Source organism: Ictidomys tridecemlineatus, chromosome X (genome assembly GCF_052094955.1).
Source record: "Ictidomys tridecemlineatus isolate mIctTri1 chromosome X, mIctTri1.hap1, whole genome shotgun sequence".
In the NCBI taxonomy this organism is placed as follows: Eukaryota; Metazoa; Chordata; class Mammalia; order Rodentia; family Sciuridae; genus Ictidomys; species Ictidomys tridecemlineatus.
Genome location: NC_135493.1, coordinates 26,461,161 through 26,727,902, shown reverse-complemented (window position 1 = coordinate 26,727,902; position 266,742 = coordinate 26,461,161). Strand labels below are relative to the sequence as shown.

The 266,742-nt window shown below is 35.9% G+C and overlaps 2 protein-coding genes, 1 long non-coding RNA gene, 1 other non-coding gene and 1 pseudogene across 9 annotated transcripts; 2 read left to right on the top strand and 3 right to left on the bottom strand.

The window, feature by feature from the left end:
- Positions 1-31,827: 31,827 nt before the first annotated feature.
- Positions 31,828-79,009, top strand: Xiap (X-linked inhibitor of apoptosis). Of its 6 annotated transcripts, none has more exons than XM_078034307.1 (8): positions 34,561-34,699; positions 43,861-43,935; positions 56,616-57,524; positions 59,248-59,347; positions 60,682-60,760; positions 61,811-61,853; positions 66,245-66,445; positions 74,469-79,009. In XM_078034307.1, exons 3-8 carry the CDS (start codon positions 56,648-56,650, stop codon positions 74,660-74,662), a joined length of 1,494 nt encoding a protein of 497 aa, XP_077890433.1. In that variant the 5' UTR covers positions 34,561-34,699; positions 43,861-43,935; positions 56,616-56,647; the 3' UTR covers positions 74,663-79,009. The 6 variants fall into 6 exon arrangements, with proteins under 6 accessions (XP_077890430.1, XP_005319397.1, XP_077890433.1 ...); XM_078034306.1 differs by lacking the exon at positions 34,561-34,699 and adding an exon at positions 34,730-35,077; XM_078034304.1 differs by lacking the exons at positions 34,561-34,699; positions 43,861-43,935 and adding an exon at positions 31,828-31,905.
- LOC101972265 (partitioning defective 6 homolog beta pseudogene) lies at positions 49,719-51,398 on the bottom strand (annotated as a pseudogene).
- Positions 79,010-113,330: 34,321 nt separating the features above from the next.
- LOC120889685 (uncharacterized) lies at positions 113,331-122,145 on the bottom strand. Its single transcript, XR_005733717.2, has 2 exons — positions 121,673-122,145; positions 113,331-113,536 (listed from the first exon to the last, which is right to left on the bottom strand). It is a non-coding gene; the product is annotated as an uncharacterized LOC120889685 (long non-coding RNA).
- On the top strand, positions 121,055-247,615 carry Stag2 (STAG2 cohesin complex component). The gene is given in 37 exon segments (XM_078034303.1): positions 121,055-121,356; positions 173,612-173,756; positions 177,569-177,647; positions 183,421-183,585; positions 191,295-191,391; positions 195,539-195,615; positions 197,666-197,870; positions 199,695-199,846; positions 201,300-201,373; positions 202,617-202,740; positions 203,191-203,289; positions 203,384-203,463; positions 206,015-206,122; positions 208,929-209,040; positions 212,027-212,144; positions 212,549-212,652; positions 214,005-214,097; positions 214,223-214,312; positions 214,976-215,179; positions 216,930-217,000; positions 217,303-217,390; positions 217,488-217,568; positions 219,608-219,700; positions 221,640-221,814; positions 224,642-224,781; positions 224,981-225,082; positions 227,993-228,141; positions 229,610-229,738; positions 232,533-232,641; positions 232,643-232,669; positions 232,671-232,730; positions 234,400-234,403; positions 235,526-235,715; positions 235,806-235,916; positions 239,197-239,323; positions 240,726-240,803; positions 245,688-247,615. Coding segments are annotated over 36 exon segments (3,783 nt in total). The 5' UTR covers positions 121,055-121,356; positions 173,612-173,712; the 3' UTR covers positions 245,712-247,615.
- Positions 247,616-252,258: 4,643 nt separating this feature from the next.
- On the bottom strand, positions 252,259-252,331 carry Trnaa-agc (transfer RNA alanine (anticodon AGC)). Its single transcript has one exon. It is a non-coding gene; the product is annotated as a tRNA-Ala (tRNA).
- Positions 252,332-266,742: the final 14,411 nt, after the last annotated feature.

Here is a 266,742-nt window from a genome sequence, read left to right as displayed (position 1 = left end):
ACTGGGTTAGAATAAGCCATGAGTCCCATAAGACTGGAGTCCTCTTGTGTGTATGTGTGTGTGTGTGTGTGTGTGTGTGTGTGTGTGTGTGGTACCAAGGATTGAAGCCAGGGGCACTTAACCACTGAACCACATCTCGAGCTCTTTTTATTTTATTTTATTTATTTATTGTTATTATTATTATTATTATTTGGGGGGGTACTGAGGGTTGCACTCAGGGGCACTCAACCACTGAGCCACATCCCCAGACTTATTTTGTATTTTTTTTTAGAGACAGGGTCTCACTGAGTTGCTTAACATCTCATTTTTTTGCTGAATCTGGCTTGGAACTCATGATCCTCCTATCTCAGCCTCCCAAATTCACTGGGATTATGGGTGCACTACAGCACCTGGCTCCATTTTATGCTGCTCTGCCACTGCAACTTATTTTTTTTTAAAGAGAGAGTGAGAGACAGACAGAGAGAGAGAGAGAGAGAGAGAGAGAGAGAGAAAGAAAGAATTTTTTAAAAAATATTAATTTGTTGGTATGTGGTGCTGAGGATCGAACCCAGGCCGCACGCATGCCAGGCGAGTGCGCTACCGCTTGAGCCACATCCCCAGCCCCACTGCAACTTATTTTTTAAATGGACACATTTCTCTTCCTTTCTCCCTGCTCCTTCCTAATCTCAGGGGAAACAGGATTACCTTTCTTCCCTATTTTAGGCAGATATATCTGACCTTGAGTACACACCCACCATAGAAATGAGGTAATCCAGATTTGGGGGATGGCACCAGAAGATTTCAGGAATGATTATCTCCCAAATTAACAACTAAATTACAACTCCAACAGAAAACATGTGGAATATAGCCTTTGAATTACCTCTTTAAAAGCTCCCTGTTCCTGCTGATGGGGCAGAATCACAGCCTTTGGTACAGGAGTTCCCTATATTTCTCCTTTACTAGCAAAGCAATAGAACTTTTTCCTTTTTCTCAAAACCATGTTAGCAATGATGGTGGAATGTGATGAACATCACTATCCAAAGTAATGTATGAAGACATGAATTGGTGTGAACATACTTTATATACAATCAGAGATATGAAAAATTGTACTCTATATATGTATTAAGAATCGTAATGCATTCTGCCGCCATGTATTTAAAAAATAAAATCAATTTTTTTAAAAAAGTGTCCTTGTTATTGTATTGCCATAGAGGACAAAGACAGACTTTGGTAACAACCCCACACAAATTTTCCAGATATTAAGCCTTGCCCAACCTTTTTTGATTGCCTTGACTATACAGCTATGCTCAGCCAGGACTTTGACTTCTCCACAGGGTGGTGTAGTGGTGCACTTGCCTGTAATCCCAGAGACTCCAGAGGCTGAGGCAGGAGGATCACAAATTCAAAGCCAGCCTCAGCAACTTAACAAGGCCCTGTCTCAAAATTTTAAAAAGATAGGGCTGATTGGTGTCAACCTACTTTATATACAAACAGAGATATGAAAATTGTGGTATATATGTGTAATAAGAATTATAATGCAAAAAAATTACATGTATAAAGACATGAATTGGTGTGAACATACTTTATATACAAAGATATAAAAATTGTGCTCTATATGTGTAATAAGAATTGTAATGCATTCTGCTGTCATGTATTTAAAAAATAAAATCAATTTTAAAAAGTCATACATTCTAAAATAAATAAATAAAAATAAAATGATGGGGCTGGGGATGTGGCTCAGCAATACAGTGTTCACCTAGCATGCATGAGGCACTGGGTTCGATCCTCAGCACCACATAAAAATAAATAAATAAAATAAGAATATTGTGCCCAACTATAACTAAAAAATATTTTTTAAAAAAATTTAAAAAGATAATAAAAAATGTTGGTGATGTGGCTTAGTGGTTAAGCACCCCTGGTTCAATCCCTGGTACCAAACAAACAAACAACAACAACAAAAAAAAAAAAACCTGTTTTATCAACTACCCTGAGCTGCCCCCGTTTTTCCCTTTATCTACTGCAAAATCTCTGGACTTTCAACTGCTTCATTTCCTTTACTCTAACTATGAAAACATGTCAAATGTGCAGAGGCAGAAATCACGTTGTAACATGAAAACATGTTAAAGGGGCATCTGAGAGAGAGTCATGATCCATCCATGGTCTCCATGAGCACAGATCTTTATGAAGTCCTTGAGGACTGAAAGAGATGTCTAAGAGGTTGGGGGTGTAGCTCAACAACAGAGCACTTGCCTACCATGTACAAGGCCCTGGGCTCCAGGGCTGGGGATGTGGCTCAAGCGGTAGCGCGCTCGCCTGGCATGTGTGCGGCCCGGGTTCGATCCTCAGCACCACATACCAACAAAGATGTTTTGTCCGCCGAGCCGAGAAGTAAAAAATAAATATTAAAAATTCTCTCTCTCTCTCCCCTCTCTCTTTAAAAAAAAAAAAAAAAAGAAAGGCCCTGGGCTCCATCCCCAGGATCACAAACAAACCAACAAATAAAAAAGAGATATCTAAGGGGCTGGGGATGTGGCTCAAGCGGTAGCCCGCTGGCCTGGCCTCAGCACCACATACAAACAAAGATGTTGTGTCCACCGAGAACGAAAAAAAATAAACATTAAAAAATTCTCTCTCTCTCTTTCTCTTTTAAAAAAAAAAAAAAAACAAGAGATATCTAAAAGAAAGTACCAAGAGCTTTTAGGAAAGTCCAGAAAGTTGTCATCCAAAGAGATGCTGACATCAGAAGGTAAGGGGCCTGATAAGGTTTGAGGGTTAAAAATATTATGTTGCTTTTGTTTGTTTGTTTTTGTTTTTAGAGGAAAGCTTACTGGTTTCTAAAAAAAACCCTTCTTTCTCATGAGGGGTCAACCAATGTGCAAAAGCTTTCACTCTCCAGGCTTTTAAAAGTACTCCTTACCTCCTGATCCCTGTCTACTAACTGCTGAGGTTAATCACTCAGATGGCTTTGATTTTATCTCCATAACCCGCATTGCTACCCAGAGGATTCCAGTCCCCTCCCAGATGAGTCAAAAAGATTACTCCAAAAGTCCCTTCCTCCATCATAGCCAAAGGCCTTATCTTGCCTCAGCTCTGAGGAAACCTAAAACCACTCTTATTACACATCTTGTTTGGCCACTGTCTAAGAAGATTCCCTCTGGCGATTTTCTGTCTTTCTTCTTTATCTGCATACTGCTAGGTGCTAACTCCTCCACCCTCCCAGACCTTTAGGGAATTCCCTTTAGGGGATTCTCATTCAAAGAGAAAAACTCCCTTCCAAGAAAACTCTTCCATTTTCTCCCTTAAATGAAAACATTCTCTTCCCTCAAGATACCTCTTACCCTGTGTCTCCCTTCCATGGAAGATGCTCTTTATCTATTTTCTACATATCATAGGACCGTATCCGAAGTGGGGTTGACACTCTCCTACCTTGTCACTACTTCCAAGCTATAACTCTTTTAACATTGCTTCTTTGAGGTTTATGCCAAGAAGTTTTTCTTTGTTGAAGCCATCTAACAACCTACTGGCCAGCCTGTCATTGAATATATTGTTACTTTTCTCTGTACTAAATTATCCATCAGCCTAGATGACTTCAATGCTTTTCTCAATAAGAATACATCTTGGGGCCTGAGGTTATGGTTCAGTGGTAGAGCACTTGTCTCACGTGCGTGGGGCACTGGGTTCTGTTGGGAAAATCCTCAGCACCACATAAATAAAAATAAAATGTGCCCATCTGCAACTAAAAAGGGAAGGGGGTTGAGATGTGACTCAGGGGTTAAGCACCCCTGGGTTCAATCCCTGGTAGCACACACAAAAAATACCTCTTGGGAATCTGATAACCAGGTAGAACTGTCATCAGAGGTCTAAGGAGTTCCCGAAAAGGGGACCTCAATTCCGAACAAGTGGGTTCCTTGGCACACGTGCCAGAAAAGAATTTCAGCACAAGCCAGTAACCCCTCAGTGTGGGGTGTTAATATTTATAGTGAGACAGTTGCTCAGGACTGCACTAGAGATGAAACCAGGGTGGAGTTACACAATTTGGCACTAGTTTTTTTTCCAGTGCTTGTGCATAGTCCTCAAAGTTACTTTTTGCAAGCAAGGGCATGGGTCAGGGCATAGGTCCTGGATGTGGGCTGGGTTGCTCAGGAATGCTTGTTTTGCATTTCAAAGGTTTGTGGGCATTTCCTGCATTCCAACAGTTCAAGGGCATTTCTCTTTTGAGACTCAGTCTATCTTTTGTTTTCTTATCTCCAAATCCCTATCTCAGAGCAGTCTAAAATGGCAACATTTGTTTTTTGTTTTGGTTGGGTTTTTGCAGTGCTGGGAATAAAACCAGAGCCTTCTGTGTGTTGGCAAGCACTTGACTACTGAACTATATCCCTGGCCCAAGATGGCAGCATTTGCATAGCCTTAGCTGACTTACCCTTTGGTGATCTGGTATTTTTTTTTCCAATATAAAATGGCTGCAGTTAACAGAGACTCAATCTTACTTTGTCCAGGATAGAAAGTCTAGGAAGATCACAGTTGAGGAGAGTGTCAACACATTTGAATTTTTCTCAACAGCTGACTTGATCTCCAAGTATTTTGTGAGGTATCTGGGAAAGGTTATTTAAGCAAGATTTGCAACTGAGTGAGTATAGGTTTATCTGGCCAATGGCAATGTATTCAAATTAACTCTTCTACAAAGGGATGGCAGATGACTACGGTTTTAATGAAAGTTCCATGCTGTTATAAGTAAAATATTATTTCAAAAAATATTTCCTGAGAGCCTAGTATGTGCCAGGTTCTGTCCTGACAGCTGAGAACAAAAAAGAAAAAATCCTTACCTTATTGCTTAAATTAGTTCATATTATTTAACATACATTATCCATATGTCAAGTTGAAATAATGATACCTACTCACAGGGTATCATTATTTCATTTTAAGTGAGATAATTCATGTAAAGCAAATAGCTCAATAAATGGTCAGTAAATGGTAAAGGCATAGGGCCATTATGAACCCTTAAAAGTTATTTCTAAGACAACATAACTATTCTAAGAACTAACAGCCTCCCAAATCTAACCACCAGGTGTCAGACTTCTCCTGCTAAACCCTACAGGCCCAGAACGGCCCTGTTGTCTATCCTCTCCAACACCAGAGAAAGAGGCAAAGGACCTTGAAGCTACTATTTGCCCTTCACCCACTCCTGGTTTGAGATATTTGGGTATAGAAATTTTGTAGGACCAATTTGGGATGAGAACTTGGCTGCCTATAGAGTAAGCCCAATTCAAAGCATTCGGCAATCTCCCTAGGCACCACAATTTGGAAATGACCAATGTAAGGTCAAGATGCAGAAAAAGGATATTCAAGAAAAGGAGGAATAAGGCAAGCTGATTCAAGAAAAGGTCAGGGAGAGAATGAAATAGGAGGAAAGTAGAGAATGAGAGAGATAAAACTTTTTTTACTCATTCACCTCTCACATCCAAAGATTTGGCAAAGCCCTTTCATTTAAGCCACCAGCAACCTGAAACCCCCACCTCCCAGGCTCCTGCCACATGTCAAATCCCTTTTTAATCCTTGTAATCCCACTGATTCTCTAGCTGGCTTTCTCTCAGATATATTTCAGAGAGGAGCTTTAGAGTCCTTGGCAAAGAACCCATCATTCTTTTTTAGCCCATGTAATTTTTCCTTTGTATATGAGCTGCCATATTTTCCATACTTTCCTATTCTCCCCATTAGAAACTCTATTTCCATTTTTGAAAGACTGTTTTCCTCCTTACAATAGCCTCTTTGACTTTGACATTAATCACACTGCATATTTTATTTCCCAAGTGCCTAGTTTTTTGGTTGTTTTTTTTTATCATTGGCATACATTTTTTAGGCTTCCAATAAGGTATTTTTAAAAATAATACACAGGCTTCCTTTAGGTTATTGAAGTTTTGAATGATAGTCTTAAATTTTCCTAGGGTCCTGTAACATGTGGCATACCCGAACAGGAATATGCCTTGTTCAAACACCATCCTGAAGTAGAACTGTTGATTTAGTCTGCTCTTTCTGGCAGAAACCTGGCTATAACGGTTAGTTAGGCCCAACCACCAGTTAAGAGGTCTTTCCTTCACACAGGAAAAAAAATCTTTACTCAAGATTGTGTGTGTGTGTGTGTGTGTGTGTGTGTGTGTGTGTGTTGAGGATGGAACCCAGGTCTTTACACATACTCTACCACTGAGTGACACCACCAGCCCAAGAATTTCTAAAGAAAATCTGAAAGATTGAGAAAACTGAACCTACACTGTAGAAAGAACAATATAATAAAAATTAAAGTATATTCATTTAAAGGGCAAACTTATAAACTACCACTAATTCTTCTTTTCTCTTGGCAAGGTTTGGCTACAGGAAGTAAAGTTATTTCTAAGACAACATAACTATTCTAAGAACTAACAGCCAGTTACCTGAAAAATCAGAACTTTTATTTCCTACAAATTGTACTCAATCTAGGTCATTGCCAAATCAGTCAAGAGAGACCTGAGTTCTTCCACCTACCCAAGGCTGCTGTTATTACTGTTACTATCCATTATCAATCAAGAAATACAGGGAATGGCTCCACCATGGCACCCTGGCCACCCCGCTGAAAACCACATAGAGAAAAGCTGGAACCACAGCCCAAAGTTTTGGCAGAATGCTTGGGAGCCTCCTGGAACACAAGAGGACAGAAGGCTGTAAGAAGCTACTACAAGGCCATTTCCCTCTCACTAGTCTGTCTCCCTTGGGAGACTGTCATAAACTAGCTTCTCATTAGTTTCTCATCAACTCACAGTTTCCGCTGAGGAATGGAGCTTTCTGTCCTGCCCCTACAGAACGCAAAACTGTTTTTTTTTTTTTTGAAGTTTCACTCATTTATTGTTGATTTAACCAGAGAATCTGCTTGTAGGGAGAAAACAGAAGTACACAGTAAAGGAAAGAGTTATAAATGACATCTAGGTGACAGTTCAGAGTTACTGGCTCTGTGAGTATGCATCTGAGCAGGACAACTCAAGCCCCTGCCTCATGACCTATAGTTTAGTGGTCCTGGCTCCAATGTGGCCCAGCATTACAACACGTAACCTGTTTTTACCTGTTAGTGTTAGCCATGGTTCACTGCATGCACACAGCTCAATCAGAGATGGATCACTGACTTAAATACTAACACTAAAACTATAACCTTTGAAGAAGTAAAGACAAGAGAATCTATTCATGATCTTGGAGAAGGCAAACCCTTTTTTAACAAGGAAGCAAAAAGCATTATTCTGAAAAGAAAAAAATAGTCAACATGGATTTCACCAAAACTAAAAAGTTATTGCTCATCAAGAAATATCACCAAAAAAATGAAAAGGCAAGTTATAGACTGGGGCAAAACTGTTTTTATATATAATATTTACATATAAATTTATAAAAGGTAACTTTTATGTAAATATAAGATAAAATATAACTTATATATATTCTACAGAATGTAAACCTATAAAACATAAGGCCCCCTAGAGGCAGTCTAGAATGGGCTCCTCTCAAAGAAAGTATATCACAACTCACAGTGCAGTCATTAGCCCCTTTTGCTTCAGTGTAGTCCTTTTTATTACATGGGACAAAGATCACAGAGAGCTGGCACTTTAGGTTTATTCCTCTTTTTGCTGTCTGAGTAATAAAATGTCTAAATCTTTAAGTGATTCATTGTATCTTTATCAACCAATAAAATATAAATGTTGGCCCTGCCTTGTCTTATGTGTGAGCTTTATAATTCTTAACCCAGTCCACACAATCAAGCTGTGACTGAATTCAAAGCACAATTGGTGCTGGGCACGGTAGCACAGGCCTGTAATCCCAGCAATTCAGGAGGCTAAGGTAGGAGGATCACAAGTTCAAGGCCAGCTTCAGCAACTTTATGAGGCCCTAAGGACTTAAAGAGACCTTGTCTCAAAATAAAACTTTTTAAAAATTAAAATGGCTAGGGATGTATCTCAGTGGTTAAGTGCCTCTGGGGTCAATCCCTGATACAAAAATTTTTTAAAAATCATGATTGACAAAGTCTGAATCCTCCTACCTGCTGGAGGCCATTGCTATTTCTAACACTAAATGTGGTTCACAGTTTGTGTTGAGTATTCTGTAAGTTTGGAAAAATGTATTATGATATGTATCCATCACTTTGATATCATACAAAATAGTTTCATCAAAATTACATATAAGAGGTTGTAAGGGGAATGGGAAAAAACAAGGAGAGAAATGAATTACAGTAGATGGGGTAGAGAGAGAAGATGGGAGGGGAGGGGAGGGGGATAGTAGGGGATAGGAAAGGTAGCAGAATACAACAGTTGCTAATATGGTATTATGTAAAAATGTGGATGTGTAACCGATGTGATTCTGCAATCTGTATTTGGGGTAAAAATGGGAGTTCATAACCCACTTGAATCTAATGTATTGAAATATGATATGCCAAGAGCTTTGTAATGTTTTGAACAGCCAATAAAAAAAAAGAAAAAAAAATAGTTTTATTACCCTAAAAAATCCTCTGAGCTCCACCTATTCTTTCCTTTTTCCTAGACCTTGGCAACCACTATTCTTTTTACTGCTTCCATAGTTTTATCTTTTCTTTTATTTTTTAAAATTTCTTTTAGTTGTAGTTGGACACAATATCTTTATTTTATTTTTGTGTGTGATGAGGACCAAACCCAGGGCCTTACACATGCTAGGAGAGTGCTCTACTGCTGAGCCACAACCACAGCCCCCATAGTTTTATCTTTTCTCAAATGTCATGTATTTGGAATCATACACTAGCCTTTTCAGATTGGCTGCTTTTTATTTGTAACACGTATTCAAAATTCATCAATGGCTTTCCATAGTTTGATGGTTTATTCCACTTTAGTGCTGAATAATATTCTATTGTCTGGATGTACTACAGCGTTTTAAACATATTAAATCACTTACTGAAGGACATTTTGGTTGCTTCCAAGTTTGGACAATTATAAATAAAGCTGCTATAAACATAAATGTGTAGGTTTTTGTATGACCATAAATTTTCAACTCATTTCTATAAATACCAAGAAGAGTGAATGATGGATTGTATGGTAAAAACATACTTAGTTTTTTGTTTTTTTTTTTTTTTTGGAGGCGGGTATCGGGGATTGAACTCAGAGATACTCAATCACTGAGCCACATTCCCAGCCCTATTTTGTGTTTTATTTAGAGATAGGTTCTCACTGAGTTACTTAGCTCCTCACTTTTTCCTGAGGCTGGCTTTGAATGTGTAATTCTCCTGTCTCGGCCTCCTGAGCTGCTGAGATTATAGGTGTGCACAACCATACACAACCTATGCTTAGTTTTTTTTAAAGAATCTGTCAGTCTTCCAAAGTATCTCTATCATTTTGTATTCCTACAAGCAATGAATGAGAGTTCCTGTTGCTCCATATCCTTATCAGTATTTGGTGTTTTAGTGTTCTGGATTTTGATCATTTTAACAGATAGATGTGTACTTGCATTTCATTATTGTTTTATTTTGCATTTCCATATATGACATGATGTGGATTATCTTTTCATATGCTTATTAGTCATATGTATATCTTCTTTGGTGAGGTGTCTTTTCAGGTTTTGGGCCCATTTTGAATTGGACTGTTAATTTTCTTATTCTTAATTTTAAACAGTTATTTGTATGTTTTGGATAATAGTACTTTACCAGATATGTCTTTTATAAATATTTTCTCCTAGTCTGTGACTTGTCTTCTCATCTTCTTGACACTGTCTGTTGCAGAACAGAAGTTTTTAATTTAAGGAAGTTCAGTTTATCGATTATTTATTTCATGGATCATGGCTTTGTGCCTAAGTCATCATCATACCCAAAGTCATCTAAATTTTCTCTCATGCCATTTTGTTTGGTTTGGTTTGGTTTTGTGGTATTGGGGATGAAATCCAGGAGCTACATCCCCAGCCATGTTGTTTAAATTTTTATTTGTTCTTTTTAGTTATACATGATAGTAGACTCTATTTTGATATATTTACACAAACATGGAATATATCTTATTCTAATTAGGATACTTTTTATTTATTTATTTTTTAAATTTTGAGACAGAGTCTCATTAAGTTGCTGATGGTAGATTCCCATTTGTGATCCTCCTGCCTCAATCTCCCAAATGCTGCAATTACAGGCATATGCCACAGCACCTGACTCTCATATTATGTTCTAGAACTGTTAAAGTTTTATGTTTTACTTTTAGGTCCTTGATCCATTTTGAGTTTTGTGTGTGTGTGTGTGTGTGTGAAGATTTGTGTCTAGACTTTTTTTTTTTTTTGCACATAGTTGTCTAGTTGAAAAGACCATCTTTACTCCGTTGCATTGCTTTTGCTCCTTTTCAAAGATTAGTTGACATTGGGTGCAGTGGCATACCCTGTAATCCCAATGACGTAGGAGACTGAGGTAGGAGGATTGCAAGTATGAGGCAAATCTCAGCAACTTCACAAGGGCTTAAGCAACATAGTGAGACCATGCATCAAAATAAAAAATACAAAGGACTGGGAATGTAGCTGAGTTGTAAAGCATCCCTGGGTTCAATCCCCAGCACTTAACAACAACAAAAAAAGATAAGTTGGCTATAATGGGTATATTTCTGGAACAAAATCTTCCAACTTTGTTCTCTTCCAATGTTATGTAGCTGTTGTGGTTCTTTTGCTGGTCCACATAAATCTTAGAATCCATTTGTTGATCAACAAAATAACTTGCTGGGATTTTGACTGAGATTACATTGAAACTATATATTAAATTGGGAAGAACTGACATCTTAATAATGTTGAGTTTTCCTACCCATGAACTTGCAATACTTCTCCACCCATTTAGTTTTTTTATTTCTTTCTTGAGTTTTGTAGTTCTCCTCATATAGATCTTTTGTACACATTTCATTAGATTTATACCTAACTTGGAATGGCGAAGCATGAGGATCACCAAGTTCAAAGCCAGCCTAGGCAACTTAGCAAGACTGTCCCAAAATAAAAAAAAATAAAAGTGGGGGAGAGCTGAGGGATGTGACTCATTGGTAAAGTGTTTGCTTAGGCTACATGAATCCCTGAGTTTGATCCCCAGAACCACACTCACTCAATCAATCAATCAATCAATAGGGCTGGGTATATAGCTCAGTGGTACAGTACCCCTGGGTTTAAACCCCAGTATTTGAAAAAATTTATTCCTAAATATTTCTCTTTTTGTTTTCTTCCATTCAATTTTAACAAATCTCAACATTTACAATATTTGTTTCAAAATGTTTTTGGAATAAAACATTATGGATTAAAAAATTATAGATAGACATGAGTTGCTTTGTTTACCTATCTGCTATCCTATTTCCTCTGTCCTTCCCCAAAAATCACTACTATAAATAATTTGGTATTGTATTAGTCAGCTTTCCATCACTGTGACAAAATACCTGACATAAACAACTTATTTTTTTTTGAGAGAGGGGGAGAGAGAGAGAGAATTTTAATATTTATTTTTTAGTTCTCGGCAGACACAACATCTTTGTTTGTATGTGGTGCTGAGGATCGAACCTGGGCCGCACGCATGCCAGGCGAGCACGCTATCACTTGAGCCACATCCCCAGCCCCCATAAACAACTTATAAGAAAGAAAGATTCTTTGGTTCATAGCTTTAGAGGTTTCAGTTTATGGCCACTGACTCACTGCTTTTGGGCCTGTTACAAAGCATCATATCACAATATGGAGCACATGGTGGAGCAAAGATTCTCACCTAAGCACCGCTGGGGAGGAGAGAAAGAGATGAAATGAGGGGCCAGGGTCCCAATATTCCCTTCAAGTGCATGTTCCCAGTGACCTTCCTCCAACTAGGCGCTCCCTCCTAAAAGTTCTGTCACCTCCCAATAGCACCACAGGCTTGGGACCAAGCTTTCAAGACATGGGCCTTGGGGGCATTTAAAATCCAAACTATAGCAGGTTATGTATCATTTTTATACATATTTATAAAATATGTATAAAAATATACATTTTATACATATTTATAAGTTTATATATTATAAAGTAGTGTATGTTTTAAAGTTTTATATAAATAATATACTTACATATCACACAACATCCCTGAGTACAATTCTCATTACCAAAAGAAAAAAAAAGACAAAATGAACTCTATGCAAGCACTGTACTCTGGTTAGTAAATTTGTTTTCTGGAATATGAGATATAACAATTCTGAAACTGTAAATAAACAATAAGTGAAGTGGATATTGCCCAAATTATATTGTTATATTGTATGCATGCATTCATATGTAATAACAAATCCCACCATTATGTACAACTATAATGCACTAATAAAAATATGGAAAGAAAAAAAAATAAGTGTAAGGTGGGAGTCATTTCTTGCATTATTAGAATTCGAGAATACAGATAATGAAGAGACTAGAATGATTTATGTGATAATGGATTAGAGTTGGAGACATCAGTATTATTATGGCAAGATTGTAATAAATCACCAAGCCAATCTTAGTGCAGGAGATGGAACCAAGTCTGCACTCCTCGATCCCCTCCAGGGGTTAGAGCAATTCTTTTATAGTTTAGAACCACAAGTAAAGCTGTCAGTACATTAATCATAAGTGGCTGTTGCTATGATTCAAAACTATAAACAAAAGCATGAGATCTAAAACCATAAACAGAAGGAGAAGTGGGTCAAAATGGCTCAAGTTGAATAAAATTTAAAGAATGATTACTAATGTCTAGACAAACATTCTCTGACATTCTATGCAGTTAGGGTACATTGCACAACTGCAATGTATAAGAATTGCCATTTTGTGTTGCCAAATATGCTATGCTAAGCAACTGTTGGTGGGTACAGAGGTGGGGTTTTCCCACCAGAGAAGCATTTCTTACACAACATGGAGCCTCAGGATAAAATAGTATCTTTTTGATCATTGCCCATATAACCTGTCCCATGACAGTATGAACTCATCTTCAACTTAATATAGATACTGATGTTTACATACAAAATATTTATAAATATGTGTATACAATGGTTTAGTATATATATATATATATATATATATATATATATATATATATCCTTGCTCTGTCAACTGAAAGAGTTTAGACGCAATGACAACCCAGTAGCAACAAGTACATCTAGCACTCACACGTTGGTTTCTAATACCATTCTCCAATAAAAGCAAACACAGCTTTGAGGAGAAAATGGCTAATTCTAGAAATAGAGAAGAAAATATAAAAGAAGGGTTTGGATCATTGTGAATGGCCCCAAAGCAAGGAATTACTAAATTTTAAAAAGAGGGGGGAAAAAAAAAGAAAACCCACAATGATGAAAGTGTATAAAGGGGCACAAGAGTTAGATGAAATAACTCCTTTGAGCCAAAGCTGGATAATTTGAGCAACAAACTAGTATTTATCATCATTCTATATTGGTAGTAACAAATGATATAAATAAATAAATAAATAAATAAATAAATAAATAAATAAATAAATAAATAAATAAATAAAGGAGGCCAGGTGCAATGACACACATCTATAAACCCAGTGACTGGGGAGGCTGAGACTGAAGAATCACAAGTCCAAGGCCAGCCTCAGCAACTTAACAAGACCCTCAGCAAACACAGTGAGGCCCAGACTCAAAATAAGAAATAATAAGGTCTGGGGGTATAGCTCAGGAATAAGGCACCCTGGGTTCAATCCCAAGTACCAAAAAAAAAAAATGGCTGTGAAACATTAGATTTGAGATTAAATGAAATGAGAACTAAATGCAATGTGTGACTCTTGAGTGGATTCTGAGTGGAGTATTTTTGTTCTGTTTTGTTTTCTGCAGTGCTGGGGATGGAACCCAGGGTTTCATGCATGTTAGGCAAGCACTCTACCACTGAGCTTCATAGCCCCCAGTGGAATGGCTATCAGATGTTGTTTGTCAGGACTGAGGGTGTAGCAAGATAATGCTAGATTACTCTCCAAGAGTGGTTTTGCCAGTTGGTACTTCCACTACATTTCACTATATTTTCAACACTTGATACTGTTGGTTCTCTTTTCTACCAGTCAGATGATGATTGTTTTCCCCCATACTTTATTATTAAAAAATTTAAACATATACAAAAGTTCAGCTCCAGGTGATGGCTCAATATTCATAATTCAATCTATAATATTTTGTTATACATTTCAAAGCAAGTTATAAACACTGGTATACTTCACCCATAAGTATAAGCATGTACATCATTTAGAGTTTGACATTTGCTTACAAATTCTTAAGGCAAAATTTATTTATAATCAAATACCCAAACAATAATTATATATTCTCTGAGTTCTAACAAATTTATAAACACCTGTATGAACCAAACCTTCATCAAAATATACAACACTATCATTGCTCCCAGAAGATTACCTAGTTGCCCTTCCAGCCAATTTCTGAGCCCAATCCCATCAAACAATACTGTTTGGATTTTATATATATATTTTTTCAGAATATACTATTTTTGTCTGTTCTGAATACTATCTATATATAATTAGTTGTAGAAGGACACAATAAATTTTATTTTATTTATTTATTTTTATGTGGTGCTGAGGATCAAACCCAGTCCCTCACACATGCTGGGCAAGCACTTTACCACTGAGCTACAACCCAGCCCACAAAATGTACTCTTTTGCAGATAATTTCTTTCACTCGGTATAATGTTTTGAGATTCATCCAGGTTCTTACATTAATCAGTAGTTTCTTTTGGGGGGGTACTGTGGATTGAACCCAGGAGCACTCTGTCATTAAGCTGCAACTCCAGCCCTTTTTTGTTTATGGTTTGTTGTTTTATTTTGTTTAGTGCCAGGGATTGAACTCAGGGACACTCAACCACTGAGGCCACTCCCCAGCCCTATTTTGTACTTTATTTAGAAACAGGGTCTCACTGAGTTGCTTAGCACCTTGCTTTTGCTGAGGCTGGCTTTGAACTTGTGATCCTTCTGCCTCAGCCTCCCAAACTGCTGGGATTACAGGTGTTTGCCACTGAGCCTGGCTTTTTTTTTTTTTTTTTTTAAGACAGACTCTAGCTAAATTGCCAAGGGCCTTGCTAAATTGCTGAGGCTGGCCTCAAAGTTGGGATCTTTCTGCCTCAGTATCCAAAATTGTGGCGATTGCCAAAATGTGCCACCATCAGTAGTTTGTTCCCCTTTACTGTTGATTAGAATTCCATCGTATGAATATTGTTTACGCATTTTTCCAGCAATGAACACTTGGTCTCTTTTCAGTTTTTGGCTTTTATGAATGAAGCTGCTATTAATATTTGTGTAAAGTCTTTTTGTGGATATATCCTTTCATCTCTCTTTGGTTTATTGCTTAATTTTCATTTCACTGCTTACTAGTTAAATTGAACATATCTTTATAGAACACATATTTCATTTTGTACATTTTTTATTCATATCCTTTGTTCATTTTTCAACTGAGTTGTTTGTCCTTAATTCTTTTTTTCTTAATGCTCTTATTTCTGATAGTAATAGTGTGTCTCTTACATGTTGTAAATATCTTGTCTTTTCACTTTGTTTATAGTGTTTATTCTTATGCAGAAGTTTTAAATTTTAATGTAGTTGAATTCATTATTTTTTTTCTTTTACAGTTTGTACTTTATTCATCTTATTTAAGACAGTGGTATTCAATCTGAGGTACACAATCCCAAGGGTTACTAAGAAGACTGTCTATGAAGTTCAAGTGTATGAATGGCTTTGATGGACTTGATTCCTATATCCTCAACTTCTATTATCGCCTCTTTTCTTTTCTTTCTTTTTTCTATTTTTAGTACTGGGGATTGAACCCAGAAGCACTTTACCACTGAGCCAGATCTCCAGTCTTTTTTTCTTTCTTTTTTTTTTTTCAAGACAGGGTCTCACTAAGCTGCTTAGAACCTCACTAAGTTGCTGAGGCTGGCCTCAAACTTGTGATCCTCCAGTCTCACCCTCTCAAGTCACTGGGATTACCGGCATGCTCCACCATACCCAGCTCCATATCTCCTCTTCTATGCTGAAGTATCCCAGAATGCCTATGTGGTGGCCTCATTCTGGGGTTCCTTTCCCATACCTTTCCTTGCACAACTACTTGTATCACTTTTTCCCAACTTTAATCGGTATTGTTCATTGCTCCAAGTGTGAAAGCTCTGGTGAGCCAAACAAAGAGGCAAATTAAAATACTAATGTTCTAAAGTGTACATACTGTATTTTTATGAAATTGTCAGATGAATATAACTTATTTCCAGTGGAAAAATCAGAAGAGTAATTGCTTCTGGGTGGGACTGATACTCAACTACCTCCAAAACATAGTGGTGGGAAGGGAGAGCAAAGTAAATAATTTGCATGCTGATGTATTTAGAAGTAAACAATATTAATATCTGAAACATACTTTTCAATGCATAAAAACAAAATAGTTTAGTGGATGGATAAAGAGATGAGTAGAAGGAAAGACAGATAAGAAAGAAAATCACAAAATTCTAATTGTAGAATCTAGGTGGAAATAATGGATAATTGTGTATAATTCTGTCAACTTATCTATTTGTTTAAATTTTTTATAATAATATGGAAGTGGGAAAGGACATAAATTACTGGTGCTGAGAAAGCCTCTTCTAATAAAACTCTTATGTCTTTCTCTGTTCCTGAGAGATAGGCCCATGAGTAAAAAACAAGAGCATTTTGGTAAGACATTCTGAAGGTGACAGAGCCTTATTTCATCCAGGCAACAAATTAATGGCAAGACTCTGTGCTTCATCTATCTCAGAATTCAAAATGCAATAGTTGTTACAAAGAATGCATCAACATATTTTTATTGGAATTGCAAAACAAACTCAGACTTTTAAAAACAATATGTCTTACTTCACAGTTTTTTTTTTAAGAGTAGGACCGACTCTGCCAATTAGATTACATGGTAGACATTTTCCATAAATTGAATGAACTGAAATCAGCAGATCCAAAGTTTTAATGAAAATGTATTTACTTTTTTTTTTTAAAGAGAGAGAGAGAGAGAGAGAGAGGAGAGAGAGAATTTCAATATTTATTTTTAGTTTTCGGCGGACACAACATCTTTGTTTGTATGTGGTGCTGAGGATCGAACCCGGGCCGCACGCATGCCAGGCGAGCACGCTACCGCTTGAGCCACATCCCCAACCCCTGAAAATATATTTAAAGCACAAAAAATGTACTTAAAGTTAGGATAGAAGCACTTTGTTTTAAAATACTATAATGGGCTGGGGATGTGGCTCAAGCGGTAGCGCGCTCGCCTGGCATGTGTGTGGCCCAGATTCAATCCTCAGCACCACATACAAACAAAGATGTTGTGTCCGCCGAAAACTAAAAATAAATATTAAAAAAATTCTCTCTTTCTCTCTCTCTCTCTCTCTCTCTCTCTCTCTCTCTCTCTCTCTCTCTCTCCTCTCTTACTCTCACTCTCTCTTTAAAAAAAATATGGTGAGAGTTTAAAAAAAATACTATAATGGGAGCTGGGCACAGTGGCACACATCTGTTATCCCAGAGACACTGAAGGCTTAGGCAGGAGGATTAGAAGTTCAATGCCAGCCTGAGCAATTTAGGAAGAGACTATCTCAAAATAAAAAGGACTATGAGCTGGGCATGGTGGCACATGCCTGTAACCAGCAGCTCTGGAGGCTGAGGAAGGAGGCTTGTAAGTTCAAAGCCAGCCTCAGCAAAAGTGAGGCAATAACAAAATCAGTGAGACCCTGTCCCTAAATAAAATACAAAATAGGGCTGGGGATGTGTCTCAGTGGTTGAGTGCCCCTGAGTTCAATCCCTAGTACCAAAAAAATAAATAAATAAAAAGATAAAATTGAATAGGGAGGTGGAATAGAAAAATGAATTAAAGGAAAAAATTATATATATATAAACTTCCTAGCTGTTAACAGAATTTAGTCCCATAATTTACGTATTTTATTTACTTATTTTGGTACTGGGGATTGAACCAGGGGCACTTAACCACTGAGCCACATGCCCAGCTTTTTTTTTTTTTTTAAACAGGATCTTGCTGAGTTGCTTAGGGCTTTGCTAAGTTGTAGTCCTTAATTTTTACATGGATGATAGTGGTAACCAAATCACTATAGTGTTTAGGTTTCATTTTTGGAGGGGTACCAGGGATTGAACTTTATAGTTCAAATCTTTATATCTTTATAGTGAAAACTTTCAAAATCTTATTTCTAGCTTTTCGAAATACATAGTACGGGTACCTGTAGTCATCCCATTGTGCAATAGCACACTGTTGACTTAGTTAGCTAGAGATGACTGGGAATAGAAGAAGGCAGAGATGAGAGAGAAGAACAGCTATGGGCCTCTGGCTGGGGATTGACCCAGAAGTATCAGTCTTCCGCCACATTCCAGAAAGAGACCCAGCACCATCTCCCATAGATTTATGGGCTACAGCACACAAAAGTCCCCAAAGTCACACATGTACCCACAATCTTTGACAAGAGTCATTGACTGTTATATGACCTTCCACTAGTGGTGCTAGTCCAGAGAGGGCAAATTGACTCAAGTACTCAGGCCACACCATTTTAACACAGCACAGATATATGACTTCCCCAAACGGGCAACAGCTACACAAAGTACCAGCCCCAAAGAGGTGTGGCTACCTGCCACCCCAAGGTTTCACACCACTGCAAAGTTTCTATGCCCTGTCCTAATGGAAGCAAAAACCCTAGGCATTTTGGCCCATTTCTATCCCTACCCATCTCTGCAGGGTGTATTTCACTTTCTCTTGCCTTTCCCTCATCTTATAGTAAAGCTGATCTAAAAACTATTTCTGTCTTGCTGTACTTCTGTTTCTACACCAGGGTAATTGCCCTGATTTCAGGCATTTCACCCAAGGATCAAGGATCAGTCCACAGTAAAATATCAACCTCCTGTAACAGAATTTCTTGCTCCTATCTAACTGTAACACAGTACACATCCATCAGCCTTTCCTTGTCCATCCCCTTCCCAATCTACCCAGCATCTGGTAACCAATGTTCTATTGTCAACTTCTGTAAGATCAATCTTTTAAATTCCATATGTAAGTGAGGTCATGTAATATTTGTCTTTCTGTGCCTAGTTTATGTCACTTATAAGTGATCTCCAGTTCTATCCATGTTGGTGCAAATGACAAGATTTCTTTCTTTTTATGGCTGAATAGTATTCCTTTGTGTATACAGACCACATTTTCTTTATCGATTCATCAGTTGATGGACATTTGAATTGTTTCCATTTTTTGGCTATTGTGAAGAATGCTGCAATGAACATGGGAGTGCAGATGTGTCTTTGACACAGTGATTTCAATTTCTTTGGATATACATCTATAAGTGGGATTGCTGGGTCATATGGTAATACTATTTTTAATTTTTTGAGGAGCCTCATACTTTTCTCCACAATGGCCATACTAATTTACATTCCCACAAACAACATGCAAGAATTTCCTTTTTTTACTGGGCACAGTGGTTAATACCTATAATCCCAGTGACTTGAAAGCTGATGGAGGAGGATCACAAGTTCAAATCCAGCCTCAGCAACTTAGCAAGGCCCTAAGTAAGTAAGTGAGACCATAAACAACTTAGTGAGACCCTAAGCACTTAGCAAGACCCTATCTCAAAATTTAATTTTTTTTTTTTTTACAAAAGACTGGGAATGCTGGGGCTGGGGATGTGGCTCAAGTGGTAGCGCGCTCGCCTGGCATGCGTGCGGCCCGGGTTCGATCCTCAGCACCACATACCAACAAAGATGTTGTGTCCGCCGAGAACTAAAAAATAAATATTAAAAAATTCTCTCTCTCTCTCCTCTTAAAAAAAAAAAAAAGACTGGGAATGTAGCTCAGTAGTGAAGTACCCCTGGGTTTAATCCCTGGTGCCTCCCACTCAAAAAAAGAATTCCCTTTTCTCCACATCCTTACTAGCACTTGTTGTCTTTAGTCTTTTTTGATAATAGCCATTCTTACTAGACAGAGGTGATATCTCTTTATGGGTTTGTTTGTTTTTGTGGTATACTAAGGATGGAACCCAGGGGCGCTTTAACACTGAACTACATCCCCAGTCCTTCCTATATTTTTAAGATAGGGTCTCACTAAATTGCTGAGGCTTGCCTGAAACTTACGATCCTCCTGACTCAGCTTCCCAAGTCTCTGGGATTACAGGCACGCCCTGGTGCAACCAGCTTCACTCAAATGTCTTCTTTTGAGAAATGTCTATTTAGGCTTATTGCAATTTTTAAAATCAGTATATTTGTTTTATGCTATTGAGCTTTTTAAATTCCTTATATATCCTGGATATTAACCTTTTGTCAGATGTATAGTTTATAAATATTTTCTCCCAATCTGTAGGTTGTTTCTTTGTTGATTATTTGCTTTGCTGTACTAAAGAGTTTTAGCTCGGTGTAATCCCATTTATCTATTTTTGTTTTTGTTTACTGTGCTTTTGGGGTATTGTCAACAAAATTCTAGTCCATTTCAATGTCCTGAAGAATTTCCCCTTTATTTTCTTTTCTTAAAATATTTTTTATTTGTAGATGGACACATGCCTCTAGCCTATTCCATTTATTTTTATGTGTTCCAATCCATGAACACAGGATGTCCTTCCATCCTTTCTTGTGTACTTTTCAATTTATTTCATCAATATTTTACAATTTTCAATGTCTCTTTTAATATTTCTTTCTCCTGTTTGGTTAAATTTATTCTTAGATATTTTATTGCTTTATAGCTATTGCGAATGGAATTGCTTACTTGATTTCTACTTGAGATAATTCCATATTGGCATATAGCAATACTACTACTTTTTATGATAATTTTATATCCTGCAAATTTGGTGAATTCATTTATTAGTTTTAACAGTTATTTGATGGAATCTTTTTATTTGTTTGTTTGTTTTTTTGAGAGAGAATTTTTAATATTTACTTTTTTTATTAGTTCTCGGCGAACACATCTTTGTTGGTATGTGGTGCTGAGGATCGAACCCAGCCCGCACGCATGCCAGGCGAGCGCGCTACCGCTTGAGCCACATCCCCAGCCCATTTGATGGAATCTTTGAGTTTTTTGGGGGGAGAGTACCAGGGATTGAACTCAGGGTCACTCAGCCACTGAGCCTCATCCCCAGCCCTATTTTGCATTTTATTTAGAGACAGGGTCTCACTGAGTTGCTTAGCACCTCACCATTGCTGAGGTTGGCTTTGAACTCGCTGAAGATGGAACCCAGGGCCTCATATATGCTAGGCAAGTGCTCTACCACTGTGCCACAACTCCAGCCCTGGAAAAGATTCTTGATGTGATTTCAATTTTTAAAAATGTGTTGGGACTTGTTTTGTGGCCTATCATATGACCTCTCCTACAGAATGTTCCATGTGATCGTGAGATAGCAACATTTCTTGACTGGCTCACCCATTCTTTCATCACTAATTTGTTATGCACACTGGTCATATATCAAGTTTCCATACAAAAGTATGTGGGTCTGTTTCAGGCATTCCTTTCTGCTTCATTAGTTTGTTTGGTCTATTTGCCTGTGTTTGAGCTACACCGTGTTGTCTAAATCACTGTAGCTTTTATAATAATCTTGCTATCCAGCAAGTCTTCCCCATCTTGTTCCTCTTCTTCAAAATTATTTTGGCTATTCTTGTCTGTATGTTCTTCCATTTGAATTTTAGAATTATTTAGTCAAATTTCGTTAAAGTCTCTTTGAAATTTTTATTACTGTTATGCAGGATGTTTATTTGGATTCATTTGAGGAAAATATCTGTATAATATTAAGTTTGCCAATCCATAAATATTGTGGCAGACAGCTGGTTACCTATCCAAAATTCATAATTTCTTCCTTCTCAACAGAATATTGATTTATTCTGGCCAGGCATGGTGGCACACACACACCTACAATCCCAGTGGTTTGGGAAGCTGAGGCAGGAGGATCATGAATTCAAAGCCAGCCTCAGCAACTTAGCAAGGCACTAAAGTAACTCAGTGAGATCCTGTCCCTAAATAAGATATAAAAAGGGGGGCTGGAGATATAGCTCAGTTGGTAGAATATTTGCCTTGCTTGCACAAGGCCCTGGGTTCAATCCCCAGCACTCCCCCCAAAAAAAGATATTTAAAAAGGGCTACGGATGTGTCTCAGTGGTTAAGAGCCCCCCTGGATTCAATTCCCCATGCCTTACAAAAACCAAAGAGTATTGATTTATTTTTTTATTGGTTGTTCAAAACATTACAAAGCTCTTGACATATCATATTTCATACATTTGATTCAAGTGGGTTATGAACTCCCATTTTTACCCCATATACAGACTGCAGAATCACATCGGTTACACATCCACGTTTTTACATTTTGCCATACTAGTGTCTGATGTATTCTGCTACCTTCCCTATCCCCTACTATCCCCCTCTCACCTTTCCTCCCATCTTCCCTCTCTACTCCATCAGCTGTTGTTAAATTCTCTCCCTTGTTTTTTTCCCTTTCCCCTCACATCCTCTTATATGTAATTTTGTATAACAATGAGGGTCTCCTTCCATTTCCATGCAATTTCCCTTCTCTCTCCCCAAAGTATTGATTTATTCTAGTTGGTAATGTGGCCAGATAAAAGATACTTGGGTGTTTAGAGGTGTAGCTCAGCAGTAGAGCACCTGCCTAGCATGCATGAATCCTTGAATGATCCCCAGCACTGCAAATAAACAAAACAAAGAGAGTACACTTTCCATTCTATTCTTCTTTGTAACTAGGAGTAGCCAATGATAAGTGCAAATTCCATAAGGCTTTTGGGATGCATCTTTAAAGGGTCCTGGCTTAGATTGTAAATCTGCTCTTTCACTTATACCTTCCTCTACTTCCTCCCACAACTCTTAAAAACATGCCTTTACAGTTCATTCACACGGCCACTGTCTCTACTGGAATCTTCCTCATTTTTAGGGTCACTGCAATGGTCTCCTAAGTCATCTTACCACCTTGATCTTATAATTCCATACTTCAGAACTGAGACAAAATAAATTTCTGTTGTTTAAGCTACAGTATTTCTGGTCTATTGTTATGGTAGCCCAAACAACTAAGACAAAAGAATTTTACCCTTGTCTTGACTACCTCTCTAGAGCTTCAGTTCCCTATCAAAGTTTTTTCATCCCTGCATCAGTTACTAATACCACTACCAATTTCTTGTTTTGAGACCTTGGGCAACCTAGACTCTCTATCCCCAGTATTCTTATTGTAAAATGGGTATAACAAATTATTTCCCCTTATAAGTTTGCATGAGGACTAAGGGTAACTGTCTATTGTTAAAATTTTTTCATATTTGTTAAAAAATATACTTTATTCAGGACTATCACAATATGTATAGGAACAACTACAATGGGATTTTCAGTAGAGGGGAGAGATTACATTAAATTCCAAATACAGCAAGGAAATGTGGAAAGACAAGAAATGGGGTAGAGGGCTGTGGCTCAGTGGTAGGGCGCCAGCCTAGCATATGCAAGGCACTGGGTTCAATCCTCAGCACCACCTAAAAATAAATAAGGAAATGTTGTAGGGGTCAGTGGATAGAAAATTACTAAGAGGACATACTAATACTAGAGGAATTTTTCTAGGTAGATGCAACAGGATTCCTGCTGGAGGTAGACCAGAGTGATGAGTAGGGCATGGCTGTGACCCTCCCATCCCCTTCAGCTGTGGCTATAAATTAAGGAGATACCAGATGTGCAGGAGTGATGGGGATAAAGAAAAGACAGATACACATAGGGAGAAAAATCTAGGGCCAGGTGGGTAGCCAAGCCCTGGTGAGGCTTGACTGACTCAGAACTAGCTCAGCAAGTTTATTATATGGGTTTAATCATCAAAAAAAAAAAAAAAAACTTTGTGGGAAAGTTTCAGCAAAGCAGGCAATATGAAGGATGCAGGCCTGGAAAGACATAAGGGTCATCTTGTTTTACTCAGAATCCTCTATCCCTGAGAGAAGGTGAACTCAAGGCCTTGACTGATAGAGCCATGTGCCTTTGCATGTAGCCACCCCTGGCCAGTGTTGCCATAGTAACTGGAGCATCTTGAACTGCACCTTGGCACAGGCAGCTCCCAGCACAGACACAGCCACGAAAATCAGACAAACTATGATTCAAATCACTGCTCTCCACAGGGGATGAGGAATTTGATCAGGGTGATCTGCTGCTAAGGGTGTGGTATTTTTACTAAACAGACTCAGCAGAAAACTGGACTAAGTGGACCTAGGACACAGTCCCATTTCAAAGCCTAGTCAGAAAGAAAGAAGAGTCTGACTCAGGTTTGGTCAAGGAGAGAGTCTTTTTCACTATGTAACACATTTAATACACTGTGAACATAATAAACATAATAAACATTCAGTAAATGTTAGCAGCTACACTCCAGCCATAAAGTTTTTGTTGTTGTTGTTACTGAGATTTTTTTCCTTGTAATACTAGAGATTTAACCCAGGAGAGTTCTACTTCTAAGATACACCCATAGCCCTTTCAATTTTCTTAATTTCATTTTGAGATAGTGTCTTGAACTCAAACTTGGGATCCTCCTGCCTCAGCCTCCTGAGTACTGAGATTACAGGCATGTGCCAGCAAGCCCAGCTCCATAAGGTATTAACTGCCAATTCCCACTGCATGTTATTTTGCTCCACTTCTATGCATTGGCACATGCTGACTTATTTTAGAATGCTTTACTCCCACTACTTCGTCTAAATAACTCTTGATTGTCCTTCAAGTCTGAATTCTTGGGGTGTTACTCAGTGGTATAGTACTTGCCTAGCATGCTTGAAGCCCTAGATTCCATATCCACCACCACAAATAAAGAAAGAAAAATCAAAAAGAAAAAGATGGAATCTTTGGGGGAGACAGTTCTGATCTGGGCCCTGGGCCCTTGCTCTGGTTCCCACAGCCCTGTTCTTGCCTCCTTCCTGTGTTTGCACCCACCACTGCAGGGATTTAGATAGAGGAGCAACCTGACGTGGCTTAAGTACCAACTATATACAAGCACCCTTCTAGGTTCTGAATCAAAACAAGAATAAAAGCCAGATACTGTAGTTGAGGCACTCTGAGAGGCTGAGGCAGGAGAATCTCAAATTCAAGGCCAGCCTGGGCAACTTAATAAGACCTGAATTAAAAAGAAAAAATAAAAGGGTTAGGGCTGGGAATATAGCTCAGTGGTTGAGCTTTTGCCTATCATATACAAAGCCCTGGATTCAACCCCCAGTACAGCTAAACAAAAACAAAAAGGCTGGGCATGTACTCAGTGGTAGAATGAGTGTCCTGGCTTCAATCCTTAGTGCAAAAAAAAAGAACAAGAATAAGAAGAACACAGGTCATAGAGTTACTGAGAAGATTATAAGAGATAAGGTGTGCCAAGCACTTAAGACAGTGCCTGACATATGGTAAACACTCAGATACTTACTATCATTATCCATATTCAGGACACTCCCTTGAATCCTTTCGGGTCTTTGGCTTCTGGCTCATAGTCTACCTCTCTAAACACTCCTCCCACTACCATCCTAAGTGAGCATTCCTCCAACATGCCAACCTCTCCACTGGACCTAGCTTTCACCCCTGGCAACTCCACATACATGATGACAATTCTCTTACATTGACATTGTTGTTGGATTGTTGACTTTTTGCACACAGAATAGATTGGCTATAACCATAAGAATAGATTAGTATATAGAAAGCCCAGGAGGAAGGTGGATATGGTGTTGCACACTTGTAATCGGGAGGCTGAGGCAAGTTCCAGGCCAACCTAGGAAATTTACCAAGACCCTGTCTCAATTTTTTTTAAAATTAATGACTGGTGGTATAGCTCAGTGGTAGAGTGCCCTAGGTGGAATCCCTAGTGTTGCAAAAGGAAGGAAAGAAGGAAGGAAGGAAGAAGGAAGAGAAAAGGAAGAAAGGAGAGAAATTTTTTTTGTCATTTTCCATATGGAAGTTTCCATTAGCTTGATATGATGGTGTACTCTTCTGCCACCACTCAAACAATCAACAAGTCTCTTATGTATGACAGGGTCCCCAGAAGATAAAGGCAGAGAAAGGAAAGCGAGGACTGGCTGCAGATGCTAGTTTTACTAGCACAAGATAAGGGCAAACATTTTATGACTACACAAGGAGAGGAAATTACAGCTGCATTCTTTCTGGCAGCAAGGAAAGAGTGAGAGGTCAGTGATCCATACACTAGAGTAAAAGTCAGGAGACTGAGAGGCAGATGCTGCACATAGAAGCTATCTGACATGAAACATCTTTACAAAGGCTGTTCTCTGACTGATGAGTCAAGAACAATCCTCTGCACGAATGCAACCCTATGTGCCAAGAAGTGCATCAAACCAATGGCTCTGAGGGTAAGGCTTGCAAGTTAGAGCTCACACCACACCCCTTCACTTGAAGTAGCTGTGCTTATCTACTCTGTTTATTTGGACTTTAACTTACAATGATAAGTTAAACCCTTTTTTGTAAAAAGGGTTCTAGTGCTAAACCTCTGTTATTTCCCTGAGTAGATAACTACACCTTTTTCTTTCCATAGAATCCAATTGGCATGGAGGTGTGGTGATCACCCTCAAATTCCTCTCGACTTATTACATCTTGTGCCCTTCAATCTCTAAGGTTATGTTCTTTCTTCTGTTCATGGTTAATGCCTCTATTCAAGCTTCATTCCATCTCTTATTTCCTCTGAGCCTTTATGCCATCAATTTTCCTTTCTCCTGTTATGTGGAAGTATATTAAATTGCTGTTTGCAACATTGGTATTGGAACATTGGCAATTTTCGTATGTTTTAATCTAACACCTCTCAGTCTTTTTCTTTCTTTCTATTTTTTTCCTCTCCCCCCTCCCCGCTGATATTGGGGACTAAGTCCAGGGGTACTTTACCACTGAACTAATCCCAGCTCTCTTTTTTTTATAACTTTATATTTTATTTACTTATTTTTTTATGTGGTGCTGAGGATGGAACCCAGTGACTCACATGTGATAGGCAAGCACTCTACCACTGAGCCACACTCCCAGCCCCCAATCCTCAACTCTTTTTATTTTTTGAGACAAAGTCTTGCTAAATTGCCCAGGTTGACCTGAAATTTGCAATCCTCCTATCTCATCTTCCCAAGTAGCTGGAATTATAGACATGCATCCAGTCTTTTCTCCTCATTCAAAACCAATCACAGCAGTTTAGTAGAGAACACCTGTAATTCCAATGACTGGAAAGCCTGAGGCAAAAGGTTTGCAAGTGTGAGGCCAGCCTCAGCAATTTAGCAAGACCTTATCTCAAAACAAAAAATAGCCAGGTGCAGTGGTGAATACCTGTAATCTCAGGAATTTGGGAGGCAGAGGCAGGAGGATTGTAAATTTGAGGTCAGCCTCAGAAAATTAGGGAGGTGCTAAGTAATTTAGTGACACCCTGTCTCAAAATAAAAAAAATAAAGGGGCTGGGGTTGTGGCTCAGAGGTAGAGCACTTTCCTGGCATGTGTGAGGCATTGAGTTTGATCCTCAGCACCACATAAAATAAAACAAAGATATTGTGTCCACCTATAACTAAATTTAAAAAATTAAAAGGACTGGGGATATAGCTCAGTGTTAAGACAACTCTGGGTTCAATCCCTAGTACCAAAAATAAAGGACTGTGGATGTAGATTAGTTATAAAGTGTACAAGACGAAAACAATTACAACCAAATATCCTTGTGTATGTTTTTTTCCCCTAATCTCACACCTATACATCTCCCTGAAAATAAACCTAGACACCATTTCCCAGGTATGTTTATATATCTCTATTGACAATTCACCCAACAAGTATTAACCAAGAGTCTAGCATGTTCATGAAATGTTTATTCGCTCATTCAACATATACTTCTGAGCCCATATACTGTGTCAAACATTATTCTAAGCACTTGGAATATATGGGTGGGAACAAAGCAAAGACTCATGCACTCTTAGAGCTTGTATTCTAGTAGAAGTGGGAAGGAGAGATAAATGATAAAGAAATAAGTAAGAGAACCATATGGCATGTTAGAAAGTGGTAGATGCCATGAAAAAGGGAGAATATAGAACAGGAAAAAGGAGATTAGGATTGATGGGAGGAGGAGCTGTAATTTTATTCATTTGTTGGTTCATTGGTTTTGCACATTTGTTGGTTTGGCAGTGCTGAAGACTGAACCCAGGACTTTATACATGCTAGGCAAGTGCTCTATAACTGAGCTACATCCCCAGCCCTAGAGACTATAATTTTAAATATGATGGTCACTGTTGGCCTTTGGAGGTGACAATTAAGCAAAAACTTGAAGGAGGGGACATACCATGGATATATTGGGGGCAGTGTTTGTGGAAGAGTGAACAATGGGTGCAAAGGCACTAAGGCAGGAAAGCTAAAGGACCAAGGGGGAGGGGATAAGGATATAAAGGTAACAAAAATCAAGACTGTGTAGCATCCAGGTGCAGTGGTGCAGGCCTATAATCCCAGCACTTTGAGAGGATGAGGCAAGATGATTTCAAGTTTGAGGCCAGCTTGAGCAATTTAGCAAGGCCCTAAGCAACTTAGATGCTATCTCAAATTTAGGGAAAAAATTAGCCAGGCATGGTAGCACATGCCTGGAATCCCAGCAGCTCAAGAGGCTGAGGCAGGAGGATTGTGAGTAAAGCCAGCCTCAGCAAAAATGAGGTGCTGAGCAACTCAGTGAGACCCTGTCTCTAAATAAAATACAAAATAGGGCTGAGGGTGTGGCTCAGTGGTCAAGTGCCCCTGAGTTCAATCCCCAGTAGCAACTGCCCATCCTCCAATTTAAGTGGCTGGGATTCAGCTCAGTGGTAAAGTGCCCCTGGGCTCAATCTCTAATATTATTAATAATAATATGTCTTTATATTAATTATTCATTGTTATATAACAAACTGCCATAAAATTTAGCCATTGAAAACAATACACAGGGCTGGGGATGTGGCTCAAGCGGCAGCACACTCGCCTGGCATGCGTGTGGCCCGGGTTCGATCCTCAGCACCACATATAAACAAAGATGTGTCCGCCAATAACTAAAAAATAAATATTAAAATTCTCAAAAAAAAAAAGAAAACAATACACAGGTATTCAAGAGTGGCTTGGCTATTAGTTCTGGTTCTGGGTCTCCAGAGTTTGCAGTAATCTGAGGTCTGGGCCTGAAGATCCTCTTCTAAGGTGGATTACTCACAGGGCTGGCAAGCTGGTGGTATCTGTTAGGGGAGGGGGAGAAGAAGAGAGAGAAAAACCCAGTTTCTCCCTGTGTGAGCCTTTTCACATCTTATTTGGGTATCCTCATGACATGATGCCTGGTTTCTCCCAGAGTAACCAACCTAACAGACAGAAGGCAGAAAACCACAATGCTTTTTATGACCTAGCCTTGTAAGTCACACAACATCGCTTCCACCAGTATTTTTTCCTGTTTGAGGCTGTGTCTCACTATGGTGCCCAGACTAGTTTCATTTTTGTTGTTTTTGTTTTATGTGGTGCCAAAGATGGAACCCAGGGCCTTTCACCCACTGGGCAAGCACTCTTCCACTAAGTTGGATCCCCAGTCCATGATCCTGGCTTACTTAATGAACTCTGTGGACAAAAATATGCTTTACTTTTCCTTCTGTGATTTTAACAAAAATGGTGAGGGACAAGATACTGCTACTTCTTCTGAATACAGAAAAATTGCTATATAGCCAGGCATGGTAAAGCACGCCTGTAATCCCAGCAACTCAGAATACTGAGGCAGCAGGATCATAAATTCAAAGCTGACTTCAGCAATTTACCAAGACTCTATTGCAAAATAAAAAGAACTGAGGATGTAGCTCAGTGGTAAAGCACACCTAGCTTCAATACCTCCACCTCCCCACACCCCCCAAAAAACCTTATTGTCTAATAGCTGTAGTAACATCCTTTCTAAAAGCTATTTTTAAGCCAGATGTGGTGGCATGTACCTATAATTTCAGCAAATCAAGAGGCTGAGGTAATAGGATGACAAGTTTGAGGCCAGCCTCAGCAACTTAGGAAGGCTCTGTCTGAAAATAAAAAAATAAAAATAAAAAGGGATGGAGGTGTAGCTTGGTGATACAGTGCTCCTGGGATCCATCCCTAGTACTGCAAAATAAATAAATAAATAAATAAAACTTAAAACTAAAACTATTTTTATATTTTTATAGACTGTTGTCCAAGTTGGCCTTAAACTTCTGGACTCAGGGATAGCCTTAGCCTCCAGAGTACCTGGGATAACAAATGTGTACCACCACACCCAGCTCACTTGCACTCATTTGTACCATATTCTACAACTTAACACAGGTCAGCTCTAGTTCAATGCAGAAAAGAAATACACAAGAGCATGACTAGCAAGAGAGGAAGAACATTAGGGGTCATCCCAGTAGCCAGCATTGTACCTTTTTTAGGTAATTATAAATCTATAGCTTTTACTTAGAGTGAAATGGGAAGCTAATGAAGAAATCTGAGCAGAGAAATTATCTGATTTATGTTTTAGGAGTATAACTCTGTTAGCTGTGTGAATAGATAGGAGAGGGATAAGGAAATAAGCTGGAAGACCAATGGGGAGGCTATTACATCACAAGAGAGAGATGACTTGATGGAGTAAAGTAATAGTGGAATTGATGAGAATTAGTGATATTCAGGATATATATATATATATATATATACATACATACATATATATATATATTATTAGTTATTGATGGACCTTTATTTATTTACTTGTTTATACATGGTGCTGAGAATCGAACCCAGTGCCTCACACATGCTAGGCAAGTGCTCTACCACTGAGCCACAACCCCAGCCCCTCGGGATATATTTTGAATATAGCAATTATAGGATTTGCTGATGTACTGGATGTGTGATATGAGAGAAAAGAATTAGCGATGGCTCTAAAGGTTTTGGAAGAATTATAATAATGAATTTGATATAGACCTTGCTGTAAATGAGTTTGCACCACAGAAGAGAGAGGGCACATGAAAGAAAAGTAGTGCAGGACTAATCACACACACACCTGGGATAAGAAACAGGATTATTGTCAGGAGCCTGACAAGGCTGCTCTTCACAAAGAGAGGGACAGCAGCAGCAGCAAGGAGGGAGAGCAGCAGCAACCCCTCCTTGAATGCTACCATTTATAGGCTAGAATCATGGCGGTGCACTAGGGGCGGGTTTAGTCTTGACTGACATAATAAACCTCCCCTGATCTTGTAGAAGGCAAGTTTGTTTCTTGGGAACATAGACAGGCAGTTTTCCTATCTCTCAGAGGGGGAACAGAGAAACCACCATGTCCCTTTATCTTCTCAAGGAGAGAACAAGGAAACCAGTACGTCCCCATCTCAGGGGCCAGTAAGTTGTCTCCTATCTCTCAGTAAGAGGACAGGGAGAGACTGGCATGTCTCCAGGGCAGCAGGTTTTATCTCAGGCTAGTTTCTGTTCTTGGGAATAAGAACAGTATTCATAAAGTGGGGGTAGGGAAAAGGAAGATGGCTGCAATTATGCTAACAGCACATACACCAGTAACTATACCACGTGGCAGAAAGCAATGTATTCCATAATAAAGGACCAAACTTATATGCCGAGTAAGATGAAAAAGTTCTGAAGACATTTGGTGAAGATGGTTGCACAACAATGTAAATGTGCTTAATGTCAATGAAGTGTACACTTAAGAATATGTTGCAATGGTAAAATTTCATGTGCATGTTACTATAATAAAAATGATGCTGGGCTGAGGCTATAGTTCAGCATGTGTGAGGCACTGGGTTCAATCCTTAACACTGCATATAAATGAACAAATAAAATAAAGGATTCTGTCCATCTACAACTACAAAAAAAAAGATTCTATAAAAAAATTCAAGTGCCAAAATAGTTCAGAAGATGAAGAGATAATCTTTAGCCAGGGGAATTAGAGAAGACTTTGTGTAGGGACAGGCTGAATAGACTAGAATAGACATAGGCAAAGGGAGCAGTTTGAACAAAATAATGAAAAGCAGGAACCCTGGGAACAAGACAGGTGAGAGTAAACATAAAGCTAAAGAGGTGTTGTTTTTTTGTGTGTGTGTGTGGGGGGGGATACTGGGAAATGAACCCAGGGGTGCTTTACTACTGAACTGCATCCCAAGCCCTATCTATCTATCTATTTATTTATTTATTTGTTTGTTTGTTTGTTTATTTATTTATATTCTGTGTAACAGCCTAAGTTGCCGAGTCTGACCTCAAACTTGCAATTCTTCTGTGTCAGTCTCCCAAGTTGCTGGGAATATAGGTGTGTGTCACCACCTAGGCTTTAAGGAGTTTTAATATTTTTTTTCTTTTTCTTTCTTTCTTCTTTTTTGGGTGGGGGGTGGGGAGTATCAGGGGTTGAACTCAGCGGGGCTTAATCCCTGAGTCACATCCCCAACCCTTTCTAAAATTTTTTTTTTTTTAGTTGTAGATGAACACAATATGTTTTCTTTCTTTCTTTCTTCTTTCTTTCTTCCTTCCTTCCTTCCTTCCTTTCTTCCTTTCTTCCTTTCTTTCTTTCTGTGGTGCTGAGGATCGAACCCAGTGCCAGCAAGTACTCAATCACTGAGCTACAACCCCAGCTCTCCCCATCCCTTTTAAAAATATATATTATTGGTTCTTTTTAGTTATACATGACAGAATACTTTTTAAAATATATTTTTAGTTGTCAATGGTCCTTTATTTGATTTATTGGTATGTGGTGATAAGAATTTAACCCAGTGCCTCTCACATGGTAGGCAAGGGTTGTCCACTGAGCCACAGCCTCAGCCCCTTAATACATTTTGACATAATATGAAAGCATGGAATATATCTTGTTTTAATTCAGTTCCCAATACCTCTCCTTCACCTTCACTCCTCCTACCCCTACTTTCTTGCTTCTACTGACCTTTCTGTCATTTACCCTACTTATTTTTTTTAATTAGTTACTTGTGGATGTATTCAATGGTGAGATTTACTGTGGAATATTCATATACATACATAGGAAAAGTATGTCAGATTCATTCCATTGTCTTTCCTTTTCCCATCCCCCACCCCTCTCTTCATTCCCCTTTGTCTACTCCACTGAACTTCTATTCTTTTTTAAATCCCCCCTCCTTATTGTGGGTTAGCTTCCACATATCAGAGAAAACATTCAACCACAGCACTTGTTAATTTTTATTTTGAGACAGGATCTTCCAAAGTTGCTTTGGGCCTTGCTAAGTTGTCAAGGCTAGCCTCAAACTTGCAATCGTCCTGCCTCAGCCTCTCCAGTAAATAGCATTACAGGATAGTGCCACTGAGCCCAGCAAGAGTTTTAATATTGTCTGGGAGTATTTAACTCAGATAGCTTTGTGCAGGCTGGATTGAAAGAACCAGTCTATGGATAGAGAAGTCAATGAATAGGTGAATAATGGTCAGACAGATCTGTGATCAGACAGATCTGCAGCTGAATTACGATTTCAGCTTCCACAAGTCACCTAACCTCTCTAAGCTTCAGTTTTCTTGACTGTAAAGGGAGATAATGGATAGTCACAGGTATTCAGGAGACTAAGGCAGAATTGCTTGAGCCCAGATGTTTGAGGACAGCCTGGGCAATATGGTGAGACCCTATCTCAAAAAAAGAAAGGGGTATAATGAATTCATACTAAATAAGATTGTTGTGAGATTTAATAGTGTTGCTTATTTGCTTGCAATTACTGTTATTACAATAAATCAGACGTGAGATGCCCAGCACTGACAGTGAGAAAAGATCAGAGGGGATAATAACTTAGCAAAAACCCACTGAGGAGCCAGGTGCGGTTGCGCATGCCTGTAATCCCAGCAGCTGGGGAGGCTGAGGCAGGAGGATCGCGAGTTCAAAGCCAGCTTCAGCAATGGCAAGGCCGCTAGCTAAGCAACTGGGTGAGACCCTGTCTCCAAATAAAATATAAAAAAGTACTGGGAATGCGGCTCAGTGTTATCATCCCTGGGTTCAATCCTCAATAGCAAAACAAAACAAACAAACAAACAAACAAAAACCCATGGACCAAAAAGAAAATTCTTTCCTCTGTCCTCCAAGTTCCCTTTTCATGAAGGGCAGCATCATTTAACATGCTAGTGGTACTTACGACATTTCCCTTAAAATATTCACAACTCATACACTCGCCTATAAGAGTCCAAGTTCCTCAAACATAAACTTATAGGTCAATCTGACAGTCCTATATTTGAAATAAACTCGGGGTATGATCAGCATTTTATGTACAATGACTTCCTGTTTTCTTTCTTTTCTTAACTCCTATCTCTTCCTTTCTTGTCATTCCTTTCATTTTTGTCCCCATGGGATTCTAATCTCAATTTCCTTATTTATTGGCCAGGCGATAATGGGATAGTTATTCTCTCTGGGCCTCAGTTTCCTCTGTAAAGTGGGTTTAATAACAGGATTGTTAAAATTACAACAAAGAACATGCTATATACCTAGCATATAGTGCCTGGTCTACAGTAAGAACTGAACATGTTCGACCTCTTCTCCCTTCTCTTTTCAATCCTTTTTTCCCTTTATTCCTCAACCCTAGAGTCCAGCAGGTAATGAGGCATGTGAAAAAAAAATCCTCGAGGCTAAAAGAGGAAACGGGGGAGCTAGGGGCGGGGACTGCGAGGTGCTCACTGCGCATGTGCGCCCGCTTGGGCAGGTTCTGGTTTCCAGCTTGGGGGGGGGGGGAGTGGAGTGGGGGGTGAAGAGGACTTGGTTTTTTCTGGCTGCCCCCTTCCGGCTCCGGGAAGTGGAGGGACCTTGGCGGCGTCCTGAGCGGGCGCGGAGCTAATCGAGGGACGCCTGGGCCGGAGGGGTAAGTTCGAAAATGGCGGAGGGGGGAAGAAGGAGGAGCTTTGCAAGGCTGACCTCTCAGCCGGAAGGTGGGAAGGAGACGGTCAGGGCCCAGTGGCCAGAGCCTGGCCAAGGAGGACGGACTGCGCCCGAGGCCTCTTGGAGGCCCTGAAGTGAACACACTTCGGGTTCCCCGACTCGCGGTTTCTCCGAGGGACGGGCTAGCTGGTGAAGGCCAGTGAGAGACTCGAAGGAACTTCCGTTTCCTTCTAGGCAGGGGCCCGGCCGCAGAGCGGAGTTGGCATTTCCAGATTGGGGCTCGGGCCGCCCCTCCTCTGGGACCCTCCCCTCAGGACCGAGCTGATCGCCGCCGGCGGTTAGGGCCCGCTTTCTTGGCGCGGTGGGTACTGCTTGTGCGGGCTTTCCTTCCTCCTCCCCCCCCTTTGCCTTTTCTCCCCTCCCCTCCCTTTTCCCCACCCTTCCCCTCCCCTAGGGCCAGGCGCTGCTAGGGAGGGCGGGAAGGCCGCGCCCGCCAGCCCGCGGGGGATGCCAGACTGGGGCTCCTGGTCCGAGTTCCCAGGACCGCGGAAGGAAGGCGGTGGGTTGGTGGGTGGGTAACTTCATGCCTTGGGGTTGGCGTCCTTGAAACCTAGACATTTACGGTAGATGAAGTCTGGGAACTTTTTAAAAAATATGATCAAAGGGACCCCCCCCCTTCCCAGTCGATGTCTGGCACGTATGGAGCAGGGTGGAGCGTGTCTGGCGGGGGCTTGTGAAACAGAAAGAATAGAGGCCAAAGAGCTTCCGGAAGAGGAAATTAGCTAGTAATTCTTTCCAACCTTTGCTGTCCTCGCCACCTTCCTAGCATATTCTCTGAAACAAAATCTCAATTTGACTTTCATTTTCAGTATTTTAATTCCACAATTCACTTAAATTTTTTTTTGAGGGAGGGGAGTAGTTGTTGCCCAAACTAACCAATGGCCCTCTTCATCCCCCACCAAAAAGAAAAAAGAAAAACGTCAATCAAAGCTTTGTAAAAACCTATTCGATTTTAATAATCTACTACTTTGCCTTCAAATATAATTATGTCAGTAGTTCTGTTTCCACTATACCTTGATAGTTAATAACTCATAGAAATTATTTATTCTAGTAAAACAGGAGGTTGCAATTGTATTCCTTTATTTCTTCTTCCTTTTCTTCCCCTTAATATTTGTTAACAGCCAGTTCAAGAGAACACTGTTCCAGACGGCCATTTTAGAATTATAACATTTTAGAGTTGAAAAGGATTTTAGCTCAACCCTTTTGTTTTACAAAACAGAAAATAAGGCTCAGAATTTCATTACTTGCCTAAGGCTACTCTAGTTAAATTAGAACCCTGGTTGTCTGGTTCCTTGGCCACCACTCCTGTGCTATTGCTTCACATAGCCTCCAAGCACAAAAATTAAAATGTATTCAAGTCAACAGTTCTCAAAAGTATACTACTTTGTGCCAGTGACTGCTCTGCCTTGAGTGTATTTAACATGAGTGTGAAGCTGGTGCTCAGATTTTTTTTGAAGTGAAAAATTTAGGTTAAGATATACACATAGACACAGGCACATACACATATGTATACTTGTTCAGATAATGTCTTGAAAGATACACAGGAAAAATGTTAACAGTGGTTACTTATGGAAGACACACAGGATGGGAGACTTTGCACTTCACATGTGGCCTAATGTCCTTTTTTTTTTTTTTTTTAAGAAAGAGGTGAGAGAGAGAGAGAGAATTTTTGATATTTATTTTTTAGTTTTCAGCAGACACAACATCTTTGTTTGTATGTGATGCTGAGGATCAAACCCGGGCTGCACACATGCCAGGCGAGTGCGCTACCGCTTGAGCCACATCCCCAGCCCCCTAATGTACATTTAAAATTTCTTTAAAACAAGTTTTAAAATTCACACACATCTATATGCATATCAACATAAGTAAGTATATGCCATTGTTATATACATGTATGTATGCATATATTCATATGTATTAGTATATTAATGATTTGTACTCTAAAATGCAGTATGGTTTATGTCAGCTCAGCTAACAAAACAGGCTCAATTATGGGGTGCTCATGTTTCTTCTGTTTTGTCTTATTGTTCCTTGTTAATATAACATAGCAAAAATGATACGTATTTTTAATACATACATTAATCATATGTATCTTAACAAAATGTGCTCAATTTCAAATTTTTTTTAAATGAAATGAAGCAAACTAACATTCAGAATATCAAATTTGACACCATGAAAGAAGTCTGAATTATAGAATCTTTGTGGATAAGAATTAATTTTTAAAATGATTTAGGGCTTGTGATGTGGCTCAGTGGTAGAGCACTTGCCTAGTATATGCAAAGCCTGGGCCCCAGTACCACCAAAAGAAAAGAAAGTTAACACTGGAAAGATGCCCAATGATTAGGAGTTTAGTTTTCTTGCTTTTTCAAATATATTAATTAAGATTCAAAGACAAAAAAGTGAATTGCCCAAAGTTAATAATAAATAATTAATAATATCTGATTATTAGTGAAACTTAGACTAGGGTCTAGGTTCTAGTCTGGTGCCCCTGGTACTATACCTGTAATTTTATTGCTTTCTAGTGCATTCAGTGATTCCAGCTAGTCTAACAAAGTAATGGGGAGGGTTAGGCCAATTTCAATGAGCAAAAATTATTGTAATTAATGTACCAGTTCATTTGTATAGTGCTTGAAATATTTTTATGAATGTAAATGTTCCCTTGACATTACATTATAAAATTAAAATACTCTATATTAAATGCCTGGACACCCCAAATATAAAATAATGAGATTTTGCTGTTTTTGTTTAATATTTAAGTCTAGTAGCTAGTGCCTGGGGCAGGGGAAGCTATTATTTAAAGAATAAAATTTACTAAGCGTCTACTGGGGGGACATTGTGCTTTTTGGTAGAATTTCCCAAGATGAATATGGTAAAATAGATGTCCTTGTTATCTTGAGACTCAAGATAATCATTAGCTGTCTATTCTTAAATTTTATCTCTGTGGGGTAATCTGGTAATGGTATTATAAAATGTAATCTGTTAGCAATTTTTAAGGTCACTGTGTGAATAGACTTGAGACAGAAACAGAATTGGTAAAATAAAAATAAAGTTATATTGAATTGAACAAATATATGATATAGTGGAAAGTACCTTGGATAAAATGCAACAGGACCTATGTTTTTGTCTTGACTTTTGTTTTCAGTTAGCCATAGAATTGTGTTTCTTAGCACTTTCATGTTTCTTTTTCTTTCACAACTTGATATGTTTATTCTACTGAATTCAAAACATATAAAGGGTATTTGAATATTTTTAAGTTATAAAAGAGATGTGTTGTTATAGAAACTTTATGAACTTTGGAATAGGACAAGAATTAAGATCATACTGTGTATAGATTGTTTTGATTCTTTTTTTCCCAATCAGCATTCTGTAGTGAACATTTCCTGTCCAAAAAACCCTTTCAAAAATAGTTTTTATCCTACATATTATTCTCTGTACTACCTGTAAAATAACAGATTTAATGTACTTGATTTCAAAGATCCAAAATCTATTATTTTTTTCGTTTATTATCTCAGATTTTATTTTTCTAAAATGCCTTGTATGAACTGGGCATGATGGCACATGCCTATGTCAGTTCCAGCTACTACTCAGGAGATTAAAACAGGAGGATCACTTGAACCCAGGAGTTTGAGACCACCTGGGCAACAAAGCAGGACCCTGTCTCCCCCACAAAAAGTCTCTTAACAATATCAAATCTATTTGCAGTAAATATCTTTTTTATGTTTATTTTTTTAGTTTTAGGTGGACACAATATTTTATTTTTATGTGGAGCTGAGGATTGAACCCAGTGCCTCATGCATGCTAGACAAGTGCCCTACCTCTGAGCCACAACCCCAGCCCTATAGTAAATATCTTAAAGGGTCAAAAAAATTAAGAACAAGGTGGAGGCCTGGCATGGGGGCACATGTCTGTAATTGCAGCTATTTGGGAGGCTGAAGCTGGAGGATTGCAGGTTGGAGCCAGCCTTGGCAATATAATGAGACCCTGTCTCAAAATAAAAATATAAAGGTCTAGGGATATAGCTCAGTGGTGGGGCATCCTAGATTAAGTCCCCAGTATTATACACTCAAAAAAAGTAGAGGTACAAAACTTGATAATTTGAGGTTTATTTTCATGTACTAGGACTGGGGATGTGACTTAGTGGTAGAGTACTTGGTTAGCATAGATAAAGCCCTGAGTTCAGTACCCAGCACACCAAGAAAATAAAAATAAATAAATTTCACATGCTAGGTATTTAAGTTTTAATTTGTTAGAGGTATAAGTTATACATGTTTCTATACTGTGTTAAAAGCTGTTGAGCTAGATACCTATAATCCCAGCAACTCTGTAGGCTGAGATTGGAGAATTGGAAGTTTGGGGCTAGCCTGGGCAATTTGGTGACACCCTGTCTCAAAAATAAAATAAAAAGGGCTGGGGATGTATGTAGCTCAGTGGTACTTATCTAGCAGTGTGAGGCCCTGGTCCAATCCCCAATACTACAAAACAAAAGTAAAACATATTTCAGATTTTAGTTATTATCAAAGGGTAATATGGTGAAAAGAGGATGGGCTATATAATTATCCAAACCTATCTATCCATTGAATTTTGGAAATTTTTAGCATGCTTAGTAGATTAGAAAAAAATATTTACATGTAGCTAAATATTTAACTGTAACATGGGACCAAGGAAAATGAATATTCGTTTGTACATAGTGTTTGATACTCATGAACATTAAATATGTTCTATTTTAATTTGGTTTGTAGTCTCTTATTGTGGTACACTTTTACTTTGTTTATTTTAAAATTCTGCCTAGGTAGAAAACAAACCTAACTGTTCAAATATAGACACAGAATGGCATTCAGATAGAGCTAAATATTTTTAATATGGAAAAAGAAAAGATGTAGGCTCTTATCCAGAACTTGTTTTAATGAAAGTGAGACTGGTAGGATAGGGGAAGAGGGTCGGGGAAAGAGCGAAGTGGAGGTACCAGGAATAAAATTGATCAAATGATGATATGTACATGTACAGATATGCCACAATGAAACCCACTCTTTTTTATAATTATTATGCACCAATAAAAAAAAAAAGACTTGTTTCAGCTGGGCACAGTTTACCTATAATTTCAGCTACTTGGGAGACTGAGGCAGGAAGATCACAAGTTTGAAGCCAGCCTTGGCAACTGAGACCCTGTCTCAAAATAAAAAGTGATGAAGATGTAGCTCAGTCAAAGTGTGCTTGCCTAGCATGGGCAAAGCCCTTGGTTCAATTCCCAGTACTGAAAAGAAAAAAAAAGAATACTTTCATTCTGAGAATTATGTAGGATAGATATTACCCAATTACTGAGTCATCCTTTAAAAGAACCTCAGCATGGCATTTGTGGAACAATCTCCTTGTAAGTACTGTATCCTAATCAGTCAGAATAAGTTCCAGTTCTGTGCCAGTAATCAGCTCTATTGCTTTAGTCAGATCTTAAACTTCTGTATGCCTTAGTTTCTATAAATGTATAAAAAGAGTGGTTTCTGCTCTCCTGTTTAGCACAAACATAGTCCATTATTGTGAGAAATTTTTGCTTATGTCTATAAAATATAATGTTTTTATTTTTTCAGTTTACTTAATTCTGAGCAACCTGCCCCTTTTCCAAGAATTGTTTTAGGCCATAGGTGGGTAGACTCTTTTGTTCTTGCTAGGCTCCACATTCATTATTTTTACAAGGCATTGAATGAACAGGTCAGAACTCCTGAGATAGCCATCACTCAGAAATATTTTTCAACAAAATCCGGAACTTCACCTAATCCCCCCTTCTATTTTAAAACCTGATGTTCAACATTGTCAATGTCAATTTACAATTGCTCCTCTCTCATTTGAGTTGCTCAGAGGTAGTTATCTAAGTAGCAAGCTGGGAGAAATTCTCAATAGTAGACAAAAAGATAAGAACCAAAGAGCATATCTGTCCTCCTCCTTGCTGTAATATATGAAAATTATCTTCAGTCAATGAAAAGCGAAAACCTTGCAATACCAGGCCCTGATATTCAGTGTTTACTAAGCTAATGAATTCATAGATGAAGAAAGCATTGTGACAAGGCAAATAGCCAAATAATGCTCCCAGTCTGATAGGAAGGACTGTACAAGGGTCCCCTTACTAATGAAGAGTCCAGCTGCTGCTGCTTTTTTTTGAGGCTTGAACCCAGGAGTGCTTTACCACTGAACCATATCCCCAGCCCTTTATATTTTTTGAAACAGATTCTTGCAAACTTGCTGAGGCTGGCCTTAAACTTGTGATCTTCCTGCTTGAACCTCCTAAATCACTGAAATTGCAAACGTGCACCACTATACCCAGCTTTGCTTGTCCCCCCACCTTTCCCCCTCTCCTTGCCCCCCCCCTTTCTCTTTCTTTTCATACCAGGGATTGAACCCGGGGCACTTAACCACTGAGCCACATCCCCAGCCCTTTTTTATATTTTAATTTTATTTAGAGACAGGGTCTCACTGAGTTGCTTAGAGCCTTGCTAAATTGCTGAGGTTGGCTTTGAACTCTAAATCCTCCTGCCTCAGCCTCCCAAGATGCGGGGATTACAAGAGTATGCCACTGTGCCCAGCTGCTTATTTCCTTTGATTAGGATATGTATATGCTGGATAAAATTTAGAAAATTAGGGCTGGGATGTTGTAGAGCACTTGCCTAGTACAAGCAAGACCCTGGGTTCAATGCATAGCACTATTAAAAAAAGAATATAATGTCAGATTACTTCTAGAAAAACTGTATTCCTTTTTTTTTTTTTTTGTCAGTGATTGTTGGGTGTTGGGGATCAAACAGCCGGGGCCTCATGCATACTGGACTATCACTCTACCACTGAGTTACATCCCCACCCCGAGATGTACCAATTTTTAGTTCTATCAGGGGAAAGTGCCTTTGTGATTTGTTCTTTGTTGATAGTGAAAGGTCATCTTTGTTAAATAGAATAAAAATGGTATCTTTTAAAATGTTCATTTCTTTTTTTTCAACTGTAGTTGAACACAATATTTTATTTTATGTAGTGCTGAGGATCAAACCCAGGACCTTGCACGTGCTAGGCAAGCGCCCTATCACTGAACCACAACCCCAGCCCAAATGCTCATTTCTTTCATCACTTATGAAATTTAATATTTTTATGTATGGTTGCTGACCATTCATACTTTACATTCATAAATTTGTCTATTTCTATCAAGGTGTTCATCTTTTTTTTTTTTAAGATTTGTAAATGTATTCATGCTGAGACTTCTTTTGGTATCTGAGATTGAACCCAGGACACTTAACCCCTAAACCACAACCTCAGTTCTTTTATTTATTATTATGAGACAGGGTTTCACTAAGTTTAGGGCCTTGCTGTATGCTTCTGCTTTAGACTATTACTGGCATCAGATGGGTGCCGTGTGGTGCATGCCTATATAATCCCAGTGACTAGGGAAGCTGAGACAGAATTGCAAGTTTGAGGCCAGCTTCAGCAACTTAGTGAAAATCTGTCTCAAAAAAAAAAAAAATTAAAAAGGGCTATGGATATAGCCCAGTGGTAAAGTGCCCCTGGGTTCAATCCCTAGTACATAAATAAATAAATATTAAAAGCATGTGTAGGAACATACAAATAGGGTTTGTTTTGTTTTGTTTTGTACCAGGTATTGAACTCAGTGGCACTTAACTATTGAGCCTCATCCTCAGACCCTTTTATTTTTTATTTTGAGATAGAGTCTTGCTTAGTTGCTTAAGTCCTTGCTAAGTTGCTGAGCCCGGTGTTGAATTTGTGATCCTCCTGCCTCAGCCTCCCAAGCCAGAGAAGTTTCTTGAAGGATATTTTCTAAAGTGTTGAACGTCTATCTGGTTTGTAGGATTCTCCCTGCTTCTCTTAAAAAGTACAACAGTTGTTTGTATTAAAGATTGGGTTAATAACCTTCTTGAGATTTTTTTTCTACCTGCTCTGATTTTAACAATGGTTTTTAACTGAGTTTTGAATAAGCATAAATGGTGTTATGGTTCCACTGTTTTTACTGTAAATGGTTTGTTTTGGAATCAGTGACAACTGTTTAATGATTGTTGTAAATTGTCTAAAGTTCTGAACAGTTTTCAATTAAATGGAATAGGATATAATAGTAATTAGTAATGAATTCTTGAGCCAGAAACCTATGTATTATTCATGGAAAACATTCTTTTGGGGAATGTGTCCCAGAATCTGTTGAAGATAGGTGAATACCTTACTCTGTGTCTGTCCCAAGGAAACAGTATCTGTGGAGGTAATTATAAATAAAAAAAAGTTGGCAAGGGCTGGGGATGTGGCTCAGGTAGCGCATTGCCTGGCATGCGTGCGGCCAGGGTTCGATCCTTAGCACCACATACAAACAAAGATGTTGTGTCCTCTGAAAACTAAAAACTAAAAATAAATATTAGAAAATCCCCCCCCCTCTCAAAAATAAATAAATAAGTTGGCAAAGATCGAAGGGAATCTGAACAAATTTGAATAGTTATGATTTTCTAAATTAGGTATAGACCATGTAACTAATATTCCCTTTGTTGGTTCTCAGTGTGCCCTTTCAAATGCTTGCAGAAGTATGTTTAAAGATCAAGCATATATTGTACGCTGCACTATTGATTCCTTTATGTTACTGAGCTTGTGGGCTAAATGCTTATTAATGCCATTCATTTATATTAATGGATCTAGTGCTTATCTATTTGTGGTACTGGGGATTGAACCCAGGGGGGCCCTACCACTGAGCTATATCCCCAGTCCTTTATTTTTGTTGTTGTTGTTGAGACAGGGTCTCACAGAGTTGCCACAACTTGTCTCGAACTTGTGATCCTCCTGCCTCAGCCTACCGAGTGGCTGGGATTCCAGGCATGTGCCACCAAACCCAGCTTAGTGCTTAATTTTAAAGAAAGAATGTTTTTGTTTTATATACATGTATTTATTTACTTTTGTATATATGTATGTGATGCTGGGGATTTGAAGCTGGGGCACTGTATCACTGAGATACATCCCCAGCCCTTTTTATGCATGTATTTATTTTTACAATACTGGGGAGTAAACCCCTGGGGTGCTCTATCACTGAGCTACATCCCTACCCCTTTTTACTTTTTGAGACAGGATCACACTAAATTGCCAAGGCTGGCTTCAACCTTACAGTCTCACCCTACCAAGTAGCTGGAAATTGAACTCAAGGTAGGTAAGGGCTCAACCACTGAGCTATACCCCCAGCCAATTTTTAATTTATATATTTGTGTGTGTATGTTTAAAATATGCAACTTAATGTTTCTGTATATATAATAAAATGATTACTGCAGAGCAAATTAACATGTCCACCATCTCGGATTATTACCTTTTTTGTGGTAAGAGTGGGAAATAGCTTTTGATTTGACTAAATGTAATTAACCTTAAAAATATTTTGTTGACCAAAGTTAAAAGGAAATATCCTTTGTATTAATAATTTGCCTTAAAGTTTTTGTTCATGTAAATGTATCATGTAAAAATGCCCTCCCTTTATTTTAGTGTTCCTGAGGATTGAACCTAGGACCTCACATGTGCTATAAGCAAATGCTGTACCACTGAGCTAAACTCCAAGACCCAAAAGCTGAATTTTTAAAATGATATGTATGCCCTGTTTTTCAGGGCATATCATTTTTAAAAATCCAACTTTTATGTTATTGTTTATTTCCATAGATAGATTTTCCAGATAACTGCAACAAAGTACTTTTTTTGGTGGTGGTACTGGGGAACAGTGTGTACTGTGTAACTCAAAATGCTGTTTCCTAACAGGGAACTGTCCATGACTAATACTTTAAGATCATTAAAAAAGGGATTAACCTCCATTGGGTCAGGGAGAATGCTGCTTATTTGTCAAGTGTCTTTACCCTGGATCTTCTACAGGGAAGAAAGAAGCTGAGGGCAAAACTTGTATTATTTCTGCAAGTAATGAGCAAAAAAAAAATGTCAAGATAAATTTTAAGTTATATGAGGATTTTTGATTAAGTGAACAAATTTTTTATGTTACTATGAAAAAAATTTATGAATACTATATAAGTGGGTTTTTTGTTTGTTTTTTGAGATGAGGTCTTACTGTGTTTCTCAGGCTGGCCATGAACTCCTGGGCTCAAGTGATCCTCCTGCCAAAGTCTCCCAAGTAGCTAAGACTACAAGTGCACACTAACATACCCAATTAAATACTGTAATATTTTTGAAATGTGGCGCTATTATAGGTTTTTATCACTAAAAGAATTACAGTGTTTGTTTGGACTTCCCATATTTCTTTATTTTGATCACATTTCTTGATGGGTGTGATGGCATAGTGCAGGAGGATCACAAGTTCAAAGCCAGCCTTAACAATTTAGGCCCTAAGCAACTTAGTGAGACCCTGTCTCTATATAAAATACAAAAAGAGCTGGGGATGTGGCTTAGTGGTGGAGGGACTCTGGATTCAATCCCTGAACTGGAAAAAAAAAAAGGGCTAACTTGATCACATTTCCTAGGAACAGTAGCATACAACTTTTAGTATCCACAGCAGTCTCAAGAGTCCAGGGAAGATGGTTGGTTGGATGTGGGATAACAGTGGCCTTATACAGGTGATTCAATATTTGTTATTTTGTCTAACATTTATTAAGCACTATTGTATTTCATACATTGCTATAGGCATTAGGAATACAAACGTTATAAGATATAGTAGCCTTTGGCATAAGGGATCTTCAATGCAACAAAGACATATACACATACATATCTATGTACATACATGCAAACATGTGCACATGCAGAAATGATCAAATCTTGTTCTCACATAACTTGGATAATCAGAAAACTATGTAGAGGATATTTAAAGGTACAAAGAGTTGTCATTCACTGGAGTTTTTTGTTGTTGTTTTTAATTTTTTGTTGTTGTTTTGTAGATGGACACAATATATTCATTCATTTATTTATTTGTATGTGGTGTTGAGGATAGAACCCAGTGCCTCAAATGTGCGAGGCAAGCACTCTACCACTGAGCTACCACCTTAGCTCCTCATTCACTGGAGTTTTGAGAGGAAAAATCAGCAAAAATGTCATAGATGAGTTTTTTAAATACATGTTTTCTGAGTTTTAAACAGATGCCTTTAATTACATAATGTATTTCAGTCAGCATAATAGTAATGGAATGTAAACTAGTCGGATTATGTTTCTTACATAACTCCTGTCATTTTTTTTTTCCCTGGTACTGGAGATTGAACTCAGGGGCGCTGTTCCACTGAGCTATGTTCACAGACCTGTTTTGTTTTTTTTTTTTAATTTTATTTTGAGACAGGGTCTTACTAAGTTGCTGAAGCTAGCCTTGAATTTGGGATTACAGGAAAGAACCACCATACCTGACTAGGCCCTGGATTTTGATCCCTACCAATGGGGGGGAAAATTACTTTCTTCAGTATCTGGTACATATATAAAAACTACTTTTTAATTTTTTTTCTAAGATGCTACGATAACTGAAATTCATGATATTATAAAATAGACTTTTTTGTGTGGTACTGGGGATTGAATGCAGGGCTCCTGAATGCAAGGCAAGCATTCTACCTCTGAGCTATATACCCCTGCCCTAGATTGTTTTTTAAAGTTGCTTAAGCCAATAGTAATTGACTCACAAATATCTTTTACCTAATTTTTTTCCAGTGCTGGGTATCACACTCAGCCTTGCATATGCAAGTGCTCTATCACTGAGCTACACCCCCATCCCTCTTAAAACATTTTATTTTTTTTAATACTTATTTTCTAGTTGTAGTTGGACACAATATCTTTATTTTATTTATTTATTTTTATGTGGCGCTGAGGGTTGAACCCAGGGCCTCACACGTGGTAAGTGAACACTCTACCACTGAGCCACAATCCCAGACCAAATCATTTTATTTTTTGAGAAAGGATCTACTGTGTTGCCCAGACTAGTCTCAAACTTCTGGATTCAAGTGATTCTTCTGCCTCAGCTTTCAGAGTAACTGATACTATTAAGAGCACACCATCTTGCCCATCTTGTTATTTTCATCTTCATTTCAAATAATGCAGATTTTTTATGAGGAAGCTTAATACTTAAATACATTTCTGAGTAGTGTTCTAATATTAAGTTTTTCTGTGCATGGGAATTTGTTTCTATTGCTTAACATTAGAGGGGTTTTTAAAATTCATTTAATCAAAGCTGTTTTATTTTTTACACATAAGACTATTTCTTAATATATTTTTAACATATAGAGAAAATGTCCTTTAAAATGAGGGGTCTTGTTTTTGAACTGGGGATAGAACCCAGGTGTACATTACCACTGATCTATATCCCCAACCCTTTTTTTTCTTTTTTAATTTTGAGACAGGGTCTTGCTAAGTTGCTGAAGCTGACCTTAAATTTGAAATCTTCTTGCCTCAGCCTCCTGAGTTGCTGAGATTACAGGTATGGGCCACCACACCATGCTGCTTCATTATTGTTTTTGCTTTTTTTGAATGAGGATTTGATCCAGGGGCAATTTACTACTGAGCTACATCTCTATACTTTTTATTTGTTTTGAGACAGGAGGATCTTGCTAAATTGGCAAGGCTAGCCTTGAACTTGTGTCAAAATATTCACACTACTGGAATACTTACTATAGGTTAAAAGATTAATAGCACCCCAGCGTACATATAGACATATACAAAGGAATGTTTTCCAGTAAGACTGAGAATAAGGACAAAAATTAAAGGAGAGAGGCTTTTACATTACCAGAGGCAGTGAAATTAATGGCTTGTTTGTTTTGGTACTAGGAATTGAACCCAGCTATACTCTACCACTAAACTATATCTCCAACCCTTTTTATTTTATTTTGAGATAGGGTCTCACTGTGTTGCCCAGGATAACCTCAAGCTTGGGAGCCTCCTGCCTCGGCCTCTCAAGTAGCTGGATTACAGGCACACACTACCACACCTGGCCCTTATTTTTTTTTTTAAACAAATTTTACCTAATAGTTTATAAACATATAAGCTTTAGGGTAGACACCAATGTGAATAACTATCTAGGACTTCATAATTCAGGAACATAGCTTCAGGGCTTCATTAACATGGAAAGCTATTCCTTAAAAGCAGCCAATTGTTTTGATTTCTTAGAAGCTAGAAAAAAATGCACTTGGGCTGGGTATGTGGCTCAAGGGGGTAGCGCGCTCATCGGGCATGCGCGGGGCGCTGAGTTCGCTCCTCAGCCACAAAAAATAAAGATGTTGTGTCCACTGAAAACTAAAAAAATAAATAAATATAAAGAAAAAAATGCACTTAAGAGTGATTCCTTAAATGAACAAATGCCTATGCTAGGTCATTGGCTCAGAGGTTTAAAAGCTCTAGATAGGGCAAAGGGGAAAAGGGAATGGAGGGTGCATAGGGGTAGGAAAGTTGGTGGAATGCGATGGTTATCATTACTCTAAATACATGTAAGAAGACACAAAGGATGTGGCTCTACTTTGTGTACAACCAGAGATATGAAAAATTGTGCTCTATATGTGTAATATGAATTGGAATGCATTCTGTTGTCATATATAACAAATCAAAATTTTTTAAAAAAGCAAAGAAAAAGCATGATTTGTGCTATTAGCAACGGAAGAACTACATTTGTAAATAAAAATACTGGGAATATGAGAATCAAGGTTATCAGAGTACCAAAAGAGATACAATCAAATTTTTTTTACATTAGAATTTAAAGAATGTAGTTAGAGGAAAAATAAACTGGGCTCTGTGAAACAGGTTAAAAATGTAACTGCTTCAAACAGGTTGTGTAATCCTTGCTACTCTGAAGCAGAGGCAAGAAGATCACAAGTTCAAGGCGAGTCTGGGCAACATAATGAGATCCTGTCTCAGAATTTTTAAAAAAATGAAAAGGGCTGGGGATATATTTCCTTGGATTCAATCCTTGGTACCGGGGGTGGGGGGGAAAATGTGTAATGGCTTCAAACAGAAATAACCTAGTCCTCTCACATAATTATGAAAATGTTGTACTATCATATTTTCCAAATGGAAAGCACATAATTTAATTAGCAAAGGCCCTTTTGTTTTAGACTTGTTATACTAGCTGGATGTAATAGTACATACCTGTAATCCCAGCAACTTGGGAAGCTGAGGCAGGAGGATAGCAACTTTGAGGCCAACCTGGGCAACTTTGAGGCAACCTGTCTGAAAATAAAAAATAAAAAGGGCTGGTATGCAGCTCAGTTGTAGAGTGCCCCTGGGTTCTATCCCTAATACCCTTAAAAGAAGGGTTACTAAAAAATTTAAACTGCTGTTTTTAAAAAGCTTTATTTAGCTATATAACTCAAATACTATAAGATACATTATAGCATAAATGCAAAGCTGTGAATGTCTCATAGTGGTAGAACATGTGCTTAGCATGCTTGAAGCCCTGAGTTCAATCCTCAGCACCAACAATATAAATACATAAATAATAAAAATATTTAAAGCATACATACAGTTCAGTGCCTTTTTTAGCATATTCAGAGTTGTGCAACCATCACCACTATCTAACTTTAGGACATTTTTATTACTACAGAAATAAACCCTGTAACCATTGCAGTTGTTCCCCAGTCATTCCCTTCCCCAGCCCTAGGTAACTTCTAGTCCTCTTTCTATTTTATTTATTTTAATAATATTAAAGCCATGTGTGATGGTGCATTGCTGTAATACCAGAGGCTGAAGCAGGAGGATCACAAGTTCAAAGCAAGCTTCAGTAATTTATTGAGGCTCTAAGTAACTTAGTGAGACCTTGACTCAAAATAAAAATATTTTTTAAAAAGAGCTGGTAATGTGGCTCAGTGGTTAAGTGCCCCTGGGTCCAATCCCTGGTACAAAAATATATATTTTTAAGGTTGCAATATTGTTGTTCTCATGCCTATTCTAGGTCATTGGCTCAGAGATTTAAAAGCTCTTATACTAGCGTAATTTATAAGTCCTGTGGATTCTTACTTAGAAAACTTTGAAAAGATGGTTTCATGTTATGATTGTTCGTCTTCTGGGAGTTTGTGATTTGGAGCATGTGTTTCAAATTTTATGTTTGCACCACTTGCTAAGCTCACTTAATTAGAAGGAATAAAACCATTCTTTCCAGACTCAAAACAATTTGTTCTATTTGTGTTAAAGATTCCAGGCTTCTTTCAGTTGGAACAGCTTTAGCAGTGACATACCATTATCTTCAATAATAATGTCATCTTCATCACTGTCTTCATCCTTTGGCTCAAAGTTGGGCTCAATTTGCTATGGATGGCCAAAAGGGCTATTATCAGTAGTAGATTAGCAACAGCCGCCTGAAGGCTAACTGTTCCCAGCAATGTTATTCTGGTTTACTGGTCTCATTGTTAGGATGAGGTTGCTGTTGGTTGTAATCATCGTGGCTGTTCCTTGATTGAGATGCTTCCCTTAAGATTTTATACCATTAACTTCTAAAATGTCATCATTAACAGTTAATCGCTCTGTTCAATGAGCCAGACCTCTTGTAACAATCCAAGATAAAGATCCCTGAGACTTTCTTTAAGCCATGTGGAATCTCCTTTAGGCTGAAACCATCTCAGATGAGGAGTTCTAGGGAATATTTAGCATTGTGTTTGTAAAGATGAACCCTGCCATAAGTTTCTGGGAGAACAGCCACATCTTCAATGGTGAATGCCTGTATTTCTAGCAATTTGGAGGCTCTGAGATAGGAGGATTGCAAGTTTGAGGCCAGCCTCAAATAGGCTTTAAGCAACTCAGTGAGACTATGTCTCAAAATGATAAAAAAATAAAAAGGGCTGGGGATGTAACTCAGTGGTAAAGCACCCCTGGATTCAATCCCCAGTACCAAAAAAAGAATATCCACATTTCTAATAGAAGGTCTAAAGTCTTGGGGCATACCATTGATTATATATGGCCTTTTTCTGTGGTTAACAAATCAAAATGCAGTTAAAGCATTTATCTTCTCTATTAATATGCCAGTTTCAAAGGCACTGTTGCCTGCTTTTTTCCTTCTTTTTTAGAAAAATCTTTACAGTGGGTTGGCTATTGAAACAACTTTGTGATAGTTATCATAGGGTTTCTTACTCCTGCCCAATATTCCAGATTGAATTCATACCCTTGCCATTCTAGGCATGCATTCTACCATTGAGCCACAGTCATAGCCTTTCATTATTTATAGGTGTTTTTTTTTTAACACAATATCTATCTATCTATCTATATTTATTTATTTATTTTTATGTGGTGTTGAGGATTGAACCCAGGGCCTCACGTGCTAGGTGAACACTCTACTGCTGAGCCACAACCCCAGCTCTATAGGTTTTTTTTTTTTTTTTAAGTCTCACTGGATGTCTCCATAGTCTACTAAAATTTCAACATTAAGCTGGGCGCAATGGCGTACTCTCCTGTAATCCCAGCATCTTGTAAGGCTGAGGCAGGAGGATAGCAAGTTCAGCCTCAGCAACTTAGTGAGGCCCTAAGCAAAATAAAAAAGGGCTGTGATGTAGCTGAGTGGTAAAGTGCCCCTGGAATCAATCCCTGGTACCAAAAATAAAAAAGAAAACAAAAATTAAAATGTCAACATTATATAACTTATGAACATATTACAATAATTCATAAAACTCAAAACTTCCAAATTTTGCTTTTTCTAGTGAAAGCCAACAAAATTCAGCACCAAACCTGCGCTTCATCTCTAGGAAGCCAGGTGCCGCTGACCACAGTGGCTTCAGTTCATGCTAAGTGCTGGGCTGCCTCTTGGGGGTATGAGCCAGTGAGCTAGTTTGCATATGTGTTGTGGCCTAGGCACCTACAATCCATGAGATTGAGCACCAGCAGAGGCAACTTGGGTCTGGGCCTAGAGCTCTCCAATGCATGTCCTACTGTATGGCCTTGGCTAAGAGGCTAGGGGGGGTGGCACTCCCAACTACCTCTTTGCTCTCTGCCACCTCTCCTACAATTTGGTGGGCATCTGACCCAGGCAAGTGGGCCAGCTTGAGAGGTTTTAAATAACAGTGCTAATAAAGGCATTTTGGAGATAGAGATTACCTGTAATCTTGCCATCTTTTAATTTTATTTTATTTTTGTAAGAGGAGGGCTCTACCACTGAGCTATACCTCTAGCCCTTTTTATTTTTTCTTATGAGACAGTGTCTCACTAAGTTGCTGAGGCTGGCCTCAAAATTGCAGTCCTCCTGCCTCAGTCTCTTGAGTCTTGGATTACAGGCATGTACCACCATGCCAGATGTTGCCTGGCCATTTTGACATATTTTTCCTTTTTTTAAAATACCACTCTCTGGGTCTTGTCCATAAGTACATCTTTTTTTTTTAATTTTTATTTTTTAGTTGTAGATGGACACAATACCTTTATTTTATTTATTAATTTTTATGTAGTGCTGAGGATCAAACCCAATGCTTCACACATGCTAGGCAAGTGTTCTACCACTGAGCCACAACCCCAGCTCCATAAGTACATCTTTTAACACAGTGGCAGTCTGGTGTACATCCTACTTTATATCATTTTCCCCATTAAAATAACTTTTATGCTACATGTTTGTAAAATTTAATAATAAGAAGTTGGGAGAAACAGAAACTTTTTATTGTGTGCAGGTACCAGCTAGGTGAATTTTCTGGGTTTATCTCTGCCTGTCCTCCCTACAACCTTCCCACTTTCTTTCTAAATTAGCAATCAACCCTCTCTGTCACCTGCCCATAGCTTTCTTCACACAATTGACTAGGCTAAATGTGTGTATGTACATGTGTATTTTAAGTCCTCACAACATATCACCATCTTAAAATCTTCCAAACCCTTCATATAGCATGCACCATTGCTTGCTGGTCCTTTTTGTACCATTGCTGGCTTTCATAATGCAGTTTTCCCAACCACTGTTCCTCTCAAGATTCCTGTCTGCCTACCCACCCCATGGCAAAGCTTTCTTTGACATCTTTCTCCCTGACTTCCTACCCTTCAACTTACTTAGTGGATATATTCTAAATATGCTTTCACAGAGAAGCCTTAAGTTATGTCAGCATACTTTATTGCACTCAGACTTTTTCACTTCCAAAGTCTTTATAACCTTCCTCCAATAGTCATACCCCATTTTTCTTCCATTTTCACATTCTGTACCCTCTGTTATACTCATTGTCTGCAATATTATTTCTCTACCATCTTGTCTCTTGGATCCTTTTTTTTTTTATTCTTTCCCACCCCTTTCTTTTGGTGCCTTCCCAGCCCCAGTTTTCAATCTTTTGACAGTTATCTTTCTGCCTTTCACTTTTAATTTTATTCAGAAGCACTCAAATGAATAACATACACATTATCAGAGCATGAGCCTTTGGAGAGTTTAAGCATTCATTTGAGTGCTTCTAAATAAATACATGCTTTTCAAAACAGTGGAATTTAAACTAATATCATAGAAATAACCCCCGAGAAGATGACATCTCCTCTTGAAAGCTTTGAATAGAGATTCTCCTGCTCCTGTTCAATGATAGAATTTGATCTGCTTTATTTGAAATGGGGTGACTACTTGAACCTCACAAAATATTGACCATTATGAAATAAGATCTTAGATTTTATAATTCTATTTTGATTGACCTGAGAAATAAAACTTATCCCTTCGGGGAGGGTAATTTTCACATGTTTTGGATTATATTGAGCACTTATTCTTCAGGATAATTACAGACTTGAAAATGTTTAGTCTCCTAGTCTGAAGTCCCTGTCAGTAACAGGAGGAACTCATAATCTACAAGACAACCCAATCCATTTTGTACTACTATTGATTGTTTTAAGGTTCATCCTTGTATTGGGTTAAAATGTACTGGTTATAATTATTGACCTTAATTTTGCCCTCAAGCTACACAGAATTTGGATCCTCTTTCCATATGACAGCCTTTTAGATATCTTAAGGTAGTTATTCTATCCTCTATATTCTTTCCCTCAGAAATGTTTCCCCCTTTGGGATAAACATTCTCAGCTCTTCCAACTGTTCCTCATATGATATCATTTTCATCATACTGATTGCTCTCTGAGGACATTAAAATGTGTTTGGAACAGGAAATATTCCAGTGTAGCTGAATTGGACCTGGATGTTGCACATCTGGACACTAATGCAGCCTGAAGTTGTAAGTTTTTTAGCAGCCGTGTAATGTTGGCTTATAATGAATTTGTAATTAACTAAAATCCCAAGGTTTTTAATCTGGAAGTTTGCCTTCATATGACTTTGTTCCAAATCAAGTCTCCATCTTCCTTAGTTATGCTGCAGATTTTTATTAAAGCAGAATATTGTAATTGACAATGCAGTAAACTGATGTATGGTTCACTCTTAAAAAAATAAAAGTAAAAGCAAAATATAAGATTTTACTCTTATCCCTATTAAAATTTATCTCACTAGCCAGCCAGCCAGTCTTTGTTCCTTTGAATCTTGGTTTTTATCATCCAGTTTATTATTGCTGATTCAACAAAGGACTTTGAAGCTAATGTCAGAATGTTTTCAGATATCTGTAAAATGTTAATGAAAAGTCATTATCTACTTTATGCAGATTGAACTTAGCTCTTGAGGAATATATGGATTAATCCCAGTGTAAATTGACAAGGCTCAGAAAATCTGAAGTTCATTGAAGAGATATGGATAATTATTTCTAAGAAAACATTGTACATATGAAGTAGAGACAGTCATTGTAACCATTCCTTTTAAAATATTTTAAAATTTTTAATTGATGTATTTATTTATGGGGTATAGTATGGCATTTCACTACATGTATACAATGTGTAATGATCAGATCAGGAAAATTGCCTGTCATCTCAGACATTTATTTTTCTTTGCATAGGAAACATTCAAAATCCTGTCTTCTAGCTATTTTGAAACATTCAGCTAATTGTTATGTACCATGTTAACCCTATAAAACATTAGAAGTTATTTCTCCTTTCAAATTGTACCCTGTGAGAGGTGTGTGTGTGTGTGAGTGTGTTCATTCATTTTTGTTCATTCATCCAGCAATGGGCAACTATGTTGATTCCATATCGTGACTGTTGTGAAGAGTGCTGTATAAACCTGCAAGTCTCTTTAACATAGTGATTTCACCAGTAGTAAGATTGCTAGACCATATGGTAGATCTGTTTGTTTTTTTTTTTTTTGAGGAGTCTGCATATTGTTTTCGAAAATGATACTGGTTTACATTTCCACCACAGTGAGAGTTCTCCTTTCCATATATCCTCACCAGTATTTATTGTTTTTTGTCTTTTAGTTAATAGCCATCCTAACTTAAGGTGTGAGGTGATATTTCATGTGTGGTTTTTTTTTTATCTTTTTTTTTTTTTTTTGTCTTTTGGAACTGGGGGTCAAGCCCACAGCTGTATGAATGTGAGGCAGACACTTTGCCACTTATCTGCATCCCAGCCTTTCATGTGGTTTTGATTTGCATTTCTCTTGATGATTATAGTGATGTTAAACATGTTTTCATATGCTTGTTGGCTGTTTGTATATCCTCTTTTGATAAATATCTATTAAGGTCATTCACCCATATTTTAATTGGTTGTTGGGTTTTTTGTTTTGTTTTTATTTTGTGCTGTTGAGTTTTTTTGTGACCCTTTTCTTTTTCATCTGACAAGAATAAACTGAACACAGTATCAGGCAATGTGGAAGATTCTGGAGAACCAGGTTTACCTCATAGCTGGAGTGACTACTTACTCTGGTTTGCCTGGGGAAAACCTGATAAATGCTTTTTGTTTTTATATAATTATTAGTAGCATCATTTTTCACTTTCAAAGTGTCCAGGTTTGGAGGATAAATTATTTTGCTATCTTCTCATAACCTAAGTGGCTCCTTTTAGTATTTTATCTGGGTTAAATATTACACAGCTGTAATTTAGCAGCACTAATGAGGCTGCCAAATTCTCTCCTATTTGAACAGATTGTTCCTTGGCCATGGGAAGTTGGTAGCAAAACTGTCTGCAATTAAGGTCTGCAAATACTTAGGATTTTTCTTGAGCCACCCTCTAGAGGGCAGTATTTTATATGGCTATATCTATAGCTATCTGGAGTGATCTGATTCCAATAAAAATAGACTCTTGTTTATTTATGCAGAAAAATTAGGAGTATTTGATGCTTTTAAATAATGGAACCAATATTGTGAATACCTTATTTTTTGCTAAGCAAAAAAGTAAGGAAATATTAGAAATTAATTCATTAACATTCTAAACATTCGTTTCTCTTTCAGTTGTAAAAACTGAACTTTGATACCTTGAATATACAATGATCCATTATAACAGTTATGCATAGACTTTAAGAATCTGCATATTTTGTGCTTCTTTCGTGTTTTTCCTAATTAAAAATGATTTTAGATGTTTAATAATTATAATATATTCGGTATCACAGTTTTCATATTTATATAAAAATAAGAATTTAATAGTTTGTTCTTCTTGCTTAAATATTACTTTCCTCAAAAAGAGAAAACAGGCCAGGTACAGTGGTCCATGCCTGTAATCTCAGCTACTCAGGTGACTGAGGTAGGAGAATCCCAAATTTTAGGCCCACCTGGGCAATTTAGAAAGACTGTCTCAAAAATACTAAAGAACTAGGGATGTGGCTTAGTGGTAGAGTACTTGCCTAGCATGTCTAGAAAGAGCAGAGAGAATTAAAAAAAAGAATTGGGGATGTAGCTCTAGTGGTAAGGTGCTTATCTTGCATGTATGAAGCTCAATCTCCAGCATCACCAAAAAAGAAAGAGAAAAAAATAAATACCAGATTATATGATTTGAATGATGTGGTAATGTAGAATTCTAGTATTTAGAATTAGAAAGTGTTTTAGTGATTGTGTAGTTATTTTTAGTCAATAATTTGTTAGTTCCTAATATCAAAAGTGTATTGCTTATGTTTCACATTTTGGATTTCCTAATGTAATGTTCTCTTTTTAGAAAAGGTGGACAAATCCTATTTTCAAGAGAAGATGACTTTTAACAGTATTGAAGGAGCTAAAACTTGTGTACCTGCAGACATCAATAAAGATGAAGAATTTGTAGAAGAGTTTAATAGATTAAAAACTTTTGCTAATTTTCCAAGTAGTAGCCCTGTTTCAGCATCAACACTGGCACGAGCAGGTTTTCTTTATACTGGTGAAGGAGATACTGTGCGGTGCTTTAGTTGTCATGCGGCAGTAGATAGATGGCAATATGGAGACTCAGCAATTGGAAGACACAGGAAAGTATCCCCAAATTGCAGATTTATCAACGGCTTTTATTTTGAAAATAGTGCTGCACAACCTACAAATCCTGGTGTCCAAAATGGTCGGTACAGAGTTGAAAACTATCTTGGAAGCAGAAATCATTTTGGTTTAGACAGGCCATCTGAGACTCATGCAGACTATCTTTTGAGAACCGGACAGGTTGTAGATATATCAGACACCATATACCCAAGGAACCCTGCCATGTGTAGTGAAGAAGCTAGATTGAAGTCATTTCAGAACTGGCCAGACTATGCCCACTTAACCCCCAGAGAGTTAGCTAGTGCTGGACTCTACTACACAGGTATTGATGATCAAGTACAATGCTTTTGTTGTGGTGGAAAACTGAAAAATTGGGAACCTTGTGATCGTGCCTGGTCAGAACACAGGCGGCACTTTCCTAACTGCTTCTTTGTTTTGGGCCGGAACATTAATGTTCGAAGTGAATCTGATGTTGTAAGTTCTGATAGGAATTTCCCAAATCCAACAAATCCACCAAGAAATCCAGCCATGGCAGAGTATGAAGCACGGATCATTACTTTTGGGACGTGGATATACTCAGTTAACAAGGAGCAGCTTGCAAGAGCTGGATTTTATGCTTTAGGTAAACATAACCAATAAATAACTTTCCAACTATTCCAGGGCTCTTAAAAAATTAAGAGATGCCTTTAACCCCCTGAACTGGTAAATATTTTGGTATAAGCTGGTGTGCTTATTTATATCAGTATTATTCTCTGATCTCTTATGTTGAATCTGTAATGTCACTACTAAATTTATGTAAAAAAAGTCTACCATGAGGGCTGGGAATGTAGCTCAGTAGTAGCCTAGCACACACAAGGCTCTAGGTTTAATTATCAGTACTGCAAAAATAAGAAAGAGAGAGAGAGAGAGACTACCATGTTATGAATCATGTTTATGGTCATGTAAATGTTTTTTAAGAGTGTGAAAATAGGCAAATGATATATATCGCTGATATAAAATGGGTCTAATAGTAACACTAGCTATCATTTTTTGAGCATCTACTACATGTGCTCAGTACATATTACATGAATTTTCTCTAAGCTTCATGACAACCCTGTAGAAAGAATTAACATTTAAGAGTTTAGTTTTGGGGGCTGGGGTTGTGGCTCAGCGGTAGAGCACTTGCCTGGTATGTGCGAGACGCTGGGTTTGATTATCAGCACCACATAAAAAGATAAATAAAGGTATTGTGTCCACCTACAACTAAAAAAAAGAGTTTTGTTTAGCCTGTATATCAACTATATATTTGAAAGCTTCCCTGTATTGTATTTTTGCTTCAAATGAATGCTTTTCAGATAGATGTTGTGGATGTGTCAGGAGGGGTCATTAGTGCAATGGGTTCCAGAAATATTTTTTATGGTTATTATATGTCTGACCCATTAATTTTAGGATTGAATAATGCCAAAATGCAAAATACAAGTTATTTCAAAAACTTTCATTTATATAGTAATCATCATATGTCTTAAAAGTTTGCTTAGAGTCATGCAGCTATCACCTTAGAGCAACTTATCTTGTAATTTCATTGCTGAACTTTGTTGTTATTAATGCTTGGAACATAATTTATTTTAAAGTTTTATAATTTGATAAAATAAATGCAATATTAATAGCTCAAGTAACACACATTAAAAATAATATAACAATTAGTTTTAACATAAAAATTGGTCAGTATTAGTTGGGTGCTGTAACATATACCTGTAATCCCAGTGACTTGGTAGGCTGAGGCAAGAGGATCACAAGTTTGAGGCCAGCCTCGGAAATCTAGTGAAGCTCTAAGCAAATCAGTGAGACCCTGTCTCAAAATAAAAAATAAAAAGGGCTGGAGATGTGGTGTAGTGGTGACGCTCCCCTGGGTTCAATTCTGTTACCAAAAAAAAAAAAAAAAAAAAAAAGGTCACTTTTATTTTTTAGTTGTCTTTTGTTAAATATCTCAGATCAACTCATTGAGTTCCATGTGTATTTCCTCCTAAAATAAATAAAGATCAGCCTGACATGGTGGTGCATGCCTGTAATCCCAGGGGCTTAGAAGCCTGAGGCATGAGGATGGCAAGTTAAAGGCCAGCCTCAGCAACTGAATGGGACCCTGTCTCAAAATAAAAAGGACTAGGGATATAGTTCAGTGGTGAATCGCCTCTTGGTTCAATTCCTGGTACTGGGGGGGGGGGCTTATCTACTACTTAGATGCAAATATGAAAGTGCTGAGATTTTTATGTAATTTAGATATGTTTAAGTTGTAGGTGTTAGAACAGATATTTTTGTATAAGCTTCTAAATGCACAAATACATGTATTTGTACTGGTGTTTCCTTAGGTGAAGGTGATAAAGTAAAGTGCTTTCATTGTGGAGGAGGGCTAACGGATTGGAAGCCCAGTGAAGACCCTTGGGAACAGCATGCCAAGTGGTATCCAGGGTAAGATGTTTAATTATTTTTTTATGTGATGCCTGGGATGTAACCCAGGACCTCATGTATGCTAGTCAGGTGCTCTACCATTGAGCTACATCCCCAGCCCCAAGGAAGATGCTTAACTGTTCATTCAGTAACAGGCAAGTTGGACAATATACAATGGAAAGATTTGAATTACTTTTCACCTCAACTATTTTTGCCTTTGCTGTGTAAGGCTTGAAATCTGTACAATGTTTATTAAAGTGGGATCACCTGCATTATTAAAAAAATTACCTAAGCTGCCTCTTGTGGCCAAAACATTCAATGTATATATGTCTGAATATCTGTGACATTCAGATTGTCCCATTTCTAAACACCAAATTAGAAATTGTATACTTTTTTATTTATTGGAAGTAGGCTCTTTTATGAGAGGCTTAAGAGAACTTGTGTTGCCAAGGAGAGTTTTGAAGAAGCTATCATATGCCCTAGGAAATACTAATGGATTTCACTAATTCTTTTTTTGTGGAGAGGGGGGAACCAGGGATTGAACTCAGGGACACTCAACCACTGAGCCACATCCCCAGCCCTACTTTATATTTTATTTAGAGACAGGGTCTCAGTGAGTTGCTTAGCACCTCACTTTTGCTGAGGCTGTCTTTGAACTTGCAATCCTCCTGTTTCCTGAGCTGCTGGCATTTCAGGTGTGCGCCACTATTTAAAGACCTCTGAAATCAGGACACATCTGGTGGTGGGTCATAATTAATTAGCAGTTTTAGGTGGTATATTAAATAATCATGCTTCTTACTGTAAGTGGCATATTAGGATGATGATATACCCCTAAATGTCTCTTTTCCATCTTGCCTCTTTAAAATAATGTACTCAGGTATAATAAGTGATGTGAATTTCTGTCCCACAAAATGACAGCTTAAAACTTGAGGGTGGGTGATCATTTGAAAAGACACCTTACCCTTAAACGACCTTAAAAGGAAAGCTTGAAAATGAAGATTTTTAAATGTACATACAACTTGTTAATCCTCTAAATAAAGGCCTATTAAAAGGAGTGACAACTTTAAACTTTAAAAAATAAGTCAAGGTGCTAATTCAATAATTCATGCTTAAAAGTTGAAAGTTCTCAGGTTGGTATTTTTTGTTCTACCAAGTCTTATCTATTAGCATAAGTAACATAAGAAATGGAAAAATTTTTTAACCTTAAAATGACAGTTGGGTAGGGCATTGGGCAACCTTTTACTTTTTGTGGCTCCTTAGAAATAACAGAAAGCAATTAATGGAATTAACATGATGGAGATTCTATCTTTACTAATTTATCAGCTACTAAAGTTTAGTGTTATTATATTGTTTAGGTGTAAATATCTGTTGGAAGAAAAGGGACAAGAATACATAAACAATATCCATTTAACACATTCACTTGAAGAGACTCTGGTAAGTCCCTTGTTATATAATATGTATTTTTGAATAGTGTATAATTTGTTTTACAATTGTTTCCTCATGTAAAATTCTCCGTATAGTATCATAAGTTAATAATGTGTAGTGAAATTTAAAGGGGAGAACTCAAGGGGAGATTTATATTCTTGAACCAAATTTGTGAAAAGGGGATTGGGATGAAATGACTTTGAGTATCACTGTAGACAAAAATGGGATTGAAGAACCAAAATATTGAAGTCCCTGAAGTCCCTTACTCTCTTGAAATTATCTTTGTATAATATACTTTGCATTCATAAGTAGTTTTAACCTTTTTGCAGATAATATTTAAAATCTCAAAATGTATCTAGGCTGGGTATGGTGGTACATGCCTGTTGTCCCAGCTACTCAGAAGCTTGAGACAGAAGAACCATAAAGTCCATGACCAGTCTGGGCAACTTAGTGAGAATAGTCTCAAAACAAAACAAACAAAAAGTTGGGGTATAGCTCAGTGGTAGAACACATGTCTTTGCATGTGTGAGATCTTGGGTTCAATCCCCAGTACTACAAATCAAAAAGAAAAAGAAAAGGTATCTAAATTGATAGGATAAACTGGATGTTAGTAATACATGGAAAGACTCCTGATCTAGAATGAGAGACCAGAGTTGTTGGGATGACTCCAGCCTTAATTACATTATCTCCATGAAGTCATTTAATCTCCTTGGGCCTCAGTTTCTTGTTTGTGAAGTGAAAAGATTGGATTAGATATGTTTTAACTTTATCAAGTTTTGTCTCTTCTGAATATTCATATTTTTAATTGGAGTAACGTCAATTTATTTCAATTTTTTGAGAATTTTAATATTTATTTTTAGTTTTTCGGCGGACACAACATCTTTGTTTGTATGTGGTGCTGAGGATCGAACCCGGGCTGCACGCATGCCAGGCGAGCGCGCTGCTGCTTGAGCCACATCCCCAGTCCCTTTAAATTTTTGATGAATGTAACTTTTCAAATTGAGATAATTGCCTACTACCATAAAGAATTCTTATTTACAATTTATATTTCTATTTTAGGTAAGAACTGGAGAAAAAATGCCATCACTAACTAAAAGAATTGGTAAATATGCTTATTAAAATTAATATACTTTTAATTTCACTGCCAATTTATTATAGTTGTTATTTATGGGTTGAAAAACTAAACATAGTCTTTCATAATATCATAGTATATTTGTTAGAGATGAGATTGCTATAAATTTAAGAATTTAATGAAGTGCTTATAAATTTAATCAGGTCTTTCTATATTAATATTAGTATAATCTGGGCACTATGGCATGTGCCTATAGTCCTAGCTATTTGGGAGGCTGAAGTGAGAGGGTTGCTTGATTCTGGGTCAGCACAATTCTATATAAAAAAATTCATTTTCTAGGGGCTGGGGTTGTGGCTCAGTGGTAGAAGGCTTGCACTAGCATGTGTGAGGCTCTGGGTTTGATCCTCAGCACCACATAAAAATAAACAAATAAAGGTATTGTGTCCAACTACAACTAAAAAATAATATTAAAAAAATTAATTTTCTAAAAAAAGAATGTTGAGCCCAGCACAGTGGTGCATGCCTGTGATCCCAGCAGGAGGCTGATGCAGGGGGATCACAAGTTCAAAGCCAGGCTCAACAACTTAGCAAGGTCCTAAGCAACTCAGCGAGCCCTTTTCTCTAAATAAAATACAAAAAGGGCTGGGGATGTGGCTCAGTGGTTAAACACCCCTGGATTCATTCCCTGGTACCAATAAATAAATAAAGAGATATCAGAGATGTGACTTAGTGGTAGAGAGATTAATTAGCATGTATGAGACCCTGGGTTCAATTCCTAGTACTGCCAAAAAAAAAAAAAAATCTGTGTAGCATGTGAATGTATATGTGTGTATCGGGGGTACTGAAGATTGAACCCAGGACCTCAAACATTCTAGGCCAAGTGCTGTACTACTGAGCCATATCCACAGCCCAAGGGTATAGCATATATTTTTAAAGTTATTCAGAAAGAATCAATAATGTAAATGTTAATAATTTTGGGTATTTAATCATTGTTACAGTATTTATTATTTTATGATGAATGAAACTTTTGTTCTAGGTTAGAATTAATATCTTCAAATTGAGATATAATTTATATATCTTAAGTTTCACCATTAAAAGTGTGTAATTCACTGTTTTTTAGTAAATTCATAAGGTTGAACAACCATCACTATTTAATTGCACAACATTATCATCACAAAAGAAGTAAACCCCATACTGACCCATCAGCAGTCATTTTCAGTCTTCTACTACCAGGCACAGGCAATCACTAATCTATTTTGTGTTTCCATGATTTTTCCTATTTTGAAAATTTAATATAAATAGAATCATGCGATATATGGTCACAGGTGTCATCCATGTTGTAGCATATATGAGTACTTCATTCTTCATTATATTTTGTGGTGAAAAATATTTCATTGTATAGATAATACCTTAATTTTTTTTTATTCTGAGAAAGGTTCTTGTTAAGTTACTAAGGGTCTCACTGAACTGCTGAGGCTGACTTTGAACTTGAGATCCTTCTACCTCAGCCTCTCAAGTCGATTGGATTACAGACATGCACCACTGCACGCAGTACTATGTTTAACCTTATAATGGACTACCATAAAGTTTTCCAAAGTGGCTACATCCTTTAACATTTCTACCAGCAGTGTGTAAGAGTTCCAGTTCTCCACATCTTTGCTAACATTTGTTATTGTCTGTCCTCTTTTTTATAGCCATTCTATCAGGTTGATGTGGTACTCGGTTTTGTTTTGCTCTTCCTCCATAGCCATTGATGTTGAATATCTTTTCTTGTGTTTATTGATTCTTTGTAAAATCTTCTTTAGAGAAATGTCTGTTCATCTCCTTTGACCTTTTTTAGTTAGGTTGTCTTTTATTATTGAACTGTAAGAACTCATTATATATTATAATTCTTTATATGTGTGTGTGTATTTTCCAGATTTATGATTTTGAAATATTTTCTCTCATTCTGTAGGTTGTTTTTCATTTTCTTGTTGGTATCCTTAGAAGTACAATGTACAAAGTGTTTAATTTTGATGAAGTCCAATTTTTCCTTTTCTTGCTTATGCTTTTTTAGGGTGAGGAACAAGGGCACTTTACAACCAAGCTATATCCCCAGCACTTTTTTTTTTTTTTTTAATTTTGAGTTGCCAACACTGGCCTCAAACTTGCAGTCTTCTATCTCAGCTTCCCATGTCTGGGATTACAGGAATATACCTTTATTCCTAGCTTATTGCTTATACTTTTGATGTTGTATTTAACCATTGCATATTTTCTGCTCCGTAGAAATATGAAAGAGTCATTGAATGAATAAAAATACTAAATTTATTAGTATTTAATACTAATGGTACCAGCACTTGCCTAGCATGCACAAAAACCTGGGTTCAATCCCTATCACTGCAAACAATTAAATAAATATTTATTGAGGTATAATATACAGACAGTAAAATGCTTTAAAGTACACTAATCTTAAATTTTCAACTCGAATTTAACATGTATATATACTGTGTAACCATCATGTAGATCAAGATATAGAGCATTTCTTCTGTCCCAGAAAGATCCTTCAGGCTGCTTCCCATTCAGTATCCACCCACAAGTTATATTCTGGCTTCTATAACCATAAATTAATTTTCCCTATTACCATAGTTCAGTTTTGAACTTCTTAGTATATACTCTTATGTCTGGTTCATCATTTTGATGAATTTTGCTTTCTGTATCTATGAGATTCATCCATGTTGTTCGTGGCAGTAGTTTGTTCTTTTTTATTCTATGTTGTATTTTAATATACCAGAATTTATTCATTTACCTGATGATGGACATTTGAATTGTTTCTAGTTTGGGGTTATTATAAATAATGGTGTTATGAATATTCATGTGCATTTCTTTGGCAGAGATAAGTACTGGTTTCTAATAACCAGGAGTAGAATTGATGAATCAGTACAACTGTGTTCTCTCTCTCTCTCTCTCTCTCTCTCTCTCTCTCTCTCTCTCTCTCTCTTTTTTCAGTAGTGGGAATTGCAAACTCAGGGGCATTCTTCCACTGAGCTACATCCCCAGCCCTTTTTATTTTATTTTTTTATTTTGAGTCAGGATCTCACTAAGTTGCCAAAGCTAGCCTTGAACTTGAAATTTGTCTGCCTATAAATTGATTATAGGCATGTATCTCTGTGCCCAGCTGCAGTTCTCCTCCCTAAGGATTGCCCTATATATGCTATATTCTACTTTGAGTATTAGAACAGTGAATTTCCATTAACTTTCTTGTCTTATGTAATCTAACCCCCTTAGATAGAAACTAACTCTGACACCTAGCAAACAGACATTTGATGTCACAGACTGGGACTTCCCCAATTTTCCATGACTTTTTAAAAAAACATTGATAATGACTCAGCAATAATATCCACTTTTTAAGTACCTTTGGTTAATTTGTACAACTGATTTGAAAAATATTCAGCTTTGCAAAACACTTTTCTTACCTGTTTGCCTTCTTTTACACTGTTGTATTTTAATATTTTGTTTTTGTTTTGTCATGCTAGGGATGGAACCCAGGGCCTCACTGATGCTAGGCAAGCACTCTACCATTGAACTACATTCCTGGCCTTATCACTGTCCTCTTTTTTTGGAACCTGGGATTGAACCCAGGGGCACTTAACCACTGAGCCACATCCCCAGTCCTTTTTTTGTATTTTATTTTGAGCACTGCATTGCTTAGGGCCTCACTAAATTTCTGAGGCTGGCTTTGAACTTTCAATCCTCCTGCCTCAGCCTCCCGAGCCTCTGGGATGACAGGCATGTTCCACTGCTCCTGCCTTCTATCACTGTCTTTAAAACCCTCAACTTGAATAATCCATAGTGTTAAAAAATACATACTTACTGCGTTTACAGTTAATTTTTTAATAAGATTCTGAAAGTGATCCTTCAGTGCCTGAATATTTCAGAAAAATTTTCCTTCCAAAGCAGCTTTGGTTTAATGGTTTGGAGTTATTGGTTTGTTTTATTTTTTGCTTGCTGTTTAATTTTTTTAATTATTATTATTTTTGGTACCGGGGATTGAACTCAGAGTGCTCAGTCACTGAGCACATCCCCAGCCCTATATCTGTATTTTTTTTAGAGATAGCGTCTCACTGAGTTGCTTAGCACCTCACTGTTGCTGAGGCTGGCTTTGAACTCATGATCCTCCTACCTCAGCCTCCCAAACTACTGGGATTACAGGTGTGTGCCACTGTACCTGGTTGCTTGCTGTTCAGTTTTTTAAACTAATTTACTATTGGGTTGTTTTAATAATATTTATTTTGGGAGCTGGGGATATAGCTCAGTTGGTAGAGTGCCTCACATGCACAAGGCCCTAGGTTCAATCCCCAGCACCACAAAAAAACAATAATAATACAAAAAAATAATAATATTTATTTTAATTCTATTATTTTACCTCCCAATTTTCATTTCAGATGATACCATCTTCCAGAATTCTATGGTACAAGAAGCCATACGAATGGGATTCAGTTTCAGGGACATTAAGAAAATAATGGAGGAAAAAATTCAGACGTCTGGGAGCAACTATATATCACTTGAGGTTCTGATTGCAGATCTAGTGAGTGCTCAGAAAGAAAATACACAAGATGAATCAAGTCAAACGTCATTGCAGAAAGGTATGAATGGCTGTTTTAAAAAAGCAAGAAAAACCTAACCACTAAGTTTTGTTTAGTATCTCATATGATTCTAGCTCATTCACGCCCCCCCCCCCACAACCCCTTTAGCATAGGGGACCACTGTGGATTTAACTCAAGGGCAATTTACCACTGAGCTACATCCCTAGCTCTCTTTTATTTTGAGACAGGGTTTCACTAAGTTGCTTAAAACCTCGCTAAATTAATCTCTTATTATGAAAAATTTCAAATATACCAAAAGTGAAGATAACAGTGTAATGAACCTTCATGTATCCATCACCACTTTTCCAATTTTGTTGCATATTTTCCACAACTTTTTTTTTGCTACAGTACTTCAAAGTAAATGCCAGACAGCCTATATATCATGATCTATAAATACTTCAATATATATCCAACAGATAAGGATGGTTTTTAAATGTAACTTTTACTGTGTCTATTAGTTGGCTTAGTCTCCTGTAACAAAATATCACAGAGTGACTTAAATAACAGATATTTATTTCACACGTTTCTGGAAGCTAGGAAGTCCAAAATCAGGGAGACCACTTCCCCATGAGGGCCCTGAAGATGGCTGTCTTCCCTCTGTCCTCATATGGCATTAGGGGTTCGGAGTGGTACATAAATGCTCTAGTCTTTCTTCCTCTACTTAAAAGGACATTAATCCCATCAGGAGGCTCTTAACCTTCATGACCTCATCTAAACTTAATTATAGTAATGCATTGCTTAACAGTGAGAATATAATCTGAGAAATATATTTTTAGGCAGTCTCATTTTGCAAACATGAAGACATATACTTATATAAACCTACATGGTATAGGTCAGTCACTCAACATGGCCGACTAATGCAATCAAGAGACTTGGTAAATATGAAATGTTTGATATGAGGTTGCTTTGGGTTTGACATGCCAAACTGTTTTATGAAACATTTTTTAAAAATATTTTTTAGGGGGCTGGGGATGTGGCTCAAGCGGTAACATGCTCACCTGGCATCCGTGGGGCGCTGGGTTCGATCCTCAGCACCACATAAAAATAAAATAAAGATGTTGTGTCCACCAAAAACTGAAAAATAAATATTAAAAAAACTCTCTCTCTCTCTCTGCTCTCTCTCTCTCTCTCTCTCTCTCTCTCTCTCTCTCTCTCTCTCTCTCTCTCTTTTTAAAAAGTATTTTTTAGTTGTAGTTGGACACGATACTTTTATTTTATTTATTTATTTTTATGTGGTGCTAAGGACCGAACCCAGGGCCTCACCCATGCTAGACGAGCACTCTATTGCTGAGCCACAACCACAGCCCCTTATGAAACATTTTTATAAGTAAAAGGAATACATCCTAAAATAGTGAAAAAAGTTATCAAGTATTATATACTGTGACTAATTGTGTATGCTATACTTTCATATGACTAGCAACTAAGCAGGTTGGTTTATGTTACATCACCACAAACACATGAGTGTAATATATTGTACTTGCACGTTAGGATGGCTGAGATGTCTCTAGAAAATAGGAATTTTTCAACTCTGTTACAACCACTACTATATATGTGGTCCTTTGTCTGAAATGTATTTCTGTAGTATATGACTGTACTTTGCAAATACCATTATATTATAATATGCTTTAACAAATATATATAGGTACCAGGGATTGAATCCAGTGCTTAATTACTGACCAGCATCCCAGCCCTTTTTATTTTTTATTTTGAGATGGGGTCTCACAAAGTTGCTTAGGGGCTTGGTAAGTTGCTGAAGCTGGCTTTGAACTTGCAATTCTCCTGCTTCAGCCTCTCAAGCTGCTGGGAATTTAGTTGTGCACCACCATGCCTGGCTGTAACATACTGTTATCACACTTAAATGAAAGTAACAGTAATTTCATCACATCATCTGAAATCAGTTGGTTTTATCCCTCCACCACCTCTTTTTTCATGATGTTGGGGATTGAACCCAGGACCTTGGGCACTGTAGTAAAGTGCTCTACCAGTGAGCCACACCCCCAACCATTCCCATTTTAAGATATTTTCACAATTGACTTGTTCTAATCAGAATCTCCATAAGATTCATTTATTTATTAATTAAAATGAATTTATACTCTATTCGAGACAAAGAACAACAGAGTCTAACATCATTGTGTGTAGAATCTATAAGTTTTGTAGTTGAAATAGTTTGGTTTTAGATTGTTTTATAACTTTTGTATATGAAAATATGAAGGGGTCATTTTATTAAATAAACTTTGAATAAATGGCACCCTAATACTATAAATATAGGAAGTGTAGTAAATAATGTAGAATAAATGCATTTAACCTACTTTTTAAGAAAAGGATAAAAAAATATTAGTTTTCATTTAAGGTGATGGAGTACTATAGTACTTGCCAGCAACAGTGAAGATTAAAGAAAAGGTTTCAAACTGAATGGACTTTTAGGTACTTTATCTATAATCATGTATATAAAGCTCTTGACCATCTTCCTCCAAAAGATTAAAATTCTTTTAGTTCTAATAAACCTAAAAATTGACTTTGATATGTTAAAGACTTTTTGATCTTTGTTATTTTGAATGCTCTTGAAACATTATTCAGATAACTACATGAGTCATGAAGCAGTATGAACATTTATCATATATATACATATATATTTTATGTATATATATGTATATATCTTTGGAGGGCGGGGATTGCGGATTGAACCACCAGGGGTACTTTACCACTGAGCTACATCCCTAGTTCTTTAAGTTGCTGAGGCTCTTGCTAAATTGCTAAGGCTGGCCTTGAACTTGCAAGTGTGTACCACCACAGTGGACTAACTGACATAGTTTTAAATATCATTAATGGCCAATTGGGCACACTAAACCCAGTCATTTAGAAGGCTGAGGCAGGAGGATAGCAAGATCAAGGCTTTATCTCAAAATAAAATTTGAAGGAAAAAAAAGGCTAGTGATAAAGCTCAGTAGTAAAAGTACCCCTAGGTTCAGTTCCTAGCACTGCAAATACTGCTACTAATGATGATGATGTAAATAAAATTATATCAGTTGATATAAAAGATTTAACAGAAATCCCACTACTTTTTCCTTGAAGATGCATTTATTTAAACTTATACAAGCTTCACTTATTCCAGTGATAGTAAAATAAACTATTTACTTGGTCATCTTTTTACCGTAATAGAACTACAAATGATTGTCATTTCCCCCTACATTTTAAAAACTATTTTTAGTTGTAGATGGACACAATATTTTCATTTTATTTATTTTTATATGGTGTTGAGGATCCAACCCAGTGCCTCATACATGTGAGGCAACCGCTCTATCACTGAGCCACAACCCCAGCACCTCCCTATATCTTAAATACAACTCAAGCTTAAGTAAGTATAAGTCTTTATACTTACCTCTGTTGCAGACATTGTCTGCAACAGAAATATTTAGTGGGTTGCAATTGGAAGAGAAGGGTCAGAATGAATTGGGGAGTGTATTTTCTCTGTCCAGCAGGAGTCAGTGGGGTTCTTATTATCATTAAGACTACAAACTAGGATGGTGTGGGAAGGAGGGCTTAAGCAAATGACAGCTCTGGGGGGCAGGCAGGGTTGGAATTCCTCGGTCCGTTTCTCCTTAGTCCACTAAATTAAGAGGCAGATAATTATTTTATTTTTTTAAAAACAGATGGGTCTATTTGAAGTCAAGCAGGCAAGTTATTATAAAAAGTGTATACTGTCTCTTACTGAGACATCCTAGATTCAGTGCTAGCTTTTCCCACAATGACTGTGTGGCAGAGAATACCTCACTAAACTATCATGTAAAAATAGTACCAAGTCAGTGCCTTTTTTTTTTTTTAATCATGCCAGGTGTGGTGGCACAAGTGTGTAATTCCAGCAACTTGTAAGGCTGAGGCAGGAGGATCACAAGTTTGAGGCCCCCAGCCTCAGGAACTCAGTGAGATCCTGCTCAAAATAAATTAAAAAAAAAAAAATTTAAAAGGGCTGGGGATGTGACTCAATGGTAAAGAGCCTCTGAGTTCAATCCCCAGCATCAAAAAAAAAAAAAATAAATAAATAAATAAATAAATTGCACAGTGTGAGATAAAGCACTTAGTACGCTAACCCACTTGTCTTATCTATGTACGTATTACTATACATAATATCAGAGTCAAGTTGTATTCATTTCTTACCTATCTTTCCACATGGATCTGCTCTAATAATAAAATGAATAACATTAATATATTTTAGAAGAGGTATAAAATAAGGTAGTAAACATATTAGCAAATAACATCAAAAGTTGTCTAGATATTGACTTTATTGCTCTTATACCCGGAACCTCCTGATCTAGAAAAGGGCTGTTTAAGGCCAGTCTGGAAAACTTAGACCCTGTCTCAAAATAAAAAGGGCTGGGGATGTAGTTCAGTGGTAGAATACCCCTAGGTTCAAACCCCAATACAAAAAAAAAAAAAAAATAAGAAGAAGTCACATTTTTCATTACTTAAGTGAGAAACTTGAAGTGCCAGATGAGCTGTTGCTGAAGATGACACAGATAGTTGGGAGTAGAATGCAGATTGGTCTCATGTTTTTGAGGGTTGTTTTGTTTTGTTTTTTTAATTGTGGTAAATTATACATAAAATTTGCCATCATAGATCTATGAATATAATACAGTATAGAGCACTTGCATAGCATTCACAATCCTGAATTCCACTGCAACTTTGCCAAAAAATTGTCATCTTTTTTATTTCTAAACTTTTTAAAAATTTTTAAATGTATTTTTATTTTTTTATTTGTAAAATTACCATCTTAACCATTTTAAATGTATAGTTCAGTAGTGTTAAGTGCATTCACATTGTGCAGCCAATCTCCAGAAACTTTTTTTAAAAAAAATATTTTTAGCTGTAGATGGACACAGTACCTTTATTTATTTTTATGTAGTGCTGAGGATCAAACCCAGTGGCTCATATGTGCAAGGCAAGCACTCCACCACTGAGATACAACCTTAGCCCCAGAAACTTTTCTTTTTGGCTTTGTGCTGGGGATTGAATACAGGGCTTCCACATGCCAATACTCCTGAACTGTGTCATCCATTATGCCCAAAAGGTTGCTTTTTAAAAAATATTTATTGGGCTGGGGATTTGGCTCAAGCGGTAGCGTGCTCGCCTGGCATGCGTGCGGCCCGGGTTCGATCCTCAGCACCACATACCAACAAAGATGTTGTGTCCGCCGAGAACTAAAAAATAAATATTAAAAATTCTCTCTCTCTCTCTCTCTCTCTCTCTCTCTCTCTCTCTCTCTCTCTCTCTCTCTCTCTCTCTCTCCTCTTTAAAAAAAATTTAAAAAAAATATTTATTTTTTAGTTGTAGTTGTCAATACTTTTATTTATTTTTATGTGGTGCTGAGGATTAAACCCAGGGCCTCACATGTGCTAGGTGAGCGCTTTACCACTGAGCCACAACCCTAGCCCCCCAAAAGGTTGCTTTTTAAGAAGGATATTAAGCCAGGTATGGTGGCACATGCCTATCATCGCAGTGACTTTGGAGGCTGAAGGAGGAGGATCACAACTTCAAGGCCAGCCTTAGTACTTTAGCAAAGCCCTAAAATAACCTAGCAGTAAAAATTGAAAAGGGCTGGGTATGTTGCTGAGTGGTAAAGCAACCTTAGGTTCAATCCCCAGTACTCCCCACCAAAACAAACAAACAAACAAAAAAGGATATTAAATCCTTTCTCTCTGAAGCATAAATGTTTCTCCAGTTTAAAACCCTTCACCAGTTCCCAAGGCCCTCAGGATCAAGTCCAAATTCCTTTACATGGATTGCCAAAGCTTTCATGATCAAGCTATTTCTAACCTTCTGTAGCCTCATCTGATGCTATTTTCTCCTCTGGTTCCTTGCTTATGCTTTACCTGTGAGCGTATAGGCCATGTTCTATTCTGCCCTTGAGCTTGCTTCTGCCATTTCTCTTGCCCAGAACACCATTCTCCCACTGCCCCTGGCCTCCAAGACCTTCTCTTGCTAATCCTTTAGGACCTAGATTAAGTATAATTTCCTCCAGGAGGCTTTCCTTTATGCGTGCATGCATACACGCACATGCGCACACACCCTTCCTGTGCTCTTCATAACACATTGTAATTACCTTTGTTATCATGGCAAATTGTAATTTCCTGTTTACTGTGTTCCTGACTGATCTATTAACTTTGGGGGATCTGAAATCTGTATATTTGTTAATTGTATCTCTAGTGCCTAGAAGCTAATTAAGTGTTCAGTAAGTATTTGTTGAATAAAATTTAACTAATATGTTTTCAAACATGTTTTCAAAAGTGTTTCACAGGATGTTAGAAGGGATGTCATGAAAAAGAAGCTCCCTTAAATAAGGAATTGTGTTGTATATTTCCAAGATGGGTCATATACTATTCTGTACTATACTGCACTTGAAGACAGTGGTTCTCAAATGCCGTTTTGCCTAACCCCAAGAATTGTAGATCCAGTGATTGGAGCCCAGGAATCTGTTATTTAAAAATGCCCCAGGGGCTGGGCACAGTGGCACACACCTGTAATCCCTGCAGCTCAGGAGGTTGAGGCAAGAGGATTGTGGGTTCAAAGTCAGCCTCAGCAATTTAGTGAGGCCCTAAGCAACTTAGTAAGACCCTGTCATAATGAAAAAGAAAATGGATTAGGGGTATGGCTCAGTGGTTAGGTACCCCTGAGTTCAATCCTCAGTACAATCAATCAATCAATCAATCCATCAATAAATAAATTTCAAAAATGCCTCAGGGACTGGGTATGTGGCTCAATGGTAGAATACTTGTCTAGCATGCACAAGGCCCTGGGTTGATTTCCAGCACCACAAAAAAGAAAAAAGCCCCAAGTAATTCTCATTTGAGGTCAGATTTGGAAACCATTTGTATACAGTGATTAAAAGATAGTTAAAATATGTAATGCATTTGGAATAGTGCCTAGTGCATAGTATTTATGCTCTATTACTGTTGACTGCTGCTGCTGCTGTTATAATTACATATGACCACAAAATGCATTTTTGTGGCATATTTGTTAGCATTTCACAAAACCTATTTTGAGAAAAGCTAAATTAAGCAAGTACTTCACTTATGCTGATGACACCCAGATCTCAGTGTGGCCCTGATTTCAAGATTTGACTCTCTGCTGGGCATGGTGGTGCATGCCCATAATTCCAGCATCTCTGGAGGCTGAGGCAGGAAGACTGTAAGTTTAATGCTAGCCTCAGCAAATTAGCAAGGCCCAAAGAAACTTAGCGAAACCCTGTCTCAAAATAAAAATCAAAGTGCTGAGGAATATGGCTCAGTGGTTTAGTACCCCTGGGTTCAATCCCCAGTACCACACACACACAAAGTTTTTGACTCTATTTGTACTATAAACACCTCAAAAATATCAGAAAATCCCAAACTCATGCCTCTTTTTTTGTGTGTTTTTCTCATACTGGAGGTCGAACCTAGGGATACTCTATGACTGATTTCCATGCCTCACCCTTTTTTATTTTATTTTGAGACAGGATCTCAGTAAACTGCCAAGGCTGGCTTAGGCTGGCTTCAAACTTGAGGTCCTCCTGCCTCAACCTCTGGAGTAGTTGGAATTCCCACTGCAGAAGTGTCCCTCAAATCCATTCCTTTCTGGGATGCTATGGCTTTTTCACATGCTGCTACTTTTACCTAACTCTTTTCTGCATGGCAAATTGCTGCCCATGCATAAATGGCATTCCTCTGCTCTCCTCCCCCCCCCCCCAACGCCTCCCATGAATCCTTTGCCAACTAGCCTGAATAGAACTTGTTCATTTTGTCCCAGAGCACTTTGTACGTAACTTTATTATAGCACTTATCACTTTGTACTTTGTGCTTACCTCTATAGCTCATCTCACATCCTCTCCCACTAGCATGCAAGCTATTTAAGAACACATGCCGTGTGTGAGTCATCCTGATATCTCTCAGCACTTGCGTGTCTAGAACACAGTAGGGGTTCAATAAATGTTCACTGAATTTAAACAACTAAGAAAGTCTAAAATTTGTATATTTATTTTCTCTTTGTGCAGAGATTAGTACTGAAGAGCAGCTAAGGCGCCTGCAAGAGGAGAAGCTTTGCAAGATCTGTATGGATAGAAATATTGCTGTAGTTTTTATTCCTTGCGGACATCTGGTCACTTGTAAACAGTGTGCTGAAGCTGTTGACAAATGTCCCATGTGCTACACAGTCATTACTTTCAAGCAAAAGATTTTTATGTCTTAATCTAACTCCGAAGTGGGCATGTTATGTTCTTCTTATTACCCTGATTGAATATGTGATGTGAAGGAACTTTAAGTAATCAGCATTGAATTCCATTAGCATCTGCTTACCAAGTAAGAAAAAAATGTTAACAGCAGTGTTTTAGTTGGCAACCTAAACTTTGAATATCTGGATCTTTCAGGTTATTAGCTGTATGATTTGTTTAGTTTTTTTAAATTGTTATTCAATTGAAACCCTAGACTAAGGAGCATTATATTAAAACTTATCACAATGTATATTTGTAGTACACTGACTTAGTTTCTAAGTGTAAGTGAATTAATCATCCAAATTTTTCATTCTTTTCAGATAGGCTTAACAAATGGAGCATTCTGTATAAATGTGGAGATTAGAGTTAATCTCCCCAATCACATAATTTGTTTTGTGTGAAAAAGGAATGAGCTGTTCCACACTGGTGGAAAGATAGAGATTATATTTAGATGTTTGTCTTTGTGTTTTAGGATTCTGTCCATTTTCTTTTAAAATTATAACATTTGTGTGAATGATTTTTTTAAAAAGTGTTTTGCCATTTCTAAAAGGTTGTTTAATAACAGAATACCATCTAACCAACATGTACTGACATGGAAAGATGTCAAAGATATATTAAGTATAAAATGCACATGGCAAAACACAATGTATAGTCTGAGCCAAATCAAGGTGTGCATATTTTGTATCTGTACAGAACAAAAGATTTGGAAAGATGTACCAAACTGTTAAATGTGTTTTTTTCTTGAGGGGTGGGGGGTTGGGTCCGAAAGGGGTTTTTAGGGGCCCTTCACTTTCTATTTTTTTTCATTTTGTTCTGTTTTAATTTTTATAAGTATATTACTTTTGTAATCAGAATTTTTAGAAAGTATTTTACTGATTTAAAGGCTTAGGCATGTTCAAACGCCTGCAAAACTACTTATCACTCAGCTTTAGTTTTTCTAATCCAAGAAGGCGGAGCAGTTAACCATTTTGGTGCCAATGTGAAATTTAAATGTTTTTATGTTTTACCTGCCTTGTGGATGAAAAATATTTCTGAGTGGTAGTTTTCTGACAGGCAGACCATGTCTTCTTATCTTGTTTCAAAATAAATATTTCTGATTTTGTAAAATGAAATATAAAATATGTCTCAGATCTTCCAATTAATTAGTAAGGATTCATCCTTAATCCTTGCTAGTTTAAGCCTGCCTAAGTCACTTTACTAAAAGATTCTTTGTTAACCCAGTATTTTAAACATCTGTCAGCTTTTGTAGGTAAAAGTAGAAGCATGTTTGTACACTGCTTGTAGTTATAGTGACAGCTTTCCATGTTGAGGTTTCCATATCATCTTGTATCTTAAAGTTTCATGTGAGTTTTTACTGTTAGGATGATTAAGATGTATATAGGACAAAATGTTAGTCTTTACCTAATTTTTTTTGTTTTCTTGACTAGTAATAGTAGTAAATGTTTCTTCTTAAAAAATGTTCTTGAAATTCTAACTCTTGGAAATTATAAAATACTGACAAGAGAAGAATAGTTGTTTAAAAATATTTTTAAGAACTTGAATAAGAGTCAGTACAGGTGAAAAATGAAAGTTTTAAAAATCTTCAAAGAACACCCAGGATTTACATTATAAGATGATCATGACAGACCTATTATAGAGGCAAGTGAGGCATTTTACTGCAGAGATTAGTTTGAGAGTAAAACTATTAAAGATATATATTTTCATTGTATTTTCTAAGAGAAAGTATTGTTATAGTCTCCAAACCTCTGTTCACTACTATGTTAAGTGATATTCATTTAAAGCATTGAAAATTAAAATAAGAACTTTAAAAATTAAGTAATGACTGCCCTATTTCTGTTTTATTATATAAATTCTCAGTTATTCTCCTTTGTACTATCTTCTACTTAGGTTTGATGATATAGTCATTAAGTTAAATTATATCTGTATAGTCTAAGCTTTGAATTTAAATGTACATTTTTAAGGCATTCAACAGGGGAGAAAAGTGTTAAAGTTTTTAAAACATGTTTTCCAGGACACTTAAGCTCCAAGTCATGTAGGTAGCTCAATCTAGATGTTAGCCAAGGACTAAATTGTTTTAACATAAGGCTTTTCCTGTTCTAGGAGCCTCAGTTCATTATAACTCTGCTTTTAAAATTTGTGTTTAGAGTTAAGCAAGACCTCTTTTTTTTTTCCCTCTCTCTCCATGAGTTGTGAAATTTAATGCATGAAGCTGAGGTGGCTAACAAGTTTATTTTAAGAATTGTTTAGAAATGCTGTTCCTTCAGGTTCTTAAAATCACTCAGCACTCCAGCTTCTAATCAAATTTTTGGAGACTTACCAGAGTTTGTCTCTATCCGCATCACAAAAAAGCACTGGATCCTTTCCATCTAATTGTACAAAAATTTGCAAGGTCAAAAATACAACCAGATCTAAATATCCCCCCTGACACACACACACACACACACACACAGAATTCTCAGTATCTACATGTAGATGTTTGTTTTCTGTGCAACATATACTCTGAGATTTTTCAAGTCACCACCTATTTTACTACATTTTAGTCATGTGAAGGTTGAAGTTATTTGTAATAAATAGGCATCTTCATTTGTAATAATTTAGTGTGCTGATCAAAAACTTGGCTTAATTTCTAAGAAATGAGTTTAACATTTGTAAAATAAATTCCAGTTTATTAATTAGTGGCTTTATATTGCCTTTCCTGCTAGATTTGTTTTTTTTTACCCTCCCTTTGGTTAGGGACTGAGATTGGGTGGGGTGAGTGTAGTGAGTGTATATGATATTATTTGGCCATGTGTATTTTGATATATTTTGTTGTTTTTGTTGTTATTTAAATTTTAGTAGTTTTTTTTTCTGTTTCCATTTTAGTGAATAAAATATGTGTTTTGAACCCTCTAAAAGGAAACTATACCACCCCAGCATTAGTTGTATACATTGTTCCCTTTAGATCCAAATTATGGTTTTATTTCTGATTTCTTACATGTCAAATGAGAAGGGGGTAGAATGAGGGTGGAATAAATTGGATAAATTGTGTCCTTGCCATTTGAATGGGAAGGAATTGTTTGGTAGATATAGCTCTTTTTAGTCAAATTGGTCTTTTTTTTTTTTAAAGGTAGCCATTTCTTCATCTATAAAATGAGAATAATAACTATCTTCTAAGGTCATGAGAGTTCAAGGAGACCATATCTGTAAAAGCATCTGCTACATTAATTCCTGTCCTAACACCCTTTTACCCCTCTGCAGGTTTGCCCTGAATAAGATATTTGAACTAAAACTTAGAAAAAAACTTACATGGTAACTCTTTCAGTAACTGTTTCTTGTCCTTTTTTTTTGTTTCTCATAATGTAGATGTAAACTGAAATAATAGGTCAAGCCCTTTAAATATCTAAATTATTTTAACATATTTTGAAAAAAAATATTAAGTTCAGTTGAGCTTTCCTAGTAGAAACAATTGACTTATTCTCACCCTAATAATCCATTTCAATTTGAACCTTATACACTTAACACAATGTAGATTTCTTTCTTGGTATAATAAATTCATAATGTCAGGGTTGGAAGTGATTTTAGAGAGGTCCCCCTCACTTTGCAGGTGAAGCAACTGAGACTCAGAGGAGAGGTAATTTGTTCAAAGCTACATAGTTAATCAGTGGCAGAGCCCTGACTGGGATATAGTTTGAAGGTGAGAAAATTCACCAAAGCTACTTGTCCTGGGATGGGAGGTCTCAAATGTTTATTTTTCAAACTATTCTTTCTGCTATGCCCTATTTTTCACTAAATGTTAATTGACACTTTATAACTGATACATAAGACAATCTTAAATATATATGTCTTCAAATTAGACAATACTACATTAATGTTTGGGTGGTAAAATTGTATTTTGAAGCCTGACGTTTGCAGATATGCATACAGATTTTTGGCATTTACTACGTTTATTATGTATCGTTAATGTAACATTTAAAATTAATGTACAAGTATATTTTGCCATTTTGTCTGTCCTTAGTAACAAATTTGCATTTTTGATTTGATGTAACAAAGGCTTTGATATAATTTCTGTTAGATTCCGCATTTTTATTACTGTTATACTTAACCTCAAGAATGACTGATTCATATTGTATTAGTATTGTGAATAATCATGTGAAATGTTTTGAGACAGAGTACTATATTTGTGAATATAATTTTATGGCTTTTTTTTTCACTTAGTAGGAACCTTTCCGTCAGTATGGAAAACTAAGAAAATTGCTTTTTGCTGTATAATCTGGCATTTGTTGTAGATTAAAGCTTATTTTTCTGTGAATAAAACTTATTCAATAAAGTACTATTCTTTAAAATGATATTACTTTGCATTTGTTGTACTGTCTTAGAAAAATAAAATAAGCTGGGCATGGTGGCTCACGCCATGAGGCTGAGGCAGGAGGATCACGAGTTCAAAGCCAGTCTTAGCAACTTATCGAGATCCTAAGCAATTTAGCAAGACCCTGTCTCAAAATAAAACATAAAAATGGCTGGGAGTGTGGCTCAGTGGTAAATCACCCCTAGGTTCAATCCCTGGTACTACAAAAAAAAGAAGAAAGAAAGAAAAGAAAATGGCCCTCTCACCTTTGCTAAAGTGGGTGCTAGAGTGTAGCTTATTGGTAGAATGTACACCTGGCATGTGTGAGGCACTAGGTTCAATCCCCAGCACCAAAAAAAGATCTTTAAAAATAAGAGCAATATTTAGCACCCCTCTCCATACAAAGATTAGTCTGGTTATTGCAAGAGGTAGGATAGTCACTATAACAAAGCTCCAACAAAGTAAATAGCAATGAACCTAAAAAATAATTACTCTTTTGAAGCATTGAGCAAAGAAGGATTTTTTGTGAGTTTGAAGAAGTATATGCCCTGAGAGTTTCAGAAGCTGGGAGCAATTGGATGGGATAAAGAGCAAGGGAATAAAGGATCCTTTGGCAGAGAGAAATTTAGAAGTAGATATTTCAAGTGGCTATTCCTCTATCCCTTCCTGCCCACAATGGAGGTTCCTAAATTAAGAGGTATATTTCAGGCTTCATCTATGTAGGGATTGGTTATCTAATCTTTGACAGTGCTATCACTGTATCTGAGATAAACCAGAACTTTGTTGAGTGCAATTTTTTTCTTACACATCAGCTACATTTCTTTCTCTTTTGGGGAGGAAGCGGGTGCTGGGGGATCAAACCCAGAAGTGCTCTACCTCTGAACTACATCCCCAGGCATTTTTATTTTTGAGATAGTTCTCACTAAGTTGCCCAGGCAGATTTCAAACTTGTAATCCTCCCACCTTAGCTTCTAGTCACTGTTACTGGACACATTTTCAGTTAATATTGAAGATACAAATTTTCTTTTTCCTTTTTTTCCCCGGTACTGGAGATTGAACCCAGGGACACTCTACAATGAGCTACATCTCCAGCCTTTTTAATTAATTAATTAATTTCCGAGACACGGTCTTGCTAAATTGCTGATGCTGGCCTCAAATTCATGATCCTCGTGTCTCAGCTTTCCTAGTTACTGAGATTACAGGCATGAGCCATCATGCCTGGCAGAAGATGTGAATTTTCAAAGCTATGACAGATATTTTCAAACTTATACAAAAGTAGAAAGTAAAATGAACCTATGGTACTCATCTGTCAACTTCAATAATTATCAACATTTTGTTAGCCTTGTTTCATCTAGGCTTCCCCCAACCCCTGAATATGCTAAAGTATCCATTCATTTCTCATATAATTACCTCTTTAACTATCTCTAACAGAAAAGAAAAAATTTCACGTAAATGTGTCAATTTTAACTCACTGTGTGTGTGTGTGTGTGTGTGTGTGTGTGTGTGTGGTACTGGGGATTGAGCCCAGAGATGCTTTTACCACTGAGCTACATCCCCAGCGCTTTTTATTTTTTTAAAAAATTTGAGACAGGGTCTTGATAAATTGCTTAGGACCTTGCTAAGGTGGTGAGGATGGCCTCAAACTTCTGATCCTCCTACCTCAGCCTCCTGAATCATTGAGATTACAGGCATGCACCACTGACCCTGACTTGACTCACCACTCACAACTATTATTGCTGAATTTTAATAGACATTTAAACCATCAAAATCAACTTTAAGGTGGGCATGGTAGTGCATGCCTATAATTCCAGTGACTAGGGAGGCTGAGGAAGTAGGATTCCAGGCCAGCCTCAGCAATTTAGCAAGACCCTTAGCAACCTAGCAAGACACTGTTTAAAAATAAAAAGGGTGGTCTGGGGATATAGATCAGTGATAGAGCAGTTGCCTATCATGCGGGAGACCCAAGGTTTAATTTTCAGTGCCACAAAAATAAATAAAAAGCATCACTGGGTTCAATCTCCAGTATCCCCCAATCAAATTTATTTCCCCTTTCCCCCTTATATGAAGATTAAGGGAAATGAAACACCCAAATTTAATAGTGCCATAAAAATTACTTTGCCTGATGTTGTAGCTCAGTGGTAGAGCACTTGCCTGCACTAGGATGTGAAAGTCCCTGGGTTGGATCTCCAGCACTGAAATAACAAGCTTGAAAGCACTAGAATATTATATGGGGTCTGAATCCAGAAAGAACTAAATGGTTGCAGTTTGTAAGTCAAATCAATTTGATTTCATTCTCAGGGAATGAATATATCCTCATCTTTTTTACTTTTCCCTATAACTCGTTGCTGAACCAGTACTGTATTTTTCTCATGTTACCAAACCATGGGGTATAAAAATGCAACAACCTGCCTAGCACACACAAGGCCCTAAGCTGGATCCTAGCACCACTAAAAATAAATAAATAAAAATCATATAAGTCCTTTCTGATATTACTTCTCGAAAAAGTTTTGGATACACAGTACATTTTGAACTTTGTAATGAATATTTCTTCAACCCTAGCATTGCTGAGTTCAGAATAGTCTCATCTTGCTCATTGCCATTAAACTATCCTCCAGTCAAGCAGTGAAAGAGTTAAGTATTTGAAGGCTCCCTCTTAAGTGCTAGTACAACAGCAACCAGTTGAGATTGTACAGAACAGATCTGCACTTCTTGAGAGAGCCAAAGCTTTGGTGAAATGTGAGACTTTAATTTGGAATGAGACAATTTCAGAATTGGAGTCAGCCTCTCTAATTCATAATAATTAACAGTTCTGTACTTTTTAGTTCTGAAAATTTTAAAGTAATCTATAACACAAAAGGATGAAATATAGCAGGGTGAAGGTCGTAGGCCACTAGAGTTGTATAAATCCACACTTGCAGGTCTATATTGGTCCCTAATGTGACCAAAATAAAAATCTTGAGAGAGGTGAGGCTGGATAACAGTGTCCTCACTTTTGTCTTCCCCCAAATCACTGATTTATTTATAACAAATATGTGTATAACCTAGGCATTTGTATAGATTTGGTCTGCTTCAAATTTAAGTCTTATTCCAGTTAATTTGAGATTTTTCAAGATTCTATATGTACCATAATTTATGACAATAGCATAAGAACTCTTTTGCATGGGGCCTATACTTGTTGATTTGAAGCTCATGAATAGATATTGGAAGGATACTGGTTAAAAACTAGTAAGGAATAGAAACCAGGGCTGAGTTGTAGCTTAGTGGTAGATACTCATGTAGCATACAAGAGGCCTTGGGATTCGATTCCCAGCACTGCCAACAAACAAACAAAAGCCCAGGAGAAATCAAACTTCAATTGTTATTTTTCTCTCTTAATTTCCCAGAAGAATTTAAATTTGCAAAGAAAGACTAGGATATAATTAATCAAGATATTATATATTGAAACTGATCTTTCTTCAAAATCTAAATTATTATTTCAATAGATTCTTTTTGGCAGTGCTGGTGATGTTACCCTCAGACTTACACATTTTAGGCAAGTGCTCAACCACTGAATTGTATCCCCAGTCCCCCAAAGATATATTTTACATGCAAAATGACAGATATCCATTTGTTAGGTTAACTTTTATTTTGATAGTCATTTTTTCTTTGTGTGTGTGTGTTTATCTTTATTCTGTTACTAGGTACTAGGTACTAGGGATTTCTTTTTAATTCCATTAGCTTATATAAGGGCTTTGCATTTTTTGGCTAAGGCATCAAAAATGTATTTTCTCATTAAATATTGGAATTTTGTTTGGCAGAGATTAGGCTCTGCTTCTGCCAGATTACTGGCAATTGTATTGAAGGGGAAAAAAAAAGAACATGAGTATGTTCATGAGCACATAACTGATGTTTCAGAGGAATTAGTACTCAAAACAAAAGACTGCAAATACCCCCATAAAATTAATCTGAAGTAGAGAAAAACTTGCTAAAACCATTTTATTTTTCATTAAACAAACGTCATACATGGATTTCTTAGTAGAAATTTAACAAAGAACTGTGTTAATCATTAAGTAAAGAGAGTGACCTAACTCATCTGGAAAAACCTGTTTTTCCTTCAACTAGATTTTTTTGTGTGTTTTTGATTACTAAAATGAATGTACTCTGTGCTGCCCTTATTCCTTTCTTAGTTTGCTGTTGTAAACTTTTCAGATATGCTATATTTAATGTGATCTATAAGAACTAGGTCAAAAATGGCTGGCTCAGCAGTAGAGTGCTTGCCTATCATGTGTGAGACACTAGGTTTGATTCTCAGCATCATATACAAGTAAATAAATTAAATAAAGATATTTTGTCCATCTACAACTAAAATAAAAATTAAAAAAAGAATTAGGTGAAAAGACCTATGTTATAAATCAATGTTTGCTCAGTTATATGCAATAAAGCATAACAAAAATATTACTATATGGGAATAATAACTTCTGTTCTACCTACCTTAGAGGATTATTATGGGGATGATATGAGAAAATGTACATGAAAGGATTCAAAATGTATAAACCCTCTATGTAAGCCTGAGGAATCATGCCTCTAATTAGGATTTATTGGAATAATTACAGGTTAGTTGAACACCAAATAAAACATGTGGACCAGTGTGTGATTAATCAGGCATGTAGGGTGATGAAATTCATTTGTACAGTTTCTTGGTCATTTCTATAACTTTGAAAATCCTTCACATATATTATCTCTTTGCCTTCCATTCTACATTTTTGCTCTTTGTCTAAATCAGAAGTATATGGGTAATACCCTGGGGAGAACTGGAGAAATTATTGCTGTGTATAGTGGTGGAAATGGTATTCTTAGACCTTACCATTCAAGTTGCCCTGAAATAGGGGCTGGGAGTGTAGCTCAATAGTAGGGAACTTGCTGAACATGAGTAAAGCCCTAGGTTCCATTGCCATCACTGCTAAAAAGAGAGAGAGAAAGAGAGAGAGAAACAAGTGACTCTCAAATAGATTTACTTGGGCAGTCAAGACAACTGTTTTTTAACATGTGAAAATAAGAATATATGAACAGGGACTGGGGGCATAGCTCAATGGTAAAGCACTTGTCTAACATATGCAAGGCCCTGGGTTTCATCCCCAGTACTATAAATAAATACACAAACAAATAAATAAATTTTACAAGATGAAAAAGTATATATGAAGCAGAGATCATAATTTGTATTTCCAAAGGATCTCTTGTTACAAGATAGTGTTGCCAACTTAACAACATCTCTGAAACTAGTTTTCAAAGCCCTTTAACTAGTCTATTATTTCAAAACATCCCTCTGAACATGGGCAGTTTATTATAATTCTGCGGATAATGAAACAGTCACAGAAAAGTTACATGATTTGCCCAAGGTCATACAGATAAGTGCAAGCAAAGCCATGACAAGAACCCTCACAAGTTTGGTTAATCTTGCACTATGCCATTGTGTCTCTCATTCATTATTTTCCTACCATCCTGTAATTTACAGCTGAGGAACCCCAGACATAGAGGTTATCTGACTCACCTAAATCATATGGTGAATCACCAGTCAAGCTATTCTTATAGGCAGTGAAGCTGTTTCTAGCTAATTTTTGGCGTGAGTTAGCTAAATTGGCTGCCTCACTGTCTGACATATATACATCTAAATCCAGGCTCTTTTTTAGATGGTAATATCTGGTTGACCAGATGATAACAAACCACAAAACCAAATTATAAATTATAAGTAGGTTAATGTGTTTCTTAACCTAACTTACTAGAACTGCACAAAGTAATTCTCAAAGAAACAAAATTTATAACTACATTTATGATCTAAAGAATTTGGAAATGGGGTCAGGCACCATGGTACATGCCTATAACTTGGGAGGCTAAGGCAAGAACATTGCCAAGTTTAAGGCCAACCTCAGCAACTTAGGGAGGCCCTGCCTCAAACTTTTAAAAAGGAGGTGGGGAGGATGTAGCTCAGTGTACAGGCATCCCTGGATTCAATTCCTAATACAAAAAAAATAATTTGGAAATGAGGGCTGGGGTGTAGGTCAGTAATAAAGTACTCATCTAGCATGCTCAAGGCCCTAGGTTCCAGCCCCTGCAGGGGAAAAAAAAAATTGAAAACGGGAACGAACACTTTCCACTACATTGTCAAGGCCAATCTTGTCAGGAACCATGATTCCCTAGTCACTATGTTCCCAATGACTGGAAAACTATCTAGTCTGATCGCAGACTGGGTTAATTTTTGTTCAGTACATTGATAATATGAGTGAAGGAATGAATGAGCAAATGAATAAACACTGGGAAAACTTCTGTATCTAACAGCTGTGCACTGATAAATATGATACAATTTGGATCAATACTGATTTTCTACAAACTCCTCCCCCTCCCCCCAGTACTGGGAATTGAACTCAGGGTTGCTCTACTATTGAGCTATAATCCACAGCACCCCCTACCTTTTTTTTTAATTTTGAGACAGTGTTTTTTTGTTTTGTTTTTTGACACCAGGGATTTTAACCCAGGGTGCTTAACACTGAGCCACATCCACCATCATTTTTGTTGTTTTATTTTGAGACGGGATCTCGCTAAATTGCTAAGGCTGGTCTTGAACTGGTGATGCCTCTGTTTCAGTGTTCCCAGTAGTTGGAATTACCAGCATGTGCCGCTGCAGCCAGCTCTATCTATCTATCTATCTATCTATCTATCTATCTATCTATCTATCTATCATCTATCTATCTTTGGTGCTGGGGATTGAACCCAGAGGTACTTTTACCACTGAGATATATCCAAGCACAAGCACTTTTTTGAGAGAGAGAGAGAGAGAGAGAGAGAGAGAGAGAGAGAGAGAGAGAGAGAGAGAGAGAATTTTAGTTTTTGGTGGACACAACATCTTTGTTGGTATGTGGTGCTGAGGATTGAACCCAGGCTGCACGCATGCCAGGCGAGCGCGCTACCGCTTGAGCCACATCCCCAGCCCAATATCCAAGCACTTTTTACTTTTTATTTTGACACAGGGCCTCACCAAATTGCTTAGGGCCACACTAAATTGCTGAGATTATCCTCAAATTTGCTATCCTCCTGCCTCAGCCTACCAGGTTGCTGGGATTATAGGTGTGTACCACCATGCCCTGCCAGGCTTCATTTATTTTTGAACAAACATTAAACATCTACTGAGTGCCAGAAGGCTTTGTGCTAGACCATTTGTCATAGAGCATTGAAGAGCAATAGGAACTAATCTAATTTAAACTGAAGGAGGATCTTGGGGATAGTTTTCTGGAGGAGGTAGAGACTTCAGGGCCTGAAGAGAAATAATGCAGAGCTTTGAATCAATGTCTGGAATGTCTGAAGAACTAAAAAGGGAAGATATTTTGTTTTGTTTGTTTGTTTACTTATGTTGCCCAGGCTGGCTGAGAATTTGTTGTCCTTCTGCAATACAATTTGGATCAATACTGATTTTCTACAAACCCCCACCCCCGCCCCAGTACTGGGAATTGAAATCAGGGTTGCTCTACTATTGAGCTATAATCCCCAGCCCCTGGGCATGTGCCACCATACCAAGTCTTTAAAAATGGATGTTTTTCATCTCTGGTTGTATACAAAGTCACACCATTCGTGTCTTCATACGTGTACTTAGGGTAATGATGTCCATCTCATCCCACTGTCTTTTCTATCCCCTTGCCCCCTTCCTTCCTCTCCCTCACCTTTGCCCTATCTAGTGTTCATCTAATCCTCTCATGCCCTCCCCAACCACATTATGAATCAGCATCCTTAAGTCAGAGAAAACATTTGGCAGTTGGTTTTTTGGGATTGGCTACCTTCACTTAGCATTATATTCTCCAACTTCATCCATTTACCTGTAAATGCCATGATTTTATTCTCTTTTAATGCTGAGTAATATTCCACTGTATGTATGTGTATATATATATATATATATATATATATATATATATATATATATATATATATACACACACACACCACATTTACTTCATCCATTCATCTACTGAAGGGCATCTAGGTTGGTTCCATAGTTTAGCTATTGTGAATTGTGCTACTGTAAACATTGATGTGACTGTGTCCCTGTAGTGCTCTATATGTATAATATGAATTGTAATAAATTCTGCTGTCATATATAACAAATTAGAATAAAAAAATTTAAAAATGGATGTTTTGGATGAGAGGTCTGAAGGTATTTATTGAGAATCCCTGAGAACTCTGTATGTGCACTTGTTCTCGTTGGTTTCATATTTCGGATAAATTTGGTCTCTCTTTCCCCTCCCCGATTAGAGAAATTCAAGCTCTTACAATGGGTTTTGAATTTCTGAGCAGGAAACTAGTCAGTTTTTCTCAACCAAGTTTTGTGAGGTATGTTGGGGGATAAGGAAAAGAATATTCATTTACCAGGCAACCATCTTCTGTTCTAAGTCTTTGCTGGGGCTGGATGAACTGTATGGGTCTTACATAGATTCCTTTTTATTTGAAATATGTATTCAAATTAAGCCACCTTGTTTAATGAAACCTTGTTTCATTTCATTGTCAGTCTCTACCATTGTTACTCTCTTTATCCCATTAAGTCAAGTGGTATATTAAGTACTTGCTGGGAACTTAGAAATTCTGGGAGGTATGAATCAGAAAATAAGACTTAGGGGGGCTGGAGGTGTAATTCAGTGGTATACTGCTTGCTTAGCATGAACAAGGCCCTGGTTTAAGGCCCTGGGAAAGATCCCCATCACAGTGCCCCCCTCCAAAAAAAAAAAAAAAAGGAAAAGGAAAAGAATGTAAAGATGTTATACAGTGCTGAGACAGGAATTTGGGGATAAAGAAAAACACACTCAATCTCAAAGGAAATGCCCAGGAACCACTGAAAAGCAGGAAATGCCTATGAACAATTCTTAACTCCTAAATGATCCAGTCAGTACCCTTGGCCTGTACCCTTGACCTTTGCCCTTGTTTGTTTAAAGTAACACAAGAGCAATGTGCAAGTGCTGGAGAAACTGGAACAAAATCGTTTAACTCCACACTGACTCCACCTTTAGTGTAGCCCCTAGCAACCATCCCACTATAAATATTAACACCCCACACCAAAAGGTTGTTGTTTCTCCCTCTGGAGATAGCCCGCATTTGCCCTTGAATGTGTCTCTGCTTTCCTAAATAAACTTCTATGTCTCTAGTTGGTATGTGCTGAAATTCTTTTCCATCACAAATGCCAAGAACCCCAGGGTTCCTGAGTGGAGCATCCCTTCTCTCCAGGAACTCCTCAGACCTTTCTTCAGAGAATTCTCTGCTGTGGCAGAGCTAGATTAGATGACAAAGAGTATATCACAATAGGAACATTGAAGGTGTGGCCCAATAACCAGAATAAATTTCATGAAGTAGTACTACTAAAACTAAAGGATCTGAGGTTGTTCCAGATCCTAAAGCAGTAGTATCTGATATATTTGCTGTTACTTTATTTTGTTTTCTATGCAACTTTAATGATGGAGGACAAAAAGACCCACTTAGACTACTTCCCTATAGACCTACATGTTTGTTCTGGCATGAATCTTCAATATTTTAATGTTTCCATACACATTCCATTGAGTAAACAGCTCTTCAAACAGCATTCCACCTTAAAATGCATTAAGCCTTCCTTTTTTCCAAACAAATGAAAAATCTGAAGCCAAAATTCACTCAAAAGCACTGTTTAAGTGCCTGTAATCCCAGCAGCTTGGGAGGCTGAGGCAGGAGAATCACGAGTTCAAAGCCAGCCTCAGCAATTTAGCAAGGCACCAACCAACTCAATGAGACCCTGTCTCTAAATAAAATACAAAATTGCACTGGGAATATAGCTCAGTGGTTGAATGTTCCTGAGTTCAATCCCAGGTACAAAAAAATAAATTTAATTCAAATGACAAATTGGGAATAGGAGCAACCAAGAAGGTGATTCATAGTGATTGAAGGTTCCTGGTGACCTTTGTGTCTTCATCTGTCTGCAAGGAATAATGGTCTCATGGAGGTGTTATAAAAATAATTAAGGTTGGTTATGTGCTTTAAGATCATGGATGAATCCTGCTTTTAAAGTGTATAATTACACCCTGCAGTGAGTCTCTCAGACTTGCTTCCTCTACGAACTCTTTAATAGGTATTCAAAATGACACAGCTTCAGTAGGTTTTCCTTGTTCTCAAGTTACTACTACATTCATTATTTACTACTGATAACAGGTACCTTTAAAATAGAATGTAGCCCACAGTAGTAAGGACCACTAATCCTTTGAGCTTTGGAATTCTTAAAGTCTTTCCTTTGGGAAAGTACAATTTTCCAGATCACTCTTCTTCATTTCTCAATTTTTCCACTTAACTTGGCTCACTCATCTTTTCTGTGACAGCTACTCCTAAAGATGATAAAAGATCAGTTCAATGGCTTCCTTGAAATCATAAAGAATGCTTGGAGTAAGGATGCAAGCCTGTAATCTCAGTAACTAAGGAGTCTGAGGCAGGAAGATCTCAAGTTTGAGGCCCATCTAAGAAATTTAGTTAGAGCTGCCTCAAAATTAAAACAAACAAACAAAAAGGACTGAAGGTATAGCTTCACCGTTCAGTGGTAGAGTGCCCTGGGGTTCAGTCTTTGGTCCACCAAACCAAATAAAACAAAACCTGAAAATCTGAAAGAGGTCCTTCTTTGCTTTGCAAATACTTGATAATTTCTTGTTTGCTATACTTATTCCTCTCCTTTCCTTCTGTCCCTTCCCCATTTTAACTGGAAACATGCACAGCAAGTGAAATTCTTTAGGTGACTACAGGGCAGAAGAAAAGAGATGCTGAAATCATAATGTTCAGTTGTTGAGTTGATAAAGGAAAGGGGCTGGGATTGACCAAGCAGAAAACAAGAGGGGAGATAAGAACATATTGTGATGACATCCCTGACTCTCAAAAGGGGAAACCTGAAACAAGAAAGCCAACTGAAAAAAAAGAACCATTGACCCTTAACCTGGTCTACCTTCCTACGAACTCCTTTTGCCAGTTTGCTATTTGAGAGAAGGGAACAAGACAATGCAGTATCCGTCCCCATTACAAGGAAAATTAGGTCATGCTTACATCTCCTAATAAACTCGGATCCTGATAACATCTTTTTCCTTTCTTTTTTTTTTTTTATTTTTATGTTATGCTGGGGATGGAACCCAGGGTCTTTCACATGGTATACAAGTGCTCTACCACTGAGCCACATCCTCAGCCCTTTTGTGACATATTCATGCTCAAGCAAAGCATACTGCCTGCAAATGTAGCTCCGCGAGAGAGTGCTTAGCATGCATGAGGCCCTGAGTTCTATTCCCAGCATAGCAAAAGAACCAAAACAAAATGAAGCATACCTTTTCTGATAGCCTAAAGAATCTGAATGTTTGGTTCCAACATGGAGTATGAAATTGAATGTGAGACTGTGAGTATAGATCAAGCCTTTTCCCTAAGCTAGATTTGAATTTTGTCCTTTATCAATGTGTGACAATTTTGATAAGAGTTTCAGGCAAAAACATTCTTTTCTTTCTCCCAGCTCCCAAGATCTGTCTGAACTCCAGGGATTGGGGTGTGGGGGAGGATTTCCTTGAAGCAGTGCCCATTGATAGGGGGCTTTATTTATCATCACCAAAATACAACTTTACCAGAGTTGGTCAATTTTACTCTTTTACTCCACTAGCAGGAAATATTTTTCTTCAAATGGAGAAGAAACACAAGAGGGCATTTTCCCTTCTTGAAATACTGTAGCACTGCATATGTTTCTCACTCTAAGTGCAGAAAACTTTTGAAAAGTGTCTATTTATATAACATATTTGAATTGACAAAATTTAAGAGATGGAGGACAGATTAGTGGTTGCCATGGATTGGCGAGAGGTGGATGGAAGAAGGTGGGTGTGGTTATAAGAGACCAACAGATGCATTTTGCATGTGTATGGTACTGGGGGTTGAACCCAGGGTCTCCAGCATACTAGGCAAGCGCTTTATCACTGACTTACATCACCATCCTTTTAAATCGTTATTTGCAGGCAAGATCTTGCTAAAGTACCCAGATAAACTTGATGATCCTCCTGCTCAGCCTCTCAAGTGCTTGGGATTACAGATGTGCCCACCAGCTCAGGAGGATTCTTTATGATGCTGGAACTGAAATCTTGATTGGTGGTGGACACATGGGTTTTGTACAAAATTTATATAAAAATAAAATTGAGGTGGGTATGGTGGCACATTCTGGTAATCCCAGTGACTCCAGAGACTGAGGAAGAAGGATTGCAAGTTCAAGGCCAGCCTCAGCAATTTAGCAAGACTCTGTCTCAAAATAAAAAGGTCCAGGAATATAGCTCAGTGGTGAGTGCCCCTGGGTTCAATCCCCAGTGTCAACAAACAAATAAAAAATAAACAAAGAGATAAACAAAAAAAAAACAGTAATGTGCCTCTGGGTTCAATTCCCAGTACCACCCCCTATGCATACACAAAACACACAATTCTTCTCTAGGTCCCACTCAAACAGCAGAGGCAAGTAGACATACAGTTCTATGGCTGAGACAAAGAAAGAAAGCTGGACCCTAAGAGAGAAGATGGCTCTGAGGACTGAGTGACTGTGAACCAAAGTTTAATAAACCAGAAATGTAGAAAAAAAACACTTAACATTCCCATATAAAGGATTTAGTAAGAAAGATGTTGAATGATATAATATTGTTTATTTTTAAATTTTTTTCAAGGTGTTCTCAGGCATCTTGCAATCTACCACTGAATGGCATCCCTAGCCCTAGCCGTCTCTCTCTCTCTCTCAATACTAGGCAACTACTGAGCTATACCCTAGTCTTTTTATTTTTTCTGGTACCAGCAATTGAACCCAGGGATGCTTAACCACTGAGCCCATCCTCGGCCCTTTTCATTTTTTATTTTGAAACAGGGTCCTGCTAAGTTGCTTAAGGCCTCACTAAATTGCTGAGGCTGCCTTTGAACTTGTAATCCTCCTGCCTCAGCCTCCTGAGTTGCTAGGATTACAGGGATGCACCATGACACCCAGCCTGGCCTATTTTTTTAAGTTATTAAAACCTTTTCCAATTAAATTATTCTATGGGAGTCAAAAGTGAAGTAATTCAGGTTGAATCAAACTAATAAACTTGATATAGAAATGAAAAGAATTTCAGGTCAAAGTCGAATCTCTGCTTAGTTTCCTACTGGTATAATAGTCAAGAAAGACTAGGTGTGGCTGAATAATGAAAAATGCAAATACTGAAAGTCCAACTATTGTACAGAGTCCTGACCTAAAATAAATTCTGTTAAACAGCATCCTGAAGGCTCAGCAAGAATTGAGGGATATTATTCAAGCAAGAAGTAAAATAATTTCATCAAGACTGAATTAGGTATCCAGCATTAACATAAAGTAGGAAAGAGCTCATGACCCAACAGACAACAGGATTAAGATTACCAAATTGGGAGCCAGATTCAGTGCAACATGTGAAATGCCAGTGACTCGGGGAACTGAAGCAGGGGAATCACAACTTCTGAGACAGCCTCAACAACTTGGCCAGACCTTAATTTAGTGAGACCTTGTCTCAAAACATTTTTTAAAAAGGGCTTGGGATGTGACTCTGCACCCCTGCTTCAATCCCCAGTACAAAGAAAAAAAAAAATTACCAAGTTGGGGAAAACACAAGGGAAATGGAAGGGCTGCTCTTCTAGAGGTTTATAAAGACATGTGGGCAAAATGGAACTGTCAGGTCAGGTGCAGTGGCACACGCCTGTGATCCAGCCACTTGGGAGGACGATTGCAAGTTAAAGGCCAGCCTTAGCAACTTAGTGAGGCCTTAAGCAATTTAGTGAGACCCTGTCTCTTAAAAAAAAAAAGGGCTGGGAATATGGCTCAGTGGTTAAGCCCCCCCTCAAGTTCAATTCCAGGTACCCCATCCCAACAAAAAAGGAACAGTCACACCAGGTATGGTGGCACATGCCTGTAATCACAATGGTTTGGGAGGCTGACCAGGAGGATCATGAGTTCAAAGCCAGCTTCATCAACTTAGTGAGGCACTAAGCAATTCAGGGAGACCCCTGTCTCTAAATAAAATACAAAATAGGGCTAGGGATGTGGCTCAGTGGCTAAGTGCCCGTGAGTTTAGTCCCCCATACCAAAAAAAAAAAAAAAAAAAAAAAAAACCACAAACAGTAAGATATACTATCAAAAATTAAAGGGTAGGGACTGAGGTTGGGTGACTCAGTGGTAGAGTTCTTACCTAGCACAGGTGAGGTACTAGGTTTGATTCCCAGCACCACATAAAAATTAAATAAAATTAAATTATAAAAATATATTTACAAGTAAATTAAAGGGTAGGGCTGGGGGTGTGGATCAATGATGGAGCACATGCTTAGCATACAGGAGGCCTTGGGTTTGATTCTCCAGAACCACAAAAATATAAGTAAATAAATAAAAGGCTATACTGTAATTTGTGTGTGTGTGTGTGTGTGTGCGCGCGCACGCACGCGCGCGCACTAGAGATCAAATTCAGGGGTTCCCATATGTGAAGCACACATCTACCACTGAACTATATCCATAGATCTAAGTAGTAATTTCTAATGAGCCAGAAGAAAGACAGGTGGAAGGGATTGAAGAAAATGTTATTGAAAGGGAAAAGTGGTACAGAACTAATGAAGGGTTCCAGTTCCAGAAACAGCCAGCTTTAGTACAGAGAGGATTCTCAGATCTCCAAGGGGCTGAGAAATGATACACAAAGTGAAAAATACATAAAACTTAGAAATGGCCCTAGATTGTAAGGAAAAAATGAAAAGAAAATAATAAGAACCTAGAAAGTGAGGTTTTCAAAAACGTATTATATAGGAACTGAAAAGAAAGTCAAGCACACCTGTAACCTCAGTGACTCAGGAGGCTTAAACAGGAAGTTTGCAAATTCAAGGCAAGCCTGGGTGATTTAGCAAGATCCTGTCTCAAAATAAAAAATAAAAAAGGTCTGGGGATGTAACTCAAAAGGTTAAAGCACCCCTGGGTTCAATCCCTAGTCCTGTGGATATAGGAAGGAGGAAGAAAAAGAAAAAAGGGGAAAGAAAATCTAACTATGTGTAACTTGGCTTTTTGAAGTAAAGTTTACATTGGCATACAAATATTCTAGATGGTCTACAACCAAAACTGGAAGTATTAATCCAATCACAGTTTCATGGCCAATGAAAAACCCAGAGTCTATTATAGGGATATAGCTCAGTTGGTAGAGTGCTTGCCTTACCTTGCATGCACAAGGCCCTGGGTTCAATCCCCAGTACCCCCCCCCACACACACACACTCAAATAAATCCTGTTTTTGAAGCACCCATGTTGTGTTACTAAAAAAAAAAAAAATGAGGGCCGGGCAGGGTGGGGCATGCTTGTAATCTCAGCAGTTTGGGAGGCTAAGACAGGAAGATCAGGAGTTCAAAGCCAGCCTCAGAAATTTAGCAAGGCTCTAAGCAATTCAGTGAGACCCTGTCTCTAAATAAAATATAAAATAGAGCTGGGATGTGGCTCAGTGGACAATTGCCCCTGAGTTCAATCCCCGTACCCACCCACCCCCCAAAATGAAGAATTTTGATGGGAGTTCTTTCTGCACATATATTGTCTTATATAGTATACAGTCTTATGAAAATCCCTCCTTCCTCTCTGTTCCAAGTATGTTATAATTCCTACTGCCTGTCAATTTCATCAGACAGACTAGAAGGCAAGTACTGTGGCTTACTTTTTCTAAATCCCAAGTGTCTGGCATATGCTAGGAACTCAGTAAATGTTTGCTTTTTAATAAGTGAACAGCAAAGCAAACAGCAAAGTGAAAGGCAACACTAACCTACCCACTGGACAGGCAGCTGAATTCTGAAAGTGTTTCTTAGTATTCTTTACATGATGGCATTGAAGGAAACTAGATAATAACCTAGTAATTTCTTTGAGGAAGTTTGGTAGAAAATAGTTCACAACTGAAAAGAACAATACAGGAGAAAAACAATTCCTGTACAATGTTCTAAATGCCATCTAGCCAAAGTTCCTCATTAAATTACAAATGGTGACAACTTTTCTCTTCCAGATTACCCTTTCATCAACTACTCTCTGTTATGCACCTTCTGTTTTTCCTCTAACCACACAATACCACTTTCCATTCCTGAAAGAGGCTGTACACTCTCACTCCTCTCCACCTTTGCTCATAATATTCCTCTGCCTGGAACATAATATTACTTCCTAGAGAATCATTATTCACCTCTTCATTGCTAGCTTGTCTTACTTACCTTCTAACTGCATAACAAACTTCTCCCAAACTACTGAGAGACTTCCAATAATGTGCTTTATTTATTATTTCTCAAGATTCTGTGGGTTAGCTGAGCAGTTGTGCTGGTCTTGTCTGAGCTCACGCATGTGGCTGCTGTCAGCTGGTGGGTCATCTGCCCTGCCTCACTGAGACACTATCACAGCTGTTCCTCTCTCTCCACATGGCTTCTTTCCAGAAGGGTAGCCTGGACTACTCTATGTGGCAATTGGGTTCTGAGAACAAATGTAGAAGCTGCTAGTTCTCCTAAGGCATGCCTGTGCTCAGAAATCCCAGGATGTCCCATCTGCTGCTTTTTTTTTTTTTTGGCACTGGAAGTTGAATCCAAGTGCACCTGTACCAGTAAGCTACATCCCCAAGTCTTTTTATTTTTCATTTTGAGACAGGGTCTTGGTAGATTACCAAGGCTAGCCATGAACTTGAGATCTTCCTGTCAGCCTCATGGGTAGCTGGGATTACAGGAGTGAGTCTCTGTGCTGGCACATCTGTTGCATTTTCTTGGTCAAAGCAAGTTATATGGTCAGCCAAAATTCAGGGGGAGGGGAGCCAGTGTGGTGGTACATGCCTGTAATTCCAGCAATTTGGGAAGCTGAGATGGGAGTATCTAAATTCAAGACCAGCCTCAGCAAATTAGTGAGGCCCTAAGCAATTTAGCAAGACTCTGTCTCAAAATAAAAAAAATTAAGAGCTGGGAACTTAGCTCAGTGGTAAAGTGCCCTTGGTTCAATTCCCATTACAAAGTAGAAAAAAAATCAAAGGGAGGGGAAACAAACTCCATCCCCTGATACTAGGAATGGCAGAATCACATTGAAAAAGACAATGGACACAGAGATAATTTACTGGGAGCCATTTTTTAACAATCATATAGGTGGGGGGAAAAAGAGAAAAAATCACGGAGTGGTGGCATACCTCTTTAATCCCAGCAACTCTGGAAATTATGGCAGGAGGATTGTAAGTTCAAAGCCAGCCTCAGCAATTTAGCAAGGCCCTCAGCAACTTACATGGACTCTGTCTCAATATAAAAAAGGGTGCTGGAATTGTGGCTCTGTGGCAGAGCACTTGCCTCGTACATGTGAGGCACTGGATTTGATCCTCAGCACCACATTAAGAACTAAACAAAATAAAGATATTGTGTCCATGTATAACTAAAAAAATCTTTAAAAAAAATAAATAAGAACTGGGGATGTAGCCCAGTGGTAAAGTGCCCCTGGGTTCAATCCCCAGTACCAATCATCATCATCATCATCATCACCATCATCATAAATAACAAAATATACACATATGAGAAACAATCATAACAGCTGAAATGTCACCAACATTTTCATTTATCATTTGTGATATATATAAAATATTCATCACACTGTCTAGTTGCTTGTTCCTATGTCTGTTTCCCCTTCTATACTCTTACATGCTTCTGACATCCAAACACCTGATGAAGGCAGGAGTTTAGGAAAAAGGTCCGCACTGTGAAAGGGTAGCTTTTGGTAGTCTAACACAGGGAAAGCTATACATGGGAGATTAATTTGGAAATGTATTTTGAACCCAGATCATGGAGGACCTTGAATGCCATGCTATGGAATTTGCATTTTATTTTGTCACCACTTAAGTGTAAAACAAGAACAGGGTTAAGGATGTAGCACAGTGGTAGAGTGCTTATCTACCATGCATGAAGCCCTGGGTTTAAACTACATTGGAACTACATCCCCAGCACCACAATTTTTTTAAAAGGAAGAACAGAATGTATTCTTTCTACAAATTTCTTGCCCAGGTGAATGGCAGAAATAGGAACACATACCCCCTACCTACCTCATTCATCTAAATGGCTTCCAAGTTATGTGTGTCACAATCCATGAATATTTCTTGATGCTGTTCAATTTTTCCATCTCCACTACCACAGCTATAGTTCAGGGTCTTGTCATTTCTCCTCTAACCTATTACCACAGTCTCTTTTTTTTAAAAGAGAGAGTGAGAGAGAGAGGGGGACAGAGAGAGAGAGAGAGAGAGAGAGAGAGAGAGAGAGAGAGAGAGAGAGAGAGAGAATTTGAGAATTTTAACATTTATTTATTTATTTTTTAGTTCTCGGCAGACACAACATCTTTGTTTGTATGTGGTGCTGAGGATCAAACCCGGGCCGCACGCATGCTAGGCCAGCGCGCTACCACTTGAGCCACATCCCCAGCCCCTTACCACATCTCTTAACGGGTTCCCCCATATCAGTCTTGTCTCCTTAACAGTACTTCATACTTTACCAAAATCATCTGCTGATCTTAACCCCCTGATTATAAGCTTTCATGGATTCCTATTGCTGTCAAGATAAAGTTCACAGTTTTAGCAATAATTACAACAGCCCTCCATAGTTTGGCCCTTGCCAAAATCTCTCTCCACCACCCATTGCCCTGGCCCTCACCCTTTATACTTTAATAATACCAAACTTTTTGACCTCAATTTATGCTCTGCTCCCTTTTATCTGGGTGCCTTTGTCCCTGCTAGACTCCCTTTTTAGTACTTATTACCCCTGTCTCTGGCTGAGTTTTTTTTCCCAAGACTCAATCTCTAGGAATACTTCCCTGGTTTCCTTTCAGTCTGAAACAGGTGTATCTCTTCAGTGCTGCCACAGCATCTAGTGCTTCTTGCTTTCATAGTAATAATTGTTTCTGCTCACTCATGTGATTCTCATACCAACTACATAAGGTAGATTCTTACAGTGGCAGTTAGTGACAAAGCTGGGTTTTGAACCTTGGTGCCTGGCCCATGGACTTACTCTTGAAACTGCTATACTATGCTCTTATTCAGGGATGACACTCATTATGCTATACTGTAATTATCAACTTACCTGTAGGACTCTCCCATCCATTGTGAATTTCACTAAGAAAAGGAATTGTGTGACATTCATTTTTTTTTTCCTGTGGTGTAGGGGATTGAACTCAGGGCCTTGTACATCTTAGGCAAGGACTCTACCACTAAACGTATCCTAAGCCCCACATATATTCTTTTATCATTAGAACCTAACACTTTGCCTATCACATCATAGACACTGTATAAATATAAGTTGAATGGATAGATGGATGAATTAATGAATGACTCCTAAAATTTATGAGCAATTCCTCTTGCTCTGTTGTTTTAGCCACTTTTTAAAGATAAAAATGCCTATAGAACTGGATGCATTTTTTGACTCAAATTTTATTAGGGAAAAGAACAGAGGACTGCTTACAGGTTATAAATTTTCTATTTACTGGTGGTGTGTCAGCAATTGAAAAAAATGCAAGCAAAACCATTTTATTAAGAGGAAATATATGATGGTGGGATAAAGAATGTACTAGATAATTCAAGAGTTCCTTCTTTCAACTCCTCCCCAATGAGGTAAGAAATGAAATCTATTAAAAGAAACTGGAGAGGGACACAAAGGATGTTTGAAAAACATAAGCTTGACCACAATGAAGACATTAATGATACATAATAATTGGGAGGATAGCTGACTGGTATGGCCCTTGTCTAACATATGCACCAGGTCCTGGATTCCATCCCCAGTAACACACACACACACACACACACACACACACAACAACAACAACAACAACAACATACCAAAATAACTTCGCTGTAGTAGAAATCACATAAATTTTTCATCCTAATAAAACTGAGTTTGGACCCAGAACCAGACCTTCTTGTACGTCATTTAGATTCTTGAACCTCAGTTTTCTCATCTATGATATGGGGATAATAATAAGTACCTTAGGAATATATTTTGAAGTTTAGAAATGAGGCACTGTGCCTACCCCAGTGCTTGATATAGAACAGGTGTTCAGTGAATGGCAGCTTTGCTCATTTAGCATTTATTTGGCACTTTATGTCTCAAAGCGTTCATATTCAGGAATAGAGAAAGAAAATAGGCCATGCAAAGCTGCAGTATACTGTGGGAAAAAACATTGGGTTTGAAATTAAACAGATCTGGGACTAATTCCTGGCTCAGTTATTTCTGAGCTGTGTGACCAAAAGCAAATTCCTGCTGGGCACAGTGGTGCACACTAGTGATCCTAGTTACTCAGGAGGCTGAGGAAGGAGGATCATAAGTTTCAGGGCAGGCTCAACAACTGAGGGAGACCTTGTCGCAAAGTAAAAAATAAAAAGGCTGGGGATATAAGTCAGTGGTAAAGCACCCTTGGGCTCCAACCCCACTAGCATAAAATAAAATAAAATAATAATAAATAAAAAAGCATATGAAGAGCCAGGTGTGCTGGTATACAGCTGTGATCCCAGCTATTTGGGAGGCTGAGACAGGAGGATTTCAAGTTTGAGGCCAGCATCCATAGACTTGAGGTCAATCTGGGCAATTTAGCAATACTCTGTCTCAAAATAAGAAATAAAAAGGGCTCAGTAGTAAAGTATCTCTGGGTTTCATCCCCAGTACCCCGGGGGGTGGAGGTAGGGAAACATATGAAGTACTCTGGAAAATATAAAATATACCTCAGGTGGCTTCAATGATGCCTAGATACTGAAAACAGAGTGTTCAAATGTGTGCACTAACAAAAATCATGTCCCTGATTTGCAGAAGTGAGTTTTGGACCCTGAATTATGTTGGTTTTCTCCAAAATATAGCCACTTTGCAAAGTTCTGTTTGCATAGACAATTGGCCTCTTGCCATAGTGTACCTATCTCAGGGATCCCTATTGAAAGGCAATAATTGTTTTGGGGATGTAGCTCAGTAGTAGAGCATTTGCCTAGCATACTTGAGGCCCTGGGTTTCATCCCTAGCACCATAAAAAAAGGTTCACAACTTTACATACAAAATAAAAATGAGCTTAAAACTTTACATCTGGTTTTCCTTAAAACTAGTTCTCTCCCATTAAAAGGGCTACATAGGTGGTTGTGGGTACAGCTCAATGACCTGAAAGAAAAAAAAATTGCATACATTGTATTTCTAGGTAGATAAACTTCAAATGAGCACAAGGTTGTTTATTAGGGGATTGTAACAGTTAATAATGAAAAGAAACAACCTCTATGTCCATCAATAAAGAAATGGATAAATAAGATGAAGTTTGTTCGTTCAATGGAACATTATACAGTAGATAAAATTCATGAACTAGCATGTATATCAACATACCCAAGGTTACATGTGCTGTACCACTGCACTACAATCCTGGTTCTTTTTAAAAACTTTTTAATTTTGAGATAAGTTCTCACTAAATTACCGAGGCTGGCCTCAAACTTGTCATCCTCCTGCCTCAGTCTCCAGGTTAGCTGGGATTATAGGGAGCTACCCTGGTTGAGATTAACATTCGAATTGATAGAGTAAGTAAAGATGATTGCCTTCCATAATGTGGGTGGGCCACATGTGTCATTTGAAGGGCTTAAGAGATCAAAAGACTGTCCCTCCCAAGGATAAGGGAAAAAAATCTTCTTACCTGATTGCTTGAATCAAGACATTACATTGGTCTTTTCCTGTCTTTGGACAGAAATAGGAAATATTAGCTCTTCTTGCATTTCAAGCCTGCTGGCTCTCAGTTTGGAAATATACCATTGGCTCTTCTGGATTTCCAGCTTGCCAACTGCAGATTTTGGGACTTCCTAGCCTCTTGTGATCCTGTAACCCAGTTTCTTATAATAAATAAACTAATGAACACACACATACATACACTGTTTTTTTCTTTTTCTCTGGAGAACCCTAACACAAAGTTTTAGCTTCTTTCTTTGTTTTGTGTTGGGGATTAAACCCAGGGTGTTCTGAATTTCATCCCTAGTCCTTTTTATTTTTAATTTTTGATACAGAGTCTTCCTAAATTGCTGAAGCTGGCTTTGACCTTGTGATCTTCCTGCCTCAGCCTCCAGAGTGGCTGAGATTACAAGTGTATGCCACTGTGCCCAGCTAGCTTTATCTTTTTAATGTCCTGATTTTTAAAAAGGGGAATGGATTTGTGTATTACATTTATCATTAACTCTATCTTCAAAGAACAAAAGTATGGGAGGCTGGGGTTGTGGCTCAGTGGTAGAGCACTTGTCAAGCATGTGTGAGGCACTGAGTTCAATTCTCAGCACCACATAAAAATAAATAAATAAAATAAAAGTATTGTGTTCATTTGCAACTTAAAAAATATTAGAAAACCCCAAAAGTATGCCAAGTCCATATTGTTATTTCCAATGAATATACAATAAAATTGTAAGGTTAAATGACTACTCCAGTCTTCGATTTGGGTCTCACACACACAATTTGCTGGGAAGTTATAAAGATAAATGCAGCATTATACATAAAATATTGGGGCTGGACATGGTGGTACATGCCTGTAATCCCAGCTACTTGGAAGGCAGAGGCAAGAGGATCACAAGTTCCCACCAAGTTTGAGGCCAGCCTCAGCAACTTGGCAAGATCCAGTCTCAAAATTAAAAAAAAAAAAAAAAAAAAAAAAAAAAAGCTGGGTGTGTAGCTCAGTGGTAAAGTACCCCTGGATTCAATATCCAGCACCAAATAAACAAGTAAATGAAATTTAAAAATGGAGCTCTTTTTTAGGACATAGTAATTAAAAGGTATTATCATTCTTTGACTTTTCCTTCTCACCTTCCTTTTCTCAGTTCCTCCACATCAAAAGGGTGAGCTCACACACTTTGAGAAAGAGAGAGGAGGCAACAAATGTCTCATAAACCTGGTAATTAACTCCATGTTACTTTCAAGATTTGAAGATGTGCCAAAGGTTGTCTGACCCCAAGACTGTGGAGTGAATACTGCTTTGGAAATCATTGAGAATCAATGCTTTAAAAAACCTAATTTATGGGCACAATAACTAGACAGCAACATTTGTAGTGGAAAATTCCCTTAACTCCCAGGTTAAAGGATGGGGATAATTATTGTAGACAGGAAAAATGTGCTTTGAAATATATAAGTAAAAGAAAGGCAGAAATTTTTTTAAAAGGCCCGGGGGGGGGGGGAGATTTTACATGAATGTTTATAAAATCCTTAGCTCTCTTGACTGTATTTCTGAGGAAAGATACATTGACATGAAATCTATTTGGGAGATTTTCTGTTTTACTTAGAAAGGGAAAAAAAAGAAATAAAGGTATTTTTTTCTGCTATCAAGAGCAGGGACTTTTTGTTGTAGTTGTTCTGTTTCATTTTTACCCATGATGGAGACAGGACTCATGGCATCGCCTATGCTCAGCAAACACTCTACCACTAGCTGTTCCCCTTGAGCCCCTTAACTGTGTTTTAAAACCCCCTTTCCAGAAACTAAGAAAAGTAACTATCTTAGATCTTGAGACATCTCATACAACGACTTGAATGTCTATAAACAAGGACATAGATCATCTCTCTTCTCTTCTCCCTTGCTCCAAATCAATTGCTTGACCTTTAAATAAAAAATGCTATACTATTTGTTACATCAAATGCTCTATTATTCAATAAAATTATGTACCTTCTCAAACTTAAAGCTGTTTTTTTTTTTTAGAATTATGTCTTTTCCCTTTGTCATTCCTAAATAGATATGTGGACTTCTGGTTTGAATTTGGACATGGTCTTCAAGAGGCTTTATATATGTGATGCTTATATGACAATATGCTATTAATATTTTGTGAGGTTTTCATTACTTGTATCTGTAGAATCTAACTTTTCTCACTCTATTATTGAGCTTTTATTAAATATCCTAGTGTATTTCTACTGAAATGAAAAAGGTTTTCTGAATGTCATAGATTCTTTATTCTGCATAATTTTAAATATCTTTATAAATATTTAAAATTACAATATGAATTGTTCACTATATTTGTGATCCAAGGCAAATGTTCCAGCTTTGTATTACATCTTTTCATTTCTTCATTTTAAAGATTTGTTTTTAAAATCATGAAATAACCTGAGTATGGTGGCATGGCAGTGCGTGCCTGTAGTCCCAGTTATTCAGAAGGCTGAGGCAGGAGGACTGCAAGTTCTAGGTCAGCAAGTTTGAGAAAAGCCTCAGCAACTTAGCTGGACCCTGTCTCCAAAATAAGGTCTGGGGGCTGGGGATGTGGCTCAAATGGTAGCGTGCTCGCCTGGCATGCGTGCAGCCCGGGTTCGATCCTCAGCACCACATACAAACAAAGATGTTGTGTCCTCCGAAAACTAAAAAAAAATAAATATTAAAAAAAAATAAGGTCTGAGCATGTAGCTCACTGGTAGAGCACACATGAGTTCAATCCCCAGCGCTGCAATCAATCAGTCAATCAAATCATGAGATGTCTCACATATATAGAAAATATAGAGAATAATATAATTAAACCCCATATACCCACCATCAAGCATTGTGAAACTTTAAAAGTTTCCATATTTGCAGATCTTTTTAAAAAGGAAATAACACTTTACAGATACAATCAAAGCTCCCTTCCTTCATTGATTTCTTCTGTTTCCCTTTCTCAGAAGTAGCTAAAATAATGGATTTGATGCCTTAATTTCCATACGTCATCATGTTTTCCTTTTTCTTTCTTTCTTGTGTGTGTGTGTGTGTGTGTGTGTGTGTGTGTGTGTGTGTGTGTTGCTGGAGATTGAACCCAGGAGTACATTTCCACTGAGCTACATTCCAAGCCTCTTCTATTTTTTAAATTTTGAGACAGGGTCTCACTAAGTTGCCCAGACTGACTTTGAACTTGTGCCCCTCCTACCTCAGCCTCCCAAGTAGTTGGGATTATAGGCATGTGCCACTGCACTCATGAATGTTTTCATATTTTTTCCATATACATATGTATATAACATTGTTTTACATATTCCACGTTTCATATAAATAGTATGGTATCATACAATAAGAAATAGAGGCGGTATATAGCTCAGGAAATAAGAGCACAAATATTGAGCCATAACTACTTTGGAATATATGCTGTACATGTTATTAGCTACGAAATCTTGGGGAAATTCTGTAATGCCTTTGCCTCATTTTTCTCATCTATAAAATAAGAATTCATAATAGTACCTATTTCATAAGGTTTTTTGAAGGATTAAATGAGTTGACACATATAAGACTCAGAAAATAAAGCACTGTTAGCTCTTATTGTGCACATTACTTGTGTGTGTGTGTGTGTGTGTGTGTGTGTGTGTGTGTGTGGTGGGTGCTGGGGACTGAACCCAGGACCTTGTGCATGCAAGGCAAACTAAGCTGTATCTCCAGCCCTGCACATTACTTTTTTACATAATGTTTTTGAATTTTATCTATGTTGATAATGTAACATTAACATTGTTCACTATTATCTAGTATTCCATCATATGAATATACTAAAATATATTTGTCTACCTTTTCATGATGGGCATTAAGGTTGTTTATTACTAAAGTACTGCAATGAAGATCTTTCTGCATATGTTCATGTGCATAGATGTGACAGAATTTCTTTATAGTTCTTAATCTTTATATATTTCTAGAAAGATACATTTAAAATTATGGCTTTTAGCTGGGTGTGGTGGTGTACATCTACAATACCAGTGACTTGGGAGGCTGAGGCAGGAGGATCTCAAATTCAGGACCAGCTTCAGCAACTTAGCAAGACCCTGTCTCAAAATAAAAAAGAAAAAGGGCTGTGGATATAGATCAGTGGTAAAGTACCCCTGGGTTCAATCCCCAGTAACAAAATAAACATAAATAAATAAATAAATAAATAAATAAATAAATAAACAAACTTTTGATTTATCTCTTCCATTCCAATGTTTTCAAAATCCAGCTAGGATAACCCACTTGAATCAAATGTATGAAATATGATATGTCAAGAGCTATGTAATGTTTTGAACAACTAATAAAAAAAATCCAGCTAGGTTCAGTGGTGCATGCTTATAATCCAAGTTGCTAGGGAGGCTGAGGTCAACCCTGTCTCAAAACAAACAAACAAACAAACAAACAAAAAACTAAACAAAACTAAACTAAAACTAAATAAAAGGGCTGGAGATGAAACTCGTGATGGAACACCCTTGAGTTCAATCTTCAGTTACACACACACACACACACACCACCACCACTACCAACAACAACAAAAACCCTGAAAAAGAAACCCAAATCAACAGTTTGTGACTATCCTCTTGAGTATCAAAATCATAATTTGATTTGAAGTAATAATGTCATGAGAATAAATACTGTTTTTATTAATATTTGATTGTCTTTTTTCACATAGTGCTATAAGTAGATTGAAGGATAGAACCTGACCTCCAATTAAATAGCATTACTATTTTTATATCATGTATAAAAATCTGATTAATCATTATACTTCAAAGGTTTTTGAGTTTTATGTCATAACAATTGTAACAAATTAATGTTTTTTTCAAATTGTTTTATTTCTTCTTGGGAAATAAGACTGAATTTGTAAAGGAGGTGTTTGATTGCTCTTAACTTGCTGAATGATAGGCTATAAACCTTAAGAATGTTTCAACAACTCATAAAGGAATAAAGACCCTAGTTAAAAAGTCTCTGATGGTTAGAATCTTAAATAGACAACTAACTTCATTACGTTTCATCTGGCAGTCCTTTTGAAAACTTATTCAAATGTTATCATTCTCTTCCTGAAGATGGTAAGACAATGATTTATTTATTTATTTAGCAGTGCTGAGAATTCACAGGAAAGTGCTTTTCCATTGACCTACACCCTAGTCCATGAAAGTGTTATTTTTAGGAAAAACTAGGGACTTTTTTTCCCCCAATGCCAGGGATCAAAACCAGGGTCTCGCAAATGCTAGGCAAATGCTCTACCAGGGATCTATGCTCCCATCCCCAACAGTTTCTGATAATCATATTTTTTCTTTTTTCTTTCTTTCTTTCTTTTAAGTACTGGGGATTGAACCTGGGATGCTTTACTACTTTGTTTTTTTGAGACAGGGTCTGGCCTCAAACTTGTGATCCTCCTGCCTCAGCCTCCTGAGTGGCTGGGATTACAGCATTGTGCCACCAGACCTGGCTACTTTTTCTTATGTTACTAATTGATATACTTCCCCTTTAAGAATATATAAGTGTCTACAGTGTTTTGCCCTGACTTTAAATTGATTCTCAAAGTGTTCTATAAGCCATATTTAAATCTGAAAGAATAAAACCTCAGTAAAGATTCCAAGGCTGATCTCATTTCATAATTTGGCACCTAGACATTTGGATGTCCCACCACCCCTGTGAAACCAGTCATCAGCTAGCTCTTCATTTACAACTCTAAGAAAATACATGTCAGGTTTTATGGCTTTGTAAATAAATCAAGATGTCTTTGAGGGGCTGGGGATGTGGCTCAAACGGTAGCGCGCTGGTCTGGCATGCATGCGGCCCGGGTTCGATCCTCAGCACCACATACCAACAAAGATGATGTGTCCGCCGAGAACTAAAAAAATAAATAAATTAAAAAAAAAAAAAAAGATGTCTTTGAAAAAAGAGATTATATGAAAGGCATTCCAAACTAATGGAGATATCAAGTATTTATTGATCACCAAGTTTTGTTTATTGAATATCTAATATGTTAGATAGCTAGTCCTACTTGTGAATTAATAAGCATTATAAATTTGGCCAGGAAACAGAAAACTATAATCTTCTATCTAAATCTGGTCTGGAAAATGTGCTTTCTAATGGTATAGAGACATGGCCTAGGCCTTGAGCATGGGAAGAGTAGGCTGCTGCTCCTTAACTCTGTTTCTGGGCATGGTGTCATACTCTGAGAGCCAAGCTCTTGACTTCCCAGTTTATTCTCTGAAAAAGGAGGAGTTTGGTCTGGATGCCCTTCTATGTATCTGGATGCCCTTTTATGAGCTAAAAGTAAGGACAAGTGTGAAATGTAATATTCAAGAGAAACTTTGTGTAACACAAGGCTTGACAAAATCTTGTGAAGGATTCAGGTACATGGGAGGCAAGTGGTGTATTTGGGCATAGCTAAAGTGGTTCCTACTGCCAGAGATGTGATTGTTTTAGTTCACAGTGTACAATAAATAACAACAAAGCTAGCATAATGTATACATTTAGCTACTTCCTTGATAAGCTTGAAAGATACTTTCAGGTGATTAGATGATAACATATTAAAATATTTTTGTAACGTGTGGTGGGTCTCATGAAAATAGAAGGGAGAACACTAGAATAAAGGAAATGAGGAGGAAGGAGGAGAGGGAAAGGAGAAATATTAGGCAATGATATTGGCCAAATTATATTGTTATATTTGTGCACGTATGAATATGTAATAACAAATCCCACCATTATGTACAACTATAATGCACCAATAAAAATAAGGAAAATATTCTTATTAGGTATTTTACAGTACTAGGGGTTTTGTTTATTTTTTGTACTGAGAGTTGAACTTTACCACTGGTCACTTTACCACTGAGTTACATCCCCAACCCATTAAAAAAAATTTTTTTTTGTGGGGGAGATGGAGTCTCACCAAGTTGCTGAGGGTCTTGCTAGATTTCTGAAGCTGGCCTTGAACTTTCAATCCTCCTGCCTCAGCCTCTAAAGTCACTGGGATTACAGGTGTGCACCATGGTGCCTGGCCTATAAGTTTCTTTTTAAAAATATATCAAGTCAGGCAAAAAGCAAAATAGAATAACCTCATCAATTGTAACAACACAAAAACATTTCATAAGTGTGGATGCTACTGATTCTGATATATGACAAATGTTTTAATAACTGGCTCTATCTGGTTTGGTGGGTAGCCTTGATTTATAGTGTTTGCTGATTTCCATGATGTAAATGCTCTTACAATGGCTGATTTTAAGTTATTAATGTGGGATCACTGAACCAGAGTTGGGAAGACAAGTGCACAATTAGTTCTTGTGAGCTGGTGCTAGTAGGCTCTAGCACACCAGTGTAGTATGTAAGGTATTCATTCATGAAGAATATATTTGTTATCTTCTTTCTGAACCATTTGAGAGTAAATTGCAGACACAATGCCACTTTTACTTTTAAATATCTGTATTTCTTTCTTTTTTTCCTCTTCTTCCTTCTTTTCTGAGACAGGGTCTCCATATGTTTCCCAGGCTGGTCTGGAACTCTCGGGCTCAAGCAATCTTCCTACATCAATCTCCTGAGTAGCTGGGATTACAGGTGTGTTCCACCTTGCCTGGTTCAGTATGTTTCTTAAGAATAAAGAGACTGGATGGGTGTACCAGCACACATCTGTAATCCCAGTTGCTTGGGAAAGTGAGACAGGATGATCAGATTGTAAATTTTAGTCCAGCCTGGGCAACTTAGTGAGACTTTGTCTCAAAATTAAAAATAGCTGGGCATGGTGGTACATGCCTTGTAATCCCAGTGGTTTGGGAGGCTGAAGCAGGAGGATCACAAATACAAAACCAGTCTCTGCAACTTAGCGAGGCCCTAAGCAACTTAGTGAGACCCTGTCTCTAGATAAAATATAAGAAATGGCTGGGGATGTGGGAATGTGGCTCAGTGGTTAAGTGCTACTGTGTTCAATCCCCAGAACTAAAAAAAAAGGGGGGGCTGGGGATGCCAGGCAGGGTGGTACATGCCTGTAATCCCAGAGACTCAGAAAGCTGAGACAGGAAGATTGCAAATTAGGGGTCAGTCTCAACATCTTAATCATAGTGAGACCCTCAATAACAGTGAAATCCTGTCTCCAATTAAAAAAAAAGTAAATAAATAAAAAGGACTGGGGATGTAGCTCAGTGGGAGAGTGCCCCTGGACTTATTCCCTGTACCATAAAAACAAACAAAAGACCCAAAGACATTGGCCTATATAACCACAACAATCAAAATCAGGAATACAAGCTACTAGATTTATCTTTTGCCAATTGTCCAAGTAGTGTTCCCTATAGCTTTAAATAAAGATTTGAGCTGGGGCTATAGCTCAGGGCAGAGCGCTTCCCTAGTGTGTGAGGCACTGGGTTCAATCCTCAAGGTTACATAAAAATAAATAAATAAAATAAAGGCATGCTGTACATCTACAACTACCAAAAAAAAAAAAAAAAAAAAGGCCGGGCATGCCAGTGGTGCATGCTTGTAATACCAGTGGCTTGGGAGGCTGAGGCAGGAGGATCACGAGTTCAAAGCCAGTCTCAGCAATGCCAAGGTGCTAGGCAACTTGGTGAGACCCTGCCTCTAAATAAAATACAAAATAGGGCTGGGGATGTGGCTTAGTGGTTGAATGCCCCTGAGTTCAATCCCTGCTACAAAAAAAAAGGGGGTTCAGAATTTAATCCAGCATGGTCTATATTTTGAGGATAAAATGTATTTTCTTGGAAGTTTCTATCTCTAGTCTTCTTCTACTTTGCAAATATCTGCTTGTCCTATCTTCACACCTCTTAATCTTTCCACAAGCAGTTCTAACATTAATTTCTAGTGTCTAATATTAGAAGTGCTATCAGCATATAACAGAAAACTTGCCACCAATAATAAACATCAAATGCTGACAGTGACTCTAGTGTTTGAATTTTAGTTAGTGTTGGTAGTTAACTAGTAACACATACTACACTTAAAGTCAAATAGTAGTCTTTGTTGTTACTTAGTGTCTCTTATTAATTTGTACTTGGCTTTAGAAGCTTATAAACTTATATCAATAAAAGAGGGTCTTGGCTGGGTGCTGTGGTGCATACCTGTAATCCCAGTGACTTGGGAGGCTAAGGCAGGAGGATTTCAAGTTTAAAGCCAGCCTCAGCAACTTTATCTGAAAATAAAAATAAAAAGGGCCAGGTGTAGTGCACAGTTGTAGTGCACCCCTGGGTTCAATCCCTAGCACCCACCCTCCACACAAAGAGGGTCTTATTGGAAGTTCTGGGCAATGTTAATTTTAACCAAATTCCTCTCAGCAATATTGGGAAATAGCCAAAAATGCTTGTTTTGGGGTGGGTAGAGATGGTCTATTATTCTGCTAACAGCAATGCTTTTGCTTCCAAAACTGATTGCTATTTCTATAAAAAAACAAATACCCAGTAACAGTTCCACAATGGAAACAAACAAAATGAAGAATAATGTAATCATTAAATGTGTATGGCTCTAAAGTGATAAATGTCTCCTGAACATACTGAAAAATCCTGAATCACAATAGTACTTTAAAAATAGTTTGTAAGTCTGAGTTGATAGGTCTGCCTAAGCCTTGATAATAATTCTTTGTTGTTGTTTATTAAAGGGTGACACTCAAAAAATAATGCAAATGTCATCTGTCTACACAAACAAACCCCATGACATGTTTAACTACTTAACACAGATAAATAGGACCAGTGCCAGCATTAAGTGGTGCAAGAATTAGCTGTTGACAGGAACCAATTATTATGGCTAGTATTTTTCAAACAATTTAGGCAGGAGGTAGTTTTTTTTTTCCTTGAAATGTTCAGATATACACAAGTTTTGAATATGCATCTATGGAGATGTGGCCATTTAGTGAAAGATGTGCCTCTACTGTATGTGCACACCCACACACACTCACAAAGATAACTGAATGGGTTTTCAAATAAAGACAAAACAGAGATGTTCATTGTAATTCTCTCTCCCCACAGTGCTGGGGATGGAACCCAAAGCCTTGCACATGCTGGGTAAATGCACTACCACTGAGCTATACATAATTCTTAGTTTATTTATTTATTTTTTATTTTTTGCAATACTGGGGAATGAACTCAGGGACACTTTACCACTGAGCAACACCCCCAGACTTTTTGCTTTGAGATAGGGTCTCACTAAGTTGCTGAGCACTGTCCTCCAACTTGGTATCCTTCCTCTAGGAATACAGGTATGTCCCCCCATGTGTGGCTCTTTTGTTTTTAGACAAGGCTACTGAGTCTGGCTTGGAATTTGTGATCTTCCTCATTCAGCCTGACCATAATTTTCAATATGTTTTAGGTTAAGAAGCCTATATATACATTCTCATTGTGACTTAGTTGAAGCACCATCACCCAGAGATGTTATCCTAAAATAATGCGAATCTGTCTGCCATTTCCACAGCTCTCCACCATTTACAGCATACCAAACTTCTTCCCAGCTTAAGTGATTTAGCTTCTGCTTGTATCACCAGCATAAATGCCTCCAGTTTTTTTTCCCCCAGTACCAAGGGTTGAAACCAGGACCTCACACATGCTAGGCAAATGCTCTACCATTGAGCTACATTCCCAGACCTCCTCCAATTCTTTTCATTGTGCTCCTTGCCCTCCACTCCCTAAGTGATAGCCAAATGAACTACAATGCTTGTAGTTCCAGAAAGAAAGGGGCTCTGTGCTTTGACTTTACATGCTTTTGTTCACACTCTCCTCTGGGCAAAGTGTCTTCTTTTGTTTACCTAAAGAACACTATGTCCTTCCTTTACAGATTTCTGCCCACATTTCACTTTGTGCATACCTCCTACTTTGTTAATCTTCTGTAATATTCTTTTTTTTTAATATTTATTTTTTAGTTTTCGGCAGACACAACATCTTTGTTTGTATGTGGTGCTGAGGATCAAACCCGGGCCGAACGCATGCCAGGCGAGCGCGCTACCGCTTGAGCCATATCCCCAGCCCCATCTTCTGTATTATTCTATAACAGCACCTATAACATTTGATTGGATTTATTTGATCTTATTTTTTTTTTTTTAGTACCAGAGATTGAACCCAGGGGTGCTTAACCACTGAACCACATCCCCAGCCCTTTTTATTTTTATTTTTTTGGGACAGTGTCCTGATAAGTTGCTTAGGACTCCGCTAAATTGCTGAGGCTGGCTTTGAACTTCTGATCCTCCTGCCTCAGTCTCCTGAGTCACTGCCTTGCTATCTTTTTTTTTTTTAATAGTCTGTAAGCTATCTGAGGTCAAGGACCATGAATTATACTTCTTTCTATCAACAGCTCCAGGAGTATTGTAAGTCTGACCATAGGGTGTACTCAGTAAATACCATTAAATGAAGAACAATTGTTTTTTGGTTTTGGTACTGGAAATTGAATCCAATGGTGTTTTACTATTGAGCTATACCCCCAGCCCTTCTTTATTTTTTTATTTTGAGATAGGGTTTGGCTAAATTGCTGAGGGCCTTGCTAAGTTGCTGAGGCTGGCCTCAAACCTGAGATCTTGCCTCAACCTCCAGAGTTGCTGGGATTATAGGTGTGGGCCACCATGACCAACTAAAGAACAGTTTTTTTTTTTTTGCATTGGGAATCAAACTCAGGGGCATTCTATTGCTGAGCTACATCCCCAGCCTTTTTTATTTTGAGACAGTCTTATTAAATTGTCCAGATTGGCCTTGGGTTTGTAATCATCCTGCCTCTGCCTCCCTAGTCACTAGGATTATTTGTGTGCACCACCTCCTCCTGTAAATGAAGAACAATTGTAACCAAAATCATGTAAATAGTCATTGTTTATGAAGTAGCTACTAGCCACATATGGCTATTTATTTATTTATTATTATTTTTTTAAAATACTTTTTTAGAGAGTGAGAGAGAGAAAGAGAGAGAATTTTAATATTTATTTTTTAGTTCTCGGCGTACACAACATCTTTGTTGGTATGTGGTGCTGAGGATCGAACCCGGGCTGCACGCATGCCAGGCGAGTGTGCTACCGCTTGAGCCACATCCCCAGCTCACACGTACGGCTATTTACATTTAGGCTTTTATTTTTCTTGACAGTACTGAAGATTGAACCCAGGGCCTCTCACATGCTAGGCAAGCATTTTATCAATGAGCAATATCCCCAGACCTTTTCATCTTTTTAATTTTGATATGAGTCACACTAAGTGACCAAGGCTTCATCCTGTCTCAATCTCCTCAGTTCCTGGGATTATAGGTGTGCACTGCCATACCTGGTGTACATTTAACTTTTAATTAAAGTTAAATGAAATTAAAAATCCACTCCTTGGGGCTGGGATGTGGCTCAAATGGTAGCGTGCTCACCTGGCATGCGTGTGGCCCAGGTTCGATCCTCAGCACCACATACAAACAAAGATGTTGTGTCTGCCGATAACTAAAAAATAAATATTAAAATTCTCTCTCTCTCTCTCTCTCTCTCTCTCTCTCTCTCTCTCTCTCTCGCTCTCTCTCTCTCCCCCTCTCTCTCACTCTGTCTTTGAAAAAAAAATCCACTCCTCATTTGCAGTAGATAAATTTTAAGTGCTCAGTAGCTACATGTGACTATCATACTGAACAATACAGGTTGTAGAATTTGTCATTATTGCAAAAAGTTCTAATAATGCTGATCCAGATAATTATTTATTCTTCATTTCAATTCAATAAACATTTATTGATTTTCTACTATATGCTAACATTTGTTTGGTTATAACACATGTGAACAAAACACGATTATTATTTGCAAGGCATTGAGTTGGGTCTGTGGTTCAGTGATAGAGCATTTTCCTGGTATGGGTGACACCTTGGGTTCCATCTCCAGCACCACAAACTGAAAAACAAAAACCAAAACACATTATATTATTTTCAAGGCATTCAACATCTGGTAGGGACAAGATTTCCAAATTATGAGAGATTATTTCCATATGGGGACAACAGGAAAGGCTTTTTGGAGATATTCTCATTTAAACTGGGCATTTGGGGATGGAGAAAATTTGAATGGGGGAAATCTAGGAAAAGGAGAGAAACAGTGCAAGTAAAGATAGGGGTAGGAGAGTTCTTGGAAAACACCAAATGATTTAGTTTGTTTGGATTGTATGAAATAGGAATGGGTATATAGCTCAGTGGTAGAGCATTTACCTACCATGTGCTAAGTCCTGGGTTTCATTTCCAGCACCATCACACACACAGCACAGTGACAGTGGTCTGTCTTTTCTAAAAAGTCATCTGGCTACACACACACACACACACACACACACACACACACACACATACACACACACACACACACACATATTTTGCTGCTGGGATTTAATCCAGAGCCTTACACAGTCTAGGCAAGTGTTCTACCACTGAGAAATATCCCCAACCCCTCAACATATATTTTTGAGTGTCTACTCTATTTCAGAGTCTATACTAAGCACTGGGGACATAACAGTGAACTATACATATATTATATACAGAGTTCACAGTTATGAGTGATGAAATTGGGATAAAAGAGTGGAAGGTATTGAGAACTCCCCTAAAGAGTTTATGCTTTGGCTGGTACTGTGTCATAGGCTTGTAATCCCAGTGGTTCAGGAGGCTCAGGCAGGAGGACTGTGAGTTCAAAGCCAGCCTCAGTAACTTAGCAAGGCCCTAAGCAACTCATTCAGACCCTGTCTCTAAAAAAAAATACAAAATAGAGCTGGAAATGTGGCTCAGTGGTTGAGTGCCCCTGAATTCAATCCCAGGTAGCCCACCCTAAAAAAAGAGTTTATACTTGGTTCTTTAGGTCCTTAATACTCAGTGTGGACTTTAGACCAGCAGCACAGGTATGTCCTGGAAGTTTGTTAGAAATGAAAAATCAGGTCCCACCCTAGATTCAGACTTATTCAACCCGAATTTACATTTTAGCAAGATCCCCAGGTGATTCTTATGCACATCAAAGGTAGCAGAGGATGGTTGTAGACCCAGTGAATCAATAAAAATGTATGTAAGTGAGTGAGAAAGTGAATCAGGGAACAAGCAAGTAAGCACAAAGTAAGCTAGTAATCTAATCAGTATTGGATTGACCAGGAAAGAAGCTGGACATGGGACTATTACTGTTAGCTCAGATGAGAAGTGGGAGGGTTTGGATATAAGAGATATTGAATCTTTAGTATGTAGATATACCTTCAGTTCCTTTAACTCATAGCTTTTAATTAATTAAAGTTAGATGAAATTAAAAATTAAAATATTGCATACTATTCAAAATAAAAAGAAAAGTTCAATGAATCCAGTAATATGGTATTTAAAATGTCTTAAAAGGTGCTAGTTATTTGTTTTAGACAAGGCTTATTGGTATGTCTATTTCCTGTTGATACCACAGGTCCAAGGTCTACTCCTGAGTATTGTAGTATCAGGCTTTTAATCATATAAGCTCATATAAAGATGATGACAGGAATCTTGGAAATTAAGTCAATATATCCTAGTTCACAAAAAAGTAATTTGTAAACTACAGATTCAATGTATTACTTTGCAATCGACGGCTGGGCACATTGGTGCACTCCTATAATGCTAGCTACTCAGAAGTATAAGGCAGGATGATAACAAGTTCCAGGCAAGCCTGAGCAACAGAACTAGACCCCACCTCCAAAAAAAAAAAAAAAAAAAAAAAAAACAAGAGAGAGAGGCTGGGTAATGTAGCATGCCCCAAGGTTCAAAGCTCAATACCAAAAACAAAAAATAAACAAATTACAGTGTGACAGAGTAATTTAATTACATTTTCACAAATCAGAGATTTTTTTTACCAATTTTTTTTTTTTAGACTGGGTCTTTCTACATTGCCTAGGCTGCTCTCAAACTCTGGGGATCAAGCCTCTGAGTAGCTGGGACTGTAGGTATGCATCACTGAGTCCAGCTGACATTTTTTTCTTTCCCCCCACCTTTTTTTTTTTTTTTTTTTTTGTACGTGGGTAGTCATGGGGATTGAGTCCAGGGGTGCTCCTCAACTCTTGTTTCAGTCTCCCAAGTAGCTGGTATTATAGGTGATTGCCATTGTACCTGGCTCAAATTTTATTTATTTTTGGGGGATTGAACTCAGGAGTATTTTACCATTAGCTACACCCCCAGTCTTTTTTTTTTTTTTTTTAATTCTGAGACAGGGTTTTGATAGGTTGCTGAGAGTCTGGCTAAATTGCTGTGGCTGGCCTTGTATTTTTGATTCTCCTGCTCAGCCTCCAGGGTAGCTGGGATACAGGCATGGGTCACTATACCCGCCTGCATTTTTTTATTACCACTTTTTGTTTTGTAACAGTTTAGGACTCACAAAGTTGCAAATACAGTACAGAGAATGTCCATGTGTGTCCATTCTTCATCAACTTTTCCCAATGATAATAGTATCCATAACAGTGCATTGTGAAACCTAGGAAATCAACATTAATACAATACTATCAGCTAAAATACAGATATTATTAGGTTCTTCACCATTTTTAATTATTTTTTTGTAGTTGTAGATGGACAGAATGTCTTTATTTTTTAGTTATGTGGTGCTGAGGATCAAACCCAGTGCTTCATTCGAGCTAGACAAGCACTCTGCCACTGAGCCACACCTCAGTCCAGAGTTTCACCATTTTTCATGAACTTAAGTGCATATGTGTAGTTCTATGATATTTTATTGCATGTGTAGATTTGAGTACTCACCACCACAGTCAGGATGCACAATTGTTCAATCACTACAGAGAAACTCTCTTTTGTTACCCCTTAATAATCATATGCTTTCTCCAACTTCAATCCTTTTTAACCAATGACCTGTTCTCCACAACTATCATTTTGTCAGTTTGAGAGTATTATATACTGGGATCATAGTATATAATGCATTGAGACTGGATTTTTGTTTTTATGAGGCATAATGCCTTCAAGGGTCAATCAAGTTTTTGTGTGTATTAATAAGTCCTTTTTACTCCAGGTGTGGTGGCACATGCTTGTAAATCCCAATAACTCATGAGGCTGAGACAGAATTATCACAAGTTCAAGGCCAGGCTTAGCAACTTATGGAGATCCTGTCTCTAAATAAATAAATAAATAGGGCTGGGGATGTGGCTCACCGGTAAAGTGCCCCTGGGTTCAATCCCCAGTACTAAAAAAGAAAAAAAAAATCCTTTTTATTGCTGAGTAGCATTCCCCTCTATGAATATACCACACTTTAACTATTTACCTACTGATGGGCATCTGTGTTGTTTCTTGTTTCTGGCTATCACAGATAAAACTTTTATTAGCATTTGTGTAAACACAAAATTTCATTTTTCTAGGATAAGTGCTTAGGGGTAAGCTTGCCAGGTCATATATTAAGTATATATTTAACTTTATAAGAAAGTACCAAACTGTTTTCTAGAGCAACCGGTATGAGATTTTAAAACTTGTGTGTGTGTGTATGTGGTGCTAAGGACTGAACCCAGGGCTTCCTCCACACTTGGCAAGTGCTGTATCATTGAGCTACATGCCTGGTCCAAAATTTCAAATTTACATAAGTAACATATTATAAAAGAAAATTAAGGTAGCAATATATAAAGTAAAAAGTAATATTACAAGCCATGAAACTTTGCACTGCCTCTTTCCTAAAATGTAAAAGTTTTGTTTTCTATATATTCTTCAAGAATATTTTATGTAGGGCTGGGGATGTGGCTCAAGCGGTAGCGTGCTCGCCTGGCATGCGTGCGGCCCAGGTTCGGTCCTCAGCACCACATACCAACAAAGATGTTGTGTCTGCCAAGAATTAAAAAATAAATATTGAAAAAAAATTCTCTTTCTCTCATTAAAAAGAATACATTTTTTTAAAAAAGAATATTGTATGCATTTCATCACTCATAACTGTGAACTCTGCTGGGGGTAATATCTGTATAGTTCACTGTTGTGTCCCCAGTACTCAGAATAAAGCCTGAAATAGAGCAGATACTAAAAAAGTATTTGTTGAAGGTTTGGGGATATTTCTCAGTGGTAGAACTCTTGCCTAGCTTGTGTGAAGCTCTGAGTTAAACCTCAGCAGAAAAAGACAGTGGAATGAATCTGACCTATGTACATATATGAATATACCACAGTGAATCTCACCACCATGTATATCCACAAGACACTAATTAAAAAAAAAAAAAACAACTATAAGTAAATAGCAGAAAGATCAGTAGAGTACTGGCAAGGGAACAGGGGGTAGAAGAGAGGAGAAGGGGGAGTACTGGGGATTGAATTAGAACAAATTATACTCCATGCTTTTATAATTATGTCAAAATGAATTCTTTTGTCATGTATAATTAAAAGGAACCAACAAATCACTCATATATTAACAAATGGGATCTATTATACAAGCTATTTGCAAATTGTTTTTTCACATATATATTTATATATCATTAAATACATATACGTTTTTAATTTTTGTTTTTGGAGGTGCTGGGGATCAAACCTAGGGCTTTGCATGTTAGTCAAGTGCTCTACCAATGAGTTAAACTCCGAGCCTACATTTGTTTTAACGGAGGGCATAGGTCTCACTTTTGTGATACATCACAATTTCTTTTACCGACCCCTAATGGTGGCCATTTCTATTGTAATTTTCCATTATAAAATTATAATAAAATCTTTATATATGTATATATCTGTGCAATTAGTATGAACATATCTGTAAGATATATTCCTAGGATTGGAATTATTAAGTCAGTTATGTTTTTTTTTTTTTTCTAAGATACAAATTTTTTTCTAGTCACTGACTCCACCCCCAGCAGTAGGGATTGAACTCAGGGCACAGTACCAGTGAGACACATCTCCAGCCCTTTTTATTTTGAGACAGGGTCTTGGGTATGTTCTTTAGGGCCTTGCTAAGTTGCTGAGGCTGGTCTGGATCTTGTGATCCTATGCCTCGGCATTCCCAGCAACTGGATGTACAGATAATTAAGACTCAGGTTGTTTTAAAACTGTGATATATTTCATTTAATGTCATTTTTAAAAACTTTGTCCTCAATTTTGAAGAGTGAATGCCTTTAGTCTTTCAGTATCTTAAAAACTAAACACCATTTCTTAGGATAGGACTGGGACATATAGCATTGTGAACTGCACATATTGAAGGCACCATAAATATTTTATTGAATAAGCTTTAGCAAAAAGAAAAGAGGAGCTACTGTGAAACATTTTTAAGTGTCAGTATAAATTTGCTACAATAATAATTTCGGGTTATATTAGTTAAAATTATTAACTTTCAGTGGTATTTTTTACAAAATAAAAGCAAGTTAACAAGAACTTTTCAATTTTGTTCAGAGGGCAAAATTGTTTTAAATTCTCAGTTGTTACACCATGAACTTGACAACATAAATTTACAAAATTGATGAAAAACTGTACCATGTATTGTTTGGAGCAGGAAATCGGTAGTTTTTAGCTAATAATAAAACAGAAAAAAACCCCAGGAAATCATTAATATCACTTGATAGTAAATTGGCACAATTGAACTAAATTAATGTAAAACGATTTGGTACATAGCCCAATTTTCCTATTACTTCAAGTGGAATTTTGCATTAACTTATATAACTGCAAAATTTCCACTACTCCTTATTTAATGTTCTAGCTGCATCATTCTGTAACTTGCATCTATTAAAAACTGTATCTTTTTGTATTCTACCGAAGATAGTCTATAAAAGAAATGGAAATTTATTTTGAATAGTATTGCAGTTTTCATAGTTTTAGAGGTAAGTAAAAATGTCTCAGGTTTTATTTCTTATTATTGATATTTAGATGTTTCTGTTTAACTTTTATTGTTCAGTTGATTAAATATACCATATTTCTTTTTTTAAAGTTGCAGGAAAAAGCCAATGAGCACAGCAGATGAGAAAGAAACTAAGACACAGACGTGGAAGGAATATAATTTAAGGACTGAAACTAATCATTATACTGCATTAGGAATGCTTTAGATTTGATATAGGGTGAAATCTGCATAATTCACACAGAGCTCACACGATTTCTGTTATTAAATACGTTTTCTTGAAATTGAAATATTAAAAAAAGAAACAGAAACTAAGAGTTTTTAACCAAATTCGACTTTATCAGTATAGGAGCTGCTATAATAGCAACAGAGACACTGTTAAGAGGTCACTTCTTTCTGTCCTAGGAAAAGCAGCACTTCCAAGAGAGAGGCCCTCCCCGAGTTTTTCTCCCGCGTGTAGAGAGCGCTTGGCAGTCAAAGGTCCAGTACGCTGGTTTTGAATAAATAATAACAGAAAACAAGGGTGATAAAGACTTGAATTAATGGGTGATAGTGGTGGAAGGAATGGAAGGAGTGGTTTCATACTTCATTTGTATTGCGGGGATGATTGGGAGGCAGGATAAGGAACCAAAATTCCTAACACTGTCTGGAGGCCGCCCACGTTTCCAGGAAGGCAGTGGACGCGCGGGGGAGGCGGGGAAGACCGGTAGGTACCCCACGACTCCTTTCCCCGACATTTCCATTTTCTTCACTTCGCTCCGTCCCGTCTTTCCTCTTCCGCCCCCAGAGTGGCGAAGAAATTTGTGGAGCGCCTGGCCTAGCCTAGTAGCCCAGTTCCCTTAAGTCTCCTAGATCCTGGAGATAGAGACCACGTCTTGGAACAGTGAGTTGCAAAGAAAAAAAAATATTTTTTTTCTTTTCCAGTACTAGGTCCTTCTGTTAAAGAGATCAGCTCCCATTTTTCTCCACTCGAAGCAAAAAAGCGAAACAAAACGCAACAAAAAAACTCAAGCCCGTTAAATCACTTAGGATCAGGTGCCAGAGTTCATCGAGTTGGGTTCTTCTCGTGGGAAGTAGGGAACACAGTGAAGCGAGAGTCCTGGAACTAGGGCCTCATCAGTTCCTTTGCTGCGGACAGTCAGAGGGGACTTTAAGGGTGATGTCCTACTGGGCTGCCACCTTGGGGCTGCGCGAGGGGCGGAAGAGCCAGGGCAATGAGTCCCCGAGTGAGCCCAGCCTTTGAATTCCCACGGCCAGGGGCTCTGCCGGACGTTCCTACCGCCCTCCACTACACACCTTCCCCTCCCCCCCCAGGAAAGACAGAGGAACCCTGGTGCCATCGAATCCCTGGTGGAAGCACGTCCTAACGAATGAGTAAGTCAGGCGCGGGCACGGCACCTTGTTTACCCCACTCGGCGGCGCGCCCCTGCGGGCGCCTGGTTTACAGAAGGCGTCGGAGACGCTGAACCCGGGAGTCAGTCGGCCACGATTGGTTGGTGATTGGGAGGAGGACTCTGGGTGGGAGGGCCAGAAGCCAAGTATTGCAGTGGCAGCTCTCGGCCGCTAGATGCCGCTCCCTCCCAACAGGAGCCGGGCGCGTGTTGGTGGCCGACAGATGGCGCCTGCGCGTTCCATTCGCCTCCAAGTCGCCGAAGAGCGAACACCCCAAACAATCCCGAAGCGCCACCAAAAAAAAAAAAAAAAAAAAAAAGAAAAGAAAAAAAAAAAAAAGAAAAAAAAAACCCGCCGGATCCGACCGCCACTTTCAAAACCCCCCACCGCTCTAGAACCGCGGGAGCTTCCGTCCCTGAGTAGAATTCGAGGGTGTAAAGAAGAGGAAGGGGAAAAAATCTTGTACCAGCCCAGGGGTGAAGAAGCCCCCGGCCTGAGAAAGAAGGAAGGAGTGGGGGAGGCGAACAATCTCGTTGCTGCCTCTGTGTACGCTGAGGGGGGAGGTAAGTTATAAAATGGCGGAGGCGAAGCTTCTAGAAGTTTGGAGGGGCACCCGGAGGGCGCGGGGCCCACCGTGAGGTGTGTATGGTTGAGACAGGGCGACAGACAGGAGTTGGGAGGGAAAAGAGGCTGGGCACTCTGTTGCCATTTAATTTCCCTCTCCGCTTCCTTTGCCCCCATGGGGGGCCAGCCATGGAGTGAGTGTTTAAGTCCAGGCGGGGAGAATCTTCCTCGCCCCCGCATCACCCCCAGCCCTCCTTTCTACCAAGTCGGCACCCCAACACTTCCAAGGAACTTCCAGCCCCGCTTCCTCCCTACCTCCTACTCCTAGAGTCGCTTTCTACCGCAGGACTCTTCTTTCCGACTACCCTCGCTGAAGATTTTCTCTTCCTTCCCTCGCCCAACTCTCCCTCGGGGCCTCTACGGAGGACCCCCCCATGGGTGGCCCAAAATGGAGAACGCGGAGCAGCGCAAGATGGAGGCTCCGCTTCTCTGTGTAGCATTAGATTTAGGTTCCTTTTCTCCGGCAGGCTCTTAAGCCTAGGAGACCCAAAACTGGAGGTGGGGTGGGGTGCGAGCCTTAGTCGGGGGAGGCAAGCTGGGAAGGCTGTAACTGGGGTGGGGGAGAGCGCGGTATCGTGGAGAGGGGAAGGAAGAGAGCAAAATGGTGGTGCTGGGAACTAGGGGGGAGGGGAGAAAGAGGAGGCTCAGTTGTGTATATTTGGGCCTCGGACCGAGGGAGGCGAGGGAAAATCTACTCTGATCACACCCCTCCCTCGTGCCCCCTCCCTTCTCCCTTCCCCTCCTTCCCTTCCTCCCTCCCCTCCCCTCCCTCCCTCTCTTCCTCCCTTCCTAGAGAGGGAACAACATTCATGTGACGGGCCCCTCTGCTGCTCCCCCGCCCCATCATCTCCAGCGCGTGGTGGGGGAACTGCTTGGGAAAGCGGTTGGCATCGATCTCTCCATCCCTTCCGAGGCCCGAGTTCGGTCAGTTTTCTTAGGGCAACAATTTTATAAATAGGCTGGGGTCTGGCGGCGTTGGCCCCCGCGCGCAGACCTTGCCCCGAAGGGGGCCCTGCCTGCCTGGCATGGGCGGAGGGGGGAAGGGCGGGAGTGGAAGGCTGTTTGTTGGGGGGTTTTGGCGCCACTTTTGTTTTAGTTTTAGTGCTGCTTTTCATTCCCACCCCCACCCGCACTGTCTTTCTCAAGGCACGAACTGAGCTGATCCTTGCCCCAGGTAGGCAGCCTATGCTTTTTCCCTCCACACTTTTATTCTTGCTTGAGGGCGACTTTCTTTTTTCTTCTATCACGTATCCGGAGATCTGTGGACGGCAATTTTAGGACGAAAAGGGTCGGATGGGCCATGGGCGAGAGAAGGTGTGGGAAACAGCATCAAGTAGTTCCGCAAAACTTTGAGCCCCGTTCCCATTTTCTTCTGGCCTAGAACCGTAAACGTATTGTTGATTTCGGCCTTTTTTTCCCCTCCCGTCGCGAGAATGTCTTGTTTTGCCTTTAGTTTTTTATAAACCGCTGTACTTTCGACATTTAGTTTCCGCTTCTTCTCGGTGTATATGTCATTTTATTTTTAATCCTTGAGTGTAATGGGTTATCGTGTGATTTTTCGTGTTTTAGTGTTGAGCGTTAATTTTTAATATTGCATTAGTAGTTTCATCCGGTCTGTAAGACTTTCTCCTTCGTGGCCTAGGATGTTTTTTATGTTGTTGCCTACCACCCCCCACCTTCCCTCTCCCTCCTCCTTTCTCTTGGATGTAGTTTTGAAATTGAGGGTCATGGCTTTTGGTTAAATGGTTATTTACAGCTTACAGGGTATATCTGTTAGAAACTTTTGATCTGTAGGGTTAGGTTTAAGCAAACGAGGAGCTTGTGTTGGTTTGCAATGGTTCCTTAAAATGCGCGGGCCGCTTCCCCCCGCCCCCCCCGTAAAGCCCCAATCTTCCCTTCACACTGGAGTGTAAATTCCATACCCCTTTTCTCCCACGGACCGCCGTATTTCACAGCAGCCACACCCTGTATTTGTCTCTGTGGATTGGACTCATTATCAGCTTAATTTAGTGACTCTTAAACCACCATGATGGGACTTGCTTAAGCACGAAGCTTCTTTTCCTGTTTAGTCCTAGTGGTTAGTGTCGAAAGAGGAATAATCGAGGTTTCTTGATGAAACCTGGTGCGGTCCAAGCTCTGCCTTTTTTCTGTTGTCTTTTTTCCTACTCCGGGCTGTTGGCGGTGTCAGCACCGCTGCTGGGGGCGGGGGGTGGAGGGGAGAAAGAGTCGGGTTACCGAAGTGCGTCATTCCTGGCTCTAGCAGGGCCTGCTCGGGAGCTGCTGGTGTTTGTTACTGTCCTCGCAGCACTTTCCTGCCAACCTTCTCTCTCTGCGTATTGGTTAGGAGCAAAAGCAGGAGGCGGTCTCCTAATTCTGTCTGTAGCCTAGCGCGTTGCGTTTAAGGGTATATGTGAACTTATTTTTTTAAAAAAACACCGGCCCTGGAAAGTGGATACATTTCTGTTTAATGACATGCAATTCAGGTAGTTTATAGACTTGCTTTCATAAGTTTTCCAATGAACAGTGGGGTTAATTTTGAACATTTTAAACCACTTAGGTTAAAATGCCTGGTTTTCTTGCTACATTGATATCAATCTATAATTAGGGATCAGAAAGACCAGTTAAGGCGTTTAAGTGTTCAGCGGTTTTTCAAGTAGTTGAATTGTAATTTTATGACACAATATGTTAAATAGTCTGTTTTTTTTCGTTTTGAGCTAAGGTGCTATGTGAATATAACCTAATTGTAAATGTTTTAAGTTTGTTTTCATCATATATTCTTACTTATTCTTTAGATATAATTTAGAATATATCCATGGAGTTTTATGGACCTCATTAAAATTGTTGTAGATGGTTCTTTTTTTTTTTTTACCGAATTCTTAGAAGAAGTTTATCATTTTATCTAGAAGTTGTGTAGGCTGCCTGTACAAGTTACATTGTTAGATTCTGGACTTCTTAATCTGTTACTTTGATACTTGTTATCTTTGGGATTTTTCTCTGTATTTATTGAGCACACTGTATTCCTCTTTTTCTCTTTTTTTTGAAGATAATATTGAGGGGAGGGTGTGGGTAGGAGGTAACGATGAAACAAAAATGGCCTTGAGTTGATTATTGTAGCTAGATGAGTACAGGAGAGTTCATTGTCACTCTTATGCTATTTTTGTGTGTTTGAAAATTTCCATAGTTAAAGAAAAAAAATTTGGAGAAAAATTTCCAAGTTGGTTTTGCAATCTTGTAATGACTTAAATTTATATCTATGTATCAGATATTTACATGGGAAACAGCCTTGTGTATAAGTAATTTCACATGCCTGGCATATGAACTTTCAAAAAATATTTAAACTGAACCAGTATAGAACAAGCAACATGAATTCTTTTAAATTGGTTGAACTTTAACTTAGTTTGAATGTATTCTACTTTTAGTTTCCTTTTAAGTTCTTTGAAAATAGGAAAATTCCATTTGTAAGTTTAAATATTCTGCTTGGTGTCTATTTCATCAATTTGGAGTTACAGTGAGTCAGTATGAAAGGGATTTACTATTAATAGGAGGGGCTTTGGCAGTTAGAGTAAGACACAGTGGAAGGGATTGGGGTGCCATGGGGAGCATTCCTGGTAAGAAGATCAAGGTAGCTGAATTCAGTTTCAGTATTTGGTGTTTAATGACTGGGTAGAGAAACAGATTGGAAAAGAAATGTACTTATTACCCATTCCTTCCCACTGTGAAATAACTGTAGTATTCTAAGGTATCAGAGACTGGCAGGGAGGGCAAAGCAGGTTTCCTTTTTTAAAAAATAATATGAAAATGACTGTTTTCATTGAAAATGACTTAAATCATTCCCCCTTCAGTGATCTGGTGCTGTAACTAGTTAGAAATTGATATTTATACTATTTTTATTATTTTCTCTAGGAATATTTTTACCATTACCCATTAGTAATAAAAGTTCATTGCAATTAAAACCCTCAAACTCCTATTAGTGTGTTCTTGAACTTCTACTAAAGTCTAAGGTAAGTGCCTTATTTTCTGCAATTTTGTATTGTCAGGTTTATTCCCCCGGTTGTATTTTTGAATATGTCAAAGTTCTGAAGAAAATACAAAATATTTAATTTTTATGTTTGGTAAAATGTTCTCTTATAATTATTACATTAAAATTCTACCCCATTCAGGGAAAACAACATTTGTCATCTGGTAACGTTAGTCTGTTTGTATGTTTCATATTTCAGTTTTAGAAAGATATTAAAGGAAGATAGATTACACATTTCGACTTTTTATTCCTATGCAAATACTTAAGTAGATGATTGTGGTATCAGATTTATTTTATTGTGGTGAGGCAGTAGCTAAACTACTAAACCAACAAATTATGAGTTTGGTTAACTTTGAAGTTTATTTAATTTTTTTTTAAGTCTGCTGATAAGATTTTGTTGAAATTAAATTCTGTATTTCCTTTTTATTGTTTTCCTTTATATCCTTATCGACTTTTGTGGTTGCCTGAAAACCTATGAATTAAAATAGGGTAGTTGGGTTGAGAGGAGCAGGTTCAAGCTCAGATCTGTTCCTTTGGGAGTATAGAGTTAGATGTGAAGATATGCCATGGACAGTTTGGTAATGCTTAATATTCTGCATGTTTAATATTACCCACAGTCGAGTGTGGGAAGGTAGTAAACACTAAGTGTGTGTATATATACACACACACACACACACACACACATTTTGGCTTTGGGTTCTTTTTTAGGAAGGGTTCTTTTAATAGATGGAAAACTTCATTTTTTGATGCTGCAAGTTAATTTAAAAAAATATATATATTGTCAATGGGCACAATACTTTTATTTTGTTTATTTATTTTTATGTGGTGCTGAGGATCGAACCCAGTGCCTCGCACCTGCTAGGCAGGCACTTCACCCCTGAGCCATAACCAAGCCCCACAAGTTAACTTTTGAACTTAAAATTTGTATTAAATTAAAATTTGTAATTTACTATATAATGGAGCACTATTTTGGGAGTTGAGTAACAAAGAAAAGGGATGGTCTTAGATATGAGCATTAGCATACATGAAAACATGATTAATTGTTGAAGAGTAAAAAAGTCATTTTAAAATTACAGGCTATTTTAGCAGTTCTTCATATTTTTCTACATTTGATATGTGCCCAGGACTTTTAATGTATGCATACAATACTATGGCTGTATAACAATTCTTTATATCATTTGGATATCATAAGTGGTAGTTACTGCATGTTCCATGTGGCAAAGATAGGAGAAAACAAAATTGTCAGTTGGATTTTTTTTTTCTCAGTCTCCTGAATCGCCTTCTTTGCATTTAACTCAACCAAATATTTCTTTGGTGTAAATGGTGTTGGTTTGTGGAGTCTGATTTTTGTATATGTGCATTTAAAAAGTCTACACATCTTCAGCAGCTGTGGTAATCTGTTTCCTGATTTGTGCTTTTAAATATATGCTTGCTAGAGCATTTGGATACTAACTGGTACACACCAAGAAGGTAGTATCAGTCAAGAGATTATTGAAATTATTTTACACTCTTCCTTCTTAGGATGAAAAATGGTATTTTTTTTAAGTTTAATTGTATTGGAAAATACATGACTAGACTGCATGAGATGAACTAGGGAAATTTCTATATGCTTTGGATAACTTAATGTACAACTCAGTTCCTTTATAATAAAAAACAAGTTTTGTTGGACATTGTTGGGGCAATGAGTCTTCCTTACAGGTTTTCAAGAATAACATTGTTGTAATAGGGTATGACCTAACTTTTGAAATCTGGAATATTCAAAGAAACATACTGTCATTGTAATTTGAATTCCTTTTTGAGTGTAAACAACTGTTTTAACATAAATTGTTTAATCTTCTCAGCTACCTTGCAAGATAGGTGGTCCTTATCAATTTATATATGAGGAAATTAAGGTTCTAGAGAGTAAATGACTTGTCCCAAGTCACACTGGATTAGCCTGGGCCCAAATCCTTTTGTGCTTTTTTTGTTAAGCTCATTTGTTTCCCTTATCTGGTTTAGGTCATGGTCTATCACTGGAAAGCATGCATCATTATTTTAATTTTGTAAAACCAAGATATTTTTCTGTGTATAGTATAATACAGAATTTCATTCAGGGTCAGGTGAATTGCTGCTGGATGAAAGGGGTGTGTGTGTGTGTGTGTGTGTGTGTGTGTGTATGTACGTGTGTACATATATATGTGTTTATATAGGAATGAATAAAATATTATGTACCAGTTTGTAAAATAGTTGAATTAAATCTGAACCCTTCCCCCACTGGAGAGTGTACCCATTGTCTCTCTACCACTAGATATATATCCAGCACTTTGAAATTTTTAATCAGGGCTGGGCATGGTGGCCAATGCCTGTAATCCCAGTGACTCAGTCTGGGAGGCTGAGGCAGGAGGATACAGTTTAGGAAGACCCTGTCTCAAAATTAAAAATAAAAAGGGCTGGGGATGTATCTCAGTGGTAAAGTGCCCCTGGGTTCACTCCCTAGTACCACAAATTAAAAAAAAAAATTGAACAAAGTCTCCCCTAAATTGCCTAGGCTGTTCTTAAATTTGCAATCCTCCTACCTCAGTCCCATGAGCTGCTGGGATTACAGGCATGCCACACTGCCTGGTTAAGATTTTAGCTTCTTCTTATTGTCCTTTTTGGTACTGGGAATTGAACCCAGGGCCTCACACATGCTAAAGTGCTCTACCATTGATCTGTATCCCCAGCCTAAATCTGATCTTCAACGTTGTCTGAGCATACTTATTAAATTTATGGGATAATATGTTGAATTCTTGTTTTTTTTTTTTTTTTGGGTATGTGGGGGGAGGTCATACTATGGTAGTACCTAGAATAGTTTTACAAGATTTTTTTTCTCTACTTTTGGTCAGTTATGCTCTGTCCAAATAGTTCCTCAGTCCTTCAGCTTGTTTCTTGAATGGTTAGAGTTGAGTTAAAAATATAGGCTAATAATGCACTGCTCTGGTTCTGTAGGGAGATCTTTACCCAGGGGTGCTCTACCACTGAGCTATACCCCCAGCTCTTTTTTATTTTTAATTTTGAGACATGGTCTCACTAAGTTGCCCAGGCTGACCTTGAACTTGTATCCCTTTTGTCTTCACCTCTCCGTATTTGGAATTACTGGAGCGTGCCACCGTGTACTACTCCCATTATTTAATGGTACCTATATCTCTCTTCAAGCCAGGCACAGTGGCACATGCCTGTAAATGTAGCTGCTTGGTAGACTGAGGCAGAAGGATCAAATTAGACCTGTCTCAAAATAAAAAAGGGTTGGTTTTGACTAAGTGGTAGAGTTGCTTGCCTAGGATTTGCAAGGCTCTGGGTTCAATCCTCAGTTACCCCCCCCCCCAAGTTCTTGTTGCTTCTGTTATATATCTTTTGTTTGCTATTTCTATTTTAGTTCATCTTTTCCCCTTTTTTTTTTTTGGTTTTTATTTGTATCAGGTGATAAATACTATCAGGAGCCCAGGTTATTAGATTTATTAGTGATCAATATCATTGTCTCAGTTTTCTTCCTGTTTTTCATACACTCCAATTAGAATTTTTCTTATTTGAAGGTGTGCATGTTGGATTTCTGACCTAACAAATTAGTGGAGACCAGGTCAAACTGAAAAAAAAAGTTTTTATGTATGTATATATTTATTAATACATACATACACACTTCATAGTCACAAGGTGAGTTTATACAGTTAATGTATTCCCTTTTAAGTTTCATCCTGTAGGAAATAGTTTTTCTAGGAGATAAACAATTTTCTACCCAAACTCTTCAGTATTGAATCTTTATTTTTATCCATATTTCCTCTTTGTATTCTAAGAATATCAAGAATGGGTATACCAAGACAATTACATTCTAAGGCATATATTGTATGTAATGTATTAGTTTCTCTACTGCATTTTGTTTGTTGTTGGTTTTGGTACTGGGGATTGAACCCAGGGCACTCTACCACAGAGCTACATCTCTGACCCTTTATTTTATTTGTTTATTTTGAGACAAGGTCTCACTAAGTTGCTGAGGCTGGCCTTGAACTTGTAATCCTCCTGTCTCATCATCCTGAGTACTTGGGATTACAGGTGTATGCTACTGTGCTGGGACTCTTCTTCACATCTAGAAAAGTAGTTAGGTATAGGAAATAGCCACTCAAATAATTTTCTGAGTTCTGTAGTTAACATGAGGAAACATGGTTGAGAATGGCTGCCTAAATATTAAGCGACTTGGATTGGCACTAAGCATACTTTTACTTTTCACAGTAATTTTCTTGTTAGTAACCTTAATATAGTATCTTAAAATTCATGATAAAATGTGAATGCAGTTGATGATATTGCCATCTCTGTGGGATAAATTGGTTAGTGTTGATTTCAGTCAGTTAGCAATACTTATTTGTTTTAAAGAATTGGAAGTGGGAAGTTAAATACATAATTTTATTTGTAAAAAGGATTATTGTGGGAGCTCTGCTCATTATGCAATTCAAAATCTTTTCTAAAACTTATTGGCAGTGATCAATATTGACAGTAACTAATACTAACTGGACTCTTATTATATGTCAGACATGGTACAAACACTTTAAATGTATTCACTCACTTAGTCCTCATTACCCCTTGAGGTACGATGACCATGTGATAAGCATGATTCATTGTTTAAGCCAGTACACTTTTTTTCCCCTGGTGATACTGGGTATTGAGTCCAGGGCTCTACCATTGAGCTACATCCTGGCCATAAGCCAGGATACTTTTGAAAGTGAAAGGGGACATTAACCAGATGACATGCTGGGATAATAGCATAAACTAGGACTGTCTCACAGAAACTGGGATGTATGATTGACCCTAATTAATACCCCCCCCTTTTTTTTTCCAGAAGAGGAAAGTGAAGCATAGGGAGGCCAAGTAACTTGCCCAATTAGTAAGTGGTATGAAGGAATTTGAAATCCCAACAGATTTCTATGGGCTTGAAAATGATTTAAATTACTTTTAATTGTTGTATTTTGAGAGTTTGCTTACTTTTATGCTTTGAGGGAAGTTTTTATTGGTACAGGGTCAGTAGTAAAAGATAAGATAGTGTTTTTTAAAACCCAGGAGAATTTCTAGTTGGCTTTTTTCAAGTGACTTTAATAGGGTGATTATAGATAAGTGTTGAAAAGCAACTTCCTCAGGTCCCCCTGAGTGAAACAAAACAAAGCACTCCATCTGAATTTTCCTTATATATTATTTAGGTTTCCTTTACCATTTTCTTAGGAAATGGTGGATTGATTGTATATTTCATGGGTCATCTTGAGAAGACAGCTGAAAGATGAGAAATTACTTTGTGACTAGAGAGAATAGTATTAGAAAAGAAAGAACGTCCAGTTTAGAGACTTACCTGAAGTTAAACTGATTGCATAACAATTTGAGATTTATGCCTTGTAGAGATTGATGTGTCATTTCATAAAATCGATAGTCCTCTTGGGATTGGGCTCAGTGGTAGAGTGTGTGTTTTGCATTTTCAAGGCCCTATGTTCAATCCCCAGTAGCAAAAAACAACAAACAAACCCATAAATAAACTCCACTTTTATTTATGGAAAATTTTGTAGGTATTTTGTATTTTTTGTCTTCTTTGTTTGTGGAGTCCCATTCCCCAAAACTTACTGAAGGTGAATTTGAAAGTGGAGAAATGATTTTGGCACAAAGATGGACCCTACTGTATTGTAAACTAAGATTTTTTTTCTTGAGCCCTGGTGAGTGATAGAGATCTGATTGAAAATATTTCGAGTTTTTTTCATACTTGGCTGTTTTAATATTTATGGAATAATTTCTTCTTTCCCCTTAGAGCTAGTTCAGTTTTGTAGGTGTTATTCTGTCTCACCAACATGGCTGAAACATCATTAAATAGGTTTCTTTATTTATTTGTGGTACTGGGAGTTGAACCCCAAGGATGTTTTACCACTGAACCATATCTCTAACCCTTTTTATTTTATTAATTTTGAGACAGATTCTCATTAAGTTGCCTAGGCAGGACTTGAACTCGTGATCCTCTTTCCTCAGCTTCCTGAGACTCTGGTATTACCCATTAAATTTTTTTAATGTGTGTGTGGGGTCTAACCATGTTGCACAGGCTGGCCTTGAACTCTTTTGTTTTGGATACTGGGGATTGAATTGGATCACTAGCACTGGATCACTGAGCCACATCCCCAACCCTGTTTTGTATTTTATTTAGAGACAGGTTCTCAATGAGTTGCTTAGTGCATCACTTTTGCTGAGGCTGGCTTTGAACTCAATCCTCCTGTCTCAGGCACTCCAGTCATCGGAATTACGTGTGTGCGCGCGTGTGCGTGTGTGCCCGTATGCGCCACACTTTGCCTTGAACTCTTGATCCTCCAGTTTCTGCCTCCCTAGTAGCTAGGATTACAGGTGTGTACTGCTATGCCTGGCACAATTTTATAGTCCCCTGTTTTTTTTTTTTTTTCTCTTCCTGATTTTCCTTAAAATCAGGAAAGAAGAAACAGCTTAAAAGAGGACTATGTTTCTGATTAGGTTAAAGAGTTTATGGGTTGCATAGTGACTGGTGGACAAAATATTTTTGGGGGGATTTATTATATGAAATTAATGCAGTTCTTAAATTGTATTGCTGGTTTTCAAGCTGAAGTTCATGGATGGGGTGAAATTCATGAGTACTCAAATGATGTGTAAGGTGTGCATTTTAACAGATTCTCAAAGGTTCATACATTGTTAAATAATTTGGTATTTCAAGTGGGTATTAGAGATAGGATATAAAATGGTATACTAGATTATATAATCTCTGCCCTCAGGGAATATTGTTAGTTGGACTTTATCACCACAAATGGATTAAAAGTTCCTATTAAAAATATTACATACTGGAATTGCTCCAGATTAAAAAATATTAAACTAAAACCAATAACCATTGACAAAGTGTTTTTCCTTTTTTTTTTTTTTTTTTTTTGGCGGTACTAGGGATAGAACCCAGGGCCTCCTAATGTGCTAGGGAAGTACTCTACTGCTGAACTATACCCCCAAGTCTGCCACCAATGCAGTTTAGTCATAAATGTCCTTAATTTGAAATTAGTGACATTTATTTAAAAAATAAGTATGGATCTGAAAAACTTTAGGGGAAAAATGACAATTGAGAATTCTTATGTAGGCTTGGAAAGCTTCAGCCTTTGGTGGTTAATAAACTAAGTTGAAGGAGTCCATGATGATCTCAAAGGTTGAGGCCTTATCATGGTTCTGTGTAAAACCAGCAGGCAGTCAACAATGACTTTGTTAGCTGGGCATGATGGCACAGACCTGTACTTGGGAGGCTGAGGCAGGAGATTGCTTGAGTACAGTAGTTGGAAGCCAACCCGGCCAACCCAATACCACCAGTGGCTTTGTTATATGGGATACTCTTTTCTATTTATTTTGGTACTGGAGATTGAACCCAGGAGTGTTTTGCCACTGAGCTACATCCCCAGCCCTTTTTAGTTTTTATTTTGAGACAGGGTCTTGCTAAAGTGCTTAGGGCCTCACTAAATTGCTGAGACTGGCTTTGAATTTACAGTTTTCCTGCCTTATCCTCCCAAGTTGCTGGGATTACCAGTGTGCGTCACTGTACCCAACTAAATGTGAATTTTAAATGAGGATTTAAATTTATACATGCTCACATTTTAGTTTTTGACCTTGGTTGCTTTGTTGTAATGTTAACTTGAATTTGGTGGGGTGGACTACCAGGGATTGAACTCAGGGACACTCAACCACTGAGCCCCAGCCCCAGCCCTATTTTGTATTTAATTCACTTCACTGAGGTGCTTAGTGCCTTACCCGAACTCTCCATCTTCCTGTCTTAGTCTCCTGAGCTGCTGGGATTGCAGGCATGTGTCACTGTGCCTCGCTAACTTGAATGTTTTGTAGTGGTATATAATGCTTACAGATTTATTCTCTATATATGGCACACACAGTTATTGAAGTTTGGTGTGTTTGAAGTATTTTCAGGATTGGGATGTGTGATTTCTAATCTTTTTGCCTTTTCAAAAGCAAAAAAGAATTTTTCCACTCACCAGTGTATCTGCTGCCTTTTACCTAATTTGCAAATTTTATGGTGACTAAAATATTACTATAAAGAACAAATTTAATATCCTCTTACTAAAAAAACAGCATTTTTGTGGTCTAAAAAATAATATTAAAGATATTTAGGAACATTAATATTTAAGAACTTCGTTCAACAATAAAGGAGAGAAAACGTAGGAAATATTAGCAGAGCCATAATATTTTTCCTTTGGGATATGTTTCTCCCTATTTCCACCATTCATTCAGGCCAAAAAAGACATTCCTTAGACTTTAGTCCTGGCAGGAAAATTAAGAAAGTGGTGGTAGCCATGACTGGCAAGGAAGCAGAAGTATGAAGGTATGTTTTTGAAAGCAAACTTGTCAATGACAAATGGATTTTTCCAGTTCTGAGTATATGTACTTTTTTGAGTCTTGATTAAATATCAATGCATAAAGTGCTGCTATTCATTAAGGAGTATTCAATAGTTGCATTCATATTTGGGTAAGGAATCATTTGGACAATATGGAATTTTATTAGGGAAGTTCCTATAATAGGGATAATAATAGAGATTATTTCCTAATTCTTTGAAGTTAAACTGAAGCAGTTATTCAAGAGTGCTGAAAATTAGAAAACCTGATTTGAGGTAATTTTTTGTGTATAAAAAGATAGTGTTTAAGTATATAATATGAGTGGATATCTAAATTTATCTCTTGTAAATAGATTGTTAACTTTCTCAGTCTAGGAACCATGTTTTTATTTGATTTTGAGTTCTGGTCTTATTGTGCAATTTATATTGCACAGCTTCTCAAATGGTAATTGCATTAAAACCTTAGATTTTCTAGAAATGCAAATCTGGATTATAATTGCATTATTAATATTCACATTGAGGAGCTATATGTTGTAAGAATAGTCAGTTTCTCCCACTTGGCTTTGCATTAATGATAAAGTTTGTATCTGACAGGGTACCATTCACAGAATCAGCTTGCTAAAAGGGCAGTTTGTAGTAGGCTTCCAAACATTCAATTTTTTGTTTCTTATAACAACTTTGGGAGGTAGTTGGTGTTTTTTTCATTTACTGAATTTCAGAATGGTTAAATGACTTGCCCAAGATCACTCAGCTAATAAGTGGCAGAACTTACTTTGAATGTAATTCTGTCTGATTCCAGAACTTTTTTATACAGTGATACACTGCCTCCCAGTGGGATGATTTATGGATTTCATAGTGATGCCTTCTTTGGAGAAAGAAAATAAAAGGAGACAAGGTTCCTAAATAGGCAGGACAGAGGAAGAAGTTCTCAAAGAATTTAGAAAACTAGCAGATTGGTGGGCAAAAAGCTTATTTTCTTCTGAGAGCTGATGGGAGGATAAATCATTCTCAGTCTGAAGTTGTGCAGGATACATTTTATTTTTAACAAATAGCTAGTGATACCTAAAAAACGGTTGGGTGGAGGGGAGAAGATAGTTTGTTATATTGTACTTTTTATTCTTGGTAAAGTGACATTTGAAATAATTTTAAGGACTTAACTATTTTATAATAAATCTTGAAACAAAATGTTATCCAAAGCATTGTTGGTTTATATCTCAGCTTAAAGATTGTGTTTCTACTAGAAAGGAAGGACAACTATTGCGTAGGAACAATCTGTTCAGGTAAACTGGTCTAAATCAAGCAACATGAGGGTGTCAGTTTGTTTTCTCTTACATTCTCCTCCCGACCTCCCATGCTGGACCTTGCACATGCTAGGCAAGTGCTCTCATCCTCATCCACCCACTAGCTTCTCTTTTGTGCTGCTTTTTCACTTCTTGTGTCTTTACACTTTCTGAAGTTCTCTATAGAAACTACAACTTTTTAAATTATTACTTGTTATTTGCAGGGGGATATTGGGGATTGAATTCAGAGGTATGTTACCATTGAGGTACATCCCCAGCCCTTATTTATTTATTTTTTTTAATGAGGTAACTTTTTTTATAACTTTATTTTTTTTATTCGTTATGTTTTATGTGGTGCTGAGGATTGAACCCAGTGCCTCACATGTGCGAGGCAGGCACTCTACCACTGAGCCACAACCCTAGCCCCTTTTTTATTTTTTAAGGCAGGGCTTCACTCAGCTGTTTGGCTAAGTTGCTGAGGCTGGCCTTGAACTTGAAATCCTTCTGCTTCAGCCTCCCAAACTGCTGGGATTATAGCATTTTGATGATGGTTTCCTTATTTTACTTTTATAATATTACTACTTATAGTAGATAATCCTATATAGAGGCACTGAAATAGAAAAACATAACCAATTTAATTCTCCTAACAACCCCTGAGCTAGGTATTGTCATTATTGTCTATTTACTGGCAAGGAAACAGATGTAGGGAATTTAAACTTGCCAAGGGACCTAGGAAGTGGTACCTAGGAAGTGGTAGAGCCTTGATGTGAACCCTGACATTGTGGCTACCAAGTCCACGTTCTTAGTCCCTCACTATCATAATGCTGCTAAGTAGATATTAATTTGGATGATTTTCTTATTTCGGGTGTATTTTAAGTCTTCTATTTAATTGTGGAGTATGTTTGTGTATCCTTAAGATAATTTTAGGGATTAGCAAAGGGTTGGGCAAATCTGATTCTCAGATTCCCCAGCTGTAAACTAGATTTAATTTACCTGCCTTTAGGTTATTATAGAGATGAGATAACAATAATTTTTCTTAGAGTTTCTTTTTTACTTTTGGTACCAGGGATTGAGCTCAGAGACACTTGACCACTGAGCCACATCCCCAGGCCTATTTTGTATTTTATTTAGAGACGGGGTCTCACTGAGTTGCTTAGCGCTTTGCTTTTGCTGAGGCTGGCTTTGAACTCAACCATCTTCCTGCCTCAGCCTCCCAAGCTATCCATGTCCTCTTTATTCTCCATAGCTCTAGTAGTATCACACATGTTTACATAGGTTGTCTGTTTTCTTATGCTAGAATGTCAACTCAATGAGGGCAAGTTTATTTGTCAGCTTTGTTTGTTGCCTTCATTCCAGCTCTTCATAACAGAGCTTGGGACTTGGTAGCTATTTAATACTCATTGATTGAATGCTTTTTTTTTAAAATGTTATTTACCTTTGCAATTAAATTAGTACCACCAGAAACCACATGTGTGAACAGTACTCAAATGGGAACCAAAGGAACTGTTTTTTTTTTAAGAGAAAGAGAGAATTTTTAAATATTTATTGTTTAGTTTTCAGCGGACACAACATCTTTATTTATTTGTATGTGGTGCTGAGGATCGAACCCAGCGCCGCGCACATGCCAGGCAAGCGTGCTACCGCTTGAGCCACATCCCCAGCCCGATTGAATGCTTTATGTAGTATCCTGAGAAACACTAGACTTATGTGTAAGATATTTCTGAAGTAAACTTATTTAATCTTTAATTGATCTATGGCAGGTGCTTGGACCTGTTTGGCGGTGGAAGTCAAGAGATAGCTCTCATATTTTTTGAGGTCTGTTCTCATGAATTGCCTTGAGTTCCAGGAGGAGGATATGCCCTCATCTCAGTTTCTAGGTGTTGTGGAGCCTTTTATCTCTCTTAGCACAGGTCTGCCTGAAAGCTTCTTCATTCTTTTTTTTTTTTTAGAATTTTTTTTTAATATTTATTTTTAGTTCTCGGAGGACACAACATCTTTGTTTGTATGTGGTGCTGAGGATCGAACCCGGGCTGCACTCATGCTAGGCGAGCGCGCTACCGCTTGAGCCACATTCCCAGCCCTGAAAGCTTCTTCATTCTGTCTTAACTTTCAGTCCCCCATTTTGCCTAAAGATTCTTCGTGTGACCATTTATAGTATGTTTGTGATATCCCGAGCATGGAACTAGATGTGAAGCAGAAAGTTGGCTTTAAGCAGGAGGATATCTTGGTAGGAGATAATAAACACAACATAACATACATTCCTGGGTACATACATATGTGTGTATATTAAAGAAATATTGTTTTTCAAAACTTATAGTAATTGTGTTTTAGTTAGTTTTTAATATTTTGATAACAGTCTTTTTTCCTAATGTCTTGGAAGGCATACCCTTTTTGTTTTTGTTTCTGCTTCTTGAGACATATCTTGTATATAGTTGAAACAAGGTAGTGCTAATATTGTGTTTGCATCCAAATGGTAGCTGTTTTTGGAGAGAAAGAAGTGTTAAATAAATAAAAAGTAAAAGTTATTTATTTTTTGTACTGGGGATTGAACCCAGGGGTGCTTTACCAGTGAGCTACATCTCAAGCCCTTTTTATTTTTTGTTTTATTATGCCTGCTGAAATGTTAGATTTTAGATACTTCAACCCTAAGAGGTGATTGTGTGTGTGTGTGTGTGTGTGTGTGTGTGTGTAGGTGGTCACTATCCATAGAATAGTTGGTATTTTTTTTGAAAAAAATTTTTAAAATATTTATTTTTTTTTTTTTAGTTTTCGGCTGACACAACATTCTTGTTTGTATGTGGTGCTGAGGATCGAACCCGGGCTGCACGCCTGCCAGGCGAGCGTGCTACCGCTTGAGCCACATCCCCAGCCCAGAATAGTTGGTCTTAAGAGTAGAGAATGTAAAGAGCAGAGAGTTAGGGGACTAAATCTTATGGTTAACTAGGCAGAGGAAAGAAGTAGAACCATTGATTGAGTGGTCAGGTAGGATGGAGAAAAGTCTAGGATAATGTAGCATATACATCCTGATCATCTCTGAATTTGAAAAGAATCCAGATGGCATGTTCTCCCATCTGGGAGACACTTCTAAATTGTATAAAGTATAAAAACTGTTTCAATTATGTCAAGTTAAAATTACCATTCAAGTTAATATAATCAACAAACTTATATAGATTGTTTTCTTTGTCACTTCTCATGGGAGTTGGGTTTTTCCACCCTGAGTCCCAAGTTACCAAGAATAGGATTAAGCTGAGAAGTGGCCAGAGATAGGAAGGGAGGGTTTGGGTTAGGGTTGGGTTATTTGGTTTACTGCATGTTAAAAAGTGAAAGTTTTTTGCCTCAGTGTGGCTGGGCACAAATCACCAAGCTGCCACAAAGCACTTGTATGTTCTAACAGGAAACTTTATTGCCCAAACTCCACCAGCACTCCCATGCACACTCCCGGGATCTCTCTCAGCTCTCCCTGGGGCTCCAGGCCTACCCCACTCAACGGGAACTCCAAAGTAGGGGGGGGTGGCAGCGGTGGTGGCGCCAAAGTAGCTGCCCCGCCCCCCAGGCAGCAGGAACCACCCTATTCCAGAGCCACCCTATTGCTGGACAGCAGGGGTTCATATACAACTGAATACACAGCTTCACCTCTCAACCACTCCCTTCTGGCAGAATGCCATGCCGTCATCCTGTCATCCCTGTCATCCCGACTGGGCTGTGGCCCTCAACAGTTTTTGTGCAAAACTTTTATATTAGTGTGGATAACCAAATAATTGATTCTACTTAAATATGCGAGTAATATTAGGATAACATAATGCTGTAATTGATATCTTTTTCAAAGTAGCTGTTATATGATTGAACTTGCTGGAGTCTATTTTGAAAAGGAAAGTCTTCTCATGTACTTCCATGTGAAATAAGTATATAGGCAACAACTCAAGTCATTTTATTTTTAGACTGAAACTTCAGTCCCCCTAGGACTGAACCCCAGGCACTTCACCGCTAAGCTAAATCCCAAGTCCCTTTTATTTTTTACTTTGAGACAGGGTCTGGCTAAGTTGCTAATGCTGGTACTAGGGATTGAATCCAGGGGTTCTCTATTACTGAGCTATACCCCCAGCCCTTCTTATTGCTGGAGACAGGGTCTCATTAAGTTGCTGAGACTGGCCTTTAACTAGCTCTCCTTTTGTCTCAGCCTCCTGAGTCATTGAGATTATAGGTACCTACCACCTCACCTGGCTACATTCTGGTCTTATACAGCCATTACCACCATCAATCCCCAGAGCCTTTTCATCTTTCTGTAATAAAACTATATAACTAGGCACGGTGGTGCATACTTTTAAACCCAGCTACTTGAGAGGCTGAGGTAGGGGGAGTGTGGGTTCGAAGCCAGCCTGGACAATTTAGTGTGACCCTGTCTCAAAAATAAAATAAAGGGACTGGGAATGTAGCTCAGTGGTAGGAGCACTTGTGCAGCATGTGATTTCCTTGCTTTGATCCCCAGTATCTGCTGAAAAAAAAAACAAATAAAAACCTGTACCTGTTGATAACTCTCTGCTCATGACTCCAATCCCCAGTCTCTGTTAACCACTGTTTTCCTTTTCTGCCTCTGTATTTGACAATCCTGGGTACCTCATCAATGGTGGAATCATAATATTTGACATTTTGTGTTTAATTATTTTACCTATCATAATTTCTTCTCAGTTCATCTATGTTGGTAACATAAGAATTTCATTTTAAGACTGAATAATATTTCATGGTATGTATTTTCCATTTTGTTTATTCACTTGTTAGTTGATGGATGCTTGGGTTATTTCTGTCTTTTGGCTCTTGAGAATAATGCTTTAATGAATATTTTGTGAACAAATATCTGTTCTAGCCCCTACTTTTCAATTCTTTGGTGTATATTCCCCCAAATGGAATTGCTCCACCTATATTTGAGTACCTAATATGTGGTAGGCACTGTGTTAAGCACTGGGGATGTAGCATTGGACAAAAAGGGCATGCTTTCTACCCTTGTGGAACTTACAGTCTTATAGGAGAAAAATGATGTTACATAAGCAGTTACAATTAAGTATGTTAAGTGCTACAAAAGGGAAGTATGCAGTGCTATATGTACATTTTATGTGGTTCCAAATATGTTTGTTTTTTAAAAAATATTTATTTTTTTAGTTGTAGTTGGACACAATACCTTTATTTGTTTTTATGTGGTGGTGAGAATCAAACCCAGGGCCTCGTGCTTGCTGGGCGAGTGCGCTACCACTGAGCCACAATGCCAGCCCACAAATATGTTTATATAAGGTTAAGGTGAAAAGAGAATACTAAACATCAACTACTTTTTCATAATCCAGTGTAATCCCCTGTAGAACTCCACTCCCCTGTGTTTACTACCCGAACATCTCTTCTGCTTTTTTTTTTGTATTTAAAATTTAATGCATTTTGAATTTACTTTTGAATATTATGTGAGGGCTGTACAGATTGCCCTTTTTTGTCATATCATGAGCTACCTAATTATGTTCCTTTTTGGATATTTGTCTTTTTGTCCTTTGTTTATTTTGAAGTGTTGAAGAATGAACTAGTGCATGCTAGCCAAGTGCTCTAGGATTTGGCGACCCATCCTCTCTCCCACTCTTGTGTTTTGGTTAACTTTGTTTTTTCCATCTAATTATGTCCAGTATAGGGATAATGCTGTAAATTAGCATGAACATTTTTAAAAGCTCTTGCTAACTGAAGCCATGTTGTTTTCTAATAGGGTTGTACCCATTTTGCAAATGCCATGAGTGCTATGATATGTAGTAACCACAGTGTCCATGCTTTGGAAATGTCATTTAATTATGTATTTGTTTACTTATGGGAGATTGAACCCAAGGTTGCTTAACCACTGAGTAATATCCGCAGCCCTTTTTATTTTATTTTTTGAGACAAGAACCTGCAAAGTTACTGAGGCTGAACTCCTGCTTCAGCCTCCTGAGTCGCTGGGATTATGGGTGTCCACCACAGTGCCTGGCCTGAAAATGTTATTTTTAAAGAGTCTTTGCCATGTATCTGAGACTCCTTTAGTTTACATTTCTTTGATTACCTGGTAGAATGAACTCTTTCCCCTTGCTTTTCAGCAAGGTATTTGGAATATGGCTGACAACACTTTAACTTGAGGGCCTTTTAATTATGATTATAATAGTTTTTTTTTTGTTAATTACTGGTGTTGGTGTTTTTTAGTATTAAGTAGATATATCTAATTGTTTTAAATTGGGTTTGTGTATTATTTTGTAATGTCTTCACCTTATTTGTGGTTCCCAAGTTCGTTTCAGTTTTTTTTTAAGAGAGTGGGGGGGGGTGGAGAGAGAGAGAGAGAGAGAGAGAGAATTTTTTAATATTTATTTTTTAGTTCTCGGCAGACACAACATCTTTGTTTGTATGTGGTGCTGAGGGTCGCATGCATGCCAGGCGAGCGCGCTACCGCTTGAGCCACATCCCCAGCCCTCGTTTCAGTTTTCAAACAGTAGTTGCTTAGGAAACCCAAATTAATCTATCTGTACTCTTGTCTAGCCCAGTAGTGCTAGACTGTGCCCAAGTCTAAATTTTTTTCTTTCTTTTTGGTATCTGGAATTGAATCCGGGGTACTTAAGCACATCCCCAGCCCTTTTATTTTGAGTTAGGTTCTTACTTACTACAATTGCTTAGGGCCAAGTAACTGAGTCTGGCCTTAAGTTTGTGATCCTCCTGCCTCAGCCTCCCAAACTGCTGGGATTACAAGCATGTGCTACCACACCCAGTCAGATCCCACTCCCCCACTGTAATCTTGTTAGCAATGACACCCATAATGAGAAGGAATTTTTATTACTAATTTAGCCTGTTTTCTGATAGTAATGATTATTTTTACTCTTGAAGCAGGGTGGATGAACTAAAAGAGACTGTTTGACATCTTTCTTAAAAAATAATTATGTGATTATATTTACGATTATGTTAAGTGGTAGTAGTGTATGTAGACTTCTTCTGGGTAGGAAGTCAATAGACTTTCTGTTTCGGGGATTTGTTAGTATCAAGGCATTGCAAAATATATTGAAAAAGATGGCCTTTATGATAATCTGAGAATATTCTGGACTTGGTAACTTTAGAGTGATTAAAAAAGATACTATCAAATTAGAAAAAAATTCAGATCTAGAAAGAGAAGTTAGCAGCAAATGGAAATATACAGTAGTTAGTTTTCAACACCCTTTATAGATTAGGGTTTTTATTTAGGAAAATAAAAATTTATTTTTTATACCTTTGCTATAAAAATGATCATACCTGTTATATATTATATATTCATATATATCATATATATTATATAATATTATATATTATATATTATTCATTCACTTATATAGTGAATAGACTCCTGTTTTCATTTCAACACAAATAATCTTATTTTATTTTCATGTTAGTGTTTACCAGTGTTTGGTATTTTCTTGTTTCTTTGTAGTCTCTTCTGCTAAACCTTAAACTCCATGGGAGCAGGAACTTTTCTATTCAATGCTGTAACCTTGGTATCTCAAACAGTGCCAAATAACATAGCAGATGCTCAAGAAATATTTGTTGAATGAATGATTTGATCTATTTATTTGGATACTGATTAAGATGTTTAGAAATAGGTTCAGTTCTGGTTGTGAAAGTAACCAGGTTTCTTTTGTACTAGAAATTTATTTTTTTAAAAAGTTTAAGCTGGGTGTGATAGCATACATATAATATCAGCAACTCCCAAGGCTGAGGCTAAGGTAGGAAGATCACAAGTATTAGGCTAGCTTCCTCTGCAACTTAGTGAGACCCTGTCTCAAAATAAAAATTATAGCTGGGTGTGGTGGCACACATGTCTGTAATCCCAGGAACTCGGGAGACTGAGGCAGGAGGATTGCAAATTTGAGGCCAGCTTTATCAACTTAGTAAAAACCTTCAGCAACTTGGTGAAACTCTGTCTCAAAAGGAAAAATAAAAAGGGCTGGGATGTAGCTCATTGGTAAAGCACCCCTGGGTTCAATCCCCAGTACCAAAAAAGTGTGTGTGTGTGTGTGTGTGTGTGTGTGTGTGTGTGTGTGTGTGTGTGTGTGTGTGTGTGTATGTATAAATAAAAGGACTGGGGATGTAGCTCAGGGGTAAAGTGCTCCTGGGTTTAATCCTCAGTATTGCCAAATAAATAAATAAAATAAATTTGAGAAGGAAAGCAAAATTTTGAGATCTAAGGAGCTTTTTAGTATTGCTATAGAATGTAAGAAATTGGAGTAAAGGTTAAAAATACACAGTTCAGTGACCATTAAGTAAGTCTTTTGCAGTATTTAACTATGTCTGCATTCATTATCTGAACTATGGCTGTTAGCATATTTTCTCTGTTTTATCTTGACAAGACAAGCTTTTATTCTTAAAATCTGATTTGGTGTAGTATTTCCAGACTTAGGTTTCTTTTGTACTTGAAGAAGTGAAGATAACTGAAGCAGCTGGTTGCAGTGCTGCATGCCTGTAATTCCAGCCACCCAGGAGACCCAGACAGGAGGATAACAGGTTTGAGACCAGCTTCAGCAATTTCATAATGCCCTAAGCAATTTAGCGAGGCCCTGTCTCAAAAAAAAAAAAAAAAAAAAAAAAAGGTTGGGGTTGTAATTCAGTGATTCAGTACCCCTGGGTTAAATCCCTAGTACCCCCCCAAAAAAAAAAAAAAAAGATCTGAAGATAAGAAAAAGAGCAGTTAAAAGCCGTATTGTGGTGGTGCATGCATGTAATTCCAGTGACTTTGGAGGCTGAGACAGGAGGATCAAAATTTTGAGGTCAAAGAGGTGGGAAAAAAGTTTGAGGCCAGCAATTTAGTAAGAACCTGTCTCAAAAAAAAAAAAAAAATCAAAGGGCTGGGAATGTACCTCACTGATAGTGCTCCTGGGTTCAATTCCCAGTACTGCAATAAAACAAAACAAAAAAAAACACAAAATGGTTTTGCTTTTTTGGTGGCCACCATCCATCTTTTAAGTTTTGAAGAAAAGGATGTATGTGTGCTCTAATGTTGATGGTATTAGCTAATAAAAAATCTGAATGTGCTGCTCTTTGTGTGTTTTTTCCCCTCTAGGTATTGGGGAAAGGGCCTTGAACTTGCTAGGGAAGCACTCTACTACTGAGGTACACCCCAGCTCTCATTTTGAGTTTTAATCAAATGTAATAGTAGTAATGATTCCATCATTGTTTTTGTGCACTCTGAATTTTATGTAGTACTTTCATCTGTCCTCATAATAATATTTTCTAGAGGGAGGTCATGGAGTATTCATGATGCTTTACAAACAGGGAATTAACTTTCATAGGAGATAAGCAACTTTGCCCAGGATATCAGTAGAATTAGTAAAATAAGCCCTAGATTGTACATCTTATGTTTTCTGATTCTGGGTTGAGCAGGAAAAAGCTTTAAAGACTAGTACTCTCACCTCCTTTATATGAGGGAAACTTACATTATAAGGATAGTACATGGCTGGCAGAGCCAGGATTCCAACCAGGGTCTCCTCAGATCAGTCCTGTGTTCTTTCTAATCTTTATTTTAAAAATCTTATATTTTTGATGGTGCTGGGGATTGAACTCGGCCTCACACATGCTAGGCAAGTGCTTTTACCACTGAGCCACATCCCCAGCCCTATTTTGTATTTTATTTAGAGACAGGGTCTTACTGAGACCCTTAGCTCACTTTTGCTAAGGCTGGCTTTGAAATCGTGCCTTAGCCTCCTGAGCTGCTGGGATTATAGGCATGCAAAACCATGCCAGGGATTTTTAAAATTTTGAGACAGGTTCTCACTAAGTTGTTTAGGGCCTTGCTAAATTGTTGAGGTTGGCTTTGAATTTGGGAATCTTCCTGCCTCAGCCTCTCAAATTGCTGGGATTACAGGTATACACCACGGTACATGGCTATTTTTCTATATATTTAATTGGTGCATTATAGTTGAATATAATGTTGGGATATGTTGTTTCATATTTGTACGTGCACACAACAAAGGAATATAATTTGGCTAATTTCATTTTCCAGTGTTTCCCATTTCACTCCCCTCCTCCCTCCCCCTCGTCTGTTTCTTTCATTTACTGATTTCCTTTAGATTTTCTTGTCTTTCTCTGTAATCTTCAAGTGTCTTTGATCCTGGAGATGTACATGTTGCTGGATGAATTGACTGGCTGATAACGAAAATATTTGTGTTTCTTAATAGTTTTCCGGTACATGTTTGTACTTGTAATGGTGAATAGCTTTCAAAAGCTGAAGATATTTTGAGGTAGCTTGGGATAGTGGAAAGAACTTAAGCTTTAGGGCCAAGCAGATTTAAGTTAGATTGCTGTGATACCTTTCTTTATTAATTATATGATCTTGTGGAAATTGCCTAACTTCTTTGTTTTCTCATCCATAACATGGATAGGTGATTGCCTATTTTGAAATAATTAAAGGTAGTATATTATTTTAAGTGTATGACACACAGAATGTGCTTGATAGTGTTGTAATTTTACACAACTTTCCAGAGATGAATTTTGTTTCATTATAGATCAGAAAGGGATAAGTAAGATGCAGACAAATTTGGGAAAGCATTTGTAGCAAGTATGATCAAAGGTTTTGTATCACTTAGCGTTCATACAAATTGATATGAATAGGTTGTGATATTTAATGTTAGGGAACATAAGATTTTCAATATTGCTACAAATTATTGAGATTTACTAAGTGCTAGACACTAAACTAGATGTGTAATCTTGTAATTTTAAACTGTTAATAACCTTGCAAGTAAAAGGTGAAAATCTCTGAGTATTTTTTATTTTATTTTATTTTTTTTTTGGTAATGGGGATTGAACTCAGGGGTACTCAACCACTGAGCCATATCCCCAGCCCTATTTTGTATTTTATTTAGAAACAGCATCTCATTGAGTTGCTTAGCACCTTTCCATTGCTGGGGCTGGCTTTGAACTCAAGATTCTCCTGTCTCAGCCTCCTGAGCTGCTGGGATTACAGGTGTGCACCACCATGCCTAGCTTCTGAATTTTAAAACTAGCAAAAATTGTAGAGATGTACCCTGTCTTTCGTCAAGAGCCCTTAAGTAAATGTTGTTTAACTTGAATCTAATAATGAGAAAATAAGGCATAAAAATTGAACATCAAGGACTGAGGCTGTAACTCAGTGGCAGAGCGCTTGCCTTGCACATGTGAGGCACTGGGTTCGATCCTCAGCACCACATAAAAATAAACAAATAAAGGCATGTTGTCCATCTACAACTACAAATTTTTTTTAATAATTCAACATCAAATCTATACACTGAAGCAGTGTTAGTTATTATAATGAAATATTGGGGTCAGTCTTAATGTCTACAAATAAATGATCATATCTGAAATTTCCTAAAACTTTATTAGAAGTTTTTTAAAAATTTTTTTTAGTTATACATGACAGCACAATGTATTTTGACATATAATACATACATGGAATGTACATACATCAGTCATATTATCTATTCTATTGTGCTGCCCTTCCTATCCTCCCTACTCCTCCCCTCCTCTCCCATCCTTTATTAGAAGTTTTTATCATGAATATTACAGAGATGGTAGAAATGCATATGGAGATGAAAAAATTATACAGAATTATAGCCATTATGTGGTTATAGTTTATAGTACTGGGGATGGAATTCAGGGCCTTGTGCATGCTAGCAAGTGTTCTACTTACCCTTAGATTATGGGTTTTAAAAAATCTACATGGACATATGCACATGTATATAAAGACAATGGCTGGAAGGTAAGGAGAAAATGGGTGATTTTTAAGGTTATTAGAATGCTGTATGATTGGCTTGATTTTGTGTGTGTGTGTGTGTGTGTGTGTGTGTGTGTGTGTGCGCGCACGCACGTGCCTGTGCTTGTCCCTAAATGCAGGTGCCTGCATGGCTGTGCCTGCAGGACAGAGAATTACGCCCATGGCTTTGGGCTTGCAAAGGATGCACTCAATGAGCCATACTTCCAGTCTGTTCTGATTCTGATTTTTAAATTTTTTTTAGTTATAGATGGACATAAGACCTTTTTATTTTAATTATTTTTTTTATGCAGTGCTGAGGTTCAAACCTAGTGTCTCACGCATGCCAGGCAAGTGCTCTTACCACTGAGGTACAACTCCAGCCCCTATTCTGATTTTTTAATTGATTTTGAGTCATAAAGAGGGTAATATCAAAGTGAGACACTTCACATGTAGTATATACTGAAGAATATTAGCATTAAAACATTTCAAAGGTTTGGCGTAGGTTACATTGTCTAGGGTGTGTGTGTGTGTGTATGTATGTATGTGTGTGTGTGTGTGTGTGTGTATATATATATATATATATATATATATATTTTTTTTTTTTTTTTGGTCCTGGGGATTGATCAGGAGTTTCTGGGATTACCCACCCCTGGCTACTTTATTAGTAAACTCAGTGCATATTTATCATCCAATCATTACATTTTACCATGGAATTTTAGTTTTTTTTAATTTTTGAAAATTATAGCCACAATAAGTAGATTGATATGTTGTGTATTTTTGTATCATAATAGATTTCTTTTTTTTTTTTTTTTTTTTTTTTTTTTAGAGGGTTTATATCTGGTCTTTTAATTCTTTTTTAATAGATTTCTTTTTGAGAATCTTCAATTTATTGGTGCCATTAAATAAACATGTTTTTAAGCCCTAGATAATATGTCCCATTGCAAGAGTCATAAGGAAAATTATCCATTATATTTTCCTATGTCCATTACTTTTTGTGCATAGCTTGTCTTGTCAATCAACAAAGCAAAGATTTTACTGCTCTCTGCCTTTCAAATTACTTCATGTATTTTATGGTTGATATACTTTATGGTGTGTGTGTTCTTTTTTATTTCATTGCTTCCATTTTAAGACTGGTTGAGGTGTTAGTTTGATTCCTTTTTTTTTTCCATTCTTCTGTGAGTACTATAAAGACACAGATCATCATTGATTCTTACATTCCTCATTTGTACTCTGATTTTAAAAGAAACTTGTTTAAAAGAATTTGCCTGAGTTAATGGTACCATGGTCTTGGTTTGAAAACTTATCAAAATGATTTTTTTAAAATTTTCAGTTGTGTTCCAGTTAAGCATACTAAACTGATGAGATTTTTTTAATCAGTGAATGTGTATGTCTGAAGAGTCTGTCTCTTCTCTTATTTGTTTTTGTTTTCTTTTTTTTTTGTTGTTTTTTGTACCTGGGATTGAATCTAGAAGTGCTTAACCACTGAGCCACATCCTTAGCCCTCTGCCTTTTAATTTTATTTTGAGATAGGGTCTGGCTAAGATAATGAGACTGGTTTTGAACTTGTGAACCTCCTGCCTTGGCCTCCTGAGCCATTGGGATTTCAGGTGTGTACCACCACACATACCTAACTTATCTATTTTAAACTAAATTTCAGGGAGTTTGTCTGCAGGTGAAAGCTGAGAAATGTTTTCTTTTCTAGGATTGTTGTGTATTTTACAGTAGATAGTATCCAGAAGACTTTATAGTTTCTGTAGCATGGTCCTTGTGTCACCAAATGATTTTTAAATGCTTAGAGCATATTACTTCAAAGGAAGGAAGAATTTTATTATTAATTGTATAAAAATAATGACCACTACCCATGGTAAAAATTCAGTACAAAAGGGGCATAAAGTGAATTTTCTGATCTCACCATTCCAAATTTTCAGAGATAACCATTACAGATAGTTTCTTCATCTTTCTAGAAATTTTCTAAGCATAAACAACTGGGATCGTGTGTGTGTGTACACATATGTGTAATATATGCATATATATATATATATACACACATACATACATACATACATACATACATATATAATGCATATATAGCTCTTTTCTGTTCTTTTCACTTAAATACGCTACCTTACATTTTATGACATCAGCACTTTTCTGTACTTTTGTTTTTTTTGGAGTGACACTGGGGAGCAAACCCAGGGTCATGCATGCTAGGAAAGCACTCTACCACTAAGCTGTGTCCCCAACCCTCAGCACATTTTTAGCAATGTATATCATTCCCATGGCTTTTAAACACACACACACACACAATGGGTACATATATGTGATTTAGTATTTTTTCTTCCAGAAAGTGGTATTTTATAATGATTTCTTTTTTTTTTTTTTAAAGAGAGAGTGAGAGAGGAGAGAGAGAGAGAGGATTTTTAATGTTTATTTTTTAGTTCTCGGCGGACACAACATCTTTGTTGGTATGTGGTGCTGAGGATCGAACCCGGGCCGCACGCATGCCAGGCGAGCGCGCTACCGCTTGAGCCACATCCCCAGCCCTTATAATGATTTCTTTATGTTAAGTTAGCCTTTACATTTTTAATTGGATGAGAAGTTCATTGGGATATGATTTAGGGCATTCTTCATATTAAAAGAATATATGATACTATGCATTATAATGGTGTCTTTTCAGAGTTAATTGTATGTATGTTACAATTTTTGTCCTCTGAGTCCACAGTCTTAGTACAGAAGATATCTGAGGAATGACAAAAGCTTTTACAAACAACAGAACGAGGTCGGGATTATCTGGGAGACATAAGGGAGTATGTTTTACAGAGGAGGTAGTGATTGAGTTTTCTTAGGAATTTATCAGGGCATTCCAAACCAACCTACCTCCCTTTCTTCCCTTATACATTGGGTTAATATCCAGCTACCTTAGTTCTCTGAAGACACCAAGCTGATTGATGCCCAGATGTTGCTTTGTTTTTGCTGTTTCAAATGCCCTGAATACTCTTGCACCCACTTGTCTGCACAATAGTGTATGTCTTTCTACATTTAGATTGGTATTACTGGAAACCATTCCTGAGCTCCCTTTTCTCCCTTAAGAGTCATTTCCCTGTGCCCTGGGGCTTCCTATGCATATTTATATCAGTATACTCTGAGTATACTCTATAGTAATTGTGTAACACCTTCACTGTAACTGTAAACTCACATGAGAGGATGTTTTATTCATTTTCCTTGAACACTTTTATTATGATAATAAAAACTTCCAGCATATGTAGTGTGAACACCTTTTTGGGGGGGGTACTGTGGACAGAACTCAGAGACACTCAACCACTGAGGCACATCTCCAGCTCTGTTTTGTATTTTATTTAGGGACAGGGTCCCACTGAGTTGTTTAGCACCTCGCTTTTGCTGAGCCTGGCTTTGAACTCTAGATCCTCCTGCCTCAGCCTTCTGAGCCACTGGGATTACATCAACATTACTTCATCAAATACCTGCCCATCTGGTTTTAGCTCCTTTCACCTATTTTTTAAAAAAATATTTCAGAACAAGTTGAAGACATTTTTATACCCCTAAAGACTTCGTCTTTAAGGCCATCCAATTTTATTTACTGTAAATTTTACTTTTTAATTGTGTATATTGTTTTTATTATCAGGCTATCACAGTACTTGTACAGTTACTTAATACTTGAACTGAAATCCTTAATTTTGTGTATTTAAAAAATTTTTTTTAGTTATAAGTGGAAACAAAACCTTTATTTTATTTATTTATATGTGGTACTGAGGATTGAACCCGGTGCCTCACATGTGCTAGGTGAGCACTCTACCGGTGAGCCACAACCTCAGCACTTAAATTTGTGTATTTGAATATAGTTGTATTGCACTTAAAAGGAACAGTTCTTGGAGGCCTGGAGTAGAGAAGACTTCATAAAACAGATATAATTATTTGATTATTTGAAGTAAATGTTAGGTAAACAGAAAAGCTGGCCTGTGGTGCATGCCTATAATCCCAGCTACTTGTGAGGTTGAAGTAGGAGGATGGTAAGTTGTAGGCCAGCCTTGGCAAATTAGCAAGATCGTCTATTTGAAACTAACTAAATAGAAATGTACAGAAAAGAAAAGGGCATTGGGACTTAGGGATAGGTTTGGAAGATATCAGGCACTGATTCTCCCAGCTAGCATTTTTACTGGGTCTCAAAGAATGATTTTGAGGTTGAGGAAGGAAGGGCAGAGAAGCAGAGATGTGAATGAAAACTTTTCATGGAATAATGAGATAAACATTGTAATTAGAGCTATAGATGCAATTTTCATTAATTAAGAAAAGAATGAGTTTTGGTTTTTGCAGGACCTTGTTGGGATTGTTTTGAGAATTGATAGTATTCAAATGTAAGTGCTGAAGATTACCTTTAATTTTTTTAAACTGAATGTGTAAACATTATACCTTTTTCCCTACACTGTTTTTCAGCTGAGTAAACGTAGGTCTTGGGTTTTTTTGACTAGAAATTGGTAACTCCTAGTGTTTTGTAGAACATAGAAAATGCATAGAGGAAGACCCCAGCATTGAGTAGAAATTTATATAGAATGAACTTCCTGGAGATTTTTCAATTTTAGTTAATTTTATCCAATTCCTTTCAGAAAAGGTACATTTCTTTCTTGTGGAAAGAAGAGTGGTGTGGTAGCCATTGGTGGTTAGTCTCTAGGAATTTTAAGTACATTCTGGGGGAAATGCATCACTGAGTTGTGGGTTCCTGGCATTTGAGTGAATAAGGTTCAGATGATTAAGTGGACCAAGGCAAAAAGGGGAAGTGTGTTTCCTTCCTAGCTACTCATGCCTTCTCTGTCTCTAAAACTGGGTCATCCTATATATCATAGGTTGCTGATTCCATGACTTACAGTAGCTTTTCTTAAAGTGGGGTATGGTTTTCATCTATATTTGGGGATTTGTGAATAATTTAGATAACTGAGATTTGTATATAGATCTACAGAATGAGTCCCTGGGTGTGAGGCCTGTGACCCCTACATTTTAACAAGAATTTCATATGATTCTTAGGCAGGCTGGGATTTTAAAGAACCGCCCTCTCCTCTCCCCCTCCTGTTGTCTTTTACTTTGTGGTGCTGGGGATTGATCCCAGGGCCTTGAATACATCCTAGCTAAGTGCTCTACCACTGAGCTATACACCCCAGCCCAAGAGAGAGCTATTTGTTTATAGATGAAATTTCCCATCATTTATGAATTAAAGGAACCTATAGTTACTGTGGGGAAGCTACAGAAGTAAATTAGAGACAATAAATTCATATTGCATTATAGTAAGTTTGATGGTAAAGCTGGGGATTTTGTGCTTTTTTTGGTATTAAGGATTGAACCCAGGAGCATTCTGCCTCTGACATCCCCTGCCCTTCTTGTTTTTAATCTTTTTTTGTAGTTGTAGATGGACAGTATGCCTTTATTTTATTTGTTTATTTTTATGTGGTGCTGAGGATTGAATCCAGTGCCTCACACATGCAAGGTAAGAGCTCTGCCACTGAGCTACAGCCTCAGCTCTCTTGTTTGTTTGTTTGTTTTTTTTGTTTGTTTGTTTTTTGAGACAGGGTCTCACTAAGTTGCCCAGGCTGCCCTTGAGTTTTTGGTCCTCTTGCCCTCAGCCTCCCAAATCGCTGGGATTACAGGTGTGTATCGCTTGAGCTTGGCTGCTGCTCAGAAGTTTTCTTGAAGTCATTTTGTGTACACAATTGTAGGAAACACTTTTTTTGTGGTGGTATAATATTTTCATTGCATGTATAATTCAGTGATTTCTATGTGAGAAATTTAGATATTTTACTTAAATACAGAAGAAGGAAACTGATATTTCTTTTGTTTGAAATTGAATGATTTAGAATGTTTTAAGAGTATAATCTTATGATTTGAAGAACTATTATGTAGATTATTCTAATAAGAAAGCCATATATTTGTGAGACAGATTTGCAAAAGATCAATGAATCCCGTATTTTTGTCTCTTAATGACTATGTGACCTTGAGCAAATCTCTTAACTTTAAGAAGACTGTTGATTAGTATTTAGGGCATGTTGATGTGATAGAGAAACCATTTTACTTAACTATTTTGATAAGACTTCTGATTTTGCCATGATTTTGTGAGAGTGCTTTCCCTCCTTGGATATAATACAGAAACAACAATGTGAGCAGAAGAAACCCTCTGTAAACTCCTGTTTTTAGCATACTTGGAGACAGAGAAAATGTGCAGATTACAAAAATATGTGTAAGGTGTAGGTAGAGTGTCAAAGAAGCATGGGGAAGTGTGCTAGCTTGGGGATGGTTGGTCTCAGAAAACTCACGTGTAAAGTATAATAATGTCCTTCACATATGGCAGTAGAGCAGGTAAAGGCACAAGTAGGCTACAAGATAAAACCCTGGGTGATAAGATTTACTCAGACAATGAGAGATGGTAGGGCTATATGTAATATCTGTTGCATAAAGAATCCATTTTAGCAGAAAATTATCTCTGAAGTAGTAGTAGTGGCAGCCTTTGGTTTATGAAGTCTGAATAACCATCTTAGATAACACAAAAAGAACTCTAATTTAGAGTCAGTAAGAAAGAGAGTACCTCAGGACTATTAGGAAAATAGGCAATGGATATGAGCAGAAAGCATTAATGGAAAATACAATACAAATAACACTTTAAACAAGCAAATTAGAGCAGTGCAAATTAAAATGACAGGTACCCCTTCTTAATCAGAATTGTTTGGTTTCCATTTTCCTTAGCAAGAGTTCAAATGGTGAGCTGGATGCAGTGGTGTACGCCTGTAATCCCAGCGACTCAGGAAGCTGAGGCAGGAGGATTACAAGTTTGAGTCTAGTAATTTAGCAAGGCCCTAAGCAACTTAGCAAAATCCTCTCTCATAATTAAAAAAAAAAAAAAAAGGAAAAATGGCTGGGAATGTACTCAGTGGTAAAGCGCCCCAGATAGTTTAGTTTATGAGTTTTGAATAACAAGGAATTTTTAAAAATTATGTGTTGTTTCCTGAGTTTGTAAAGTGGAACTTTGTGTAGGAGGTTCACCCATATCTTGAGTTACCATCTTTCTCTTAGTATAGTGGCAAAAACTGTATGTGTTGAGTGGCACTGTTGACAGCCAACATTCTAGTTTTCATCTCTTGATGCCTCTAGGTACCTCATAATATTTATTCTTTATGAGTATAATCATAGAAATCTTTGTCCTTTTGTGACTGGCTTATTTCTCTTAGCTGAGTATCTTTAGTGTATATCCATGCTGTATATGTCAGAATTGTCTTTCTCCCTCTCCCTCCCACCAAGCTACATCACAACCATTTTTATTTTGAGGCAGGGTCTCCCTAAGTTGATGAAGCCGAAGTTGTGATCCACGTGCTTCAGCCTCCCAAGTTGCTGGAATTGCTGGTGTTTGACCCCTTGCTTGGCAGAATTTTCCTTTCAAGGCTAAAAAAAATATATATGTATGTATACATATACATATGTACACACACACACACACACAAACACATTTTGATGTATCTGTGAATGTATACATGAGTTGCTTCCACTTTTTGTCTGTTGTGAATAATGCTGCTAAGAGCATGGTTGTATAAATATCTATTCAAGTTCCTACTTTGAATTCTTTGGGTATATACCCAAAAGTGTAATTACTGGATCATATGGTAATTTCTTTTCTTCTTCCTTCCTTCCTTTTCCTTCCCTTTTTCCTTCCTGCCTTCCTGTTTCCTTTCTTCCTTCCTAAGCCAGGAAGGAAGTTGTAGTTTTCACAGCACCTGCATGCACATTCTACTTTCCCGCCAGCAATTCACAAAGGTTCTAATTTCTTCATTGTCCTCATCAACCTTTGTTATTTATTTAAATAAATAAAGGTCATTCCATAGTATTATTTTATTGTGGCTTGGTTTATATTTCCCTAGTAATTAGTGATGTGTACCTCTTTCATGTATATTTCTAAATATACTTTTTATTTTTGGGGGGGTGGGTACTGGGGATTGAACCCAGGGATGCTTACCTAACCATTGATCCACATCTTCAGCCCCTTTTTAAATTTTTTAATTTTGAGACATGGTCCTGCTAAGTTCTTAGGACTTCACTAAGTGGCTGGGGCTGGATTTGAACTTGGGATCCTCCTACCTCAGCCTCCTGAGTTGCTGGGATTATAGGCATGTATCACCATGCCTGGCCTAAATATACTTTAAAGAAAAACAATTAATTTGTTCTTTTAGTTACACATGACAGTAGAATGTATTTTGACATGTCATATATACATGGATTGTAACTTCCCATTTTTTGTGGTTAAAGTTAAATATTATAAAACTTGTATATGTACATTGTAGAACCTTAGAAAATACAGGTAATTAAAAATAAGGAAGCTAAACCTATCTTATTTCTTTAAGCTATTTTTTGGTGCATACATGTGTGATTAAAAAAGACATTTTTCTTTACATGTGCTTTTCTGCCTCCCTCCCTCCTCGTCCTTCTTTATTTATGTTTTTTTCCCATATCAGGGATTGAACCCAGGGGTGCTTAAACACTGGGCCACATCCCAAATCCCTTAATTTTTTTTATTTTTTATTTTGAGATGGTTTTGCTTAGTTTGCTTAGGCCTTGCTAAATTGCCGAGACTTTTTTTTTTTTTTTGAGAGAGAGAGAGAGAAAGAGAGAGAATTTTTTAACATTTATTTTAGTTTTCAGTGGACACAACATCTTTATTTTATTTTTATGTGGTGCTGAGGATCGAACCCAGCGCTCCCCGCATGCCAGGCGAGCGTATTACCGCTTGAGCCACATCCCCAGCCCTTGCTGAGACTTTTTGAACTTGTGGTCTTCCTGCCTCAGCCTCCTGAGGTAGTGGAATTACATGTACCACCATGCCTGGCTCTCTCCCTTTTTTAGCTTCATCTTTCCATGTTAACAAAATTTTATTTTCTTTTTTGAGTGGGGGAGAGGTGCTAAGAATCTAAAAGAACTCTTGCTGAACTACACTCCCAATCCCCCAAATTTCATTTTCTTATTGCCCATTCCATATTCAGATTTCTCCAGTTTTCCGTAAATGTCATTTACAGCTTGTTTATCCAAACTATGGCCATATATTGAATTTGGTGCCTTATAGCTTAACTCTGATAACCTAGTACAGCCCGCCCTCCTTTTATTTTTATTTTTATTTTTGTTTATTTTTTTGTGGTGCTGGAAATTGAACTTTGGGCATTTGGCATGCTAGGTAAGTGCTCTTCTGAGACACTTAACCCCTGGCCCCAACCATTCTTTTATGTCAGCTATATTGAGGCATAATTTATATGTGGTAAATTTACCCATTTAGAGCCTACTATTATTTTTTAAAAACATTTTAAAAAATTATTTATTTTTATGCATTGCTAAGGATCAAACCCAGTGCCTCACATATGCTAGGCAAGTACTCTACCACTAAGGTATAGCCCCAGCCCCTACTCTACTATTCTTTGATTTTGACAATCTTAATCTCTCTTGTAACCATCCACAACAATAAGATAACATTCCTGCAATCCCCTAGAATTTCTTCTTGTCTCTGTGTAGTCAGTTTCATCTTCTACTTTTGCTCCAGGCATTTGCTATTTCCTTTCTATCATGGTAGTTTAGTTGGCATTTTTTAGAATTTAGCATTTTATATAAATGAAACCATAGGACAGATAGTTGTGTCTGGCTTCTTTAACTTAGCATGTTGAGTCAGCCATGTTGCCTCTTATTTGTAATGATATCATTTTGTTGAATAGAAGGGAACAGTTTTCTGTATAATTTCCATTTTCTGGATGTTTTTCTTCTTTCATGGGCTTGGTCCCCTGTCTCAGTATTTCTTGTATTGGAAATTACATCTGAAGCTTTGATGAATTCAAGTTAATAATTTTGGTTAGGTGTTTTTTTATATTTGATATTGTATTTCATCAGGAGACACATTAGAGATAATAATACTAATCCTTGGATTAGGGTGTTGGCCATCTGATACTCTCATTGCACTGCTTGGTTTTCACCTTGTGAGTAGAAATTAATCTGTGTAGTGTTAACTTGAGAACTAAAGGATGGCCAATTTTGAATCAACCTAACTTTTAGTATCAGTTGATAATCTTTGCTGGAATCACAAATTTTATCAGAAATTATAGAGTAACTTTCAAATTCTGTTACTCATTCTGTCTGTATTCACTGGATTTCTCTTATTTATTTTATTTTATTTTTGCTGCGCTGGTTATCAAACCTAGGGCCTTGAGCCTTCATGCTAGGCAAATGCTGTTACCACTGGGCAACATTCCCAGCCTTACTGGTTTTCTTTAAAAGGAGAGCATTCCATCATCAACCGTGATTGTTTTTTTACCCTAAAATAAAATTCTTAGTAGAAAGGCAGAATAGATGCTTATTTTCTTGGGTTACCAGTTTTCAAATTAAGGTGCTGACTTAATAACTATAATGATAATGTGGATTTTTTGTTTTGAGTTTGATGTAAATTTCCATTAATTTAGTATATTTTAATACACTGTAGTCATTATGTTTTTGCTATTTTTAAAACCATGAGTTTTTATTGCTATTTCCAGTTTATGTGGTTTTTTTTTTTTGTTAAAATATGCACAACACAAAAGGTGACATTATAAACTATTTTATTCCATTATTCAGTGCCATAAAATACATTCACATTGCCTTCAGACATCACCACCATCCATCTTTAGATTTTTTTAATCATCCCCAACAGAAGCTCTATACCCATTTAACACAAATTCCCCATTCCCACAGCCTCTAGCAACCCAACTGCCATTCTACTTTTTCTTTGAAATTGATTCCTTTATGTACATTCTCTTTATGTACATTTATGTCACATTTATGTCACATTTATGTCACGTACATTCTATATTTGGGCAATAATATTTATCCTTTTGTGACTGGCTTGTTTGACTTAGCATAATGTCTTCCATGTTGATCCACACTGGTGAGGTCCTGTAGCAACAAAGAAAACGGGCTGGGGGTGTAGCTCAATGGTAGAATGTTCCTGGGTTCAGTCTCCCATATTGCCATAAAAAATTGTTGATTGAGTAATACATTTTCCTAACTCAAAAATTAAAATTATATGGAAAAGTGTGTGTGTGTGTGTGTGTGTGTGTGTGTGTGTGTGTGTGTCTATGTCTATGTGTGTATGTGTCTTCCACAGACTTCTGCCTTCTATATTCCTTTTATCATCCCCTCTCACAGGCAACTTAAAAAAAAAAAAGTTCGTTAATCCTTCATGTCCATTTTTGTTTTTATGGTATAGGGGCTAAAACCCAGGCCCTCAGATGTGCTAGGCAAACACTTTTACCATTGAGTTACTCAGTATTTCTTTTTATGGAGACAAATATATATCTATCCACAGATACAATCTTAATTTATCTTTTGTGAAAAGTAGCACATTGATCAGCACAATTTGATATTAACTTTTTCCTGTTTTCTTTCTTTTTTTGTGTGGTACTGGGTATCAAACCCAGGGACTCACACATGCTAGTCAAGCACTCTATTACTGACCTACATCCCAGTTCCACCTGATGTAGACTTTTGATTTTAAGTGACAGATCTAACAAAACATCTTCAGAGTTGTTGAATGCCTTTTTGCGTAGTGTTGTGAGAGTTGAATCTGCAACACTGACTTCTGAACCATTTTGTGATCTCCAACTTGTATTCAATATGATATAGTAGGTTTACTAGTAACTGAGTTAAAAATATATAGCAATGAGTGGGTGTGGTAACAACACCTGTAATTTCAGCTACTTGGGAAGCTGAGGCAGGAGGATCACAATTTTGAGGCTGATGGCATCTTAGCTAAAACCTTGTCTCAAAAAATAAAAGAAGGACTGGTTTGTAGCCTGGTGATAAAGTACCATTATGTTCATTCCCCAGTAGCCCCCCAAATATAGCAATGAATAAACACTTATTGTTACTTAACTTTGGGTGAAAAAATGGACAGATGAAACATAGTAGAATACCTAGTAAAGTTATGGTTAGCTAAAGCAGATGACATGGGACTAACCTGTGTGGGGAACATAATGAGATAAAACATTCAAGTAAAATGATGTAACATCAGGATATTTGGCAAACATCAACAGAATAATTTACAGGAAACAGTTGATGAAAAGTTTTCCTTTTCTTTGGATTTGTTAATTAGAGGAGATGAGCACAATTATTGATGAAGGGAAGGGAGAGTGGGAAGAAGTGAGGGAGGAGATTTTTTTTATCTTGATTAAAAAAGGCCTTTTGACTACTTTTGCAAAAGTAATGATCATAAAAAAAGGGAGATATTGCATATGAAGGGAGATCCTTGCATATGAAGAATTTCCTCATACATGTTCTCAGTCTTGCTACACTACTTGGCAGACGACTTTTTGTGAAGTCGATCATTACAACATGTTTTTCCGTAGAAAAAATTTTCTAATTGAGAAGTTTCTTAACTAACTGATGATTTAGCAAATAAACCATTGGTACAACAAACACTGTCATAATGTCAAGTTCTAGTAGCATAAGTATAAATTTCTCTTAAGATAGTAATTTCAAGTTATCTGCAGGAGAGTATACTTTTTAAGTCTACCCCAAATAGTCTTTGTTTTTAATAATGTATATTGTTCTTATTATTAAATTCTTGCTGAATCATTATTTTACTTCCTTTCCTAGCATCTAGTCATTTTGAGTAGATACTATTAAAGATCGATGATTTAATGTATTTGTGGTATTTTCTTCTTTTTTTGCAACTGTGGTTGAACCCAGAGGTGCTTATCCACTGAGCCACATTTCCAACCCTTTTTATTTCTTTTATTAATTAATTTTGAGACAGAGTCTTGATAAGTTGCTGAGGCTGACCTTGAACTACTGATCCTCCTGCCTCAGCCTCCTGGATTGCTAGAATTGTATGCACCACCATGCCCAGCTCCATCTTAGCCATTTTTAAGTGTGCAATTTAGTGTTATTATGTATAGCGTGAATATACATAATAACACTAAATTGCACACTTAAAAATGGCTAAGATTTATTTGAAAATCTGAAACTCTATACTAATAAACAACTTCTTTTTCTTCTCTCCCATTCCCTGGCAACCACCATTCTACTTTGTTTTTATGAGTTTGACTAGTTACTCTATAAGTAAACGCTTACAAGCGTTTGTTGTTTTGTGACTGGCTTATTTCACTTCAAATAATATCCTCAGGGTTCCCTCCATGTGACAAAATGTCCTTCATCTTTAAGATTAAATAATAAATATTCCATTGCAGGTGTAATGCCACATTTGTTTATCCTTCATCTATGCATGTATGTTTGAGTTCCTTCTTCCTCTTGGCTAATGTTAATGGGTGTGTAAATATCTGTCTGAGAACCTCATTTTCAATTCTTTTACATATATATGCTTGAAAGTGGGATTGCTCAATCGTGATGGTTGTATTTAAGTTTTTTAAAATTGGGGATTGAATTTAGGGGCATGCAACCACTGAGCTAATCCAAAGATCTGTTTACTTTTTTGAGACCAGGTTTTGCTAGGTTGTCAAGGCTTGCCTTGAACTTGTGATCCTCCTGCCTCAACTTCCAGAGTTGCTAGAATTACAAGGAGTGCTGGTACCATCAAAACTAGCCTGTTTTCAGTTTTTAAAATAACTGTTATAAGGGCTGGGGTTGTGACTCAGTGGTAGAGCACTTGTCTAGCATATGCGAGGCACTGGGTTTGATTCTCAGCACCACATAGAAATAAGTAAATAAAATAAAGGTCCATGAACAACTAATAAAAATATTAAAAAAGAACTGTTATATTTTTTAAAAAATTAAATTTTGTTGTATATGACAACAGAATGCATTATAATTCATATTACACATGTAGAACACACTTTTTTATATCTCTGGTTGTACACAAAGTAGAGTCACATCCTTCTTGTCTTCATATATTACTTTAGGATAATGATAAACATTGCATTCTACTGTCTTTCCTACCCTTATACCCTCTTCCTTCCCCTCCCTTTTCCCCTTTGCCCTATCTAGAGTTTATTTAATCCTCCCATATCCCCCCAGCATATTATGAATCAGCATCTTTAAATCAGAGAAATCATTTGGCATTTGGTTTTTTGGGGTCAGCTAATTTCAATTAGCATTATATTTTCCAGCTCCATTCATTTACCTATGAATGCCATGATTTTATTCTCTTTTATTGCTTAGTAATATTCCACTGTGTATATATACCACATTTTCTTCATCCATTTATCTACTGAAGGGCATCTAGGTTGGTTCCACAGTTTAGTTATTGTGAATTGTGCTACTGTAAACATTGATGTGGCTGTGTCCCTGTAGTATGCTGCTTTTAAGTCCTTTGGGTTTAGACCGAGAAGTGGGATAGCTGGATCAAATGGTGGTTCCATTCCCAGTTTTCCAAGGAATCTCCATACCACTGTCCATATTGTCTGCACCAATTTGCAGTATTACCAGCAATGTATGAATGTGTCTTTTCCCCCACATCCTTGCCAACACTTACTGTTGTTTGTATTCTTAATAGCTGCCATTCTGACTGGAGTGAGATAAAATCTTAGATTTTTGATTTGCATTTCTCTAATTGCTAGAGATGTTTTTTCATATATTTGTTGATTGATTCATATCTTCTGAGAAGTATCTGTTCAGTTCTGTTATTCTTTTTCATAGAGATGGTAACATTTTAATAATATCACCAGCAGCATAACAGGGAGTCTAATTTCTCCACGTACTTACAGAACAAAAGTTATTTTATTTTTTCAATTGTAGCCATCCTAATTGATTTGAGGTGATAAATTATTCTGGTTTTGGTTTTTATTCCTCTGATGATTAGTGATATTCAGCATCTTTACATATACTGTTGACCATTTGTAAATTTGGAGAAATATCTATTTCAACAAACCTGTTTTTGCCCACTTTAACAAATGGAGTTCTTTGATTTTTGTTGTTGAGTTGTAGGATTTTTTTAATACATTCTGGATATTAGTTCCCTTATCAAATGTATGGTTTTTATTTATTTTTGTGGTATTAGGGATTGAACTTGTGGTCTTGTACATGTGAAGCAGACACTCTATCACTGAGCTATACCTCAAGCCCTCACATATATGATTTTGAGGTATTTTATTCCATTCTGTAATTTGCCTTTTCACTGTGTTGATTGTCATTTGATACACAAAAGTTTTAAAGTTTGATAGAGTCACATTTGTCTTATTTTTCTTTTGTTAGCTGTGCTTTCCATATCTAAGAAAGCATTGCAAACTGCAGTGTCATATAGTTTTTCTCTTGGTGGTGGCTGGGGTGTGTGTGTGGGTTTACTGGGTATTGAACCTAGAGACACTTTACTATTGAGCTACATCCCCAGCCCTTTGTTTGTTTTGGAGACTGGCTCTATCTAAATTGCTGAGGGTGGCCTTGAACTTGCTATCTTATTGCCTCAGCTTCCCAAGTTTCTGGAATTACAGGAGAGTGCCAAAGCATCTGGTTCTACAAGGAGTTTTATAGTTGCAAGTCTTAAATTTAGGTCTTTAATCCATTTTGAGTTAATTTTTTATATGGTATAAATTATGGGTTTAACTCCATTTTTTTTTTTATCTTGTGGATATCTATCTAGTTTCCCTAGCACCATTTGTTCAAGGATTGTTCTTTCCTTGTTGAGTAGTCTTGGCACAAGTGAAAGATCATTTGTGCCATATATGTAAGGATTTATTTTGGGGCACTCAATCCTGTGCCATTGATCTATTTATGTGGGCATTACACAGTTTTGGTTACTGTTGGTTATGTAGTATGTTTTGAAATCAGGAAGTGTGTGTCTTTCCAACTTCGTTCTTTAAAAAAAAAAAGTGTCTGTGTGTGTGTGTGTGTGTGTGTGTGTGTGTATGTGTATTATATATTTAGTTGTCAATGGATCTTTTATTTATTTATATGCAGTTCTGAGGATCGAACCCAGGGCCTCACACATGCTAGGCAAGTGCTCTACCACTGATTCACAAACTCCAGCCCCCAAACTTTGTTCTTTTTAAAAATTATCTTGGCTAGTTGGGGGTCCCTTGGGAATCTATATGAATTGTAGGAAGATTTTTTTCTGTTTTTGTAATAAATGTTTGATAATAATTTTACTAAATCTGTAAACCACTTTGGTTAGTGTGGATATCAGAATATTAAGCCTTTCTATTAACACAGGATGTCTTTCTCTGTATTTGTGTCATCTTTAATATATTTTTTTTCTTTAAATATTTATTTTTTAGAAGTAGTTGAATGCAATACCTTTATTTTATTTATTTGTATGTGGTGCTGAGGATTGAACCTAGGGCCTCGCATGTGCTAACGAGTGCTCTACCGCTGAGCCACAACCCCAGCCCCAATCTTTAATATCTTTCAGCACTATTTTGTGGTCTTTATTGTCCAAGACTTCTTAGTTAGGTTTATTCCTAAATATTTAATTTTTTTTTTTGTGGTGCTGCAGATTGAACCCAGGGCCTTGTACATGCCAGGCATATGTGTTCTACCACTGAGCTTCATCCTTAGCCCTTTGTATTTCTTATTTTTAGAGAGTGTCTCACTGAGTTGCCCAGGCTGGCCTTTGATTGTTATCCTGTCTAAATTGCCTGAGTAGCTGGCATTACACATGTGTACCACTATACCCAGATATTTTATTCTTTTTGATGCTGTTGAAAATAGAATTATTTTACTAATTTCATTTTCAGATTGTTCATTGTTAATATATAGAAGTGCAACTGAATTTTGTGTGTTGATTTTGTATCCTGTAACTTTATTGAATTTATTCCAACATTTTTGTGTATGTGTGTGGAATTTGGGAATTTTAAAAATAGAAGATCATGTCAATCTCGGAACAGGGATAATTTTACTTCCTTTTTATTTGAAATTTTTAAAATTATTTTTCTTGCTTAATTGCTTTGGTTAGAACTTATGATACTATGGTTAAACAGAAATGGTTAGAGTGGACATCTTTGCCTTGTTTATGATCTTAGAGGAAAAACTTTCAGTCTTTCACCATTGAGTGTGGTGTTATCTGTGGGTTTTTCTTAAATGACCTTTATTGTGTAGAGGTAGTTTTCTCCTGGTCCTAGTTTGTTGAGTGTTTTAATGGCCAACAGGTCAAATGCTTTTGCTGAACCAATTGTGATGATCATGTGGTTTTTGTCTTTCGTTCTGTTAATGTACAATATTACACTTTTTTCCCCAAAAAAGGCATTGATGAAGGAAGAATGGGGAGGGCGTTAATCACAAAAGAGCCTTTGAGAGTAAAGCAAGGAATGCTCAAGGGAGAATGCAGACTATCTCCAGAGGGGTAGACAACCTATTGCATTGATTTTCCTTTTTCTCCAAAAAAAAAAAAAAAAGTTTTTATTGCTTTGATAGTAAGGGAGAAACACAGGGATCTCCTGACTGTCCCAGATGCTGGAACCAGGGGGCTTTTAAAGAGAGGATTCAAAGGCTATATTCTGTATGTTCCTCTGTTGGATATTACGATGATTTTTGTGTGTTAAACCAGTCTTGAATCCCAAGAATAAATTCTTATTTGGTCATGGTGTATAATAATCATTTTAATATGCTATTGAATTCTGGTTTGTCAGTATTTTGTTGAGTTTTTGTATTAGTGTTCATCAAGGATATTGGTCTATAGTATTCTTACCCCTTTCTGGCTTCTTAAATTTAATTAATTAATTAATTAATTAATTTGGTACTGGTTATTGAACCCAGGGGTACTTTACCATAGAACTACCTCCCCAATCCTTTTTATTTTTGATTTTGAGACAGGGTGAACTTGTATATTCCTGCTTCAGCCTTCTGAGTAGCTGGGATTATAGGCATGTGCCACTGTGCCCAGCTTATATTTAATTTTTAAAAAGTCAATTGTATCTTTTACTCTTTGTCTAGGAATGTTAGCAGTTAGAATTAAGATAAATTTAAGTACCGTGTATTTGTGACTGGTTTTCTATCATTGCTACTGTTTGGAATTACCAAATGAATAACCAACTTCTTCTGTCTGACTTTAGAAATAGGAAGTACCTATATAGGCTATACCATCTGAATTGTGAAAGCATATTTGATTTTTGAACTTGAGTAAGTTTAAGCTTATGAGTTGTTACATGGAGTTTAGCAAAAAAATATTAGTGGGTTATATTCAGTAGGTGGTAAAGCCAGATATTTTAATAAGGTCATGAATTAGTAGTGAAAGAAACAAAAAACTAGATAGGTAATCTGTATGTTCTGTTACGATGGTTATGCTAAGATGAAAAAAAAGTATTGTGCTTATTCATAGTCACTGCATTTCTAAATTTTAGCTTGAATTTTCTTTTCCTTCTTTAAAGTGGTTTATTTTGCACTTTGGTTTTAATGTCTTTTAATTTACTGAATTGTATCTGTTATTATATCGCCGTCTTGTATCGCCATCTTGCCAATTATTAATGAACACTCAATATTTCATTTAGATACTTTTTACTACTTTGAATAAATACATGTGGAAACTTTTGATATAATCTACCAAAAGAGTATAAAATGAGGGCTGGGGATGTGGCTCAAGTGGTAGCATGCTGGCCTGGGTTCTATCCTCAGCACCACATACAAACAAAGATGTTGTGTCCACTGAGAACTAAAAAATAAATATTTAAATTCTCTCTCTCTCTCTCTCCTTTTTCTCTGTCTTAAAAAAAGAGTATAAAATGAATATTTAAATTTCCTTGAAATCTAGGCAAGATTATCCTTTGTTCATCTATTTTGCTATGAAATCTACCTTGATATCTTCTAGAGCCTGAAATCTCTTAATGAGCCAGTAGTGTCCAATGTGAAATTGTTTTGACAGTTACCGAATTGCGCTTAAATCATGCTATATACTGTTTGCTAGTGTTAACACATGAATATATCTCCTTATAAATTTGATTTTCATTTTTCTAGATACCATTTTTAACCAGATAATTGCATCTTACCTTAAATATTGATAGTCACTACCCCCAATTTTAATTACTCCTATTTATTTATGATATTTTAACATGGGAAATTGTTAATGTGAGATATGTATGTACATTTGTGTGGAAATATATTCAATTAACAGCTTAAAAAGCTAAATTAAGAGTGATATTCAAATATGTGAGTTGTGTTAGTTAACTTTCCACCACTCTAACAAAATACTTGAGATAATCAGCTTCTAAAGAGAGAAGTTTTATTTTGGTTCACAGTTTTGGAGGTTCCAGTTCATGATAGATTGGCCCTGTTGCTTTAGGCCTGTGGGTGAGGCAGAATAAAACTGGTTACCCCATCATGAGCCAGAGAACAAGCGGGGGGCCTTGGTACCACACTTGCCCTCAAGGGCATTACAAGTCCTCTTACATGCTTCTTAAAAAGCTTTACTACCTGCCAGTAGCACCACCTACAGGACCAAGCCTTTAACACATCAATCAACTAATAGCTTTTAAAAATTATTAGTTGTTTACCTAGACAGATTGAAAAATGATTTTAAGGTGATAATACGTGATAAAACAGATATTTTGTCTATTTTGCTATTCATCTTGGGCTAGAACTGATGATGTCTAGTCAGCTGCAGCTTCTTAGGGCAACCTTGGGGAGTTAGGTGACTTGGAATTAGATTGTGTCCAGTATAATATGGTATCCAGTTTCATACAACCAGTGTCAGTCAGAGTAGACAATATTATGGCATTTAATTTAAGGCAGCTTGAGAGATCCAGAGAAACTGTTTTTAAGTTGGATTTATATAAGGGCAGGATTTCAATTCCTGGAATGGGATAGTAGATGTATCACAGCAAGAATATTTCAGACAAGGTATGATCCTTGGGGAATTCAGGAACAGGTTCCAACTGAGTTCAAGTTGTTAGAGTATTAGGAATAAGGTAAAGCCTTTTCTTATTGCATCTTCTTGTTCCCTTCCCCTCAAATTAGTTGGTCATTGTTTATTTCTGAGTATATAGAAAATACAGCTTATGGTTAAGAACTGGGACAGGCGGAGTATGTAGGCTGGGCCAACTGGTCCCAATGTGGTAAGGGCTTGTGTCACTTTTGAAAATATTGGAGAATGTGGGTGGACAAGGAAACTAGGAAAATTGCTGAGCAATGACACACTACTATCATACTCTTAAAAATAGTAGGGGAACAGGTGGATGTTTCCAGTTCTGTCTGGCTTTAGTTTCTGGTAGTGTGTAATGATGCCATATCTGTAGAATGCCCCAGCTTGCTCCTTCCCCTCTTCATGAAAGTAAGTTATTTTTGAAGTCTTGTGGCTTTAGGTATGTTTAGTTTGTCTTAGCTTTTTTTTAAAAGGCCTATTATTTTTAGCCTTCTCCCTTTATATTATTTTTTTAAGTTTATAAGTGCAGATATTGGACCTGCCCTCCAATTAGCTAGGACATGTAGATAGTCATTAATTCTTTTCAAGTTTCTTTCACACATTAGATTACCTACTCCTGCAGCAGAGCAAGGGCTAGCATGGATTCTTTAGGCCTCTCCAGGTTTGTGAAACAGAACTATTATTTTGTCAAACTTCTAAATTAAGATTTTACCACTGGTTTGAATACACATGATCAGTGCTTGCTTTGTCATTTTTTTCACTGTATCATTTATTCAGGAGACCATAATACAAATTAGGGAGATTGGTCAGAGGGAGGAAAAATATCTTTTGAGTAATAAGAATTTTTAAGGACATAAATCAACAAAGGGACAGTAGGTTTTTCTTTCCTTTTAAAAGCAGGTATTTATGTTTAATTTAAAATTTTCGTGAGCTTTCATTTATTTCCCTATGAATTCAAACACTACCATGTACCATTTGACATAAGAATGATAGTAACTTTCCTCTTGATCAACTCTACTATTGTGGGAACATTTGTACCTTTTAGCATTCACAGCCTCAACTAAATGGCAGAGCTTTGGCTGTTCTCTTACAAATTAGATAGGTCAATAAAAGGACCATAACTTGGGATCCTGTTGCCAGGGGTCTGTAAGAAAGCTTCTATTTCTCACTAATCTTGAGTTGGCAAATATAGTAAGTATAATTTTACGATAGAACTCAAGAGTTTCTATATGTTTAACTTTATAAAATTATGGACATGAAATATGAATAAATGAGGCTTTAGCAGCATCGGTTTATAATTCCTCAGGTAGTTTAGGTTTTAATAAAGAGTACAGTTTCTTGTCATAATTTACTTGTACTAACAATAAGATTTTAAATTAAAATTTTAAAAAATACTCAAATTTCCACCACTCTAAATTAACTATCTTCCTTTGCTTGTTTGTTCTTGTTACTATTATATACCAATGTATGCTTTTTTTAATGTATCAAACTTTTTACTTATGTTGATACACAATTATAATAGTTTCATTTATATGAATATTACAGTACTTACACTGATGTAACATCTCTTAATCCATTGTTGGACATTTGAGTAATTCCTAATTTCAAGTGTTTGTATTACACCTACAACAGCATTTTAGACAGGTATATATACTTCCTAGATGTGATCCTTATATAGAGAGGGATGGGGCCCTATTCAGGGAAGTATTTAGATAAGGAAATGGCTTGTGGTATATGAATTTGTCAGCTTTTAGTGGTTGAATATTTCTGCATTTTTAATGAGAGAATTAACACGCCAGCTATTAAGTGCCCTCCCCACCATGCTTCCCAGTAATATATGGATTCTGAGGGACCTTGTTAAGTGATGGCTCTGTTTTTGAGACCATTTGGGATTGAATTAAGACATTTGAAATCATCAGTTTATAGAAAAAATTTACCCTATGATATTTTAACAACATGAAAAATCATTTTTTGTGTGCTTTAATTTTGGAGGCGGGATAATTTTAGGAAATTTAGCAAGCGAGTTGTAAAGAATTAAAGATGTAATAAGGATAATATTTTTATTTATGGGCTGTAATAACATGTCTTCTACATTTTTAGAAGTGGAAGAAAGGTTTTTTGTTTTTGAATTTAACTTGGAATCTAAACTTTGAGTAACAGGCCATAAAATGCACACTAACTATAGATAATTTGAAAAGTTGTGGCAATTAAGTTTCAGCTTTTAGATGTCTATATCAAAAGCAGTTACTGAGGTTATTTACCTGAATTTAATGTTTATAATTCAAAATACATGATCATCTGTTACTTTTTAATCCAGTAGTTGTCCATAAATATATTTAAATTAATAACAGCATGATCCAATAGTTCCCCCTTATCCATGGGTATATGTACTAAGACTCTGGGTGGATAACTCTGACCATGGATAAAAGCGAACCTATATATGCACTGTACAGTTTTTCCCTTATATTTACATATATATGATAAAGTTGAGTTTATAAATCAAGCAAAGAGATTAAAGACAACAATAGTAAAATAGGATGGCTGTAACAACATATTGTATAAAAGTTTTCATGTTGGAGCCAATAAGTAAGACAAGGGTTAGTTGACCATAAGCACACAAGCACTGTGACACTGAGATAGTAAATTTGATGACTGATAACAGCTTCTAAGGGACTATGTAGGGTATATGTCTCATGGATATTCTGGACAAAAAGGTATCACTCACATTCCAGGTGGGATGGGTTGGAGAGGGCAAAATATTGTCCTGTTGCTGGGCTGGTGGCACATGCCTGAAATCCCAGCAACTTGCAAGGCTGAGGCAGGAGGATTGAGAGTCCAAAGCCAGCCTCAGCACAAGCAAGGTACTAAGCAGCTCAGTTGGACCCTGTCTGTAAATAAAATACAAAATAGGGCTGGGGATGTGGCTCAATGGTTGAGTGCCCTAGAGTTCAATATCTAGTACCAAAAAAGGAAAAAAAAAAAAAAAGGAAAAAAAAACATCCTGTTATTCAGAAAGTCGAGTAGTGTAAAACTTAAGAATTGTTTATTTCTTCAATTTCCCACTTAATACTTTTGGACAGTGGTTGGTTGAGGGAAAGTGAAACTAAAGAAAGCTAAACTGGACAAGAGGGCAAGCTGCTGGTATACGCTTGAACCTAAGGAAATAGTTTTATGTTTATATATGCTGTTTCCATTATTTATAATGCAGTAGCTTAGTTTTCAGTAAGGAGAAACAAGCTAGTTACTAGATAAGGCCCTGGCTGCCCCAAATAGGAAAACAGTGGTAGAGACTTGATGCAGATTTCATCTCTATACTTTATCCTCTAAAGCTGTTGGAATGGCAACTCTTTTATGGTAGTTCTAGAGAAATGCTACATGTGATAAAGACTTCAAAGTTTTTCTTTGATACTAGGTGAGAGCTCCACCTTGTGATCTTAGAGCATATTTTTTTTTTTAAATAATAATCTGCGGTTGCCCAGAAATGACAGGGTTAAGTTTGGTTTTTAAACTTACACTTTTATTTGAGCATTACTTTTTATAGTATTGGGTTTCCCATCTTAGGTCAAATGGTATTAAGCACATTTAAAGACATATTTTATGAATTTTATAATATATGTTTTTGGGAAAAGAATTTTATATGCAGATGTAGATATTTACAATAACAACAAAACATTCTCATTTTTCTGTAGATTTAAAGTTTACATTCTTTAAGAAATTCCCAGTTTATTCATTGTGCCCCTTTTAAATTACAAATATATATTTATAATATATATTTATCACTTTTGTTGTGGTAAACTATTTTGGTGGCAAAGAAATTATTTGGAAATGATTAAAATAATAAAAACATTGATATGCATGGAATTTAGACTTCTTTAGTTATAACATTAGGTGGTCATAGAGGAGATGATTCTTAGTAGAAATCTTTTCATGTTTCTAGTAAAGGTAGGATCATGGCAAGGATCATTGCTCTCCTGTTCACTACTGTGTTCCCAGTGGCCAGCACTGCACTTGGCACATAGTAGATACTATTAATTGGATGCACTTTTAATATTTAGAAACTTTTTTGTTTGTTTTGTGGTAATGGGTATGAAACCCAGGGTCTAGTGCATGCTAGGCAAGGGCTGTACCACTGAGCTACATTCCCTGCCCCAATATTTAGAGACTTTTAAAAACAAGTATTCACTGGGATAGGAAATTGGCCAGTTAAATAATTTTTCCCTAAGTCTATCAGACTCTGAGGCAACAATGTTAAAAAAAAAAAAGTAGGCACTTGGGCTGGGGTTGCAGCTCAGTGGTAGAATGCTTGCCTAGCATATCTGAAGCACTGGGTTTTATCCTCAGCACCACATAAAAATAAAAGGTATTGTGCCCAACTACAACTAAAAAACGCTATTAAAAAACCACAAATTAATTAATCAATCAGTCAATTAATTAATTAATTGTGTCCATCTACAACTAAAAAAAATATTTAAAAAATATAGGCACCTTGTCTTAAGAGACTCCCGTTCTAGGTTTTGCTTTGTTTTCTGTTACCGAATACTCATTAGTACAAGTTTAGTATGCTTTACCCTAATAGTTCAGAATTTCAGATTTTGGAGTATTTTGTTTTTAGAATATTTGAAAAGACTTACTGGTTGAGTATCCCTACTCTGAAATCAGAAATATTCCAAAATCTGGAACTTTTGAGCAGTCAAGAAGTTTTGGATTTCAGAAGATTTTTAATTTTTGCATTATGGTTGCTTAACCTGGCAAAACTTTGTACTTTTTTTTTTACACTAGAAATTAATTCTGTTGCTATTTAGGGGAATGCAGTGTGTGTGTGTGTGTGTGTGTGTGTGTGTGTGTGTGTGTGTGTGTATGTCTCACACAGTGTTTTTCAGAGCTAATGCATTCTTTATATTCCTCAGGTGTGATTTCTTAGGACACTATATTCATGAAATGTCTTTAAAGTCTGCTTAAAAACTATGTTGAAGGGGACTAGTAAAGTGTTAGTCTTGGGGATAGAACCCTAGGTGAACACACACACTACCACTGAGTTACATCTCCTGTCCCAGTAAATTTGGTTTTTATGAAATGCTCAGAAAGGCAAAGAGACATAGCAAGGATCACATGACCACTTGTTATTTCCATTTTGCCATCTGGACAACTGGATCTGTTTAGAATTATTAGGTCTATGCCTTTCCAGTTTCCTTCAAAAAACACACTAGTTTTCTTTGTAAAATTAGAAAATTAGGAGACAAAGATGTGTGTTCTATGGGTGATGACAAGCCTCAGAACTCTGGTGTAGTCCTTAGGCTACAATAAGAATAAAGCAGATTAATGTTTAGTGACATTGGAGGAGAACAATCCTGGGATAATGATTTATGGCAAGGGGAAGACCATACTAACGGTTATATCTAAAGATTTTACAATCTGAGTACCGTTCAGGAAAAAGATACAGTGGTAGTATATATAATTCTTGATTATTCAGGGCTTAATTTGTGGGCTATTCATCCTTCTTGTTTTCTCCTATTACTTAATTTGTTATTTTGCTATTCACAAAGAAGTTTTGTAAGCAAAACTTAATATTTTTGCTGGTTTAGCTTAATTAGAATAAACTAGGAAATTGCAGTGTTTTGAACACCTGTATATTAATGAAAAAACTAATAGCCATTTGAGATATTTTTTAGATATTTCAAATTAATGAAAGATTGAACCATCTTTTTCTTATACTGTTTATTCTGTTGGAAGAGATCATTAGAATTTCATCAGTGTGTGTAGTATTTAGATATTAACTGGATATGCTTAGCCGTTCCTGCCTTTTTTTTTTTTTAAGGTGGCCACCAACTACCAGATTCTCTTGGGAATAAAAGAAAAAACATTAAACAGAAAATTATGAAAAAATATACATAAAACTAAGAACCTCAGACTTTATTAGCTTTAGCCTACTTTCTCCTTTTTGTTATAGACTGGTCATTTGCTTTTAGGTTACTCCATCATTTGGGAAATATACCTTTCCTACCCACCAACTCGCACTTATTTATTTGTTTGGGTAACTGGGGATTGAACTCAGGGACACTCAACCACTGAGCTCCATCCCCAAGCCTATTTTGTATTTTATTTAGAGATAGGGTCTCACTGAGTTGCTTAGTACCTAGCTGTTGTTGAGGCTGGCTTTGAAACCTCCCTCTTCCTGTCTCAACCTCCCTAGCTACTTGGGATTACAGGCATGTGCCACCGGGCCTGGCCCAGTTTGTACTTATTTTGGTCACAAGTACTTTTTATCTGTCCTTGAGACTTTTTTCTTTTTGCTGGGTATCAAACTCAGGGGCTTGCACATGCTGGGCAACATATATTATTGTGTTTAAATTGATTGTAAATTGCTTGAGGGGGACTAGATCAGATAGATCTAACTTTTCCCACTTCTTTCTCAACACAGTGTGGCATTATCATGAAGTGGTTTTTAATAAGCCAGGCTTTGTACTTTGTGTCCTCAAGGGTAGAAAAACCTGTTCTTAAAGTGTTTTTGAATTATATTGTAGTGTTTTTTTCAGCTCTGTTTTACTGGATCTGTATACAATCAGCAAAAAGCTATACATTTTCAGGCATCTCATTGTGGTTTTAACTTGTCATAGGGATTTCAGGACTAATAAAAAGAGTCACATCCTGTTTTTTAGGGTGTGTGCATATGTATGTATGTACATAACTTCTGTAAGTTTGTGTGTGTAGACATAAACACATATACATAAAACCAGGCTAGAGAATCATAACACACTTTAAACATAATTATCTGTAATGCAAACTTTTTTTTCTCCTTATGTATTACTGTGAAGCTGTGCAAGAGTTCTAACAAATTCCTATCTAGGAAAAGTAATCAAATGCAAGGAACATAATCCTTATTTATAAAAACATATTGTCAGACATGGGAAATTTACATTTTGAGTATGAATATCCCTTCCCAATATTTTTGATGTGTTTATACTAAATGTGTCATTTTATTTTCTTTAAAGGAGTTGTCTTTCTTAGAAGAAAGAAGCAAACTATCATTTTACTCACATTAAATATATGAATATATTTCTGACATTGGGGTGTTCCAGAAGATGATAAAGAAATGATAGCAGCTCCAGAAATACCAACTGATTTTAATCTACTACAGTAAGTAAACTATATTTTGATAATTTTGTTTTTCCCACAAAATGAGAAATATTAATTTTGGTTCAGTTTATTTCTGCATAAGAAGATTTGATATATAAGATTACAATGTATGTTTTGAATCAGTTTTATATCAGTGGTCATTAGGCTCTATAGTAGTTAATATCATACATTTTCTGGCACTGTTTTTAGTTTACATAATGCAGAATTTTATTATTTTTTTGCTGTGCCCATTCTGAGGCCATAGTTGGTTTCTCAATAGCAGTTGTTTTGAGTACCATCATAAGATTTTTTTTTAAGAGAGAGTGAGAGAGGAGAGAGAGAGAGTGTATTTTTAATATTTATTTTTTAGTTCTCAGCGGACACAACATCTTTGTTGGTGTGCAGTGCTGAGGATCGAACCCGGGCCGCACGCATGCCAGGCGAGCGCGCTACCGCTTGAGCCACATCCCCAACCCCATCATCATAAGATTTTTAATAAGTTAAGGTTTCTCACTAGTGGGGGATGTATAAATAAACATTGTTATTTAGGATGTAATTTAAGATTTCTGTCATATCAAATGATGACGGGCTAAAACAAGCCTTGTGAAGGTAGGACATGATAGCTATAATTTTTATTAAAAAAAGTTCCATGCAATTGGTACATACAGGGTTTTGCTAAGTTTCCTAGGCTGGCCAGCCTTCCAAGTAGCTGGGATTAGAGGCATGCACCACTGTACTTGGCCCTAACTTTGTTTTACACACAAACAATTTCCTGTTAGGTTCTTATAAGACTTTATTTGAAAAGTGTTTGGTTGCAAAAAACTTTAACCACAACAGATAGATACCATTTTATGCACAATGACAGCTAGGATCTGCTTTTAGTTGTATAAAGTTTTTCATAGTATTAATAATTATTTTTTGTGGAGATTGAGCCTATTTAGTATATTGCTAATATTGCAAAGTATGACTTTTTTGGGGTGGGGCAGTGCTGCAGATCAAGTCCAGGGTCTTTTGCTTGCTAGGCGAATGTGCTACCACTAAGCTATAGCTCCAGCTCCAAAGTATGATTTTAATCCCAATGTATATTTATTCTAGTTTGTATATTTATTCTTGAATTTTTTTTCTTTTTAAACATTTTTAGTTGTAGATGGGCACAATACTTTTATTTTGTTTATTTAGTTTTTTTATGTGGTGCTGTGGATTGAACCTAGTGCCTCATGTATGCTGAGTGACAACCCCCGCCGCCCTTATTTTTCTTTTTGTTTGATTCAGGGATTGGCTAGTCTCAAATTCATCTATCAAAGACATTCAGGCTTTCAAAAATAGTATCTTTAGGAGAATTCCATATATTCCAGATCTTGAACTTCTCTGTAAAAGTTAACTCTTACCTTTGACAAAGTATTAAGTGACATGTATAGAGGACATTATGCAAAATGATATGAGGAGTTAAGTTAGATTCATCTGTCTTTTTGAGCTCTGATTTTTAAAGACATAAGAGAAGATTATGAAATTTCTTAAATATGTGCAGATTACAAACTATTTAAAAGATTTATATTATAGGCTATTCTATTGACTATTTGAATATTTTGAGTAATAGGACCTGAAATAGGATAATGGATAAAAGAGAATTGGTGTTGTGGGCTATAGAAAACCTAGCATTTAGTTGGGTGTGTGGGATAGAGGGCACAGTAAAGTGGAATATATGATTTGATTATGTAATGTTTCAAACCCCTAAAGAGTTAATTCATTCTCTGTCAGCATATAAACATGTTATTTCACCTAGGGTAGCTTATTATTATAGTTGTTCTTCTGATCTTAAAACACAGGAAAGCATTGGAGAAAGAAAAGGCTTAGGAGAGTGTTTTTTTTTTGTTTTGTTTTTTTTTTTGTTTTTGTTTTTGTTTTTTTTTTTTCTGATTGAGGGTTATTTTAGACTCCAGATTAACTTACTTTAACTTTCTTCAGAAGATTTTTCAGTTAGTAGCCAGATCTCCATAGCTCATTCTTTTAGTTGGGATAGCCTGGAGGATTAAGAGTAAAATTGAGCTTTTGATTAGTCTTTGTTGAAATAGTGTGAAGACTAGTGATTACTTATAGGCAATAGGAGTTCCTGAGCTAAGAGCTGGTATGCCACAAGTATCTTGGGAAGAAAGAATATTATTTATACTTTAGGATGTTTAAAGACATTTTAAATTTTGTTTTGGCCTGGCCAAATAGGAATGTGAGAAGAATATTGATGACAACAATCTTTTTAAGATCGAACAGGCATTAGTTTCAAGGTTAAGTATTATAGTAGTCATTTAGTTTTTGGTGCATTAACTCTGAGAAATGGAATTTATTTTACAGGACTTTCTCATCATGATAGGACATAGTTAGGATTCCACTATCTCCAATACGTTGTTTAAATTAGTTTGTAAGTTCTATAAATAGTAATTTTTTCCTGTTAGCATCTTCACTATTACTTTAGATCGATAAACTGTCCTTTCCCATGGCCTCTAGACAACAATAAAAATGGAAATTGAAGGAATCTAGATTGAAAAAAAGTAGTCTTTCCCTTTGATTCCATTTGTTTAAAGCAAAACTGGCTCTAGGTTGGCATAAAGTTCATACATTTAGAGGGGTAAAACCTTTAACTTCTATGGGTGTGGCTCAATTCTGAAATCCAGTGTGACCCAAATACCAAGGTAAGTATGCCTTTCTTTAAGCATTTAAAAGAGGGTATGTTACTATTGAGGTAAACTCATGTTTACATGTAGAAAGAATCACACATGTTTATTTAAATTGTTCTGCTTTGTTACATATATTAGGAGATTAAGATTATATAAAATAAGGGCCAGTATTTTAGAGGTGTAGGCTTATATGTTAGAGATTGAAGTGACTTTAGAGATTTGTTTTTTCATGCATATATGTTGTTATAAGATTAAGATGTTGTCCCTGTATAAGATCACAAAGTTACTTAATGCCAGAATTTGTTCTCCTGACTAGCTCATTATCTCTTTTCTTTACAAAGGATATGGAACACATAGTTCACTTCTCTACTACATTTCATATGGTTTAGTTTATAAAAGTTTTTTTTTTTTTTTTTGGTACCAGGGATTGAACCCAAAGGTACTTAAACACTGAGCCACATCCTTAGCCCTTTTTATTTTTTGAGACAGGTCTCACTAGGTTATGTATAGCCTTGCTAAGTTGTTTAGGCTGACTTCAAACCTGTGATCCTCCTGCCTCAGCCTCCCAAGCTGCTGGGATTACAGGTATGCACCGCCATACCTGGCTATCAAAATGTTTTATATATAAATGACCCTTTCAGAAATACATGTTTTGTATAGTGATTCGTCCTTCAATTTATAAATGTTTTTTGAGTGAGGTAGGAGAGATCAGAGGATTTAAAATATTCCTGAAATTCCCTAATAAAGTTAATCTAATACTGAATGTTAAAATCGTTTTCCCTAAGCACTATGGTCTTTGAACCAGAAAATGGTTACTACAGAACAGCAAAGCCATTACTACAGTCATTGCTATAGAACACCACACAATTTTGAGAACCACTCATTTAGTTTTTATGCTTTGATTAAGAATTAACAAAACATAAAAGTGTTTAAAGACTTGTATTTTAGATTACTGTTTTTGTTGTTGGTTATATAATCTCATATGTTTGGTAATGTGCTATGGTATGATGTTTTGGGAAAGCATCTTAATTACTTTTAATGTTAATATTGAGTTTTGTAATGAGTTAACCTAATCAAACTTTTTAGAAAGTGTTGCAAAAAATTAAAACCTTCATCTACATTTCTAAGGAGTGTTTTCAATATTTACTTATCTTTTTGTTATAGGGAGTCAGAAACACATTTTTCTTCTGACACAGATTTTGAGGACATCGAAGGAAAAAACCAAAAGCAAGGCAAAGGAAAAGTATGTACCAACTATGTGACTTTTTTTTTTTTGGTTTTCTGAGAGAGAAAATGTATATACATGATGTATGAAGTGGGGAAGAAAGGGAAGGAAATTTTTATGTTTTAAAAATGGGTTGTTTGGAGTTTGATACGTATGGCATGACTTCTGAATATATGTGGTGCTTTATGTTTCTTGACCAAATAGCTTTTGATTATCTATATGCACTGCTATAAAGTTGAAATTAATGACACAACATTGTTTCTAGTAGTTTTATCTTGTAATCGCATAGTATGCTAAGCAAAATGTAGTATTTTATTGGCTTTATTTCTTTCACATAAATATATTTTAATATTTCTCAAAATATAGATAAAGCAATACATAATATTATTTGAGAGCACCCTATACATGTAACATACAACCAATTTAAGTCTAATAGGTTTTAGGTGACAGTTGTTTTGCTCTTTAAGTTATGTGAAGGATAAAAACTAACATCTTCAAGTCACCAGAATGTAAGCTTCAAGTTTGAACCGGTTGCCCAAGAGCTTTGTATAACTTGGTGAGAATGGTTAAATCATTTTTCTTTTCTTTTTTTTTAAAATTTTTTTGAGAGAGAGAGAGCGGAATTTTAATATTTATTTTTTAGTTTTCAGCGGACACAACATCTTTGTTGTATGTGGCCCTGAGGATTGAACCCAGGCCGCATGCACGCCAGGCGAGCACTCTACCCCTTGAGCCACATCCCCAGCCCCCATTTTGCTTTTCTTGAACCTACATTTGACTCTCTGTGTGTTAGTAAATAAATACCTGTTCAAAAAGATGACTTGTTTAAATGTTCATTTTTTTCCCATAATCCTCTCACCCACAGATAATTTATTCCTTAGACATTTTGATGAACACATGCCTATGTATAAACCTGGATATAGAATTTTATTTAAATAGAATTATACCATGAAAACTGTATACCATGCTATTTTTTCAACATCTTTCCCATAATTGAATATAACAATATATTTTTTTTCTATTTGGTACTGGGAATTGAGCCCAGGGGTGCTTTCCCAATGAGCAACATCCCTATTGTTTTTTTATTTTGAGAGAGCGTCTCACTCAGTTACCTCAAACTTGTGATCTTCTTGCTTCAGCCTCTTGAGACTCTGGGATTATAGGTATACACCACCATACCTGGCTAACTATAATTATTGATGGTGGCGTAGCATCAGGTTTTATATATGGCACATAATTTATTTAACTAGTCCTTGGAACATTTTTTGTAGTGCTCATAATTCATGTGTTCATAATTTTGTATGCTGTATTAGTTCCTTAGAAAGTAGAAGTTTTCAGAGAGAGAGAGAGACAGACAGACAGATGTGAATTGAAACGTCACCTCATGACTATCTAAAACATATCCATCAACTAATGGGCAGTATATGGTTGTCCATTAGATAATACTCTACTTTTGCCTTTAATTTAATTTACAAGACCACTGATGGCATCTGAATAGAGGACTCTTTAAAGACTTTTATTATGTGTATGGTATTGGGGATTGAACCCTCAGGACTTCTCATATACTAAATGTGCTTTCTATCATTGTGCTGTATCTTCAGACCCTGGGAAGTTTTTGTGCCACAGTTTGGTGGTTAACTTTATATAGATACTGCTGTGGGTGAGGTGTTAAGGGTCAGGTGAAGGATTACAGGAATAAAAACAACTACATTTTAACACTATACTACATATACTCAAGCCATTGTGCTTTAAATTTTATGTATGTTACATAATTTAATATTTTAACAACCCTGTGAATTAGAAAACTTCCTTATTTTTTAGATAGGAAACTAAGGCTGAGCATGGTGGCCCATTCCTACAAACCCTGTGGCTTTCAAGGCTGAGGCAGGAGGATGGGAAGTTCAAGGCCAGCCTCAGCAACTAACCCAAGGTCCTATGCAATTTAAGGAGACCATGTCTTGCTAAGTTGCCTATGTAGCTCACATTGAGCACTCCTGGGTTCAATCCCTGATCCAAAAAAAAAAAAAAAAAAAGAAAGAAAAAGGAAACTAAGGTGTCTAGAAGCTCAGTGGGTAAAGGATACGAGTCCAGCTCTGTGTTCTTTTTTAAAAATTGATTTTAAAAAAAATGACAGTGGAATGCATTACAATTCTTACTACATGTATATAGCACAATTTTTAATATCTCTGGTTGTATATAAAGTATGTTGACACCAATTTGTGTCTTCATACATGTACTTTGGATAATGATGTCTATCACATTCTACCATACTTGGTAATCCCCTGTCCCCTCCCTTCCCCTTCCACCCCTCTGCCCTATCTAGAATTCATCTATTCCTCCCATGTTCCCCCTACCTACCCCACTATGAGTCAGCCTCCTTATATCAGAGAAAGCAGTCAGCATTTGTTTTATTGGGATTGGCTAACTTCACTTAGCATTATCTTCTCTAATGCATCCATTTTCCTGCAGAGGCCATGACTTTATTCTTTTATTGCTGAGTAAAATTCCATTGTGTATATATGCCACCTTTTTTTAATCCATTCATCTATTGAAGGGCATCTGGGTTGTTTCCACAGTTTAGCTATTGTGAGTTGTGCTGCTATAAACATTGATGTGGCTTTGTCCCTGTAGTATGCTGTTTTTAAGTCTTTGGGGTATAAACCAAGGAGCGGGATAGCTGGGTCAAATGGTGGTTCCATTTCCAAATTTTCCAAGGAATCTCCATACTGCTTTCCATATTGGCTGCACCAATTTGCAGCCCCACCAGCAATGTATGAGTGTACCCCCCCATCTTTGCCAGCACTTATTATTGTTTATCTTCATAATAGCTGCCATTCTGACTGGATTGAGATGATATCTTAGAGTAGTTTTGATTTGCATTTCTCTAATTGCTAGAGATGATGAACATTTTTTCATATATTTGTTGATTGGTTGTATATTCTCTTCGGAGAAGTGTCTCTTCAGGTCCTTGGCCCATTTGTTGATTGGGTTATTTGGTTTTTTAAATCTGTATAGTGGGGGCTGGGGATGTGGCTCAAGCGGTAGCCCATGCCTGCGGCCCGAGTTCGATCCTCAGCACCACATACAAACAAAGATGTTGTGTCCGCCGAAAACTAAATAAATAAATAAATATTAAAAACTCTCTCTCTGACACTCTCTCTAAAAAATAAAAAAAATAAATAAAAAGATCTGTGCCATTAATGACCAGTTTAAAAAAAATCTATAGTGCTTTTGGTAGCATGGTCATTTTGATAATATTAATTCTGCTTATCCAAGAGTAAGGTAGGTCTTTCCATCTTCTAAGGTCTTCTTTGATTTCTTTCTTTAGGGTTCTATAGTTTTCATTGTATAGATCTTTCACATCTTTCGTTGATTCCCAAGTATCTTATTTTTTTGAGGTCAGTTCTGTGTTCTTAACCTATTATACTATACCACTTCCTAAACTTTCTTTTCCTTTAGAGATTTTTGCCTCTACAAGGCTATACTCAAGTTAGCATGTTTACTTCTTATAATTCTCTTATATTATCACTCCTTGCACATTTTCCTGTAGCACAGCATATCCATTGAGCCATTTTAGTTGTGCTAATTAGTTTTTCATACTGATAAGTAATTATTGAGATATATGATAAATTGCAGATATATTGTTCCATATTAATTAACATTTTATAATCTTTTTCAGTGTATTCTTTGTAGTTGATCTTTGAACCTTGTTGCTAAAATTCCTTTACTGGGTATTAAAGCATTTCATTTTACAATTATGAATTAATGGCTAAAGTTCACAAAGACTGAATCTTATTAACAAAATAAAGTAATAGGCAGTATATTTCAGGTGTTGAGAGAGAATTTGAAGTAATTATTAAGAGTAGGGTAGTTTGGGACTCTTGAAGGAGGAGGAAGGACCCCTCTGGAGTGATATACAGATACACACACCATTAGTGGGAGGAAATTTTTAGGGGTTTCTGTAGATCAGGAGTTTCCAAAGTATAGCCTGTTTCTGAACAGTTCATGAGCTGAGAATGTTTTTTACATTTTAAAAGGGTTGTAACAATAGCTGGGCATGGTGATGTACACTTTTATCCCAGCAACCCATGAGGCTAAGGGAGGAGGAGTAAAAGTTGGAGGCTAGCCTCAGCAACTTGGCAAAACCCTGTCTCAAAACATAAAGGACTAGTGGTGTAAGTCAGTGGTAAAGTGTTCTGGTTCCATCCCCAGCACTCCCCACTCTATCAAAAAAAAAATAAATAAATAAAGAATATGGAACAGAGATGGTATGTGGCCCACAAAGCCTACAATGATATCTGGTACTTTACAAAAACTCTGCTGACCTTTGCTCTCTAGATCATAGAAATGTATAGGTCTGAAAGAGATTTGAATTCATCAGATGAATGAGTCAGGAAACTTGGTGTAAAGATGTTAATCCAACTCTGGCATTTTACAGATGAGTTAGTGAATGGCTTGTTTTTCTTTAACAAGGTATGAATGAAAACCATGGGAGTATTTATAACAGGGTTGTGTGGTTAACCGGTTCACTGATTTATGAAGCCCCATGTCTTTCTGTCTCTCTCCCCTCCCCCTCCCCTTATTCTCTGGTACCAGGGATTGAACCCAGGGGCACTTAACTACTGAGCCACATCACCAGCCTGTTCTCTATTTTTAAAATTTTTTTTTATTTTGAGACAGGTTCTCACTAATTTGCTGAGGCTGACTTTGAACTCTTGAGTCTTCTTGCCTCAACCTTCTGAGCTGATAGGATTACAGGTGTGTGCCACCACAACCTGCTGAAGCCCCTACTCTCAATACTGACAATTTATATTGGGGCTTTGTTTCTTTAGTGCTTATTAATTATTTATTTTGATGATATCTGTTGAAGAGAGGGTCCAGGACTAGAATGAGACTGATAGACCTATTTATATACTGTTCAGGATTTCTTTATTTGGAGCAATGCAGCAGTTTATAAGGCTAAAAATATAAATCAAGTTAAACATTAAACTAAATATGAGTTACTGATTTTTAATAAAGAGTTTTGTTTTTCTTGCTGCCCATTTTACTCTGTACACACAGATAAGGGTCTATTATAAAGCTTTGATATAGCCTTTCTGATTTGTGATGCTTTAAGAATTTTCTGACTTTTTTATTTGTGCAATGGTTTTCAAATTTTGTTTACATTTTGGACAGTTTTTATTTACATTAATTTTCAAAATTGGCTCAAATATGGAAATTGGTTCAAATCTAGTTGGTCTGTCCAGCCGATTTAGATTCAAGTGACATTCATTGAGTTCCCTTTTAATGTACATTTCATTTTAAAATGATAGCAGATATTTCTATAGCATTATTATTAGCTGTGTATGTTGCTAATAATTACTTTCTGTTTTCATTATCACAGCAGCCCTGTGAGGCAGGCATGGTTTTATCCTCCATTGTGCAAATTAGACAAAAAAAAATCTCTGAAGCAGTGTGGTTTATTAACTTGACCAAGATCACTCAGTTAACAGAGATAGAAATTTGGATCTTCATAGTCTGTCTGCTGATGCTGTGCTATTAAATACTACAGTGTTATGTTAGGCTTATGGTAGTATAAATAAAAAGAACTAAACCACAAAGAAGCTGTTGAAATCATAGTTTTCTTATGTTTGGATGGTATTCTCTCTATATTATGTGTCAAGTTTAATCATGTTATAATTATGTATCATGATTATATCATTGTATCATTGTGTCAGCTGCTTCTGCAGTAACTTTGTTTGGACTTTCAAGGATAGTGATGTAATTTAACCAACTTGTATTTTTTATGCAGACTTGTAAAAAAGGCAAAAAGGGCCCAGGAGAAAAGGGCAAAAGTGGAAATGGAGGAGGAAAACCTCCTTCTGGTCCAAACCGAATGAATGGTCATCACCAACAGAATGGAGTGGAAAACATGATGTTGTTTGAAGTTGTTAAAATGGGCAAGAGTGCTATGCAGGTATATTTACAGAGTTCTTATTAGTTTATTTGTATATTCTAAACTTTAATGACTTATAAATAATAAGTATATTTCTGTGTTTTCTATTTGTGTTTTTAAAAATATACTACTTATTAGAAAAAAAACAGCACTAGTCAAAATTTGATGAATGTCTATATTATATAAGAACTTTAAGTTGTGTTTTGAGTCATTTTCTGCTGCTCTGTTTTAATGGCATAAGGTAAAATATTATTTGGTTGAAAAATATGTTGATGTAAATCCTGGCTATGAGGATTCAATTTACCCTGAATTTATGTAGCTATCATTAAAATATTAAGTCTTCTGTTCAGTAAAATTCTTGGTTGAATGATCTACTATGATCACTGGTCACTTTAGTGAATTGAATTATTTTGGTCACTGTTGTTCATTACAGGTTTTATTACTTTTGCTTATTTCTTAGCTGAAGAGTAGTTGGAAGAATATCTATGGCAAATTATCCTAATTATATTTCTTCTGCATAATTTTAGACAGTGAAAGCATTTAGGCTTTATAATGTTGGTCAAACCTATAAAGTTTTTAAAAAAAAATATTAAATACTAAAGGAATATATGTGATTTTTAAAATCTCTTTTGAGATGGAGTCTGTGTTGCCCAAGCTAGTGTTAAACTTGTGGGTGCAAGTTATCCTCCCATATTAGCCTCTTGTGTAGCTGACTCTGTAGGCATGTGCCACTGTGCCCGACCTTTAATATACATATTTAATAAAGTTTCATTTAATTTATAGAAGCTATAGGGAATAGTTTTTCTTCTTAAAAGTAACAATAATAGGTATACAAGAATGATTTTCTGAGAACTAAGTCATTTAGACTTTTTGTTATTGATAACTGAAATGCAAAACTTATTAATAAATATGTAATTATGTAGATATATGGTTTATTTAAATAAAATTTAGGGGCTGGGGATGTGGCTCAAGCAGTAGTGCGCTCGCCTAGCGTGCGTGCGGCCCGGGTTCGATCCTCAGCACCACATACAAACAAAAATGTTGTGTCCACCGAGAACTAAGAAAAAATAAATAAATGTTAAAATTCTCTCTCTCTCTGTCCACCCTCTCTCTCACACTCTCTCTTTAAAAAAAAATTTAAATCAATTGGGACTAATAAAAGCAATTTTACATGTAAAATATAAAAATACTCAGTTATTAGCTTTTTGAGCTTTCACCAGTTTTATAGAGGCAGGAACTTAATAGGTATCAAATTCATTTACATCATTCTAATTGATCTTCATTTATCTATCTGCTAAAATTTTCTTTTCTATAGTTGGGATTAGGGTGTGGATTTTCCCTTATTTTTTTAAATGATTGTTTTGAATACATGTTTGGCTTTTTCTGTATGTGTGTTGGGGATGGAACAAGGGACACATGCACATTTACCTTTTATTTATTTTTAAATAATATTTTTAGTTATAGATGGTTACAATACCTTTATTTTATTTATGTATTTGTATGTGGTGCTGAGGATTGAACCCAGTGCCTCACACATGCTAGGCAAGCGCTCCACCACTGAGCTACAGCCTCAGCCCTTCCTTTTATTTTTGTTATGCCTTTTCTCTGTAGTTTTTTATTCTAAATATTTTAAGCGTATTAATCTTTTTTCTGGTACCTTTTGTTTTTGTTAACATCAGTGATTTTAGTTCGTTTATGCTGGTGTAAAAAAGTAACATAAACTGGATGACATTTAAAAACCAGAAATGGATTTCTCACAGTTGTGTAAGCTGGGAAGTACAGAATCAAGTTGCTAATGTATTTCATTATCTGGTGAAGGCTCACTCTCTGGTTCATAAACTCCTCTCATTGGAATCCTGACATGGTAGAAGTGGGCAAGAAAGTTCTCTCGGGCTGCATTTTGTAATGACATTAATTTCATTCAGAACCCTTGTGACACAATCAACTTCCAAAAGCCCCACTTTGTAGTATTATTACATTAATGATTAGGGTTCAACACATGAAGTTTGGGGTGGGGGGTACATATCACTAGAAATTTTAACTTATAGCCACAGCTAATTAAGTTTTCTCATTTTGTCTAAACTATAGGGTTTTTGTTGAACTTTTTGATCCATTAAAATTTTTAATTTTTTAGAGAAGGTTTATCCTCATTATTTAATTCTTTTTGTTAATGGTATCTTAGTATTTAAAGAATGAACATTTTGGGGCTGGGGTGATGGCTCAGTGGTAGAACACTTGTCTCGTATGCATGAGGCACTGCATTAGATCCTCAATACCACATACATAAAATAAAGGTATTGTGCCCATCTACAACTTAAAAAAAATGAACATTTTCCATAGTTCTGTATTGCTTATAGTTTGTTCTTTATTTAGATTGAACCTTTATATAATCCATTGTTCTGTTTCTGTCTTACAAAGGAATGCCCATGTTACCAAGTTTTGACCCAAAACTGGATCCTTTTTTCCCTTCTCAGAATTGTGGAACCAGTAATAAGACCAAGCACTGTTTAAGCAGTGAAGAAAGGTTTATTCTTGGCCAAGAGTATGAGAAGCAGGGACAAAGGCTCACAGATCAGACTCTCAACCTCATGCTGGTGGGGAGGTTATAGATAGATATAGGGTAAATGAAATTGGGGGAGGGGATAAGCTGATAGAGGGTAAAAGTAATTGGGGGAGGGGATAGGCTAATAAAGAGTATGAATATTCATGTATTTCTGGGAATGGGAGATGTTCCAGGAATATGGGCACAAACTCCTTTCATTCCTTTTATAGTTCTTTCCTTTTTTTTTTCCTGTTTTTTCTTTCTACCAGGGATTAAACCCAGAGGTACTTAACCACTGGATCACATCTCCAGCCCTTTTTGTTTTATAAGATAATTTTGAGACAGGTTCTCGCTAAGTTGCTGAGGCTCACTTTGAACTCTCAAGATCCTCCTGTCTCAGCTTTCCCAGCTATAAGGATTATAGGTGTGTGCAACTGCACCTGACTTTACCTTACATTTCTAAGACCAAATTTGATTGAGGAAGTCTCCTTAGAAACAGGGTTCATCTTTATGCAAAAAATCCAGCCCAGATTTCCTTATGACATAATTTCAATTCTGCAGCCATATTGTGCTCTGCCCCTAGATGTTTTTGTTGTTGTTTTTTTCCAGATACATTGAATAGTTTCATTTTCCCCTTCTCATGTCAAATAAGGCTTATTGAATCAAATGTTTCTCTTCTCTTCTAAAAAGTATTCCAAATACTGTTTTTTTTTCCTAAATGTATTGTTTACACTTAGTAGTCCATTATCACACTTAGCCGTTATATTAACTCTTACTGTTCTAACACTAATCTACTTTGTATTATTGTTATGTATAGGTTTTGTTTCTAGGTTTTTAAAAAATATGCATAAGAGTAGAATCCATTTTGACATAATTATACAAGCATGGAATATATATTGTCTAATTCAGAGCCCAGTACCTCTCCTTCCCCTTCCCCTTCCCTTTCCCCACCATTGCTCCCTTCCCTCTATTGATCTTTATGCCTTTCCCCCTTAATTATTATTTTTTAGAGTTAATTTCAAGTGAGTGTGAATAAATACAAGACTGGCTACTGGCTTAAAGATATTTGTTATAAACTTGGTGCAGTGACTTATACCTATAATCCCAGTGACTGCGCTGAGGCAGGAAGATCATAAGTTTGGGCCTTAGAAACTTAGTGAGATCTTGCATATTAAAATGAAAAATACAAAGGGCTGTAGATCTAGCTCAGTGGTAGAGTACTCTAGTGCTGCCACCCAAAAATAGTTCTTATATTTTAAGAAAGAAGACACCATGCATGTTTTTTATTATGCGTTATTATTTTATTAGATAATAGATATTATTTTATTAGATAGTAGATAGTTTATTATTTTATTAGATAATAGATATTCAATTTTATTGAATAAGTTGTTTGCATATTATTTGATGATTAACAATTTTAACCATTTTATAGTTAATAACCTACATTTATTTTTATTATGGTAGATTTTTATTCCTAATTAAATTAATTTGACCTTCATAAAATGTGATGAGGTATACGATTTCATTAAATATTTTTGTAGCATTATTGATTAATATAGCTCTTACTCTTCACTATCTATTGCTATATAACACTACTACAATCTCATTGATGTGCATCAATGACGATTTTATTTGACTTAATGATTCTGTGAGTCTAGAATTCATTCAGAACTGAATAGGAATGACTTGTCTCAGCTCCATGATGGCTGGGCCTTAGTTGGGACACATTAGTTAAATGCATGGTAGTAACATAAGGACTCTAATCATGTATGAGTTTCTTTACTAATTTTTGGTATATAGTATGTTTATAATTCCTCGGCTGGGCTCAGCTGGAACTTTATCTGGGGCACCTACAAATCCCTTTCTCTGTAACTTGGATATTTTATAGAATGGCTTCTGGTTTTTGGAAGAATGTCTTGAGAGGTAGTATCTAGTTCACAAATGTTCCCAGAAACCAATGCAGATGCATGGCCCTTTGTGATTTCAATTAGGACACATTGCCTTACTTTGTTCTAGGGAAGAGGACATAGACTTTACTGTCTTACTGGAGCAATATCAAAGATTTTGGGGCCATAACAGTATATTCTGTTGCTTTTATTGCAGATATCAATAGGAAATTTTTCTTTTGTAACTTGTATTGTTTAGCATATACAAACTGTTATACAGAAAAGGATTCAAATATAAAAATTAATTGTGTTAGCTTTCTGTTATTGCAACAAATACTTGAGGTAATCAGTTTATAAAGAGGAAAGGTGTATTTTGGCTCATTGTTTCAGAGGTTTTAATTCATGGTTATTTGTCCTGTTACCTTTGGACCTATGGCAAGGTAGTACTTTGTGGCAGGGAGTATGTGGTGGAGCAAGCTTGTTCACCTCTTGGTAGCTGAAATGGACCCATGTGCCACAATCCTCTTAGGAGGAATGTCTCCAATAACCTAAAAACCTCCCACTAGGCCCCACCTTTTAAAAGTTTCTATGATCTTCCAGTAGTGCAGCACTGAGGACTAACTATTTTCCCATGGGTGTTTGTAGGACATTCTAGATTCAAACTATATAGCGTGAATGAAATATATATATTTTTTAGTTTAAAAAATTCTTTTTAGTTGTAGATGGACACAATATCTTTATTTTATTTACTTTTATGTGGTGTGGAGGACTGAACCCAGGGCCTCACACGTGCTAGGCAAATGCTCTACCATTGAGCCATAACTCTAGCCAGCATGAATGAAATGTTTTAAAGTGTAGATTCAGTGGTTTTTAGTACATTCACAGAATTGTGCAGCTACCATCACAATCTAATTTTAGAACATTTTCGCCATCCTAGAAAGGATTCTCATGTCCTTTAGCAGTCATTTCCCCTTTTCTAGGACTAGGCCACTGTTAATTATTTTTGTCTATTCTGGACATTTCATATAAATGGGTTCATACAATTTGTGGTTCCTTATGAGTTATTTCTTTGATCTAGCATAATACTAACCAGGTTTGTTCATGTGGTGTCTATTATTACTTAATTCCTTTTGGTCAAACTATTATATTTTATAGATATACCACGTTTTATTCATCCCTGGAAACACATTTGGGCTGTTTCCACTTTTTTGGCTTTTTTGAATAATGCTGCACAAATGTTTGTTTGGACATATGTTTTTATTCCTCATTGGTAATATATACCTGGGAGTCAAATTGCAGTGTCATGTGGTAATACTATATTTAACTTTTTGAGGATCTGCCAATTTTTCCAAAGTGGCTATACCATTTTTCTTCTACCAGCAGTGTTCAAGTGTTCCATTTATTTATATTTTGCTAATATATGGGGTTTTTTTTGGTTTTGGACTGTGTGTGTGTGTGTGTGTGTGTGTGTGTGGTGTGGTGCTGGAGAATACTAGGCCTTGTACACATGTTAGCCAAGCACTTTACCACTGAGTTACATCCCCTGCCCACCAATGCTAGTTAGTTTTTCATTTTTCTTTTATCATTATAACCATTCTAGTGGATCCTACTGGCTGTGAAGTGGTGTCTCATTGTGTGTGGGGGGGTTGTTTTATTTTGTTGTTTTCTGTGAACCCAGGACTTCAATGCATGTTGGGTAAGATCCCTACCACTGAGTCACATACCCAGTCCCTCACTGTGATTTTTATTTGCATTTCCTTGGTGGCTAATGATGTTGAGTATCTTTTGATATGTTTTATTGGCTATTCCTCTATTTTTATAGAACTAGCGATTTAGATCCTTTGGTTATGTGTGTGTGTCAATAAATTTTTTTGTGTTACAGGGAATTAAACCCAGGAGCAGTTAACTGTTACACCCCCTAGCCCTTTTTATTTTTTTAATTTGAGAAAGGGTCTCATTAAATTGTTGAGACTGGCCTTGAACTTGGATCTCCCTGCCTTAGCCTCCCAGTAGCTTAAATGATAGGTGTGTGCCACCATACCTGGCTCTTTGCTTATATTTTAAGTTTTCAATTGGGTTGTTGGGCTTTTTAAACTTTTTTATTTTTTTTGTGCTATGGATTAAACCCAGGTCTCATTGTATGCTGGGCATTTTGCTCTACCACAGAGATATATCCCTAGTGTGACTTTTTAGAACTTATTGAGTTATAAGAGTTCTTTTATATTCTGTATACAGATCCCTTATCAGATATATGACTTACAAATATTTTCTCATGTTCTATAGATTATCTTTTCATTTGCTTCATAGAATGCTTTGAAACACAGAAGGTTTTAATTTTGAATAAGTTGAATTTATTTTTTTCTTTGATTGCTTTGTGCTTTTTTGGTTTAATGCTCGAGAAGGCTTTTCCAAATGTAACATTATGAAAATTTGCTTTTTTTTCTAACAGTTTTAGCTTTTATATTTAGGTTTTTGATCCATATGAATTAAGTTCTGTGTGTATGGTGTGAGGTAGGATCCCATTTCATTCATTCTTTTGCATAATCATATCCAGTCATCTCAGTACCATTTGTTATTAATATTTTCTGTTGAATTGTCTTAGCACCCTTTTTGAAAATCAAATAACCATCATATAAAGATCTGTATCTGGCCAGGTGTGTTGGTGCACGCCTGTAATCCCAGAGGCTCTGGAGACTGAGGCAAGAGGATTCAGAGTTCAAAACCAGCATCAGCAAAAACGAGATGCTAAGCAACTCAGTGAGACTCTGTCTCTAAATAAAATATAAAATAGGGCTAGGGATGTGACTCACTGGTGGAGTGCCCCTGAGTTCTATCCCTGGTACCCCCGCCCCCCAAAATGCTGGACTCTAGATTTTATTATGTTAAACTAAATTTCTATACTACTAAATTTTTATACTACTACTTCTATACTACTAAATTTCAGTACTACTACATTCATTGTCTTACTGTAGCTTTGTAAATAAGTTTTAAAATTATGAAATGTAAGTCTTTTGGATTTCTCCTTTTTAAAGATTGATTTGGCTATTCAAGTTCCATCTCCTTACCATGATAATTTTAGTATCATCTTTTTAATATTTGCAAATAAGTCAGCTGGGAGAGACACATAATATATACACATATGCACATAGACATTCATGCATTTGTATGTGTGTATATATACTTATTAATTAAAGTTATCTAATACTACAAAAAGCTGAATTTTATTACTTTCATGAGATTTTGTTGATTCTTAAATCATTAGAAAAAGCTAATTTATTTTTATTTTTTCCCTTCTCTTTTAGTCGGTGGTAGATGATTGGATAGAATCATATAAGCACGACCGAGATATAGCACTTCTTGACCTTATCAACTTTTTTATTCAGTGTTCAGGCTGTAAAGGTAAGGAACATTTATTTTGGAAGTAGAATCTCTACTTGTTATGCCTAAAGGGATGTTAGCACTTTATATGGAAATTAATACCAGGATGTATGAGGAAAAAAGAAAATAACAAAGAAAAAGTCTGATAATTATATTCATGTGTGAAATGTATCTAAAAACTTGACAATTTCTAATTGTTGTGGTACTTTTATTAGTTATATTTCCCACTTTCAGCATCTAGTTTTAGGAGCAAAGAAATGGATTAAGAAAGGAGGAGGAAGATGATGAAGATAATACAGGTTCAAATTATAGGGAAATAGGAAAGTATAAGGTATAGGAAATTAAAAAGTGTCATGAGTAACAGTAAGTGGGTAAATAAGTTAAGTAAGGTATTGATGAAATTGCCAGTTCTTCTAAAAGATAGAGAAAATCATAGTGGTTAGGGGTCTACTTTAAAGTATTTTTACTTTATTTAAAAAATTTTGAATTAGAAGTGGGGAAAGTTAAAAATAAAGACAGGAATTTGTAAGGGGACAAAATAAAGGGGACAAAATAACTTAAGTTGGGAGTTTGTACCACATGGATCACTAAATGAGTCAGTCAAGAATCATGGATAAGTTCTGATGTATTTTATGTCTCTCTAGTACTTGGTTCAACCTTAAAATCCCAGAGGATGCTCAGGTGAATGCATTTTATGGAGTTTTCAGGAGTATTTTCACTGAAAATGGCACCAAAAACATGGGTTTTAGTAATGAGGGAAGGCTACTTAGAATATAATTAAAAAGTTAAGATGTTATAACATGACTTATTTAGCAAGTGTAGAAAAATTCTAAGAAGCAATTTATAGTTCAGTATTCATTTAAAAATATTTTAATTGTAATTGAAACATAAGTAGCATTGGCTTTTTATTTGAAATTGATCACATTCCATGTAGTATGCATATTAAATGTTACCTATGTGTGAGGTCTGAGAAATAGACAGTATATTGAATTCTTGAGCCTAAAATTTATCATGGTCAGTGTTGAGAAATTTAAAAACTTTATTTTAAAGACTGTCTTTTGCTGAAGAGTATGGATATAGCTGCCTTGTTTACTTAAAGTTTGCTGCAATTCAGTATTAGATAATATAATAATAATGGATATTGAGTTTAATTCGATTTCTGAATTGTAGTTTTAAAATGAGTCCACAGGCTGAACATTTTCCCTTTATCAGATTCATTCCTTCTCTGGCATCATTGTTTATAAATAAGGAGCTTACTAACTCAGCATTTGAATATAACTTGTCAAAACAGGTTTGTCAGGAATTCTAAAAATTTAAGGTGTTAAAAACCAAGTTTATCAGGTAGATTTGAGCACTGGCAATAATCAACCTCTATGAAGTAGAATTAACCATATATTGAAAGTTAAGGTCATTTTGTCCTTTTACACATAAAATCATTTTGATAGAATTTGTTCATAAATGAGTTAGAAACTTCTTTCAGTGTACTTACTTTTGTTTCTTTTTAAATGTTTTAATTCTTTTTAATTACACATGACAGTAGAATATATTTTATATCAAACATACATGGGGTATTAATTCCCTTTTTGTGGTTGTACATGATATGGAATTACACTAGTCATGTATTCATATATAAACATAGGAAAAATATACTTACTTATTTAACCTTTTATATGGATTCAGGGGGGTTAGGAGCATCAGTTATACTGAATGGCTCCAGTCTGCTCTTTTGTTTATGGTTCTGTGGCTAGTATTGTTTATTTCTTTTTAATTTACCAGTTTTTAGAAGTTTCACACATTTTTAAAAAAATTAATTTTTAAAAAATTTGTAGATGGACACAATGCCATTGTTTTATTTATTTATTTTTTGTAGTGCTGAGGATCAAACCCAATGCTTCACACATGCTAGACAAGTACACTACCACTGAGCTACAACTCCAGCCCAAGTTCCATACTTTTTTAATGGTAGTGGGCTCTGACCTAATTAATATGCTAATGGTGGCTTCATACCTACATCACAATTAAATGCATGGAGCTTGCTTCCAGCTACTTCGTTTTTGCTCTGAGGCTCCTTTCTGCTTATTTTTGGGTTTGTTGCTGTCATATAGTTTGTGAGGAAGGAAAAGGAACTCTAGAATTGAACTTGTAAAAATTTATGTAATATGTTTGATTTGATATATTTATATATAAATGTTTATTTTTCATAGAAATTGTTTCAGGATTGAGTTACTTTGTCCTTCTCTAATATTACCAAGTATCTAACACTTATAAAGTATGGGAAAGTTTTTGAAAGAGACATTCATGATTATAAAACAAAAGCCTTTCAAAAGGTATTGGACTGTATTTATTTTAGGCAGAGAAATGGTACTCTTCTGATTTTGTCTATTTAAAAAAAAAATCATTTGGATCTTTAAGATTGTGGTATGTAAGGGCTATTCCAGGATACCACTAGAAATTCATCTCAACCAGGGGAGGCAGCATGCTGTAGGTGAATAACCTCAAAAAAGTTTTCTTTTTCTGTTAGCTTTAGTGTCCTTATATGAAATAGAGGTCATGTTTTACATCTGTGTATGTATACATATAAAATGCTCATTCAAAATACATGTGTATACACAATATTACTTTTATTGAAAAATCTACATTAATTTATTTCTTATTGTGAATCTCATCTTACGTACTAAGTTATTCTTTGTTACTATATTTATGGCATTAGTTGCTATGAGACAGGTAAGCAAGTAAATGATCCATCAATAAATGTATGGTTTTTAAAAATCCAGTTTTTACATTCTTCCCCTCTTTGTAAATCTCATGATGCCTCATCAGTGGAAATTCATGTGCATCTTCTTGAATTGTCTTCTAACGTAACTCTTCCATAGAAATCCCTTTACTGATATTTGATCTTTGCTATAATATTGACCCTTTCTTCCTCTTCCTTTGATAAGTTGAAAATTCTGAAGGTTTTTGTCAAATTTTTTAATGAAAGAATTTTCATTTTCATTTCTGTTTTAAAAAACAGTTCTTAATTCTCTAACACAGTTTTCCCTTCACTTCTGTCTGAGCATCGTGTTTCTTGACATTACCATTCATTAGAGCATTTATTGTGTACTATTTTGAAATTCATTTTCTTTATCTTTTATTCTTTATTTTTCACATCCAATTAGATTACAAGGTTCCAGATGGGTGTGTCTTAAAATTTAACTATTTACACTTATTTATAACTCATTTCAAGGATATTAGGATGTAATGGCTTTACACATATGACTTAAGTGAACTCTACCTGTTACCTTTTCCCCTATCATCTTCAGTTTCATCCTCTAGGGTTTTCTCCTAGTGCTGGGAATGGAATCTAGGGAATCCTGTATGCTAGGTGAGCCCTCTTAACACTGAGCTGCATCCCATGTTCTTGTCCTCGAGGTTTTAAATGTTACCCTTGATTCTTCCTCACCTTTGATTACATATGATTTGTGTTAATAGGGGCAAAGCTAGTACAGGAAGCCTTCTGTATCCATAGGTTTTGTATCTGTAAATAATTTTTTTTAAATATATGAAAAATATTGTACTGCACATGTACAGTTATTCCCTAAACAATATAGTATAATGTTATATTATACTATAAGTAATAAGTACATGTGTAGTGCAACGTATAAAAATATTGAATTGCACATGTACTTATTCCCTAAACAATATAGTATTATAATGATTTGCATAGCATTTACATTGCATTAGATATTATAAGTCATCTAGAGATGATTGAAAATACATAGGAAGATATGCCTAGATTATATGCAAACACTATGCCATTTTGTGTAAGGAACTTGAGCAGCTGAGGATTTGGTATACTGGGAGAGTGGTCTTGACAACTACTCCTCATGGATACAGAGGGGCAACTGTATAAATATTATAGTATGAGTAAAGTAAGACAGGTAGAAATAGCTAGACTGATTGTACTAGTAAGAAAGGTACTTGTCAGAAGTGTGGGGCTGTTTTCTTATATATGTTAATAGTATTTATTGGTGCTTTATTCATAGGTTTCAGTATCATACTAAAGTTGGAATGAAAAAGTATGCTTTTATTGTGTGACCATATACTTCTTAGTGTTAGAGACTGATTTAGAAGTATTCTTTATTTTTCATTATACCATGTATTAATTTCTGACACTTGCAAATTCCAGGAGTTGTTACAGCAGAAATGTTTAGACATATGCAGAACTCTGAGATAATTCGAAAAATGACTGAAGAATTTGATGAGGTAACATCTTACTTTAAATGTTTTGATAATTTTATACATGTTGATCTTGACTTATTTTCTATATTAATGTTGTTGATATGAGCATTGGCATTAAGCAAGTGATGGCTATGTGACTTTCAACAAGTTACCTTAGCAGTTTCATCATCTGTAAAATGGGGCTGATGGTTTTCTTAAGGCTGTTAAAGAATGGAATTGAGTAATGTTTGAAAATTGCATAGCATTTTATAATTCTTGCCACATAGCAAGAATTTATTAAATAGTAGTTATTATTCTTGTAAGAAAATGAAGAATTTAGGGGACGAGCATAATGTTTTTTGTATTGGAGATTGAGTCCAGGAATACTTTAACACAGAGCTACATTCCCAGCCTTTTTTTTTTTTTGAAACAAGTTATCACTAAATTGCTTAGGTTCTTGCTAAGTTACTGATACCATCCTCTGACTTGTAATCCTCCTGCCTCAGACTCCCAAGCTGCTGGGATTAAAGGCATGTGCCACCATGCCCTGTAAGAAAAACATAATCTTGAACATAACATATTCTTGGAATATTGTAAAGGGAAGATTTGGTCAATATTGGATAAACCAGGTAGCTTAGAAAAAGAACAATACAGATTATTTTATTCTTTAAAAACTCCTTTATGTTTAAACTATGTATAATAAGAACAATAAAAAATAATTTAGACTTGTTCATTATCACAGTGATCTCTTTAAATATTGTTATACCAATAAATGCATTTGTAGATTTGCTAGAATTTAAGTTGCTTTAGGGCAGGGATTTTTGTTTTCTTCACAGATTAGTTCCAGTACCTGTAGTATTTATGATTTGAAAACGTTTTCACTAGCAATTTTCCCATTAAAAAATCGTGTTTTATTTAGTCAGCTTCTTTCTTGCTCTCCATAAAGAAGGAGCTTTTTAAAACTATCATTCTAAAAGATAAGACAATTTGTAAAATGACTTTGATGAACACTAAGTGCTATTATTAGTTTCCAGTAGTTAAGAAGAAATTATGAATAACTTTTTTTTTTTTTCGCTGTACTGGTGATTTAACTTGTTATCCTCCTGCTTCAGCCTACCAAGTTGCTGGGAATAGGAGTGCACCACCATGCCCATCAAACGTCAGTGTACTTTAGAGATACATGCATACATCTGTTTAGTGCTACACAGTTGACAGTAGCCAAGTTATTGAATCAGTGTAGGTATCCATCAACAGATGAATGGATAAAGAAAATGTTGAAGTGTGTTTGTGTGTCTCTGTGTGTGTGTACACACAAAGTTGTTTTGTTCGACCATAAATAAGAATGAAATTAGCTGGGTGCAGTGGCTCAGGAGGCTGAGGCAAGAGGGTCCTAATTCAAAACCAGCCTCAGCAAAAGCAAGGTGCTAAGCAACTCAATGAGACCCTGTCTCTAAATAAGTACGAAAGAGGGCTGTGGGATGTGATTCAGTGGTTGAGTGCATCTAAGTTTAATCCTCAGTACCAAAGAAAAAAAAAAGAAGAAAAATGAAATTGTGTCATTTATCAGAAAGTGTATTGAACTGGGGACCACAATATCAAGTGAAATAAGTCAGACTTAGAAAAGTATTGTATATTTTCTTTGCTGTGAGGTAGCTAGAAGGGAAAAAAACAGGATAAACGGGGATGCCATGAAAGAAGGAGGGTGACCATTAGTGTATAGGGAAGCTATCAGGAAGTGAGATTGACACTTGAATGCATTTAAAAATATAATTTTGTTTTTGCTTCAACAAAATTTAATAAATATCTGTGCCTATGAGAGGAATGTTTGCTGTGATAAAGGAGGATATTTTTAACCTCAGTAATTGGTAATGTAATTTCATTGGTGGAAGTGAATTCAGAATACCGGTTTTGTTCTCAAAGGCAGAAGTGTTCAAAAGTACTTGTACCTTTGCATATTATTCTCTTGCTTGCTTTGAGGACTTAGTGGAGAAGTTTAGATAAATGAGTCTTCATGTTTTTGCCCAGTATATTTCAAAAAAAGTGAAATCTTTTCATACATTTTAAATGAAATTGCTGTTTAAACTCTTTGTTTTAGGATAGTGGAGATTATCCACTTACCATGGCTGGTCCTCAGTGGAAGAAGTTCAAATCCAGTTTTTGTGAATTCATCGGTGTACTAGTAAGGCAATGTCAATATAGTATCATATATGATGAGTACATGATGGATACAGTCATTTCACTTCTTACAGGATTGTCTGACTCACAAGTCAGAGCATTTCGACATACAAGCACCCTGGCAGGTCAGTATTTTGAAGTATTTTCTGTGTATTGCCTTAGTTTAGAGATGAAAAAGATTAATAATCTTATTAAAGGGAAAGGAAATGATAGTGACATGAATTAATTTTATTTATTAAGTGATCAATAAGAGAATAGTCTCTCCAAATTGCCCCCTATGAATTACTCTGAATAGATTAGTACTTTCAGTTTTGATCTTTAAAGGTATTTTATAGCTAATGTATAGTGATTTCTTGTGGTAAGAAGTAACTTGCCTGGTTACTATGCCACAGCATGGAAAAATTATTAAATGGATATGTGTTGGGCTCTATTGATAGCACATTTGGGGAGAGTGTTATAGTCATTTTGGATACGTAGCCCTGTTGACCTTATCATTTGTCTCTGGTATGTGTAACCCCACCGGGTAGCATAGCACCTCTATTGAACAATGCATATTCTTTGAATCATACTACAAAAACGGATGTTTCCTCGTGTTTCTGGGTAACAATAAGCCAGGTCAAATACTTTGATCTTTAAATTTTTAGTTCAAGGAGTTACATTTTTTACATCTCAAATAGTTAAGTGTAGAATAGTGATATTTGGTTTCATGTGAATAAAATCCTATAGTTCTCCTTTGTACTAAAGGTAAAATTGCTGATATACTGTTATTAAATATATGCTTTTTTATTTGAGTTTGAATAAATCAAATAAGCCTTAGTAATTTTGTTTTATCTTCAAAAACTTTTCTCAGTCTATTTTTTTCTTTAGAATATTTTTCAAAGAATTAAAGCTATTAAGGATGCATTTCTGTATGTCCTGTTATTAAAAATAAAATGTGTATAATTTCCTATAGAGTTTTGTTTTTGTTTTTAGATTTGAGGTCACAAAATATGAATATGGTTATCGTGCTTTAGGGTGTATTCAATGTCAAGAATGTAATGGCTAAAGTAAATTAAAGCAAGTATGATGAATAATTTTAGATCTGAGTGACAATACTGGTTTGCTGAGGTTGTGAAATAGTTTATAGCATAAAATTGGAAACTCCCTTTAGAGAGCCAATAGCCACAAATGAAGATAGTTTTGCTGCTATATCATGCAATTTGTCAAATGTGAGAAATAGTCTAGAGTGAGCTTAAAAAGGCATAAATTCATCAGATCTTTCAGGTTTTAGTAATAAAAGAGTGGAATCTGGAGAAAATTTTATGAGTAAGTCTATATTCAGTGACATTGATAATTTTTGTTATTTTACATAGATCTCTGTATAATTTCATCATTGTCTTTGTGGTGATATGTAATGGAGTAAAAGTAATCAAAACAAATTGATAAAACTCTTGTAACATTTTTGTGCTATGTAATATGTAATAAAGCAATCAGGCTACCTTTGGTTACTGAGATAGCTAAATGACTTCTATAAGAACTAAAATTTATTTAAAACGATCTCTGAAAAAAAGATCATTGTAGGGCATGTAATATAAAATAAGGGACTTAAGCATAGTCTGGAGTCAGATTATATTGCTTTGAATCCTGGATTAAGTATTTATATGAACTGTATAATCTGAAGCAAGTTTGTTAATCTCCTTGTACTTCAGTTTCCTTAGCCCTTACCTTTGAGGGAAGTTAGGAGGATTAGGATATAATCCATGAAAAATACTTGGCATAATAAGCAATTTACAGACATATAGTAGGTATTCCATACAGTCTTAGCTGTTGATTTATTGTTGTCATTTGTAGCAGCTGTATTTTTCCTTTCTGTCAGATGCAGAGCATCCCATCTCTGCCTAATTTGATCTTAAATTGTACATTTTTGCATCTGTTAGACTAATTTCGACATTTTACCCTTTTCAAAATAGCTATGAAGTTGATGACAGCTTTGGTAAACGTGGCATTAAATCTTAGCATCAATATGGATAATACACAAAGACAATATGAGGCAGAACGGAATAAAATGATTGGAAAACGAGCCAATGAGAGGCTAGAACTCCTGCTACAAAAGCGAAAAGAGGTAAATATTTAAATTGAGTATTAGACTATTAATGTGTGACCAGTTTGGTCACCATTAATTATTATTTGCTTAGTCTCAGATTATTTGTTTGAAAGATTTATATATTTCCTTCCTTACTTATTTTGGTGCTAGGGATTGAACCCAGGGCCTTGTGCCTGCTAATAAGCATGTACTTTAACTGTTGAGATATATTGCTCCAATCCCATGAAAGATTTAATTTTAAATAGCATTTCAAATTGTTTATGCATCTAACTTAAAGTTTTGTTGAATATTCATACTAACAATACTTTGTTGTTTATTTTCAATCTGTGTGGACTAGTATTGTTTTATGATTTAAATAAGGTAATCTGGGTCAGTCTGGAAAGCCTTAGTGTACTGTTCATGTTTACTGTGATAGTCTCATCCTCAGATTGTGTCAGGGTGATATGAGATTTCACAATTACGTGGAATCACTTTGAAAAATTACTTACAAGCTATTTATTAGCATCTGAACTGAATCACTATTTTTTGTACAATGGGAGATACTTTTAACATTGTCTACCAAATTCAGCTTTGAATAAGAAAAAACATTTTTTAAGTGTTGTGCTAAATCATAAGTAATATATATATATATTTTTTTGGTACTGGGGATTGAACGCAGGTGCTCTTTACAACTGCGTCATATCCCTAGTCTTTTTCTTTTTTACCACTGAGCCACATCCGTAGCCTGGTCTTTTCTTTTTAATTTTATTTCACTACATTGCTGAGGCTGGCCTTGAACTTGTGATCCTCCTGCCTCAGCCTCCTGTGTTACTGGAATTACAGGTGTATACCACCACTAGTCCTTTTCTTTTTTCCCCTAGCCAATCCTGTCTTAACTGTGAAACCAAATTGAAAATGTATGTTAGTAGATCAGATAGCCAAAATTTGATATGTTCTCTGATTATTTTAGGTTATTTTTTCCCTTAATTTATTAGTGATTAAGATTTTAGCCTCCTTATTTTAACCTAATACCTTTTGTTCTTTGAGCAGGTGCTAGTTAACATGATGCTTCTTTTTCAGACTCTAAAGATGAATGAAAAATTGTTATTATTTTATACTGACATATACATTACATTGTACATGATAGGTAATAATAATAGGTAACTGCATAACAGTTCTTTATCAGCTTCTTTATACAATGGAAATTTGTGAGCATTAGAAAAAAAATTATCTAGCAGCCAAATATTACAAGTCAAAGTCAAATGTTTTCGGAATCAAGGGACCTTAATTACCTGTTATAGCCTTCTTCTTCTTCTTCTTCTTTTTTTTTCCTGTGTATGTGTGTGTGTGGTTTCATTTGTTTAGTAGAATAATAATTCAATAAAATCACCAAAATATTGGAGAAATCTGCATTTCTTGGTAGTTCTAACGACTTTTAGATGTACTTTTGGTTGTCTTCTATAACTGAAGAGAGCTAATGTGTTCTTTGTAGCTTCAGGAAAATCAAGATGAAATAGAAAATATGATGAATGCAATATTTAAAGGAGTGTTTGTACATAGATATCGGTAAGTCCAGACTATTTTTAATAAGTAACACTATGTTATTTTTATTCTTTAAGATTGGCTACTTAGTGATTTAGGCAGTAAGAATTAGTGGAAAAAGTATTATACTAAGATCAATGTAGGAATCTAAGCTCCATCACTGAGTCATTCTGGGCAAATGATTTAACGCCTGTGAACTCTATGTTTCCCATTTTAATAATGGGATAATGATGTGCTTGACTTACAGCTGCCTAGCAAGTGGAAGCTACTGCTATTATTAGGAGTCAGGGTACAAAATACTTAATTGCTTTTGGATGAACTGTGTTAATAGAGACTGCACATGCTGACTTCTGACTCTGTTCTCTTACATTTGAATATCAGTGGGAAAATTTGAGTAGATTAAAACAAGATTTTTTTTTCCTATTTTGAATTAGCAGAGGAATGAAATAGGTGATCTTACACAATTTCTCCTCATAATGCACTCAAGTTATTCATTTCCTTACCTTGACAGTTAGTGAATGAGCTTAATGCTTGCCTTGTAATGTCCCCATGTTCACACTTGCCTTTTATTTTTGTAGTCACCATTACTTAGTCTATTTCCTCTACCCACTCATGCTTAAGAGATTCTTGCACTTTTCCTAAGACATCCTTTTATTGTGTTATTTCTCTGCCTTCAGTTTCTCTCCAGTACCTATATGATGGATTTTAAGTCTTTTAGTCTGAGCCATGCATGGTGACATACACCTTTAGTCTTAGCTACTTATGATCTTGAGGCAGGACAATTACTTGAGTCCAGGAGGCCAAGACCCAGCCTGGGAAACATAGTGAAACTTCATCTCAAAAAAAGAAAGAGAAAGAATAGTCACAGGCTAAAATCATTTATTCTGTTATTTAAATCCAAATTGAGCTTGTTCTCAATGTATGTGTGACTAATTTTCACCTGAGAAATTATAGCCTAGCTAGACTGGTGTGCCTGCTATCTTCTGAACACACTAAGCCAAACAGGTGTGAGCGAAGACTAGGATATGGTACTGTGTAAAAAGTGAGGGTGGAATTTTGTTTGTAGTTGTTTTTAATTTTAAATATTTAGGTGTTCCTAATTCTGCCTTGCCAACTAGACTGACAACTAGTTCTGCTTTTTAAATCCCCTCTAATACTTAAGATGGTGGTATATTTAGTAGATTCTAAATACTGGGCATCTCTTGAATAAGCCATAAGTTTTATGGTATAGTAGCACTGATGATGTATCATTTTTCCTTCCATATAGGGATGCAATAGCTGAAATCCGAGCTATATGCATTGAAGAGATTGGCATTTGGATGAAGATGTACAGTGATGCTTTTCTTAATGACAGTTATTTAAAATATGTTGGTTGGACAATGCATGATAAGGTAAGATGTGCCCTATAGACTGCTCATCTGTATATAAGCATTGCTATCTGCACATTTCCTTTTGTGAGTTATTTGCATACGTATACCTTGGGCCACATTCCTATAAGCCACACTACTTTATACTTTCGTATGCTCTATGAAAACTTGGTCTCTATTACATAAAGCCCCCTAGGTTTTTTGAATCCTGGCCACTGATTTAATCTTCAATGTTGAATTATTTTTTGTGCTGAAATATTACTAGTCTGTAGTTGGTGATGTAAGAAACAATAAATCCTATCTTCATTAACTATTTAATCTTAAAACATATGTACTGATTTTTATTTTTACATTATCTAAGATCAGTTTCTGATGAAATGCTATTGAACTTTAAAGTGGAACACATCACATAGGTACTTAATATTCAGGTTGGAAATTGAGACTTTGAATATATTTTCTCTTTGTTTCTTTTAGCAAGGTGAAGTAAGGCTCAAATGTCTTACTGCTCTACAAGGGCTTTATTATAACAAAGAGCTTAATTCCAAACTGGAGCTATTTACCAGTCGGTTTAAGGTCAGTATTAAGTATTTAAAAAATTACTTAAAATTTGAAAGTGTTTTTCTTTCTCTTTTAAAAATATTTTAATTTTTTTTTTTTGGCTTTTTAGGATAGAATTGTGTCTATGACCCTTGACAAAGAATATGATGTTGCAGTACAAGCAATAAAATTACTCACTCTTGTTTTACAGTAAGTATGTGTTTGTCATATATTACTAAAGTACAGATATTGAAATAATACACTAGAGTACTTGTTTCAAATGCATCTAGATCTACATATTATTAGCTTAATTTGTGTGGTTTTATAGCTTTGAAATTTATTTTATTATTAACTGTTTTTTGAGGAGGGGTTTCACTGTGTTGACCAGGCTGGTCTTGATCTCCAGGGCTCAAGTGATTATTCTGTCTTAGCCTTCCAAGTAGCTGGGACTAAAGGCATGTGGCACTGCACCTGGCTAGAAATTTAATTTCCTCATGTAAAGTTTAGAAAACAAAGCAAAAATGACCTCTGAAATTCTAACTGAGCTAGGAATTCAAGAGTTCCCATTCTCTAGGTTTATTTGCTTCCTATTTAACTAGTTTTGATGCTCTTGGAAAAAAATATGTCAAAGCATTTGCATATGCTTTTTCTTTTGGTCACATTTCAGAGTATCAGCATTTACTGAATCTTTTTTTTTTTTTTTTTTTTTTTTTTTTTTTTTTTTTTTTTTTTTTTTTTTTTCATTTACTGAATCTTAATAGAAGATGTTTTTATCTACTGGTAAACAGTCTGAATTGAACATATTATATGTTAATATGTTATAGTATTACCATTTAAAAATATTTTAGAATAGAAAACTTACCATTTTGACCATTTTAAAATACAAGGTTCATGTGGGCAAAGCATTAGCATCAAATATGTCAATTTCTGCAAATCACAAACCCAGAAATCCAAGAACAAGTCAAAAGTTATGGATCAGATCATTGACTGAAAGGAAATACAAATAGAAATATGTGAAAAGAAGTCCAACCATTTAAAGATGTGTACATTAAATGAGAACCTTTTTTTAAATCTTTTTGCTAGAGGAAGGTAAAAAATGTTCTTGAGGCTTTATAGAAATAGGCCCTAGTGCATCATTGAAGGGAGCATTAACCAGTTTAAACACCTTGAAGAAAAACTTGAGTTATGTTTCAAAACTTAAAATGGCCACATTTTCTAATACATCATTGTTTTGTGTTAGTATAATTTCTAAAACAATTGAGGTGTTAATAGAGGAAGAATTAAATTATAATATTTGATAACAGCTAATATAAGCACTTTTAGTGCATTGTATCATTTAATACAACAGCCCTGTGGTAGTGATCATTTATTCCTATTTATGTGAAATGGGTCTCATTGCAGAAACTACAAAGAAGCTGTTGTAGATATACTGACTTTTTTTTGTTTTTAAGATTTCACTTGTGTGTGGGGTGTTTGGAGCAGTCCTGACTATTGCTTTTTGTTGGGGGGTGGGGTGTACTGGCGATTGAACTTAGGGACACTCAACTGCTGAGCTACATCCCCAGCCCTATTTTGTATTTTATTTAGAGACAAGGTCTGAGTTGCTTAGCAGCTCACCATTGCTGAAGCTGACTTTGAACTCAAGATTCTCCTGCCTTAGCCTCCTGAGCTGCTGGGATTATAGGCATATGCCACTTCATCAGACTCTATTGCATTTTTCTTTAATGTTTAGTTGGATTTAAAAGTTAAAAATTTGTTATAAAATTATTAAGTCTCCTAGAATAAGCAAACTGATTGTACTGTATGTATTTCTATAGCTTCTTTCTGTATGTCTCTGCAGCATGTTACAAACATCTTTTCTTATTGTTGATTTTTGTTTTCCAGCCATGTATATATCTAATAACTGAACTTTGCAACAAACATACCTTTTCAAAAAGTTAAAGTGAATGATTACTGCAGATTTACAACACTTTAACTGGTTTGATTCAATGTCTTTTTATTGTAAGACAGAAGTAGTTTTTCTCACAATAGTTCAGTATTATACATAGAAGAATTAAAATCAAATTGTTTGAACCTTGAATTTGAACAGCTGACTTTCTTTTTTCTCAAAAAGAAGTAATGTTTGTTAGAAATCATACTTCTCTAAGCCTTTACTATAGGGTAAAACCAAAAAGTAAGAATAGAAAGGAATATATTCTTCAACTGTCTTATATTTTTAGACTTCTCTCTCTGATGGTAGTCTTATGATTTTTAATTTACATATAATGGTAAAAACTTAGGTTGTTTACCTCATATTACCCTAGAAGCATATTGAGGAGGGAAGCAGTGCCAGCAGCCAGGATCTCAAATGTCTCCAAAGGGAAGACCCCCACAATTTTTACCTTGGGATACTATGATTTATGGGCCCTTAAAATGATTGTAATTTACCAAGAATATTTTGTTAAGCTTATTTTGTTCTTTAAAAATAAGTTCAGGAAAACGAGCACTACATTTTAGTGAGATTTTTTCCTGCATTATAGTTGGAATTAAAATTCTTTGGACTAGGCACAGTGTTACATGCATGTAATCCCAGCACCTCAAGAGGCTGAGAGGCAAGAGAATTGGTAGTTCAAAGCCAGCCTGAGCATCATATATGTTTGATTTTTTAAAAAAAAAATTTTAACACAAACTTGTAAATTGCAAGTGAATGGATTTTTGCATTGTTATTATGCTTATAATTATGATATTACTAAGAAATGTGTTACTACTTATTGTTTTTTAGGAGTAGTGAAGAAGTTCTTACTGCAGAAGACTGTGAAAATGTCTATCATCTGGTTTATTCAGCTCACCGGCCAGTAGCAGTAGCAGCTGGAGAATTTCTCTACAAAAAGTAAACTTATATTTATGTAATTCATGTTCTGAAGTATGCTTTTGTAACAATAATTTGTTGTCATATATATACATACACACATACATATTCACACACACACACATATATTTAGAAGTTAATGTAGATCAAATTGAAACTTTAATACTTTAATATTTCTTTTTTAAATGTTTATATTTTTAAAATTTATTTGAGGGCTAGGGTTGTGGCTTGTGGTAGAGTGTTTGCCTAGTATGTGTGAGGTACTAGGTTTGATCCTCAGCACCATATAAAAATAAATAAAGGTATTGTGTCTATCTACAACTAAAAATGTGTTTTAAAAATTGCTTTTGATTTTTTTTCTCTCCCTCCCTCTTCCCTCTCCTTTTCTCTTTTCCCTCCTTTCTTCTTTCCTTACTTTTTTCCATTCAGGATTAGTCCCAGGGATGCTTTACCACTGCCCTACAACCCCAGTCCTTTTTTATTAATTTTGATAAAGGTCTAACTAAATTGTCCAGGCTAACCTTGAACTTGTGATCCTCCTGTCTCAGCCTCCCAGGTCACTGAGATTAAAGTCATGCACCACCTTGCTTTGATTCCTTTAAGTTACATCTTTAAAGGGAAGTGTACCCATAACTTTTAGTGGGTAAACTTTTCCATGTGAGGGATTGAACTCTGCCTCAAGCATGCTAGTGAACTTATATTCCCCCAACCCCCTAATGGATATTCTTTAGTTTTACTTAACTGTATTAATAAAGACTGGCTTCTTCCTAATTATTTACTCATATTATCACCTACTTTAGCTTCCAAACAATATTTAGTATTAACCTAACTTTTCCTTTACTTGAGGAAATCTTAAATGTTGTACTTCAATTACTAAATATAGTTTGAGGTAAGGCTCCCAAGAATCTTGTGGTCTCTTTAATGATGTTCTTTATCATTTCAGATTAGGTAGTATAAATAGTAGTGTGACTATCTGATCATAGCAAATGTTATATAATGGGGCTTTTGAAGAGAACATTTTGAACTATACAGACTAATTTTTTTGTAAGATTTTTTTTTTATTAAAATGCCTATTTGGGGTGTAGCATTTATTAGAAAGAATAGTTAGTATAAAACATCCACTGTACAATTTTCTTTAATTGTTATCCAGTGTTCTATTTTGTTGTTTCAGAGGAGAAACAGCCACAGTATCCATAGAAAAAGGCCACTTAGTTGGGGTAATGTCGTAAAAAGAATAGAAGGAAATAATACATTCAGGTTTAAAGAAAAATGTATATCTTTGGGGGTGGGGTGTACCAGGGATTGAACTCACCGGCACTCCACCATTGAGCCACATCCCCAGCCCTGTTTTGTATTTTATTTAGACACAGGATCTCACTGAATTGCTTAGGGCCTTGCTAAGTTGCTGAGGCTGGCTTTGAACTTGCCATCTTTCTGCCTCAGCCTCCCGATCTGCTGGGATTACAGGCGTGTGCCACTGCACCTGGCTATATCATATATTTTTGTGCCTAAATTTTTAGGTTAGTCGTTGTATTCCTTTTTTTAATTATATTTTTGTGATGCTGTGTTAGGCCCAGACCCTTGAGCCTACCACTTAACTTTGCTCCCAGTTCAGTGCCTGCCTGCCTTCCTGCCTGCCTGCCTGCCTGCCTTCCTTCCTTCCTTCCTTCCTTCCTTCCTTCCTTCCTTCCTTCCTTCCTTCCTTCCCTCCCTCCCTCCCTCCCTCCCTCCCTCCCTCCCTCCCTCCCTCCCTCCCTCCCTCCCTCCCTCCCTCCTTCCTTCCTTCCTTCCTTCCTTCCTTCCTTCCTTCCTTCCTTCCTTCCTATATATGATAGTAGAATCAATTTTGATACAGTTAAACACACAATGGAACATATCTTATTCTAATTCAGACCCTAGTACCTCTCCTTCCCCTTCCCTCTCCTCATACCCCACCACCTGCTGCCTTCTAAGGAAACAATTGGACAAAGTGCCATAAGGTTTTTTTTTTAAATATATATATTTTAGTTGTAGATGAACACAATGCCTTTATTTTGTTTATTTAGTTTTTTATGTGGTGCTAGGGAATGAACCTAGTGTCTCATACATGCTAAACAAGTGCTCTGCCACTGAACCACAACCCCAGCCCATAACTTTTTAAAAACATTTAAAAAAATTTTTAGTTGTAGATGGATACAATACCCTTATTTTATTTATTTATGTGGTGCTGAAGATCAAACCCAGTGCCCCACGCATGTGAGGCAAGCCCTCTATCACTGAGCCTTAATCTTAGTCCGCCATAAGGTTTTTGAAAACAAATAATTTATAACAGTATGATTAACTTGAGAAGCTAGTTTAAAAAGAGTGGAATGAAAAAGGTTTATAGTGATTATTTGCTTGAGTTTTTGATGTTGGACAATATCGTGCCTACCCAGCTCCCCCATTTTTTTTTGTTAGATGCTCTAGTATGGAATCCAGTTAATGTTTTTTAAAAATATTTTGTAGTTGTAAATGGACAGAATGCCTTTGTTTTATTTGTTTATTTTTATGTGGTGCTGAGGATCGAACCCAGTGCCTCACACATGCTAGGCAAGTGCTCTGCTGCTGAGCTACAGCCCCAGGCTGGAATCCAGTTAATATTTTTGAATAGCAAATGTGTTTTGTTGTTGTTTTGTATTAGTTGTAGACGGACATAATGCCTTCATTTTATTTATTTATTTTTATGCAGTGCTGAGGATCAAACTCAGTGCCTCACAAATTCTAGACAAACACTCTACCACTGAGCTATACCCCAACCCCTGTTTTTTTTGTTTTGAAATGAGTATTTTATCGTTGTTGTTGTTTGTAGGCTCTTCAGTCGTAGAGATCCAGAGGAGGATGGAATGATGAAAAGAAGAGGAAGACAAGGCCCAAATGCCAATCTTGTTAAGACATTGGTATTTTTCTTTCTGGAAAGTGAGGTAAGTTTATATTATCCATGTTCATATTTGAACATATTTATGTTCAGAGAATTTTTCAGAAGGCATTAAAATTATATACTTTTTTCTTGGTACTGGGAATTGAACTCTGAGTTACTCAACCACTGAGCCACATCCCCAGCCGTATTTTGTATTTTATTTAGAGAAAGGGTCTCACTGAGTTGCTTAGTGCCTCACTAAGTTGCTGAGGCTGGCTTTGAACTAGTGTTTCTCCTGTCTCAGCCTCTCAAGCTGCTGGGATTATGGTGTGCACTACCATGCCTGGCTAAACTTGTATACTTACTAAATATTCCATGTAATAATTAATTTTTACTGTAACAGAGATCTCCATAACCTTTTATTACTGTGGATTTAATCCAGGCATACTTTACCACTAAGCTACGTCTCCTTGATTTTTTAAATTTTTTAGTTGTCAATGGATCTTTATTTTATTTATTTATATGTAGTGCTGAGAATGAAACCCAGTGCCTTGCACATGCTAGGCAGGCGCTCCACCACTGAGCGACCACCCCAGCCCCTGGCCTTGAACTTTTGATCCTCTTGTCTCAGTCTCCTGAGTTGCTGGGATTACAGGTGTGCACCACCATGCCTGGCTTACACAAATTTTTAGAAAAATAGTTTTATTTTTAGTAAGATGTTCAAATAATAAGATTTATATGGAACATAAATTTTTGAGTAAAAAAGTTGTGATTATCAGTTAACCACCTCTGCTTGCTATTTGTGTAACATTCATTTGGTTATTTAGTCTTTCTGAGCTTCAGTTTCCTAATAAAAAGGTAGTTAATAATCTCTCAGTTAACATTGAGATAATCCATATAAAGCACAGTCCTAGCACATTGTAAGTTCTTGCATGTTAATACTTGATATTAATAATATTGTAGATTTGGGTTTACATCAGTCTATCTTAAGTTGAAAATCTACCTGATAAATTTTTTTGAGAGGACTCAAAATTAATTTTTGGTGTTCATGTAATGAATTATGTAGTTTTATGGCCTTTTAATTTTCTAGTTGTTTCTGCATATAGATGGTATTTGAATATTGACAACTTTGCTAAATATACATACTTTAGTAATGTTAAAGTAGATTTTTTCCAGATTTTCTACAACATATAGTCAGATCACATGCAAAGATAATTTTGCTGCTTCCTTTCCAACATCTTTTCCATTTTTCTTTTTTTTGCCTTAATGAATTTGCTTATACTTCTAATAGTATATTAAGGAAATGTGTTAAGGATAGAAATCTTTGAATTGTTTCTGCTTTTATTGGGAAGATATCCACTATTGAAACATAATTATGTTGTATGTTATAGGTATTATGCAGATATTTATTATGAATTTGAGGGTGTTTCCTTTTATCCCTTTTTTTGCTGAGAGCTTCTAGCATGAATGGATATTGGATTCCGTAAAGTGCCTTTTTTGCATCCTTTGAGATGATTGTTTTACTATTTTGTTATATTGAATGATGTTTTTCAGTGTTGAACCAACCTTACATTCTCATAGTAAACCCTGCTTGTTCATGATTCTTTTTATATATTGATGTTTTCAGTTTGGCCGTGTTTGAGAATATTTCCAGTATGTTCCTGAAAGATAGTGGTCTATAATTTTTTGAAAATTTATAATCTTGATATATTTTGGTATCACAATTATGCTCGGTCCCTCAAATGATTTGGAAAGCCATAGGGTCTTTTGTGCTCCACAGATGGAAGAGAATTATAATGCTTATCGGACTATTCCCTAAAGACCTTAAAAGAGCATACTATAGGGATACCGCTACATTGATGTTCATAGCAGCACAATTCACAATAGCTAGACTGTGGAACTGCCCTAGATGCCCTTCAATAGATGAATGGATTAAAAAATGTGGCATTTATACACCATGGAGTATTACTCTGCATTAAAAAATGACAAAATCATGGCATTTACAGGGAAATGGATGGCATTAGAGCAGATTATGCTAAGTGAAGCTAGCCAATCCCTAAAAAACAAATGCCAAATGTCTTCTTTGATATCAGAGCAGGGAGGAAGAGCATGAGAAGAAGATTAACATTAAACAGGGATGAGAGGTGGGAGGGAAAGAGAGAGAGAAGGGAAATTGCATGGAAATGGAAGGAGACCCTCATTGTTATACAAAATTACATACAAGAGGACGTTAGGGGAAAGAGAAAAAAATACAAGGGAGAGAAATGAATTACAGTAGATGGGGTAGAGAGAGAAGATGGGAGGGGAGGGGAGGAGGATAGTAGAGGATAGGAAAGGCAACAGAATACAACAGACACTAGTATGGCAATATGTAAAAACGTGGATGTATAACCGATGTGATTGTGCAATCTGTATACGGGGTAAAAATGGGAGTTCATAACCCACTTGAATCAAATGTATGAAATATGTCAAGAACTATGTAATGTTTTGAATGACTAATAATAAAAAAATAAAAAAATAAAATTTAGTTGTAGATGAAAAAAAAATCAATAAATGCAAAAAATATAAATAAATTGAATTGAAAAGTGAAACACACTTTGTTTTGAATCACCATTATCACTCCCATTTAGTGAAAAATCATAGTGTATTTAAGAATTGAGAGGAGTTAACAGATGTAATATTAATTGGTCAAAATATGCAATAAGTATAGTTTTGGTTTTTTTTTTCCCCCAGTGCTGAGTATTGAACCCAAGGCTTCATGCATGTTAGGCAAGACCTTGTACTACTGAGCTACACTCCCAGTGCACATTCTCTTTTTAAAAAATAGTTTTCTTTTTAATGTTTGTTGTAAAAATGTTTAATCATGTTACCTGACAATGTTAATTTATACATAGCAAGCTAAGGCAGATTCTTCTCTGTTCTTTCTTTTGACCTTAAAAAAATAAATTGCTATTTGAGAGTTTGTGCATGGTGCCACAAAGCTTCCGTTCTTTGGAGTTAAGGCTAGTATGCTATTTGTCTAAGAACACGTTGCTCTTTTTTAATTTTAGTTACATGAGCATGCAGCATACCTTGTGGATAGCATGTGGGACTGTGCTACTGAGCTGCTGAAAGACTGGGAATGTATGAATAGCTTGTTGCTAGAGGAGCCACTTAGTGGAGAGGAAGGTAAGGATATTTAATTATGGTATTTTTGTTGTCTAGACAGTATTGAAAATAGATCTTACTCATTCCATTTCTTTTAGTTTGTTACTGTTAGAATAATCGATAGAATAGCCTACCTTGTGCATAATTTTCTTATATGTGAATATTAAGCTGTGTTGCAAGATGTAATTGATGTCAATATTTACAATTTTTGTGTCTGAGTTCATGTTTTGTTTGCTCAGAGATTTCACTTGTTGAGGGATTTGGGAAGGTTTAACTTGTCTTGATCTTTTCTGTGATAAGTAACTGGATTTTCTTTTGTATATCAGGTCAGATTTTGTTCATAGGCAGAAGAAACTGTTATGTAAGTTACAAGTGGCATATAGGAATAAGTAGGTTAACTTCTTATTCTTTTTCTTTTTCTTTAGCTCTAACAGATAGACAGGAGAGTGCTTTGATTGAAATAATGCTTTGTACTATTAGACAAGCAGCTGAATGTCATCCTCCTGTAGGAAGAGGGACAGGAAAAAGGGTATGCTAATGTATTTTCAATATTCAAAACTGCATTTCTCTTTTCAGTATCTTTTTAAAAATTCCTATTTTGTCCATGGAACAAAAATTCATGATTCTTTTATTTTTCAGATGACGTTACGTGTGTGTGTGTGTGTGTGTGTGTGTGTGTGTGTGGTCTGTCTGTCTCCAAACTACATTTTAAACCATTAGCAATTTTACAAGTTCAAATTTTTTATGTAAGAAACTTAGCTTCTATGCTGGGGCTCAGTGGTAGAGTGCTTGCCTGGTACATGTGAGGTACAGGATTCGATAGATATTGTCTATGTCTACAACTAAAAAAATATTTTAAAAAAGGATAATTAGTTACTACCTGAAATACCGAGATTGACAGTCATGTTTTCACAACTGAATGTACTGTACCATTTTAAAAGGTGCATTTGTATGTTTTAGTTTAATTATTAATTTAAAACAAGAAATTCCTATTTCTTGAGATAAAATTGTAATGCATTAATGCAAAGTGTATTTGCAATTTATTCTAATAATTCTGCGGGCTTTCAAACTTTAACCATGAGGCACAAAAATACATTTCTACATTGTAAAATAGTACACATAAATGTCTGTTTGTCTTTGTGTGTGTGTGTGTGTGTGTGTGTGTGTGTGTGTTGCTAGGGATTGAACCCAGGGCCTTGTATATGTGAGGTGAGCACTCTATCAACTGAGCTATATCCCCAGCCCAAACGTGTATTTGTGTATAACAAAAACAGAATTTCTTGAAATTATACTGAAATATTCTATGTATTTATATATTTATTATTTTAATCAATTTATTTATTGTTGTTGCTATCATTATTATTTTGGTGTCAGGGATTGAACCAAGGCCTTCTTCATGCTAGGCAAGTACTTTTCATAGTGCTAGACCCCTAGCACTCTGTTTTATACAAATTAATTTTATTTGTAAATTACTTGTATCAGCTTACTATTTTGAATTCATTACCTGTGTGTCATGACCCAAAAGCTAGAAAAAGCTGAAATGATGTACAGTCTCATTATTACATAAGCTCCTATAGTAGATCTCTTTTTGCTAACTAATCTTTATTCCATCCAAAGGCAGTGTTGGTTAGTCTACTGGGTTATTGATTTTCCCTGTAAGACTACTCAATTATTTTTAAAAAATATTTTCAAGTTGTTTTTTCCTTTTTTAAATATAATGAGTAAGTTATCACTTTTAGGGTTAAAGTTTTGTAGCAATCACTTGTATGTCTATCATTTAAAATATAGTTTTATTGCTTATTTTGTGCATTTTAATTAAAATTTGAGCTCAACAGTTAGTGAGCCTAGAAAGTATTTATAAAAGACTTTGTATTATTTTAGGTGTTGACAGCCAAGGAAAAGAAGACCCAGTTGGATGATAGGACAAAAATCACTGAACTTTTTGCAGTGGCCCTTCCTCAGTTATTAGCAAAAGTAAGTTTGTATTAATATCATAGTGTTATTATGAAACCATATTTTCTTAAAGTGTCTCAGAGTATTAGAATATTCACCTAGCATTATTTTGAGGTATTTAACATGATCTTTTTTTTATTTCAAAGTATTCTGTAGATGCTGAAAAAGTGACTAACTTGTTGCAGCTGCCTCAGTACTTTGATTTGGAAATATATACCACTGGACGATTAGAAAAGGTAAAATGTTTTCTCTGTATAAAAAATCCTGTAGAGAAAATTTTAGTTCATCTTAATCATGCTGTTTGTTTATATTTTTGAATATTTTTTTTATAATACAAAAGCAAGCCTATGTGTTACATGTCTTCTATATATTAGACTGACTAATTACTCTTTGAGAATGGTGCTAAGGAGATTTCCCTTTGCTTCATGTTCATAGCTTTATCTTCGTTCTTATATATTACATGGCTTTATCACTGATCATTTATGGAGATTTGCCATGGGTAATTGGATAATAATATCAAAAGGAGCTAATATTCATCAAGCAGTTTTAATATGTTCCAGGAACTATAGGAAGCTCTTTATATGTAGTAACATTCTCATCCAAGTCCTAAGAGATAGGTAATATTATTCCCATCAAATTTGAGAAAGTAAGTATGAGCATATTAGTGTATTTACTTATCATGACTAGAAAAACACCTTAAAATGTATGTCCGATGTTGTAACATTACTATATTTGAATACTTTCACTATTGTGGTATAGTTGTATAGTCACTTTATGCCTATTATGCCTATTGTGTATACCTTAGTAGGCATTGTACACATTGGACATGTGCTCTACTGCTAAGTTATGCTTCCAGACTTATATCTTAATTTTAATGAAAACAATTTTTTTTTTTGCAGCATTTGGATGCCTTATTGCGCCAGATAAGAAATATTGTAGAGAAGCACACAGATACAGATGTTTTGGAAGCATGTTCTAAAACTTACCATGCACTCTGTAATGAAGAGTTCACAATCTTCAACAGAGTAGATATTTCAAGAAGTCAACTGATAGATGAATTGGCAGATAAATTTAACCGGCTTCTTGAAGATTTTCTGCAAGAGGTACATCCTATAAGTATTTTGTCAGTTGGGCTCTTTCTCTCCAGCAACCTAATTACTCACCCAAATATTCTTCCTGGTGGTAGTGTAGCAGTATGTTGAAAAGATGTTCAGGCCTTTTAATTTTGTGCCTTATCAGGCTACTATTACCCTTCCACCAAAATAAGAAAGTGATAAAAATCTGTGACTTGGAGAAAGTGGAAGACAAACTTGCATCTTTTCCTTTTGTTTTAAATCAGTGATCTGTTTGGTTACCTGGTTTTAGTTGAATAAAAGGCCATTAGGCAGCTATGTGTTTATGAAACAGAAAAATAGACTAAGACCAGGTAGTTCAAAATGCAGAGGATTTCTTAGTGTTTTGGCGGTGATGGTGAGAGAGGCCTATATGGTCTTTGATATTGTAGGGCTTTAATTAATCACTGCTGTAACAACTCTTACTTTTGGAGTTTCCTGTGTTTTTCTGTTGTGTTTCCAAAGAGGTATTTAGTGCACTGACACTCAAGTATACTTGTAATTTATTGTTTTTTTTTCTTGAAATATATATTCACATTTGTATTTATTTAATTTACTCAAATAAAGTAGAAAGTCCTAATTGTTAATGCTTTTAGCCTTTTCCATTTCACTTTAATAAGACTAGTTGTGATTAATGCCGGAAAAATCATATGGACTTTGTAATATCCAGGGTTCTTTTTTTTTTTTTTTTTTTTTGGTAATTTCCTGTATTCTTATTTAATCAAACTATTTAGATTCTGTGTGTGTGTGTGTGTGTGTGTGTGTGTGTGTGTGTTTAACATTGTAGGCTTATTACATTTTGCTAGTTGGAGAATGTGCAGGTATGTTAATGTATAATAATCACTTTCTTAGTTCAGAATTTTAGTGGCTGTACTCTGGACTTGATATAATTAAGATTAAAACAAGTTAATTTAAAACCAAACAATAGTTTATTTGCAACTTGTCGAAAAACTGAAGTTTAAAAACAGGTCCATATGTTTTTGAGAGACCTGAAATAGAATATAGTAGATTCAGTAGTGTTTACATAATTTTATGTTTCATGTAGTAAGGCTCATAAAACTTTCCAAAATTTTGGTTACCCTGTCTTGGAAAGTATGTTAACAAATGTTGGTATCTAGAAAGAACTAGCATATATAGTATATATATTCAGAGTGTTGCCCCCCATTTATTTGTGATTGGTCTGATGTAGCTTTCTCAAACACCATGTTTAGTATACCTAGGTTTTACTTATTAGGTGTTGTCCTTTATGATCTCTTGCTTATCATCTTCTGTATTTTTATTTGTTGGCTGAGTATATTTAATACTGTGAAGTAGTAGATATCTTCATAGTTTTATGTCAACATTACTTAATGAAAAAATGGAAGAAGAATGTTATTCCTTTTTCTGCTCTAATGATCATAGTGTTCCAGTGATAATAACCTTGTGTTGACACAGTACCCCTGCCATTATAGCCTTAAATTTGCCCAGATCTAGGTATTAAATGATGAGGGTAATTTGTGGTTTTTATTTTTATTGTTATTTTTTAATTTTTTTCGATGTTAATGGACCTTTATTTTATTCAATTATTTATATGTGGTGCTGAGAATCGAAGCCAATGCCTCACACATGCTGGGCAAGTACTCTACCATTGAGCCAAAACCCCAGCCCCTTATTGTTTTTTTAAAGGTGGTATCACTACTTTGATAATATAGGATTTATTTTTTCACTTTGATGCATCTTAATATATAATTCATATTCATAGGGGGAAGAGCCTGATGAAGATGATGCATATCAGGTATTGTCAACGTTGAAGAGGATTACTGCTTTTCATAAGTAAGTTGAATCTTTAAGTTTATTATTTCTTTAAACTGTAGCAAAATCAACTTGCATGTTTTGTAAGTAAAATTTCAAATTATTTGCTAGACTGCTTTGCAGAAGAAAGTCATGTTTACAATGGGGTATGACTGAAAAATTATCTAACACTTCTTTAAAAAGTACACCTTTATTTTTTGTTGTAGGAGCATGTTAAAATATTTTCTGTATTTACTTTTGTAGCATTAGGTAATACTCAATTCCAAAACAGTTGTGATTAGTCTTTGTTTTTTAATATAATTTAATTCTGTCTTTTTTTGCAGTGCCCATGATCTTTCAAAGTGGGATTTGTTTGCTTGTAATTATAAACTCTTGAAAACCGGAATTGAAAATGGAGATATGCCTGAGCAGGTTCTTATTTATTTACAAGATACATACTTAATTTTGAGAATGAAGGCTTATGACTTTTAAGTTTTACCTGTATTCTGTTGGTTCTTTTTTTTTACAGATTGTTATTCATGCACTTCAGTGTACACACTATGTAATCCTCTGGCAGCTTGCTAAGATTACGGAAAGTAGCTCTACAAAGGTTTGTGGTGGTTCAACAGTGTTTTTATTAGATTAAGTATCATTCCTGAATGATGCTTAATTTTCAGCAAACTTACACCTTTAATAAGGCTAGTTATCTCAACGAAATCTTGTTTATTTCTTTCTGCTATGTATGAATGTTTATCTTTAAAAAACCGTCCTGTTTCTAATTTGATGTATGCCTAATGAGAGATTATTAAATATTGTTTGTTTCAAGGTATGATTTTTAATTAAAATAAATGTTCACATGTGATGGTAGCATAATTTATGAATTCTCATTATTGATGAGTTTATGTAGAAAGATAATATTTTTTAAGTAATGACCAAGAACCTTTGAGAGGAACAGATAAGGCTATTGAATTATATAAATTAAAGATGATAAGCCAGCTTCCCTGGATTGTCTTATGCTTTTGGTTTATTTTGGTATCACCTTATTTATGTAAAAGATATCACTAGTGATATTCCAAATTCATGAAAAATTATTTTATGATTGAGGATAATGTACCAGGTATTAGGTCATAAAGCTTTTAAAACTTTACCCATAGGCAATCGATGGTGTGTCTAGTAACTGAACTACTAACCAGGGCCACATTTTCCATTTGTAAGTTGAAACCTTAAATATTGTATTCATAGTTGACGATGGTGCCTTACATATTATTTGGGCTCATTTCTTTAAACATTAAGCAGTTTCTGGGAGTTATATATTTAGTTGTTAATAGATATTTCCTTTAAAAAGGAATCCTCTTGATATTGATAATTTTCTTTTTTGCTTAAATCCACACAATAATGTGAAATGCTTAGTTTCTTCATGTATTTAAGATGCTATTATATCACGAGTGGATTTTCATTCTTGAAAAACAAATATAGTATTATTGGCAAAATAGTGTACTTTTGGTCAAATACCTGGGAAAAGTCTATTTAGTTAGATATCAAACTTATAGTGGGTAGTAATCATATTAGTATATATTTGATTTCTTTTACATATAGTAAAAGTTAAAAATTAAAATGGAAACGAGACAGTTCCTTTGAGTAGAGGAAAAGGGTGAGTAGAAAATTATTTATGATGAAGATTGGTGGAGTTTTCACCAAGTGTGATCTCCAAGTTAAATCTATTTTAACTTTATTATATAAACCAAATAACTACTGATGTTCTGTGATTTGGCACACAGTATCAGAAGATGGACCAAAGGTTGTAACTGAAATAAGTTAATGCAGTCTATCTATATAGAATAATTTTATATTTTAAATAAACTGCCAAATGTTTAGAAATATTGAAAACATAAGAATAAGATTCAGCTTTTTAGCTGTATGTTTAAGAGACATCTTAAAGTTTATGATAATACCACAGAACTGATTTTTGACCCCTCTGAGTTTAAAAAAAAAAAAAAAGGAAAATGCCATCCCTTTTTAAAGATTTTTTTTCCTCATTTTGTATTGATGCATTATAGTTGTACATACTGATAGGATTTGTTATTATATATTCACACAATATACATCCCTTAAAATTTTTTTTAGTTGTAGTTGGACAAAATACCATTATTTTATTTATTTTCATGTGGTGCCGATGATTGAACCCAGTGCCTCACATGTGCTAGATGAGTGCTCTACCACTGAGCCACAGCCCCAGCCCACAATGCCATCCCTTTTTAAAAACTATTTTCTTCCATTCATGTGTTGGCCACTCTTCAATTAATAAAGTGAACATGGAGCTTATATTTTTATTCTTTTTAAGTATCCTGAGATGGTGGCTTTATTATAGGTAACTATATGTAATTATGTAAATTTCCCATTCTAAAGGACCCAGACCACTTAGGATATTATCCATTAATGTTATTCATACTTTTAAGGTTGGAATTTGGTGAGATTTCTAAGAAAAATACATTTTTTCCTTTCTATTAAAGCTACAAAGTAGAAATTTTCATCAGTTCACAAGTAGAGTTAATGCATGTGCTAATATTTTGTGTGATTTTAAATAGTTTAACAAAATACATGAATTGTTTACACAATGTTTCAAAAATGTTTGTGTTAAATTTTTTCAAGGAGGACTTACTGCGTTTAAAGAAACAGATGAGGGTATTTTGTCAGATATGTCAGCATTACCTAACCAACGTAAATACTACTGTTAAGGAACAGGTTAGTATTTGCTATAGATCTTTCTTAAACAACATTTATACAATCTGAAATAATGTAAAAAACTTAAGTAATATTAAGATTACCCAAAGTAGAACTATCTAGAGTCTTCTTGAGTATATCATGCCTTTAAAAAGCAGATTAATTTTGAGCTTGCAACTAATAAAATTGAGTTATTAATGTTTACATGGAGTTTATAATTGCATTATAGATTACCTTCATATGGCAGTTGCTCTATGATGTTTCTTTATGGCACATAGTAAACACTCATTTATATAAATTATAGGTATATGAAATTATAGAAATAATTCTTGAAAACAACAAGTTTCCCTCATAGAGGAAAAGTCCATTAGGTTTTGTCATCCCTGAGAATATCAGATGTTGACATTTTTATGCCCATCCTGACATCAGTGTGATCATTGTCTGAAATAAGAAAAAAATTAAATATATATATTTTTTAGATGTTATTGAACTTTTATTTTATTCATTTATTTATATGTAGAGCTGAGAATCGAACCCAGTGCCTCACACATGCTAGGCAAGTGTTCTGCCACTAAGCCACATCCCTAGCCCTAAAATAAAAATTTTTAATTGCAATACCTTTCTTCCCAGTATTTCCTTCTCACCCTGTGCCTTCATGGTTTCATTACCTCCAGCCTTCTCAACTCTGGAAATAGACCTGGTTTGATCTTAGGTCTAAGATCATGTTTATTTTTAATTCCCTAATAGGATAAAACTTCATTGAGAACGTGATTTTTTTCTTTTTTCTTCTTTTGGGTACTAGGAAATTAACTCAGGGGCACTGGACCACTGAGGCATATCTCCAGCCCTATTTTGTATTTTATTTAGAGACAGGGTCTCATTGAGTTGCTTAGTGCCTCACTTTTGCTGAGGCTGTCTTTGAGCTCATGATCCTCCTGCCTCAGCCTCCCAAGCTGCTGGGATTATAAGCATGCCTTGAAGGAACATGCTTTTTAAAATATTTTATTAGATAAATGTTTCATAAATGTTTCTTAAGAACTATTAATATTTTTAAACAAAACACTTTATTAACTGAAATATCCTACCATGTGTAAATTACTACTGTAGTAGTAAGATGACAAGATACTGAATGAAGGGGTAAAAGCTTAAAGAAAAATTAAATGGTTAATTTCAATAAAACAAAATATTAATATCTGCTTTGTGCCCTGTGTTATAACTTGTCTTTCCATCTGTAGTCTTAATTTAAAATGCATTTGCTAGTTGACATTGTGACCCAGAAGTTCTGTTTTCCCAATATATAATTTTTTGCAGTTACATTTTGAGTAATTTTACCAGTGTTTGATTTCATTTGGCAGAGTTTTTATTAAGTTCCTTGATATAACTCATCCTTTGTTTATTAAATGATACTCTTAGAATTATCTGATGTGTAATACCTCCTTATATACTTTGTAGTTAATCCCCTTTGCATGTGAACAACGAGTGCTTTAATTTATCATAGCCATTTTTATCTTTATTCTAGTACTCATTTCTTTAATATGTTATTTTCTCCCATAAAACATAAATTGATACCAAGTTATGTATATTTCATAGTTGAAAATGAATACCCTTAAGCATCTTAGTATAGTACAGAGTATAGTCGATTGGAATCAGAAAACCTTAGGTTAAGTCCTGGTTCTTTGCATATTAGCAGCTTGTAGAAACCATTTAATATTGCTAAAATTTTTGTGAAGATAACATTTGTGAAATTACTTTTTAAGATAATAAAGTATTATGCAAGAATTAGTAGTCGTTACAGAAATTAAACTTCACAATTTCAATATCTTAGGAAAATACTAAGCAATGCTTTTCTTTAAGAGTTTCAAATAAAGTTAAATTTTATTTTGGCTTTAAATATATAAGGTATTTGTGACTACTGATTAAAAAACCTTAAATTATAACATGATTTCCTTTCTTTTAATAGGCCTTCACTATTCTGTGTGATATTTTGATGATCTTCAGCCATCAGATTATGTCAGGAGGGCGTGATATGTTAGAGCCATTAGTTTACACCCCTGATTCTTCATTGCAATCTGAGTTGCTGAGCTTTATTTTGGATCATGTCTTCATTGAACAGGATGATGATAATAATAGTGCAGGTAATTTTATTGCCATCTTTTTGTTAAGTCTGTTTTCTACTATAAATCAAATTTAAGTAGGAATGTTGTGCTGTCTTGCACTATGATACATTTTACCCTCAACTCGATCAAGTTTTCAATTTTGCAAATACAACGATTATTTCAAAGTTACCATAAGTAGTGCATTCCTGTAATCCCAGTGACTTTGGAGACTGAGGCAGGAGCATCACAGTGTTTGAGGCCAGCCTTTACAATTGAGTAAGACCCTGTCTCGAAATATTAAAAAGGCTGGGGATGAGGCTCAGTGGTAGAGAGCCCCTGGGTTCAATACCCAGTACCAAAAAAAAAAAAATGGTATATTTGTTGCTCTATTTATGTTTTCATAGGTGATATACATATGGGAGATTGGGACAAAATAGGTAAAGTATGAAACATGGGTATATGATCTAGCACATTATTGTTCTTGCGATATTATAGACAGTGTTGCAGAGTACAGGCTTTCAAATTAGATCTCTGCTTTTCCCTAGCCCTGTTTCTAACCTGTTTCTAATTTGTAGCCACCTCATGGAAATAGGAGGGTTAATTAAAATTGAGCAAAGGTACTAGTATAGTATCTGAGCATATCATAGATGCAGTAATATTTATTCCCTTCCCTCATTCATTGTTAAGTTCAGCGTTCATATAATGTGAGGAGAAACAAATATTTAAGTGACTTTTTATTATGTACTTGTATAACACAGGTTTTTGTTATTTGAGAGTGTTATGTGACATCTAGATGCTTGAAAAAAATGTTAGAAACTGTTTTATAGAAGTCTGGGGCAGTACAGAATTTTCACAGGACAATAATCAAATCAAATTTGCTTAGTGTTAAGTTATTCTTCACACCCTAATTGCATACCAGATGCCTTTCTTGAGTGTGAGGTCGTAGAAAAGCAAGTATTTGGTAGATTCTTTCTGGGTTTGTTTTAATTTGAAGTTTCACTTGAAGGAAAATAAAACATCAACACATTGCTCTCCATACATAAACTGACACATCACTGTATGTCACAGTCTAAATAAACATATAATTCTAGACATGGCTTATAGCCTATTTTTTGGCAATGCTGAGCTTTGTACTCACATAGTAAAAACTTAAAACACAATTGAGAAGGCCAGAGTACTCAAATATTTGTCAAAAGTCTGTGTTGTAAAGGTTATATGCTTTCAGTTTTTCTCCTTTCACACTCAGCCATTGGTTCAGTTAAACTTCAGTTCTTAGTATTTATTTGACAGAGACATTTATTTGTTAGTAGACAGTATACTATTTGGCATGGATATTAAAGAAATTTAAAAGTGTTTTCCTCCAAAAATTAAATTCAAATGGAAAAGAAATTTAAAAACAAGTAGGAATATTATAATTTGATAAGTAATAAAGGCATGAACAAATTATGGTTCATATAAATGAAGTTTCTAACTGGTCTTCATCTTTGAGAGAACCTAACATCTGAAACCAATCTGCAAAGATAAGTAGGGCTTTTTAATTTGTATGAGAAAACAAGCGTTGCATTATAAAATCTGATGCAAAATAAGTTTTGATATATAGCCCTTTAGTTAATTAGGGACTACCTTGGCTTTATTTAAACCATTATAAATTGAGTAAGAAGAATAAGCTTGCCAGTTTTCCTAAATTTTCTACGAGTTTCCTAGAATTGATGCCCCTTTTTGAGTCTTAACTCCTTGGACTTGTTTTTTGTTTGTTTACACTTTTCAAATGAAATGTTTCCAGTCCTTTGGAAAATTATAAAATATTAACAGATTTGTACACATTCATTCATCAGTCTTTATCAAAGTATTGGTTTCAGACTTTTAAAAAAATAAATTACAACTTCAAAGTCACTCTCATTCCTCTCTTTCCCAATCGCATTACTCAGCTCTTTTCCTAGAAATAATTACTATCCTAAATTTGGTGCTTATCACACCTGTACTTTTTGTGTGTGTGTGGTTCTGGGGGTTGAAACCAAGGCTCTTGTACATACAGGCAAGCACTCTACCAACTGAGCTGTATCCCCAACCCAACACCTATACATTGTAATTTAATTTACTGATTTTTTGAGCAGGAAAGAATAGGATTGACTCCTGCAGGGTGAGAGGGGGCATACATGATAAGGCTTGCCCCATTATAATTTTATTTTACTATGTATATAAAAAATGTAAATAAGTTAGTGGGGTTTTTTTCCTTTTTACCTTATAAGTAATTAAAATCTATTCTTAGTGCTAAGAGACTGCAGTGAGTATCACTCAACTGTGGATTTGGAAATGATTCTGTCATTTTGAAAATTAAATGTCAAGTACTTACGTAAGGAACCAGATCAGAAATATGTGAAAGTGTCTTAAAAAGACAGAATACTCCTAGGCTAATCTAACTGAATATATTTAATACATATAAAGGAAGACTTTAAGTAAGACTTGGATGTGAGGTGGGATGGGATGCTTTTGGAAGTATAAAGAGAATTCTGAGATTGGCTGCCTTCAGGGAAAGAAGGATCTTTAACCAACAGATGTTGAATATGCAGATCTCATTGACAAAACATTCTGTTAGGGAAGTATGTGTTAGGCAAGCGTAGTCTGACTTCACTTCTGACTCATTCCATTTGTTCTTATTCCATGTTTACAACCTCTTGATTATTATTTGATCTCACAACAAAGTACTCTACTGGAATAAATTGAGTGGCTATAATTCTTTATTTTAATTTCAATGTATTTTCCTTTTTCAAACTCTCCAATAGAAGAGTGAAGATATAGTGTGAGTTAAAAAAATATGCTTGCAGTAAAATAAAAGGTGGCATAATATTTGGAACTTTTCCCCCAGATGGTCAGCAGGAGGATGAAGCCAGTAAAATTGAAGCTTTGCACAAGAGAAGAAATTTACTTGCAGCATTTTGTAAGCTAATTGTATATACTGTGGTGGAGATGAATACAGCTGCAGATATCTTCAAACAGTATATGAAGGTAAAGTTGAAAAATGGCTGGAAGATAGTTTTTGAATACTTAAAAAGAAATATGACAACACTGGCTTTTATGCTTGAATTGAATTTTTATGCTTGCATTGAATTGTTAAAATTTTCTAGTGTAAAAAGTTTATTAAAGAATACTTAACATTATGAAGTTTAAGAGATAAAGCTCTAATTTGTACAAATTTCTTTTCTAGTATTATAATGATTATGGAGATATCATCAAAGAAACAATGAGTAAAACAAGGCAAATAGACAAAATTCAGTGTGCTAAGACTCTTATTCTCAGTTTGCAGCAGGTAAGACATCAAGTGTATCAGCTTTACCTAACATAATTAACACTTACAAAGGTTATACTCTAAACTGGGCAAAGGATGCATTTAGACAAATCATAGTAGAAATATAAAATATTCAACCTCACTTGTAGAGAAGAATTGAGATCATTTTTTTTTTTGTTTTTTGCTTTCCAATTGTGGCACAATTGGCAAAACCCAAAGCTGTCTAAGTTATGGAAGAAATGGGTATGGAAAGCAGTTTATCAGTAAATGTGTATTATATTTCTGCAGTGGCTACTATGTAGCACTTAGAATTAATGTAAATATATTTCTATTAATTTATAAAAATCTTTATAATATGTAGTTCAAGAATAAAACAAAAGATTTAGAAGGGCAGCATCCTTATTAAATGATACATATCTCTTATCTGGAAAAATGATTGCCAAAAATATATTGTAGTTGTCAACTTGCTTGGTAGATTTTGAGTGAATTTTACTTTGTCTTCATATATTTTCCAACTTATTTTAGTGAGCATATATGAACTATATAACCAAAACAAAAATCGTTTTTGTTTTGACACTGGCAAGGGTAGGCTTCATTAGGCAAAGTTATTTCCTTAGTATACATATGTCTTTAGAGAGAAAGTTTGCATGTAAAACTTACCCCAGTTCAATTTGATACATTTTTTTCCTTAGAAATATAGCCATTTTTAAATATAAATATTCTTTGTGAAAATTAATAAAACATACAAGACTTTAAAGATTGCCTTTAAATAACATTTTTATACAAAGTTATCATATGTCCATGTGAGAATATATCACATCGAATCTCACATTATTTTATTTGTGTGTATATGCATGTGTAAATAAATAATGGAAGGGAGATCAGTAGAGTAGTCAAGCAGATCAGAGGCAAGGAGGGGAAGGGAAGGTACTAGAGAATGAGACTGATCAAATTCTGTTCATGTGCATGTACAAATAAGGAATAACGAGTCACAATGTTATGCATAAATATAATGTACTGATAACAAATAAGCAATAGTTTTTCCTAAAAAAATAATAGCTGCTTCCTGTAGAAAGTTTAGAAAATATTTTGGTGGGGGCAGGAAGGATTTAACCCCCACTGCCAACTTTATTAAAGTATAATTGACAAAAAATTGTGTATACTTATGACCCACTATGGGAGGTTTTGGTACACAATCAGTGAAGTGATTAAATCTAACTAGTTAATGTATACATTACCTTGCATACTTTTTTATATTAAGAACATTTAATAGGAGGTGGGTGTGGGGATACATGCCTATAATCCCAGTGGCTCTGGGGGCTAAGGCAGGAAGATTGAAAGTTCAGAACCAGCCACGGGAACTTAGTGAGGCCCTAAGCAACTCCCAAGACCTTGCCTCACAATAAAAAAAAGGCCAGGAACATGGCTCAGTGCTAAAGCACCCCTGGTTTCAGTCCTTGGTGGGGAAAATAAAAAAGATCCACTGTTAGCAGTTTTCAAGTGTACATGACTTCTTTGTTTTGGTATTGACAATTAAAACAAAGACCTTGCATGTGCTGGGGAAATGCTCTACCACTGAGCTGCATTCCCAGATAATGACTTATTCTTAACTATACTCACTATGCAGTAGAGTTGACTTCCAAAGTGTACTCATCCTAATTGAAACTTTGTATGCTTTGAGCAACATCTGTATATTCTTTCTGCTCCCTAGCCCCTGGCAACCATCATTCTACTGTTTGTATGAATTCATCTTGTTTAGGTTCTATGTTTAAGTGAAATCATATGGTATTTGTCTTTCTGTTCCTGGCTTATTTCCCTTAATGTAATGTCCTTCATATTCACCCATACTTTTGCAAAGACATAATTTTCTTCTTTTTTGTGGCTCAGTAATATTGTATTGCATGTGTATACATGGCACCATATTTTCTTTATTCATGCACGTATCAGTCGACATTTAGGTTGATTCTGTATCTTGGCTATCATCAATGATGTTTCAGTGAACACAGTTCATATTTCTCTTTGACATACTGATATCATTTTCTTTGCATATATACCTAGAAGTCTTGAGGTTTTTAATAACTGTATAGTATTTCATTTTATAGGTGGACAATAATGTAACCAAAAATCTTTTTGTTTGATGTTGAGGTCTTTTACAATTTATGCCACTTATAAATAGCACTAAAACAAACTTTTTTTCTTGGTTCTGGGAGTCTTTTGTTTTGGTTTTCTTAGCCACTGATCCTACATCCCCAGTCCTTTTTATTTTTTTACTGAAACATGGTCTTGCCAAGTTGCTGAAGGTATCACTAAGGCCAAGTCCGGCCTTGAACTTGGATCCTCCTGTGCCATCCTAATATAATAATACTTTAATAACAGTGTAGCATTTATGAGGCTCTGGGTTTAATCTACAGCACTTGGGGGAAAGAAAAAGTAATAAAAGAGCAAAATTGCCTAATACTTTAGTGTGTTATATTTTTCTTTATATTTTCCCAATTAATTCCCAATTAATACCAGCAGAATAGCATTCTGACAAAACTAAAGTTTCTGACATCAATGTTTACCTCTAGTTTAGATAGATGAGGTGCTACAATTTTGGTCAGCTGTTTCATGTTGTTTGATTAGGGATTTAACCCAGGGGTGCTTTATCACTGAGCTATATCCCCCAGACCTTTAATTTTTTAGTTTGAGACAGGGTTTTGCTAAGTTGCTGAGGCAAACTTTTAATACTCCTGTCACAGCCTCCCAAGTCACTGGGATTATAGTCATGTACCATCCGTGCCCGCCTAATTGTTACATGTTTTTAAAAATTTGTTTTAGAATTAAATGTTGTACCTCATTTATAGAATACCTATGTTGTTTAAATAAAAATATTACATTTTAAAAATATGTTAATACACAAAAAACTTTAACTTACTTTTTTTTCCTTTTCAGCTTTTTAATGAAATGATACAGGAAAATGGCTATAATTTTGATAGATCATCTTCAACATTTAGTGGTATAAAAGAACTTGCTCGGCGTTTTGCTTTAACTTTTGGACTCGATCAGTTGAAAACAAGAGAAGCCATTGCCATGTTACACAAGTAATCTTCCAATATTTCATTCAGTGCTCTTATATTTTTAATTATAAAACTTTTTTAAAAAAATCTAGGCATTTCATTTGGAATAGCTAATGTTAAATGTTTTATTATTAGTTTATAAATCCATATTGTATTAATATAGATTATTAATGTAATTAATTATCTCAATAAATTAGTAGGGACTAAGATTCCCTTTATAAGTAAGTCAGTTTCAGGTAAGACAACAGCTTTATAAATTATGAGAAGCAAAGAAGCATATATTTATCAGATATTATCTCTTTTATCAGTTTTTGTCACAATCTCTTTGCCAGATAATTTTTTGAGGTTTAATTCCTCTGTTTCCAATTTTCTCTTTCTAGTTCTGTTTTTTATTTTGTAATGACCTTTTCCTTTATTTTGAGTCATAATCTTCTTTTACCTCCATGTTTTCTTATCATTGTAAAAATCATAAATCATCTGATTTTATATTTGGCATGTAATTTAGTGATCAGTTAAACATTTTTAAGTATGGGTATATTTTAAAGCTTTAACAACTGACATTGATATGTTAAATTCCTTTATCCCTTAACTGTGGCTTAAATAATGTCTTTGGGAAAGAAGTTTTGTCAGTTTCATTGAATATTCCATTTTGTAATGTCTGTCTCTTACTTAACTCCTCTTGCCTACTTAGTTTAAAAAGTCTTAAATATTTTCCTGTAACATGTTAATTCCTTGTTTGTTTGTTTTTTTTACCCATACCTTGCCTGACTTTAATTTCCTCTCTTTTTACCTTGTTCTAAAACTCTTCAGATTTATTTTTAATGCCTTTTAATACATTGGTGGTAATTTTTATGTAATTACTACACATGTAGTAATTGAAAAGCAATACATGATTTTGTTCTGTAATAACCTTCCTTCTTTCTTCCTCAGTGCTATCTGAGTTGTTTTTTACCCTCTATATTTTTCATAAGAGTATAATGATGGGTTTTTTAATCTTGATTAATAGGTATTTGTTACCACATGAATGTAGTTAAAATGGGCCCTGATTAGAGTTGAATTTTCACACATTACTTTTAAGTGAATCATTACAAATTGTCATTAATCATAATTTTGTTAGTTCTGTGTGTTAGAGTATGCCTGCTTTAGATCTCAAAAAAACGAAGATAATGTTTTGATCATTATGTGATGGAATTTGGGTTGTTTTCTGTGGGAAAGAAATCTTTAGTGAAGAATGTCAGTGTACCAAGCCATAGGCATTTAACTTAAGGTTAACTGGTGTGTGAGTGTGTAGTTTTAAAGAAAGTGAAGAGTGACTTAAAAGGTAAATATATTTTCTCATTCTCACACTTCAGCCTCCATATTATCTATACCTCAAATAAAATCACAACAAAAGAAATATCTTAGTAGAAAGTATAAAGTGAAATTTCCTAAGTTCACTTAATTTTTGTATTATGGTTTCTTAAATATTTATTTCAATTATTTTCATTTGCAGAGATGGCATAGAATTTGCTTTTAAAGAGCCTAATCCACAAGGGGAGAGCCATCCACCTTTAAATTTGGCATTTCTTGATATTTTGAGTGAATTTTCTTCTAAACTACTTCGACAAGACAAAAGAACAGTGTATGTATTTGCTAGAAATGTCCTTTTTGATTTCATTTTGGAATTCCTAAGAGTAATTATTACACATGATTTCTCTGCTTTCTATACACATATTTATAGGATTATATTGATGTACAAAAATCTTTGTATTTGAACAGTTTTATAATTTAGAGATTATAACTATATTCTATACATAATTCTCCATTTTAAATTTTTGAGTTCCTAACCCACTGTAATTGTGTCTTTTAAGGTATAACTAATGTTTTATGTATTCTTATTTCCATCCTTGCTATAGCCCAACTAAGGAAGGAGCATTTAAAAAAAACCATAATATTGAGAATCCATCAGGAACATCCTAGTCAGTATGTATCTTGATCTGTGACTACACTGCAAAGTAGTCTCCTAAAAGGGTGACATATAAAAGAGACCAGAAAATGAATTTAAATTCTCAAAATCTAACGTCTCTTCCCTTAGCCTTGATGTTTAAAGTGGCAGACGAATATAAACACCTTGTAGTGTAATATCTTCTGAAAACCCACTAGTGTTTTACATTTAAAACCCATAAATTCCCTACAAATTTTAAAGTAGCCAGAACTTATCTCCATTGTGATATCATAATAGAAATTACTTGTAGGATTTGATTTATTAAAGGGGAAGAGACACCAAAGTACTTTCTGAGAATGTTCTGTATCTTAGATGGATACATTCATATATAAATAGATCCAACTGTACTCTTTAATTTCTGTGCATTTTATTATATGTAAATATATCCATAGTAAAAATTACATAGGAGATGGGGTTATAGTTCAGTGGAGGAGCACTTGCAAACCTGTGAGGCACTGGGTTTGATCTTCAGCACCACATTAAAAAATAATAATAATAAAGGTATTGTGTCTATCTACATCCCAAACAAAACTACATGTGTTAACCTTTTTAAAAAACTTGTATAGGCTAGGTGTGATTGTATGTACTTGTTGTCCCACCTACTTGTGAGGCCTAGGCAGAAGGATTGCTTGAATCCTGCAGTTGAGGGACATCCCTTAATCCTAGCAAGATTCTGTCCATTTAAAAAAGAATTGCTTAGACACTCTTAGTCAGAGAAATATAAATTAAACAATGAAATATTTCTTATGTGGCAGGTTAACAAAAATTAAGAAGTTTGGTAGTGTTAAAATATTACCAAGGATGTGGAGCAATAGAACCTTTTTATATATTGTTGGTGACAGTATATATTGACAAAAAAACACTTTGTGGAGCTCTTTGGCAATGGTTAGTAAAGTTTGGGATTTTCACTACCTTGCAAGCAAGCATTGTCCAATGATTTCATTCATAGGGAGATACCCTATAAAAACTTATAACATATGCAAAGGAAATCTGTGAAACTATGTCGACTTCTGGATTGTTTGAATAGGGGAATAACTCAAAACCTAAAAACTCCTCAAGTACAAGATAGATCAATTGACAGATTGTGCAATACCATAGAGTGTTTTAAATGGATATATTTTGAAGAACATGTTGAGCACAAATAGAAAAGTACAAAATTGCTATGCTGTGACAGTCAACCACATATCACAAATACAAAATGTATGCATGGAGATGATAAATAGCAAATTTCAGGTTAGTAGAGACTCTGAGGCTAAGAGGAAGAGAAATGGAAATAGCTTCAGTATGGACTAATCTTTAATGTTCTCTTAAGGTATGTGTTGTTTACAGAGCTGTAAATCTGTTGAGTATATTTTGGCTCCAACTTAGTGTTGTTATAGACTGGTAATAGTTCCCAGAATAGTAGCCAGTTCACAGACTACATTAAGGAGTACTGTACTACTCTGCCTGACTGAAGTGTATTGTAACAAAAATGACATATTGAGTAGTTATCGCAAAGCAGTATTTTGTAATTCATGTCTTCTGTGCTGATAAGTCTGAATTGATAGAAATTGGTCATTGTAATAACATGTTGGAGTTGCACCTTACAATTAGTTGATAAATAACTGTCTTCCTTTATTCTGAGTAGACACTATCCTTACTGAACCTGTGTCCTGAATCATAGTTATGCTGCTCACTCAATTTTTTGAACGGATACCAGGGATTAAACCCAGGAGCACTTAACCACTGAGCCACATCCCTAGCCCTTTTTTATTTTGAGACAGAGTATTGCTAAGTTGCTTATGGCCTCTCAAAGTGCTGAGGCTGGCTTTGAACTTGCAGTTATCCTTGGGATTACAGGTGTGTACCACCATGTCTGGTTGCTCACTCATTTTTATGACTATGGGTACATAATTCTCACTTTTTTAAAAAAACATTTTTTTTTAGTTGTTGATAGATCTTTATTTTATTCATTTATTTATATGTGGTGCTGAGAATTGAACACAGTGCCTCACACATGCTAGGCAAGTGCTCTATCACTGAGCTATGACCCCAGCCCCTACTTCTCACTTTTTTCTTTTTTTTTTCTTTATGTGTTTAATGAAGAGAATGTTTCCTTCACAAAATTAAAGGATAGTTAAGGAACCTGAGAGAAACGTGCCTAGCACATAGTAGTCACATGAATATTGGTTGAATTTTAATTGCAAAATCATAAAAAAAAGCCTTATGATACTTGTTTCCCAGGGAAGATTTATGATTTCTATCAGTCTGAAGCTTTTTTATCACCTATGCATGGGACATACCCAACAAATGTAGAGCTGAAATGCTCTATTTCATTCAGTGTGATAGTCTTGAGGCTGAGATTAAGTATTGTGCAATGCTCACTACAACCAAGGATTGGTAGAACTAACAGTTTTATTATCAAAGTTAATAGTTTCTACTTCTTTTTAAGGTATGTTTACTTGGAAAAGTTCATGACATTTCAGATGTCACTCCGAAGAGAAGATGTGTGGCTTCCACTGATGTCTTACCGAAATTCTTTGCTAGCTGGTGGTGATGATGGACACCATGTCCGTCATTAGTGGAATCAGACAGTCGGGGGTCAACGTGGAGAAAACTGAAAGTGGTTGAGGGCATGCAACTTCACTCGGTAAGGATATAGTTTATTCTTTTGTATTTTTCCCTAATGTTCACCAACTGAATTGTTATTAAGATTTACCTTATTTTTCATTTGATATGTGTTATTCAACAATAGCTTGCACAATGTATCAGTTACATATGAATATGTTAAAGTATTTTACATATATGAACTCAGTTCTGACAGTTTTTCAGGTATATCCTCATTTTTCAAATGAAAAAACTAACAGATTGAGTAACCTTCCCAATGTCACACAGATAGGTTGTAATAGTCAAAGACAGTTTGATTCCTGAGTGCCTGCTTTTCAATCACTGTGCTATATTTTATGTATAGGGAAATAGACTCAGTATTATAGTGTTATTACTAAGCAAAGAGATCAGATCATATAATTTTAAGTGGAATGACATTGAAAGAAGTAACAACCTCTGCATTTCCTTGAAGATGTCATTAATTTTGAAGAACTTGATGGAAATTTAAAGTACAGCCTGTTAGAGATAGGAATGCATTATGATGTTAGATGATCTTGTGTTCCTAGCATTCCAGGGTTGGTTTGATATGGGCCTTGGGAATATTTTTCTTTTCACTGGAAGCTTTAAACAAATTAGCAAAGATGTCAGAATTTGTAGCAGTTATATTACCTCAGCCTTAAGATATAGCAAACATTTGTAATGTTTGGTGCCTTAGCTTGGAAGACTGAATGGCTGGAGGCTAGAATCATATGAATTCATCTTTGCCTACATATCTAACCTCAGCTGGACTGTCTGCCAGAATATGTGTAAAGACTTCTCCGTGTTAGCATGTCACTCACTTCTAAGAGCTTAAGTAGTATCCTAAGAGAGAGGAAATGGGAGCTTCTAGTTTTAAAGTCCAAGGCTCAGAAACTGGCATAATATGACTTATGCTATATTCTCTTGGCCAAACAATCACGGAGATTATAGGGAAAGGGGCATAATACTCTTTGTGCAAAGAGTGTGAAAGAGTTTGGGAACCATATTTTTTTTAAATTGCCACACAATGTATCAGCCACCATTTTTCATCGGGCGTATAGTATAAAAAACTTGGTTGTCTTATGGTTAGTTTTAGTATCATTTGTCCAGTCATAACCTTACAACTTGTATAGTTTCAGACTTGGTTATATAGTCCCAATATCACAGTGGATCTTTCCTATCAACTAAACAGGAATTATCATTTATGAAAAGTTTTTTTTTTAATAGAAAAGTTATCCAAGTAAAAGGTGTTTCCTGCATATCATTGTAAATCTTATTGAAAAGCTTTTCTCATCTGAATCAATAATTAATAGTTACAGATTTGTGCTGTAGTATCAAATCTCTCCTTTCCCTTAGATTTCATGAAGCACTTTTGCATTTGTATTTTTATAACATCTTAGAAATGAATTGCCGAACCAGATACAAGTTTTGGTCAATGCTCTTTTCAGGTGTTTCAAGAGAGCCATAGAAATTAAGGCACTAATAAGTTAGAAGAATACTGATAGGTTAGCCAGATCAATGCCATATTAGACTCTGAACATAGAAGAATATGATATAATTATATTGTGAAAAATGAAATTTATGTCTAAACCATCAATTACTAGAGTGTTGGTACATTTTCTGTAGGTTTTTCCTTTAAAACTTAGATATATGCTTACATTTATTATCCACTAATAAAATAGTTCTTATCTTAGCTCAGTCACCAAATGCCCTCAATTTTACCTCTCGAGTCAGTGGTTTAAAAAACTTAACTCAGTAATGGCTTATATGTGAATTAGTATAAAAGAAGCTTTTGCAGGTGTGAAATCTACTTTTTCTTAAGTCCAGTACTTAATGTACATACGGATTTGTGGTCCCTTTGCACTTAAGAGAAGTTTAAAACCTGCTCAGCAGTCTGCATCCCATAGTTTAGGAACCACTTTCCTGTTGTATCCATCTCTAGTATATCTTGTTTCAATCACCTAGGGCATAAAATTAGTCTGCTAACTGGCCTGTTTGCTTATAAGTCTTCCTCTTCTTAAGTCCACTATCCATAGTGCTACCACATTGACTAAAACATGTTACTCACCAAATTGCTTCCATTTCTTAAAGCATTCAGCAGTGATTTCCTGGCACCTTCTCACAGATCACAAGGCTTTCTACAAATTGATTCCTACTTTTTATACTTAATCCCCCCCTTGTACTGGTGCTTAAATCCAGGGGTACTTTACACTGGGCTAGATCCCTAGCCCTTTTTAATTTTTTTTTTTATTTTGAGATAGGGTAAGTTGCCCAGGCTGGCCTTGAACTTAAAATCCTCCTGCCTCAGCCTTCTGAGTCACTGGGATTAAGATATGCACCACCATGTCTAGCTTATTCCTGCTTCTTTATCCAGTTTTACTTATCTTTTCCCATTCTTTTCATCTTTATAACATCAAAGTATTAGTTTCAACCATATGAAGTTGCCATTTTTTATAGGTCAGATATCATCAGATTAATAGGATTCAGTTACTGATCTTTCATGCCTCAGTGCTTTTGCTTGTGTTCTTACCCCTGCTTGGAAAAACTTTTGTAGCCCACTCAACACTCACTGTAGTTAAAGTCACTTCTGGGTAGCTATCTGATTTCTTGCCACACTGTATTTTAACTGTATGTTTGTTATTTTTTACAATTAGATTATAAAGGTAGGGTGGAAACTGCCTTTCGTATCTTTGAGCCTTCCAATTCCTAGCACTAGCATGTGAAGAGTAGCCAAAAGTTTGTTTACCTGAGTGGGTAGTTTTAGATATCTGACTATTCAAAATTAGTGACTGAACTTCATTGATGTAAATTTTCTTTCAGCTGAAGAAAGCAGTAGTAGTGACAGTATGTGGTTAAGCAGAGAACAAACACTGCACACCCCTGTTATGATGCAGACACCCCAGCTCACGTCCACTATTATGAGAGAACCCAAAAGATTACGGCCTGAGGATAGCTTCATGAGTGTCTATCCAATGCAGACTGAGCATCATCAAACTCCTCTTGATTATAAGTAAGTACATTTGATTGTTTTCTGTACTAGAACTTTATTAATTACATAGAAAAAAGTTAAGTTAAAAGAAGAATAAAATTCTCCTTGAAGCACGCAGGTAACATGGATGTTAGCTCAAAGACAACAAGAGGAAGCAAGGCAACAGCAGGAGAGAGCAGCAATGAGCTATGTTAAACTGCGAACTAATCTTCAGCATGCCATGTAAGTGAGAGTGCCTTATTGTCTGAGTCTAGGAAGTTCACTAATTCATTTTAACATATTTTAATGTGTGCCTTATATAAAATTTCAGCAAACTCTCTAGAGTAACTGAGCTGAAATAATCAAGGAACTAAAATTGGTCTTTCCAACAGAAAAAATAAGTTTTAATTTAAATATTAACTAGATAGCTAAAGGACCAATCTTAGGTTGATCTGTTGGAAAAGTTTAAATATGAATCCTTGTTTATTTTGGTACACAGAATTAAAAAATACATTTCTGTTACATCCTAGTGATTTTCCCACCTTAGTTCAGGCCCTCATCTCTAACTGTTTTTTTTCCCCTCAAACTCCCCATTTATCCTCTCACCAAACCCTTCCCTTCACACCCCCCACCACTCCATCATTCACACTGCCATCAAAAATTACTATTCTAGAATAAAAATCTTACCATGTAACCTCTTACTTAAAATCTTTCCATGGCTCCCCATTGCCTGCTGGTAAAGTTCAAACTCCTTAGCTCATGGCATGCAAGATCTTTCAAAATATGGCCCCTGCTGTGTTTTAGTCTATCTCATTCCCTGAAAACTGGTAAAATCATCGTGAAAGAACAAGCTCAGGTGTCACCTTAAGTGAAGCTTCGGTCATCTATGCTCCTATGGCACTATGTATATTCATATTTCTTTACTTAACATATTGTATGAAAACTATTTGTTTATGAGTTTGTCCCTTTCTTTAGACTGTGAGCTCCTTAAGGGCAGGGACCCCATTCATTGCTTGTTAACATTTGGCACATAAAAGTTGCCAAATAAATGTTGATTGAATGAGTAATTATTCAGTGCTTTAAAAACTATAGTTTATCTTTTGAATACTTTGTTTTTACTGGATTTTGTATGAAAACTTTGTATCTTTCTGAAATTTTTATTTGTTTTGGGTCTAAACAAGCAATGTTTAGATGTTTTATATGTCTTGATTGGTATGCAGGGAAAGTATGATGATTCTAATGAAGTTTTTCAGTTTGCAAGCATTATAATAAATGTAGTATTTGCTTTAATACTAGGAGGTAGTAATTGTTACCTTTTTATTTTTTAATTTTATATTTTGTTTTGTTTTTCAATCAGAATTTTACTTGTTTTTTTTCTTAAGAAATGATCATTTACCACATGAGTGGTGGCCTATATAAATTCACTTCAGTTATCTCATAGTGCTCTTTAAGAACCTCTGTTGAGGCACAAAATATACTATATTACATGTGAATAGACTCTGATCCTAACTTGGTTAATAAGGTCATCATCTGTACTATCACTTGATTCTGTCCTCTTTTTTTTTCTGGCCATATTCCCTTTAACATATGTTCTTATTTCATGCTGTATCCTACAAGTGATTTTTTTTTTTTTTTTTTTTTTTTAGCTTCCAGTCAGTCACCAATCCAAACACTCTAATTCATTCGAGAATTCTACCATGTAATCATTTGGTTTTATATCTCTCCCTTGAGAACTTGGTATTGGTTCCTGAGATCTTCTGGAGCATCTCATTACTCAATACCATTTATCATAATTCTTTTCTTTGTACTGTTTTAATTCTCAGTTATAGGACATCTTTCCCAGGCAACTGCAAGGGGTTATCTCAATTAAGTAATTGTCACCAGAGAATTCTTTTGATTTTGTTGTTTCATAAGTGGTCTGTTTTCTGGGATTTTTTTTGTTAAAACATTGCTTGGCTTTGAACCTCGTGCCTTACACCTGCTAGGCAAGTGTTCTACCACTAAGCTACATCTCTAGCCCATGGTATATAATTTTTATTTTATTTCACAGTACTGGGGATTGAATGCAGAAGTGCTTTATCCCTGAACCTCATCCCCAGCCCTTTTTAGTTTTTGAGACAGGGTCTTGCTAAGTTGTTGAGGGTCTCACTGAGTTGGTGAGGCTGGCCTTGAACTGTGCTCCTGTCTCAGGTCCCAATTAGCCAGAATTAGAGGCATGTGCCACTGTGTTGGGCTTGCCTAGGTCTTCAAAGTACTTTTAAAAAAATACAATAGTTTTTCTGTAATGAGACCATCCTATAATATAAATTACTTCCAAATTATCATTTTTCCTGTAGTTTATATCACATACATCATGTGTGTACTCCAAATGAAATGCATCATGCATTTCTGGGTTTTGGTAACATGGTCCACAAAACTTGCATATTCCCTGCACATCTGCCTCCACAACATACAGTAAAGATTGTCTTGTCTTTTATTATTCAGAACTGTTACGACCATTATCAACATATTTGTCCAGGTAGCCTTGATCAGATATTATGGATGTTATCTTTGTATCTTTTATGATCCAGTATAATATTGTGTACATTGTAAGCAATTTTTTGGTGAGTCTTTTTCTTGGAGGAGGGATCTTTAGATAACAAAAGAAGAAGTCACATTTGACTTTACTTTTGGTTTTGCTGCTTTATGTTCGTCTGGGTTAACTTGTAAACTTAGTTTATTTTCCCCATAATTATGTGATAACATGTAAACCTTTTGGTCTTTATTTTTATTTCTATATAATATCTTAGTTTGTGTTGCATATGACACAAGAATTCAAAATTCAATGTTAAGTATTGCTCATTTTTTTCTGAGGCAAAATTAATTCCTTCTTTCATTATATCCTTATAGCAAATAATGCATGGTTCTATTATAATACTTAATGTTTTGTCAATTAATTGTTTATATGTTTTCCCATAATAGACTGTGAGCTCCTTGAGGGCAGGAATCATGTTTTTTTTTGCATCCAGAGGGCACAGTAGAAGCATATCACAGAGGAGTTACTCTGTGAATGAGGGAGTGCATGTGTGCCTGGTATATATTAGGTACTAAATGGATGAATTGAATAATGGATAAAATTAGTATTATGATGAAAATATATGTATTCTGAAAATGTGATTTCTTTGGTCTCTGTTTTATGTTTGTTTATTAATTTGTACCCTGCCTACTTTCAAAAAGGATTTGAGGTATCTAGTATGTTCCCATGTGGGAAATTCTCATTGAATCTTATATATGGAATGTCAGAACTGTCTATTTAAATGTTTCAAAGGAATGTAGAATAAATGTAACTTCTAAGCATTTTTAAACAAGTGGACATTGGGATTTCTACATCATTGATGACATGATCAATGCCTAATCATTCTCCCTGACCTTTAATTCCATCATTTTCCATTATACTTGAATATAGAGAGCCACATAGTTGCTGCCTATGTATTAATAGTCATGACATTGGTTTAGATCTTGACTTTGTTTTATATTTCTCTAGTCGGCGTGGTACAAGCCTAATGGAAGATGATGAAGAGCCAATTGTTGAAGATGTTATGATGTCCTCAGAAGGAAGGATTGAGGATCTTAATGAGGGAATGGATTTTGATACCATGGATATAGACTTGGTAAGAAACTCACAGATACATGATTTCTTTATTTAGAGCCTTTGGAAACGAAGTTGGATATTTACCAGAGAAATACTTGCCTTGAAAAATAAGTTCTAGAAAAGTATTAAATAAAACAGTTGCCAGGAATTTGGTTATATGAGACGAGATTAAGTAGTGTTTGAAGTTGGTAAAGATTTTAGATCTCAGTTTAAGATGACAAAACTGTGTATTTACACTGGGTGTGGTGGTGCACACCTGTAATCCTAGTGGTTTGAGAGGCTGAGAGGATCACAAGTTTAAAGCCAGCCTCAGCAATAGTGAGACACTAAGCAACTCAGTGAGACTCTGTCTCTAAATAAGGTATAAAATAGAACTGGGGATGTGGCTCAGTGGTCAAGTGCCCCTGAGTCCAATCTCCAGCACCAAAATACTGTATTTACCTTTTGAGATTAATTTAGGAATATATAGCATTATATGATACACTTTTCATATTAATTAGACTAGAAATCATGATATTTATTGGTTATATGTCAAATTTTTAGAAAATATGAGATATGGGCTGGGGTTGTGGCTCAGTGGTAAGCACTCGCCTAGCACATCTGAGGCCCTGGGTTCGATCCTCAGCACCACATAAAAATAAATAAAGGTATTGTGTCCAACTACAACTAAAAAATAAATTAAAAAAAAGAAAATATGAGATAATATTTAAGTATCACATCGCCTTTTAATTTACCATTCATTTGCCATATCAAAATAGTATATTATTAGCTTGAGACTACCCTGTTATTGAGACAAAGTTCCATTTCAAATAATGATGTAAAATTATTTAGACTTAAGAAGAAATTAAATATATACAGGGGACTATTCTTCATTAATAATTATGTGTCTAGTCAGAGCTTACTGTATACAAAATACTTCTGTATGTTTCATTTTGCCAACTGTCTCATTTAACTTAGTGAAAAGTAGATTGAGAGGATATGAGGATATTGAAGCCTAAAAAGTTAGCTTATCCAAGGAGAAAAATCTAATAATTGGTAAAGCTGAGACTTACTATAAACTATGTCTTTAGTCTACTTTTTAGAATACCATGGTATATTCTCCTTAAAATAAAGAAGTAATTAAAATATGTCTTCTCTTTAGAATAATATAATTTGGTGTCTTTAGAGGGAAATTATTTGAGGGAGGGAATTTTAAAGTAAAATGAAAAATTGAGCTTATAGTTTTTTTCATTCAGAATAATTTTTCCACAAATGAATTTTTGTACTTTTAAACATTGCCTAGTTGAGTACTCTATATTTGAAGTTTATAAAGTATACTAGGAATCACATAGGCCAAACAAATGCCTAATGATAATTAATATAGCTATTTTCAGTTACTGTCTGGCTTATAGATTTACTATCAACTTTCTTTTTTTCCTTAGCCACCATCAAAGAACAGACGAGAAAGAACAGAACTGAAGCCTGATTTCTTTGATCCAGCTTCAATTATGGATGAATCAGTAGGTTTGATTTAAATGTACTCCAGGATTGTGAAATCATGAGTATAGTAGTCCCTAAGTTTGAGGTTGAAGAGCTGGGGCAGCATATTGAGAATGGATGAAAAAATTGGATATGAGAAAAGGCTGGCAGGGAGGATTTTGATGAGAAAGGAGTGGTGATACAATAGTGATAAATGATTAAAAGTGCTCTTGAATCCCTGGTCAACTGGGACTAGAATGTTAAGGACCTTTCCTGTAGGATTGGGTTACCCATTGAAGGATTTTAAATGAGAGATGACATGAATCAGAATTGTATTTCATGGGCTGGGGCTATAGCTCAGTGGTAGAGTACTTGCCTAGCATGTGTGAGACACTGAGGTCAATCCTCAACACCATATAAAAACAAATAAAATAAGAATTAAATTCTTAAAAAGAATTGTAATTCATGAAATTTCCATGGCATTTATGGATGGATAGAATGAATACGAGAACAATCAAAGGCAATAAAAACTTGAACAAAGATTTTTGAGAACAAAATCCAGATATTGAGATATCTAAGATGAAGATTCAGTTATTCCTCTCTAGTCCTCACTTGGTAACTATTGGGTTTTGTCAGTTCTTTTTCTTAAATACCTCATGTCAGCCCCCTGTTCCATATTCTCCCTGGCCATGCCCTGACTTCATGTCCTCCTCAATGGGACTGTTGCAGAGCTTTTCAACCAATCTTGGTGCCCTACTTTTCCTTTATAAATATCTTTTGGGATTATCTTTGTAAAATGCAGATATGATTTTTTCACCTACGATTCTAAGTCATTTTGACACCACCACCACTACTTTCAAGAAAAAATTCTGAGTCCTTAGCCTGGCAAACAATATCTTTCTTGATCTAGCTCCTTTTCCACCTAAACCTTGGCCTTTTCCTTATAATTACATGTATCCTGTGCTCTAGCCATTCCAAATCTTGTAGTTTATCTATGATATAGTATAATCTTTCATAAATCCATGAAAGCTTTTTTTCTCTGCCAGAAATACCTACCCCTTTCCTTTTCCTCCTAGGGAATTCTTCCTTTAGTATGCAGTTCTAACATTACTAGTGATAGTTTTGCTGATCTCTTAAAATATTTTATTCTTTGCTCCCTTTGACACTTTTTATACAAATTCATTGTGATAATTACCAGACTGGTGCAGTGAGATATGTTATTACATGTCCCAGTCCCTCAATAGACTGAACTCCTTGAAACAGTGATGGTTTTGTTGAGTTCTGTCTAACATAGTAGGTGTTTGGTTTTGTCAGATGAAGAAATCATTTAAGTGCTCTTAACATCTCATTTTTTCATGCCCACCTACTTATACTCCTTTCTCATTACACCCACTACTTAGGTGACTGTTGTACCATCTTCCGAGGCACCATTTCCTCCTTGCCCTCTCCTATCTCACACTCTGCTTTCAGATAGCCCTTGGAAGTATTTTAACAAACAAGTTCACACTACCTGATTATATTAATAAGGTCAGTTGTTAACTCAGAAGATTCTCAGAGCAGCAGGTACAGAAATATTTGGATAGCCTGGTACAGTGGTGCATACATATAATTCCAGCAGCTTAGGAGGCTGAGGCAGGAGGATCATAGACCATTCCTCAGCAACTTAGTGAGGCACTGAACAACTCAGCAAGACCATGTCTCTAAATAAAATATAAAAAAGGGCTTTCTAAGTGCCCTGGGTTCAATCCCTGGTACAAAAAAAAAAAAAGAAAGAAAGAAAGAAATATTGGGATAGACCTCCTTAGGAACTTTTTAACCAGTATTTCTGAATCTCTAATGTGCATTTGAATCATCCATAATTCTTACTAAAATGTGACTTAGATTCACCTTCAGCGAGTCCAGAGCATGGTCTGAGTTTCTGCATCTTTAATAACTGCTGTTGATGCTTCAGGTCTGCAGACCATTCTTTGAGTTACAAGGTTTATGGTACATAGATGACCTATCCTATCTATAAGTTTATAGTTTAAGTACATATTAAAGTAGGTGGTTTTCTTGATAATTTAGGAGAATATATCTTCCCAATTTGTTACGTAAAACATGAAGGGAGGATTGTGATGGGGGATAAAAGAGAATCTTTTCAAGCAGATATGATGAAATGTATTTGTCCAACACTTTATTGAGGTGGAAGTATTGAGCTGGAAGTTGGTGTTAAATGCACAAGACACTCTCCCTGTCCTTAAGTAATGCATATTCTAGTGCATTTGGACTATCACTTTGAAATAAGAGCTTATGTTCCTGACACTATGCTAGGCATGATTTATTTTGATCCTTGCAGTAACCTTGTGAGAAAGATGGTGGGATTCTCACTTTTATACCCAAGCAAACTGAAACCAAAGAGGTAGTTTAGTGACTAAGGAAGAGTTATACAACTAATAAGTATCAGAGTAATAATTTGATGCCAGTTCTTTTGATTTTATAATCTCATGCTGTCTCTACTATTTTATATTTATCAAAACTAAAATCAGATCTCATTTAGATGAATCACCAAGAAAAGTAATTAGGAAATTGAAATGATTAGCTATAGTCAAAATTGCTATGATAAGAGATCAATATTTTTTAATGTATTAATCTGTTGTCAGAATTTTAAGTATTTTCAAAAAGTGTTCTTCCAATGACTAAAATAATGAAACAGTAATATACTTTTTGACATTTAACATTTAGAGTAAACAAAAACTTGAGGTCAGAAGTAGGGACCCAAAAATATTTATTGTTTATAGCAGCTTTATGACATTCTCCTATATATTGGTTATATTATAACTGGGAAGCCTTTTGTTGTTGTAGTAGTTAATTTAATAAAAGTTTAACTGCCTCTGCTTCTAAAATAAGGAAATGAGTATGTGTACCTATATCTGTAGTTTTGTAGTATTACCACATGATGGCAGTAGTCACATAACTGAGTGCTTACTAATCTTTAAAGGTTTGGGTACCTTTAGAAATATTTGACCGTGTATTTTCAAATAAATGAATTTGTTTTTTTCTTTTAAATGTATATACCCCATAGTGTCTCAACCATAATGCAAGAAATGGGATAACAGAAAAGTTCGAGTGTAAAATCTGTTTGCCTTAATGCATAGATCTATTGTAAAACCTATGATAAGTGAGTCATCAAAATACTATAATTGGAATTTAAATCCCTTAGTGACCGTTTCTCAGATTCTTCAGTTCTAAGTGAAGTAACTCAAAGCACCTTAGTGTAGATACTTCAGGTTATTACAAAAGTAAATCCTAACATGATTTCCACATCATCTAGGAGTAATAATATAAAAACTCCAAGCATATCATTTTGGAGTTACATATACATAGGATTCTAGATTTATGGTATAGTTGTTTTTATATCTGGAAACAAAATTGTTTCATCCATGTGATAGTGGTTATTTTCTACCAGTATTGATACAACATGCCAAAGTTTGATATTTGTATGTTTAAGTAGATGTATTGTTTATTAATGTCAACATCAAAAACTCAATTTGTATTAGCACAGAAAAGAGTGTGTCACTTTTTTCCTGTTTTGAAATTCTTTTAATGGAATTATCTGTAGTATAAAATGGGTCAAAGAAGAGTTTAGTATAATAGAGCTAGTTTACTGGTCTCAAGAAAATCTAGTTATGACCTAGTCAAAAATAATTTCAGGTATTCAGGTGCTTTCTAGTTAGGCACTCTGGAAAGAACTTGAGTTCATCGTCATTCTACACTAAGAATAGGCTAATTAAGATTTTATCTTTTCATTAACTATCAGACCTTTCAATGTTTTGGCTAGAAGGGCTAGGTCTCTTTAGTGGAATCATCCTAACTACCCAAACTCTGACTTTTAATAAAAGAGAACCCTGAAACTTCCTGGAGGAGAGGGAAAGTCAGGGGATGAATACTTGAGTTGATAATTCATTTCAGCAAAGCTGCAATCACATTGATATTTGTTTTCCTAGTCTGAAAATACACAGTTCCTTTAACAATTCATGAATTCTGACTTGGTCAAATAAGATTTAACTTACAAGTAAAAGCCCTTTGTGATCTCAATCCCAGCTTGTTACCTCTGGCTTTGATAGCAGTTCTAACTAGTTCATTATAGTATTCTAAAATACTGCTTAATTGGCATAATAAGTGCTAGAATTTAATCGAAATACCTAACAGTATGTATGCCAAAAATTAGGTGCTGCTCTGGTTTAATTAATAAGGGAGTTACTCCATTCATCATCTGCTTTTACTTTTGGTGACAAGTAATTATTAGATTTTACCTACCTAACATGCTTTTTCCAACTGGAATATATAGAAAAGTACCTACCAATATGTCATTTTTCCTAGATTTCACCTTATTTGATTTTTTAAAACATTTATAGTTCTGTTCATTAATTCAGGCAACATTTAATTCTAAAGAAAGCTTTCTTTTGTCTACATTTATTATTCTTGGATTTTTGGGGGGGAGTTGCATGTTCAATTGCCTTTTAAAAAACTATACCCACTTCAGACTGCAAGTGGACAAGTTTGTAAAATATTTTCTTAAACTCTTTGCAGTGAACCTGTGCCAGAAATATATGTCAGAAAGTGTGTTCATTTGTTCATTTAACAAATGTTGAGTATCTTACTTTGTTCAGGGCATTTAATGGTATATATAAACAAAATTAAGCCAAGGTCCCTATTCTTAGCTTTTTTTTTTCTCTCCTATTCTTAGTTTTATTTGTGAGATAATTGGCATCTTGATTAGTCCTGATGTAGTTATTTCATTATTTATTAATGGTTACTTTAACTTTGAAATTAATAATCAAATGGTTTTATTGATGTTATTTAACATTATTAATGTAATGTTTACAGACTTTTATTAAGAAATGAATGACTATTTTAACAAGATTTTTTTTTCCCTCTCTCATTAGGTTCTTGGGGTGTCAATGTTTTAATACCAGTACACAAATAAATCTGTGGTGAAGTCAATTTCTAAGTGGAAGAGGAAATTTTAAAATAAAAGTGTGGTAGATACAGTGAAATTCTGTACAGATTTTTCTCTAAGGAGAATATGACACGCTTATGCTTACCAAGATCCAAGTGCATTGAGGGGCAGTTTTGTTTGCCTGAAAAAAGTAAAGGACAAGTAAACAATTTGATGATAAGCTACAGTTTTTCTTAGAAAGTAAATATTTTATTTATGCGCTGTTAGTTGGCTTTTAAATCAATTATTTCATGCTTTTTTTAAAAAAAATATAACAATCTGAAGAGGCATTTGGTACAGATAAGAATCCTCTCACATTTATTTACTGGTTGTACTAATTAATGATGACCTCTGCTGGATTTCTGTTTACATCTAAGAAATGTTAAGGATGAATTTATTCCCTGACCCTGAAATTGTAGGATAGAATTGTTTTTAGCATTCTAAATTTAAATGCTTAAAACATCAATCAACAAAACTTTGTTTTAAATATTGTAATTGTGGAGAAAAGTTAAACTTATAAGCAGAACTTTTACAATTTTTTCATCTAAAATGTATTTTAAGATATTTTTAAAATCCAAGAGCTTCTCTATACTTTTCAGAACTATCCAGATGCAGTGAACTGCCAGAAGGTAACCAGTCTCAAACATGCTTATCCCACTATCAACCCTGAAAGTTTGCTTGTCCTTTAAGATAAAAATGTAATGTTGTGATATTCCTTCCAGTAGTGCCACTGTATTTTGTCTCCAAATAAAAGAAGCTTATTGTAGTATGTTTGCAGAAAAATTCTAAACAAAAATTATACAGCTTATTAGAGTGTGGGAATAGGGATCTAAATTTTAAATAAAATTATATATATATATAAATTGGTGCTGATTTTATAATTGCGCAGTTTGTTTAGTTTTTTCTTACTTTTAAATTCCAACTTAAAATTATGAGGTTTCAGAAATATATTGAAAGTTTAACAATGTTTAAAAATAGAAAAGCATGAGTGTTCATGCTTTAAAATGATTTTTAAATTTGTATTTTATATTGTTTTATCTATCTGTCTTTGCAAGCAGTCTTCAGGTTAAAGATACTTCTAACAGGTTACAGTACATTTTCCTCTGTATGTAAATTAGATGGGATAATAGAATTCATAACCCATAATATTCTTTGAAAGCTAAGCTTTAAACTTCATTTTATGTCCTTTCACAAATGAATTAGTTTCAAACAGAAAGTGGCTACTTGCCATTTTGACATCAACTCATTTTGCGAGGCTTAGGCAGCTAGACATCGTTTAAAACAAAATATTAACTTATATTACATGTGTATCTATCTTTTGTCAGTCGTCTCTCAGTTCTTGAGGTATATTATTTTAATCATTCCATGCCTTAATATGCTTGCAATACAAGAATATCTTCTGATGGGTGAATACCAAAAGACTTCCAGTTTTTAGATTCAGAAATCAACAAGCATTGGGCTGTGGTAGCCAAAAACCATAGGTTAGCTAAAAGATCATGATGAAATACAATTATTTTATTAAATCATGGTTAATAACAAATGAAAACAGACTTGTCTAACAGATTTTCCATCAACAAATATTGTTATGTGCAAAAGTATTGCATATGTTGTTTTACACACCACTGCATTTACTAGAACTGCTGAGAGGACTGTATATATGATTTTAAACCTAAGTTGATTTTTTTCCTCACTCTTGAAAGGAGTACTTCTTTGTGAAAGCAGTTCTTACAGCTTTGTTTTCAACCAGCTAAAAAATGTTTTATATATTACTCTAACCTGTTGTCCTCCACATTCTATTGTCCTAATTGTACTGTTTTCTGATTTGTATTTATGTCTTGAGACAGTAACTTTTTGAATAAAAATAAACCTACAGTATGTTGTATGTTTTATCTCTTGTAATTAAAGGGGAAGGGTGGCTTTAAATGGTTTACAAATTATATCTATTACATTTTTTAATGTGTTTGAGTGGGAATATTTATAGAAAACAACATCACTTTATATTTTAAATAAATCATATGTATTTTTAAATGAGACTAAATCCCTAATTGGGTTATTACTTTAAAATAAGAACGTGTAACAGTTATTGCTTGATTTTCTTTTTTAATCTGGTATGTGTTGAACAAATTTTGAACTGTCTTCATTGTTTATTAAGTATACATTTGAGTGCCTACTGTGTGCCAGGCACATGTTAAAGGTCCTTCCCTCAGATCCAGTGTGAAAAACGAAATAAACTTGTTCTAACTGCTAGGAAGGAAACTAGCAGAGAGTACTGAAAGAATGAGAGAGAGATCTACCTTAGATAATGGGTTCATGGTATGGAGGTAAAAGCCAACATAATTGAATTTCTAGTGAAAACTGTCTTGAGTATATTAGCAACATTTGCGTTTATAGTCTTTAAGAGACATCACTGAACTTGAGCTAATTTGTGGATTAGGAATCTTTCATTGGTTCAGAACTGAATATATGAAATGATAGGTAATAGCTAGCCACTGTTTGAAGTAATAACTGATAAACTTCATGTCAAGTGGTAATGCATGTTACTATCCCTATCCTCCTTTGTGGTGCTGGGGATTGAACCCAGGATTTCTCTACCATTGAACTATATATCCCTAGACCTTTTACTTTTGGAGACAAAGTCTCACTTAAGTTGCTGAGGCTGGCTTCAAACTTGTAGTTCTCTTGACTCAGCCTCCCAAGTAGCTGGGATTACAAGTATGCACCCCACCACCTCCACACACATTTTAGCGAATCAAAAGGAAGGGAGGAAAATGGCACAACCAGGATACTTATTCAAGGTGATATGGCAAGTAACTGTTTCATTATGTCCCATATACCATTGAAACTGTTTAATACATGAGTATATTATACACAATTGCATAAAGATAAAATGGCACATTATTCATTGTGCCATGATGCATCTTTAAGGAACTCAACTTGCTGTAGACTGTATTGTGAGTCAACATTGTCCTTAATGTGACCCAGCTATCTTCAATAAAGAAGGTGTAAGTTAAATCTGAGCTTTGATCCTATCAATAATAATTTCAAAAGTTGGGAGTGGAGGGGGAAGTAGGATAACCCAAAAGAGGTGTCCTCAGTATCCTCCGACAAAGTGTACCTATGAGAATACATATGAATGAATTCCAGGTCAGATAGACTTTTCTGGTAGCTGTGATGATTCAGCAAAAGAAAATGAGCCAATATAACACAAGGCCTTTGGTTTGAGGAACCTAGGTGATAAAGTTTACTGAATAAATATTCCTTCCGGTCAACAAATCTTCAACTGTACTGGGTACTGCTGGGTACGCAAAGACCTGCAAGACAGATCTTTCTTGTTTTGAAGCTGCCCTCAGTTCCTAGGGTTTGAGATGCAAATGTAATAAGTTAAGTACATTGTTTTTACAGGCTGTATGAAAAGCATAGAGCAAGGGCAATAGCTGCAGATATGCTCAGGAAGCCTTCCAATAAGATACTTGAGTTTTTCCCGTAACAATTTTTTACAAAAAATTTCAGTTTTATGATAAAACACACTTTATACTTGGTATTACTGCATACCTATCAGTCTCATTTTTATGTATTTCAAAGTAAATTGCAAACATGGGTGAAGTACTTCCTAAATACTTCAGCATACATATCATTAAGAGTTTAATATTTATTAACTTTTTTGTTAGTGTAAAATTTATATACAGTGAATACACAAACTGTAAGTATATACTTGCTGTTTTGACAAATGATTAAAGTTGTGTAACTCAAATTCCTCTCTCAAAGATACTGAACATTACCATCAACCCAGAATGTTCCTTTATGTATTTTTTTAATCTTTGATTTATTTATTTTAATGTGGTGCTGAGGATTGAACCCAGGGTCTCACACATGCAATACAAATGCTCTACCACTGAACTACAACCCCAGCCCTATGTTTTTTTTTTTCCTTACTGGGGAGAGGTACTGGGGAGTGAACTCAGGGGCACTCAACCGCTGAGCCACATCCCCAGCCATATTCTGTATTTTATTTAGAGACAGGGTCTCACTGAATTGCTTAGCTCCTCGCTTTTGCTGAGGCTGGCTTTGAACTCATGATGCCTCACCTCCTGAGCCATCCTTTATTCTCTTTATCTAGTCTGCTTCCATCCTTTTTACACTGGCAACAACTTCTTTGTATCATCTATTAAATTTGGCTGTTCTAGAACTTTATATAAATGGAATCATACAGTATTTTTTGTGTAAGGTCTATAACTCAGCAGAATGTTTTAAGATTTAACCACCTTGTGTGTATAAACGGCTTATTCCTTTTATTCCTGAATAGTATTCATTTGTAAAGATGTAATTTATTAATTGAATGGTTGATGGTCATTTAGGTTGTTTTTACTGTTGGACTATTATGAATTAAATGAAACTGCTATTTGAGTTACAACTTAAATTCTGAGAGGTCAGCCAGATGAAAGGGGGATGAGGTGACTATAACTAAGAATTTCAGGAATGGAAACAGCATAAATGACATCTTTGATGTAGGAATTATTTAGTATCTGCTTAGGAGTGGGTAGGGCAAGACAAAGAATAGTTGGCTATCTATTATCCCATAGCTCACATAAATAAGCCTTAAAAATGAAAGGGCATTCGTAACTTGTACTTTTGGTAACAAAGCGGTGTTTTCTCATTATTCAATCTTTTTGAATTTTTAATTGATACAGTTGTACATATTTATAAGGGATAGTGTGATAATTCAGTACATGCATATACTATGTAATGATCAATTTAGGGTAATTTGCATTTCCATCTTTAAACATTTATCATTTCTTTGTATAGGGAGCCTTAGAACTCTTGTTACTTGAGCATATTTGTTTTTTGTGATGTCAGAATTGGCAAAGATCCTTCTTTTAAAGGCATGACACCCTTAAGTTTTGACAAATTAATTTATCTAGTAATTTGATTGTTTTAGTTACGTTAGGCCTTATTTTTTAAAACATCTTTATTTTGTTTGTTCATTTTTATGTAGTGCTGAGGAACAAACCCACTGCCTCACATGTGCAAGGCAAATGCTCTGCCACTGAGCCACAACCCCAGCCCTGTTAGGCCTTATTCTAACATTGAGGAAAATCATATGCTTTTTAGCCAATCATCATTTATGTAGTTGTGTCAATAATAAGCTGTAAATTCCTGAAAATGATTTCTTGGTTGAAGTTAATTTGGAACTGATAATGTAAACATAAAATGAAAGGCTGGCTTCTATGAATATAAAAACTTATTTTGGTTGATGAAAAGTGACATCATGTAAAACACAATGGTTTGAAATATACATATATTGTAGAATGACTAAATCAAACTGATGCATTACCTCATACTGTATTTTTTTTTTTTTGTGGTAACAACACTTAATACCTACTCTCAGTGATTTTTTTAGTAACAATGTATTTCACATGTAAGTGATATTGCTTGGTATTTTATCCTATACCTGGCTTATTTCACTTAACATAATATCTTCCTGTTTCATTTCACAAATGGCAGGATTTTCTTTTTTAAAGGTGAATAATATTCCACATATCCCTTACTTTTTGAAGTGCTAGGAATTGAACCTAGGGCCCTGCACATGCTAGGCAGTTGCTCAACAATTGAGCTCTCCTTAGCCCCCTCATTTTCTTAGTCTGTTCATACCCTTACGTACACTGTGGTTTATTTCTTATCTTGGCTATTGTGAGTAATCTTGCAATGAATATGAGAATACAAGGGCTGGGGATGTAGCTCAGTAGTAGAGCACTTGCCTAGGATATATGAGGCCCTGATTCAATCCCCAGTACTGTAAAAACAACACAACAAAAAAGAATATGAGAGTAGTTGTTTCTTCAACATACTAACTCCATTTTCTTTGGATATATATCTAGGAGAAGGATTGCTTGATCATTTGGTAATTCTATTTTTAATTTCTTAAAGAGCTTCCATACTGTTGTCCATAATAGCTGTACTAATTTTCATTCAAACCACCAGTGTACAGTAGAGTTCCCTTTTGTCCACATCCTTACCAACACTTGTTTTGTCATCTTGATAGAAGCCATCCTAATGGGTGTAGGGTGATAGATATCTCATTGTGGTTTTAATTTGTATTTCCCTGATGATTAGTGATACTGAGCATCATTTCTTATGTCTCTTGGCCATTTATATGTCATCTTTTGAGAAATGTCTATTCACATCCTTGGCCCGTTTTTTCTATTCTATTATTCAGTTGTATGAACTTCTTGTATAAGGGTTAATATCCTTATCAGATGTATGGTTTGCAAATATTTTCTTCCATTTCATAGATTGTCTTTGATGTAACAGTACTGTATCTGTTTTTGTTCTTGTGTCTTATATTCTTCAGGTCATATTCAGTCATTGCTCAAAGTGACCATGGAGCTTTTCTCTGTGTTTCTTGTAGTAGTTTCATGGTTAGGTCTTAAATTTAAGTCTCTAATTCATTTTTTAAAAAATACTTTTGTTGTAGATAGACATGATATCTTTATTTTGTTTATTTAGTGTGCGTTTTTTTAATGTGGTGCTGGGGATTGAACCCAGTGCCTCATGCATGCTAGGCAAATGCTCTACCACTGAGCCACAACCCCAGCCCTCTAATTCATTTTGAGTTGATTTTTATAAATGAGAGTAAGAATCTAATTTTTATTCCCCCTGCATGTGAATGTCTACTTTTCTCAACTTTTTTTTTCTTTTGGCAGTACTAGGGATGTAGCTCTACCACTGAGCTACATCTCCAGCCTTCCTCCTCCATTAATAATATTTTTTTATGAGAGTGCCCATTCTCCAATGTGTGTTCTTGTCAGTCAATTGGTAATACATGTGTGGATTTATTTCTGGGCTGTTTAGTTCCCTTGATCCATGTGTTTTTTGTGCTGTCAGTACCTTGTTGTTTTGATTATGACAAAATTGCAGTGTATTTTAGAAGTTCAGTAGTATGCTTTCTTCAGTTTTACTCATTTTATTCAAGATGCTTTTGCCCACTTTTGTTGTTCTATATGAATTTCAGGGTTATTTTTTATATTTATGTGAAAAACGTCATTGGTATCTTTGATAGAGATTAATCAATCTGTAGAACATTTTGAGTGGTATAGACATTTTAATAGTATTTAGTTCAATCCATGAACATGGATTTCTTTCCATATATTCATGTCTTTAAAACTTTCATCAGTGTCTTATAGTTTTTCATGTGCAGTTTTTTCACCACCTTGGTTAAATTAATTAATAAGTATTCTTCATAATTAGAACTGTTTTCTTAATTTCTTTTTTGCTAAGGTAAATAACCATCAGTAGATGGTGGAAACTAACTGTGTGTGTGTTTGCGTGTGTGTGTTGCTGGAGATTGAACCCAGAGGCTTATGCATGTTAAGCAAGCACTCTACCAATGAGCTATATCCCCAGCCTTCTTTCTTTCTTCCTTTTTTGATTAGTTTGTTGTTAGTTTATTAACATTTGTTCTTCAACTTTCTGAACTTGTTAGTTCCAATAGGTTTTTGAAGGAACCTTTAGGTTTTTCTATGTATATGATCCCATTATCTACAAATAGGCATAATTTAATATCTTACTTTCCAATTTGGATACTTTTCCCCCTTTTTCCTGCCTAATTGCTCTGGTTGGAACTTGCAGTACTATGCTGAATGGAAGTGGTGAGCATGAGTATCCTTGTCTTGTTCTGGATTTTAAAGGAAAAACTTAATTATTTTAACTTAGTTGTTTGGTTTGTTATATAACCTTTATTGTGGCAAGGTTATATTCCTTCTCCTGTTTTATTGAAAGTACTTACTGGGAAAGGATGATGAATTTAGTCAAATGCATCTGTTGATGATTATATGGTTTTTGTTCATTCTGTTAATGTGTATTATATTTATCAGTTTGCATGTGTTGTCATCATTGCATCTCTTGAGATAAATCTAAAATCTTTTTTTTTTTTGGTTTGCTAATCTTCTGTTCAGTATTTTTGTATCTGTGTTCACTGTGTTCATCAGGCATGTACTTTTTTTTTAGTGTCCTTGTCTGGCTTGGTGTGAGGATAATGCTGGCACTATAAAATGAGTTTGGAAGTATTAGAAGTATTTCTTCAGTTTTTTTGGAAGAGTTGGAAACAAATTGGTATTGGTTCTTTAACTGTTTGATAGAATCCAGCAGCAAAGCCATGAGTTCCTGGGCCTTTTGATGGAAACTTTTTCATTACTGATTCAATATCCTTATTTGTTTCTTACATATTCAGAATTTTTAAAATGTATTTATAATTCAGGGTTGGTATATTGCATATTTCTATAAAAATAAAAAGTGCTGAGTCTGTATCACAGTGGAAGGATACCTCTTGATTTTATCCCTCTAACTAAAAACAAGCAAATAAACAAAAACAAAACAAACACCAAGAAGAATATTGCCTGACAGGTGAGAGGCCTTGGGTTTGATTTTCAGTACCACAGTGGACAAACAACACCAAAAGCAAGAGTAATGCAGCATATCATAGTAGCAGCTGCTACTGTTGGATGGAACTTTTGGCAAATGTCTGTTGGGTCCATTTGTTCTGAAGTGTATTTAAATCTGGTGTATCTATACTGTTTGTCTGTCTGGATGATCTGTCCATCCCTGAAGTTGGATGAGTACAGAAGTACCCTCCTATTAATGTGTTCTCTTTATATATATAAACATTTTTAGTTGTCATATGGTGCTGAGGCTCCACCACTGAGCCACAACCCCAGCCCTCTTCAGATATGTTAATGTTTGCTTTATATATTCAGGTGCTGTAATGTTGGGTGCAGTTAGGCTTGGAATTGTTATATCTGCTTTATGAATTGACCCTCTTATGATTATCTAATGACCTTCTTTGTCTTGTTTGTAAAAGTATATTTTGCTTCATACAAGCATACCTCTACTCTAGGGTTCTATTTGCATGAAATACCTTTTTTCTGTACCTTCTTTCAGTGTGTCCTTAAAGTGAAGTCTCTTGTAGGTAGTATTAGTTGGGTCTCCCTTTTTATTCAGTGAGCCACTCTATGTCTTTTGATTGGAAGATAAAGTCTTTTTACATTCAAAGTAAATATAGGTAAGGACGTCTGGCATTTTGTTAATTGTTTTCTGGTTGTCTTATAGATCCTTTGCTCCTTTCTCTCTTGCTGTCTTCCTTTGTGCCTAAGTGATTTTCCCTAGTGGTATGCTTTCATTCACAATACATTTTATCTTCTTTGTATCTACTACAAGTATACCTCAGAGATATTGCAGATTTGGTTCCAGACCTCCATAATAAAGTGAATATCACAATAAAGCAAGTTGTGAATTATTCAGTTTCCCAGTGCAAATAAAAGTTATCTTTTCACTATAGCTTTATGTCTTCAAAGAGAGCATTCCTTAATTTAAAAAGTTTAATGAAAATCTGAGCTGTTGAGAAAATAATGATGTTAGATTTGCTTGACACAGGGTTACCACAAACCTTTAATTTTTAAAAATGTAGTATCTATGAAGTGCAATACAGCAAAGTTATGCCTCCATAGGTTTTTTGCTTCATGGTTATCATGAGACTTATATAAAACATTTTGTAGTTAATAACAGGCTGGTTTTAGTTGGTAACAATTTAACTTTGGTCTCATAAAGAACTCTATGGTTTTACTTTGCCACTCCCCACATTTTGTTTGATGTCACCATTTTCATCCTTTATAATATATACTTCTTAAATTATTGTAGCTATTGTTTTAGCTTGTCTTAACTTTCATACTAAACAAGTGATAAGCTATCATTATAGTATTAGAGTATACTCTAATATCTTGTGTAGTTTTTTTTTTAGTTGTAGATGGACATTTTTATTTATTTTTATGTGGTGCTGAGGATTGAACCCAGTACCTCACATGTGTGAGGCAAGCACTCTGCCACTGAACCACAACCCCAGCCCATTGATTGTGTACTTTTATCAATGAGTTTTCTACCTTTATATGTTTTGATATTAATTAGCATCATTTCCTTTCATCAAGAACTGCCATACCCTTTGTCTGAAACTGTATTCCTTTCATTTCTGAAGGACATCTTTACCGAGTATAGTGGTTTTCATGCAGTTATTCCTTCAGCACTTTGAATTTATCATTTCAAACTCCTGATTTGTCTCTGATATAAAGTCTGCAGCTAGCCTTATTGAATACATTGTATGCTGCTTTCAATATCCTCAGCCTTGGGCTGGGATTGTGGCTCAGCGGTAGAGCGCTAGTCTAGCACGGGCAGGGCCCAGGTTCAATCCTCAGCACCACATAAAAATAAAAGGTATTGTGTTATGTCCATCTACACCTATTCTTGACAGTTTGATTATAATGTATCCTTTTCTCTACATGGTTGTTGAGACAGGCTAATGACAGGCAACTCTGACATCTTTAATAGCTTCCAAGGCTTTTTGGTCATCAGCATTTTAGCCCATAGTAGATCAGGAAACATGGAGGAATGTGGGTGGTTTTAATGGGCCATTCCTATAAGTGGTGCCTATCACTTGTGTTCACATTTCCCTGGAGAGAGCTTATATGATCATACCTTACTTGCAAGGGTTTGAACATGTAACCTAGCCATATACCCTGGAAGAAAGGAATAGTGGATTTTAGCTGTCTCTGCCTCAGTCTTTCCTTTCTGTTAATCTATTTACATCTTCCTTGCCATTCTCAGGACATGCTTACTCCCTTAATAAGGGAAACACCCCAAAGTCCTAATCCATTATCACATGTGGCTCAAAGTCCAGTTTTTCTGCAATATGCTCACTCTTCCCCATCAGGTCTGAGTATAGATATTCCCTGTCTTAACCTATTTGTGCTGTTGTAAAATTCACTGGGTAATTTCTAAAGAACAGGAATTTATTTTCTTAGTTCTGGAGGAAGGGAAGTCTCAGGTCAAGGGTGTCAGCATCTGATGAGGGCCATCCCATGGTGGAAGGCAGGAAGATGAGAGGAAGTCATCCTTTTATAAAGGCCCCAATCCTACCCATGATGGTGGAGTCCTCCAGGCCTAATCACCCCTTAAAGGACCCATCTCATAATATTATTTTGGAGGGAACAAACATTCAAATTATAACACATCATATAGAATGATAGAACATGGGTAGAATAATCCAAATATCTGATGTTCAGGGGAAGGAAAACAATCACTGGCCCCTAGGAATCCTGCTAGACAGAAATTGTTGAAAACTTTGGGCCTTGGCAGTGAAAGAATTCTTTTGGTGACATTCTGGTTCTGCTATCTGTATGAGATATCCTCCATCTAAAAGTTTATCCTTGTTCATTACTCACCATGGCTATTTCTGAACTGGGCAGTGCCATATAGTTTTTGTTTGGCAGCATCTACTTTAAAGGACTCAGTCTGTTAATTGATTCAGAGTAAGTTGATCTTGGGAGGCCCAACAATAGCTTACATAAGGTGATGTATGAGACACTTTTTTCTGCTCTTTTAATAGTGCAGGGTAGCTGTTTTAGGTTAGTTTCTCTTCTGTGTAGTTATCTAGGGATCCAGGCTGACAATGGGAAGCTCTGTTATTTTTTTATAACTTTTCCAGCAGACATAATTTATTAGAGTTCAATATTTGTAGTTTTATTGTGCTGTAAAAAATTATTAAATGTTTTATTTAAATAATTTCAAACTTAGTAGAATTACTACAAAGAATTTTATTTTGTGTACCTTTTACCCTGATTCCTTACATGTTAATATTTTACCATGTTTATTATTCCCTCTCAATGTGTACAGGTTTTTTTTTCCTGAAAAGTTTATAATATCCTTTTAACCCTACTTTAATTAATTTTTATTGGTTTGTTATAATTATACAAAATAGTGGGATTCATATCTTCATGCATGTGCATAACATAGTTTGGTCAATTTGATTCCTCAGTACCTAGCCCTAAATACTTCGACATGTATTTTCTAATATACTAGTATATTTACTTAAGTAAACACAATATGATTGATAAAATTAGGAAATTAATATTGACACAATACTAATATTTTTTTTTACATTTATTGTTTTTTCTCTCAAACTTATTCACATTCTTCATTTAAGAGTTACATACATTGCCTTATCTCTACACTTAATGTCTTTCTCTAAATCTTAATTTAGGCAAAATAATGAACAGTTTATGAAAGCACTTGCACTCCTAAAGAAACTGATTATAATTTTCAATTGCATGAAAACCATCCAATACCTGGAGCTTTTTCTTTATATATACATAGACATTAGCCTCTGTTTAAAAAATATATCAGCCATGAGTTCCTACAAAATAGACTTAAAACTGTTAATTTTGACCATAGTTCCAGTTTGACTTTTGTTTTTCACAATAGTTTTTGAACATTCCTCTTACCACAGGAATCATACATGATTCCAGTTATAGACTACCTGGCCAGCAAGTTCAGTTTCTGAATATAGGAAAAACACTGGATTTGACTCAGGAAACCAATCCTAGTCTCTGTTAGCTTCTGACTTTATTGCTATGGTCACTCAATTACTCACTTTCCTGCTTGTTTTGTAAAATTAGGCAATTTGTTCTAAACATAATCACTTCAGAGAGCCCCACCCAGGACCTCCTACAAGAATTTTGAGTAAGTTCTCTATAAGACTTTTAAAATCAACTTAATTGAAGTATACTTTGCATACATATTGTTAATCTCTTGTAAATGTTCCTAATGAAAACACCCATCTAACCCCCTGGAAAAATCAACAAATACAACATATTATTCACTCCCCCAAATCCCCTCAGGACTCTTTGCAGTCAGTCCTCTTATTTCTAGTCTGTATTTTTGACTCATTGTTTTTTCTATTCCTGATCCTTTCATATCCCCTACTTCCCTTCCCTGAATTTTGGAATATGAGCACTATTCAGTGATATGTTCTCTTAGATAATTTCTTACTCAAAAGACTATGGTTTAATTAATTTTGTCCAATGAATCTTATCATTGCATGGACCACTATTTTGTTTCATTTCCATAGCTATGCTCCGCATCTGTAATTCAGGTTATTTAATCTTGATTAGGTATAACATTAAAGAACTAGAAACAAAGTGTGGAAGAATCAGTGAAAAGTTATGATCTTATACTAATTATATGAATGGTATCATCTTTGTATAGGCAATACTATTATTTAATATAAGGACTTTATCCAAATCTTTCTAGCTGATGTTAACATTCTTTATATCAAGAAAATATTTCTCTGATCTAAAAACTAATTTATAAGGATGTATGATATTTGTCATGTCTCTAGTCTTAATCTGGACCCATTCCTCAGGTGTGTTTCATGACATTGACATTTTGAAGAGTACAGGCCAATTATTTTGTAGAATGTTTCTCATAACCCTTTGAGATTAGATAGACTTAAGCGGTGCACTTTTGGCAGGAAAACCACAAACTTGATACTATGCCTTTCTCAGTGCTTCATATCAATAGACACATGATGTTACTATGTCCCCTTACTGATGATTTTAATTTTGATTATTTGATAGAGGTAATACTGGGTTTCTCAACTGTGAAGTTAACTATTTTGGCTTTGTAGTTAACAAGTATCTTATGGGGAGATACTTGGAGTCTTTTTTTTTCTTTTTTTGGTACTGGGGATTGAACAAGGGGACACTCAACCACTGAGCCACATCCCCAGCCCTATTTTATTTTATTTAGAGGTAGGGTCTCACTGAGTTGCTTAGTGCCTCGCTTTTGCTGAGGCTGGCTTTGAACTTGCAATCCTCCTGCCTCAGCCTCCCAGACTGCTGGGATTACAGGCATATGCCACTGTGCCCAGCAACTTGGAGTCTTTTATGATCTTTATGATCCTTGCATGAATTACAACAATGTCACTATGTGGTATTGGCTTGTGATTGTTTCTAGAGGCTGGCTTGGAGAACAGAACTGGGAAATACATGTATATATGGACATATGTATGCATACTTCTATATGTATGTATCTGTGTTCTGTGGTTACCCTTCCCTTTACCCCACACTACCACTGCAATATGGAATGTGGTTATGTTATTCATTTGACATATAGTTAGGTTCATTTGTTTACATTGCATTTTGGGATGCTCCCCTATCCCTGTTGATTTTAGTTTTGTGTATGTGAAATATAACTAACAAGTCAAAGTTATACAGAAATTACTTTCTCAGATAATCCTCTTTCATCTCATTCCTTCCCTTTCCTAAGCCCCCATGCTTTACATTCTCTTCTCACTCCCCTTTTGTGAGTAAGCAGTCTCTTTACAGTTTCAGATTAATTTTTCCATATATTTCTGCACAAGCCAATATATGCATTTTCTTATTTTCCTCCTCTTTCCCTCTTCACTTTCTTTATCCCTCAATTTCATGCCCTTAGAAATCACTCCATATCATTCATAATTTTTTCTTATTCTTTCTTGCTTCTCATAATACTATTTATACTAGTTTAACCATTCTACAATATATGGGTATTTACATTGTTTCATTGTTTTGCTTCATAAATTAATACTACAGTGAATAAGTGAATTTCTATATGTAGTCTTGTGTTGTTGAAGGTGTACTTTTAGTGCAAATTCCTAGAAGAAGAATTGCCATTTCAAATGGCAAATATGGGGGTTGTGATTGTGGCTCAGCGGTAGAGCGCTCACCTAGCACGTGCGAGGCCCTGGGTTTGATCCTCAGCACCAAATAAATAAATAAATGAAATAAGCTATTAAAAATGGCAAATATGTATTTCTGTTACATACTTCCAAATAACCCCTCTATAAGTATTGTATCAATTTGCATTTCTACCAACATGTGCTGAATATATAAGTATCTGTTTCTCCACAGCCTCACAGACTGAATGTGTCATCTTACGTTTTAATCTTGACCAATCTGGTAACTGAGAAGTAGTATCAGTGTAGTCTGAACTTGCATTTCTGTTATTGTAAGTGGGGCTGATATGTTTTATATTGTTTATGAACAATTTTTAGTTCATTTCTGTGAATTGTCTGTTTGAATTTTGCTTTGCTTATCTAGGAGGTTTTTTTGTTTTTTATTTTTATTTTTTTGGTGTTTTAGTCTCAAATTTTAAGATATTATCCTTTATCTGATATATATGTTGCAAATACTTTCTCCCAGTTGATTTTGCTTATTGCTATTTTATTTTGCCCTCAAAAAATTTATTACTTAAATTTCTATCTAGCCAAATGTATCAATCTTTTATTGCATGTTCATTTTGATTCATGGTTACACAACTTTTTTCTATACAGAGGTTATATATGAATTCAAGTTTTCTTCTGGGATTTATGTGGTTTAGTGTCTTTTCAGATCTCTTCCATTTGAAATTTATTCTTGTGTATGGTATAAGGTATAAATACAGTTTTTATTTTCTCCAAAATGACTATCCAGCTCTGTTTATGAAAAAGATCATCTATGCCAGTGATTTGAAATGTCACATTTACCACACACTAAATTTTCTTATGTACTTGGTATGTATTTCTGGACTTTCTTTTCCATTTCACTGATCTTTCTCTTCATGTAAACAGTACCACACTGTTTTATTTATAAGTGCTTTATAATCTGCTTTAACATTCCATATACCATTTCCTTTTCAGTGTTTTGCAAGCTAGTGTTACGTGTTTATTTTTTCATGAGGAAAAATAAAGGACCAGTGATGCTAAGTTGTTCTCTTTAAGAACAAGGGATATCTTTTAAGTTATACGTGACAGAGAGTCCATTTTAATATAATTATACAAGCATGGAATATATCTTATTCTAATTACAACCCCATTCTTATGGATGTACATGGATAGTGAGATTCACTGAGGTATAACCATATATATACAATAGAAGATTACGTCAGATTCATTCCATCCTTTCCTTTTCTCATCACCTCTCCCTTCCCTTCATTTCTCTTAGACAATTTACTGAACTTCTGTTCTCCTCCCCACGTTGTTGTGAGTTAGCTTCCACATATCAGCAAAAGCATTCGACCTTTGATTTTCAGAAATTGATTTATTTCACTTAGCATAATAGTCTCCAGATCCATCCATTTACTGGCAAATGTCATAAAGTCATTCTTAATGGCTGAGAAATATTACATTGTGTATAAGTACCACATTTTCTTTATTCATTCATTTGTTGAAGGGCACCTGGGCTGGCTCCATAGCTTAGCTATTATGAATTGTGCTGCTATAAACTGATGTGGCTGTGTTACTATACTATGCTAATTTGAAATCCTTTGGATATATATGAGGAGTGGAAAAGCTGGGTCAGATGACAGTTCCATTCCTAGTTTTTTGAGGGATATTTGTACTGCTTTCTGGAGTGGTTGCACCAATTTGCAGTCCCACTAACAAGGTATGAATGAACCCTTTCCCCCACATTCTCACCAACATTATTATTAACTTGTGCCCTTGATAATTGCCATTCTGACTGGAGTGAGATGAAATTGCATTGCAGTTTTGATTTTCGTTTCTCTAATTGCTAGTGATATTAAACATTTTTTGTATATTTGTTGACCCTTCATATTTCATCTTTTAAGAAGTATATGTTCTGTTCCTTTGGCCATTTATTGATTGGGGTTATACTTATTTATAGGGGTTAAATTTTATTTTACTTTCCATTTTCTGATTGCATTAAGTCTGTATAGTGCTTTTGGTAGTATGGCCATTTTAAGAATATTAATTCTATTCTATTTTTTAGTTATAGGTGGACATAATATCCTTATTTTTATGTGGTGCTGAGGATCGAACCTAGTGTGTCATATATGGTAGGCTAGTGCTCTACCTCTGAGCCACAACCCCAGCCCTGGTTTGTTGGTTTTTTAAAATTTTTTTAAAATTTGTTGTTCTCTAGTTTTCATTGTATAAGTCTTTCACATCCTTTTGTTGGATCGATTCATATATATATATTTTGAGGCTATTGTAAATGGGATGTTTTTTTCTAATTTCTCTTTCAGCTTATTCATCATTGGAGTATAGGCACACAATTGATTTCTGGCTGTTAATTTTATATCCTGCTACTTTGCTGGATTCATTTATGAGTTCTAGAAGTTGTCTGGTAGAGTTTTTTTGGGTCTTCTAAATATAGAATCATGTTGTTGCAAACAGAGAGCTTTTTTTTTCCTAACAAATCCCTTTAATTTTTTTTTCTTTTGCCTAATTCCTCTGGCTAGAGTTTCAAAGACTAGAATAGAATAGAAGTGGTAAAAGTGGGTATCCCTAGCTTGCTCCAGTTTTTAGAGGGAATGCTTTCAATTTTTCTCCATTTACAACAATGTTGGCCTTTGGTTTATCATATATACCTTTTACAATGTTGAGGTATAAGAACAAGGGATATATTTACTGTATTTCTTAAAGTATTTTAAGGTTTGTTCACATAGATTTTACACATTGCTTGTTAACTTTATTTTGTCTTTACTGTTATCTTCATTATTGCTATTTGAATGTGGTTTTCCTCTCCCATATCTTTTTTAACTGGTTACTGTTTGTGGATATGAAGGCTATTGACATCTGTATCTTAATTTTATGTTCTGCCACCTTACTGAGTAAAATGGTGTTGGAACAAGTAGATAAGCATATAAAAAATTAAGCCCAACCCTAATCTCACATTGTACTCAAAATCAATTTGAGGTAGACAATAAATCTAAATGCAAAAATCCAAATTATAAACCTTATAGAAGAAAATATAGAAGAATATCTTTGTGATTTGGAAATGGGCAAAGATTTCTTAGGACATAGATACCTATTAAAGAAAAAACAGGCTTTATCAAAATTTAAATTTTCTGCTATTGAAATGATACCATTAAAATATATAGGGCTGGATGCGGTGGAACACACCTGTAAACTATAATATACAACACTCAAATCTTGGGGCTGCGCCTGGGGCTCAGCGGTAGAGTGCTCGCCTAGCACATGTGAGGCCCTGGGTTTGATCCTCAGCACCAGGTAAAAAAATAAACAAAGGTATTGTGTTCAACTACAACTAAATAAATACATTTTTTAATGTGCTGGTATGTAGCTCAATGGTAGAAGGCCTCTCCTTTCAATCCTCAGTACCCCCAGCCCCCAAAATGGGCAAAAGATTTAAACACATTTCACATTGGGAGATAGATAAAGGAACAATGAACATGAAAAAAATATATAAACAGTATTACTCATGAGGGAGTAATACTGTTTATATATTTATACACATCTACCAGAATGGTTAAATACAACACAAAATATTGTCAAAGTGGTGGGACAGTGAAATTCTCATTTTGTTTTGGAAAAAGCTCTGGCAGTTTCTTATTAAGCTAAAAAGAATACATGCAGAAAAATTCTATTCATATGACATTCTAACAAATGAAACTATTCTATCTGGAAAAAAATCACAACAGTGGTTGCCTCTGGCATATAAAGGCCAGGATTATTTGGAAAGAGACAAAAGAACTTTCTGTGGTGGGTGATGTATGTAACATAACAATTATGTTATGCTATGTAACATAACAAATTATGATCTATGTAATTCAAGCCCTTATACTTAAGATTTGAGTATTTTTTAATATTTTTCAGCTGTAGTCGTCAATACCTTTATTTTTTTATTTTTATGTGGTGCTGAGGATCGAACCCAGGGCCTCACACGTGCTAGGCAAGCACTCTACTGCTGAGCCCCAGCCACAGCCCCAAGATTTGAGTATGGTATTTTATAGTTTATCTAATAACAAAAATCATAAACAAAAGTCTAACTCTAGGGCCCAGTATACGTGAGGCCCTGGGTTCCATCCCCAGCACCATAAAACAAACTAGTTTACGTGTATACTGAAGTGTTTAGATGTGAAATGCACTGATGTCTTCAATTTAAGGTGCATAAAAATAAGATTATTTCATGATGATATAGTTAAAATGTTAGTTATAGGCTCCAGGTCATGGGTATATGAGTGTTCACTATAAAATGCTTCCATCTTCTGTGTTTGGGAATTTCTTTAGCAAAATGTTGAAAGAGGGGGCTGGGGCTGTAGTTCAGTGGCAGAGCACTTGCCTAACACATGTGAGGCACTGGGTTCGATCCTTAGCACCACATAAAAATAAATAAAATAAATGCATGCTGTCCATCTACAACTAAAAATATTTAAAAATAAATAAATAAAATTGGGCTGGAGATATAGCTCAGTTGATAGAGTGCTTGCCTCGCATGTGCAAGGCCCTGGGTTCACTCCCCAGCACCGCAAAAAATAAATAAATAAAATTTAAAAATTAAAAGTAATTTCCCACAGACCATTATCAAAAGTATACAAATAGGGCTGGGGTTGTGGCTTAGTGGCAAAGCACTTGCTCCCACATGTGAGGCACTGGGTTCAATTCTCAGCACCACATAAAAATAAATAAATAATAAAGATTTTTTTTAAAGTATACAAATAATTCTTGAAACTCAACAATAAGAAAATGAACAACCCAATTAAAAAATAGCCCCTGAACTTTGACACACCATATATATATATATATATATATTTCTAACGAATATAAAATCTCTTTTTTAAGAAGCAATTATGTGGGGGATGGGGAAAAATCAATTCATCAATTCAGTTATCTTCATAGTCTTACTTTTATCCAGGTATGAATTTTAGAGTACAGAATGACTGGCCCTCATAGCCTTCAGGCAATCTTTTGTAAATATTATTTCTCTTGACTGACCTTTGGATAAGTATTGAGTAACTGTGGGTTTGAAGGTATGCTTTCTGACAAGTCCTTTAATGCACAACTCTTCTGTGTTTGCCAAAGTACAGAACCATGTGTTTGAAAAGTCAACTCAAGTGAAAGATGAGCCAAACAAGAACCTGTCCTTGAATAGAAAGTCACTGCCCTTCTGGGTGGAGGCAGATCAAGGGGTTACTCATTCAATGTGACTTTTGAGAAGCAAGTTGTGGTCTGCCTTATTAGTACAGAGATGAACTGGATCCCCAAATTCTAAACTAAAGAGTACCATCATAGCAATTTTAGGCAAGAAAAAAAATTGAAGCAGTAATCAACTATGAGTCACATGGACTGGGATTGTAGCTCAGTGACAGAGCACTTGCCTAGCATGTGTGAGGCACTGGGTTTGATCCTCAGCACTGCATATAATTAAATAAAATAAAGGTCCATTGACAAATAAAAAAAATATTTTAAAAAAATTTTGAGTCATGCAAAAGGTCAGGGAAAATTTAGCTTTGAACATTGGTGACCTTTCAGTAAACTGGCCTCCAGACACAAACTATTTGTAAAAGGCATGTCTGTATGAATGAATGAATTAATTTACTCATTCACTGAGGTTGTTAGTACTGAACTTGACATATGTTGGGGACTGTTCACCCAAAATGGTGACTGATTTTTAAAGGTTGGTTCATAGCCCCTGTTTATAGCTGTCATTCCTAATTTATGGCAATAAAACTTTTTCTTGTGGGGATAGTGAAAACATCACTTCTTACTTCAAAGTGATAAGATAAGTTAAGATACTGCTGATTTCCCCTCTCTTTTTCTATTTTAATGAATGCTGGCATAAAGATTTCCATTTTAATACAAGTTTAATAAGGAATCCATCTTCTTCGTGGTAGTAAGATAGCTAAAATGTGGATACTTCCAATTGGAGATGGTTCTAAGTTGTGTAAATTAGTTAATAAAATATTAACAAGAGATTGCTACTAACTTCTGTCCTGTGGGCTACTGCATAGGTCTCAGAACTTGTTTCTAGGTATTCGCCCTAATCAGTTCTTTACAAACAAGGAAAGTGAACTTTTCAAAAGACTAGTGTGCTTGCATGAGCCCCTGTCACTGGCTGCTCACTGTCTGGGGATACTGCTGTCAAATTCTGGACTCAGCCTGAAAGTCTGCTTACTTTGCCAGTTATTCACATGCCTTCATTTGCTCAAGCCACAGGTTTTGTTTTCCCTTGCTAGACTGTATAATTTCTCAAGCTTCCCAGTTTTCCGTATTTCTACTATTTTTTACACTTTTTTCCCCAAATAATTCATCTTGAGTTCTTGTCTCAATTTCCCTTTCCCAACTGGGAGCTTTTCAATTACCCCAAGCCATGACTCCATAGTATGTGTACCTCCCCCAG

Coding starts and splice junctions, on each gene's coding strand:
- Xiap (XM_078034304.1), top strand. CDS start 31,875: ATGAAAAGCAGGAACCCTGGGAACAAGACAG. Junction 31,906..56,615: donor GAACCCTGGGAACAAGACAG/GTGAGAGTAAAC, acceptor TTCTCTTTTTAG/AAAAGGTGGACAAATCCTAT. Junction 59,348..60,681: donor CATGCCAAGTGGTATCCAGG/GTAAGATGTTTA, acceptor TATATTGTTTAG/GTGTAAATATCTGTTGGAAG.